The sequence below is a fragment of the Haliotis asinina genome, chromosome 15, assembly GCF_037392515.1.
Source record: "Haliotis asinina isolate JCU_RB_2024 chromosome 15, JCU_Hal_asi_v2, whole genome shotgun sequence".
Lineage (NCBI taxonomy): Eukaryota > Metazoa > Mollusca > Gastropoda > Lepetellida > Haliotidae > Haliotis > Haliotis asinina.
In genome coordinates, this window is record NC_090294.1 from 4,941,720 (window position 1) to 5,198,567 (window position 256,848).

The following is a 256,848-nucleotide window of genomic DNA, read 5'->3' on the forward strand; positions in this document are numbered from 1 at the left end:
AGCAGCTATAGTGACACTTGTGTACGGCTTCACCGCAGCTATGTCAACGGTAGTTGTTACTGGACTTACTATTCCATACCGAAACGGGCCCTGGTTTAGAATCCCTTTCTTCCTCCGTCTGGCGGGGAGCTGTTTCAATCTGGTGATTTTCACGTACAGAATGGCGGATTTCAGAAAAGCGGTGTTTCAGCTTCTTCGCGTCAAGCCTAAGGTGGAACTGTTTGTGATAAAAGTGGTTGACATACGATTAGGATTATATGAAGGGGATCAGGAAACGAAATAGCAAGGGGCCTTCAGAAGATAAGAGAGAATTCAACAATCTGCTGCAAACATTTCAGAGTGTCGTTTCATCCTTGTCAGATCTGGTAAGATGAAAGAGAATATTCTGACCTTTGGTGTTAAATGACCACAGGAGAGAATTTTCAAACGACTCATGTACATACTTTTGGTATGGAAACGTATGAGAGTTGGGTTCTGTTTATAATTTGAATTATTCTACCAGTAATTTTATTTGGTGATATCCAGTGTATTGAGAGTAAAGCTGAATAGCTCCAGTGCCAGGCCCCGATTTCTCGAAACAAACCTTTCTCCGAGTTTTGACTCAAATTTGAAGAAAAATGCCTGAAATACATTTCCCAGAATACACTGAAATCGATATTAAACTCAAACAGTAGACACATTGAGTTTGGTGGATAGATTACTTAAGTTGTTTTTATTTGAGGCGTTTGGGGTTTTTCAGAAATGTAGTTGCGTTAAAATTCAGCTGTTTCCAATTGTCAAACTCAGTTTGAAATTTGAATAAAAACTGAACTTTGTTGCGAGAAATCGGATTCAGAGCGGTTATTAGAGTCATTTTTTTCAAATGTCATACTGTGTACCTCCTTTAAGTGTTATTCTGAGTTCGAATCCCGGATTGGCGGTACGCATTGTTCCGTTGTTTGTCAGTATCAGGCTGGGCGCGTGGGACCCGACAAAGTGATTAGTCGGTTTTCCCGGCTCTAGAACATAGGAGTCATCTAAGTCAAGTAAAAAGTAGCCTTGCAAGTCCAGACTGCCTGAAATTAGGATTTTTTTGTTAGTTTCTAACTTCTTTTCGGAGACTAGATGTCATTTTACTGACTGGTAAAGCGTCTACTGGTTGCATCCCTCCAGACTTCCTACATGAAGCTGATCGCCGCCATACAGCTGGAACATTTCTGAGCGTGCCATTAACTATAAATATAGACTTTGACTAATCAGTATCCCTTACTCACACATCGAGTGTGTTGTTATGTAAGGAAACACTAGTGGGTATAATATTATATCATAACATCGTGTCACTGGACGTACAGTGTTTATCGCCGTAAGTGTAATTCTAGCCCACTTCATCTGCCAATACACTTAAGCTGGCCAATAAGTCAGTGTGGAGGTTCTACTTTCGTTATATTAATAACGAACGTTATGTCATTTCAGCACCTCTATAATCTTAATGCGATTTCGCCCGCGACTTCTTGGGTAGTCTAGAGCTATGACTATGTTCACGCTTCCAGATTCAGTTAACGACTGTCGATCTAAGAGATAAGTCGAAGTCCTGGCTTCATTGTCAATGTCTATCAAAACTGTATGTCCGGTATATACCCGGCCGACCACTTACGTAGAACTTGTCGCAGTCAGTCATCCGAAAAGGAGTCAGAAATTCGACAACTCCGTATTTTCAACTCAGGCATGTTGTAGCATTGTCTGGAAGTAAAAAGTACTTCTCAAATCAAGAATGTTTAAAAGTCTCGAAGTAATACATATTTCACAAGTATGGCATGTTGTTATATTGTCTCGAAGTAAAAGATATTTCTCAAGTAAGCCATGTTGTTGCAATGTCTCGAAGTAAAACGTATTTCTCAAGTAAGGCATGTTGTAGATTTGTCTCGAAGTAAAACATATTTCTCAAGTATTGCATGTTCTTACATTGTCTCGAAGTAAAACATATTTCTCAAGTAAGGCATGTTGTAGTATTCTTTCAAAGTAAAACGTATTTCTCAAATCAAGCATTTTACAATGTCTCGAAGTAAAACGTATTTCTCAAGTATGGCATGTTGTTACAATGTCTCGAAGTAAAACGTACTTCTGAAGTAAGGCATGTTGTAGCAATCTCTCAAAGTAAAACGTATTTCTCAAATCACGCATTTTACAATGTCTCGAAGTAAAACGTACTTCTCAGGTAAGGTATGTTATTACAATGTCTCGGAATAAACATATTTCTCAAGTAAGCCTTGTTGTAACATTGTCTCAAAAAAAGCGCACTTCTCGAGTAAGGCGTGTTGTTACATTATCTCGACGTAAAAGATATTTCTCAAGTAAAGTATGTTATTACAACGTCTCGAAGTAAAATGTGGTTCTCAAGTAAGGCATGTTGTTACATTGTCTCGAAGTAAAAACGTATTTCTCAAGTAAGCCATGTTGTTACATTGTCTCGAAGTAAAACGTATTTCTCAAGTAAACCATGTTGTTACATTGTCTCGAAGTAAAACATATTTCTCAAGTAAGCCATGTTGTTACATTGTCTCGAAGTAAAACGTATTTCTCGAGTAAGCCATGTTGTTACATTGTCTCGAAGTAAAACGTATTTCCCAAGTAAGCCATAAGTTACATTATCTCGAAGTAAAACGTATTTCTCAAGTCAGGTATGTTGCTAGATTGGCTCGAAATAAAACACGGCCATTGTATTTGTTTTACTTTCTGTCTTACAACTTCAGTTTACACCTTCTATAAGGTCCGCTTACCACGCATCGTGACATTTTTCACAGACATCACAGTACCTTACTCGTAGATGAGCTGGGTGGGATTTCATTGTTCAGCTTGGTGATCTGTGAAAATGGACCGGTCAAAATGAAACAAAACTGGAAGCACAGTTTATCGATGTAATTTGCAAACAGGTACTATACTGTAATTATTAACTTATGTGATGATGATGATGGTGGTGATGATCATTGTCCAATTCTCAAAAGGCCTTGTGGTGAACTGTGCTTTCTTATAGTTTTGGATTTTAAAAAAATTGTTATTCGAGTTTCTAAGACCGCAACTTTAAAATAATTATTCATTCATGAAAAATATTTACTACTGTGGAGGAAATCGCCAACTTTGTCCTGCTATATGTTTTGTTCTTATGACTGTTAGGTTTGTCTTCCATGGAGGTAGTGTTGGTAATTAGTGACATATATTCCAATTGTGTGCTGAATTTCGTTTATTTTGACTGTATAAACTGTTTAGCTATCACAAAGTTTTGGTTTTCATTTTAACCCATGTAGGCTTTGGAAGCCGTTTTCACATGTATTTCGAATTACTGATGTCTTATATTGTGTCATTCAAATAATTCCAGATATCTGCTAAAAAACTTAAAGAAAAAATGTTGATATCTGAAATTGGATCAGTAATATCAGAATAGTATTAAGATTTTATATACAAAACAATGTTTTGTATATCGGTAATTCAATTCCAGGTATCTTACGATTAAATACAGATAATGTCAATTAATTCAGTAAAAGATCTCAGATTTAATTAATGGTATTTTAATTGAATGAGTCAATATGCTTCTGCATGTGAACAAATTATTTCAAGATTTTTCGGCGTTATACGAGTAGCATTTTAGGATTTCAGCAATTCTACTCTAAAGGTCAGAAATAAAAAATACCCACATCTTGAAACATTATTGACATCTTTGAATGATACAGGTATCTTTAAAAAAATTGAAAACAGAAAATACTTTAACAAAGACTTACGACAGCCGCAGCTCTAAAATGATTTGAGAAACGGGGCCCAGATAGGGTGAGAAGGTAGTGTGAAGGTTACTTAACAATACAAATCTAACCCACAAGCATCACTGCGAGACCAGTCTGCACACACGCACACCCATACGCACACACACACACACATCTAGTCCAGAATCATGCCTTTCTTTCAAGGAATTGCTTATAAAACAAAATCCATTGTCGTATAATGTTTATTAAACCATTGAAAAATACCAACCTACAAGGTGTAAATGTTTCTGTATAACTTGAAAATGTTTAAAGTACCTATTGTGGAAATATGGCAGTGGATAGAAAGTTAGGTGTTCACAACACTGGCAATTCTCCTTGAACATTCCACCTAGGAAACATACTTATGGACACTGACATTCTTATTTCTTGTATCAGTTCAACTCCAAAGTAAGTACCTGAAGCGAGCATAAAATCTTTTAACAGGTAAAACACTGTACATTTTCCTGTTGTGTCTAAGACTGCAATACAAAATGACAAAACTCGATGCACTTTATTACAAAATGAGACAGGCACTTGCTATGTGTTTTTAAACAAGTAAAATTTTGAAACTAATATTCATCCACCACAAGCGACCCGTGAAGGTCCCGGGGTAGAATAGGCCTTCAGCAACCCATGCTTGCCATAAAAGGCGACTCAGCTTGTCGTAAGAGGCGACTAACGGGATCGGGTGGTCAGACTAGCTGACTTGGTTGACACATGTCATCGGTTCCCTATTGCGCAGATCGATGCTCATGTTGTTGATCACTGGATTGTCTGGTCCAGACTCGATTATTTACAGACCGTCGCCATATAGCTGGAATATGGTTGAGTGCGACGTAAAACTAAACTCACTCACTCATCCACCACAAGCAGATCTACCAGTTGTCTCCCTTAGAGCATCCTACTTCTCTCCCTTAGACTAAAAGTGTATTTGGAGAACATCCATACATTAATACCCAATAATTAGAATAAATGGCAACAGAAGAGTGTTTTGTATCTGAAATACTCTCAGCCAAAACGTAAATGCCACTCCATAACATCATTAAGTGTAGGTGACAAAAAAATGTTACATATAACCTATCTACAATATCCATAGGATACATAATCACAGTGAAACAAAATTGCTGTGTAGAATAGAGATAAACACTGATGAGAACAGTGTAATGATCAAGAAGTGGTTATGTAAACAAGCATGAAGATCTCAGCAACTGGACAAAGTCACTCATTTCTACCAGTCTTGTATGCAGAACCTTCACTGCATGAAGATCAACACATGAAAGTCTTAAGGAGACGCAACTGCAGCATGGTATCTCTCCATTGCTTGCTCGCCATCAAAGTCAGCTGGAGCTCGCTTCATCAACATCTTAGTGAGTTGGATTTGAATCAGTCTGAACAGTTTATACACTTAAGAATATCTCAGCCTTTTGCAAAAGTGAAAGTGAGTGAGTTGGGTTTTATGCCGCTTTTAGCAAAATTCTGGCAACATCAAGGCAGGGCAACACCAGAAATAGGCTTCACACGACGTACCCTTTGAAAAGTGTAAGGTGTCATAGATTCCTGTAACAGTCTTTGAAAAAATAATTCTTTGAGGAGACCTTGGAAAGTGTGGATGACGGGTTACAAACGATGGAGATGTGTTGCATCACACCAGCTTTGTGCTGAGGATTGCATGACGATGAAAGTGGATCATGGACACGAATGTTAACAGACATGCAAGTCAACAAAATGTTGGCGGTTCTTAAACAACGGACCCCATGATGCGTCAAGGTGAGAGGGCCCTGGATTTGAATGTTCTTCCTTCACCTTGCGTTGTTTCAACACTGGACCATCACATTGTGGTTTGGGGCTTCCATCACGTTTCCTGAAACATCAGCAAAATATGTGAGGAAGTTCTCGTAGTTATCAGTCAAAACATTCTTCAACAATGCTTTACTGAATTTGTCATTGCAGTAACTTCTATTGAGCATAATACATCAAGGAGATAACAACAACAGAAGCAAGTGAAAGCTAGAAGAAGAAAGATAATGTATTTCTCTAATGTATTCCAACCTAATCTCTCCATGCTCAATACTCTGAAGTCTGAGGGATGTTCAGTTTAGAGTTGTAACCAAACCTACTGATTTTAACACCTATGGATAATAAATTACCTGACTCTTGACAATATTTGTGTACTAAATACTAATTTAGTCTCTTGTCAATTCAGTTATTAATACTCTTAGCATCTAGATATAGCTTTGCTGTTCACATAACTGTAACGCTCCAAATGGCCAAACTCAATATGTTCAGTATATGGCACCTATGGTAGCCATCTTGAAAACCAGATTGGAAGTGAATGAGCACTACCAAAGACTCAGTATCATTCATACATTCCAGTTAAACAACTTCAGAAATAGTTTCAAAGGAAATGTTGAAAATAATGATAGATGGACAGAAACATGGATAACCTGCCACAACATGAAATCATGTTCTGTCAGGTGAGATCCCAGTGTGACCTATATAGCTCCATAAACTATGTGTCCAGAGGTTTACATACATTTGGCACAAATAATCTAACAAATAAAAATGCATACCTGATATCCAGGTGGTCTCTGTCTATGTACTACAACATACCTGGAATACTCAGTCATCTCCCCTTTTTCTTCACAACACTCGTCTTGAACTGGGATCATGGTGATTCAGACTGAAAAAAGAAATGTTAAGATATAATTTAGAACACAACACTCCTATGACATATTTATGATTAATTTATGATCCTATAGACATTTGACAGATAAACATCAGTTACCTTCAAGTTTCACACCATAACTTGAGCAAAAAGCCCTTCAAGTTTAATGCAACAGTTGGAGCAAAAAGCCCTTCAAGTTTCACACAATACCTGGAACAAAAAGCCCTTCAAGTTTCACACAACACCTAGAACAAAAAGCCCTTCAACTTTCACGCAACACCTTGAATATAAAGCCCTTCAAGTTTCACATAATACCTGGAACAAAAAGCCCTTCAACTTTCACGCAACACCTTGAATATAAAGCCCTTCAAGTTTCATGCAACACCTTGAATATAACGCCCTTCAAGCTTTACCCAATACATTGAGCAAAATGCCCTTCAAGTTTCACACAGTCTTTCAGCTGTATCACATTATGGAAGCTTGATGTGGAGTGACTTGGGTTTTATGTCACTTTTAGCAATATTCCAGCAATTTGAGACTAGAATACATCAGAAATGAGCTTCACACATTGTATCCATGTGTGGAATTGAACCCAGATCTTCAGCATGACAAGCAATCTCTTAACCACTAGGTTACCATACTGCCACTTGATGTGATAGGAAAGCCCTAGGGATTCCAAATCACATACACTTAACAATTTGTCGATACCCAGGCTGGATATTCTTGAAACATTTGTTGGCCTTCGAACATCTTAACACATTGGCTACCATCAAAGTTAAGAATTCTTAAGGCTATGAACGTTTTGACAAGAAGGGCCCAGAAGAATATGTTATGGTTCATTCAAAATCTAGGAACATAATCAGGGTCAGCAGGAATAAAATACTACATCAAGCAATCAAAGATGAGTCTGACAACCTGGGTCCTGTTTCACGAAGCTCTCACAAGCCTAAGATCTCGTAACTTTTCTCGTGGCATTCGTACCTCCTGTACTGTAACATAGGGGGTAGGAATGGTACAAGAAAAGTTACAAGATCTCTGGCCTACGAGAGCTTTGTGAAACGGGACCCTGATCCTGTCAGTCGCAGAAGTAACATTCTTAACTTATATACAGTACATAGCCCATATACAGTATATATATAAGAAATCATATCTGAGGGGTGGTCATAAAGATCTCGCCACATGGGCTGATAATGTCAGGATACAATTTTTTCTACATTTTCATATACTACCCCGACAAAATTTGACTCACTTGAGTAAATGCAGCCACTTAATTCAGTCAACTGTTTTAGATTTTGCAAAATGTTTCATTCTGTTTAATGGTACTCTTTACACATGAACTGATGTATTGTAAAACAATTTTGTAATGTTGAAAAGATTAATGTCATGAGTTAAATAAATGATGATACTGAATGAAAACTGGCTAATCCTTCAAGAAAACTACACCCAAACATGCATGATGTTTGCACATGCTTTTCAGCTATCATTATGCATGACCATCGTGCAATTAATCAACTAAAAGTTTGCTGGTGGTTCCCCAAGTTAGAAGAGGAAATTCATCTTCGATGTAACCATATATACACGTAAGTACATAACAATTAAAGAAACATGAAGTGGCTGCTTTAAGTGACTCGAAACTTTTAATGGGTACTGTACATTATAGATTCCAAATGATCCACACAATTCCTTAATGTAAGACAATACAAATTTAAGTTTCACATGCAATAAATGATATAATACAATTGACAAAGACATTCTTGAATTGTGAACACAACTGTAAATGCATTTACCTGCATCCGAGTTTACCGGTGAATTTCAAATACGTTGTGGTTATACTGCACTTTAATTTATAGTGGCACTGAACCTTGACCAAATAACCCCAAAACGTGTCCTCGTAAACGCTAATATCAAGTGTTTGTATGTGTTAGATAAACCACAGACTGGATGGTGTCCACGCTCGCCCGAGTCCAGAGTCCACGCAGTGTCCATATCTCACCAACATACATAAACAAATTGTGCCTGAGCCCTGTTTCCTCACACGTGAATACAGATGACAGATATCAGCTGATTTCTTAACGTGTACGCGGCACAATTTGTGTGGAATTGATACTTTACCTATCTTTCGATGATGATTTTTAGCAACTCTGATTTTGTAGGTAATGAAATGACGTGACCAGGAATTTCTTCCACCAAACACGTGCAGTGGGTCACGTTTTGACGTGAACTTGTTACTGTTTGGGCGAACTGACCTATAATGTCACACCGACTTTTCCTTTTAAAATGCATTGTACAGGTTTCTAATTATCATGCATTGAACACAATACGTACCCATTTACTGCCTGGCCATACCTGACCCTAGCTGATACAGATATACACCTTCGATTTTGCCAGGGACGTTACCTTCTTTCCCTCTCTCACATTTACCAATGGATGTTTTGTTTCTAATAATAAACGACCACGCACTCCCGCCGTGCTAAGATGACGTCTTAAAAGAGCTGGGGTTTTCATTGGTTGACAATGCCAGTCACTCGGATTTCATTGGTTAAGATTTTGCATAGAGTGTATGAGATCAGTAGAGTGTGTGACATCAATCACAAGGACCATGACCAAAATGGTCATAATGTTCGTGACCCGCAAATGAACCCCAAGCATGTGAACGGAAAGTCAACAACTCAGTTAAATGTCAAGGAAAACACCATTATTCGTCCTCATGTCAAGTTTGTGTAAAGAAAAGGAATGTTATATCGAGTTTCAGAGCATGTTTTGTACGTAACAAAACGCATAGGGGTGATTAAAACGGAGACACTGACACTATGTATAGAGAATACTCATAAATACTAGACTTACATATACTAGGCATACACCATGCCATATAGAAAGTAGTCAAATGGAACATATATAATTATGTTATATTTGGGATCCTTGGAAAAGTATGTAGATCCTCATACTCTGTAGGACAAAGTCCCAGGGATTTGAACCCATACCCTCCGTGTCAGTTACCTAATCGCCAGCACACAAAGTCATCCGCCTAACCCACTCAGAAAACCCGATTGCTGCCATGCTACTTTTGTTCATGTGCCATGAAAGACTAAGTATAGAAACATGAAAGATGTCGTACCATATAAACTTCAATCAAAACTGCGGAATGGCATGAACGTTTAACGCCGTTTATACATGTTACATTACCTCTTTTACGGCTCCAAGACATAATTTTGGTGGTGGATCGTGGCTGGGACGGGTATCCCGGATACCCGGCATGGATGGGTAACGAATTGTACCAGGGTACCCGTCTCAGAACCCGAACCCATTACCGATTTTATGACTAACAGATTAAACAATGTGACATGTTATTATGTCATGATGTAAAGATGGTATTGTCTTTGAAGCTTTAGACAAAAGCACACTAGTAGTAACATCTTTTGAATATAATGCGTAGTTAAGATATTGAAAAACTCGATATGTTTGCCTGCGAAGTGAAGAATATATAAATTGCCACTTTTTACAAATTTGCTGTCAGGAATTGACATAATTCCAGTATCCGGGTAGGATAGGGCAATAGGGAAATGGGTACCCGGGTAGAATATTTGGACCCGTACCAGCCCTATTAAATATTCAAGGACGATCAATAATGTGCGTATATGAGTACTGTACCCTCAGGTTAAATTGTGTATGGCTTATCTAAAATATTACATCCATTCAGTAAGTTAAGTACAGACGTCAAGTCTCTTTTATCCGACGCTTTTGTTGCTAACAAATTGAATAAGCGTAATTTAGTCTCAATTATTTTAGACATCCTCGTTAATCTGACAGTTTGCTGTGTAGTGAGGATGTCGGAGTAACGAGACTTGACTGTTACGTCGTATTCCGCCAACAGAGGACCATGCATACCATGGATGACGTGTCACCTGTAATGTTGAGAGGCCAACAAGTATTATGATATACGAACACATCAAACGAATCTGTAAGTGCAGCGTCTCATTATGTCTGATTCATTTTAACACAAGTAAGACCTATTTGTGCTTGTGGACAGGATAAGATATGTTTCTTTTACTGTTTTTGTGAAATGTTTTAGGTTATAGTCCCTTTTCCACCAGGAAAAGGCAAACGTGGGGCCAGACTTAACGCTTAGATTGTAATACATGTTTGAATGTTTTAAAGGTTAATGTGTGGTTTTGAGTACAAAACAATCTACCAACGTCACCAAAATAAATCACATCATGTCTACTTCCCTTCCGTGTCACTGAGTGCAGACGCGGATAACATGAAACAAGATGAGATGCCCTTATAAAAGTGTTTTGAACATGTTACCCAAGTGCATACTGTACTTATGACCTTGTTCATATTAAATACTTAACAAGCTGTTCACTTAAAACACACAACGATAATAGTTTCATTACCGACTCCACCACATATTGTTTAAACATTATATTAACCTCCTCGTAGTAAATGAAATAAACCCGCCCTATACCATGTGCTAATGCCCGTATCTTACACAAACATTCCACCATATCCATCATATTATATGCTTAAACCACGTACTCACCAACGTTTTATTCAAGTGGTATACTAGACAGATTAACCATGGCCCAGACACTCCAGTGATTGTCATCAAGAGCATCGATCTAAGCAACTGAGAACGATAACATGACAGTCAGTCTGGTCACCGAGCCTTGTGACTGGATAAACACTGTCGCCTCTCTCGACAAAACAGTGAGATTACTGGGGATCTATACTTCGAATTCTCATACAAGGTTCACATTCTGACTGAAAAAAAATCCGGGTGAGTATATTTACAAGAACGACGTCAGGGCAGATCTTGGCACTGGTTCTCTGGTCCATTTAAAGAGAAGCATAACGCGCTGATGAACCAGGATGGCATTTAAAGAAAGAAAACAAATAAAACAAACCCTAACACCAATTGTATGTGGCATTTAACGCCTTTTTCTCTCAGATACTCCATTCTGATAACATTAAAGATTCTCTCGAACTATCAAGCTTCAGACAATATCATTCCATTCACTTAATACAGTGAAGATAATTGGCAATTTAACTGAACTATTCAGTGATGGATCGGATGGTGAGTTACTTGTTCAGCATGTTACACTGTTCCAAATGCTCCAAGCAGCACAGAGTGAGGTTCGAGGACTTTGTGGATGCACATCAATGTAATGTATTTCAGCTGATGTCGAGTCACTGGCCTGTCTGATTGTACATGTAGGCGTTAATAACAGACAAACAAACGGTGTATTTCGAAATTACAATTAAACCTTGAAAGATAAGATGGCCTGGAATGGAACAGAGTGGCACAGTGAACTAATTTTGGTCTTTTTGACCAAGTCTGCTTGAACTGTGCCAGTGACAGATAGAATACGAGGTGCCACCAGAAATTAGCAGTTCGCAGTGTGATCAGATAGGGAAACTAGGTACATGTATTCCAAGGTTATGTTAGATAATGAAAATAAGAGGTAGGTTAAGGGCACATTAAAACCTACGGCAAATGGCACATTTTAACCTTGCTGAAACGTTGAACTGGGTATGGAAATTATCAATTCAAATGGTTCACAACTACAGCAATGTAATGGTTACGATTTGTACACAGTAAGATACTCACAATGTGACTGAAAACATATTTCACTCCATGGCGACCTGCATGTGCGTGTATGTGTGGCTATTTGTACTAGAGCAGACTTCAGTTGGTTTTATAGTCCTTGCTCACTCAGACACATTATACCGACTCCGAGCTGACCGGTCCTGCCGACACCCATTCATGCCGAGCACCAGGCAGGTAACAAGAAGTACCATATTTTAACCTCTTTTAGCACGAGCTTGGGGATCGAACCACAATCTCCCGCTCACTGGGGTGGGGGTTGCGGCGCTCTAACAATCTAACCACAACTCCACAAGGCTGTCTACTGATTATATATACATACGCACAGAGACAGACAGACAGACACACACACACAGAGCATGAGCAGCCAATGGACTGTTTTGACAGGATGCTTTTCATCCTCATGAGAATTCTGATTTCTGTCAGTTTGTACTGTACTATCTGGGGATTCCTTAACGTTGGTTAACTTTAATCAGAAACCAGAAAAAGTTGCAACATTCTGTGCACAACCCATCTGTCTCTAGCAAAATGTAAACATATCACAAAAACAAACACCTTATTTACATTTTATTTTCTCTCATGTGCAAAAATTAATTGGATGATAAAACTGAGGTAACATTCATAAGAACACATGGACAAATACACGATTTCTTTAGACACTGAAGTTTAACAAACAATGAGGTGACTGTTGAAATAAACTTGAACTAACCAATTCAACGTTCACACTAAAGTACACCATTTACAGCAAAAGTAGTAAGCATACAGACAAGTTCATATTAACGTGTAACTTGAACCATGTGTTTTAACTCCTTATACTACACACATTCCCTGTAGCAATGGATCAAAAGGACAATACCAGGTAGAAGGCAGGTGTTCAATACAATGCCCAGGTTAAACACATGTGTAACTATCAGTTGTTTAAATTTTGTCTTATTACCATGGTTTAAGTGTAGGAAGCACACACCCTTATATTCAGGAATTTCTTTGTGGGACATGCCTGGAAAGTACCTTTACATCATTTGTCAGTTTCATCAGTTAAAGGTCGCTTTTATTTAAAAAATGTCCTATCAAGAATGTCTAAACGAACTGAAAAAATTATTTCATTGATGTTTGGACAAAAATAAAAACAATTTAAGTCATACATTACGAAACTTTTCTTACAAAAATGTAATTATTTCAAAATGTAAAACTCAGCTATTCAACCTACATGAAAAATATAGCCTGATACTCTGTAGTTAACATGTTCATTGAGGAGGATGTGTTCATACAAGGATGGGATCCGACAAGCAGAAAGATCCAAGTAATATCACCATCTTGCACCAGCCATACTTCCTCACTGTCTGCACTAAGGCATCTCCACCACATAGGGCCCAATACATGGCAGACTACAGACTGTGTTTCACACTAGCTTCCTCATTCATAAAGTAGCTATTTTCACAGTGACTGGAGACCCTGATAGCCAAGGTTGGAGATCTTGCACTGTGTTGCGTATATTGACTTGCATACATATTTGGTATCTGCAGGAAGAATTGGTGTCATCAGTAAGCTGCATGAACACATCTGGGATATGACCAGAACATGTTGATGTGTTGTGAGAGGAGTTACATCATCTTTCTAGAGAGGGTACTTACAGTATTTCATCTTGGCATCAGTTGAAAACTGAGAGACAAAATACACATTTTATTCTGCACTAGCAAGTTTACAGCTTTCAGATGATTAATGGTGAAGCACTTCTGCCATGATTACAATGAAGCATGATACACAGTATGGGAAAACATCTTTCTTATTTACAGCTACATAAAAACCACTCTTGGGTCCACAGATCACAAACATACAATTCGCCACATGTGATTCTTTAATATAATCCTTTCACTCAAAATAAATGTCAGGATTTACTTTGATTCTCCAACAATAAATTCTTATTCTGACCTACTCACATACCTCAAAATGTCCAGTCTGGTAGCCAGTGATTTAAAATGCAGAAACCATAACGATGAAACATAACAATTTGAAGATGGTCTTTTACTTACGAAAAACACTTTTTCTGCTTTTTACTTAAAAATGAAACAAGAAACAATGGCAATGATTTCTGAACTAAACAGGTATGACATAGTTCCATTAAATGATGTTGAAAAAACATTTAATACTCACTTACTTCAAGTATTAATTGTTAGCACTTCCTGACTGGGTTCAAACCCAGACTCTCTCCACCACACAGATCTCTGTACAGCACAATGACAAAAGTGCATATTTATATACAGAGGGTATTTCAAGAGCTGCAACAGTAAATGACCAATTTTTTTTTTAGCAAATCTATCTGATCTTTTGGGGGGACATTTTCATTACATTATTTGTTCTCGAAGTGCTGGCCATGTCTGTATATCCAGTACCTGAAAGGTACCTCGACTGTACATTGCAGTACATGTACTTTATCTTGAGGTTTTAGACATTAAAACAATGCAGTGACATACAAATCATAAAATAGTGCCCCACATGCTGCATGTCCTCAGCTTTGATGTAGTCAGTTGCAAACTGCCCTTATAATAACTTCAGACAACATATCTCTGCAAGCCACCTGTCATGAATAGATTGATAAAGCTCTTAGTCTTAGCTGACTAGGTTAGTGTGTTTAATACATGACAGTTACATCTGAAAGGAGAGAAAGTAATGTTTTAGATACAGCTACTCTCTTGTTCTTGTCACCACTGCAAGAACAACATGAAGTTCTGGATCTGCCTCAGCTCATGGTACCTATGCATCAGCCTTATATCCTGGGTGTTCACAGAATCATGTATCTCACACTCAGAGTCCAGGAGTTGCCTCAGTCAACATCACCATCATCCAGTTGAAATATTAGACACACAGACTTGAGACAGGTGCAGTCTCAGCCTGTTTGTATGAGGGCCTTCAAGATATTGGTCCCAGATCTTGCATGATATAACTGTAGATAGCATTTCCTAGATGGAAGGCCGATCAAAAGCCCTCTTGGTACTGCTTGCTCTCCAGTTTGGCAATGATCCTCTCCAGCATCCGACGGGCTTCACAATTGGGGAAGTTGGACATGTCGTAGTACTGCGGCGCAATCTTCACCAACCTGCAAGCAAAGCCACCATACAGCAGCATTTCACAAAGTTTTCAAAAATATTTCAATTCTACCTCCCTATAAATAACAGCCTCATGTACGAGGACCAAAGACATTTGTCAGAAATGCGCTGACAGGGTAACAATTAGAAAGGCCTAAAGTATTTCACCTCAGCAGCATCACTCAAATGCCATGAGGATCAGTAATGGCGTCGCTTCGCCATCTTTGTCTTACTGCCATCCTCATCATCAATTAAGAGTCCCTTAAGCTGTTCACTGTTATGTAACAATTCACACAGGACAGAAATATCCCCTCCAATATTCCCCTTGACATCAATGTACTGCCATCATCCAGATGTGTGAACTACTTTGAGATATTCCAGATGATGTACTCACCACTCTGGTTTGATGTCTGTGACAGTGCGGATGTAATTCTTGGTGGTGAGCACAAACTCATTGTAGAGCACCCACTCCGGCTTGTGGTCCAACACGGTGGACGGATGAAGCTGTACAACCTGGTTGTCCTTCACTGTCAGGTAGTGACCCGTCCGTTCCAAGTGAGCGATCTACAGCACAGCCATAGAGGTTAGCACAAACACGTCTAGCTACTACCACGATCACCTGAACTAAAGCTAAGTCTCTTTACAAAAGAATACAAAATAATGACTTCATCTATACTATTATCTGAACATTCTTGATCATGGTTCAAAACTAATTTCAAATTTTTCATCTTCTGTTAATCCAAGACCTCTTAAACCATAATTGACAAATAATTGGTTAATGTCCGTTTTGAATTTAAAATCTCTTTTGTAAATTCTAAAGACATCATGCAACAAGTTGAAATCACAATTAGAAAGCAAGCAATACATTAAATTAAAACATGGTGAATGTTTGTAATGCGGATAATGCACTATTTTCTACAAATCATTTACAATCTGGATAACATAGGCTGCTGATTTCATTTGACATCACAAATGATGCCATTCCAAGTAACACTCTCGACCAACCGTGACTGTTCCCCATGGCCAAGGGGACATGCATGCTGAAAGAAACTCATTATCTCAAGGGTTAAATTAAATCTTATTTGACATGGTGGTAAAGTAAACATTATAATATAAATGCAAATATATAGCCTAAGATATTTGTCAGTGAAGTTGAAATGACACAAATCAGTAACTAACAATCCTGCAAGACTGTGCATCATTGTAGTGTATATAAGGAAGGCAACTCAAGCATGGTATTACACATCAAAATATTACAGTGTCATTCTGGGTAGGTATGGACACAAAAGCTAACCAGTTCCTACAAACGCATATGGAAGGAAATAAATAATGACCAGAGAAACCTCACTGGGTGTTTCTTTGAAAGCATTCAATGGTAAATGCAGCAGTGAACTTTCATCCTCTTCCCTGCAATGTGTTCTTATTTCGAGCAGCATAAATAAAATATTTCCTTATTAACGTTTTATACTTGTCTTAATTGTAATAACTTTGCATGAATATATTTCCCCTCATTTTCTCATCGTACCTGCATGAAGTATCCCGAGACTAAAGCCTTCCTGATGTTGATGTAGTAGTCGCGGCTGGTGAAGTCAGTGCTAGACCGGCGCAGGTTGAAGCGGTCCATGATGCGAGCAAGCTGCTGCCGCACATTGTCTGCACTCTTAAGTGACCTGAAGTTGATGAAGTTGTCATAGCACCATTGCTGGTCTTCCTGGTCTGGTAATATAACAAAACAATCATCATCACCATCATCATCATCATCATCATCATCATCATCATCATCATCTGTCCATTCATATGGTTCTCATGAAGCGTGTATGTTATCGTTACTGGAAGCATACAAATGAACAAAACAATTCAGTGATTGCTATCTTGAGCATGTGTTTACACACCATCGACAAAAAATTACCAATTAATCCATTGAAACGCATATAATGACCCGACCCATCCCATCCTCCACAGAGCATATCAAGCACAAACGACAGCGGTAAGTTGCACAGACGAGGTTCATGCACATTTTCACGTCATCATTGATCAGTTATCAACTATTTACAGACTGCCATTACACAAATGGAAACGCCATGTACTTACTTTGCTTGAAGGCATGGTAGACATTGAGCAGAGTGAGGTGATCACCATCGATGTGGGCGAACCTCATCTTAGCCTCGTCCGCAGGTTTCTTGGCCTCAGCAGGTCTCACAAAGCACTGCGGGACTAAACAGGGGTGGGTGGGGGCCATGACGGCCCGGCCCCAGCGCCATTAGTTCTCATAGGTCAAACAGCATCATGACTAAAAGGAAGCCAGTATGTTAGACAGTGCATCTGCCACAGAGCAACAGACAAGATACTGCAAATGGATTTACTTATATATTAACTGAATTAACATGTTATAACTGGTTGTGGCAGAGTGCACTGTTTGGAATCAGCATGACAAATATCATCATAAACATGTTAATAATGTGTACATTCTAATAGCGCCGAACTTCACACTATCTATGCGGGTAGCGCTACCATCAATAGCACAACATTTTATTACCTTGGAAAAACCAAGGTTATGTTTTGCAAATATTCAGTTTGCAAAGTTTTGATGTAATCGAGACAGATGAACAAACGCTGTTCCTGGTTAATGATAAATTCCACCAAACTGAACCCATATTCAAATACTCAATTACAAGTGTTGTACTGAATCAGTGAGCTTGATTTAACTCCCTTTTGAACAGTTTGTCTGATAACACAGCTTGTCAGTTAACATGGAGGGAATGGAAAGAGTGACAAGCATGGTGTGACACTGACAAACCAACAATAATAATCAGTACTAATTCATTCAAACTGGCAGTCAAACCCGTAAGTGGATATAAGAGACGTAACTGGTCTAGAACAGTAACATCCCCACACACATCAGTGAACAGAAAATGGTACTTGCATCTTAAGATCAAATTTTAGTACAAAATGAAACAAAAGAAAAATGGCTGTTTTCTGGCAAAATCTACAAGCTATTGTTATGTTGGCAAGGGTTTACCAAGAATCTTTTTCTTCCATCTTGAATGAAAGAAGATGCCAAAAAAGAAACCCTGCTTTTCATATGGCAAATGAAGAGAATACTATCTAGATACCTCTGGAGTGAGTGAGTGAGTTTAGTTTTACGCTGCACTTAGCAATATTCCAGCTATATGGCAGCGGTCTGTAGATAATTGAGTCTGGACCAGACAATCCAGTGATCAACACTATGAACATCGATCTGCGCAACTGGGAACCGATCACGTGTCAACCAAGTCAGCAATCCTGACCACCCAATCCCGTTAGTCGCCTCTTACAAGCACAGTCGCCTTTTATGGCAAGCATTGGTTGCTGAAGGCCTATTCCTCCCAGGGACCTTGACGGCTGAGATACCTCTGGAACAACCCCCAAAAAGAAAATATATTTCACAACACTGTAACAGAAGATTACAACAGGATGTATGAACGTGTATTATTCAAATGATTAAATGTTTTTACTACGCCTTTCCTCTGCTTGCCTCAATCTGACCATCTACTACCTGATTCCCATTACCTGACAACATGGCTGTTATCGACAGAATCTCGTTGGAACAGCTGAAATCACAGCTGGCAATAACCATTTTAGCCAGCTGGGGATCCAGTGGGAACTCTGCCATCATGGATCCCAGTTCTGTGATCTCTCCGTCATCATCCAGGGCAGCCAGGTAGTTCAACAACTCCAGCGCTCTCATCAACGTCTCCGGAGCTGGGGAAATATAAAGCAATCAATGAAATACACTTTGAACCAGATCTTCAACAGTTAAATGACACAAAGGACCTATCATGAGAAACACAGTCTTAGAGGGATGTAATGGAATATCAAGCTGGAAACCCATGTGTGAGTCTGAAAATCCAAAAGACTGGTTGATATTTTACATAAACCAGTAGTCAGAACTGTGGTGGAAAACTATGACCAGTTGTGTCCACTCATGTCAATGATAATCAAGGTGAATCTATAATTTGTGCCATGAACATGACATTACACTGCATTCCCAGAGAAATAGTATAACATAGTTTCACTTCCTGATTAAAACAACTTTCAGTAAATCCTTCCCGACACCTACCAGGTGGATCCATGAAGTCAAAGTGCACAAGATCATCGATACCCAGCTTCTTAAGCTGCAAGACGACAGATCCAAGGTTAGACCGGAGGATCTCAGGGTATGTGTTGTCCTGCATTTCCTGCTTGTAGGCCTTTTCTGTATACAGACGGAAACACTTCCCAGGCTGTGTCCTGCCTGCTCGGCCAGCTCGCTGCTGGGCGCTGGCTTTACTAATGGCTGTCACTAGGAGGGACTCCACTCGAATACGGGGGTTATATACCTGGGATCAGTGGATACCATGGTTACAAGACGTCAGCTTGAGTCAATTAAGCAATATTACAGGCAACACCTGAAATGGGCTTCACACATTGTGCCCATGTAGGGAATAGAACTTGGCATGATGGGCAAACGCTTTAACCACTGGGCTACCCCAACACCCCAGAGGTCAGAGATAGTATCTGACACAAACACTGTAAACTATGTTCAAATCAAACTGATGCGTAAAATGTATTAATCTTTACGCCCTGATGGCATCATGTATATTACAGTCAAACTTCAACTTGCAAACTACAGATATAAAGAACTATAATCTATGGTCCACTGACAGTACTACAAGTGTAATTTACATCAGCAATATTGAGCTAACGGTTCATTGTCCCAAAATGTCTTGCATCTTCATAAATATAGTAAACCAGTTGTGGCAGTGGTAACTGAACTTGAAGCAACATAATGTAATTTCTGATATAAAATAGATATTTTTCCAAATAGTTTTCCTGATCCTGACTCATGCTTATAATGCTTGTCTCCTTCTTCTGCCCGAATATAGTGGAAAACTTGAATGTTTTCAATTGGAGACAATGACAAGCATACCTGGTCATGTGACCGATGTGCATTAATGCACGGGCTAAAGGGAGGCTACTTGTGCGCAACTTGCAGGGATTCAAGAGTTCCACTATGTTAAGATAGAAAGAGTAGACAAACATAATAAGTATGCGTCAGGATAAGGAAAAATATTACTAAGTAAGAGGGTTGAAACTAAGTGAAATTACTTCGTTAGCCCTACCTTTTGTTTAGCAAAGCCAGGGTCTATCACAAACACAACACCATCAATTGTTAAGGATGTTTCAGCAATGTTGGTAGAGACGACCACCTTCCTGCCGATGGCCCCATTTGGTTTCTTGGCCGGAGCAGGTTCGAAGATACGCTGTTGCTGGGCCGGGGGTAGAGTTGAATACAGGGGGATACACTTCAGGTTGCCAACCTCTGGGCCCAGGTTGTCCACCTCGCGGGCTAATCTCTTGCAAGCCTCGTCAATCTCCTTCTCGGCAATTAAGAAGGTGATTATCAATTTCCCCATGTGAAAACTGTTGATTATCATGTATCTAACCTGTTGAATTATCATACATCTGTATATATTTTCTTGAGAAGGGAATGAAAATCTGATTTAGATAAATACTCTGCAGTCTGTGTTGTATGATCCCCAGGTAGGTCAGAAAACGCTTTTCAAATGTACACCATATAGAACATGTGTTAACATTTGTCATTTTCTGATGTGGCCTGTAAGAAGTTTTTTCTTAATTCAAGTACATATATTACAAACTGATCTATCAGTGTTGGAAACTGTTTCTACTTTTCATATAATCACCATCAACAACAAATTTTAAAAGACTTGGTTTCAACATAGCTTTGAAAAGTATTTCATTTATGATATCACAGTAGACATGCATCATGGGATGAATGAATGCACGTTTCTGTTAACAAATGATGCAAAGTGACAATGAGCACTCCCATGTGTTACCTCCTGGCCTGTCAGGAAGAGAAGAATGTCTCCCTCTCCCTCCTCACACATGTGGATCTGTACAACGGTCCTGATGGCAGCCTCCAGGTAATCACGCTCCGGCTCAGGTGTGTAGAAGATCTCCACAGGATGTGTACGACCAGGGACACTCATCAACGGGGCCTTGTCAAAGTATTGCTGTAACGAAGCATTAGGTGTAGAGCCAACCAATAAGCCATGACACATGATGCATACATACAGAATACTAAATGATGTCCAGTGTAATACCACATTTATGAAATGAGTGAACGGTCTGGTATCTAATGAGCAAAAACGAGTTAGATACCAATACCATTCACAAGTTTCATAAATATGGTGTTACACAGGACATAGTTTAGTATTTTATATATTACTTGTCCAACATTAGCAAAATGAGCATAATATATTTCCAGAAAATTCAGAGAGTGTGACGACTAAGCTTTCCAAATTCCAGTAGTCAAGTAAGGTCTTATACCATTGTGACAGAAATAGCAGCATTGTGACATCATAACCCTAAATCACTTAGATGTCATAGGCATGGTGTCACGTTATGTTATTACACAATATGTAATAACATTGTAAAATTATCAAACAGTAATATCTTCAATAGTTGAGTAATAAACTTCAACATGTTATAAGTCCTACATTAGCCACAGTTTACCATGTAGGGAAATGGACTTCAGTTTGAAAGTTACTGAAGATGATCATGACATCAACTGCTTTTGGCTTCACACAGGCATGGAATTAAAGCACTGACAGACAACATTCCCTCAACCACATAGGTGATCTGATAGTATAATAAAAATTTCTCCCCATGTAATACATGCAAATACAATGATCACGATCAACATGACTGGCTGTACCTGGAATTTCCCAGCATCCAGGGTAGCACTCATCACAACTATCTTGAGATCTGCTCGTTGTTTGGCCACTTCCTTCAGCAAGCCCATGAGGATGTCTGTTGCCAGGGTACGCTCATGGGCCTCATCCAACATGATGACACCGTAAGCTTCCAGTAGGGGATCCGACATGGCCTCTCTCAGCAACATACCATCAGTCATGTACCTAAAAGCATGTATGGCTCACATAAACAGAAAAACAGCACCCACAAACAACTGACACTGACAACAACTAGTACTGTACTTCATTACTACCACACAGATGGTAATAAATAAGAAAACCATGTAAAGCACAGATAATACTTTTCTGATATCTTTATTAGTCATACTTAACACTCAGAAGTTTCAACACTCAGTGTTTGTTACAGTGAGTGAGTTTAGTTTTACGCCGCACTCAGCAACATTCCAGCTACATGGCGGTGGTCTGTAGATAATCGATTCTGGACCAGACAATCCAGTGATCAACAACATCAGCACTGATCTGCGCAACTGGGAACCGATGACATGTGTCAACCAAGTCAGCAAGTCTGACCACTCGATCCCATTAGTCACCTCTTACAACAAGGTGAGTCGCCTTTTACGGCAAACATTGCTTGCTGAAGGCCTATTCTACACCGGGACCTTCACGGGTCTGTTTGTTACAGCAGCTACCAAGGGACTCAAAATATTTTAGTGGGATTCTTAAATGGCAGGTTTGCATAGTTTGATTTGAAAACAATACTGCTACAAATACAGATTAGCCTTAATAGGTTCTTAGCCAATGATGTTTATTAGAGAAGGTGACTAAAACATAGGTCATTTAACGACATTTTGACTGCAGTTAAGAAATAATTATCTCATTCTAAATAATGTTGCAATTATCCATGAAGTCAGACAGGAAACACTTAATTACATATTACTGACGTGATTTACACACATGAAGCCCCCCAAAATAAATTCAGCTTTACCCATAAAACAATGCTTACTTCATGACTGTTTTTGATGAGGTACAATCCTCAAAACGGATGTTGTAGCCCACTTCCTGCCCCAGACCAACATCCATCTCCTCCGACACACGCTGAGCCACAGACATGGCTGCCACCCTTCTAGGTTGTGTACAGGCAACAGCCTTCTTGGCATACCGAGCTCGCACCCATTCCAGACACCACTGGGGGATCTGTGTGACCATCATATTCTCATACAACTCATAATATGCACTCATGTCCTACTTCAGTTGAAACAGTCATAGTACTTTTCAAGCTAATGAAGCTAGCATGTGTATGTATAGTCTCTATTGCTCAAGCATAATGTAATGCTTAGGGACCAGAAAAAGGGTAGCCAGGTTATAGGTAATAGCTCAGATTTGACAACGTTGATTAGGCCATGATGCTAGTTGTTACACAGTAATGAGTACCACATGAATTGCAGTGTCTGGTGGATACACATCCTTGATATCTTTAGGGTATATGTTCCAATAAATCTTCACTATATCCTAGATGTATCTACGGCTCGGCCTGATAATTTTATTACCTCCCTTTGCTGCTTCTGCATTCTCACAGTAGCCAATCAGCTAAACAGTTGTTACAGTGAAGCTTGTTAGTGTCAACAAAGAAAGAGTCTCAACTATGAAGGTTTGTTTGCAGTCAGACTCTGTAGGTATGCAGAACTCTTTCTACCTCTTTCAGAGATTCTCTGCTTGAATTGTGTTACCACGTTTGATTAGTTAATTTAAGAAGCAAAAGTAAACCGTGATTGGTATCCTCAACTTTCCAGTGTAGTCACTCGATTGGATAAAAAGCCAGCCAAGGGAGGTAATAAAATGATCAGGCCACGCCATACATGAATCTAGAGTATAGTGGAGATTTATTGAAACACATATCTTGCAGATATCGAGGATGGTGGATACTGTACACAATAATCAGTGTTTGCTGCTTACATTTATTGTTTAATGCCACATTTAGCAAATATTCCAGCTATATTATGGCAGTCAATAAACAATCGATGCTGGACCAGACAAGCCTGTGACATATCATAAACATCAACCGAGGCATTTGATGACAATTCACCTAAATCTGTTAATCCTCTTACAACAAGCATGGGATGCTGAAGACAAGATTTAACCTGGATCTTCACAGATACAGAAACGAGAAGAGGGTTACACTACCTGTGTTGTTTTACCGGAGCCAGTTTCTCCCACCAGCACAATGGTCTGATATTTGGTCATCATCTCCATGAACTTTTCTTTGTACTCCCATACTGGCAGTGTCATACGCTTATTGAGAAGCTGGTAGTACCGGGGAGAGTAGGGCATCCCTGTAATCAGGACAACCAGAGAGGAATTCAACATCAGCAGGGGCGCAACATACCGTTGGTCTCAATATGACACTTATCATGACAATATAGGGGAAACATAATTTGTATGTCATTAGTGTGCCTTAATTTAATAAACATTATTATTATTTTAAGCTTAATGCAGATGAATCAAAATCCTAAATCTTTAATGCTTAAACTTCAGAGACTTAAGATGGGATATCATAGGAATAGGAATAGGAATACAATGCCTTGAGGTCACTGTGAATGTGATGGTTTGTAAGTACAGCAGAGGTGGAAATACTTGCAAATCTGTGTAAAATTGTTGTAACAGTTTCCATTGGCATAAAAAATATTTATCACATGTACTGTATGTCACACTAATGTAACATGTCATAATTCACAATAAATGGGTTTAGTGTGAGTGCACTGAGCATTTATAGTTACACCATTGTGGCATGACAAAGGAACCTGTCCTTGGAAATGCAGCACATTTCACAACCCACGATTCAGACCTGTTTGTTAGCTAGAGTATGTTCCTGTTTTATGGTAAGTGAATTTAGGACAAAAGGTATCTCTTGGTATAAGTGCTCGTTTACTAATCAAGAAGCTGTTAAGCTTTTGTACCTGTGAAGGGATTCATCTGCAGAGTGGGTCTTGGGATGTTGAACTGCTCAAATATGGACTTGGGCTTGTCCTTGTCCTTTTCTTTGTCCCTGTCGCGGTCCCTGTCTCGGTCTCGGTCTCGGTCATCATCTCTGAAAAATTAATCAACACCATTCTCAACAACTAAAAACAAGTTCATTTGTTTATATGTCTCTATGTTTATATGACATCAGGATTTCCAAGACAAGAGTCAGAAATGGTAAATATTGTTTAATATCTAAATACAACTAGAATCTGAAGTAAACTGAATATACTTCTCCAATCATCTCAGTTTCTGACATTACTACTTCTTGGCAGGTTGGATATTTTCAATTTGATCACCCTAATTAAAAAGACAATGTCAAAAGGTTTGTCATTTGTTCTTATGATGAATAGCCACTCACATAACAAGTAATAACAAGCAAATTGACCATGGTAGTTTCCATTAACAGGACTTGACAAGTTGCCATACTCAGTAAATACCTTTTCATCATGAGCTACAGACTTGGTACATAAAGAATTTACTTAGTTTGTCCCATTCCTAATCCACTGAATTAGGGAATCAGGTGTGTGTGCCTAAACGTCTCCTCAAGAAAATACCACCAGCACAAAAAATAAAAACCTTGGGCTAGAAAGATAATGGTACTTTTGAGAAGCACCTTTTGTTTCTAAATACTGATTTTGAAAAACAAAATCAGCAAAAACAATACTCAAGTTAATAGGCTGACATGTAGACACATTAGTAACTGGGAAATTAGTCTAGCCTCTAGTCCAGTTGCCGACTGTTTGGTTGGTTTTGATAGGCAAATGACACCTACTCATAATGTAGCTTAATAGTAAGCCTGCTAAATTGGTTTTTTCTAAATTGATTGCAACCTTTTGATAAGAATAAAACGTTCACATGTTAAAATCAAGGCATGATAATATCAAAGAAACTGGGCACAAAATCACTTTCATTACCAGCTTAAACAATACTCACAACAAAATAAGTTAAAACATTATGAAAGAACAAACAGTGGTGTTATAATCAGCCACATTGAATAAATGCGTATATACTGTGAATAAATAACTACAACAATAAATATGGTGTTTGATTTTCACATGATTGTTTTGCTAAGGTGCTGCTGTAGCTTGCACTTCTTGACGATGTTAACTAGTAAAAACATGTCAATATGAAATGTAACCAAAAAATATATATAAAATACCTGGCTTTTTAAACACCATTAGGAAATACGCGATTAAAGGTCGAGATCTACATGATTTATGTTTGTTGCTGATAGATCAACAAACCATATATTGCAGGGCTATCACTGCAAACGATATTGTGAACTTTCTTGGAATAACCCTTCAGTCTTTCACCCTTTCCCTTTGGCTACCGACTTCAAGGTTTAAATGACGGGATTATGATTCGGGCCCGTTTCACCAAGGATGCTGATCCATAATCCATTCATCAGATTCGAAACAACGACACATGTATCAAAATGAAAACAACTATATTCAATAAAATATTAACCTGCTCCTTTTGCTGTGAGAATCGCCCACATCAATACGATGCCTCTTCGACATGCTGAATGTCTCCAAAATGGCGTAAACTATCGTTTACCACAGTTTATGATGTACGATAATAACGTTTACCACACGGTGAATGGAATGCTGTGTAAGCAGCTCCAGTTATTTCAGACTCAGGTAAGGACAGGTGCCCGTATGAACACATGGCGGATAAGTAGCTCCCAACAGCGATATTGGCATCTTTACACGGTGTGCTGAGCGCACAAAAAGATAGAGCATGCGCTGTTATAGAGTTACAGTATAATATCCAAATGTATTATTTTCAAAATAACTAGTGATATATGTTTATTTGAAGAAGTGTTGTATCTATTTTTCTGACACTGAAATTATTCGTTTCGAAGAAACTAAAACATTCTTATCAAGAAATATATTTTTCAATATTTGTAGCAGAAACATACGCTCTCATAATCAATTAGTTCCAATCAACAGATGCTTACACGACACTGTATTAGTTTGCCACGAGGTAATACAGTTCGTGTAAACACATGGTCGTGTGTACGAGAAAAACTTTTAATCATGTCAGACGATGATGTTGATTCGGAATTTATTGGCTTTCACGAAATGGGACTTGATGATCGCCTTTTGAAAGTAAGGGAAAAGAAATGAAAATATTGTTATGCTTGTTATATAAGACAGGAGTGTAGGGAGGATCTGACAGTATTTTATTCCATATCTTTTTTTTGTTAAGTGGGCATGTGTAAATGCTAACATCTATATTTGACAATGACAGCCATCCATTTGACGCTAATGACAGGCATCTAGCTACTGATGTGTGTCAATCCATCAAGATGGTGTAGATTGTCACCCACACCATTAAAGGGGCACTAATGCGGAGCAATTTCCGTGGACTGGTGTAAACTTTTGTTATTGTTTTTCTCCCGTGAGTACCCGGATGATATCCCAGAATTCGTGACTGGTTCGTGACCTCTGCTGCGCAGTCCGTAGGCGCAACTGATAGTTTAATTATAGACAGATCAACTGAGGTGAAGTCATTTTTTACTTCATTACAAATGTATTATGAAAACAAATGAAACACTTTGAAGGTTAATCATATGCCAGTGGTAGAAATGGTAAAAAACTATTAGGACGGAAAATAACGAAGCCAATGTACGTCTCTATATTTTGCCTCATAACCCTAATTAGTTAAACTTTATTGTCATATTTGTATGATTCTGAAAATTAACAAAAGAACACACGATCTGCTTATACTCATAGTAAATTTCTAACATAACAGCAACATTTATACATTGTATAGATTGCCAATGTGGATCCTATTTCACACACATATGGGATCTAGTGTCTGTTTTTTGTCATACAGATTCTGCTGAATGCTACAATAAATAAATTAAAACAAAATGCAAATAATGAATGTAAAACAAACTAATTTTATAGCAACAACGTCAGGCTACTATCTTGTTCAGGAGTGTATCCATCAATATCCACGTAAAAGAAATCGTATTCCATTCATCTGCAGCTGGTAAATAATCCTGCTCTGTGTCGCGTGTCTTACAACTGTCTCATTTGCGAAAAAGTAACACATCGTTTCACGTCTTTCGTTGGTGAAAACCAGATAAACCTCTCATTGGTCTCCCAGATAGCACACCTGGCAACTAATTGTATGATGTCCACTCTTCTAAGTAATTTAGTTAACCAATAATGAGTAATCAATCAATCAACGCAAGGGTGGTTAATTCTTTGAAGGGAGGATGTTGTTTTTGCACTCACACTTTACGACAGGGTGTTGTCATCTACACACTCTGCCTTTTGACAAATCCGCTAGAAGATAAAAGTAATTAATCAATCAGTGTGTTATCGGTTAATCCTTTGATCGATGTTTGCTTTTGTAACTCAGCTGATAAAACCTCTTGCATCACTTACATGCACATATTACATAACATACAATACATTTGCCATTACAGACCTTAATTTATAATGTTGAGTATTTACTCCAGACAGGAGAAATGCCAAATGGGAACCTTTGTTGAGTAACCGAAGTGGTGTTACTACTAATTATACCTGTTAAAAAATCATTAATTGACCATCCAGGGAATGATGACAAATAACACGTGTATTTACACCATAATGCGCGAGTTACAGCAAGGAAGATGTAATCTCTGTGTCGCATGCAGCCTGAAAACACTTATGGGCCGAAACTGTTTTGAGGATACATACCAACGGAATTTCGTTACATAAGGAATACACACAGGCATTTGCTGTGTACTTGGGTAAATAGGTGAAATAAGGGGTTTTTTACGTAAGAAAATTTTCAGATTTCTCTGCCAAACGCAAAGTCATCGTTTTTTGTTTACGAATTCAAATAAATCAGCTGTGTGTTTTTATTATCATAAATAAGAAACCATTGTAGCTACCATAGCTACCAAAATTTACGTATGATATTTGCTATCACAGCTCAACCAACACTCAAAACTACCTAAATATAAAGCTTTGCAATCTTCCGTACTGAAACAAATGGCTTGCTACGTGCCTGTAGACATCATATTTTGATGTAACATGATTAAAAATCGAGGTTAAAAACACTGAAATAGGATCAAATTGGATCAGTAACTATACCATCCAAGCATCCTAAAAGTACTACACTGCTGGGATATTTGGTTACGATCGGACAAGGAATACCATGGATATTTTTAAACAAATGGCATATGATGGGCATCCGGCCTCCTGACTGTTTAGGTGAAAAAATATGGACAGGAGCCCAGTTCCTTTGTCCGTCACGGTCGAAGGAGCGGGCGCTGACCAAATTGCGGTTTGGTTTCGTAATTAGACCGTTGGCGAGAAACATTATTCGCTCCACATCAGTGCCCCTTTAACCACTGGTTTGTCTTGTTAAGACTTGGTCAATAGGTTTGCCTACTTCACTAAGTCTTCAGGATGGTTGATCCTCTCACCATGCTCACTAACCCTAGACCTGAAGGGATCAGGTACAGGTACTACAGATATGTACCTAGGTAATTTTCTGTATACACAAATGTACCCTGGACGAAATCTGAATTGCATTCTGCATTGTGCCATTTTCTTGACAGGAGCTTAGTCCTTAGTATAGGACCAATGTTGTACTGGCTTGATTTTTGATGAAATTGTTTCCATTATACTTAAGTTGGTTTTGATTAGGTATGACATAAGGCAGTACACACCTGTTTAGTAAACCTACTCACTGACGGATAGTTAGGTGAGTAAAATGGCTGAAGTACTCACATATTTGAAAACAGTGGGAAACAGAAAATGAAATACCCACTCAACATTCATAATACCCGCTCCAAACAAATATAGTCTGTACAGTACCCACATGAGATGAATCTTATCTGGAGCTCTGTTTCTGTATTTGGACTTTTTAGGATCTGTTTCTGTTAACAGAAATGTACCTGGAGTACATATCTGTAGTACCTATGCTGACAACAACTCCTTCAGTGCAACAGCAATTAATGGCGCTGCTTTGCGATTTTGAACAACATAAAGATGGGAACATTAATAATTTGTAATTGAACACGGTTTTCTTTAAATCTACTCGTATGATTTGGAAAGATTTCCACCTGTAAACCTTGCTTGAAAGCTTACCTAGCTCGGGTCAGTGCATGTCTCATCTAACAAACATGAATGATATTTTAAAACTTTAAGTTACAGGCAAGTGTTTCACCCACAGTAGTATAGAATAAGTGATAATATGCATACTAAGTGTTTCACCCACAGTAGTATAGAATAAGTGATAATGTGCATACTAAGTGTTCCACCCACAGTATTAAAGAATAAGTGATAATATGCATATTAAGTGTTTATGAACTGTATATGGTATACTTTTATTGTTACGATATTTCACACTTTTTCATCATGTTTCATAATGTTGATGTTTTGAGAAAACTACCAGTTTGTACAACTTGTTGCTATTGTTTGAAGTAGCACTGTTGAACAAGTCAGTGTGACAAAACTCTGTTATTCCAGGCAATTTCTAAGTTAGGTTGGAGAAAACCAACCCCTATTCAAGAGAAAGCCATTCCACTGGCCTTAGAGGGCAAGGATGTCCTTGCCCGTGCTCGCACAGGCTCAGGCAAGACTGCTGCATTCTGTCTTCCTGTCATACAGAAGATATTGGCGGCAAAGCAGGTGAGAGAAATTAGAACTTATCATCATCTACATCTGCATATTCTCAAATGTTCTTTAAAAAGAGTGTAGGTGGGGATGTCAGGAAATATAAAGAATATTTTCTAGATGTCCAGTGTTTGCAAAGTTTCCATTTTATTCTGAAGGGGTCATTAGCAAATTAGCGGCTGCTTTTTTGAGGACACCCCCACTTTGATCTTTCACAAACGTTGTGTTCAAATATTCAAGCTGGCACTGTTTACAGTATATTGGGAACTGACACTTGTGTGGCCATTCAGTATTTAGCTTAAACCCTTGGCATCACATAGGAGTAGGAAAAACATTTGAACAGTTATGTCCTTACAATGAAGTCATCTGTAAGAGGGTGTGTAGAATCTTCAAAACAAGCTCTTTCAGTAAACATGAAGGAGGAAGTCACTTTAACAAGTGATTGTAATTTCAGATTGCTTTTTTATGCACTTTAATCTATAACTTTGATTTTAGCAGACTTCTACTTACTTCAAACACACAAAGTTTTCTTGCATATTTTGTTTCCTTAAGTTTGTTATGCAGGTATTGCAGATTTTGCATTTTTGGATGGTACCAAGATTAGAAAGTCAAACAAAATAGGGATCTTGAGGCTGGTACATAGCAAGCCAGCTTGCTTGGGATTGACAGATATCATGAGGAAAAATAAAACACGAAAACAGCTGCATTTACATTATTGTAGTGGAGACACTCACTGTTTTGACATCCGGTTAAATATATCAAAACACCCCGAAGCATAACCTTCAAACAGAAAACCTTTGTGCATTTACTTTTTGATGCTCCAGTGTTATATACATGTATACAGATGGATGGCAAGTCATATTTTCTTCTTGTAAGCCTGATAGTTTGCAAAGTTGTACATTTAGATTGTATTGAGGGCAAGATCATGGTGATCTTTAGCAAAAGTCTTGTGTAAGTCCTGGCTTTTGTTTTTAGTAATGGTATAGTTCTATATCAAAGAAAGTGTAAGGTGTCATCAATGCACTACGAGTCATGAAAGGATGCATGTAATGAAGGAGTCAGTCTTTTGACTGACACTTTAATATGCTTAGAAAACAACTGTCGATTATTATCAGCAGTCTTCAGCTACAAAGCTAGTCATAGGATGTTTGTGGCTGTTAAGTGCTGTTTTCAGTTTTCAAATTTTATTTTTTGTTAAGGTGGTCAGGTAGTCTAGTGGTTAAAGCATTCACTCGTGACACCATATTGGGGTTCGATTCGGCACATGGACACAATGTGCTGTGAGGCCTGTTTCTGGTGCCCTTCCCAGACTCCATGATATTGCTGGAATATTGCTTAATTTACCTCACTCACTACTTGTTTGTGAAACATTGGTGACTCAGTGTGCATGAAAGTATTCAAATTTATGAATCTGTTGTACTTGATTCAAAATTTGAATAAATGAATTACAGTGAGTGCAAACTGAGGCATTTTTGTGCAATCCAGTTTGTAATTTCTGGACATCTTCTGTAGTGACCGTACCTGGACCCTATATTCATAAATTCCCAGCCTCTGCTGCTTTTGTGTTGAAATTAAGTGACATAACTATGCCTCCATGTCATGATATTAGCATTAATGTATATGCTGAAATGATTTATCCAATTTGTACCTATCCATTAAACTTCTACTTTAACATGTTTAAGGTCATGAGAAAAACGTCTCTACTTACATGTGTAATGTCAGATACTAGCTAAAATTATACTTTTATAGTTACTGCCTTAAGTTGTATTAATATACTCTCTCCTTACAGTTTTGTGTGTGTTCTGCTTGTTATGGGCGTAAATTCTGTGATATCGAGTTATACTAGTGACCTTTATCGACAGCTGTTCATATCATCTAAGTTTGTTTTTATCACCCCGTGATATATTCGACGCCTCGTCTGTCTGTCCGTCCGTCCCCCATCCATCTGTCTGTAATCATCAAAGTTTGTTTTTATCAATATACAACTCTCATGATGGGGCTTATACGACTATAAATTTCTCACTCTCTCACTCATGTTAAACCATGAGATATCCATAAATTAATGTTTCCTTCCTGTTCAAAGCTGTGTTAAACTCGCTCACTCGCTCGCTCACTCACTCACTCACTCAGTTGTTTTGATTTTTTCTCCACATAGTGACCTATATTCTATTAGTTAGAGCTGTGTAGTCTATATCAGTACTATCATGATATTTGTTCATCCTGCAGTTGGCTACAGAGCAGTGCGTCCGGGCTGTTGTGTTGACTCCATCTAAAGAGTTGTGTAATCAAGCTTTCAGAAATATCAAGGTAAGGGTCATAAGTTGAGATAGTACTGTATTCTGGTTAGTCTAGTGCCTGAGGTTTCTTCCAAAGTACGTATGCAGAAACCATGAGAATACTTTGAACCAGTGATTGAAATATTTGCCGGCCTGGAGGCCCCGCTCTAGTTTGTTAATGTATTGGGCTGGCAGTTTAAAATATTTGCAGGCCCTTGTGGCCACCTTTGTAACAGATAGAATCTTTTCTTTGTTTTTTTTTCCTTTATTAATGTTCAGCAGTCATTTTAGATGCTTTATGTTACGGTAACTTAGAGTTTCACTTTCTTGTGTTTGAGTGCTTTACACATGGGACTGTCAACACCAGACTTTGTCAATAAAACGTCTCTCACTAATTGAATTTGTAGCAAGTGTGCACAGTGTAGTCTCTTTTGTTTTTAATGGTTTGACTGTAACATAATGGTCCTGCAGGTTTCATTCAGGGCCTGTAAACCCATCAACCTGCAGGCGGCTACAGGCCCGGATGACCAGCTAGCAATTTATCCTTCATGTCAAATCATTCTTTCATCCGTTGCTGATGTTGTGACAGGCCCAGATGACCAACTGGCAAATTATCCTTCATGCAAATCATTCTTTTATCTGTTATTGGGGTTCTGGTAGGACTTGACCAGCAGTTGTTCTCGAGAAGTGAGGTGTGTCGACATCTCCGAACCCAGCCCTCTGACATCTCAAAGGTGAGGTCATCTTTATCTGTAAAATATCAACACGTTTGTCAATGTTATTGCTGTTGCATATTCTCAGACCTTTGTTAAGTTGATCTCTTGACTCAAAATTCATTTATAATGGGATATGGCTCTACAGTATAATGTCATTTAATCAAGTAGCATCTATCAGCAGTTATTTATGTTTCAGTATAACGTAGCTGTAATGATAATTCCACTATAATATAGATTCAGGATCAGATGTTTGTTGGTCAGTGTTGACGGAGATTGTTTGTTGTCAGGCCAATGTTAATGGAGAAACCGGACATCGTCGTGGGAACACCTAGTCGGGTCCTGGCTCACATCGATGCTGGCAACCTTTGTCTACGTGACTCACTGGAGATGGTCATCATAGATGAGGCAGACCTGGTGTTTTCATTTGGATATGAACTTGACATCAAAAGACTTCTGGAGTGAGACTTTCTTCCTTCATGGTTCTATTTCAGTGTTGGCCCTTGGCAGGACTCCATTATGTAGTGAGGGATGTTTGCTACATACTGAAGACAGAGCTAATCCAGCTTTTTTAGTGCTTAGAACACCTACCAAAGATCTATTGTGAATTTAGTGGATGACCATAATTTGGGAGAACATCATTATTTTTTTATGTCCTTTCAACACTTGCTTAATTGCTTATCTCCTCTTCCTGGCAAAGGTAGTGGAACATCTGAAATCTCTTGAAGTTCCCTACTTAAAAAAGCGGACGTAAAATTCACACACACCCATGTATTACCTCCCTTGCCACGCACAGGAACTTCAAGGGTTTCAGGTATTCCCTACCTTCTCCAGGAAGAGGAGAGTAAGCAATTAAGCATGAGTCAGGATAAGTATAAAATATCAATTTTATTCAGAAAATTGCATAATTAATAAAGTGACCCAATCATTATTTGAAAGATTATCTTTTTGTGTACCTCTAGACACCTGCCGAAGATCTATCAAGCATTTCTGATGTCTGCGACTTTGACAGAAGATGTGAAGGCCCTCAAGAAGATGGTTCTCCACAATGCTGTCAGTACTTGTATTGGGATATAGTTTAATTTGATCAGTGGCTCTTTCATGGGATTCAGAACTGAGAGATTGTGATGTTCATGTTTGAATATGTTTGGGACATAGGTAGGGTATTTGTATGTAGGAATGATTATAGGATGTGTCAGAGAGATTTTGTGTAGTTTCACATGGTCCTCAGCATACATAATTGTGACAGGGCTTGTGTGGCCCTGGTTCTATAGACCAGTAATTGTGACAGAGCTTGTGTGGCCCTGGTTCTTTAGACCAGTAATTGTGACAGAGCTTGTGTGACCCTGGTTTTATTGACCAGTAATTGTGACAGAGCTTGTGTGACCCTGGTTTTATTGACCAGTAATTGTGACAGAGCTTGTGTGACCCTGGTTTTATTGACCAGTAATTGTGACAGAGCTTGTGTGGCTCTGGTTTTATAGATCAGTAATTGTGACAGAGCTTGTGTGGCCCTGGTTTTATTTACCAGTAATTGTGACAGAGCTTGTGTGGCCCTGGATGGGTGGGGAGCTATGCCAACCAATAATACTGAGAGAAACTTCTTAGTGGCCCTGAACAAGTGGGCACTATGCCAACCAGTAACTGCGACAGAGAAGCTAGGTGGCATAGCGTTCTTTAGGACCACCTTACAGTATGCTGTATAGGTTTGTGTCAGCAAGCCAGAAATCTGGATTCAAATCAGAAGTTCTCCCTGACTGGCTTTTTTTTTGTCAGTACTGCACTCATAAATCAGTAATATATGACCTCACAGTCATATTATCATTCATAACACTGGGGCAGTTGTTGTCCCCAAAAGTCTCGATGCAGAAGGTAAAATAATCATAAGCAATGTTAAAAAGGATTAACAGATTGTGCTGTGTTCTGTTTGCCTTCTTTTGAAGTATTTTACATATGTTAAAAGGCCACAGGGGATTCCATTCATAGAAAAGATGTTCATCCAGAACATATTTACTCTTATAACTGTGTTTGTTATTAGACAGACTCATCCTTATTGTGTGAAACAAACTAAGTCTGGTCAAATGAACATTTGTGCTCAGTTACTTATCTCCTCAAACTTTTTGTCAAACAGGTGATTTTGAAGCTCGAGGAGAGCCGACTTCCAGATACATGGCAGCTTGCTCAGTACCACATCAAGTAGGTCCATGTTGTCATGTCAACAAACCCAACATGTCATGCTAACAAACAGAACATTTGCCTGCCCGCTGAATAACAGTGATCAGAGAAGAATATAACTATTGTAAACAGGCTCATCTCAGTTGTTAGAATGAAGTGTTAATTGTGAACTGAAAGAATATTATTCCACAGGAGCATGAGTGGTCTAATGGTCATAGCTAACTGCGAGAGTTGTGTACCTTATCTGTACCAGGATCCACTGATTAAGGAATAAGAGCTAAGATTCACCATGATTTTAGACCTTAATTCTGGTTCTTAGTCAAAAATCCCTTTTCCATGCATTCATGCTCATATGTTAAACCATGAGATATCCATGAATTAGTGTTTCCTCCCTGTTCAAAGCTGTGTTAAACTCACTCACTCACTCACTCACTCACTCACTCACTCACTCACTCACTCACTCACTCACTCACTCACTCACTCACTCACTCATTTATATTGCAGGTGTGAAGACGAGGACAAATTCACCTTGATGTGTGCTCTGTTCAAGCTGGGGCTAATCAGAGGGAAGTCCATCCTGTTTGTCAACTCAGTAGACCGGTGCTACAAGTAAGTCAACACACACTCAATAAATCCCCAGGGAATACCATAGCTCATTGTTAAAGGTCACACAACTTTGCAGATTCTGATAACTTTCGGTATGCACTTACCGAAACAAATCATCAAAATTTCAATTCAACCTATGAAGTTGAAAACAAACGCAATGAAAAAAAAGCCTGTCTGTGAAATCAAACGATTCACTAATTTTCCCCCAACGCTGGGGAAAAGAGTGGTTTCAGCAGCTATGCTCTGTGCTGCGCTCATAACACATGAACAGTGAGTAGGTTCACGGAGCTGGAAACAGCTTACCTGCCTGGAGTATGAGGTCACAAGCAGTAGTCTAATCTTGGTTGTGTACACAAACATAAATAATCTACTCTTTACATAAAAAAACATGTTTATTGTGATAAGCAGTAAGCAGACTCTTTTACAGAGAAAACTCAATGTCTTATTTATTCACACCTATGTGTCTGCTTGCCTGCCTGTCAGCTGATGACAATATGCAATACACAACTTCAATCATTGATCACATCCAATTGAAATTAACTCCTCTTGGGCATATATACCATAAACAAAAAACAATCTAAGCGTATCGGCAAATGAACCAGTGGCCAATGAAAAGGCTTCATTACACCTGAGTGCACACCCACCAGCTCTGACTGGGTTTGATATCATGGCTGCTTTGTTTTGAGGGAGGTAAACCCAAGTACAAAGTGTTGCACTTTTGAGTTGTGATTATATGCTTACAATTCTGTGTATTGTCTTTTTCTTAACCAGCATTTTATATATTATGAATATGTTACTGTGTTTTAATTATATTTGATTTTTTTGTAGCATGTGACTTTTAAGCTGTCATATATACTTTACTAGTCATGTTATGTATTCCTGATTAAAACTTGAAAGAACAGGAGCATCTTAAAATCGTTATTAACACTGATGATGCCTTGAAGAGGTTAGTCTTGGTGTGACAAGTACTGTAATCGTGGTGACTGTTGGTACAGGTTGAAGCTGTTCTTGGAACAGTTTGGTGTCAATGCTTGTGTCCTCAACTCCGAACTACCAGTCAACTCAAGGTTTGTATATGCTCATATAAGAAATGTTTCCTTTACTTTAGGGTTCCCAGAGGTACAATGTCTTTTCTGTTACAGTCATATCTTTAGTTCATTTGACGAGTTAGACAGAAGTATCTATCAAATGTCCCTTACAAGAAATTTACAGATGTCTATACAGTGAGAATGATTTAACTTTCAAGATACATTTAGTCAAGATGTGTATTGAATACACAATAAATCGGTCAAGTGTAACATATGAGATATTTAGAATGACATTTTCTTAGTTCTTTGTACAAATTCTAGTACTTTTGGGGGAGGAGTCCCATCCAGTATTGATAATGACACTGTCAAAACTAGGCAGGACACAAAGTCAGCGAGCTAACCCACACTGCCACGAAGGCCTCAGATGAAATTCTACAGAAGAACATAAGTTAACTATAAATAACAAACATGCTTCAGATGTCTTCTATCAGGTTTTGCTTGCCTTATTTTCTTCTAAAGAGACATGACGAGTCCTCTGAAGGTTGCAGTTGCCATGGTTACTTGTGACATCAACGTCATTGATGTTGCAGGTGTCACATCGTCACCCAGTTCAATGAAGATGTATACAGTTATATCATCGCATCTGATGAAACACTTCTGGCTGACCCAAAGCAAAAGCCACAAGAGAAAAAAAAGTAGGTCATACTCATTTATTTACTGTTGTCATGCGATGTCATAAACATGTTATGAGTGTTACTTGCCCATGCTGTGAGATGAGTGGTCTTATTGTGAAGGCTGCTTTGATGTATAGTATTGTCTCACTGAGCCTAACATTGCATGACGTCTGGGAATGTTTCAGACACAAGAAGAAGATCCATGAGTATGGAGTATCCCGTGGAATTGATTTCCAGAATGTTTCAAACGTGATCAATTTTGACTTCCCCCGGAATGTAGAGTCATATATTCACAGAGTAGGCAGGTAGGTAATCAAAACCCCTGCCATAAAGTTAAACATATTTCTATGGTATACAAAGCATAGCAAAATATGATACAAACATAATACATTGCAATACAACCATGCTTCCCAGTGCATGCAATATGGAACACGGGTATGATATTTCACAGCATCATGTTGTAAAGATGTCAGGTGACCACGTGATCATATGTTGATGGCTGCAGGACAGCCCGAGGAAGCAACCATGGCACAGCGCTGTCGTTTGTCAACATCAAGGAGATGTCGATGTTGCAGGAAGTGGAGGATGAGCTAGCAGATCATGCACGTAGGTACACCGATACAGTCTCGCATCTTTGGAACCAAGTTTTCTAGTCAAGATTTCCACATCTCTCAAACTATGTACTTTATCTTCGTACACTTCCTCATACCTTCCTCCCTCCTAAAATGATTTAAATGTCTTGAATATTTTTCTGTTTTTCAGCGGAAGGTGAAAATCTCTTCAAACCTTACAACTTCAAAATGGAGGAAATTGAAGGCTTCCGATACCGTGCTAGGGTGAGGTGCAAACTCCAGCTTAAACATGGATCAATTCTGTTTCAAATAGTTGGTATTTTGGGGAGGGTGTTAAAGATGAATAGTTGTGTGAAAGTAGGACTTTAAAGTCTAGTATTTCAGCATCCTATCAGTGATTAAGTTGTTTCCCGCTATTATCTGATCTGTTTAGTTATGGTTGCTATTACTGAATTACTTTTTCCCGAAGACCAGGTTGTCCAGTAAATTGAGTTGTTATGTACAGTTGCGTTCTTTGGGCACAGCAGAAACCTGAATTGTGGGTTTGAATCCCAGTTTTCCTGATTATGTTTCTGGCTTTGTCTGCACTATTTTTATGCTCATAGCTCGTACCAAAACGATATAACTGGTATACAGTGAAAAGCAGCATTAAACTGATATGCATTTATAAACTCACTCACCCTTAGGATTTTAGGCTTTTGTTGAACAGTAGGCAGCCATACCATGATACACACTCACTCACTCAGCCGCCACTGCTGTGAGGTAGATGTACCATGACTGACAACATCCTAAGATGATATTCACTCACTCACTCCAGGATGCAATGCGGGCGGTAACAAGGCTGGCTATCCGAGATGCGCGAATGAAGGAGATTAGACAGGAGCTGCTGACGACAGAGAAACTGAAGGTAGGCCTCATGATGTACTGAACCATTATATAGAACCTATTCACATCCATTTCACCTGTAAAGACCACAGAACGTTGTACACCATTGCTGGTAGTTAGAAGTGACCCAACTGGAAAACTGTGGCTGTTACAGTTGAGAGTTGTCTCTTAGCAGTGTAAGCAAGTTGTAGGAAGTGACTGCATGCATCAGGCAGTCAGTCTCTGCTGATGTTCAGTGACATCATGTATTGCTGACTATGGGTAATATCTGTGATATAAGAAAGTAATTTTATCCTCTCTTTTGGGGTTTCAGTCTCACTTCGAAGACAACCCTCAAGACCTGCGAGTGCTGAGGCACGACAAGGCTCTCCACACAGTCAAGAAACAAGTCGTTCTCAAACACGTCCCAGACTACCTCGGTAAGTCACTAAACTGATGCATAGATGTGAAATGAAAAGACAGAGCCTTGGCAACAGAAACAAAAAAAGAAATACATTGATGAAACTTGTTATCAGTTTATACACTTAAGGTTCAGTAATGCAGGACAGTCATGAAGAAAACCTGAATGAACATTAATGGTCCAATGAGGCAAGAAACTGTACGTCACAAATGATAAGTGTTCGAAGGTCAAGGTCGCAGAGCAGTCAATATCTTATGTGGCCACCATTAGCATCAATGGTTGCTTGGCATCGGCATCCCATAGACTGGACCACATTCCGGATGAATTGCCTGGGAATGAGTTTGTACTCTTCCCTCAAGGCCACAAGCAGAGCAGGTAACGCCTGTGGCTGAGGGTCACACTGAGAGATGATCCAATTCATCCCACAAATGTTCAATAGGGTTAAGATCCGGTGATCGTTAGGGCCAATCAAGAACCTGAACGGTGGAAGGACATGAGGCCTGATGATTTCATCACGGTAACGTCAAGCTGTCAAATTGCCATGGACCTGAATGAGATTTGTCCTGCCACTGTGAGATGTCAGCCCTAACCATGACACTTTCGCCACCAAATCTGCCCACTTCCTGTACACAATTTGCATTGTAGCATTTATTACGATGTTGATATACACATGCTCTTCGGTCATAACTTGTCACTGAAGATAACAGTTCTCCACCTCTGCAATGGCCGTGGGAGATGTTGGCGACACCACTGTCTGCATTGTTGCCAATGTTGACATGTAAGGACCGCACCTCGCAAAGGTCTTCTGGAATGAATACCAGCCTCGTGTAAGCTGTTCCTCAGAGTCTGATCAGAAATTGTTCTGAGTCCTGGCACTACTGATGTTGTGGAGGATGCTGTGGTGAACCTGTTCTGCAAATGTCAAAGCCGAATAAACCTGCCCTCAGCAGGCGTGGTTACACCTGGTCAACCAGAACTGGGGCGATCATGTGTTGACCCTTGCTGCTGGTGGCGATGCCAAAGTCTTGCTATGGTCCTCTGTGACACATTCAGTTGCCTTGCAATCACAGACTGAGACTCCCCGGCCTCCATATCATATGACCAACTGCATTGTTACCCTGAGCCTCAAACTCGAAAATGTTTGCAAACAGCGTTCACCATAGATATACTGATTACATAGACACCAATGATTCAAATTCGAAATGTTAATGGAAAAATACTACCTATGGATTTCTTATTTTTGAGTAGTGTAGTTCAGTATCAATGGACCGATTTCCCTTCACAGTAGTTATCCAGTACCTACAACTTATTGTGAATGAAGCTTGCATCCAGTAGTCAGTTAAGGACTGTTCATAATTTATGGTGGGGATGGGTGTCAGCTATCTTTTTCTGGAGAGGTTGAATCGGTGATCAGTTTTGTATAAATGTAAGTACTAGTAAAATACAATATTACTAAATATCATATAAACATAAAATTATTAAATAAATAGACTAAGTAATTTGGGATTGGATGAGTTCACAGCTTTGTTGTAATTTCCAAAACTGATAATATATCTACACTGAGCAATAATAGTCACTTGATCAGGAATGTTTGGGTAGATATTTATGTGTAATATTTAAATGAAAGTTTCATGTACCATGTGTCTGCATTTGATGTATATGTAGAAATTGATCTTCAAGTTTTTTGTGAAGTTGAAGAAGTCCTGGCACAAACACTAAGCAGGGGAGTTAATCTGGTTCAAGACTAATTATGTATACTTGAACATTCACACTTTGTTCAAGGTGTGAAATGTCGTAGTTTTGTTGTTTAAGTTCCGAAGACACTGAAGAATCTACAGCAGGAGGAAAAGACAGACAAAAACAGGAAAAGTGGCAAGCACGGCCCATCAAAGGGGCAGCTGAAGTTCAAGGTCAGTCATGAATCTCGCCTAATTCTGTGAACCTAGGTTAATGGTGACCTTCCACAAAAAACACTTTCAGACTTTTACTGTCGGAAAATATATGTAGTTGATATCAATACTGAAAGTGTAAAATATCTGTTAAAATAAGTTCAGCCAAACTTCAGTTCCAGTGGTTGGGAGATAGAAAACATGAAAAAAGGAGTGCAAGTGAGTGAGTTTAGTCTTATGCCGCACTCAGCATGGTGTGATGGCGACGGACAGATGCTGTGTGATGAGTGAGTGAGTGACTTTAGTTTTATGGCTCACTCAGCAATGTTTCAGATATATGGCAGTGATCTGTAAATAATCAAATCTGGACCAGACAAGCCAGTGATCAACAGCATGAGCATCAATCTGTGCAAATGGGAACCACTGACATGTGTCAACCAAGTCAGCAAGCCAGGCCACCCAATCTCGTTAGTCGCCTCTTACTACAAGCATAGTCGCCTGTTATGTTGAGCCTGACCACCTGATTCCAGCAAGCATTGCCTTTTATGGCAAGTACGGGTTGCTGAAGGTCTATTCTACTGCGGACCTTTTCAGGTCTGAAAAGAGGACTTTACGGGAGAGAATAGTGCAGAAATGTGCAATAAGGATTTTTTCAAAGACAAGGCGACTTATTTGGAACAGACGATGTCTTTATGCAAATTAAAGTGTTATGATATTGTATTACAAAGGGCACTTTCTAAATGCCCATTCTGAAATTTGACTTTGCTTCAATATCATGATATCTAACGTAAAACATAACACTCATGCTGAAACTGTTAAGATTTAGTCAGCTTTGAGTTTCACTATCACTATAAAAAGAAACAGGTAGGAGGGGTCATCTCAAAAGCAGAACTGGGACAAGTGAAGCAGACGATGGTTGGGGTCAGGCTGGGGGATTGAGATATCACGTAAGATATGATAATCCCATTGGGGAATTAAAGTAGGTAGTACACAGCATGTCTTAACATATATAACAATATCCAGACTTGTCTTTTTTTAGCTGGTAATGCCACCTATATATTTTGAGACATTTAATATGATGCTTTTTTAGGTATCATACTCTTTTACATATCTTAACATGAAAGAAAGATGCGCAAGATGTTAATCAATTGATCAATTGATATTCAGCACGAATGAAAAAGCACAAAATATCTTTGAGATGACCCCAGTCATACCTGACTGAGAGACTTAATTGCTATCTATAGTTTGATCTATTGTTTTCAGCAGGTATTCAGATTTGTCTTAGTTTTGCCTGATGTTATGAGTAAACATGCTTTTCTATAGATATTCTCTTATACATCACACTAAAATCCAGTTAGGCCAAAGTGAGTTTTTTTGACACATCCTCTTATACATCACACTAAATGCCCAGTTAGGCCAAAGTGAGTTATTTTGACATATCCTATTTTGCAGGTGTGTAAATTTGAGGGATACAGAGTAACAGCTTTTTGTTTCCGACAGTAGTTGAAGGCAGTGATTATGATACTGAAAACATAATCAGTCTCTATCTTGTCATAAATGTGTTATGAGTTTTCGTCCAGTGATTTTGCTGTTAACATGCTTCTTGCAGAATTTTATGTTGAGGTAATTCTCAAAAAAACTTAAACATTTGATTTGTTTTCAGAAAAGACAAGCCGATCCTTTGAAAAGTTTCGAGTTCACTGGTCTCAGCACAAAGAAGAAGAAGAAAAAAGCCAAATAAACAAGAGATGGCATTACATGTATAAATCTGTAAATAAATATCCAAATTCTCAAATATGGATGCTTTTGCCATTTTTGTCATGTTTGGGATACAAAGTCACGTTGACACAACTCATGAGAACATGAAAGTGCAATATTTCAGTTATATCATGGGAGGCAAGCCCAAAGTGGTGCAGGTCTCGGACCTCTACCACTGTAGCTGAACTTGGTGACTTACCGAGACACCTTCCTATGTACATAATGAAGATTTGACGCTGCAGTGATAAGTTTCGATCAAGCACAAGGAACACAGCTCTGTACAGTGAATTTAAAAGCCTTGGCAACATTTGCTGCACAAGAAAATACGAGAGAACAACCAACATATTTCAAGATTTATTCACATCTTCTCTACAAACCATACTTGACAACAGCAAGACATGTTTGTTACCAGTATTGTTACAGCTGCTCAGTACAAGGTCACAAATAATAACACCTACATTTCATACGTCTAGTTCAGACAGCATACCTGTATTCTACTCACCTTTTCATAGGGATGATGAAATTTGGAAGCCTCTCAGTTGAAGTTATAGAAAAATAGCAAATCCATACTACTCAACCAAAAACAGGGATACTGAGGTGTTGAAGCCTTAAACATCTGGCACAAAAGAACATAAGTACTATCCAACTTTGATGGTGATGAATTATGGAAACAGTCACATGAACTGGTGAAAAAAAAAGAACATGTATATGCCACTCAATATTTTTTAAAAGGATACAGGATATGTCCAAAGTTACTTTATGAAGTTTATGTTGTTGTCTTGGACAACTCCAAATATAGTTACATACTCCCTGTCAAGAGAAGGCACATCCTAGGCTGCTTAGTAGAGAGGTTGTCTTTAGCCCAACTGAAATGCACATGCTCAAACTGGATCCTGAACACCAATGGTGATAACATACCATTTTAAGTCAGTGATTGGATACGGTTGATTGAAGGACAGCTGCTTCACTGACATGACAGAGGTGTTTTTTCTGTCAACGATGCTGTCATCTGTGGGATGACACTAACACCTGCTTGAACAAAAAGCTATTTCTGCATACAAAATATAGTTTTGCGTCAAGGTCAAAAGGACAGGTGTGAATGATTGACTACAGCAGTGTTTGGCACATAGGAATCTCAAGCCTGCGACACAGCATTCACTGTACACCATCCCATGAAACATGTATTAGCAGTAGAACTGTACAGTGTCCCAGTACACATTTAGCAGCAACATAACTGTACACAGTGTAACAGTACAACATTGCATCACTACATCGGAATACCATCATAACACTGACACAAACACTAAATGAACCAATGAAACTGCATGTTGAATAACGAATGGATGTTGACATGTTCTTTCAACATTCAGGAACTGAATAATTTGCCGAAAACTTGACCAATCAATAACAATGTACTATACTGCTTTGCCTTTGACAAGGATGATTGTTTCCATAAATCACAAACTCTATAGTGTCTAATAAATATATCTCACACAACTGATTATACCTGTCAAAAATAAACAGCATAGTATGGGACAGTAACATACAACACATTGCGACAACAATCAGTTTGCATGATTTATCTGCCTATCAGTGACCAGCTTCAGATCTCTAGGTGCTGGAAAACAGTGCGAGCTGGTCACGAACAGGAGACACATTTCACTCTCGCTAGCAGTCCAATGTTAGCATCTGTTTATATTGACTTTTTAAAAAATATTCTGAGCGAAATATAACTTCTTTTTCAATATTTTATAGAAGCGAAAATATGCTAAGGTGGCATTTAAACAGACTTGTCTACCATTGAACACAAGAACATCACTGTCATGACAACGAATGGTATGGATTTAAGTTGTAGACTCATACCAGTCGTAATGTTAACTACCAACTTCTAAAGGCCAACCAAGCAACATCACTTTCAGAGAGACTTGTTCGTAGAGTGACACAGTTGTATCTTACTTATGCAACAAAGCGTGTGAACAGGGAATACACCCACACTTCCCTTTTCAATCTACCAAGGGACACATATCATGATGACCTTTGTATACATTTACTTAACAAGCTGGTATGGAAGCACACTGATTCATTAATATCAGAGTTTCTACTCTTAACACTTCCACTCTTAACACTTCCACAATTATAATCACAATTTGTGTTTCCCATATATGACATCTCACATTCCTTTCTTGAAAATTATATTTCATCTTACAAGATGCAATGGAAGCACAGAGATTCATTACTACTGGAAATTCTACTTTAACACTAAATAAAGAATATCACATTTTCACTCATTTTTGTCTCACATATATGTTACTTTATGTTCAATGTTCTGTTAAAGAATTTCACCGTTCTGGTACCTAGTGAGAGAGTGAGTTTAGTTTTACAACCCACTGAGCAATATTCCAGCTATATGGCAACGGTCTGTAAATAATCGAGTCTGGACCAGACAAGCAGTGATGAGCAACAGCATCGATCTGCACAACAGGGAACTGATGAAGTGTCAACCAAGTCAGCAAGCCTGACCACACAATCTTATTAGTTGCTGTTTATGATAAGCATAGTCACCTCTTAAGGCAAGCATGGGTTGCTGAAGGCCTATTCTACTCCGGACCTTCACAGGTACCAGGTATGTTCCAGTTGTATTGAAAGATTTGATATGATATGAGTAAGTTGGAAGTGTGTGATTGACAATTTCACGATTTATTTTGTCTCTGCAATGTAGAAAAAGAAGTTTACTTTGAAACAGATGTGGTTACATGAATCAGAAAGACATCATTCCACTGAGTATGTATCTATTTAATAAAGAAGTTAATAAAATCCTGATTCTTCCATATGAAAACAAATAATGCATCATACAGCTGAGTGTTTGTCTTTGGAGCTGCAGTTAAACTGGTGACTTTGATATGAAACTGGACTATGCTAATACTCTTGCACCAAAATTAAGTTGCATAGCAACAATAAGAAAATCAAGCAACTTAGCAATACTCCAGGCACCCAGTTTAACAAGCCATCGAAGTGCTGCATATAACTTAACACAGACTTGTAACAGTCTTTGTGCTACAACTGGAGACACTGACTGTCGACCCACAAGTGACACAATCACAACATTCATCACATTTCATGAGTTTATTCAAGTGTTGGACAACTCTGTTTTAAGTCGGTCGATTATCAGGTCGAGTTTATCTGCTGAGAAAGTCATGACTGTACGTAGAGCCTCCATATCATCCTCATCATCCCAGTGCCCGCTGACTACCGAGTCCCGCTCACTGGCTACGGAGTAGGTGAAGTGCGAGTCGCAGACCTGTTGGAAATAGACGACATGTTCAGATCTCTGGGACTAGGTTTTCAAAGCTCTCTTAGTGCTAAGATAGTCGTAATTTAGTGTGTGGCACTTTCAGCTATCTTAGTGCTAAGAGAGCTTCAAAAATCTAGGCCCTTGGCAAACTCTACAAAAAACATTCATCATTCTGGAATGTAAATACCAAAATAATGACTTATATCTTCTATACCATATTCCAGATTTATATTTAAGGAATAATATCAGTTATATACAACACTTCATCATTGACGATGTTCATTTCAGGCCACTTTTATCAGAACTTATATCAAGGCCTATCAGCTAGATGTGGAAGATACACACATGCTTCAGTTCACTGAAATGCAGATGGGTATCATGCACCAAATCAAAGATCATCATTAAGGGAAATCATGAACCCATTAATTTTTCATTATGACTTGAATAAGAAATGCAACACAGTCTATAACCCTATCTGAGATCACACAACAACCATGACCAGAACCACTTCAGTGAACCCTGCAAGCAATGAGAAGATAACCCTACTCAGTTATCCATATTTTGACCCAGGGCAATGCACTAAAACTGAAGCCAACTGTCACCTCGTAGATAAGTTCTTCCTCTGAGTTGCTGAAGAGCAGTTCATCGCTGGTGCCAGACTTCTGTCCTGGAACTTTCATCCGATATGTCTTGCTGATCATCAGGAAGTTGGCAAATTTGAAGTTCATCTTCTTGTTAACAGCTTTCTGGAGGTCTTTCCTGTAATGCAATGTGGGTAAAATATAAAATAAATCAGGGAAGGTGTCATGTGTCTGATAAATGATAAAAATGATAAGGAAGTTGAGAACTCATAAAGATTTGTAATTTGTGATATTTTTTTAAAGAGAGTATAGTATGCAGTTGTACAAAACCATCAAGAGAACAGAATTCCATCTTTTAACCCTCTCTGTGGGTTTTGTCTACAATCAACTTCATTACTGACAAACACCCCATAATACTGCTGGTAAAAAGCACAGCATTTGTCAGATTTGTTCTTTGCTCCTGTCCTTCTAATAATGACAGATGACAGAAAGCCTATTTAGAGTTATTACCACTAGATCTGTTTCATTCAAAACAAATATTTAATGTTTTGGAGAAAGATATTTGCATCATTAATTTGATATACAAAAATGTGGTCGGGATGTTTCAAATGGAATGCCAACAGTTTAACAAAGCACATGAGATATATAACCAATTTGCCTTACGTAAGTAAGGTGAAGAGTTTAAAATGTTCAACAAAATGGAAGTGGAAATGGTTTCACAGATTGCCTTGATCCAACTATGAAGAAACCTACTTGAGGGACTCGAATGATGGCACAGCGATCTGTGGAGGTATGTTGATGAAACGCTCGCTTATAAGCAATCCCAGATGGCTGTCTGGATCGTTCAGCAGAAGCGAGAACTTGGACATATCTACTTGACCTGCTGTCTGACATTTTTCCGACAACATGCCTGTGATCTGTTGGATACTCTCTCGGTCCTGGGGGACACAAATACATACTTAATTACCAGCTTGGCAATCAGTGTTTAAAATAATCGGAGACCCAGCGCTGGTTGTTATTGAATCGGGGTCTCTCTGCACCACAGGGTATGCTAACTGATTTTGTAGAAACAGTGTGAAACTGTATACAGTGTAATCTATTTTGTTTTTATTTGCTTGACATTTTAAAGCCTGCAGACCCTGAAGGCCAACTGGCAAATTTAGATTTTGCAAACACTGTTGGCAACACATCATCAGATCACGAAACAACTACATGTGCAGGGCATGAACCTACAATCTATTGTGTATGGTTCCATATTGATCAAAGATATGTTTGCATATGACTGACAGCCGATTTAAATTACCAACATTCATTGATATATGTCAGAATACAGGTAGATAATACATGCCCACCATAGATGTTTGGGATACAGGTGCAAATTACAGGCCACCAAAACAGGTCTTGGATACAGGTCCAGGAAACAAGTCATGCCTACAGGTGTGAAATAATGGTCCACAGTACAGGTCTGCGATTAAAGTCCAGAATACAAATCTGGGATACAGGTCCAAAATATCAGCGTGGGTTAACGCACCAGAATACAGGTGTGAAATACAGGTCCAGAATACAGATTTGGGATACAGGTCAAGAATATAGGTATGGGAAACAGGTCTGGGATACGGGTTGCAGATGCAGAATACAGTTCAGGAATATGGGTCCAGATTACAGGTCTAAGATACATGTCCAAGATACAAGTCCAGGTCTAGGATATGGGTCTGGGATACTGGTCCAGGATACAGGTTTGGGATATGGGTCCATAATACAAATCTGGGATACAGGAACAGGATTCAAGTCCAGAATACAGGTCGGGGATATGTGCCCATAATACAGGTCTGGGATACAGGGCTGGGACAAAGGTCCAGAATACAGAACGGGGACACAGGTCCGCAGAGCAGGTCTGGGATACAGGTCCAGATTACAAGTCTGGAATATGGACCCATAATACAGGTCTGGGACACAGGTCTGGGGTTTAAGTCCAGAATACAGGACTGGGACACAGGTCCAGAGAGCAGGTCTGGGATGCAGGTCTGAGATACAGGTGAAGAATACAGGTCTAGCAAACAGGTGAGAATACAGAATAAAGGTCCGGGACATGGGTCCAGCATACAGGTCTGGAATACAGGTCCTGGTTTCAGGTCCTGATTATAGGTCACATGCAACCAAAAAATCAAACATAAGTAAAACACAGTTATCACTTGTTCATGATATATGAAATGCATAGATGGTTGCGAAAAAACAATTTAACAGAATTATAAGCATATAATCGCAAATCAAAAATGCAATATTTCATACTTGGATTTACCTCCCTCGAAAAGAAGCACCCGCGATACCGAACCCAGTCACTGCCGCTGGGTGTGCAGTCAAGTGTAACAGGGCTTTCTCAATGGCCACTGGTTCATTTGCCAATACGCTTAGCGGGCTCTTTGTTTATGGCTTGTAAGCCCGATAGGTGTTAATTTCAAATTGCAAATGGTCAGTAATTGAAGGTGTGCACAGTATATAGTCATCAGCAGTCTGACAGAATCTGCATATCACAATCAACATGTTTTTTGTTTCTTTATGTAACGAGTAGATTATTTACTTGTTCATGTACATGAGCAAGATTAGACTACTGCTCACGACTCCTTACTCCGGGCAGGCATACTGTTTCAAGCTCCGCGAACCTACTCCCTGCACATGCATTATGAGTGCAGCGCAACACAGCTCTTAGAACCAGTTTTTCCACCAGCGCTGGGGGAAAATTAGTGAATCGTTTGAACTCCGATTTTGTGGGCTTTTTTTCATCATGTGTTTTTTTTCAACCTTATATGTTGAATTGACATTTTTGATGATTTGTTTCCGTAAGTGCATACCAAAAGGTATCAGAATCTGCAAAGCTGTGTTTTACGTTGCATGTGACCTTTAAACATGTCTGCATCATATGTCTACAGACTCCCTGACTTAACAGGATACAACTCAAGTATATTAAGTTATTCCCCTTACTGCCTTTTAAACATCAAGTCAATTCAACACATATGATATAGGTTTAGTACATTCAGTGCTAGTATTTTAGTGTTAGTTGACATAAACACAGACATAATCTACCAAGTCTCACCTTCTTGTCTGTGAGATTGACGACAGTGAATATACCAAACACAGGATCATCGTCATCTTCCTCTTCATCCTCTTCCTCCGGGGCATCGCACTGCTGAAACAAGCAAGCTGTCAATCAACATTTGTAACATTCATGCTTTCACAACCACTTGACAAGGTTGCTGAGCAATACCTGCTACTTACACTTACAAAAATTCACAGCAGCAAGATAGACATTAGTTGCATATAGACAAGCCATAGACGAGACACTGCTGGTCTGTAGAGCAGATGTAATTCAGACATTGAAATTCACTCATTAGCTGGACCAACACTTTTCAAAAGTAAAATTTCAATGATGGTAGACCTCATAGTATAGACGTGTTTGAGGGCTATAGTTTTGAACAGGCCTCAGTTTCTACAATTTCCATATTTGCTACAAATTTTCATCGAATAAAACTGACAGATGTAAACATTGTTGCTTCATTTAAACTAGGCTCTCCAGGGCTTGCATTTGGACTGTTGGTCAGTCAGTATCCAATATAGGATTTAGCATCAGCTGGGATGGGACTGGTCTGCATGTTGTTGATATTGCCAATATGGCTCTGAGACTGATTCGTAACTGACATTCAGACGTGTATGCTAGTAATGCAATCAAAGTGACAAACGAATGTCAGTACTAGGATTCCCACCCCTCAACATCAAGTCCACTTCATTCTGTTCATGAATAAACCCTTTCACTGAAACATGTCAATGTCTTCCTCAACTGAAGCTGCTATATTAATTCTAGGCCCATGCCAAACTATTGTTAAGAACAGTCATGTGTATTGTTTTTATTTCAACATCAAATCACTGATACTATTGTACAATGTGTAAGCATGATTCTACATCACCTTGATGACACTGCCAACATAGTTCTGGCTGATGATTGTGTCTGTCAACTCAGAGAGGTTGATGTTGGCTTTGAGGAACAACTGCACATAAACAGAAATGGTGGTTAACACATTACTTTACACATATCACAGATCATATGGGATGCTCTGAAAACAATACTGTAAAAACAAACTCATTAATAAACAAGGAGTATATAATGGCCATATGTAAGTGTTGTACTTTGATAAACAAGTACAGTGGATTGGCAATATCGGCCTCCGTAAACACCGGCATTCTGCTACAATCACACAAAGTTTCAGTCCCAGCAGAAATGCACTTACTTATCATATAGAAACATCTGTAAACATCGGCTTCTGTCTACTCCGGATATCGACATTGTTTTTCAGTCCCAACGATCAAAATGTTATGTAAACAAATCCGTTAAAAACGGTACATGAAAGACAGCGCAACCCTTTGATACAATTAGGTCCAAATGATGTAACAACACAATTTGCGGTTACTACCCAAGATTATTAAGAAATGGGAAGTGTCAATTAGTATCTTGTTAATTAGTGTGTGATACATGTCCCTTACATAGAGTGATGAATAGTAGGCAGTTTGACTGTAACAACACATTTCCCGAGATTATTCAAAAACAGGAAATGTCAATCAGTATCTTGTTAACTAGTGAGTGGTACGTGTCGCTTACATAGAGTAATTAGAGGGTACTTAAGGCAAAATCTTACAAGGTCAATAGTGTAATAGTCAGTATTGCCAAAATGTCTCAGCCCACAAAATGTGCAAGATGTGAGTTAACACTTCAACAAAAAGTGCAGCTGATAGAGATTTTGATAAAATGCCTCAACGCACAGAAAGCAACATATGGAATCGGCAGACAGGTCGTGTCCGATATTTTGAAGAGGAAAGGTGAATACATTAACAAGTTTGAAATTAAGATGAATGATCAAGCTAAGCGTGTGTTGGAGAACAGCAAATTTAACAGTATCAACACCATGACATATGACTGGTTTATGGCAGCTCGAAGTAAAAACCTGCTGATTTCAAGACCTATTCTTAAAGAAAAAGCTGTTCAGTTTGCTCAACATCCCGCCTTCAAGATGTGACTGACGATTTGCCTGCTGAAAACCCTGATTTGAGTGAATTTGAAACAGATTTGATAACTCAAGTAAAACATACTGAGAGCAAGTGTCATGATGATGAAGAAGAGAATGAAGTCGATGAAGATGAAAATGTGTTTCCTAAACTGACTGTAAGTGATGTTTTGAGAATGTGCACTCAGATCAAACACTTCACATCCAGCCAGGGAGTATACCGGCACTTTGTCAAAACCGGCATTTGTAATTTGGTCCCAAGTCATTCCAATATTGACAGAGTCCACTGTATGTAGTAATATTTGGAAGTTCTTCTTTATTCTTTATTCTAATGTATTCTTTAACGACAGATCTGTTATTTTACATGTGTTGAAAGAACAACATGATCACAGTCAACTGATCAAGAACATTTTCAAGCAATCACTCTCCACAGAGTGAGTGAGTTTTTAGTTTAATGCTGCTCTTAGCAATATTCCAGCAGCATAAAAGAAATGTGCACCACACATTGCAACCATAAGGATGATAAGGGGATCTGAGTCTTTGGTGTCACAAGCAAACACCTCAGTCACCAGTATACACCACCACCCCAAACTTTCAGTTTTAGAGATTAAAATATATGACTGCAAGATCACAAAACTTTCAAAAGAGCAAGACAATCTTGACATACCTGTTGGAGTAAAGTTTTTATGCCATGAAAATCTGAATCAATAGGCATGCGAGCCTCAAACTCCACTTGAACTTCCTGTGAAGGCAAACAGAATATCCATCAAATACAACTTTTCAGATCTAACACCAGTTCATTATGAATGTTTAATTTAAGTGTTAGGACTCACAAACCTATGATTTTGTGAAATTAACATGATTAAGCAGGGATTGTTTCCTGTAGTATTTTCATAATGCAAGGTTTTCTTCTTGCTGTGCGCAAGTTGTGAAGGATCCTCTACATGATGACAGCATTTTCTTGTGTGTGTGACTAAAAATGAATGGATCAGGTTTGATGAGATGGCAATGTGACTTTTAACCTACTGCTTCATATTTCCCAAGGAACTGGGAGGTAAATCAAGTATATTTTGACCCATCAACCACTGTTAATGTGCACTGAGTTTCGGGATATGTACTTTACACATGAACTATTAATAACAGTGTAAACACATGGAAAATGGGATAGAACTAGCTAGTATTAATACCTATGGATATCATGAATTGCCAATACACTGATGCAGCAATTATATTTTTTTCGACAATATGAAATGTGATTGTAACTATCTGTATCAATTCACATAATAATCTTGCTAATTCATATCTTAATTATTTTCTGTCTTCCACACACCATTAAAAACAGCAAAAAAATGACTTTGGGAGCAAAATTAGTCATTGCCTACATTTTAGTGATTAATTTCATCAGCACAACTGCATCTCAATTCCCAAAAGGTGCATCGTTTGCAGTATGTTATTGACATACATGACATCAATCATATGCATCAGGAGTAAGGCATATTGTGACATCCCCACAAGCATCTTTACTGAAAAATAAAGTTTAGGTTCATTCATTCGTTTTAACAACTATGAGTTACGAATGGTTTTACCTACTCTGTCGCTCACAACAAATGCATCTTATGAATGGTGTGTGGGTGTACATTCCTGATGACATACAAAATTCAGTCATCCAGTTTAGTTACACAAATTATCGTGGCCTTGTCTGAAGTGCATACCATCTTTTCCGTACTTATATGCACACCTGATTTAAACTTGGGAGGATTGCAAATGCAAATGAAATATTGCCGAAAATACTGTCTAATTATGCAATGACATTATCGTTAATTTAGGTGAAAATGAGCATATGTACTTGATCGATAAATTCATCATCATCTTCATCATCATCAGATTCTAGGTCGTCATCGTCTACTTCATCTTCTCCAGCCTCCACATCTTCATCACGAGCTGCCAGACTCTCATTAACACGTTTCTTCTTGGAGGACGCCATCTTGAATTTACGATCAATCTAAAAAGTAGAAATGAAACACGGGTATAATAAATTTCATTTGGGAGAAATACAACCATTTATGAAAATGGAACACTATAGTTAAGTAATGTAATATATAAAATTATTTTCCACCTATATCTATATAATCTCGACTGGAGCAAGAACATTTAAATATTAATCATGCAATAGATACCCATTCGTCTTTTGTATGAATGTTACCGGAAGTCCCTTTAATGTGGAAGGCATGAAATGAAAGCGCGAATCTGACGACTTGAAAAAACTAGGTATCAAGTGTGTCCTGATATCTGCTGTCGGTGGAAAGGATGGACCCCGGTTTTTACAATAGGGTATTTTTTTCCTTTTAGTGTATTGTAACTTTTGTGGTGATTCTCATCATCGCTCGTGAGGGTTTCTAATTTTCGTCAAAACTGGTTACCACACTTGAAAATTCACTCACCATAATATTTAAAGATGTTTGCCAAACTATGTCTCTCAAACGGCCTCTTATTTCTGTCAAAGATCTTGTCATGAAAGTAGGGTTACTCGAAATTATTCAAGTTCAAATCAGCTGTTAATAGATGTTTTTAGTGTCTAAACAGTGAATGAATATAGAATATATATTTATGAGTTTTTAACCACTAATGGTCACATACAACTGAAAGAACAAACATAATTAAAACACAATTATCATTTCTTCATGACATTTGATATACATTGTGTACAACAACATAATTATAAATGTACAAACACAATGCAAAGGTGCAATATTTTGTACTTGGGTTTACTACCCTCAAAACAAAGCAGCCAGTTAGAGCGGGTGGCCATGCACTGACGTTTTACAAAGGCTGGTTCATTTCCTAATACGCTCATTGGCATGATGGCATCCTTTGGTCACTGTAATCACAACCAATCAATATGTACATCAGCCTACTCTCTTCAACCATGTCAGTATACACCAACTTACCTATCATGCCTATTGTACAAACTCATCCAACGTATTGTTTTAATCACAATTACTCTGTACATCCACCTACTCTGCTCATATCACTCACCAGCAATCCAGTGTACAACAGGCTTGTCAATTCTATATCCACATTTCCAGCTATGTATATATTCTCCATGTTACAACACCATGTATCACTTGCTTGATAACGGTGTTAGTACCTACACTGAAATGTCGCATCCATTGCAATAAAGTTGGGTATCCATAGAAATTGGTTTTCCTTCAGTTTGCGCATTGTCTAAGACTTACTTACGAATCTGTTGAGGTTAATATATTTTATGAAATGTTATCAGTTTGAACATTAAAATGTATTGTTTAATTTATAGGGTGAATCCTCATTTGAGGCGATGTTGGATTCTGACCTACCAGAATCCAGGCCTGATGAAAAGAGCAATATGTTCCGTCGTCGCAGTGCAGGGATAAACCTACAAAAGTGTATCCTTGTTTATTGTATATATGTCAGTATCGAGCCACCCTTCATGCTGCTACCTCATATATTTCTAGGAGTCAGTTTGTGTTTTTCGTCATTTGGTCTGAATTTATGACAATTGCATGCAAATAAAACAATAATTTCATTGTTGTTTAATTTTGGATGTTTAAGAGTGACGCGGTACATTATTGTTTGCATAGGTATGAATTATGACTGTTTAATGTTCGATTGCATGTTGATAACAGTTTTTGCACTAGACATGAAAATATAAGAGCCATGATGACTGCCTAGTCTTGAGAAGGAGTCATGGACATGTTTGTGGAAGTCAACTTCAGTCTGGAACTTTCATCAAGACATCAACTGTGATTGTTTAATAATGACTAAAATCAAGGATCAAAGCAGGTCAGGTATTTGATCAGCATTGAGCAGTTAACTGGCAAACAATACACTAAGTAGTTTTAAACAACAGCAAATTACAAGCTTAGACTATATGAACTTAGGGCCCATTAGCATCGGGTGAACAGTGATGCAAGATTTTAAATTCACTGTGTATTTGAGATCATTTGTGAATCAAATATGCAGTTCTTTTTCAGAAGAAGTCCTCCTTGGGGTACATATATAGCATTTAAATGTCCATTTAAAAATGCCACTGTCACCACGGAAGGTTACAACATTTCATGAATGAAAAAGAGTGAAATATGCATTCCTAATAGCGCCCGTGCGTTAAAAAGGAACCATACATACGGTTTTCGTAGATTTCTCACTCATTTCTCTTCACTCGTAGGTTTGTCTCTAAATATGAGAGCTGCTGATGGATGACTGTCCTCAATGACGACAGCATGAAAAGTGAGGTATGAGGTACACGGCGAGAGTTACCTGCTCTTGACTGTTAAGGGGCCCGGGTGGGGGCCCTGTAGGGGTGGTCTCACAAGACAAAAACGAGTTTTTGTTTTGTAAAATATTTATTCAGTATTGTTACAACTGTCGTAGGCATTTTTAAATGGACATTAAAATGCTATATATGTACCCCAAGGAGGACATTCTTCAAAGAATTCATAACCCCTACAGGTTTGTATAAGTTTTCTGCATAGGACTAACACTGTGAAAATCATGTGCAATGAGTTTATTCTGGAACAAAAAACTAAGTGTCAGAAGTTGATTTACACATTCACAGATGTTGTAATTACAAATTGCAATTGAAAAGTATTGAATCAGGTGGTCAAGCTTGATGACAAAAATTGTCAGTCATCCTTATGCTGTTAGTATAAGTCATGTTTACTTGTTAAACTATTAATCCCTGGATTGTTTGAACGAGAAACGTTTTAACAGTTGAGTATATATAACTGAAATATTGCAGCTAAAACATGTAAAATTATACAAAGTCAAACATTGCACTAGTATCATTTTTGTGTGTCTTTGATCTTCTACCCACAGGAAATGTATATAACCTTGCAAGCTGAAATATCTTTTCAAACTATTTTATTTATTGTAAAACCAAATGAAACATTTTCCTTAGTTGTCATCAGCTATCCACATGTTAGATGAGGCTGTAGGAGCATCCAGCACAACCCGCGGACCTCGCACACCTCGCAACACGCTTCTCAAGTACAGCACATGTAAGTAAGCGATTGGAACGAGTAGCCCAGTGGTATGAGTTGCAATACTTCACCAGAGATCCATTGATTCAGACCACATTTACTAGTGTGATGATTAGCATCTTATGAAATATCAGTTGTTAAGCTTTAAAGTAATCAGTTTTCGTTTTCTCACACTCAACCATCTATATGACTTTGCAGTAAGTCAGTAGTAATCGTGGCTGCAGAAGAACTTTGCTGCCAATATTTGTTACAGTCTTTGGTGTGATTTACAAGCAGAAATCTGTATGTTGTTATTGACTTATATCCCAGTGCAGTTTCAGGTCTTTTGTGAATTTTTATGTTCTGTTTCTGAGTGTGGGGACACATGCCAGACATGTGGTGCCACGGTTCATTATCCATCGTTGTGCCCCACTGACATGGCTGAAACATGATAGGATTTGAATCGCAACATTTTCTATCATTATCATGATAATTTTTCTGTGTTTATCATTCTGTGTTTCGGTCCACATAGCTCAGATGTGCATTATTTACCTTCCACCTCTGAACTGACAAATACTAGCAGTGTGAAACCAAACTGACTATTTCTGTCTGTAGACACCCCGACACATGTGTCAACCTCTGAGAAGTATGATGTGTCCCATGTGTTCACACCAACACCCAGAAAAGGTCAGGTGAGTGCTTTTTTTAGACTTAGACTGAGCTTTCTTATTGTAGAATTGACTTGATGTTTAAAGAGCCATGGAATATGTACTGGATAAAATAAGTTAGATATATTGGTATTTTTATCCCCACAGCATGTAATGTTGGGGGGATATAGTTGACGCCTCGTCTGTCCGTCCGTCTGCCATCCGTCTTATCTTCCCGGCATGTAATGAGGGGGAATAGGGTCGACTTCTTGTCTGGCCGCCGGCCATAATGATTTTGTTTCCGGAGCTTAACTCAGAAACCGTTTAATATTTTTAGACCAAACTTGATAGATATAATAATCTCAACCTATGGTTCTACCTTTTGCTATTTACAGAGTTTTGGCATTTTTATTGTTTTGTTTTTCCATGGAACATTTTGGTGTTATTCTAATGGTGGGATGGAGTTCGTTTCCAGAGCAGAATTGAAAAATAGTTCAATACTTTTCTGTAAAACTCGGTAGATATATCAATGAGAACCTGAAGTGGTGTCTTTTGATATTTACAGGTTTTTGTGGTTTATTATTTTCACAGTTTCCATGGAAACGTTTCAGACTTAGTCTCAAAATGGAGGGATGGGCATTGCTTCCGTAGCAGAACTCAAAAACCATTCAATAATTTTCTGCAGAACTTGGTAGATATATCAATCAGAACCTGAAGTGGTGCCTTTTGGTATGTACAGGTTTTTGGGATTTCATATTTTCTCGTTTCCCATAGAAATGTTACAGACTTAGTCTCAAAAGTGAGAGGTGTGTTTCGTTTCTGGAACAGAACTCAAAAACTTCTTAAGATCTCCATCTGCAAACCTTGGTAGATGTTTGTGGCAGACCCCAATGTGGTGCCTTTGGTATTTACAGGTTTTTGTGATTTGTTATGTCCTCGGTTTTCATGGAAATGTTTCAAACTTAGTCTCAAACTGGAGGGATGGGCTTCGTTTCTGGAGCACAACTAGAAAACTGATTAATATCTTACAGCAAAACTTGGCAGATATTTGAAGCAGACCACAAAGTGGTGTCTTTTTCTATTTACAATGTTTTGGCATTTATATTTTTCCCGGTTTCCATTGAAACAATCCTGACTTAGGCTCCAAATGGAGGGATAGGCTTCGTTTCCAGAGCACAACTCGAAAACCATTTCATATCTTTCAACAGATCTTGGCAGATATATGAGACAGATTTTAAAGTGGTGCCTTTTGCTGTTTACAGATATATGGCATTTTTTTTTTTTCATGACTTCCAAGGAAACGATTCAAACTTAATCTGAGTAAACATGATTAAGTAACCTTCAGATGATTTGTCCTTTCAAATATTTTGGGGGCCGGGGGGATATGTCATCTTCTGATGACTCTTGTTAAGATTGATATTTTATCAGTGTGTCAGTGAATAAGTAGATCATTGTTCATAATTTGAAAATTTACATATGTGCCTAACTATTTTTCTCCAGTATGGTTTGATATATTAACATGGATGTTTTAAGAACAATGGAGTATGTGTGGGTATGTTCACTCGGAAGTTTTGAGGACCATGGAATATGTATGGGTATATTCGCTTCGAAGTTTTAAGGACAATGGAGTATGTGTGGGTATATTCGCTCAGAAGTTTTAAGGACCATGGAATATGTGTGGGTATATTCACTTGGAAGTTTTAAGGACTATGGTGTATGTGTGGGTATATTCACTTAGAAGTATTAAGGGCAATGGAATATGTGTGGATATGTTCACTCGAAGTTTTCAAGACTGGAATATGTGTGAGTATATTTGCTTGGAAGTTTTAAGGAATATGGACTATGTGTGGGTATGTTCACTCTGAAGTTTTAAGGACATGGAATGTGTTTGGGTATATTTGCTTGGAAGCTTTAAGGAGTATGGACTATGTGTGGGTATGTTCACTCTGAAGTTTTAAGGACTGGACTGTGTGTGGGTATATATGCTTGGAAGTTTTAAGGACAATTGGATATGTGCGGGTGTATTCATGTTGACGATTAAAGGACCAACAGTGTGTCAGTTTTGTATGTGTTTTGTAGAATTACAGATTTCAAACTACAGTTTTTTGTTTGATCTGATTGTATTAGTGTCAAGAAAGTAAACTGGTAGTGAATATTGATATGCTGACGATGTAATACTAAATACTTCTTGACAGATGGGCCAGGATTCCTTTAACTCATCATTGTCAATGATACGACCAACACCATCAAAACTCGGTGCAGATACGGTGAGTTTATCCTTTATGTTCTTTCTTCAGCATGTTCAAGCAATTCAAGTGTTGTTGGTAAAAGAATTTATAAGACAGGGGTGTCAGTGTTAAACTGCCGCAGAATATCTCGGTGTACTTGTACTACAAAATCATCATTAGTCAGAACTAATACAAGCTGCCATACCAACAAATACAGGTATGTGCATGCACACTGCTGTGGAAGAGCTATAACCTTGAACAATACATCCTATCTCACCTCACCTCACCTCACTTCATTTAAGTTTCACCTTTTCCGTTTCACCCTCATTTCATCTAACCACACCCTCACCTTACCTCACCCACATCTCATCTCACCATACCCTCACCTTATCTTGCCGTACCCCAGACATGAGAATTTTCCTCAAATCCTCGGACAATTCTGAGATTGATGTAAATTTGCAATACAAGTTTGAGGGGGTGTAATGTCGAAAGAGAAGCATCGTCCATTAAACACGAAAGTGTTTGTTAACTGTGTGCAGAGTTTATATTTCTAACGTGGAGAGCGAGCCAGCGAAACCTACGCGATGTGTTGAGTTTCTGAACCCCAGTTCTTAGTATACGGCACAATCAGTAACCTAATCTAGTGGTAATGTATAAGGAGTGAATTGCCATGCCTTTGCGTCCATGGTAAACAGGATTTCACGGGAAAATGGCTACCATTATCAATCAAGGTGAAAATGACAATCGTCTAAAAGACATTAACTCATCTGGTCCATTGACTAATCTGAACCCAGTCTTGTTTTTTCAGTGATTTTTACAATTTGTCATTCTCATGTCTGATACCCTCACCACACCTTCACCTCGCTACACCCTCACCTTGTTTCACTACACCCACGTCTCACCTCACCTCACCTCACCTCACCTCACCTCACCTCACCTCACCTCACCTCACCTCACCTCACCTAACCTCACCTAACCTAACCTCACCTTACCTTACCTTACCTCACCTCACCTCAACACATCCACACCTTGCCCCCCCCTCACCTCCACACACCACACCCTCATCTCATCTCATCTCACCATACCCTCACCACCATACACCACACCCTCATCTCATCTCACCAAACCCTCACCACCCCTCACCTCTCCACACACCACACCCACACCTCACCACCCTCACCTCCACACACCACACCCACACCTCACCACCCTCACCTCCACACACCACACCCTCATCTCATCTCACCATAGCCTCACCACCCCCCACCTTGTCTTCCTACTCCCTCTCCTCACCGCACCTCATCTCGCCTCACCCTCACCTCACCGCACTCTAACCTCTTCTTACCATACCATCATCTCATCTCACCACACCCTCACATATTCTCACCATACCCTCACCTCACCTCATCCTCACTTCACCCCACCCTCACCACACCTCTATTTGTATTCATTGTTTCCACAGTTTGACATGACAGAGGAGGTGACCAGCACCAATGTAGCACTGCTCTTGGAGGACGATCCAGGCATGGCAGGTAGGTGATTGCCTATCTGTATCTTCTTACTCAACCTTAGCATGAAAGGATTTAATTTCCCCCATGTCATGACCCCTGCACTGCATGATTCAATCTAGGTTTCAGATGAGCATATGGCCCTGTGTTTATTGTAGACAGTTACAACTGCAAGATCACTTTTCTGGACCCAACACTAATCACTTTTCTTTTAAAGTCCGGTCATAATTAGCATTAGAATACTGTTTATGGTTGAGTAGTTCAGAAGATAAGCTCTGGTTTGACCCACACAAATTCCTGTTTCTGTTTCTCAAATAGGTGAAGTGGTGTACCTTGATATAGCTGTCTATGAAAACTGTAAAACTAACTTCACTTTTTTGCCCAAAATTGCTTAAGATTAGTGCTGTATTTCATCTGCATAGACATTCTGTAGCTGATTTGTCACCCATGGTCCTGTCAATAAGACATCACACTTGATTGAGCAGAGTTGTGTCCCCTGGACCCTCCAGGAACCAGTGATTGTGGGTATGATTAGTCAGCACCATACTCCTGTTCATGTGGATCACCAAAACAGTGAAGATCTGAGACCTGCATAACTTTAGGCTTTACTTCTACTTTTAGCTGACATGGCATGATGTGACTGGAACACTGTTGAAAGGATCAATAAATTCCACTTACATACCATTGTGTTAGACACTGTTTCCATACAGATCAATATATTGTGATTGCAGCCTCCGCAGGGCTCTATCGGGACTTTGAGCAGTGCATGAAACATAACTCAGGTCAGAACAGTGTCCTTGACCTTGTGCTGGACTATGAAAACGTTTGCTCTGACCAGGTCACCATTCTTAGGAAACTTGTTATCAGGGCATCTAAGCAGCAAGACAGGTTGGTCATAATATAACATTATGTAGGGAACTGTTTTATTTGTCATTATATTTTGTGAATATAATGTATCACCTTGAATACCACACACTATATATACAAGTCAGCAATATTAATGGATGTGATTCATGTTAAACGAGAATGTTCTACCTGAAAGATGTATTTGACACACAGCAAGTTTCATTTGGCAAGGTGGTGTTGTTTCAAGCAACAGCTATAAGACAGCGGTCTTTAGATAGGTTCTTTGATAGGCATTTAGAAGTTGGAGCAGTAAACAAGGATGACAATTTATGTATGAACAACTCCTTTATTGCTATGAGAGCAACGATTTGGTGTAACACCGTTACCAGTGACAACATGAAGCAAGTGCTGGGTAATGGTGTTGTAACCTACACTGAAACGTCGCTCTCATAGTTTTACAGAAGTTGGTCTATAGATTGTTGTGTTCTGACCAGATTATCCATTGATTTTGGCATGGAGTAGTGATCTGTAAGAAGATTGGTGTTTATGATCAGCTTCTAATGTGTGAATGTCTACTTGCAGATTCAAGCGTACATTCGAGACATTTGAGTTGTTGGACAAGGAGAAGATGACTTGGCAGCTGGTACGGTCACTGTATCGTGACCGTCTGGAGTGGGGTGTGACAGGGTCAGAAGAAGAGGAAGACATGATGGTGGATAAACCTGCCCCTGTGAGATTGTTTAATATGCTGTATGCTATCATGATTGAGAGAATCTTACCTGACTTTCTTTCAGGATTAGATAAAGTTGATTGAACTTACAAATATGCAGTGCTTGCGGGTGATTTTTTTTGTGTTCATGAGCAAATGTGAATATGTTTGAGTTTGCATCCTGTTAATAATCTTACATCATTTTTACAACCTTTTGGGTTGGTACTCCATGATACTAAGTATATAGCACAACTAATCAACTTCAGTGGCAGAGAGAATGGTGATGTCATTTGATTGTGACATCTGCCAATGGTGGCAGAGGAGATAGTTATGTCATTCCATTGAAACTTCATGGTAGCCAATGGAGACACAAAATAGTGATGTCGTTTGATTGAGACATCAAGGTAAGCAGTGATGTCACAATGGTGGCAGAGGAAATTGTGATGATACTTCTTAGCAATGGCGTGAAATACATTGGGATATGATTTCATTGCTTAAGAAACTAAACTAAGCTTTGTCATATATGTAAGATGGTGTTGAATCTTAAAATGAGTTTTATGCATTAAAGTTATGTCGGAACCAAGCAAAGTGTCACTAGCTGAGCTCAGTGTGGGTTATGAAATGGGTTGTGATTTTAAATGACCTATTCTGGGTGATGAAGGTTACATAAAAATGCTGTTCAGTTGCCATGAATATGGATACTGTTGTATACGTGGAATATTGCTGAACTTTAGTTTTGTTTATGTCAGGTGTCAAGTCCAAGTGAACTGAACATCATGAAGATGTTGTTTGAGAGGGACAGCACAGTGAGGCAGAGTCAGGTACGTGAGACGTGTACAGATGTACAGTTGGTAGGGGAGGAACTGTTGCCTATGGCGGTATGGATATTGGCAAATATTTTCAGTCATAGCCTCTGAACTTTATGCTTATTGGCTCATTTGTATTTGAAGGTATTGTTGCAGACAGTTAAAGATAATGTCATGGATGACATCACAAACAATGTCATGTGATCTTTTTGTAAGTGATCGTTTTCCGTGAGTTTGTTTTCTCCCTTTCAATTTCATGGCAGGAAGACCATCGATAATATATTGAATTACATACTCAACTGAAAGAACTGAAGTATTTCAGTAAGAGTTGAAATATTTTTCATTGTCTCTCATTAGTTGCGATGACCTTACCTGTAATCTTTTCAATTGTTTCTGTTCATATTTGAATGTTTAGTTTGAAATAACCATGTTATTTATTGTAAGAGTTACACTGAAATATTTCTCATGTTATGGGAAGCCTGGTGGTAAGAGTCTTCCCTTGTGATGCCACAGACATGTTTGATTTCACACATGGGCACAATGTGTGAATCCCATTTCTTCGAACCATTTTATTGAAATATTTCTGAAAACGGTGTGAAACTTTACTCCCTCGTCCTCTCACTCAGTCCCAGTCACGTGTTTGTTCTTTCTCCACAGCTGGTTGTGGACTGGTTAGAGAACTGTGCTGAGGACAGTCTGTCCATGTTGGCTGACAACGTCAAGTTCTTCTCGGATCAGGCTGTTGCATGGTGTGTACATGAGTAGTATTTTAGTGGGAATTGTCAAACCTTTAATTCATCTTTTCAGAAATCAGTACTCAGAGAAGTAAATGGCACTTGTTATCAGATCACTTTGTTTAAAAATTCAGTTCAGTGGTCTGTCGTTCACAAGGGTCCCAAGGTGACATTCTTTTTCATAGAGATCGTCCTTGGGGTACATGTATGCATTTTCTGCTGCCAGAAAATATCATGTGACAGTTGTATCAATGTTTTAATAAAATATTGTACAATAAACAAAAATTCTTTTTTTGTTCATGATACCCCCCCCCCCCTCACCACGTGGAGTCACCCCTCTGCCGCGCATGCGCAGACAACCAGGTAAGCATCCAAGCCCTATCATCATTCCTTCTCCTGTCACCGTGGTGTACGGACGTGCTGGAAAGATATAAACATTATTGGAACAAGTTCTCTGAATGAACTTCGAAGATGTCTGAGTCTTCCTCTACTGTATGTATGGTTTATTTGTTTGCTATTAGAGAAACAGAACGATTTTTGAACCAAGAGTTAACTTGTTTGTCTGTGACTTTTGTATTGGCGACTTTTACGGTGTGTACTTTGTGCAGAACTAACATCCCTCCCCAAGATAACCACACTATGTGCTTATGCTGTCTTGAAAAGGCAGACCACAACACTGAAGTCTGTCAGCTTTGTCTGGGTTTCTATCCCCCCCCCCCCCCCCCCATCCCCCCCCCCCCCCCCCCCCCCCCTTGGCCCGGAAAAAGAGTGCTGCAGACTTCCTCTTTTATAAAGAGTTGTGGGAGGCGTGAGGGGAGCCGAGGGGAGCCGTCAGAGCTTCCCCCGTCCAAGCTTAAACAAGCTAAACATGATAAGCCTAAGTCAAAAAGCAAGCCTAAGTCATTTTCTACCTCGCATTCTGCTTCTTCTTCTTCAAGTGGTTTTGATATGAATCTTAAAGTTGTTTCAACAGCACATGGACTCGGTTAAGTCCCTTGTCCATGTGTCCGTTGGAGGTCTCCAGCAGGAGTTCCTCACATACCCTGGGCTGGGGACGGAGAGTCTTGGAGGCAGATCGCCGGGCTGTGCTCACTCTGCTAGCCTCGAGATGTCTGTTGACCCGTTGCCTTTGGCTTCGGGAGAGGAGAGGGAGGGTTCGCTCCCAGTCTATCTCTTGGTTTTGGCGCAGGGTACGTTGAGGATTCCTGGGGTTCTGGTCTCTGCGCCACTCCTCCCCATGAGAGTGGAGGACTCGGTTCTGTGCGAGCTTCCTCTTGCGTCTCCGGACCGGTGTTCAGATGGTACTGGCTCAGTGACTGGAGTGGAAGGTGCCTTGGGCACTTCCTTTCCCACTGTTGTTCGCTCGTCCACCAGGTCGGGGTGTGGGTTCCGGGAGGATTCCGCCTCTGCCTCGGACTCAGATGTTACAGCTATGGACTTCAGGGAAGTTGAGGAACCCGGGGGAGCTTCCCGCTTTTCCTCGGTCTTGCGGGAAGTGCGTCAGCGGATCGCACAGGCTATTTCCCAGGCCGCAGTCTCGACTAGCTGCCCGGACTCAGCTGAGTTCCGCCTGCCAGGTGAGGCTTTTGCCCCTATGCAACCTTTGCAGAGGCAGCTCCGCATTCTCCCCTCCTTGGTGCGGGAGGTGATGGATCCCCATCTGGCTGATACCCACCTATGCTTTGATCTACCTGACCTTCCTTTGTGCCGGTTGTGGAGTGCATGTTCACTCGACTCTTTGAGATCAGCGGCGTCTACGGTGATCTGTGCAGCCATGGGGATGCACAAGCTGTGGCTGTCGACATCTCGGTACTTCAGAGTGACATTGTTTCCGGGGCACAGCAGGTCATCTGGGAGGCTACAGCGGCTGCGATGTCTTTTAAAGACTCGAAGACCTTGCTGGAGCAACAGCTGGTTTCTCGCCCTGCGCTCCCGTGGCGAGTTCCTCTTCCAGGGCACAGCCTACGCCCGAGTCTGCTGGCTGGCTTTGGCCACTGGGTAGGAATAGGAAGAGGGCCCGTCAAGGACAAGGGGAAGGAGCGGACCTCTTCGTTCGGCTCTCAGCAGTCTCTTGCTTTATGTCCCAGTGGGGGGCCGCCTCTCCCTCTTCCTACAGGAATGGGAGTAGGCAACACGAAGTCTGGTCCGAGGCTGAAGCTAGTCTTCACATCAATGTCTTAGAACTGAGAGCTGTGCAGTTAGTTTTCGAGCGCTTTCTTGTTCATCTTCAGCTGGACAACTGTACGACCATGACTTATATCCTGAAGCAAGGCGGCACAGTGTCGCAAGCACCCCTTCGGGAGTCGTGGCATTTTCTCCTCTGGTGCGACAAGTATGACAAGTCCCTGTCACACCCAGTGCTGCAGGGGACTACTCACGCCCCCTATCTCGCTGGCTAGTTTTGGTCATCTGTGCTGCATACCAGGCTAAGGGCAAGCCTCCCCCTGAGGGGTTGAAGGCACACTCGGTCAGGGCAGTAGCCGCTTCCAAAGCATTCGCATCGGCACTGTCCATTGAAGAGATTTGCTCTGCTGCTATTTGGAGCAGGCCTATCACGTTTATCAAGCATTATCAACTTGATAAACACTCATGTGAGCATGCACGGTTTGGCCGTACTGTTCTCTCCAGTGGACAGTGTCCTGCCACCCTGGCTGAGTGAGTCATGGTTGATTGACAGTAGACGCTGCTGACATACTGCGTAAAAGTGCATATCTCCACTGTTGACATAGCCCACGGCTGCGATCTAGAAATCACGATGTGGCCGGGGGTTATGTTTGCACTTTTGACAGTGCTATTTATATCAATGAGGCTTAGCTCAGAGGTCGGTATCTGTGCGGTTGCTCCCTGTCGGTCCTCTCCCATAATGCCTCTCGCGGAAGCTCAATGGGAGGAAACAGGTGAGAACTTTGCGTAAGTTAATTTTCGTAATCAATATCACTATATTTATGTACTGAACCAGAATTCACTCCTCCCTAGGCTCCGGTCTTTGGGAGTCTTGAGTTTATGCATATATGTACCCCAAGGACGATCTCCATCAAAAAGAATTAGACAAACCTGTAGAGGTATCCAATTCTTTGAAGAAAATCATCCATGGGGTAGGGTGACCCACCTTCTCGCAATTCTGTTCACTGATTTATTCAGCAGAAGGAATGATGATACGGGCTTGGATGCTTACCTGGTTACCTGCACATGCGCCCCTGAGGGGTGACTCCATGTGGTGAGGGTCCGTATAATGACTTTTTGTTTATTGTACAATATTTTATTAAAACATTGATACAACTGTCACATGGCATTTTCCGGCAGCAGAAAATGCATATATGTATCCCAAGGACGATTCCCTTCAAAGAATTGGAAACCTCTACAGGTTTGTTTTTTACTTATCTCTTATCATCATCATATGCATATTTGCCTTACTCTTCGAAAACAGACATGCAGAAGTCGTAATCGAAAGCTTGCTAGCCTAACACTTGCAAAGGTGGTTCAACTGAAGGCATCCAAGTGACCGTTAGGTCAGTCACTTCAGTCTCTGACATGGCCACATGGAAAAGTCATCCTTCCATTGAGAACGAAGGGTAACAGAGCAGTAGAGATGACTCTTATGGGCTTCAGACTCGTACCTTAGTGAGTAGAAGGATGTGTCAGCTGTTGAGCGACCACAGGAAGTCCAAACCTCTGAAGCCCTTCAACATCCTTGCAAGTGTTAGGTTAGCACATTTTCGATGAAAAGAAATAAGTATGTAAATATTTAAAATACTTAGGTTTTACCAATATTTCATATGAATTCGACAAGCTGCATAACAATACATCTTGATTTATAATATATTTAAATAGCATCAAGCGTGGCTTATTAAGTATATTCCAAAAGTTGTTTCTAGTGACCATAGTTTCAGTAGAACAAAGTTTGAAATCATCATTTTCACCTTTGTCACCCCCAAGTACATTATGTTATCTGTTGTGTAGGGAGAACACTCTTCACCAGCTTCAGAACAAGGCTCGGGGAGTTCCCACCAGTAGTGAGCGCCCCCTGGTTGACCAGCTTGTAAGTACACAGCAAGGTGATCAGTGGCGTTGTGGTTAAAGCATTTGTTTGTCATGCTGAAGGCCCTTGTTGACTGCCCCTGTAGGTAACGTGTGAAGCCTGTTCTGCTGTCCCCATTCCTGAATATTGTGCTGGATGTTGCTAAGATCATCATTTAAATTGACTTGCTTACTGCAGGAATATGTTCTGTTGAATAACAGCACAACATACTAAATTCTCCATTTTTTCTTTATGTGAAACGTGTAAGTTTGCCATGAAAATTATGAAAAGCAGTTGATATTGGTGAGGAGAACCTCAAGCTAGGATGTCCATTCCCCTGTTACTGTCTGAGAAGCCATCTGGCCATGGTTGTCCTTTCTCGTTTACCTCAAGAATTCCAAAATGATCAGCTAAGCTCCAGGACCCAGTGGGATGAATCTGCCATGTTTATGAAAGAGTGAACTTCAAACTGCTATGTTTGATCAATATCCTCCTGTTAATGTCACTGAAGCCACCTATGATGAGCATCTTTTACCTTGATGGAAGGACTGCAAAGATTATTAGTTCTTTCATCCAGCAGGACATTTCACTATCGTATCTAACATGTCTGTGACTGTAGCTTGTCAATTTTCCCCTGCAGGACCCGGATGCCCCCATACGTCAGAATAAGATCCTTGATGACCTGGACAAGGAGGATGAGGCAAGGCTTTTGCAGCATCTTTTTGCCTGTATCAGGGCTGGCCAACTGGACAAGGTACTCACCAACCTTCCTTTTCTTTACTGTGGTTATGTTGGTCTCTGTTTAGCCAGAAAACAGCTGGTATTGCACCTTATGCAAACTTGTGTTTTCACTATAATAAGAACTAATGTACAGATCTGTGAAGGTCTGGGTTAGAATATTAGTCTTCAGTAGCCAATGCTTGTCGTAACAGGCAACTAATAGGATTAATCCTCTCAATGCTGCCGTCGAACCCATTCGACAGGAGAGCAGGATAATGACATCTCCAAATAAAACTTGCAATAATTATTCAACGAGTCGGATTTACGTGTCATATGAATTATGTATGGAGTGTACTAATTCTCACCTTTTTAAATATATAACGTTCAATACGTTTATATACCTTAAAACGAAACGCCCGCGAAATAAAAATGAGATTGCCAAATTTCTTGGCACGCAGTCGAAAATAACTGCCATTGTTGACTTCCAGTGCACCACATCGTGTGGTACGCAGACAAATATTTTCTTCATAATGAAATATTTTTTGATAGTTTAATCAATAGTTTTTGTTCCTTGATGAAGAGAAAACCCATAAGTTTCCCATTTTCTTAAAATTAGTAACTTTCGGCTCAAATAATTATAAACAAAACCAATCTCAATGTTACATCATCGATTGGACGAACAGGAACAATCATGGCAACAGCGGTAAACAAACAACTCCACATGTATCGTGATGCCGAAGAAAATGTGCCATCCTTTTGACATATCCAACTATTTCATCTGGAATTAATTACACAGTGTGAATAGGTAAATGTTATTGTCTCTGCACAGAAATTACCAGATTTAGCGATTTTATTTTGATTTTGTTTGATAAACTTTCCAACATTCACAAAGTTGACAGCCGTAGATGACCAGAAAGGGCGTGGCCAAACCCGCGGTATTTCTAAGTGACAAGATACGAAGGATGTTTGAAAATACGCATTCATAAGCAGAATCTGAACATACATTGAAAGAAAACGACTCAATATTTATATAATGCAGATCATGAAACAACATCACAATATTTGTAATTCTACCCACCCTTGATGAAACCGGCAGCACGTACACGGCATGGCACTCGTGGAAGTAAAATATGAACGAGTTGGAAAACGACCATTGATACATTTTCTAAACTGATTCAAATTCCCGTAAGATCCATACTATACACCAGAATTACCTTTCAGTCATCCTCAGTTATTTACTGTTAGTTGTGTTCAATAGCAGTTGTCATTTGTTGCTTGTGTTGTAGTATTTCTCCTCAAGTTAGCTGTCGATGTGCTGACCTTTAGTTTAGCAAATCCGAAGTCGATGATTTCCGCGGTCTATTTTTTTCAAAGAATGTTCTGACACGGGGAGACTTACAAATTGTCAGTGTGTCGTAACAATAACATTATATTGTTCTGTGTATATCCTCACAAGAAGTACAATTTTGATGATTGAAGATGTCATGAAGAAAATCATTTTTCCCTTGGCAGAAACAAACGAAACCAGAGCTAGTGTGAGAATGTAACGTACAGTAAATGTATTTTCATAAAAATTAATTACTGCTTAGACAACAACTGTCATCGTCTTTGTGAATCAGTATTTATTTTAGACATTAAAACAGCTAAACATCACATCTTTTGTACACAAATTTGGAGCAAAATTGAAATTATTTTGTTACTCCAAACAGCTGAGCTTTCGGTATTAATTCTACCTAGTACAATGCAGGTAATGTTTCAGATCAAATTGTTTGACGTGTGTGCATATTTGTATAAAAAAATCATGTCATATGGCTCAGTCCGTGGCTCCATACTGCTTTTAGACATTGCACTAGTGCAATCTGAACTGCAAAATGTACCTCATGTTTATGGCCATACTTTTTACCTACTTGCACAGTGTCTATGTTCATGTTTTACTGTTAAAACAGACTTCATCTGGGAAACAGACTGATGATCCAAACTCTTGGAGCAGTGATTACAGTGATTACAGTGACAGTGATTTCTTGTAATGAAATTTCATGAAGTAATATGAAATTATCATACCAGACCTAGAATAATTTTGTTGTAGTGATGTTCTGAATATGGAATATCAAAACTACAAGTGACAGATAATTAAGTGTTGAGCAGGAGGTGCAACCTGTGTTAGTCTGTGGCATCAAGGTAATCATGTGGTGGCACCAGGGACAAGTAGATTTCTTTTTTCCTAATACTGATCTCTGCAGTGAGTTGTTTTTGTTGTTCAGTTTGGAACTATTCATTATGATTTCAATTTAGATTTTTTTCATTGCCATATTTATATGACAAAGACATGTATATCAAATGCTTCCAGTTCTTAAACGAAAGACTGCTCAGTCCTTGGCATTTTGTTATTCAAAGAAGACTGGTCTTGATGTTTCTTGTTTTATGATGGTTTAGGCTATTGAACACTAAATAATTTTAGTATGTCACCATCAGACACTTCAGCAAACAGGAACAGTCCTTGAAAGTTCAATAGACTCATTTCATATTGTCACATTACTCCTAAACCCAGGAAAAGACAATAAGGTAGAATAATATATATTTACAGAATATGAAGCCTGTTTACTTTCACCAGAGACAATATAGCTTATTATGCATATATGGTTTCTTTTTTTATCAAATGATAACATTTTCTGATAAATATACTGTTACTGCAAGAACATAAATGACAGTCATGTATGATTCAAAATAATTCAGTAATCAAATGGGTACTGTTGAAAACAAAAAAAGCTCATCACCCATTTGTATATGATGTACATTTTGGCACAATATTATAAAGAAATAAAATACACAAAATAATATGTAACATCTATCCATATATTTTATGGCATACATGTAGTTGTATTAAAGAATTGTGTAAAATTGTCAGTCTTCAACACTACTGAAAGACATTAATTAAAATTTGGTTATTTACACGTTGCTAATGCAATGACAGACTTTAAGTGTCTTTGCCCTTGTCTATTTTGGAGAGAAAGATAATTGTCATATTATTAGTATCAATTAACATATTAAAATATATGAAAAGATTTAAAGTTGTAACCAGTTATGAAACATAAGGCATTGACAAATCTATCACAAATATTCAACAATAACGTTAATTTATTGCATAAAATTATGAATGTAATTCAACTTGTTCTGATTTTTTCCAATCGTAATATGAACGCAATATTTATCAAATCATCTCCGATTTCATGTGAAAGTATAACTGAAATTATATTTTAGTTTATAAAACATGTATACTGCAGTTCCTACTACACTAAGTCGTCACAAAAAGAAAAGCATGAATGTTATTTTGAAACACAAATGCCATGCCCATATCCACGTACCTGTTGTTGAGAATGATGTTTGTAAACGTTTTTGTGACGGACCATGTGAAAAAAAGTATAAGCTCTGATCAACATGCATCACACTTATATCTTTGGAATCTTTATATTCAGTGGACTATAAAGTAATGTGCCTAATATGAACAAATTTCAAATAAAGATACTGAAACACTTGCATGTGCAGTGTTGATCGACTACTGTTTCCGGGTCAGGGGAGCATACAAGGTCAAACTGGTTCAGCTCTGTGCGAATTATATAGTAAAAAATACACCAAGAAAATTCTATGAGCTCTGATTAATCATTTTAAACAGTTATTTGTGCTAAAGTTGGGTTTGTCAGACGAAATATCTCCAACTTTTCTGTTAATATTCAATAATGAATGAATTTCATCAGGCAATCCTTGTCTGTGACATCACATCCGGTGACCTTTGCATTTACTAGAAAACAAGTTAAATTTCACGATCTTAATTTTCGTTAGTCTCTCGTCATACTAAACGGAAAATGATACATGGAACACTTGTAGAATGAGAAATTCTCCCTCTTTCGCCAGGTCTTACACAGAAGAGTTCTGTAATCTTTCTTCTGACCAAAAAAGCTATATTTTATGTAGGAGTTGGACGAAGCGTGCCATGTTTGTTTTTCATATGTGTAACACGATCTTTTGCGAGTTTGTGCAAAACGTATTGAACCATAACACTTGAAATTTGCACTCATGAATGTTTATAAATCATGTATTTTATTCTGCTATTTTCATGACATGACACGTTTGAATAATCGTAATAGTGCCATTTCGATAAGACCTGTCATGACATCGAAAATATGATTTGTTTACGACGAACGTTTTCGATTATTTTTTTTTCAGAATTAATTTTTCATTTGTCGTCACGCGGATATCTGCCGATACAAATATACGAAATTAAAGTCAGATACTTATGAAATATCAGTAGTAAGAATATTGAAACCGGTTTGCGATAATTGGACAATCTATACAGCTCCAAATATAAAACGCATCCGGCTGTCAATCGAGCAGTTCAGTTAAATTCAATAAAATTTACTTTATTTATGTTTGTCTTGTAATTAATATCTGTTCGTTTAAAATTATCTGGATATTTTTTTATAATAATGTTCATTTTTGTATCTAGTATTAATGCGCTGAATATTTTTTCAGTTGTTCCTTATTTAATGACACACCGACTGTTTGAAATCACCCACCCTCTTATCAGCGCCTTATGCTTAAATTAATTCAGCAGGCTAAAGGTTAACATGCTGTTAATCACTGGCTTTTCTTGTCCAGACTTGATTATGTACAGACCACCAACATATACCAAGACATTTGCTGAGTGTCGCATAAAACTAAACTCATGCACTCTCACTCACATAGTATACAATTGGTTAGACTGCCAGACAGTTGGTTACCAAAGATTAAGCAGTTCCTTCTGGATTCCGCAATTTCGTGGTTGCAGAGAAAATCGTGGAATTTACCTCAGAAAAATGCAGAAAAACATCTGGTGCACAGAAAATGCATTTTCTTGCAGAATCTGTGCGGAATTTGCTTATTTAAAAAATTGAGTGAAAACAGGCTGACAGCCAAAATGAAAAGTAGAGTTAATGTCAAAAGTAGGATCGGTTACACATAAAATGAACTGACATATTTACTGTGGCAACATTTTCGAGATAATCATGATTAAAGGTACTTTATGAAAAAAACAAGTTTTGGGCATCTTTCAAATAATATTAGGTGAACTTGACACTGCAGTTACATTCTCAAAATCCATCATTTTGAAAATTGAAATTATTTCAGATTTAGTTTAAATATAAAATTGTTATTTGCACGAAACAGGAAATTGTTGGTCTGCATCTAAGTTACGAATGAGAGCAGAGAAATAACTTTCAGCGACTGTTTAATTCTCAAACACAGAAAAAGGTGTTTGTGCTTTGTCGTCAAACTTACTCAAGATGTGATGTGTACTGTCAACTTAACTTAATATCTGTGTTTGAGAATTCAACTATGAAGGTCTGTATAATGGTTTTGTTGTTTTACCTTAATGTTTTAAGAATGTTTTGCAGAATATTGAAAAATAGGGTGCAGAATTTACTTATATTTGCCGCGGAATCCAGGAGGAACTGATCAAAGGTGATCTGACTTGTCCCTGCACAGATGTCCATGGTGGCAGCTTGTTGAGATGGTAGACATAGATGGATAGAGTGTTGTGTAAAGTGTACTGTGACACACACAGTGTTTGGTTTTTCTGGTATTCGAGTCATCAATAGTCATGTTTCCTATGTAACAGGCACAGGAAGTATGTCAGACATGTGGTCAGTCATGGCGAGCGGCAACACTAGAGGGCTGGCGCTTGTTTCACGACCCAAACTATGAAGGTCTTGGTCAAGATGGTCAGATTGGCTCTGTACAGGGCAACCCCTACCGCGATGTATGGAAGCTGGTGTGCTGGAACATGGCGCAAGAGGTATGTGCAGCTTTCCCTACATTCTCTGTTTGGGACACAAGCCATGTATGCATGTACTTCAGTTACAGATCTGCAGTGCACCAGCCCATTTCTTTTTGTTTTCCAATATGATTCAAAATACAGTGTTTGCGTTAAGAATACAATCCTAGAATGTTGAGGGTTATCTTCTGTAAAAGTTGACTATTATGGTGGATTACTAACAGAATGTGGCAGATTACAGGTGCATGTGTACTCAATACCTTGTGCGTATCATCAAGGTGTGGAGTCCATTTCTGGTGTTCACATTGTGATTTTGCTGGAATATTGCTAATAGCAGCTTGAAACCCAGCTCACTCGGATTTACAAGTCTGTCTGTATCCCATTTATTATCCTCTATTTGACATCCAAACAAACCTGTTTGTAATTGTTTCCCCAGTCCAAGTTCAACTTGTATGAGAAAGCCATCTATGCAGTGTTGAGTGGGAACCTGAAGTCCGTGCTGCCAGTGTGCCGTACATGGTACGACTATCTGTGGGCGTACTTCAAGGTCATGGTGGATGTGAAGGTGGAGCAAGAGCTACGTCTCAATACTCAGGCCGACCGTCTGCAGGAGGACATGCCTAATGAATACTGGGAAAAACTGTGAGCAATATTTATGATCGTAGAAAAAGGTATTTATGGGTGTGTGTTTTGTTCTGTTTGGAAAATTTTTTGTGCTCTTATCAGTGAATTTTCAAACGAAAAATGTTGCATAATTAGAACCCTCATCTTTTGAACTCTCTTTCCTTCAGTTTTCTGGGATATATCAAAAGGTAGCATTTTACGAGGTGCATGATGTTGTGTGAAAGATAAGTTTCAGTGTGTTTGAGTCTACTGCAGGGAGGCTTCATTAGTTAATTGTGTAATTAACCAGCCTTTCTTTGTTTTAGGATGGAACCAAGTCAGGTGTTTCAAGATATAGAAGCAAGTTTTGATGAGGTAATAATTAAGGGTTCACACAGGCTTGAAAAAAAACGAAATATGGCATTCTTTTCATAAGAGATCCTCCTTGGGGTACTTTTAAGCATTTTTATGTCAATTAAAAATTGTTGTAAAAACAGTTGTAACTACGTTTTTGTTTCATTGGACCACCCCTACCAAGAACAGGTGGCACCTCATACCTCAGTTTCCATGCTGTGAAGACGTGTATACTCCTTTCTTGTTTTTTCGAGTGAAATTCCTAGGATGAGTGGCTCTGAATCAAATACTGTTTGTATGCTTTCTTTCATCTGTATTGCATGAACAATATGGGTAGTCAGCATGAGTTAAAAATTAAGTTTCCTGCATCTTTTGTTGTAACTTACATGTGCTTCGTACATGTGGGTATGTGAGTGCTTTTGTGTTACATTAGGTCTGTTTCCCTTCAACCATATTTATGTGCAGTAATATTATTACACATATTTAATGTAGCTTTATGTTGTGCTCTGATTAGTTGTCACGTTAACACTTAGCTTGGTGGGTTACATACTGCGTGTTATACACTTGTAGGCAGTGTTGTATCGCCCATGCGTGTTGTTTTACATTACATGCCGGGGGGATATAGTCGACGCCTCATCTGTCCGTCGTCCGTCCGTCGCCCGTCCGTCTGTAATCATTTTGTTTCCGGAGCATAACTCAGAAACCGTTCGATATTTTTAGACCAAACTTGATAGATATAGTAATCTCAGCCTATGGTTGTGCCTTTTGCTATTTACAGATTTTTGGCATTTATATTTTTTTTTGTTTTTCCATGGAACATTTTGGTGTTAGCCTTATGGTAGGGTGGGCTTCGTTTCCGGAGCAGAACTCAAAAGCCGTTCAATATTTTTCTGCAAAACTTGGTAGATATATCAGTCAGAAGCTGAAGTGGTGCCTTTTGCTATGTACAGGTTGTTGTTATTCATTATTTTCTCGGTTTCCATGGAAACTTTTCGGACATAGTCTCAAAATGGAGGGATGGGCTTCCTTTCCAGAGCAGAACTCAAAAACCGTTCAGTATTTTTCTGCAGAACTTGGTACATATATCAGTCTGAACCTATAGTGGTGCCTTATGGTATTTACAGGTTTTTGTGATTTATTATTTTCTTGATTTCCATGGAAATGTTTCGGACATAGTCTCAAAAGTATGAGGTGTGTTTCGTTTCCGGAGCAGAACTCAAAAGCCGTTCAATATTTTTCTGCAAAATTTGGTAGATATATCAGTCAGAAGCTGAAGTGGTGCCTTTTGCTATGTACAGGATCTTGTGATGTATTATTTTCTCGGTTTCCATGGAAACGATTTGGACCTAGTCTCAAAGTGAGAGGTGTGTTTCATTTCCAGAGCAGAACTCAAAAACTTCTTAATATCTGTGCATAAAACTTTCTAGATACAGGTTTTTGTGATTTATTATTTTCTTGGTTTCCATGGAAACGTTTCGGACATAGTCTCAAAATGGAGGGATGGGCTTCCTTTCCGGAGCAGAACTTTAAAACCGTTCAATATTTTTCTGCAAAACTTGGTAGATATATCACTCAGAACTTGAAGTGGTGCCTTTTGCTATGTACAGGTTCTTGTGATTTATTGTTTTCTCGGTTTCCTTGGAAACGGACCCGTGAAGGTCCCGGGGTAGAATAGGCCTTCAGCAACCCATGCTTGCCATAAAGGGCGACTCAGCTTGTCGTAAGAGGCGACTAACGGGATCGGGTGGTCAGGCTCGCTGACTTGGTTGACACATGTCATCGGTTCCCAATTGCGCAGATCGATGCTCATGTTGTTGATCACTGGATTGTCTGGTCCAGACTCGATTATTTACAGACCGCCGCCATATAGCTGGAATATTGCTGAGTGCGGCGTAAAACTAAACTCACTCACTCACTCCTTGGAAACGTTTCGGACCTATTCTGAAAAGTGAGAAGTGTGTTTCATTTCCAGAGCAGAACTCAAAAACTTCTTAATATCTGTTAGTAAAACTTTCTAGATATGTGTGGCAGACCCCAAAGTGGTGCCTTTTGGTTTTTAAAGGTTTTTGTGATTTATTATTTTCTTGGTTTCCATGGAAACGTTTTGGACTTAGTCTCAAAATGGAGGGGTGGGCTTCGTTCCCAGAGCACAACTCGAAAACCATTTCATATCTTTCAACAGATCTTGGCAGATATATGAAATTGTGACTTTGCTGGTTACAGATATGTGGCATTTATAATTTTCATGAATTCCATGGAAACAATTCAAACTTAGTCGAAAAAAACAATGAGTAACTCTCAGATTATTTGTCCTTTCAAACATGTGGCGGCCGGGGGGATATGTCATCTTCTGATAACTCTTGTTTTCAGTATGTTTCATGTTTATCACTTCAGCATATAGTTTTCTTCCACTCTTGCAGTTTAAGAAATTAATTTTGTGCAGCATTTTTTACCTCTGACAGACTCAAACGAAGTGTGTTTGCATTGTTTGGTGGAGGAAGGTCATGATGACCAGAGCTGTCCTGTGTGTTTGGACTTCACTTCTCAAACACAGAAAAGTTGGCAGGCTGATACCGTATTCTACAATAAAGTACTTAAGGCAGGGAGTGACAAATGGGCGCAAGACCCACCTTCAGAAAATTCATCTAAGAAGAAATTGTCATCTTCTTCAGCTTCCTGGGCCTCCTCAGAAGCCAGTGGGAAAAAGTCTAAGATTGCAAAGAAACCTGCCTCCGTTACTGTGTCTGTACCTCCCCACACACCTACCACATCTGCTGTTGCACCCCCAACATTAACATTTGATGATATGTCGTCTTTCTTTCAACAGCTGATGTCAGATCTTTGATACACAATGCGTTGTCCTGGCTTCATGAGGTGCTTGTAACCAAATTTGTCCCTCATGATTCATCAGGGTTCATCTGTTTCCCTGGACGATTCCATACCCGCTCAGTGCCTCAGGTTGACCTTGGGTCGAGGACATGATGATCCAGACCACCTGTCTGTGTCTGAGCTTTTGACTCAGTATTCTGCCTCAGTTGTTTGCTCGGAGTCAGCTCTCGATCACAAGGATATGGAGGATGAGATGATGGCAGGGGACAAGATGCAAAGCAAAGACCTTATTGGATTCATCTTTGCAGGAGGTACGAATCCTCTGCTAGCAGGTAATAGGTCCTAATCTGGTGAGGCCAGTGGGAGAAAGCTGTCACCACCTCTAAGCCATATGCTGCAGCTCTGGCTGATGAGATCTGGCGATCTTGAGCCTGCCAAGCTTGACCAACACTCTTGTGAGCGTGCTGTGTTTGGTCAGTCAGTTCTTGATACTTGGCAGAGTTGTCACTCCCTAGCTGAATGCGCTCTTGTGTTTCCCGTCTCACTGCATTACTTATTTGCTGGTGTTTGTTGTTTGATGGTGGTTTTTACTGCAGCACTGTTTAGTTTTCACTAGAATGGGGAATATCAGCACACATGTCCTGCCTTTGCTTCTGATCTTGGCCTGTGACAATCTTTGACATGTAAATTCCTGGGTTATTACAAGTGTAGCCTTTGTCTGACCCCTATCACTAGTCGTGCCCTCGCCATTCGAGGGATCATGGATGTGTGATTGGGTAAGTGTGAATTTCATGTATTTTTAGAGGAGAGGGTTATGATCACTAGACAGAATGCTGCTCCCGGACTCATATCTGTAGGTGTCTGTTTTATATGTATAAGTACCCCAAGGAGGATCTCTTATGAAAAGGAGTCAAACAAACCTGCAGAGGCTGATGATTCTTTGACGAGAGTCTTCCTTTGGGTAGGGCCACTCGCCTCCTCACATTCTGTCACGCTCAGCATGGAAAGTAAGGTACGAGATGCTAGCTTAGTTACCTGCTCTTGGTGGACGGGTCCATTGTGGGCTTGGTAGGGGAGGTCCAATCAGACAACGTAGTTTTTGTTTTGTAAATATTTTATTCCAAATATAGTTCAAGCTGTCATAGGAATTTTTATTGGACATACAATGCTTAGAATTATCTCAAGGAGGACGCTCTTCAAAGAGTCACCAACCTCTACAGGTTTGTCTAAAAAAGGTTTTACATTCGTTTTGGCCTTCATGAGGCCAAAATTGCCAGTTGCCATAGAAAGGGCCTATATTTACCAAAACTTGTCAAGTTGTGATTTTACAGATAATACATATTAAAATGCCTTGTACTGGATGTTAATTAATCTCCAACTTTCCAAGAGCAGCAATGTAGGTAGAGTTATTTCCCCTGATGGTGGATTCATCATCTGACCAACCATGTGTGTATTCAGCTCTTTACATGTCATGTGTTTTTGTAGTTCTTTATAGTCGTTAATTGGGCCTTGAAATGATCTAAAATATATGATGATAATCTGTACGAACCCTGGAATAGTAATGTGTTTAATCATGTTAGAGTCATATGTAACTTATCTGAAACAGGTACGTTTCATCAGTTTGTCAGTCATATTTTGGAAACATAGGCAGATGTGTTAGAATTTCAGTGTAAAAGCTTCTGAAACCCTTGTCAGATTCCTGAACCTGAATTAAATAAAGAATCAATCATATTTTTTTAAATCTCAGAATCTTGCCCATAATAAATCTGTTGATACATATAACCTTATGTTGATGCCATACAATGTGTTCCTGCCAGTTGGTGAGATCGGAGTCCCAGAGGTGGTTCCATGTCATACAGAAGTACATAATCCTGGGGGATGTGGATGGTGAGTCACCACAAAGTCAGTACAGTTCCCTTCAAGTGCTGACTTGGCCTCTAGAGTGGCTAACTTTGGTTCGTCAGTGCTGTTGTGAGCTGTAGAATGGCTGTGTTAACAAACATGATTTGATCATATGTTTGCCTATTGTCCTGACTCAAAGTAATTGCTTCAATGAGATGTCTGGCTGTTCTTTTGGAACAACTTGTTCCAGAGGGACTAGCGATTAGAAATTGTCTTCCGACATCTGTTGCAAGGCAAAAAGAAGAATCAAGTTGTCAGGCTGGGTGCTTGCAGGCTGTTTTAGCCAAGTATCATGGCCCATTATATCAGTCCAGACTCAAATATTTACAGGTCACTTTGATGTACGTGTCATAATATGGCTGAAATATTGCCGATGTGGCTTCACATTTTTATTCCATCACTCACTGTTTTTTTCTAGAGAATTGTTTAGTGGAACACTGAAAACAACGCAACTCAAGAAAGTCTTGCACTTAAATAAGATGGTTGATAATTCAGGGGTGAAAAAAGACCATGTGACCAGTGTTCGCTTATATTTTAGTGTGTATGTGTTGCCAGCTCTGATAGAGGTGATGTACAGCTGGGTGAAGCGAGATCGCCACAAGCTTCCTCCACATCTTATCAGGTTCATGGCTCACCTGGTTCTGTTTCTGCGCGCCATTGGACACAGCACCAAGGTCAGAACAATGCACAATTCTTTTAAACTTGTTTTACTCACACAGCATATTTTATATTTTAGGACTGTCCAGTGGTGGCCTGGATGTCTGATAAGATACTGTTCCTTGATATACAAGACTTTAACACCTTTGCCTAGAGTCTTGGTCTAGGACAACATATGATCCTTAGTTTGTTGGTAGCATATTTCTTGTCGGTTTGACCAAAGGAATCATCATGTCTGACCTGCATCACTTTGCACTTCCCCGCAAATTTAACTGATACATTTTGCTACTGATAATTCTGGTTGATCATTCAGGAGGAACTGTGCACCACCATCCTGGAAACGTATGTGGAGGACCTCATCAATAACAAACACAAACACCAGGTGGCGCATTACGTTGCTACTCTCCCGAAAGAGTCGCAGGTCATCTGGTACGCCAAGTTTCTGGAAGGTAAGAATAGTCTCGTGCCTTCGCAAGTTACCAGTCCTCAAAAGACGGGTAGCCCTAGTTGTTGGGCCTGCAGAAGTATTTCCTAATGACCAGAAGTTACATTGTTGTGTCATTGCAAAAACCTGATTTGTTTGTGGTATAGTAGAATTGGGATGTGCAGCAAGTGGGTTTGAATATCTGATTCCATCTGATAAATAATCAGCCTCAGTAAGTGGGGCAGATAATGACAATGTTATTTTGCATTTTGCAGTTTTTGTTAATGCTTGTAAACAATGTTAACAAAGTATTGACCGTTTTGGCATTAGTATTGCATGTACATATAGTGTCACATGTCCTGACGATGCTTCCATATACAGGTATTAATGATGGTACATTGAATTTATGATTTTACAGTAATCTGCTATTGATACTGTAACATAAGCAGGTATTGACTGTTACATTGTACAGGTACTGACAGTGTTGTAGACAGATACAGAGAGTATTACAGCACACAAGTACTGAGTGTGTCACAATGTATCGGTACTCACAATGTTACAATGTACAACTAATTATAATCTTCTAATCTAAAGGTGTTTATTATCCTCTGCAGTGCATTTTGCAGGCGGTATTAAAATGGGCTTTGTCCATGTGTTCATCCATCCGAGCACATTTATCCTTTCTGGAGCAGAACTTTAAAACCGTTCACTATTTCTTCACCAAACTTAACACACATAGATTGATAGTTTTGGATTTGTGAATAAGCTATTTTTGGTGTTTCAATGGCAGCAAGTTTGACTTGGACTTAAATTGCTAGTAGAGCTCTTTTCCACAGTAGTAAAGTAAAGATGGGCGCCACCAACCGAATTGAATCTCTAAAACTCTAAAACCGTTTCCTATTTCTTCGCCAAACGTTGTACATAGCTTGGTCTACTGGTGCCTTTTGGTAGTTTTGGAATTTCTGAATCAAATATTTTTATGCATTTCCATGGCAACAAGTTTGACTTTGACAGAAATTCGTTGTTGCGCTCTTTTCAGGAGCAGAACCTTTAAAACCTTTCATTACTTTCCTTCTACTTTTCTATATACACACCAAAACATTTGGCATAATCATAACTTGCAGACATATTCATTGAGGATATCTTGCTGTGGCGGGGGATATTGATGAATTGATGTCTTCTTGTTGTTAACTTGTACAGGTACTGCCAATGTTGAAAGGTGCAGGTACTCACAATGTTTGAATCTCCAGGTATTGACAACAAGGAGGAAAGACAGCACTGTCTCCAGCTTGCAGAGGAGGAGGGCCTCAACATCCCCCTCATCACCAAAACCGTCGTCGAGAACATCCGTCATCGGGACTCCGGGGAGGTCAAGGTCAAAGCTGACATGGCTGTCGAAACTGCAGTGTCAGAGGTCAGTAACAGGTCGAACGAGTTAGACACCTTATAAAAGAATATGGGCTCAAATTCTTTGTACATGACAAGAGCTTGAATTCTGTTGGTTATGCCAGACTAAGGTTTGATTGGTACTGTGTTAGTGTCTCGTGATTTCCCTTTTTGCTGTGACATACATTCTGGGTAAATCTGCTATTATGGGGCAACTGTCTTCAGCGATCAGTCGTGACCTATTCAAACTGCAAAATTCCGACTTCACTCATGTTATGGCTTTGTAGAAGTGACTGACAAGAAGGAATATGTTCTTATGTTGAATTTCAGAAGTATCATTGCCATTGAATCCTAGATACATTTACGCTATTGTCCATGTACAAAGTATTTCTGGATTAGGTTCTTATTGTACTTCCCTTACTGGTCAGGATATTGCAGTTAAAATATTGGTTACAAAAGTAAAACTAAACTCACTCACTCACTATTGAACTCTCTTTTCTTCCTTTTAAGGAGGACCGTAAGAAGATCGAGGCAATAGACTGGCTGGTGTTTGACCAGTCACAGCGTTCCGAGGCTGTGAAACAGGCCAACGCTGTCATGAGATCATTCATTGGTAAGTTTACCAAGTCTTATATTGTCATTGATTGAGATTGAGATCCAGATTGAGATGCATGTTTGCTCTGCTGTTTTCTGCCTACTGCGGATGCAAAGCAGGGTAGGAGTTATCAACAGGCTATTGTTTTCTTCATAATTTTAGCATTTCCCAGCTAACAATTTTATAACCCAAAAAACAGTTTACTGCATTTCTTCACATCAAGTCATCTACATACCTATGGCTGGCTGACATTTTATTCTGTGCATCCCAGTTGCTGTGGCTTATGGGACTAAAACCAGCACAGATCCATCTGTCATGGAATCTTGAACTTAACAATGATACATGTACTTGGCAGCTGTGAAGAAGCATGCAGCTGCAAGAGAGGTGTTTGACAAGCTGCCTGCCGACTCTGTAGATGTCATCTATAGAATCTGGCTCTCAAAGGTAATCTAGAGTTCCATGAGTTTTTGACGCTGTTCATTCAGTATAACATTATGTTCATATTGCAGCGGGGCAGTGGGGTAGCCTCGTTGTTAAAGCATTCGCTCGTCACGCCAAAGACCCGGGTTCGATTCCCCACATGGGTACAATATGTGAAGATCATTTTCTGGTGTCCCGCGCCGTGGTATTGCTGGAACATTGCTAAAAGCGGCGTAAAACTTAACTCACTCACTCACTCTTACTGCAGCACCATAACCCCATCAGTGAATCAGTTTGTTCAGCCTGTTGGTAAAACAATCAGGATGGTCTGCTGTAATTACCAACTTTCTCACATCACTGTGTCGGAAAGGCCTCAAACTTGAACACTGCTTCTATCAAATACTTTGGAAATGTCTTAAAGATTGTTTATAATATTCCCCCAATGAACATTTTATGAATAAGACTTTCAGAACACCATTCCTTTCCTCCTTTCAGACAGGTTCCACTTCCCTGCCAGCATCGGAGGAAAACGCCATCCGGGAGTACATGTGTATCAAGGCCTACTTGGTGAGTGTCATGTATTGCTCCGTGTTTGGCAAGGATTTACACACAATTGGATGTCCTGGTCATGTTTTGTTCCATTTGAAAAAGACACTGAAATTACATTTAACATTTTGCACAGAGATTGTTTAGTCAGATAGCTTGTAGCAGTAAACTTTGATCACAATAATATACGCATTTCAGGATGCCATTGAGAGTTTCAATGACTGGTTCTCACTCTGTCATCACGGTAAGCCAGCCAAACCTGATCTGTCTGTTGGCGCCAGCTTCACAGACCGTGTGGCCTACGAGCATCGGATGAAGCAGTATCACATGGAGGAGGACAGATGGAAGCACACGCTCCTGATGCAGACTAAGGTGGGACTCTCTGCTAACCACTGTGTCCAACAGTCGCACATACTTACAGTCGCTGTGTACCGAGTAAATCAATGTTTGTTCACTATTTTACTCTAGTGATGATATGAGTTAGAATAGGTCTTCATCAGCCCATGCTTGTCGTATGAGACAGCTACAGGATTGTTTGCCATCATCTCCGAATGTTATAGATCAGTGTTCATGATGTCCATCAATGGATTATTTGGGTACGACATGATTATTTACAGACTCACTCCCTGTTTCTTGAAAATGCTGAGCACAGAATGATCACAAAACTGACACACTACAAATATACTGACAGGTCACTTATCTTTACAAAATAGCCCATGTATACGTAAGGTTGCTATATCAAACTAAAGTTTGTAAGACATTATGCTGTGATAGGGATGCTCCCTTACCAAGTATCAGAAACAGTGTGAAAACAATCCTGCACAAAATTCTGTGGAACACTTCGATCAGTTGTGTGCTATTTCTCTTGTATTGTATTGGTATTTTCGGTGGTGGTACAGCAAGGGGAGACAATTCTTTCTGTTCTGTGTAGAACATTATTCATTTGTTTTGCAGACAACCAAGGACCGTATATACAATGTACTGCTGTTCACTGACGGAGGCTGGATGATGGATCAGAGGGAGGTTTGTACTCGCACTAATCTCCCGCATCTCCTTGAACTCATCCTTTACTGGAAGCCATTTGGGGCTGTAGGATAGCATCGTGTTTAAAGCAATTGCTCATCACTTCAAAGATCTGAGTTTGATTCCCTACATGGGCACGATGTGTTAAGTCCATATTTGGTGTTCCCCACTGTGAAATTGCTGGAATATTGTTAAAAGGGACATAAACAGTATTTGCTCATCCTGTTGGGATTTTGAGGTGCAGTATAGCAAAGCAGCCTATGCTTGTCTTAGACACCATGGTCCAACACTGTTAATCACAGCACATGCTGTTAATCTGATCTTCACAACTGATTACTCCACTATGACATACCTGAAACTAGCTGAACCAATCGTTAATATGGTTTCCAAGAAAATACGTTCACTCACTTCATACATGGTTTAGTGATTATAGTGTCATCATATATCTTGTTCTTTCCCCAGGAGGAGAACACTGACGAGTCCCGTCACCACCAGATGGCATTGCTACGACAGCTCCACCTGCCAGCATTGTGCCTGAACCTCCACTATGTTCTTCACACAAGTGAACTATATGCTGAGTGCCTCCAGCTGGCCGACTACATCTCGGCAGAACAGTATCAGCTGTACAAGGTAAGAGGCAAATGATTGGTCACATTTTTCATGTATATATAGGTTTATGAGAAGATCTGAAGCAGACACAAGAATGTGTATTTCTGGTGCAGATTTGTGTTTGTGTCTGCATCTATCACTTTGTAAATAGTAAAACAAAATTGGACAGTTGCATCTGGTCCACACAGAAGGCATTGCTTTTCAATTCCTTTTCATTTCTGCATTTCATGTATTGTATTATTTATATTCAAGAAGGCATTAGATTAAGTTTTAAGAATCATTATCTGTTAAAAATCCTTACATTGTGTCACATTGGACTGACGACAGATGTTGTATTGCAGGAATTCAACAAGGATGACCTGCAACGATTGCTGCGCCACATACGTGACTCCTCCCTGGCTCTCCTGGACCAGAACAAAGATCCCTTAGGGTACCAGCTGGTGTAGGGGAGATCACTCTAGACAGCAGCCATGATTTCATGAGAAATGCGAGGCAGCACTGCATCAGCCTACTGCTCTCTCTGTGTGTGTGTGTGTGTGTGTGGGTGTGGGTGTGGGTGTGTGTGGAGAGAGAGAGAGAGAGAGACGGGTAATGCATGGAAACTTCAATATAACAGATGTGATTTATGTTGGATCAATCATCAATACGAAAATGGTGACTGAATAACCACAGGAAACATGATAGGATCATAATAGAGACGGCCATGCTGCAAGGTTTGAATACTGTGACAGAGTGTTGATGTGATCAGGTGCCCAGGAGTCCAGTACCAACCCAACTTTACACAATGAGCTGTAGTGTCATCAGATACATGTCATGACCTTCAGCAGCAATCATGTACCTGTGAAAATACAGGGCAACCTGAAAGAGTTAGGGTCAATAGTTCAGTGGTTTTTGATGGCTGGTTACCATGGCGACTCTGTAGAAGCAGCTGAATGTGGTCAGAATCTGTGTCGTGCTTTATTGCCAGTATTGTATCGTAATCACTGGACTGTCTGATTCAGTCACATACATGTTGGAGTCATATGGCTGGAGAAACCATCAATAAACACCCTGGTGCTGGACGGCAGTCTGAGCCATGAAAAGATCAGCAGATAGAGATAATGTCATTCTACAGACTAGAAGTGAATCAGTAACTTGTCACAAAGAAGAGTTTCAAGAATCAATACAAGATAAGAAGGAATACTACCTCCAATCACCCCCATCACTTTGTTGCTTCGTCATCAGTGTGTGGGTCAAGCTGACAGCTGGTCCAACAGTGATATACACTGAATCGATGGGTGTGCTGTACCAGAGATACATCACTTAACACAGAAGTCATATCTGACATGTATCATGGTTGCCTCATCGTTCATGTTTCATACTTTGTACAAATCATATTAAAATAAAGTGTGTAAATATGGCTGATGTATTGTCTGTGGTTTGTTCAGATGATTGAGCTATTACTTGATGGCCAGGCACTTGTACACCAGTCAGTAGGTAGCTGGGTGTGATTTGGTCATGGCCACCTCAGGTTGAGTGTAATACTAAACACAAGAGGTAGTTCAGAATCATGTGAACAAGTAAAAGAACTCGTCTAGGAACTTACTGGCAAACAAGGATAAGTTGACTTCTGACAGTTGACCCATATTAGTCCACTGACACTTGCCATTGTGAGCGAAGGGAACCCATGTTGTAACATTAGCGACTTGCGACACTATCTAAGTGAGAGTCTTATGAGCAAGGCGTGTGCAGATATCCACAGAATTAGTTTCATTGTCATGTACTGCACGTGCACTAGCCTACATCTCTCACAAACCAAATGGGTTTGCTTGTTATGGTGCACCGCCTACTTCTGAATGCATTCTATACGCTGGTCCAACTTAACCTTGTTTGCAAGTCGTGTTCATAGTATTGTTCATAAGTGTCTGCGCATTCTGGAAAGTATGGCATCCTCCATCAATGCTCATTGTATTGATCACTGACTTGTCTGGTCCACTTTGAATATTTACATGCCCCAGTAAAAAGAACAACGCACCACTGTTTCAAACACAGTACAGAATCACGTGAACAGAAAAAAGAAATCTTGGAACTTGGTGTGCATGATTGTTGGTAGCAGTAACGTTGAAAGTCTTATGTTATGGATCATTGCTCGTAGCATTGATCACTGGCTGATAGTGCTTCGTGAAGTCAAACACCTAAACAATTAACCCACTCGCCTTTCCGGTAAAGGTAAGGTCTTTGATGATCAACAGAATTTCGGTTCGTTTACTGTATCTGTTTTCCCTGTCACTTGAGCGTGCAAATCTCCCCTCCGGGTTTACTAATGTACTTGTTTACGTTTCATGATAATCTTCAAGTCCCAACGATAACATTCCACGAGCCGGATTTACCTATATCGGGAACATCACTTATATCGTTTCTCTCCGGTTTTATCACGGAACTGTATTAATGCTCAGTATTGTTCCGGTGATTAAATATTCCGCTCAAGGCTGTAGCTCGGCTGGGAACAGAGTGCTTTAAGTCCTCGTGATAAATAGAAACCCATTCAGTACACGTAAATATTTATGATAAATGTGACAAATATTTCTACTCCTACACGGAAAATTAAACAGGTGGCTGGAATGTTCGAGAGATCATGGTGGTCTTACAGGGCATCAAGTAAGCCTGTTTGCGGGGGTATTATCTGCAATATGAGTTTAATCCTACTTCCATAGGTAGTTTTGAAATAGCGTTAGGGAAAGGCTGTTTCCGTGACAAGAGACTGTTTGATGCAGAGAGTAATGACAGAACGTTCCCATACTTGGCATTAGACAGTTTAAAAGTGATGAAAATTGTTTTACGCTTCTTAAGGGGCCCGTCAAGCATCGGCTTCACATTGTAACTGTCAAATATGTAATGTTCATTCATAAGTGATGTACATGGTTCGGTGAATTTTAAGGATAAACTTTGTATCGCCCTACTCAGTATATTTTACATATTGCACCAGACCGCCGCCATACGCCTTGAATATTGCTGAGTGAAAATGGCGTAAAACAAAACTCACTAGCTACAAGACGTACCCATGTTGGATTCACACATTTTCGGCTACTCGACTCTGGCCGAGACAGTGAGTGAGTTTAGTTTCACGCCGCACTCTGCAATATTTCCAGCTGAATGGCGGCGGTCTCTAAATAACCGAGTCTGCACCAGACAAGCCAGTGATAAACAGCATGGCCATCGATCTTTGCAAATGGAAACCGATGACAGTGTCAACCAAGTCAGCGAACCTGTATACTCAATCCAGTTTGTCGCTTCTTACGACAAGAATAGTCGCTTTTTTGTGGCAAACATGGGTTTCTCAAGGCCTATTCTACGTCGTATTCTCACGAGTTCTGGGTGAGACCGGTTTTAGCACTGCTTTGGACATACAGTATTTCGGTTACATCACGGCTCAGCGTGGAATACATCCCAAAACCAATGTACACCTATCAGATGGTTCGAGACCTGGACTACCATTTACGACATCATTTTTGCTGAAGTCGAGATGGCTGTGTTTGGACCATGGTCACTGACTTGGTGTGCAGACGATCTGGTGCCTGTTTGAGACTTCTGGACGGGACTTTACACAAGAAGACGTAGAATCTGTACTTTACTGAGAAAGTCTAGTAATAAGACAATATTATCTATCTAAATCTCTTTTTCCGTAACTGATATCGAGGTAAACATGCAGACCATTTGGTCATGAAGAACCCCGTATTACACCTTGTCTTGTGTTAACCTTACTTCTGCCATATCATAACACAAACTACATATTCATACATGGTGTATACATGCTTCCAGGTATGATTACAATGCAAATAGATTCCATGTAATATACAGGACAGGGCAGGGCAGGACAGGGCACGAGGGACGCTCTACCCTCGAAATAGCCTTGGGGTTATTGACTGGTGAACTTTTCACTCGGATTATGGTCAACAAGTCAGCACGGCGTTTGGTCAAAATGTCACACCTAGCACGACTTCACTGCGGGGAGAATCCATCGGTACATTGTCGTTGCCATAGAAGTCATATTGTATCACTATTGTATTTATAAGCACTTGAAGAAATATTGGGAAAATATTTCATACAGTAAGTCAATGCCCCCTCTTCCTCCATTTCACTTCACGGCGGTTTACGACAGGTATATCAATAGATGGGTAAGCAGGTGGCCAACAGGTGTTCGGATGGAATATACAACACGGCCACCGCTGTCCCCGCGTGTTCCAAAGTCGCTTGTAACGCAAAACTACCATCACTAACCGGTCCATGTGGTCACTGGTTAGCAATACACACAAGAACCCTTTAATATAATGCTAAGATCTTGGCAGTAACATTTTGTACCTAGACGATATCTTTTGATTAACAAATCTTTGTCAGGTGGTCTCCATGTTTCATTTTTTTGTCAGCATGTTCATATGGACCGCCATGATCACAGCTGATTAGGGCCTCCTTTCAGAAAGCACTAAGATGATCGTAAGTCAAGATGGTAACCTTGGTGCAATGTTAAAGAGTGGGAGTTAAGGTAAACCTTAGTAAAGGTTGCTTCGTGAAAGGAACCCCTGGTCTGATATGACTGAATTGTGACCAAATGCTACCTTAAACAACATTCACTTGCACTTCACTGACCTGAAATTATATGAGGAGCTGGATTCCCTGTGTAAAATTGCACCATTTTCAGCTGTGTCAAGCCTGCAGATGACATAAGTACCATCTGTGGGGGGATCGCTCTCTTTAACGACGTGTCAGTGCAATGTAACCCTCATGATTTCTTCAAAGACGTTTCACCAAAATATGTAAGCTGTAAGCTCCACATACAGAAAAAAATGTTAAGTATCTACTTCAGTCGTTTAAGGAGGGGGTGAACCCTTCTCACTCACTAATTTGTAACACTGAGCAAAATTCGAGAGGTTGGAACCATTCACCGAAACCAATAATATTTATATACGTTACATCTTAGGTTATGTCACTGACAAGTCCCGCAAAACCGTGTAAGTAGCTTCCAAACACGTTACAATGCACGGCCTCACGTGTCAATACTCCAAACAAGTGCGTGTTTCGTCAGTGAATCGCCTTGTAAATTATCATCTGTGAAGATGTTGACACGTAAATGGACAAATACTGGTGTTAACACGTGTGTCTTATCGACATAGACGGTTTATATTATTACCTGTGAGAAGACGATGGATCAAGTAGTTGTAGATCAGACGCGCACATGCTCTCAGGACGTGCTACCTGTAGGTTTATCTCGAGTAGATTCTCTAATACAGCACGGAGGTCTCAAGTCCCCATCACACATGTAGTATGATAGTATGAAATAATGGTTGTCAACTTTGAGCAGGTAGGACTGCATCCCTTGTGCACCTGGTGATGAATCCGTGCATAGTCAGCACCATCCATCCCTTTGGTCGAGGAGTTCATCAATCTGGTCACCGTCTAAGGTCTCTGTGACCATGCGCTGTTTCCTCACAATAATCTAACCGGCCCTAAAATACGGGCAATATGTATGAAAGCAGGTTCAAAACCACACTTGCTGCACACTGTAGCTCACCTTTACACCGTTGTGGGATATACAAAATACAATAAACTATAATTTGGTCTTGGCAGCCATATATGGATCTAATGAATTAGGTTGTAGTAAATTAATTATAAGATTACACTTGATCTTCTAACTTGTCCTAGTTTACAACGATGATCATTAGACAATAAAGAAGCTGTAACTTCATACCAGACGTTGTCATGTTACCTTCCAACTTAAATGTGCTCATCATGCATCTGACGACCATTTTCCTCAGCTCGCAGCTCTGTCACCTGATGAGTGGTTATTTTCAGTTCTGAATGCCAATCTACAAACAATCGACCATATTGACCCATGACGAGTAGATACATAGGTCTGTGTGGGCCAGACACGCGTGGTTGACCACGCGAGCAACAGTCCACACCTTCGTTCCATACAGTCTGGTCCTCGACATAGGGGGATAAGACAAGGACATGGCAGTGCGGTGTCTATAGACTGTGTCTGAGTAGGGTATCGGTATAAAACAGCGACATGTTATCTCATGGGTTAGCACGATGTAATCGCTCACTTACTCACTCCCTCACTCACACTCATAGAGAAACAACTTACGTGCACGTGACTATGCATGTACGCAAACTGTTTTATCATAACTTTCATGCTGATCTTAATCACCATGTCATGTTTTCAACGAAAAAGCATCATTATTTTTTTTCTGGACGTTTTTAAAATATAAAACTATGAAAAAATTCATTCACTTAAAGACTTGTTTGTTCTTGAATGTGGTGGAATTGTGAATTTAGAAAAAACCTTTTAAGCTTTGCCTGAGATATTTTACATCCATTCACAATTCCATCTGTTTTAGGGTACTTTTTGCCACCTGTCACTAGAACATTCATGTGACAGATACCGATACGTGTATCTTTATTTCCATGATATATAACACTACAGCTGCTATCGTCGTCAAGGACTGCCTCTTGCACACATTGTAAACATTAAATATAAAACACTTTTCCACCGAGGCTAACTTCAGGTTTTATTATACTTAAAGCAGAGATCTGTTATATGGTCTCTACTTAAAGGCGCCTAGTAGGCTACCATTGGCAAAACAGTTTACGATGTATATTCGTGTAATGGATACCTCCAAAGTTCACCGAACACGTGTACATAATCTGAAAGACAAATGTTTAATTTTTTAAATTATGTTATCTTTAGTGTCTATACATCCTCAAGAAAGAAGATTTCAATCTTGTAGGTTTCTGGAAGTACAATGTTTCTACCATTGTTTCATTGAACGAATGAATATCTTTATAATCGATAATATTTAATACTTCGGACACAACATGACGAGCATCCACTCAAACACACCTTGGATTAATAGTAATCAACGTGTTCGGTTGATGTACCATTGTTATCCCCTGCTTTGCGATGCCAGCGGGATCAATGTCGGACGTTGCCTTGATTCCGTGGGCTGCATGGCTGGGTAACCTTTTTATGTACATTATTATTCTTATATCTTAGGACCCGATATCCATTAGTGTGTAAATGTCTGCTAACAATATATAACCATGCAGTGTATCGGACGATACACGTTAATTTGCTAAAGCATAGCTGAACTTATCGCCCTTGGACAGCGTGGATCATGAAGTCGCTCATTTGTCCGTAGGCCTAAGTTCCCCACTGGATTCCAGTAAGGGCAGAAGCACATGCCCGTGCATATGCACTGGGTTCGATTCCATACATGGGTTATTTAAAAACGATTTCATTGAACGAAGTAATTTGAAAGCGTTAAATTTATAAAATTTTCACCGTTTTGTTTTTCCTTTTTATTTTCTGAACAAGGTTTTATTTTCAAAGAGTCATGGTCCCCATGGGCCTTTCTGCTTTAGATCTATCCGTGAATAATATATTTTCCTATTGTATTCTATGAGATTTGTCCCGACCTGTAACTCTCACACACAATTTACGTATTAACCTTCTAAGTATACAGTAACTAAAACACAAACAATATAATCATAAAAAAAAATTTCACATATATGTGTAGCAATCCTATACGCAGATCAAACATATATTTCGTGTGAACTATTATTATTAAACATTAACACGCATACTGCGAACTAGATTGAACTTTGGAGGTATATCTATCAACTATCTACACTAATTCCGCTGTTTTTGGTACTGAAGTAAACAATAACACGTCAAATAGTATTTTCTCACGTTACCTGTGGAAGGCCGGCCGACCAAGCCACTGCTCCTGAAAGTTTAATGGGTATTCTCCATCGACACGGAGTTATTTATGAATGAAAGCCGTAATGGCATCGATGATGAGGGAGAGCCCTTTAAGTCCACATATGGAAATCAGGATGTGATACGAGAGCCAGGTGGCTGATACCAGCAATGATTTCCCAGTCACTTCCTGCACAAAACCGGAACTGCCACTCCCGCGCTTACTGACTTCTTCCCTAGGAATTTATAGGATTGCCTCAAGGACAAGGCGTTGTTATTGGCAAGCGTGAAGACAGTGACAATATGAAAAATATTTACCTTTAACAATTTCATATTCCTAGTTTTGAAACACGCAAACAGTTTTAAGAGATTTAAATCAAACTCAGAACTGATAACTGTCAGTCGTAATGAATGACACCCAGCCACATGCCTCTGACAGCTGGCTCCCTTTGGTCTCTCTTCGGACGCGCCATGAATTGATGGAATGCTATTAAAACGGGTCTCGAACTTCACCATGAGTATTACAGGCTTGGCAAGGGCCTGAAGGATCTTATTTACAAGGTAGCGTATTGATTCCAGGCAGTGAAAGGTACTTTGACCACGGGAAACTTAGTGGAAACTAATTAAAGACTGAAGTAGATTGAACATTCACATAAAAAATTGTATGTAGATGAACAAGACTATGTGTAGACCGTGTTCCGTTGTCGTTGCTATGACAATCTGGCTGGAGGTAGAATAGCATTCGTCACCACGTTACCGTAACACGAGTTGGTCACGAATGGCAGTACTCTCACCACCTTTTTGCAGTGGCATTCAGTTCGAGCCTCCCTAGAAGATCCGGGTTAGAGTTGATCTTCAGTAACCAAAATTTGTCGTAAGAGACGACTAACAGGGGCGGATGGTCAGACTCGCTGACTTGGCTGACACATGTCATCGTATCACATTTGCGTTGATCGATGCTCATGCTGTTGATTACTGGATTGTCTGGTCCAGACTCGATTATTTACTGATTGTCGCCATATAGCTGGAACATTGCTGAGTGCGGCGGAAATCTAAACTCACTCACTTATCATACATCTGTCCGTCGGAACCGCAGCCACCTCAGTGTAGTTGTCCCGGCCTGGGAAGAAAGGTCGATGTTAGTATCCCCGACCACGTCGTACCAAAGACGTTAAAATCTACTCGTCTCCCTGGACCATATTACTGCCCCTACTGCCTAGCCCTCCCTCCCTCCCTGCATCGCTAAAGTCCTAGATGAAACATATGTAGGTTTCCTCAGGTTCAAAATTTCCTATCTAACTGGGAATTTTAATGGGTATATTTGTTGAAGCCAAAATGGTATGGATTCAGACACAAAGCGTTAGTCTAATCCCTTTATTGTGCTGTGCATTGAAGGGATAAAACAAGGAGTGGGCGGCTGATGGTATGTTTAGTGGGTAATCTCATCTTCAGCATGATGTCTGCTAACATAAAACATTCGTCCGAACTAAGACACGCAGTCGCATACACACGCACACTCTATAGGAAGTTAAAGGAATAACAAATTCTTTTGTATAACTGTCATGAGACATCAACAAATGATATGGAAACATCTACTGTGCATTAATGTCTATATTCCTATGTCTGAAATGTCGGTCAGTATAGGATATACTCGAGGAAAGTGTTGAAGAAGGTTACTTCTAATATTTCTCTAAGCATGTTTACCTTTGTCTTGAGCGTGTATATCAGTGAAGCACTCTGTAGGGGACGAGACATGATAGCCCTACACTGTCTCTCTGTCTCGTGATAACGTAACAATGATATCACTTTACATACATCGTGGCAGGCTGTCAGGCGAACCTACAGGTTTATGAAATTCGACTGACACACCCTTCTTTAAAACAGACCTTTCATTCTGGCATCAATGATCACCGATTGTCTGGTGTCTTAATTATTTCAGATTAATGCCCCGCCTTCGCTACTGTAACTTAGTATTACCTCATCATGAAATGACGTCTTAATGCACTTTCCACCGAATGTCTCTCGCACAGGACTGTAATTTTATTGGACAGCTATTTTTAGAGTCGCTTCGTTTGAAAGGAATTGTAGCTGTGCATGGCGACGTTGTACAAAGTGACCTCAAGGCTACGACTGCCGTATGTTTATGTATGTGTACAAGAACTTTCTTTCGGCGGACACAGGTAGCGGCAGTCTGGTAGCGAAGGGAACCAGTGTGTGTGTCATGAATTAAATGGAGAGTAAAGAGGTTGAGATACATGTCTTTAGTACAAATAACCCTGAACACACTGACATATCCGCTTGCACAGGGCAGACATCAGCCCAAAAGGCTTCAAGATGTTATACAAAGAGAATAACTCTTACAAGAAGTCGGGGAGCCCGTAACCTCAGTGACCAAGGGAACGGGTTTATGGTCTATGTCCGGCATGAATGTTTTCGGAAATAAGGCTCAACAGTTTACATCCTGACAACGAATTCCTCGTATTAATAAGTGATGCAAACGGGTGTTCCCTGGCACGGAATCGGATGTGCGTGGACGCGACATGGTCGAGGGGGTGAGGTCTGGAGGAAGGGTGACATGAGGGTGGAGAATGAAGGGGGTGAAGGATGGAGCGTGGGTGATGTACATCTAGGGGAAGAGAAAAGAGCTGGGTGTAGGATGGAACGTGGATGGTGTGCTGGGCTGAGGGTGGGTTTGCAGCATGGCAGCTGTACAGGACGAGGAGTGTGGAGATATGCAGGGTGGAGTGTAGTGTGGGTGAAATGCAGGCTTTAAGGTCGAGCCCGGGCGGAAACCTGAGAGTAGGGAGGTTTGAATGTTGGGGAGGAAAGCGGACTAGTTAGATGGGTGGTGGGGTGGAATGGTTTGGAGAGTGATACGTACAGTACCTACTACCTTTCAGAAATGACGAAGTTTAAAATATAGAGGGATAATCACCATAAAGCCTGTCTTGGTACATGTTTTACCCAATTAGTGGATCCAGATACCTGTGCATATACTTATAGCCAAACACGTGACTAGACTAAACAATAGGATACTATACCAACATTTACTTTCCACGATAAGTTTGGGTATACTTTGTCCTAATACAGCAATCTACATCATACATTCAATATATTACAGACGAACCCGGATCTAATCCGCCGCGACAACTTAATCCAGTTCTTTCATGGACTTCTCTGGGGGTCATTCAAACGCTGAAACTCGTACCTGTTTGTCAGCACAACGTGGGGTATATCGGGGTGGCGGGCATTATACCGAGGCAATGCGTCGTTGGGGGTTTCCGCTTGCTGATAAATAGTCCAGAGTAACGTCAATTCACATTCAGAGGCTGAACTAAATGGTGAGTCCAGTGGACCCTCGCTCCGTCCTTAGGGAGCAGATCGATTGTTACTATTCTCTCACAAAAACGTTGTGATTTATTCAGTTACAGAGCCAACAGAGCATGAATTTCATGTGAAGGAACAAATTAGCCGTCGTTTGTTTTATTGAAGAAAACAACGTGTCAGGTTAATGAATTTCTGACGAGTTCGATTGAACATCTTCAATCAGTTTGTGCGATACTGGACACACGCAAGATCAGTGTGAAGTTTAATTACCTGAAGGACCTGTGGCTTGTAACCACACACGTCACTGGCCGTCAGGGCGGCTGGGAACGCGTGGCTAGAAACTGGGGATGCGTTCTGTCACGCAGCACTTCATCCAATCGTTGGGACTCAAAGACAACGACCCAAACCTCGCCAACATCGACATGAAGTTACTGCAACGGATTCTCACAATCCCCGACATCGACATGGGTAACAGAGGGAGGAAGGAACGTGGGAGGAGGGTGAGCGTTGTCGGAAGGTACCCCCGCTACCTGGCTCACAGTCTCAACCTATCGGACCTACCTAAATATGATCCTGAGGACCGGATATGGCGAGATGCTCCAAGTGACATGTGTGATGTCCACGGGAGCAGACGACACGATGGCATTCCCTCCATCAGTGACAGTTCGAGACAGTTTGAGCATGTGTCTGAGTTTGGATTCGACGGTGACAGAGTGACCTACAAGAAACCTCGACCCCTCCGGCTACCCCCGATCATACTCCCTCCTCTATATACGGTCAAGCCCACCCCTCTACAGCCCAGGTATTTCTTCTCCACGAATTCGCCCCGAGGGCCCATCACCGATGAAGAATGGGAGGATCTACAAGAGTGTCGATATATTCGCCCCGGACTGAAGAAATTCAAAGAGGCACTAGTGAGATGATGTTCTGAAAATGTTGGACATTGGGAGTTATGAAGCTATCCCTATTGTGATAAAAAATGTTGATCGCCAGCTAATGGTTCGAAACTGTCGAAATCTCTGTCGTTTGGACCGTCATTCTTTCCAGACTTTCCTAAGACGCATTTTCAAAGTGTATCATTGTGACGCATACTCTTTAAGCCTGTTCTTGGTGTTACGGCTTCTGCAGACTTCCAGTGCCGTTAGTGTTATATGAACATGCCTATATATGAGGACTGTGAGTGCATCCAGAAATGTCAAGTGTATTTCAGTGACTCTGAGAATGGCGCCACCATGCTGTCGGTTACGGCGATGTCTGGTCGTATGGACAGATGGATCAGCTATTTCGAGATGACGTTAACGCCATCCACAGCAATTATCGTGATATTCACATTTGTCAGTGTCGACTGCCTGCTCCGCATGTCCTTCGGTGCAATAAGCTGACGGGCAAGGAAAGTATACCTCAATGCTTGATTGAACCAAACGTAAAACTGATGAGGAATCTTTAGTTGATGTTCATGTATTCCATACAAGTATCAAAGATGTCTACGGACCTGTAGTATGCTGAGACTTAAGCTGTTGCTTTCATTCTTTGGTAACGTTTGTATTGAGTGTAAAGTTATCGTTACACTCAGTTTTCAGGTGTATGATTCCTCTTGCCCGGCAGGTTTCTGTCGCCATGGATCACATGTATTTTTCTTATGCAACGAATTATTGCCGTATATATCCTTGCAATTCATGTTTGCATCTTTATTCATTTATTATACTTATGATACTCGTGTAAGATATACTTACGAATGATTGTACAATCCGCAATATGCAACGATGACCAGCGTTGTGTTCAAAATAGAATGGGAATCGGGTGGTTGTGAAGGCCGAATGTGTCCCAGTCTCAACCATCTGTGTGTCTACTGCACACATTATAACATACAAATCGTGATAACGCCCTGCAGTATATCTGGCTTTAGTGTAGAAATCATTTATTGGTTGCGCTAGGTTCTAACTTCCGTTCGCTCATCACGTGGAAGCTCGGGTTCTATTCCCTATATATGTTCAAAGTATTAAGCCCATGTCTGGAGTTCCGCGCCGTGATATTGCAGGAACATTGGAATAACCAATACCCAATACCCAATAAATCTAAATACCAATACAATAAACTACGAGAATAACGAACTCTTAGGGACCACTAACTTACCTCCGTTATCACCTTAGTTCGTAATACGAATTTCGAAGAATTGTTCATGTGTTTGTTTCATCACCTAGCACATCGATTTGAAGGCTACATAAAAAAATTGAATGTTCCTCGGGCATATTTTTTTCGAAAGTGACGAGGGCGGTGGGAGTTTTTAATTTTTTAATAGAAAAAAGTGACAAGAGAGGAACACATTTTTATGGGGTTTTTTCTCTCCCAGAAATACAGCTTGGCAAGTTTAGCACGTGTTAATGAGTTGTAGGTTCAGTCACGCTCGTTCGTACTGACACTCATTCTTTTAGTGCACAAATGGATGGTCGGGCCGCGGAAAAGTCAAAATTATTTTGTTGATATAGAAATAAAAAATTGTTACGTGCACAAATAAAAGTGACGCATCGATGCCGGAGAAACACTTCTCTTTTCTATTTAGCCTAAGTCATGTACTACATATTTTGTAGTATACGGATAATTGCGTATTACCTGTTACATCTGAGAGGAGAATTTCATGGTCACTGTCGTCTGCTTTCAGTCTCAGCAGATGACTTCACTTATGAATGTGCACGATTCGACCTAGTTGTTGCGGGTGTCTTTCATGACACGTATCTATATAGAGAAATTTGAGAAGCGACCGTCGGGCAAAAATTGGAATCCTTTGTAAACGGATTCTACCCACAAAGATGTTTTCAAAAATTATTTTGGTGTTAAGAAGGTTTGTCGTTAAACCGTGGAGTTCCCTGTATCAGTCGCGAATTAGACCGACTTCGGTTAGAGCGAACTAGGAGATCTGCTGCGATCGGTTCCTGGTATTAGACGTTCGGTATTCCCAGGGCCGATTTAACACTTACATGTACATACTGAGGTTGACATCGGTTCGTGTCAGCCGATTATTAACTGCATTTGTCATAAATCGTCACTCACAGGTAACTGGAGAAAATAAACAGATCATGCACATCAGACCAAGGCCTGTTTTACAAGGCGAAATTAGCGGTACAACTTAACTCTGTAAGTCTGCGTCAGAGTAGTTGCGGTGGAGTAGCCCAGTGGTTAAAGCGTTCGCTCGTTACACCGACGACTCGCATTCGATCCCCACATTGGTACAATGAGCGAAGTCCATTTCTGGCGTCTCTCGTCGTGACAGTGCTGGAAAAGCGTTGTAAAACGCACACGCACACACACACAGACACACACACACACACACACACACACAGAGAGAGAGAGAGAGAGTGTTAAGGAGTTCGAATAATTAAGGATCGAGACTCAGAATCTGCAAATATGTTCAAACAAAAGCCTTTGTCATATATATGAATATGCATTAAACTTAGAAATTAGTGAGTGTTTGTTCTTTTATTACACTTTGTTTACTTGGAGAGTATTTGGTTCATCAATGAATTATTATACCCCGAACCGGATTAATATCGGCCCAATGGGACTCAGCCGAGAAATATGAAATGTTTCTATTTCGAAATCCTAAACCAAGCAAGATTATTCTACAGGCCATAATGAAAGGTTTGTGTGGACTCGAGTAAACACGGATGATAACAGCTTGAGTTGGTGACTAAAAGATTAATTATACACCATTGTAGGGGTGTTGTTATGAATATTCACTGATTGGTATCGCGCTGGGGTTGGGGCGTTCTGACACGATCCCTCTACATGGCGCCTCACGTCCGCGGATGTAACACCAGTCGACGGCACGCAGGATCATGGCCGGCGTCACAAACAATACGCCACGTCACATGGTAACCGAAGCGCGTTCATTCTCTTACCGGTAGCGCTACCTATATTTGATTTGGTGGCTTAACGGTGCGCTCAGGAGTCTTCCAGCTGTATTGCGGGGATCTGTACACAATCGAGTCTGGACCAGACAACCCAGTGATCAACCACAGGAGCATCTATTTGCACAGATGGAATACGATGACATGTGTCAACCAGGTCATCGAGCCGCCTAACCACCCGATCCCGTTAGTCGCCTCTTACGACAGGGATATGCTGCTGAAGACCGCTTTTAACGTGGATCTTCACGTGTGTGGGTGTGGGTGTGGGTGTGGGTGTGGGGCTTCAGTAGGGACAACATCTGTGTGAGTTATAGTCGAGGTCATTGAAGAGATAAAGACAGTGAGGTACTCCTGTGTCATAGATCTCGAGTGTTTTGTACAGCACTCCCGCCAGTTGTGATATACTGTGCGACAAGCCCACATCCATTTATCATCATAATAAATCTTGCCATACACGCAAGAGATTTCTTCAACTAATCTCACTGTAAATACTCAGAATAAGTGACTCTCTCGTCGACACGGTGAAGCATTAACGCCCCTTGGCCCGCCAAGGACCCGTAGGTCACACACACGCACGCACGCACGCACGCACGCACGCACGCACGCACACACTGCTCCTTCGCTTTGGCGATTGTGGCGAACACCTACACATAGACGTTCAATGTGATGCTGATCTCTCTCCCTCATCTTACATTCTGACTACCCATAGCGACATGTTTTTCTCATTATATCATAAGGGGGACATGCTTCCTTGGTTGATTGTTGTAGAACGACCCTCCCAACGACATTACAGCCATCTGGCAGCACGATGATACGATGAGATACGATGGTATATGTCAACCAAGTCAGCGAACCTGACCAGCCGATCCCGTTAGTCGCCTCTTACGAAAAGCATAGTCGCCTTTTATGGCAAGCATGGGTTGTGAAGGCCTACTCTACCCCGGGATCTTCCGGGTTGTGTGCTTTCTATGAAACACCTACATCTATTACCGCGACATGTATGCACATGTATGATTGTGTACCTGACGCACTTGCAGGTATGGAGATTAATCCAGCCACAATGTGCGTTTGTTCCGCTGATTGTGGGAATTGTTGCAACATCAGACGTCGAATGTTCCCTCATGAGATGGCGCACTCATATGGTGGGTGAATAGCGTCTGATGAGAGAAGTTATGTCAACGTGTTCCAACAAACCAGCTGTTGTGCCATTTGTCTGGAAATACTAAAACAGCTGATTTAGCGCCGCTTCTGACATTATTAGAAAGGTTTGGCTATAACATGGCGTTTCAGCTTGGTACAGAAGAAATGTCCAAAGTGATCCATGCCTTAACAGAAAGCGCACAGTTATGCAGCTGCTCATAGATCCAAACGTAACATGGGCGGACCAGGATTCGAACACCCGACCATAGGCTTCTAGCGCAGAAGACTCGCACCGCTGCAACACCAAACACTTATATGACTGGGTTCCCAAACATTAAAAGAACCTAACGGTTAGTTGTGTTAATGCTTCTGTCCTCCCTTTCTCTTCCAGTACTTACGGGGCGGTGGGGTAGCCTAATGTTTGCGTTCTTCCGTCACGCTGAAAACCCGGGTTTCCCCACATGGGTATCATGTTTGAAGCGCATTTCTGGTGTACCCCGCAGTGATATTATTGGAATATTGCTAAACGCACTCGCTCACTGCAGCACTTACGGGTTGGGGGTGTTCAGCGCAAAGATCGGCCATGTTGCAGCTGATTCAACCAGTGACTGGAACCCGAGTTAAACGCTTTACGATTACCACGGTAGCGTAATTCAGTTACACAGGACGTGTCAGGCTGGAGGGGGAGACAGACCCCGAATAATTCAAGTATATACGGTATCAGTTAAGTGAAGTCCAAAAGTATATTCACGGTGTCAGCAAAAATATTTAACATAACGAGTCGATCCCACGATCACATGTAGCCTGTCTGGCGTGTCCACATCAAATTGGGGGCCTACGGTTACCAGTCTAGCTTTTAGACAAACATCCTAACCACAACAAACTTATTGCTTCAATGTCCTAACTGCTTGGTGGATTCTTTGAGTTAGACTGGGAAGTAGCTATACGTGGGACACATGCCCCATCTTCTGGGAAATATGACACAGCATTCTAGGAAATTCCGAGACGTCTGTGTTATGCTCATGCTATCAATCACGGCTTTGTCTGGCATATATTTGATTCCCTTGACGCCGTGATATAGCTGAATGAAAATAAGGAAAGAATAGAAACCTCAAACACCACCTTAGACTAACTGATAATGGACTAATTACATTTAACAGACCTCAAAATCCAGGCTTTCAAAATGACCATTTCTACACAGGTCATGACACGTTTATCGTACAGAGATTGACCTCATCCAAGCGACAAGCTAATGATTTACTGGATTTGTAATGATAATATCAACACTCCACTGTCTGGCATTTACTGACATGCTCAGTAGAAGTGCTATTTGCACCAAGTTATAACTGTTCCTATCGCACGCAACCGTTACAATATGGAGGTGTATCTACTCGAGAAAGGGGGGAATAAATCCTATTTCACCTTTTTACCGCTCAAGGCATATGCGCACGCCGTGCCAAATCGACTTTGTACCATTACTGATCAGGTAAGGGCAGTTTATGGATGCTTAAGTCTTATACAGCTCCGTTTATGAATGTCGATAAAGTCATAAAGTTGCATCATGGACAAACCTCGCGGCCGATTTCACTCTCCACGACGCTTCGTAAAGAATTAAAATGTCTGCATGCGAAGTCTGAAGTGAGTGAATGAGTGCGTTAGTCGGGTTTAAGGTCACTTTAAAGCGCTATTGACTCATGCTATGACGACTTGTGAGCTCGATATGGCTGGGCAGTATAGGTAAGAAGTGCTGCACGCCATTGACGTTTAATGAAAACCCATGAGAATCTGGGCAAGTTTGCGATTCGACCCCGCTATCGTGTTTTTGATTAAGCTTAATGAGCGCAACACATCAGAGCGATTTACAAGGCCATATAAGACTGTGACGTCCACATTCCCCTTATAGGCTGGATGGAGTTGACAAAATACTCTTCTGATACTGTATTAGTATTTGGTCGGTCCACTAGTGATGTTTGTTACAGTAATTTCATTAACTGTTTCCTTAGATACAACTGCTACTACAGTGAAGAGGTGAGACAGCCCATTCCAGATCCTCTAATTTTGCCAGCATATTCAGCTTAAGGGGCCAGGTGGCCATGCATTTACTGCTTGATATATATTGAGGAGACGGTCTAGTCGGTTGATCGTTGGTGCTCAGTACCAGAAATCCATAGCTGACGTATGGATAACTGGGGTCGTCCTGGAATCACCACGTGCAGGCATGCATGCTGAGGGCACAAGGGTCCGATGCTAATTCCTATGTGTGATCCCTAGAAAAAGGCAAGCATAAGGTTGTTGTTCGACCCTGAATGGGTCCAACCATATGACAGCCACCTGTATGTCATCTAGTCTGGCATAGATAATCCAGGAATCTTCCTCTTGGTTGTTGACGACTTGCTCTTGTCCCAAAAGTCCATAAGGAAGCATGCAAAATGCAAAAGCAAGTTTGAACAGGAATCGTCAGGTGTAAACAGACGTGTTTTGCATGACTTAGGACACAATTAAGTGACAGTGCCAAGGGCAGGTCGACTGAATACAGGTAACAAATAAGGAGTGACTATCCTAAAATATATTATGTTTTATTTAGAAATATTTCTACGATGATGTCAACATTGTTACATATACATTGAGGAAATGCTTTCAACTGCCTTCAGTCATGACATCCAATTATCTGCTCACAGAAAAATGATAACATCGAAATATAAAACAAACACTTAATCAAGACACTTAATCAAAGAGTTTTATCGAATTAAGTACCAATTTTCTCCATGTTTACCAAGAACACTGAGGAAAGTTCTGAATAAATATTATTAGGTAAGCTTTCTATTTTAAATTCACAAGGCAATGAGATTCTGTTTTCACAAAATCTTGCAGAGACATTTTAAAGTAACACACTGTATGACGATGGCCATGAAGATGATGGTCTATATCAGCAAACTACAAGACAATTCTTCTGTGTTTTGAACATTCAACTCAAAATACATGTACATTACATTCTACAAATCAATGTTCTGAAGCAGCATTTTTACAACCAAAACCAAAGTTTCAGAAAATCACCAGGTGGAAAAACCAGGTAGGAAATGTGTAAATATGGTAAAAAAACATAGTAAATATAACTGCGCACAACCATATTGTATAGAGTCAAGTCAAAGTGTAAATGTGTATACTGATGGACAAACATGCAGCCTACACAACCATATAAAACACTTAAATACAATAAATTATTCAAACCTCATTACATATGAAATCCTTGATGGGGGAATCATATCAATAGTCATTTTATTTCTTTTCAATTTTCAAATTAAATACCAACTATGAAGTAAGTCTGTAAACAGTCTCATAGATGCCAACTTTGTCCTTCCAAGCCAAGTTTGGCAGTTATATTGATTAAACCGGAACTATGTATGAAATCATGTCTTGTCACTTTTCTTTGTAGAACACATCAGTGTTAGCAACAACATAAAGACAAGACAAAACAGAACGTAACCATGGTAACAGACTATTCTACACATCCTGCTGAAGAACACATCTTTCTACCATGCACACACAAAACACACTTCACAGTTCAGTAACTCATAAAATCGTTGCTGACTATGCTTCATGAAAATGATAATAATTCTAAGAAACATTGTTCCCATTTTGTTTATACATCAGTATTGTTTCTTAGAAATATATTTTAGTCAAACCAGCTTCCAGTGGGAGGAAAGCCTGAGGTTGTGCAAGTCTTAGATGTTTATAGCATTTCTGAATATCACAAAGTAATGATGTCATACTGAAAAATGGGAAAAGAATCATGTTGAACAAGGATTCAATCCAAAGACGTAATGATGCTAAACTTAAACTGCACAGCGAGTTGTGGTTACATGATGACTGGACCACAATGTCTCTTAGCAAGTCATATCACCTTAAAACAACAGTATAACATCAGGAATGAATATGGGTTCAGGTGTGCATTTGGGGAAAAAGAACCAGGTGTGAAGCATAACGAACACACCACTGCCTGGGGTAACGAACTGTTTGGAAGGGAGATAACCCAGGCTACAAGAGCATCCGAATTAGACTTGTTGAACTAACTGTTAACAAAGATAACACGATTACTGACTGACAAATACCTGACAAATACATCAGCCATTTTCATATGTCCCTAAGGTATTATATACATAATGAATCTTCATTCTATTCTACATGGTAAATATATTTCCCAAGGATGGCCTCACAAGGAAATAGTCAATGAAGATGATCTGATATGATCAGCACCATAGCAAGCATATCCATATGTACAGCGTCAGGACACAGGTGGAAGAAATACGGAGAGACTCGATCACACGACTTGTGTCGCAGGTGTTTGCTATCCTGCTCCGACATCAAATAACCCTATCATGACAGTGAAGTTATCATAAATCAAAACTTAAGTGAGTCTTTGAAAACGGAAAAGTTTCAGGGCATCAACATTACTGCCAATCAAAAATATCTCAAATTTACTGCATCAATCCGAGCACACTCTATTATCAATAAAATATAATGCTTCAAGGGGATATAGTATTTCTGCAATCAATCAGTTTGGATGGAAAGAAGTACAAATCTATGACTTTTGTTTTCAACAAAACATGAAAAGTGATTACTTATAAGTCCTACTGCCATTGCTAATTGTTTAATGTGGTTTTAATAATTGTGTATATGTTGTAGAAATTTTCAAACCAATAATTAAGAGGGCTAAATAAATGTTAAATGTTATTAAACATTAATAATAGTTGTATATTTAACAATTGGTAACATACCTAGTTATTGATGGACATTTCTCTGTTGTACAGTTTTGTGTAAAAGGTGTGGAAGGTTAGTGAACTGCGCCAAGCAATCTATAGTGCAAACACAGACATGGAAGCTAAAAGTCCAGTTGTCAGTTCAGACAATCACCTGGGAGAAACTAGCGCTATACACTGGTCCCAACACTGCCAGACTAGTGGTTAGGACTGACTCTGTTTACACATATCTTCAAAAATATTATCTGCATCAGGGCCTAGGTTTTAAAAACTCTCTTAACGCAAAGATTGTTGTAAGTTTATGTTAACATATGGCACTAACAACCATCTAACACTAAGAGGGCTTACAAAATCTAGGCTGTGAACATTTTGCGGTACTAAACGAACCACCATCTTATCTTCGAGCAATGATAGGTCTGTCACTGACATGCAAGCTGAGATCATACAGGTTTTGCTAGATCACATGTGGAAATACAGGTAAGACGCTAACACCTTAGAGCAGCAGCAAGGAAAACATCATCTAACAGAAATATTTTGATATGGAGCTCAGCTTCTTCCTCAGTGCCGTAACAGTCTCTGTTAGTCTGTCATCACAGTTTAACTGCACCATTTTCATTAGTGTGATGGTACTGTAACCATGGTAACCTTGATCCAATTACATGCAAGAAGAAACTACTTTCCTCCAGCTATTGATCTGACATCTCCCAATGATCCCTGTCTCTAGTGTTCATGTTTCCTTGAACAAATCACATTCCATGCAAACAGATGCTTGTAGTCCTTTGGTTAACAGAAACTGTCAAGAGTAATTTCCTGGAATTCACTGAGAGCTTTGATTGGTTCAATTCTTTCCTTCCGTGCACTCTTGCGGATTTTGGAACGCAGTTCATCGGGATCTTCTCGTCTGACAAGAGGCTTCTTGGCTGGTGCCTTCATTTTCCAGAGGACAATCTGAAGCCAAGGAAGATGGTGAGTGAGTAAGTGAACCAGTGAGTTGGACTTTTAATAATATCTCAGTTCTATCAAGACAGGGATATCAAAAAAGGGTTTTTCCACTTCTGCACATTTTCAATATGGTACTTGAATTTAATAAGCACTGTTCACTAAGTGTAGGGTATGTTTCAAAGAGTGACGATTATTTTCATGTGCTGGTTTGAGGCCAATCCAGAGTTTGTTCAGATACTTTTGTGATACTGTAATACATGTAGGTCAGACACTTCTGTGAAATGTGACCTTTTTTATAAATTCATGGGTCAGACTAGTCCTGTTCGCAATAACTGTCTCCAGATTCACTGTAAGTAAATTAGTGTCAACTTGGGACTTCTAGACAAGCTCATTCTAGCATATGGACCAGCACTTCTGAATTGTGACAGGTATTTACCAAGACCTGCCCACAGGCCATTCACTTCCATGTCAAATGTCAGTAAAACTTTACTAATTTGAATAACAAACTTCCCATTTAGGTTTAACTAATGTTGTTGCTTTGTAAACTTGACTAATATTTGCTGGCTTATTTGTGTAAAATAACATCTTGTTACACATTGCCTGCCAAAGAAACTTAGTTTGGAATCCTGGTTAAGTCCCAGGATGATAAGCTCCTTTCACATCTCATCATTGAGTGACCTTGGATACATAACATCTCGTTTCCCAGTACCCACAGGTAAGGATTTATCAGTCAAATCTCTTCCATCATAAGCTCCCAATTCCCAATTTGTTCATATGCAGACTTGGACTCATGATCTCTTTCCATGCAGCACCTGTCAGGACAGATGGACTCCAACAGACATAGCTGTTTTGACATGGGAGACAAAAATATTTTCACTTGAATCATGCAAATACTTACATTCTGATTATTCTTGGGGTACTGAAAATCAAATAGAATCTGTGATTAGACAAATGATGAAGCAAAATGTAATTCTGTGATAAAATTGATATTGTATACTTATCCTGACTCATGCTATATTGGTCATCTTACTCTCCTTTCGACAGTTAAGTGGGGACTTGAATCCCTTTCAGTTCTGACTTGTGAAGGTCCCCTGGTAGAATAGGCCTTCAGCAACCCATGCTTGCCATGAAAGGCGACTATGCTTGTCATAAGAGGTGACTAAGGGGATCGGGTGGTCAGACTAGCTGACTTGGTTGACACATGTCATTTTTGACATTGCGCAGATCGATGCTCATGTTGTTAGTCACTGGATTGTCTGGCCCAGACTCAATTATTTACAGACCGTCGCCATATAGCTGGAATATTGCTAAGTGCGACGTAAAACTAAACTCACTCACTCACTCCCTCCCTTTCAGTTCTCTGAAGTGAACGTCCAATAATTCCAATAATTGCCACCTTTTTTCTCCATATTGCACCCACAAGGCTGAAGCCATAGGATCAGGAAATCAACAAAATCATGATTATGAGCTATGACCAATACTACTCAAAAGAAATTAAAGCATCACCCAAGTCTTTCAAAGGATAACAGTTAATCTGACATGACACTGCTCACTTTATTATACGAGTGTATATTAGGTGCACCCTGTTCCTACAACAATTCCTAAAGAATCTATAAAAGTGCTCTGTACTAATCTGGAAAGTGCACTTGGTAGTTAAGGTATTTTCCACATAAATAATCTTTACATTAAAAAAAGATCAGAAATGAAAATAATGCCAAGTAAATATTTTAAAAAACAGTTGCGTTTCAACCAAGTTTGTGCTCTACCACTAAACACCAACAAATGAATCATCAGTGTGGTATTAACATCCACACCCCTTTGTCAATGTTGAAGCACCAAGGACCCATGTTATGGGAAATATGGTACACCAAAATACAATGCTTTATGTTAGCTATTATTGGTGAATCATGAGGAAACACCTGTTTGCATTGCTTCACTCAGCTGACACATTTGTAGATTGTTAACAGAACTTTGTACACATATCAGCACAATAGCACACTCAAGTCGCTCTATGCTTGTGTAGAGAATCCCACCCTTTCCTTTCCCTCAACAAGTTGTATGTATTGTCATCATTTATACATTATGTTAACTCCTACTTGATACAGCTGTTACAAAGACTCACCTTTGTGGAAGCAACATAGCAAGCTTTGACGGTCAATACAACTGCATTCATGAGATTCTTTGCAGCCTGGATCAGTGAGGTGGCGCTGTCCAGCTGAAAATAAAAAACAGGTAACTTTGTAAAATCTGGTTCAATAGTGGGTCAGGACAATATACTTACTTAGCTATTTACTTAGCTTACTTGAAATACTGAAACCAACAAAAGCATAGGGAATTTCTCTGTTTAATAAGAGTTAAACACTTATGACATATGCTAGGATAAAGATCCGATCTGGGTTGGTGAGGGATTAGAACCAGCAACAAGATGATCAAGGTAGCTCTGCAGCGAGAGCATGTGTGCCAACATGTTCAACACTCTACACGTCACTCTTCACATGTCATAGTATATCTTGGGCATTGCCATGTCAGAGAATCTGACAGTTTGGGTTAAAAAGTTTGAAGTGTGAAAATGTTAAATTTTCGAATACTTCTAGTGGTCTACCAACTGTATCGGAGCTTAAAACAAGAACATACATACCCCTGAGACAATCAGTTCTCCACTGACACTCTGTACGTCAGCCTTCACCTTACTGGTGATGTTTAGCTGGTGACAGTATAGGGCAATTCTCTGCATGTACGCCTCAAGGTCCTTCTTTGACTGAGAGTCGGGACACTGAGAACACAAAACAACAATGTATCACACCTTCCTCCTACTCCCAGTATCCAAGCCTGGAAACTACTGCATGCACTAAGTGTAGACACCACTGACAGAGTGGAGGTTTTATCCCCACAAGTATCATACCAAAATATGTCACAACACCAAACTTGTCACCCTTCCTGGCTCTTGGCATTAAGTATTAGTCATTGAACATGGGAACACTCTAAAATTTGACAGTCATATACAGTCAAGTCTCGTTAATCCATTACACAGCAAATTGTCGAGTAAAGGTCGTTGGACTAAATAATTAAGACTAAATTACGTTTTTCAATTTGTTACCAACAACAGTGTCAGATAAAGCCGATTGTCGGATAAAAGGAGGTTGCACTAACAAGACTTGACCACATGAAGTTAAATAAGAAGTCATTTATACTTAAGGGTAAATACAACTTATTGTGGATTTCATTTCACAAAAAACTCAACGAATATTTAATCATTTGCTTCACTGCATGTTCCAGTATGTCGTTTAAAGTGGCCATTAAGCACACAAAAAGTTGCACTTATCATCGGGTATAAATGACTTCACCACACACACACACACAGATAGATATATATGTATGTATGTATGTATGTATGTATGTATGTATGTATGTATGTATGTATGTATGTATGTATGTATGTATGTATGTATGTATGTATGTATGTATGTATGTATGTATGTATGTATGTATGTATATATATATATATATATATATATCTAATGAAGTCATTTCTCACATACATTGAATTTTAATTTGTGGGTATTATACCTGATCTGCAACTGTTCGTGACAGTTTGTCTAATCTGGATCCTGCCTCAGAGATTTTCTTTGCAGCATTGATCACATCCATGGTGCTCTTCAAGGGTCCGCGCCCCCTGTAATAGGGTACATATATCAGCAGGGTTTTGCAATATGCACAATTTTTGCACATTTCAAACAATATTTTTGTAAAATACTCTCCAAATATTTTCATATCAGTCAATGCCACCAAATTCAGTTGAGGTCTAACTTGTTGCCATGGTAACAAAAAAATATTTTATTCAGACATCTAAAACTACCGGTACACCACCAGACCTATCTATGAGCCAAGTTTAGTGAAGTAATAGGGAAGGGTGTTAAAGTTCTGCTCCAGAGAAGAACACAACCACCAGTTTCAGTCAACGTCAAACCTGTTGTCATGGAAACCACAAAAAATTCACACACTACACTGGGGTAATCACCAAAAGGCACATGTATGGATTATGGTGAACATGTGTATCAAGTTTGATAAAACTAAAGTTTGACAAGATGACATCCTCATATTCACAGCCTAAGCTTCCATAAAATATGCCAAAAGTAAAATTCATATTTGGATCTAACCATCAAATGTCATCTCAAAGTCATAGTCTAAGTCATGTTTCCAAGGTAGCAGAAAAAAATAAAATTCTTATCTGGGTCTAAACACCACTGTCTCCAAAAGACACAGCTAGGGATCATGGTTGACTTGTGTACCAAGTTCCCTTACGCTATCACAAATAGCTTAGGAGATATGCCTTGGTCAAACAGTGATGGATGCATGGAAAGTCAGACAGATACATGGACAGACATACGGAATCTGTTTCTATATCCATAATAATGATAAAAAATAGTAAAAACATGCTTTCATCTAGTGAAGTCAGTTGATGTGAGGCCAACAACTCATTCAGCAGTAACAGACTGACCTGGTGAAGTCTGTCATCTCCATCATGATCATACACATTTGCTTGGCCAGGACGATGATGTCGTTGCCACTATCATCCCACTTGGCCACCTCCCGGTCCAGCTTGTCCTTCTCCACACGGAACATCTCTACCTCCTGCTGGATTAACTCCCTTTGCTCCTTTGGCAGACTACGCATGAGTGCGCGGTCACTCTGGTCAACTGTCTCCTGCTCCATCACACTCGCTGCAACACGAACACATGTGTGAGTGACGGAACAAACATGGGTTAGTGAGGGAGATAAATATGGGTGAGTGAGGGAGATACACCTGGGTGAGTGAGAGAGATAAACATGGGCGAGGGAGATAGACCTGGATGAGTGAGAGAGATAAACCTAGGTGAGTGAGGGAGATAAACCTGGGTGAGTGAGAGATAAACGTGGGTGAGTAAGGAAATACAAATGGGTGGATGAAGACATAAACCTGGGTAATTGAGGAGATACACATGGGTAGATGTTTACTCACATAGGCCTTCTTGTTCATCTTCATATTCAATCTCACTATCAGAGTCTATTTCTGCAACGGACTGAAAAAGACAAGAAAAGGAAGTTCCACGTGAGATCTGCAGGACTAACTTATACATCAAGCTTACACAACACACAATAATGATGTCAATCATGTATAAATACAACAGTTGATGCTGATCTGCCATGACTCACCCTGTTCATAAGGACAGCCTGTCTGATGTCCCTGACTCCATCGTACACAAGCCTGCTTGCCTCGATGAAGTCATTCTCCTCCAAATCCCGATGTGGGTGAGAACTCAGAGCATCAACAGCTATCTCAACCTTCTCCGCAAAGTTGGGCATGACTGTAGCAAGAGAACAGACCAAATATCAACTAGCTGCAACACAAGGCCCGTAATTGATAAGATGATGTCATTTCTGTATTGTTCTAGCCATTAGAATCTTCACATTACAGCATAACACAAAATATGTCAGGATATACAAATGGAGATACAGTGTATGAATGTGTCACTGGTTAAAGGGATCTATTATCTCTACATTTTCTTCATAACTTTTCAGAATAACAAATTGCTGCATGCTTGAATAAGGGCTTGAAACACCTTTGTATTGAAGTTGGCATGCTTTATGGGACTGAAGCTACTCACTCTGATCTCGGAGCATGATGACAGCTTCCATCACTCTCTCTGTGTATGGTCCAGGCTCATAGTTGTCCATCTCGGCACCAACCACATTGCAGACGCGAGCTGACCGACCTCGGATAGCACCAGCTGTCCTGTCTAGGGTATCTGCGTCTGCCTCCTGCAGGGCGATCACACACTTGTTCACATCCTCCAAGATGTGGTTCTCTGTTCAAGAAATAGTCATCATCATTACAGTCAAAAGAACAATTATCTGTCAACAAAACCTTTGATACTGCTAATTTTGAGTGACAAACACAACTGTTTCTCTTCCTCAATCATGTCCCAGTGACAGCTAAGAAGTTATACATAGTGGTGATATCATCAGCTGCCTTGCCTTGGCTGGCGGACAGATTTATCTCCCCTTGATTACGATCCATGACCGTGTACACTTACCTGAGACAGCCAGGAAGTCATGTATGGTGGTGATGTCATCCACAGCCTCCGTCAGCAGACGGACTTGTTTCTCCCAGGCTTCCTTGAACACCTCCATGTTTTCCTGGGCAATCTTTGACCTGGGTCTGGCTGACAACACTCGGGCAGCATTTATCACCTGACATTCAAGATCAAGAGTTAGTAATGGCTCTAAAACTACCATACACATGACATTCAATCATAAAATTCAATTAATTCAGAAAATGAAATATAGTAAGATACCAAAACGATTAATTGCAACAACACCCTCTTGTCCTGATCCAGTAGCAAACTGAACCTACATTATCACTGGTATTGGCATACCTGTCATGACTATTGCATATTGATGTAAAAACAAAAACATCAAAGCCCATCAAGATCCTTGTATGAAGGAATTTATCAGTTTGTCCTGAAGTCAACAACTCATTCACAATGTGCCACATCACTCTACCATGACTTCAGTAAATACTGGATTGTGATTGGCTAATCAAAGTCATCCAGGGGTATATAATCGCGTCATATACCTCTGATTTTCAAACACATAATGTACTTGTTTAAAATCTGAATAACACAGTTATGGTAAAATGGAGATAAACGTATTGTGTTGGAAAATCAGCGGTATATAACAAAATTAGAATAGCTCTAAATTTTGTATTTAAAACGCTACGCATTCGGTTTTAAATCAAATATAGAGCTATTATAATTTCGTTATATACCGCTGATTTCCCAACACAGTATGTTTATCTCCTAAGTATCTTCACTGACTCCAGAAGAGTTCATGCTACATTCTTGGTAAACAAGAACACATATTCCAATAAACAGTTACATCCCAAGCTTCAAAGCAAACACCATCAAATGTTGGATCCACCATACTGGTAACACTGAGTGTAGGTCACTCACCTGTGGACAAAGAGCCTCTATTTCAAAAGCAGCCATTCTGACCATCTTGACACCTTCCTCGTTGTTGGACATCGAGCAAGCTAGGTTTGCCACCTAGAAAATCACATGCAAGATCACATCATTATATTTCATTACTCACCAACAAATTCCTTAACTTTATTCACTTCACATTACAAGCCAAAAATTTATTAAATATTTTGAGTGCATAATATCAGCGACACTGAAGAGTTTTTTTATTCCTAAAAGGACAACATTTCAAACAAAATGCAATTAAGCAACAAAATAGTCCTGAGATGAAACTGTGGACCTTCTCACCAGAAACTTAAGTGCCTTAATGTCAGCTTGCTGTCATGGTAAGGATGACTCTACATCCCATACATCTTACTAGAAACATTAATGACCATCTGTGTCAAAACTTCATATGAAAATCATAGTGTACCCACCTCGACTAGTTTGTTGGCATGTTCTGAGAAGACCTGTGCATATTCCTCCACTCCCTTCTCATCTCCAGCCTTAGCAGCCTCGATGAGGACAAGCAGAGGGACGTTGGTCTCCAAGAAGGTGTCCGACACATGGTCTACCACTGCCTTACGTAGCTGGACACACAGAAACACATGTCAACACACCACTGGCACATCGGTCAACTTATCACTGACAGTGTGTAATGCAACCATTTTAGCCTGCGGTGTGTAAGTTTTCTTTGCATCTAAGGAATATTCCAATACAGGCAAGTGAGTTTCTTGGAAACACAAAGGAAGTTGATACTAGTTATTTTACAGCATAATGTATCATCAACATTTTCAGGTGTACACTCACAATGTAAATTTAACCAATGCATGGCTACAGAAAAGCTGAAAGATACATCAAAACTGTCTGGTAAAGATATTACCAAAAATTAATTACAAATTTCTCCTGAGTCTTTCATACTTCATTGCAACCTGCTGCAATATTACAACCTTTCTCTGTGAAGACAGACAAGGCCAATGGCACCAAGAGTGATAAACTATCTGTGTAGTATAAGCCTCTTTACCTGTCTGCGTAGATCACGAGTCTTCTGGCACATGTTGTCAATGGCCTGGTCCAGAGATTCACTTGGTTCCTTCTGACCGGCCTGAACACACAATACAGACATGTCAACACTGGGACACTTCACCTCCAAAACAAACCTCAGACAGAATGTGCCTTACTTCAAGCAGACATCACACAGTTCTAACAAATGACAACACATGAACAGATCTAGAGTACTTTAGAAGGGAAAACAGTTTACTTATCATTTTGGGCAAAATGAGAAGTTGTTCAGAGCGGCCATGTTTAAGCTGTAGCTCTGATGTAAACATTAAACTATGACACTGACAATAAGCATAATAGTACAATATCTTGAAGTAAACAATCAACTAATTTCAACCTGTTTGATTTGTCAAACTGTCCATGCTGGCATGCATGTGAAGTGGTTCTGGTGATCTTGTCACACATCATCCTCATCCATCAGGACCACCTCTAAACATGATTTGTAATCATGCCAGAATTTCTAATCCAAGAAGTAAATATTATTCAAACAAGATAAGGGATCAAATCACAGCTACATACTCATGCTATTGGTCATTTGAAGCACCCTATTCACACAACAAACACATGTACACAACAAGAAGTATTGTCGTGAATAACAACTACTTTATCATAGATAACAACTACTTTATCATAGATAACAACTACTTTATCATAGATAACAACTACTTTATCATAGATAACAACTACTTTATCATAGACATTTCAGGGCAAGGTTCGTAAGGTGATGCAGTGACAAGAAATAGTCCTGAAATGCTGTTGTTATCTATAACAATCCTCAATGTCAAGTTTACAGGACTAACTACTATACTACTCTCATCCACACCCAACTGAAGAAGAAAGACAAGAAAAACAAAACAAAAATATTCACTCAAAGCAAAAATCATAAACAAAAACATAACATTACTAAAAACTGAAAGACAACTCAGCATTGTAGTGAACGTGTCTCTGTTTTGTACTGTACCAATATACATGTTCAGTATTCTTGTCCGTGATTAGGTGGAGATTGCATCAGTGATGTACTGGGCCTAGATTTTCAAAGCTCTATTAGCACTACAACAGTCGAAAGTTAATGTTAATGTACAGCATTTACAACAACTATCTTTGAGCTAAGAGAGTTCTGTACTGAGACGAATATTTTTAAGGAAAGAAAAAGTTTTGTTTATTTTTAAGATTACCATAGTTACTATTTAAAAAGAACAGAAACAATTAACATTATATTGCAGAAAAACTTGAGATAGAAATATCACTTGAATATTGGTAAAATAACAAAACAAAGAGTGCAAATCAAAGTCTATCTACTGTCTGAAATCCAGTCAAGACATAGTGGTTTAGTCATGGTTATGCACAGTTGTGACACAGCAATGTCAAACAGTCTCATTCTGCAGGCGGACACCATGTTCAGGGGAGATAACTCCAGTCATGCCAAGTTACCTTGGCAAAATGGACAAAAGGCTTGGTCTGAGTGACTTTATTTTCTGTAGCCGGTGGTTTCTTAGTGCACTGATCAACAGAATGTACAAACATAGAGTTGGTATGACGGGGACAGAAATAAAAGATAATTGTGGTGACCATTGTGATGAAAATGGAAACAAAATTCAACATATTTCACAAATACAAGAATTCCAAGAGATCTCCTGCACCTGAAACAAATATCTTCTGATTACAAGAGATGATTACACGAAAAATGAAAATTCGAAAGTACCATCAACTTAACAAAACATATAATGACATGACACATACAATACTACATACACATCAGTACCCCTTCAATCGTAACCTTGACCTTGATATACAATTTTGACCTTGTGACACTTACATTGTTCATGTACTCTGTGAGTAGATCCTGCAGTGCCTGTCGGACAGCATTACACTCCTGAACAATCCTCTCCCTCCGTTCGTCACGTGTACAGGAGGAGTCGGCCATGAGTGCTGCACCACTGATTATGCTCTCTACCCTCTCCTCCAGGGACGGACGACTTCGCACCTCATTGTAAGAGAGGGGGTCCATGATGATCTTTTGCTGTAATGGGAACAAGTCATGAAATCAGTTTTCTTAGATAATAGTAAATGTAACAATAAGAGTAAGAAAGTAGTTATTAACTCGTACACTGTGACTATTGAGGTTATGTTCAACAAATGTTCAACAAATATGATAAAACAATACAGATACACACACATCTCATCAATCTGATGTCATCAACAGAACATTACAAATACAATTTCAGAGAGTTAATTAAAGAAAAACATATGAATTCAGATCATTCAACTTCAAGCTTACTTTCTACACTAGACAAACTATAGGATTTGGATTAAACAACTGAACAAGATTGGTCCTTATGACCAAGCAAATGAAAGCAAATTTTCCATTATCAAACACAAATCGGTTTGCTGCTATCCTGACCTTAAGTGTTGCAGTAACTATGGTGTGCTTATACTGGGTGTGATTTGGAAAGGTGTTCACTCTCAACTGGTTGGGATAATAAAAACATGACCCGAAAAGCGATTCCCAACACCAGCAACAAAAAGGTCAATGATAAGACAGTGTTCAGCTTCCATACTTACATCTAATTCATCCAGAGCAGCTGCCAGTTCCCCTGGTCCTTCGTATGGATGAGCCTTGGAAGGCCCCGTCTCCTGGGCAACCCCTGCTATAGTGCCTACAGCATCACACAGCTGTTTGTAGGCATAGTCTCGGTTTGCTCGCGCTGCCGCCAGCTCTGGATGTCGGACATAAGCCTGGAATACAAGAAAAATCTATTTAGTAGTGATCTTGAGACAGCCAAAATAGTTGAGACTGCTAGACCTAACACTGCTCTTTGAAACTTTTTTTCTTATTTTCGTATCATAATATGGACAATCAGAACTTAGCTCTGTATCACTGAGGAACAGTTAACAAACTTCAGACTTGTGACCACTGATAGCGCAATGGTCATGAAAACCTTTACACTGTTTCTGTAATTTCATGCTATATCCCCCCACAGTATCATGCAATTCCTTTTTCAGCAAAATAACAATCATAAACTAAACTTAAATAGATTAAATGTCAAAAGCAGAAATATTTCAACTTCACCAAAGCAGTGCGTAAGCAACTGATCCTGGACGATGTTGACAGATGCCTGACAGATACGCTGCCTCATCTCAGTACACAGCTACTCCTGACCTGGTCACTCAACAGTGTTTCCCTTAATAGTGCTGTAATTGTAACACCTACCTTGGATGTAGTTAGCAGCATCATGCTGTTTTTCTTCAGAACAGCCCTTGCAGCGGCAAGATCATCACGTCGACGGGGATCTTTCAGGTCCTTCAAAACAAATGTGATAAGACTGAACCAGGATCCAAAATCGGATGTCCAAAAGCCCAAAGAAAGAGCATCAAGTGCACATAGAAGTTAAACCCTGGCATTTAACTATAACAAGTGGATCCTGGTGAAACACTATCGAGACAATTCTGCACTGCAAACTGGGGCATCTGTGTCCCTTGAAGAAAGAAGACTAATTAGTATCAACTCACTGCTTGTCTCTTTGCAGCTTTCTCAGAGAGCTCATTCACACTCTTGGTGAACTCCTTGAAGCTATCCATCAGCTCCTGCTGACTAGTGGCATTCTTGATGCGGTCAAGGTCATCCTCCACCTGTAAATAGCAATAAGATTTTAACATCATGTCATGTTGTGATGATGTACTGGTGAATGGATTAAATTATAGCCACATCTTAACACAACGTTCTGAAACTACCTTCTTCAAGAATACTTTCACAATCTAGTTTGCATGACCACAACAGATGAACACACCTTTTCATCTTTTAAAATTGACAAGGCAAAAATCAACAATCTCATAACATGCTTCAAAGCTTTTGACAATATTTCAAATTATATATTCAGACTTTAACTGTACTGAGTTTACACTGTACTAATTATAACCATGGTTTGTACAGATGTAATAATGTCAACAACATGGATGTATTGTAGCCATTTAGTTGGTTTATTTTAAAACAGTTTTCAGTTTTCAAGAAGGATCAGTTTGATTGTGAGGGAAGTCTGACATAATGGAGGTCTCCAATGTGCAAAGTTTGTTGCAAACCCATAAACATACTGAGGGAGAATGTGCCATATTAAACAACAATCATTCATTTCAGGCAAACAGAAGGGGGACAACTCTGCAGAGCAGAATTTAGCACTCAGACAGCTGTGCCACCAGAGTTCTCTGGTCAACTTTACAGAAGTGACAGATTAAGCCACTTTTAGCAATATTCCAGCAACATTACAGTGGGGTTCAACAAAAATGGGCTGCAGCCATTGTTTCCATGTGGGGAACTGAACCTGCGTGTGATGAACGAAAGCATTAACCACTATGCTACCCCATTGCCCCAACATTACAAGAGTTTGCTTGCTGACTCACTGAGTGGAGAGACTTGAGGAGGAGATGGACATCAACCATGTCAGCCAGGATGAGGAGGCGTGTGACAGCTGACAGAAGAGCTCGAGCTGCCCTCACCATGGCTCCACGCTTCATGGACGAACATGGGTCTCCAGCAAACTCACGTGAAGCCTCCCCCATAGCTTCACCTACACCAGACAATAAAGACAACAAATTTTCAATGATATGGACCAACAAATAGCAGTAACAATTCAGGCATGTTGCCATTTTCAGCCATGTTTCATAACCGAAAGCTAGTGCTGATATCAATAAATAAAGTACAAAACAGTCCACCGACTTTTCTTAATTGTTAAGGTCACCAGATCAAATAACTGACATGCTTGACAGTAAGGAGTAATAACAAAATCTACCCAAAGTTATTATACAAGGATAAGTGCTAAGATCTAGATATCTATGTATTACTTTATGAAAATCATAAATGATCTTCAATACATCTTTACATAATGACACAGTTATTGATCTCTCAGAAGAGTGCATGTCTTTCCAACTGAATAACATGCCACTGACACAAGCATCACCATGGGAACTAATGTCAAGACCTGTGTTTTTAACTTCTTCTATGGCTGCCATCATGTCAGCATGGACCTCTGGGTTCTCCCTGGCTATCTCCTCTCCACGCTCAATGAAGTGTTCGGTGGCTTTCTGTACAGTGGCACTGAGGACATGTGCTTTCTTGGATCTTCCCTTCTTCTTACTGGAGGGGCCATTCTGGTTCACTAGTGTTGTCACCTGAACAGTTGGAGATCAGCAATAACTTGCTTCATCTACAATGTCTACTGATAGACCATGCGAGGTAGAACTGCATGATGTTATGAATATACCACTCAATGCTAATTAAACATTGCAATATTTCTTAGCATGAGAACCTGTATATTGGAGGAAAATATATATGAGGTTTTGTAAAGTACCTCAAAGGTTTGCATAAAATACTCAAATTTCCATTCACAACTAACGTTAAACTTCATAATTAACTGTAAACACACCATATTTAACATACAAAAAAAAACAGAATCTTTAACTATGCCACCTTATTTAAGACTGCTCTGAACCATATTATATATTTTTAGCGTTCTAGTAAGCAGAAAATTGGATCTACTTGTACAACAAGTGTCACTCATTGTCTAACATTTAGTCCCAATATGTATCAAAATATGGATACCAGAGTAACAATATATCACAAAACAATTTGCCCAGACACAGGCTTACGCTAAGTAGGTATCAGTAAACCAATACAAAATTAATCAGCCTTAGCCGATAACAGAACAGGACATACAGAGTAGGGGTTCTGAGTGAGTTAAGTTCTACGCCACACGTAGCAATATTCCAGCAAAAACATTATAAAGCGGGCTGACAATCCAGTGATCAACATCAACAGCATCAATCTACCAAAATTGTGATTAGTGATTGTGACGTGTCAACCAAGTCAGTAAGTCCGACCACCTGATCACCTCTTGTGACATGTCTGGGCTCAGTCTTAACCAGGATCTTCACAGGTTGAACACTATTGGCCTCTATATATATATGTATTCTTACTTGGGTGACAAGTGGTTCCAGAGTCTTCTCAACCGATTTTGTGCGGATTTCCAGATTCTTGGGGTCCCACTTGAGCTGCAGACTCCCTGGAGGAGGACTGGTGGTCATCGTGCTGCAACAGTAACAACAGTAGTCAGTAACATCATCATCCCCACACTGGAGTGAAGATCTTATAACATCATCAGCACCATTCCACCCTCAGTGTATTAAATATACAATCGTGGTGAACATGTAACCACAATCATCTGTAATACATTTACAGCTGGTCTTCATCTGCAACATGTTTAAGGCGCAGAAGTCAGATATATTGGCCTCATACACAAATGATAATTAAGAAAACTTGACACTGATTGGCTGCTAACAAACTTCAACTGACATTAATTTCCAAGACAAGTGAGTTAATTTTCTGCACTGAAGAACCATATCTGAGTCAAGGATGACATTTTCATGGAACTGGATAAAGGCTATCTCTTCTTCTACAATGACAATGTATCATAATGCTATGCAGGCCATGTGTATATCCACAACATCACAATCAACGGGCTGTAAACCTCTCCTCCAACTGTCCTACTGCAGAAATACAGCACCTCCACCATGTTTTCACAAAGTTCAACCACTATCCATCAAAGATAGTAGATAAAATTATCAGCTCCTCACTCCATCCAACATGAAAACAGGCCACTAACAAACCTCAAAACAACATCAGCTACACAAAGGTGTCGTCTACAAAATCAACAGCAACACTCGCTATATATCTACACTGATCAAGGAACTCAGATAGTATGAGTACATTTCCTCTTCTATCCTGCCTAAGCCATCCTGTACCACAAACACCATTATCACCTTCATGAACTTTAAAGACACCATCCAGACATTCACTACACAAAGACACACCAACGCAGTACCAACACATCACATAAAATAAACAATGGCTTCTTCCATTTTTCTTTGTGTGAACACATGCAGTTCCATAATCATTTTAAATGTAGTCTTTGTTTTCACAACTTCATAATTTTCATGGTCATGACAATTGTATTGCATGTTGTCATAACCAAGGATGTGCACATATTGGATGATATCCTGTTTGATGTTCACACCTCATCAAACCAAAACTAACACAGCAACAGAGTAAGTATACAAATAATTTGACATCATACAGTCTATCATACATCACAATGAATTTATTTGTGAACCCTGCGATACTTAAGGAAACAAGCTACAGACTGAAACAGCATAGATCATGTTCATGACAGTTTTCTGTCTGGCTAATCAACACAGTGAGTGTTGCTCATTTTACTGACAACACAATTAACAAGTGTTAATCATTATCTACTCTTTCATTACAATTTACAGGTACACCTTTTTTAACTGACTAATCATTACTGGATGTTTGATGTTGGGTAGCATAAATATCATGATTATTGAGAAGAATATGATTCAACATGTTCAAGTGACAGATCTTCTGCGATAGCCCATATCATCCATGTGGTAATGTAAGGTAAGAATTTGTTTAATTGCCACGATTACTTGACATTATGTAACCTGGAATAATCTGTCTACTATTCTTCTATTCTCCCTGATGTAACAAATGTATACTTGAAATAACCTTTTGCTTTCTGGTACTTTTCTAAGATCAACTTTCATGACTCAAATAGATGCTCTCAGAGACACCAGGGCACAAAGACAGCAAACTGACCAACACAGCCACAAAACAAGAACAAAAAATAGCAGTAGCAGTAACTGTCAAGATCATGAAATTTGTGTCTGATCAGTGTAAAATGACATAGCTTTCATATTCAAAAGCTATGCTTTTAAGAAAGTGTTCAGATGGAACATTGTAATTTGGAGACATGACTAAGGTCATGTTTGTTTGTTTTATGTTTCATGTTTGTCAAAATATAAGCAGACCACGGCAGACAATCAAGTGAAGCTGCCAATGAATTGGCTTCCATGTTTATATTTATCACTAGGTATCTGGTGTACCAGACTCATAATTTTGTATATAAAATGATTTGCTATATCAAACTTATTAATAGACACGATAGGCTACACAGCATACTATTATCACTGATATCAGGGCTTCAGATGTAGGTTCATACTGTTCTTGGACAGAACTTGGATATCATTAAACATCCACAAATCCACAACATGGATAATTTTTATTGTATACTTATGAAAATCATATTACTTTCGATGTGCAGAGATCATGCAGGTTCACCTCAAAACCTCAAAGGTGGGTTCAGGTCCTCGATATAGTGCCATGAAGACTGGTCTTGGTACAATAAATCTTTGCAGAGACTTCCTGATCACGTGTGTCCCCACAATCAATCCACGAAATAAATAAAAAAAAACCCCACACATTCAACTTTCTTAGATGGTATGAGTCTTTCAGAACTAATGAGACACTGGGACCGAGATACACGCATGACGATCGTCTAAAGATCTGCCATCATGGATAATAAAATTGCACACCCAGAAAAGGAACGATAACAAGCCAAGACCAAGACTGTATCAAGCCAAATTTATATCAAATATTGACAAGTGCGAGGCTTTTGTTACGAAATTTTCAGTCACTTCCAACGTAATTTCAGTCTTAAATTGTGATCGTTTTCGTTTGCATACAATTCGATAACTTACCTTGGTTATGGCGTCAATGTATATCCGATCTGAGTCCAAATAACTGTGTAATATGTCATCAAAATAAAGGTGTTCAAATACCTCACGATGAGTAACAGGGTACTTCCGCCAGTTGAGTTATCGTGCTCACTCCCTCGGTAGCAAAGTTTGGTTTTCAGTTATTTAAATTGCTGGTGATTGTCGTCTTACTGGTTTCACACGTAAATATTCCTCATTATATGGAATTTCAATGTTGGTGAAGGTATATGTTATAAATCTTTATTTTCAGAATGTAACGTAATTCTTTTAATTTACATAGGAGGCGGAATAGCCCACCGAAGAATGTTTAATCACGTGACCGTAATGGAATTTCTAAGGGAGGTAATCTGTACATGACGCTCAATTCTAAATATTACATGTGTGACTGCGACAGAAGCGTTCGAATCTTGGAGATGTGAGCACCGCCGTAAATTGCAATATTCCAGCAATATTGCAAAATCACAGCCTTATATTATGAGCAGTCCCACAATAATATCATACCAGCCCTCATCATAAACAAATTTCTCAATCAAGGGTTTGAATTCCACGTTTTCCTCAATATGACACTTCCCAGAGGTTTTAAACCCGGACTTGTGTTCTTTCCATAGTGGTAGAGTGTGCAAGACTTCTCACACTCACTTTGTACAATCCTATTTGAGGGTGCATAATATCAAGCACTCTTGATTATATTAATGATTGAAGAAATGTGTCCGTGAAACACAATTTGCTTGGGTACCATTCATAATTTATGGCTGGGGTGGGGTGGGAGTATAATGATGATTTTAAGCGGGGTCTCCCATTGGGGAGGTAATGCGAATCAACAATTTTGTACACATGTTCTGGTAGTCATAAAAATATCATAAACATATTAATAAACACATAAGAAAGATGGGAAGTGTATAATGATTTTGTACATGGCAAGTAGGGGGGTACTTGCTTTGTGCATGAATTCTAGTTGGTGTGGTCACACTCACAGTACATGCTTCCCCACAAAAATAAAAAAAAAACCACACATACACATGCACTCATGCAAGCACACACTCTCTCTCAATATCTCACACACATTCTTAATATGATATATAAAACACCATGGACATATGGCTTGGTCGATATACATCAATATCTATGGAACATCAATGTCCACCATGGTATGATATAGAACTAAATACCATATATATGGAAACTGGAATAATGCCATATCTGACCCATTGTGTGATATGTCACACCTTATTAGATTATGGGATCCACCTAGTGCGTGTCATGCATTATTGATCCCATCGGATATAAAACAAATATAAATGTCAAACTGTCTGAATAACAAGGGCGCAATGAAACTGGAGGCTCCTCATTCCTGTGTCCAGTGATGTTAACAATGAAACTGAAGAGACAAGGCAAACAAGCAAAATGAGGAAACAGTTTACTGGTAATATCACATACATTACTTACATGAACAGTAAACATGTGAAACATATTCAATGTGGCTCAAGGGACATGCTCAGTTGGGTTTAATTCATCAAGCTTGAAAGATGATTTATACGACTGAAATAAACAATAAAATACAATATTCCAACGCTGATTAGACCATGACTGTTAACAGGAATGAAAATCTAATACAATTATTACAAATATGATTGCTGTTTATTGCAGATAAAGAAATTCATAATTTTTTTGGTCCATTTTGTTTCTCAGCACGATCTGTGTGACAGCATCTTCCCTGTACCCATGCCATAACATAGCAGCATGTAGACTGCACGTAGATTGCACGATTTTAAAAATACTTATTGTTCAACACATTAACACTATGAGCAAATTCAGTGCATTCAATGTCTTTGCACCATCAAAGTGTATCGGTGTGCAAAATAGTAGCGATGTACCTGCCGTCATGTTAAGATGCTGGCAACGCACATCACCAGCATCACCATAGGCACAGTGACCTTGCTACTCTCAGCCTCATATAGCAGGAATTGCCACATTATGTCTCTGATGGCATCATGCCCATGTCAAGCTTTTATTTCCAGAATTGCCACAACATTTTTGAAGCACTTGCAAATATAATCAGTCTTGTTTTTTTTTCATTTCCAAACATGACTGAATGACACAAGGAACAGATCCTCGAGGAATGAACTGAAAGTCAAAAGATGAACAGATGATGAAAACTATTTTCACAATAGCTCATAGTTTTAACCTGTTTCACTGGCAGAACAAAATAAGTGCAGGCATTAATACTGCAGCATGCTCCCAGTGGCTCTCCGTTTCAGGGTTCAGATGCAACATTCTGTAGTAGTCTTTGGTAATGTATTGGTCCCAGATTGCTTCATACTGCTATGGAATTGCTAGGAATCCATGGAAGTTGACGTCTGCTCATCTCCATCTGCTGTTCGTCTCCTCTGCTGCAGAATGTAACCGATCTTAACCAACCGGCTCAACATGTCAACCAGTGTCTGCTGTGTCTCACCTAAATTCAGAAAAGATAACCATGAGGCTGGTTCTATCATGTTAACTTTATCATTAAATTCAAACAAAAGTAGCTTTTGAAATTAAGTCACAACTAAGCACATCTGACTGATATTTCACATGTAAAATATAATTGGTCATTTATAGTTCATAAAGTGACACATGGTGCTTAGGCTCACTTGTTTTCAAAGTTATGAACCACTAGAAGGATCCCATGCATAGAGAATAAGTGAGCTAACTTGATATATCAAGATGATATACACCAGACATGAACTTCACACATTGTGACCATGTGGGGAATCGAACTCGACAAGCAAACACTTTAATCTCTAGGCCACATACATGGAGGCATCACTGTAATTCATTTAGCACAATGACAAAAAACTGTTTTCATGCTTACAGTAAGACAAACAATATACTGAACAAAAAAAAATATTAATAAATATTTTGGAAGATACTTGATGAAGAGAAGACTGAACAAAACTTTTCCTAAAATCTGTTCCATGATATTCATGATCCTATACTATTTTGCTCAGTATATATTCATGATTCAAGTGATGCAAAATGCTATGGTCACTGAAATGTCACATTGTGTTTCAATCACTACTGATGCTCCTATTATCCCATGAGATGATAAATATACAGAGCAGAAAAAGAAACATAAGTTTCGAAAGAATGAAATCTCATAAAGGAAAGCGCTCATGTTTGTGTCTTGTATTTCCAAGTTTGGCAAAAGACAGAGTTGTGTTTCTTTTGCTGTTCAGTGTATATATACTCGCCAATCCAAATACATGACAGTTGTCTTGTTCTATTACTAGTCTTCAACAGTTTGTAACTAGCTCTGCATAAACACAACAAAAAGTTCATTTATATTTTATAATGAGAAATGCTTCAGAATTATGGCACTTGGGAGGTACCACCTTTAGATTTTCACTTGTCTTCAGAATGGTTTAGTAGTCTCAGACTAGCAGACCAGTGTGAACTTTGAATTCTACATACCCTTGAAATGTGTGTGAAGAGATGGGTGGAGTTTCAGCTTGAACTGGAGTCTGTTGCCTGTAATAACCAGTCCATCCAGCTGTACTTTCTCCAAGACATGCTTCATTTGTTCCACAGCATGTTCCGTCAGGCCCTCCATTGCAGCCTCTATTCCCACAGTAGTAAACTGTTCCTTTGCAGCATACACTGAAGGATTCACAGTTTCAGCAGAAACATGATCATTTTTACCACCACTTGAAAACCTTGGTGATTTGGCAATGGCAAGTTCATTTTGAGTACTCTCTGAAAACAATGCTCCTTCTTCTGGATTATGATGATTGTCAACTTCTGTAAACTTTGGAAGTTTGCCAGTTTCTGAAAAAGCTGCCGCTTGTACAGGAACACCTTTATCATTATCACATACAGGAAACTCTGGAGAATCTGCATCCACAGTTACATCCTTACTTTGAGCTTTAGAGCTTAGATAAGATGATGTAGCATTGAGTCGTGTAGACATACTTTCTATCTCAGGCATAATTGTTTTCTTTCTTTTAACACGTTGGTGAAAAGACTGATGTCTTTTCCTCTTGTTACTTTTCCCCTCTGCAGTTGTCTCTGGCTCCATACTGCTTATATCTACAGCAGTCTCTGGCTCCATACTGCTTACATCTGCCACAGTTACTGGCTCCACACTGCCTCCATAGCACAAATCTGTCCCCTCTGTCTCACCTTGAAAACATCTACTGTTTCCAAAACCGTTTTCCTCAATTTCCTCTGCAATCTGAAGTTGAAGGAAAGAATCAACCATCACCAAATTTGTATCAACATTTCCTCTCGCATCTAACCCTAAATCAGCTGCATTGTCCTTAGACCCTTGATGATGATGAGAAATACTCTTTTCTTCAGGATCTTGATGATGAAGAGAAGTATTTCTTTCTTTAGACCCTTGATGAACAGAGGGTTCTCTTTCCTCTGGATCTTGATGATACTGAAGATCTGTTTCAAGAACCTCTTCAGGAGACATCTGGGCATCCTCCATTTGTACCAAACACTTACCTACATCATTTGAACACTCACGTTTTTCCTCTGACACAGATGAGGACTTTTCTACAGTTTGCTTCTGATTCAGACTTTCCAGATGTAAGTCAAGCTCTGTACAGATTTCAATCTCATTTTCAATACTACTGTTAGAAGTTCCTGGTGACCTGCTATCTCCACCAAGGACTAGATGACTAGAGTTTGACTTATCAGTATCACAAACAGACAATCTTTCACTAGTTTTGCTATCATTAGATTGTCGGTCAGTTCTTGCTGGAGATCCACCTGAACAAGCCAACTCAAATATATCAGAACCCACATCCTCATCCTCATCAGAGATGACAGTGTTATTACATTTTGCCTGCAACAATGGTGTAGCCACTTCTGATTCACCAACAGATACCTCATGTTCAGTGAAGATGTCACTTTCTGTTTCCTTCAAGAACAGTGAAGTCTCTTCTGAGTCGCAAGCAGAGGATGCATCTTTAGGAGAGAAGTTACTTTGGGTTCCCTGCAACAGTGGTGAAGATTCCTCTTTTAATTCAGAACCCATGTCTTCATCTTCAGCAGACACACTACTGTTAGCATTACTCTGTGTTTTTTGTAGCAGTTGTGTAGATTCTTTAACATCATCACCAGTAGCCTCATCATGAGCAATGTTGGATCTTAAATCAGGACTGGAATCATTTTCAGGCACCACAGACCCTGACTCTTTGCTGGGATGACTATCAACAGTCAATGATTTCACCTTGCAAATACCACCATCAGTCCCAGCATCTTTACCATCGCTATCTTCATCAATGGCTTCAGCAACACTGGCCAGTACTGACAAGGAACTGGCAGAGTTATTCCGAGTTACAAGTTTCTTGTAGATATTGGATATAACTGGACTTTTATTTGGAGAGTTCAGTGCTGAAATTGGAGTGCCCATTGATTTATTAGGGGACATATTAGATGGTTCTGTTTCTTTTGTTTCAGTGGATGGAGACACATTAAAGCACAAACCCTGTGCTTCTAAACTTTCAGATGTATCTGTTTTGTATTCTTCATCAACTGAAGATGTCACTTGGGACACCTGCTCTGTTTTTGAATGTATGTTTTTGGCACCCTTAGCAGATAAAGGTTCAGAATGGCATCCACTTCCTGACTGTTCAGTATTACTTGAATTATCTTCTCTACCAACACTGGAATTCTGACTCTGATTTAAAGAAGCTGCAGGACCTGGTCCAACAGAAGTATGTGATTTCCCATCTGATATAGCAGGGTCAACACTGTTTTGGGAACATGCGGAATCAGGGCTGATGGTTTTCATGTTTTCTCTCTCTGCCTTTTCTGGAGATACCACCACCAGACAGTCATTCAGCTCATCAAAGGGACCCAGTGCTGTACATTCATAATGTTCCCCACCTTCGTTCTGGAACACTATCACATGACCACCAGGTTTGGCCACTTCATGCATCTCGTTTGGGGATAAGAAACATTTTCTCTTTGGTGACCCAACAGGAGTGTCTTGGAAGAAGTCGACAGGCATGGAAAGAAGTTTATCCTGTCCATCTGATAAATCTGGTTCTGTTCTGCCAGGACTGTTATCATTCACGGAAAGGGTGTGAGTTGGCACTACAGTCCTAATGTCTTTGCACACTGTCCCTACATTTGTTGGCACAACATCAAGTACTTGCACAAAAGGAGGTTGAGTTGTCTGTTCAGACATGCGTTGCTGCAGGTTTGAACCTTGCTCAAAGGATGTAGGTTGGAAACTCTGGTGACACGAATCATTTGTACTAGTAAATCCAGAATTGTCCATATCACTGGTATGTTCACTCTTAGAAGCCACCTCTCTGATCTCCTCAGCAGCAATACTAAGGATATCAATTTTGTTCTGTGTAACAGTTGGTTGTTTCATGACTCTAAACACAAGTCCACTTTCACTTTTATAATCTGTAAATTTCATGTTTTCCTTTACAAAATAATTACCTCCTGGAATCTCTGACCTCTCACAACAGAAAACAGAATTGGGTGGCATTATTGGACTCCATTCATCTGGGTTTCTTTGTGTCAATCCTGAAATGCACTGAATGCCAGGATCAGAGGGTGTTGCTGAAGTGGTCATATTTCCAACAACCATTTCGTGGCCAGAACCATCAAAGTTCACACACATCTGTTTGGTCATATTTTGAGCAACAGTTTGTGTCTGGCTAAGGTTCCCAATATCTCCTCCACCAGCTAGTGTCTGGACCCCACTTGCATTCACATTCAAACCCCTTTGGTCATTTTGAGCAACAGTCCGAGTCTGACAAAGGTTCCCAACAATTTTCCCACTACCACTAACTTTCTGGCCATCACTTGCATCCAACTTTAACCCCCTCTGCTTGTGTACTTTCAGGCTAGTTTGACCTGCAGTTTGAGGTAGACTGAGGTTTCCGATAATCTTCCCATCACTTCTACAAACAAGTATTTTACCTGTAGCTGCATCCACTTTGACAACAGTCTTGCCTGGTGATGCTTGCATGACTGTGCTTGCATTTGAGTTAGTTGTACTCACTTGGCTTTTAGGGGGTATCAGAGACTTTTCTGTCTCACCACCTTTGGCATCATATGGGAATTCTTCAACATATTTCCCTTGGGCTATTAAAGCAAGAATTTTGTTCTTCTCCAGATATTGTGTGTTGTTCATCTGACCCACTGAAAAACAAGCAATACATCTCAAATTCTGCACAGAACACCAAACTTTGCCATTTACAAGTTCTTGGGGGTATGCCAGTTTTTGGAAGAAATGACATACCATCACTGGAGCCTCCATGAAGCAAAGGTCCAGGCTTTTAACAAGGCTTACAAAATTTTCCCAGGGGAATTGGTAAAGATGCACCAGAAGGTGACGGCAGCTGACATATGTCACATCACCTTTACAGAAGGCTGCCACATTTTTCTCAGCAACTTTTATTTGTCCCATGATAACTGTCTGTAGTTTCCCATCTTCTCTGACAACAAAGGATGTCTGCTCCACCTTCTGCGTCTTGCTTGCATAATTAACCTTGGTCATCTGAGTTTGTAGTACACTTGATGACTCGTTTGCTTGAAAGCATAAGTCACATTCGTACCTCTGAGTTGTTGCTTCAATTGGTCTCTGTTCCACTTGTAAACACACCGGACAGACATAATCTTGAGTCGGATTCAACATAGCGACCTTGCGACATGAATGTCCAAGTGTTAGACTGTACCAAGGACATTGTGAGACTGCAGTGTTAAATGCATCCTGCTGCTGAACAGCCTGAGTTCTGTATATCCACCTCAAGTGATCTAGTGAAACTAACCGTGCATTTGAGGAATCTTTCACTCTTCCTTTCTGCTTGAGAAATTCCACTTCTGTTCCAGCTAAAGGAAGCAAATTTGACTGACTTCGCAACAGAGAAGAGAACTTTGTGAAATTGTGTATCATGTTTCTAGACTTCAGTTCACAAATACTGACATATATTTTACCATTTCGTACAAATGTTATCAGCTGATGTTCTTGTATCAATACAGACCCAACATGAGGGAGCCTTACTGGGAATCCTTGATAAGAGATTGTACATGCCCTTGCCATATCATCAGTGAATGAGGATATCTGACAGTCACAGTAAGGCTGTAGCACCTCTTCTTGCCATGGTATTTCTTTTGTCTCGAAACTCTGTGTGATGCCTGTCTGAAACTGCCCAACCCTTCCCGAGTGATCATCACCAAGTCTATGTTCCACTGGTTTCAGGACAATCTGGTTAGCTTCTTGTTTCCTCCCTGGCTGCTGATGATGTGGCATGGATGAAGCTGTTGCGGTCTCACTATCTCCATGTCTTTGTGTCTTCTGCAAATCATCTGTTTTCACATTTGAATTCATGAACTGAGGACACTGGAAATCACCTGTGTGATCGCCTCGGATATAACTACCAAACTTGTTACCTGACAGTGGAGAAGGTCTCTCCTCCGTTAATGTGGTTCTACTTCCACACTGACTGTTCATAAGTACTTGTTCACCGTTATGAAATGTACTTAGGCAACTAGTACTTGATTCACTCTCTGCTTTACCATCATCTGGATTGTGAATGTTAGCTGTACTGTTCACAGATTTCACACAGTCTCTGTTTGTATGTGACAGTTTTAAGGTCTGAGGTACACTTGACAGAACTGTCCCAGGAACTGGAACTTTATACTGAGAGTACTTACGGCGCCTATGTTTTGAATGTACAACTTGATGGTCGCTTAATTTCAGCATGAATGTATTGGTACTGACACTATCTGGCGCCAGTGATGTGGTTGGAGTTGTATGACTGACCAACACGCAGTGTTCCTTGAGGGTGTTCTGAAGATTCTCATGAGGCACTTTAAAAAGATCATTCATAATCTTCAAGGTCACTCCATCAGCAGTGTTTGGTACTGGTCCAGTTGCGTGTTTTTCAAATATTTTATCCTCAAGGAGAATGGTTTCAGATGATAGATCAGTTTCACGAGCCATATTCCCAGAACTCTTGCAAACTTTGATCGTTCCAAATGACAGTTTTTCCAATTTTCTCTGAACTGCCAGTAGAAAAATCACTTACATTATTCGGGGCCTGAGAGTCTGGGGAACATCTGTTTTGTATTATATGGCCTGAGTTGGCATCAAAGCTAACTCCATTTGCTTTGTACTGTTAAAGCGTGAAATTCTGCTTCTGGTATCTGGCAGGCAATAACACTCATTTATCCTTGATATGGCTTTGTTATTCTTCAGTGACTGTTGAACATTGGTTCATTCAGATGAGGTAGTGGGACATATGTGATTGCCAGCCATTTGCTTGGACTATACAAGCTTCTCTAGCTGTATCTGCCTACATGTTATGAGGCAATCTGTCTGAATGTGGACCAATCTCATCCTGGTACAATTACATTAAAGTTATCTGAAAAAAAGGAAAATATGCTTGTTACAAAACTTATGATAGCCAGACAACTTATTGCCAAAGGAAAAACGATCATGGCTTACAAAACTTTGAAGTTTGAAATGATAACTATGAACTGTGATTTGGAGAGATTACTGTCTCTCTTTACTATTGTGTTCTTTATGGTGTAATATTTATTTAGAACTGAAATTGCAGTGTGACACTTCAACATTTTTAAGGTTATATCAGTGATCGCGGTAGGTTTTGTATGAGTGCGTGCAGAAATATAATTATAAATATGCAGTTCAAATCTTTTGCACGTGAAATTTTCAGTACAATCTTGAATCATGTTCAAATTTATTTTTGTCTATATGTTGTAGTTTTAAGGTACTTTTTAAAACTATGTAGATCAGAATCTATGCATCCAAAACACATGAGCAAAATATTTTTTGCATGGGTTTATTATTTTTAGCATGAAAAACGTATGTTTCTGCATTAACACAAACACTGTATATTTAGAGTCATCACATCTACTGACAAATGTGAAAACTGTGTTGTATAAACATTTTGCCGTGACATAATTTGACATGATGGTTTAGGTGAAACTGCATTGTTTGGGTCTAATGTGGGTTGTTGGTGAATGAATTATGAATGTATAATCAGCAGAGGCTCATATGCCGTACATATATGTAATAAGTTGTATGGAAAGTATGTATGAGCAACCACATATGACATGAATACAAGCAGCTCAGCCCAAACCAGTTTGAAATGGCCACGAAAAATTACAAGTATAAGGACTCACCGGGGGTCATGAGAGGGAGTCATGGACAAGTTTTGGGGAGTCAACTTCAACATGCAACTTTCATCAAGACATCCATTGTGATTGTTTAATAATGATAAAAATACTAGGTAAAGCAAGTCAGGTATTTAATCAGCACTGTGCAGTTCACTGGCAAACAATAAGCTGGTTATAAAATAAAAAGCAAATTACAAGCTTAGATTATCTAAAGCATTGCGTCAACAATGGCCCAAGCTTTTAAATTCGAGATAATTGTGCATCAGAAATGCAGGTTTTCTGCGTCAGGGCAAACACTGCTTGTCAGTCCTTTAAGACTACAATTTAAAGTACATGTACAACTACCATGCCCAAATAAACCTCAACAATGAAAACACTGATAAGAGACTATATAGCATGTCACTGTATACATGGCATAAAAAATCATTAGTTTTTCTACCAATAAACATTACTCATATACATGAAAGAGGCAGAAATCATTTAGCATAACTGCTTTACATGCATGCATAGTTACAACTTGGCATCTTATACACTACTACTGCTACTAGTAATGATCGCAGTGTTTAATTGGGAATGTAGAAGTATCAGCTAGCGACCTGTTATTGCCAACACCTTGTAGCACTTGTGAAGATAGTTTTATTTTACCTCTCGCGGCCGATCACTTTAGTGATGTGTCAATCTGTGAAATACTACAAAAGTACAAATCAAGCTGTCTTCTCAAGCTCAAGGTGTTGGCAATAACTGGTATGCAGCAATGACTGGTTGCTAGCCACTACCTATCAACACACCATCATTTGTGTTTCCTAAGCACCGTATGTTTACAACCATGACAATTGAATGACGTAAATTCCTGGGGAGGATCTTGGATTTTGGAGCAAGTGGGGGTGCACATAAGTCATGAAGTCCAAAGATTAGGGAAAATTAATGCTCCTCGGGAATTTTTATTTTAGGGGAGAAGGGAACAGCACACCAGAAAAGTACTTCAGTATTTTGCATGACCCTAATATTTTGTGTATTGCCCTTGAATTTGTAGTAAGTGGGGTATAGGGGACCCAGATCGCATCCATTAAGTCAGGTCAAAAGACCGACTCAGATTACCAGTGACATATTCTTAACCCAGGGGCTGTTACATGCACACTCCATGATTAGCTTTGATCTGTGATGCGCACCTACAGACCTGCACAAAAAGTATTCAGACACTTGACGTAAAGTCCATGGACTTACATGCTATTTCAGTGTAGCATGAATAATTTTCATGAAGTGAGTTTGAGGTGGATCTTTGTAAAATTTGACTGGCAAATTGGAAATCATCTCTACTATGCGCACATAATTTCAGTTCAATTTTCCAACCACTATTTAACAAATGACATCACATTTATCAACTAATGCATGGTTCCACAATGTACAATCCCATAGGTCTTGTTATAGGAGTTCACAGCACTGTACACATGTTCAGCTTCATTAAATTGAAGCCATTTGATAAATAAGCAACGCAAAATTAAACGGAAATTATATGTGATTGTAGGAAAGATGATTTCCGACAAATGTGCAAAGTTTGACTTGGGTCTTACGAAAATGTAATTCATGAAAATTATTTATGCTACACTAACTTCATATGTAAGTCTATGGAAATTACGTCAAATGCCCTCATACGTTTTGCATGGGTCTGTACACAGTCAAGACATGCATCGTGCAGTCACGGCAATTTTAAGCTCCCATGTTTGAGCACAACTCGAACTGACATATGTGTCCAACAGAACATAACACACAACAATCCCAGATTACATGTTTCATATTATTGATCATCCTAAATCATCACTTAAATACCAAAGTACCACACACACAAAAACACACGTGTTGTCACTGTTGATTTCATATCAGCTGATCCGACACATCACAGTGCTCGATGTACACGCAAACATACAAATTGACATATTCTTCGTTTCGGTAAAACGCATTGTCATATGCGCCGTACTTACCGGTAGCAGATAAAACACAACAATAGAGCATTAAAACACATGCTGTATTTAGTGTAATCAAATAGGTTTGTCGTATCCTTTGACCTCTTGTGTCTCACGGAACAGGTTTCCTCTCCCGCCATGTCATCGAATGGAGAACACGATTATCTCCCTTTACAGAAGACACCTCGTGTATTGTTTAATCATTATTGCACATAACCCGATATATAGTTTTATTTTTATGAATGTTAATTAGAAAGACCAGCTAATAGCTTTTTTTAGTTTTTCCATTACATGCCGAAGCTTGACAGAAGGAATGATATTCAACACATTTTTTAAAGTAAGCGGATAAAGGCTAGCGACCAGTTATCGCCAACTCCTGACTGTGTCGATTGAGAAGACTGTTGATTTGTTTGGTACACATAGACACGTACATCACTAAGGCGTTTGGTAACTAGAGTTAAAACTGAACTGTCTTCGCAAGCGCTTCAACCAGGTGTTGGCGATAACAGGTCGCTAGGGGCTAACGTGTAACGTGGTCGATAGGCCTAAGTTGTTTTACCCCAGAACTTTAGATAACAGCCCCTACCCACCCACCCACAAGCAAAACAAAAAAAAAAGAAGAAGAAAAACAAACCTTACCTAAAGAAATAACTCAGTAACAATACTCCATGAGTACAATGTTTCGTTTAAACATTATCATTACTATGATAGCGGTTTGGCAAATATCCATTTTTGTGTTTTCTATTATTTTCACAAAGTGATGTATATTTGGACATTTCTAATATGAAAAACTAATTAGCGCCATTTCGCCATAAAATAACAAGAAGATTACAACATTATCCGATTTTTTATATTTCCTTTTTATTTCCCCTAACTTTTTGGGGAAAAAACCAAATCCACAGTTGTGCTTCACAGACCAAGTCAAAACGAAATAGTTTTTTTTTTCATATTTGGTGCAAACTCTTACTTTTCCAGTACATGAACCATCAACGACAGGTGCCTGTACGAGTTATCTGCCCCTGTTAATGTCGTTAACACCTAGCGTAAACGGGTCGTGGTGTCAACACGAGAAGTCGTCTAATGACAACTGTCACTGCATTAAAGGGTATTTTCTGACCAGAAACAGTGACAATAATGGACGAACCGATGGAGGATATGCAGCCGGATTCTACTCAAGAAAATCAATCCTCAGAAACGACACGGAAGGCGTGTGCTCCCCTCTTGAGGCCAGGGAGTATGGGTAAGATTAGGGATGACTCGTGGGCTAGATTTACGACTTGACTATCAATCGTGTCGAAGCTTAGAGACACGCTTAATTAATGTAATTGAAGTTTATATTAATGGTTGTCAGTACATATGTGTTATGAGTTGTCGTATCAAATTCACCCGTAACATCAGATTTCGAAAGATAACTATTAGATCTAACTATTTCTCGTTTCAAAACAGCCTGTTCAGCCTGTAAATACCACGAGGCGCTTTTATCCCTTCAGTGTCCCAGTACCTTAATGGTTAAATATGACCCAACCAATAAAACTGAGGACATAACTTCAGCAAGTACATGGGATGTTATTACAAATAGCAACATTTATATAGCCAGACATGTGTTAGTGGGTCCATAAAAGAGATTACCTACACCTGCTCAGAAGCCTATGTGTTCAGCTACAAGACAGCAGTTCATGTCATTGAAAAGTCCCCACTTCATAGGTTCTGCACCGTGTTAATAGTAAATCTCTGTACATTTTTCAACCAAAGCATCACACAATATTTTTTTAGAGAATCGGTTAAAGCATGTATGAAGTTTTGTAGACTAACAGCTAGTCTCTGAAATAAACATATTTCACTGAAAAAATGTTCATAGTGAAAAAAAATTAATATAATGGGGAGTAGTGCACTTTACCGGGCGCGCTTTTTCCGATTTTTTTCGCTGTGCTGGCGGGGCTCGAACGCTCTCAGCAGGGGTCGTGGGATTCTAATTAGACAAATTAGTGGACACGCTACCTCGGGACCACCGGTGCGATCACAGTTAGTGCTCGTTTAACGGGTCATTACCCCACTAGCTCTGCGCATGCGCAGTGAATGAAAACAAACTATTATGGTTTGTTTTCATTTACTGCGCATGCGCAGAGCTAGGCCCCGCCTACCCATTCATCAAAGCGAGAAGCCACACCTAGGCATTGTTTTCAAGATGTTGTGCAGCCAATCCAGCGAAGCTATGATATATGATGACGTTTATCGTTCGACTTTCGATTCGTGGATGGATATATGGATATAATCGCATCTAAGGTTTGCCAACCCTAACCTTTACTCACTAACCCTAAGGATCTAGAAGGGGGGTCCCTAACCCTAAAGATCTAGAAGGGGGGTCCCTAACCCTAAGGATCTAGAAGGGGGGTGTCCCTAACCCTAAGGATCTAGAAGCGGGGGTCCCTAACCCTAAGGATCTAGAAGCGGGGGTCCCTAACCCTAAGGATCTAGAAGGGGGGTCCCTAACCCTAAGGATCTAGAAGGGGGGTCCTTAACCCTAAGGATACATCAGCGCGGTAAAGTGAGACAGTTCAGTAGCACTATAGCGCGCTCATTAGCGAGCGCTCAGCAGTCCCGGGTCGCGCGCCTGGTAAACTGCACTCTAGCCATATAATGAAATGGAGCCCTAAGACTGTCTTCGTTTTCAGACAAAGCTATGGAAATCTAGACTTGCCACATTTTCTTGACTTGCGTGCTGTTTCTTGGATATATATACTTCAGGGTCTCTACGACAGACTAGAAGTTTTATAATTGTCTCTCTAGTTAAAGATAAAATCTACTCAGACTTCTATTCACAACTGTTATATCTACCTTCATTGACAAATGGGATACTTTATGTAATGAATACTTTTCAAAAGAAAATAGAAACCTAACTTTCCAACCAATTTAATTCTGAGATTGCTGTTACTGGAACCATAACATAGTATATATTAAAGTATGTAGTAAACAGGATCTGTGCAGACAGCATCACTGTGAAATACTTAAGCTCCAAATGTATTGCAACACAAATATATTTATATTATATATTGCAATAAATTTATTTGCCAATACACAGACCTTCCAGTTTGAATAAACGACCTCCAACTTCGCACTTAAATTATAGTTGCAATATATGTTGTAGTTGTGAATGTGATAATGAATTTGTAATCATGGCTTGTATTTCACAGACCATGCAACAAGATACTAGAGAACTTAAAATAGCACTTTTAGCAATATTGTAATTACACTGCATTGCAAATGTTGAATTCTTCTGAATTAAGGGAAAAAAGTAAGTAATCAATAAGATACTAATGATATGAGTATATAAGCACAACTAGATGCTAATTGTGAGATGACCACAATACTGACAATGTAACAAACAAGCATGCAGCTTATTCTGTACAGCTCTGGTTAACTTGTTAGGTGTTAGAAAGTCAGTTACAACATGCATTATATAAACATATAAATATGTATTTTCATATATTATTTGCATGTTTTTCAGTTTCATCACATGACTAAGTTGCACTTAACAGCAAAGAGGTGATTAACAAAACAAAAGTAGGAATGATCTTCCCTGTCATGGCCTTGAAAGGAGGGTGCAGTTTATGGGTGCTTCTCTTTCAAAGCAGTGCACTGATTCAGTCATCACTGGTTATACAGGATTCCTGTTTTCACCTAATATGTTTCTTTTCCTGGTGGCTCAAATTAAGTGGTCAAACCCAGTCCTTTATGGCAGGGTTTGGTGGTGCTATTTAGGGTCCCAGGTACGTTTCTGTACATTTACTCTGGCTAGGGTATGTCTCTGTGTACAGAAACAAGGTCATACCAATGATCGCAGTTGATTCTTCATCTTTGTCATACCAACGATCACAGTTGATTCTCCTCCCTTGTCATAGTAATGATCACAGTGGATTCTCCTTCCTTGTCGTACCAATGATCACAAGTTGATTCTCCATCTTTGTCATACGAATGATTACAAGTTCCATCTTTGTCATACCAGTGATCAGAGTAGATTCTCCATCTTTGTCATACCGATGATCACAGTTGATTCTCCATCTTTGTCATACCAGTGATCGCAGTTGATTCTCCATCTGTCATACCAGTGTTCACATTTGATTCTCCCTCTTTGCCATACCAATGATCACAAGTTGATTTTCCATCTTTGTCATACCAATGATTACAAGTAGATTCTCCATCTTTGTCATACTAGTGGTCACAGTTGATTCTCCATCTTTGTCATACGAATGATCACAAGTTGATTCCCCATCTTTGTCTTACCAATGATCGCAGTTGATTCTCCATCTTTGTCATACGAATAATCACAGTTGATTCTCCATCTCTCATACCAATGATCACAGTTGATTCTCCATCTTTGTCATATGAATGATCACAAGTTGATTCTCCATCTTTGTCATACCAATGATCACAAGTTGATTCTCCATCTTTGTCATACCAGTGATCACAGTTGAGTCTCCATCTTTGTCATACGAATGATCACAAGTTGATTCTCCTCCCATTTCAAACCAGTGATCACAGTTGATTCTCCATCTTTGTCATACCAGTGATCACAGTTGAGTCTCCATCTTTTTCACACCAATGATCACAGTTGATTATCCATCTTTGTCATACCAGTGATCACAGTTGATTTTCCATCTTTGTCATACCAATGATCACAGTTGATTTTCCATCTTTGTCATACCAATGATCACAAGTTGATTCTCCATCTTTGTCTCTTCCAGTGATGATGACATTGACTCCAGAAGATTATCAAAATGAGTACTGGCCGAAGCTGCAGGGTGCCATCGCTCAACTCCTGACCATGGACCCAGGCAGTTACATCCCCATATCATATGAACAGATGTACAGGTAGAGGTTTATGTAGTGTCAGGGCAATTATTTTTTGTCATCTTCCACACTGAAACTAGTGAAAGTCTAGTCTCTGTTTTTGTACAGGCCTGGCTGGAATTAAGAAGAACTTTGTATTTTGTCTTCTAATGAATCTGTGCACAGTCCAAATATCATTATATGATGAAATCTCTGAACTCTTTACAAACATAATATTGACTGCTATTCAAATTTCAGTCGATTGCTGAAAGCAGCTTAATGCCAATTTTATCACTCACTCATGCACTCACTGTAGTTTCTTACATGATTCCAGGGATATCATAATCTGGACATTATTTTGAAGTGTCCAGCTGTGTGCATAGTTTCCTGTTCCTGTGTTGCAGTTGCGTGTACAAGTGTGTTTGTAAGCAGTTCTCTGAGAGGCTGTACTCCGACTTGCTGGCCCTGATGACATCGCACGTCCAGATGCTCAATACACAACTTGAGGGCAATGTAAGTTGAATTAACTGCCCCTAGCTAGCCTGTGATTACAAGTGATGTGCTGAAAGTCAAATACTACTATAATTTACTTGTCTGTGGTAGGAAATATATTACATGTACCAACCAGCCCTAAGTTTGAATTTCATAAAATGTAAATGAATTTCATTACATTTCACAATACTTTTCAGTAGATAACAGTAGAAATGTACAATAACCCTAATTGATTTCATTTTATTTTTAAGACAGGTGTACAGAGATCCCTAAAGGTATTATGTGAAATCTCCTCTATTTCTTGTGTATAATGTTTCAGATGGAGGATTCCAAAAAATTTATAGAATGTTTCTCGTTCACGATGCACCAGTATCTTCAAGCACTGGCTGTCATTGTCCCCATCTTTAACTATATGGTGAGTAATGCTCCCTTCCTCCATCAGTGGCATGATATTGAAGGGCTCAGTTTAGTGCTTTGTTACTTGCACTTGTGCCATCCAGTATTGCAGATTCCAACCTAGTTGTTACTCTAACATGCACCAGGTGCCAGTACATTTTCGAGTGAGTAAACTTCTGAATGAACATCTAAATAGTTCAACAGCATATTTCTCTCATTACATATTGAAATAATACCACTGCAACTGGAATTTGGCTGGTGCAACTGGGTTTTCATCTTAGGCTGGACCTGGTGCAAGTAGGTTAACATGTCTTAAATCGAGCCCAGGGCCCACTTGCACAAAGCGATCTTAGCGCTACAACTATCTTAAGCCTATACTGGAGAATGGGAGTTACAATCATTGTAGTGCTAAGATCGCTTTGTGCAAGTGGGCCCTGTTTTTTTGTGGAATAACTGTTTGTAATGCATGCCTACTTCAGTGGCATGATATTGGGATGGAACAACTGTGTGTACTACATGCAGCAGTAATAAAGAATAAATTTAGAAATATTGTGTGGGTTACAATAGGCTGTTTAGAAATAATGTTACTTGGAGATCATCATCAATTTGCTTGGCTTTATTTCAGAATCGGTTTTATGTTGAGAACAAGTTAAAAAAGGATTTGAATGAGGAATTGCGGCGACTGTTTCGAATCCATGTGGCGGACCATCACATCAATACCTTACTGCGTAAGTTCATAGTCAGTTTGAACAAGGTCAAGGACACTAAGTAGGTTCTGGAAAGGTCAAGGACATTGTCAGTTCTAACAAGGTCAGAGATGCTTTGTCTTTGGAAGAATGTTTGCTTAATCATTGAAATGTAATGTAAAGTTGGTATCTTGTCTTCCTTTACCAGCGTCATTAGTGACCTGCTACTCTGTGTACCACAAATTGTTAATCCGTCCTATAATACTCATCATTCTTCAGCTCTGTTGGAGGAAGTTAGCTGCCAACCATTTGCCATTGCACCACCCGTGATGGCTAACCTCATGAGAAATCTTCACTCATTAAACTCAGGTAATGAGCTTTCAGAGCTGTTTGTGTTACACAGAGAGTATTTGCCGATTAGCAACATAAAAGTGTTGCATAAGACAGCTGCCTTCAAAACATTATGCTTATAACTGGATGGATATCATCCAGGAAATGTCACAACCATAGGTAGCTACAGGTCAGCAGATCACTCATCCCACTGAAACCCATGTTTGATTCCTCACATCTTCACTAAAATCCACTCTGTCACAAATGCTATGAGATGTCTCAACTCATGGTAGTCAGTTGTTTATTCAAATAGTGTTCTTCCCGTTGTCTGTGTTATTCAGTTGTTTGTTTTTTTTGTTTCGGATGTAACAGATGTACGCAAATGGTGACTACATTCATCAATATTTAGCAGATCACTGTCTCATGACTGGTGCTTTCTGGTTTCAGAATATGTGAGATTAAAACCTGCATTATTTGCTAAGTTCATACCCAGTGTTCTTCCACCGACCTCTGTGGCCGATTTAGAGAAATATATCGACGAGGTGCAGCAGATGCAGAGAGATATTCACCTACTACCAGACTTCGCACAGTGAGTAGCTAGGAAGAGAAAATATGTAACCATGTTTGGAGAATATAAACATATTGCTATACTGTTTCTAAACATTACTGCATCCCTGACTTCCCAAGAAACATATTGTTGATGAACAGAACACATGTTGTAGGCTGTAAAACTGAATGATCTATTATCGTTTTGAAGCAGTAAGTACAGGGATTTATTAAGAAATGTGTGTTTGAATGGTTCTCTTATATGATTATTCTTGACTATGCTTATATGACAATGTTAATCTGGAAAGACATTGCATAGTTCAACATGGTAGCTACAAAGCTAGAGTTAGTAAGGGTATGGTGAAAAACACTTAAAATCTTGTACAAGTTATTAGGTTAAGACAATTGACTGATGTAGTCCTGATTGACAAGTACTGAATTTAGTTCTCGTTGCTTCAGTTGCTACTGAATAATAGAACACATAAACCCAGAAAAGGTTCTTGTCTTTTGTAGTAGGTCTTGCTACGAACAGTACGCCTTATTTTTCTTAGTCAGCATAAACTCTGTAAATGGTATGGCTCATTTTGTCATGAGTGAGTGAGTTTACTTTATGGCACACTCAGCAATATTCCAAGTGTATGGCTGCAGTCTGTAAATAATTGTGTCTGGACTAGACAATCCAGTGATCAACAGCATGAGCATTGAAATGATAAAGATGGCAAATGGTTTGCCACGGAGACACTGTGCGGATGTTTCCAAAAGTGAATATTCTCACCATACTGAGAGCAGGCATCATGATGGCAATGTACCACATAGTTTTTGTGTTACTCAGAATAGGCCTACAAAAGTCATATGGACAACTTCTGTTGCAGCCATGATCAGAGCCGGAAGAGGGGTTGTGAGGAGGACATCTCTGTCAACTGACACTAGGTGGGTACCTTACAATACACACAAGATGGGTACCAATCAATACAAACAAAGTTGGGTACCATACATTACACAAACGATGGGTACCATACAATACACACAATGCTGGTAACATACAATACAGTGGGTATTTAACAATGCTCAACTGGTACCTCACATCACACTGTTGCTGGGTTGTACACAACACATATATGTCAAATATGCTGTAATGTAAAAGGACAACTTTATGGTAACCAGGAATTGGTTAGAGACAGCAACGTCCCTAGTACAAAATTGTGCGCCCATCTCAGAGCACTATTTTCAGTTATTCTGTAAACTTATTTCTGTTAAAATCATTTTCCTGATTGTTAATATTTGTTTTTAAAAACATTTTTTCAGAATCCCAAGATCAAGCAGTAATTCCCTGTCAACCTTTTGGGGTTAAACAGAACACCCCAATGAACAATTTTTGATGAGGAGACTGGATATGTCTGTTACTTCTCAGAGGGTAGTTGTTTGCTTGGACTTGAAGTGTCATCATGCAGGAATTATATGCAAACTAAAATCCCCTAATAATTCAAGGTAAACGAAGAGAAAATCCAAGATGTGAAAGAGACAGTGGAGTCTTTGTGTTGCTTCTGTTGGAGATAATAGTCATGTGTTGTAACCTTAACCCTTTGGGATGTATGAGATTGCCTGCATCATCTCAAGTGTTGTGTTCTTGACTGAGGCAGAGTTTGTGATATATGAGATTTCCAGGACCATCTCATGTGTTTTGTGTCTTTACTGGGACAGAGTTTGAGATGTGGGAGAGTTTGGTGGGAGCGTTTGGTAGACAAACACTAAGTTGAGTGACCTTGACCCAGGAAGAAAGGGCACATGAGAAAAGTTGCGAGCCACAGTGCTTAGTGACCCTTTGCGTGTACGGTACATGTCAAGGTTCTCCAACCACAACATTTTAGTGTCAGTGTGTTGTATCCACACCTTTGTGGATTGTGTTTTTAATTCAGAGTTAGGTAATCTTGGCTGTTCTGAAGCCAGGGGGAATTTTGTTCAGTGTACGGCACTTTGATGAAGCCTGGGACACGAAACAGGCCTCAGGACACAATTAATTTTGTGTATAGTTTGTACAGGGTTGTGTCCAAGATCAGGGCTTTGAACCCAATTTCAACACGACATGCTGTTCATAGCTTTTGAGTCATCATTTGCAAGGATATGCCCATCTTAGATTGGAACCCAAGTTTCCGGGTATGCTGATCAGACTTTTGTCGGTTGGAACCCAGGTTTGTAAGGATATTATGGTCGCAGGTTTGGACCAAGGTTTGCCAGGGTATGCTGGTAGGTTTGGACCAGGATATGTCAGTTGTAAGTCTGCTCCAGTCTATATCTCTTACTTACAAATTGGCTTACCTCACATCTCACTACAGTTATTTGACTAGAGACCTAGGGTAGACATAAAACCCAGCAGTCTCAGTCTATATTATCTTGAAAACTATACCAGATGTAAATATCACGACTGGATGTATCGGTTACCAGTGTGTTGATTAAAGATAGAGAACCTAACTTTCTGTTGGAGAACATATTCTAATTGACTATTTGAGCAGGTTTTGTACTGTTGGTGGCTGGATGGATGAGCATGTCACGGTCTGTCTGTAAGGTAGTAAATTGTGTGTTTGTCAAGTGGATATCACTTTGATGAAATCGGGATCAGGGTATGTGTTGCTGTTGTTTTGGCCCCCATCTGGGATTGGGAGTCCTTATGTACCTTTGAATAGGAATGTCAAGCCCAGTTAACATGTTGTGGGGTTAGAGGGTAAATTCTTGCTGTTTTAACATTTACTTGTCACCATTGGTCGCGTGTATAAATTGTGTCTAAGTATTTTTGTCTGAATTATGTCTAGTAATTGACTTAATTGATGCACAGAAATTTCATTTTGATTCAATGGGTTTAGACTAAAGGTTCAAATGAGAGGATTCTTAGGCATCGAATACTCACTAATGTTTGAATGTGAGCCGCATGTACATCAGCATTTTAAGCACAAAAGAAATCAATATCTTTGGGCAGCACTCTTTCTCTTTTTGAATTCAATTGTGCAAAATATATGTCACTTTGGCTAGCATATCATGCATGGTGTCTCAAAATGATACATGACCTCTTCAAACTGTGAATGATGTCATTGATCTGTGTTTTAAAACATTTGATAATGTCAAACAATGTCTCAAACAATGCATGACATCATCAAACAGTGGCACAAACAAGGCAGGACATCATCAAACAGTGGCGCAAACAAGGCATGACATCATCAAACAGTGGCGCAAACAAGGCATGATATCAATAAACAATAAATGATGCCATTGAACTGAGTCATCAAAGCATGATGTCATTGAAAAGTGTTATCATTTGATGCAAGACATTAAACAATGTCCAGCAATGCATGACATCATCAAACAATGAATGATGTCACTGGACAGTTGCATCAAACATTGCATAACATCAAACCATGATTTCAAAGTGTGATGTCTTTGAACATTGTTATTAAGTGTGTGGGCATGAATCAGTGAATGATATCATTGAGTAATGTCACATGATGCAAGACATCAAACAATGCCAGACAGTGCATGGCCAGAAATGATATGAAAGTTTTTTCTTTTCCCATCACAAATGGAAAATACAAACCAGTTATTTGCTGGACACTTTTATGTGCAGATCATGTTCCCACTCCCATGGTAGAGACACTTCAGAATGTGAAACTCTGCTGCTGGTTTTGGACATGTGACTGTGAGTTACTGCTGTGAAAATACTGCTTGAATTCCTATTGTTAATATCTAAATGTTACCTTAGCATAATCATGAAAAGGCAAGGCCAGATTTCAATTTTACTTTATGGATCCACCATCTTATTAATTCACAGTTAAAGAGGCACAGTACAAAGCAGGTAATAGTCATTGTTTTTGTTCAGATCTGATATCAATGAGCTGTGATTCATGATCTGTCAACACCACGCTAGTGGGCACCATCAAGAGAAGCTACAGTCAGCTGAACATGTGTTCAGGTCTCACATATGTATGGTTTGGTGCCATAAGGGCACCATTATACAAAACAGCCTCAACGCTATAACAGTTGTAAGTCTATGTTAATGTATTGTCACCTTAGCCTTAAGACTGCTTTGAACAGTGGCACCCAGGGGGAATGGGTTTCATCAAAGGACGTAAGGATGAACATTATTTGGCCAGATCCACCCCAGCATCAATGTTTTATTGCAGCCAGACAGAACCTGTGTCACTCTTGGCTCATATTTAACTGGATCTTGAAACACTGATTAAAGTATCACTAGTGCGACTCGCTCTTTGCCATTACCACATTAGGGAAAACTGTCCTTCCCAACAGAACTATCAGGATGTAAGAAACACCTTTGTGTTGGCTGTACTATAGTGTGTATATGTGTGTAAATAATGTGCCATTATGCTGTATATATACAAGTGTAGCTTGTGTAAACATACCTGTAACCTTGTACATTATCGTAGCGTTTACCTTGACCCATAGCTGTAGATCAGGTGATGTGTAGTATTAGCTTGAGATCACATCCACTAACACCATGTCTACTGGAGTATCATAACATACTAGCTTGTTTACTGAATAATGTTGACAATACTTTGGATTTCATGCTGGTCAATGTAAAAATAATTTTATCTGTTTATAATTTAATCCAGATCCATTGAATGTGGCTAAATATAATGACTTCAGAGTCCTTTACTTGCACTGGGAATTTAATGGTCACAATGACTGCTGTGCTAAGGGCAGCTCTGAAATGGCATTGAAGAAAGCTGCCAATAATTATCTCAAGAACCCCATTGGCTTTACTGCATTGGAATGGGTTACCATGGTTTCGTAACTAATTTGCATGTCTACCTTTGTGGCCATCTTGAACCTGTGTTCATCTTACTCATGGCTGCCTTGAACTTCAACACACAGGCTTATAATGATTTTTCTTTTTTCTACCAGACCTGATTATCTGTATACATAAACTTTAGAAATATATTTTGCTTTGAAGAATATTTGTTTGGATAGAATGATCATGAAAGACATTCTATATCCCCTTTGATAAAATACTGGTGATGGAATCTTTGTTTAAAGTTTTGTTGGAGAAAGGCAACAGGGTGTTACAGTTGGTTATAAACTGGAGTACATCTAGTGAAGGGGTCGTATCATTTCTATGTTTGGTTGGATTGGTTTTCATTACAAAGAATGTCCATTATTTCCGTTCTTCGATCCCAGTGAGACATTCACTCATACCATATTGTATTTGCTGTATGTATTCAGTCACTTTAATGGGAATAATGGAATCGTTTTTGTTCTGAAAGTTATACTTTAGTTTCAGTGGAGCAATAAATTAGCATTCTCTTCTTGTTTACTGTATAGTGTTACCAAAGTCTCTTTCCATGTTTAAATTGTTTCCAATGCAAAACCCTTTGTGCTTATTATTTTAGTGTTTTCTATGTCAGTTTCAACTTCCGTTGATTTAGGAATCAGTTCTTTTACAAATTTAGTAATTCATTGCCTATAATTTCCTTGATCATTTTTGCTTTTGTTAAAGTGTGGGAGTTAAGATAGCAGGAAGCCGTAGTGCTGAGAGAAGGTCTCCCAAAAGATCCAATTTCATTCTCTTATAAAGAGAACAATTACCTTATGAATGCCCTGACTTGTATAATCCTTCGATTTAGAAACACATGAATTACACAGCAGTAATACTTCAAATATGGTTATTTTGAGAAGCCTCCAAAGCATTTACTCTCATTATTTACAGGGTTTGGATATGAGAGAGTGACTGTATTCTTCTATGAGTTCTGTGGGTTTGCTTTAATTGCAAGATTATTGAATCATCAGTTTTCATATGTTAGTATTTGTATTTCCGGATACAATATTACTGTGTGAAATGATTCTTTATTAACTCTGGGTCTTCAAAAGGATGGTTTCTAAGATACTTGTAGTCAGTCTGTCATACTTACTGGTATGCACTTGTTTCTCTTGAAACAATGACAGTATGTTGCTTTGTTCATAGTTTGTGTACAGGATTGTCAATATACAAGTTGTTATTCTTTGCAACATGATATTAAATGACTTAAATATTGTCTCTGTTTAGTTGTCTTTTCAAGTTCTTGTTTACAGTTTTCAACACATACATCACTGTGATGTTAAGGGCACAACCGGTCCATTTGTACAAGAAACCACAATTGTCTGAGAGTTGTGTCCCTTTGTTCTGTCAGAAAATTAAGATCCCAGATTTGCAGCTTAGGCGTGTCAGCTACGGAAGCGTAGTGGGGCCACGGTGAAATATTTTTTTAGTCTCGTTATCTCCTACGTAGGACTTACTGTCCCCTACGTAGGAGATGATAAGTGCTACGTAGGTGATAATAAGTTCTACGTAGGTGATAATAAGTTCTACTAGGTGATAGTAAGTCCTACGTAGGAGATACTACGTCCTACCTAGGAGATAGTGTCAGTTAGTATCCCCAACGTAGGACTTTGTATCTCCTGTAGGAAATGATCGATATATATTAATATACATTAATCTGAAATGGTTAACTTAGCTCCCCCAGACACAGAAACCATTTCCTTTTTGACTGTTTCAGTCACTTTTTGAGAATTTACAGCCATGGGTTTCATTTACGTTTAGAGTCTACGGTTATGTGTTATATTTACCATTAGTGTCTACAGTTATGTGTTATATTTGCCATTAGAGTCTACTATCATGTGTTTCATTTACTCTAAGAGTCTACTGTTTCCTTCATCATTAGACCCGTGTGTATAACTACAGTACCCATAAAAAAATTAGACTCACTAGTGTAAATGTAGCCGCATACTTCAGTCAACTGTTCTAAACTAGATATTGCAAAATATTCCATACTGTTTAAAGCACTGTTAACACATGAACTGATGTATAGTAGAACAAATTCGTAACGTTGACAAGATTAGTGTCATGCGTTCAACAAATGGTGAAACTCGATGTATAATGACAAATTAAGAAAATTTTTAAAAAAATTACACCAAAACGCAGCAGTTCACATGCACGATATTTGCACATGCTTTTCAGCACTTTGATGAATCATCCTCGTGCAATTAATCTGCATAAGGTTTGCAGTTGTTTCCCCCAAGATGGTGGAGAAATTCATCGTTGTTATAACCATGCATACATATATAACATACAGTGAGTGTTTTAAGTGAGTCTAGACATACGATGGGTAGTATATTTGTTGCACATTACTTTCATGTATTGGACCGACTGTTGTACTTTACTGCCTCACGTTCAGTTTACCCTATTGTTACGCGTTGCAGTTAGTTCACTGTTACATGTTGCACTTTGTTACATTTTTCTGTTCTGCGCTGGATATTTCAGAGGTCGTTGCACATTAGTCATATTCTGCTTGCCTATCGGTGGCAATCTATGCGTACATATATCCATATACTTCTACAAACTACTATACTCACAATCGTTTGCCTTTTTCTAATTCCGTATTGGTTTACGCCGCATTCAACACTTTCCCAGCCGAGTCAATTTGTAAACAATTACGAAAACACAAACCGCAAACGAGTGTTATATCTGATCCAACCTAGCCTCGTATGAAGACAAGCAAAACTTTCGGAGAACGTGTCATAACGAGAATTTCATACCTCACCGACCCACCCTCACCCCCTCCACTGAACAACAGCATATACTTTCTCATGTGTTTAAATAAAGTCACAAGTCAAGTCAAGCTGTCTGACTCATACATTTGAAATACTGTTAAAGATAGGATAACACAAAGTCTTTCAGTTAAACTCATCCAGTGTGTTCACCGGCAGAACTTTATTAACGACAGTATGTGTGTCCATTTTCCGTGTGCCCGCCATGATATTAATGGAACGTTGCTAAACGCCTCGTAAAACTCAACTTCCTCACATTCTCCCATTCATTCACACTCAGTGCTTATGCTGAAATTGACAAACACCACATTATTGTGTGAATAATGACGTCCCTTCTCGAGTGCCACGCAATAATCATATCATTCGTCAATATAACATATTTCACAATCCAAAATGACCAAATCCACATGGCCTCAGTTGGACAGAACGTGCCTTACTTTTGTTTCAAGGGACAAGTGGGTGTCCGCTCAAGATAATATCTTCGCACAATAGCTGAATTAACATGTTGCTGACGACGTCTTGATTTATGTTGTTGACAGCCAGCATGTCGGTAGAAAAAAACTAAATACGGATCTTCACAGAGTTTCACCCAAGCTTAAAAAATACAAACAATGTGTCTTGTGAACAATCGTCAGCAACTCATGCTTGTCGTGAGAGGCGGACAACGGGATCTGATGGTCAGACTCCCTGGCTCACATTTGCTTAGATCGATGTTCATGCTGTTAACCACCGGATTGTCTGGTCCAGTCTCTATTCTTTAAATCCTGCCGACAAAGCCTTCTAACAAGCTTGTCAATAAGGGTGTTCAAGAACAAGATGTTCTTTTTAATTAATACCTATGTTATATTTTCCAAGGAGATGTTCTTGGTACAATCATGTTCTTATGTTTTGCATTCGTTTTTTCTCAAACATTTGCAATTGTTCAGTATTTGCAGACGTTAATCCATCTTGCATTTTCGGGGACGGTAGCTTCGAAATGAATATCACCTCAGTTTCCAAAGTAACAGAAATAACAGTAACAGAAATAACACTAAATTGTTGACATGTTTACTCGAAAGAATTCCCATTGAATAGCTACCTCGTACATCGTGGGAGTAATAGGGTATCCCTGTGGTTACAACGTTCGTTCGTGACGCCGGAGAGCCGCGTTTGATTCCCCACATGGGTACAATGTGTGAAGTCCATTTCTGGTGTTCCCTGTCATGACATTACTAGAATATTGCTAAAAGCGGCGTAAAACCATGCTCACACATCCCTGCAAACATCTGGTGAAACATTTGCTGCTTGTGTCAAGTGTCGATATATCTTAGATAACAAAACTGTATCAGTCAAATGATATATTATAACGTGACAAAGTGACAATACACCTTTTAATCACGAAAGAATAACCTATTACATTGTTTAATCTAAATTAATTAGTCACATGATCCAAACGGGTCCGGGTACTGAGACGAGTACCCCGGTCCATCACATTACCCATCCGTCTCCGGTTACCCGTCCCAGCCCTAATACAGGACATTTCTATGTGTAACAGAGTTGCTTGTATGGTATGTTTTTAGGTTTCAGATACATTCTTTATGCTCCTTCTACATAATATTAATCTTTCACGGAATGGCTTTCAGGCGGCTATGCTCCGAGGGAACACAACAGTGTTTGGACATAAACTCCTCCCATCAGTTCTGCACAAGCACATGTATACATTTATTGTCTTTACAATATCCGTACTGGAGGAGAGGTGTGTTTTGAAGGCGGTTGGATTGGTAAAAGGGTCATCGAGCCTTTAATTGGTGTGTTGTGATTATCAGCCCCATGTCTTTGAGAAGTGTTGATCGCATCACGGCGTGTGGAGCCACCACCTCTCCTCTCACAACAGACCCAAGCTACTTGATAACTTCATCCACTAAAGTCTGTTAAAGTAACAATCCCTGACTATTGTGTAAAGGCATACAACAATCGGCAGTTAATTTGATCAAGATCACGAGAAAGGTATAGTTTAGATGATTTGCCGTTTTACGAATAAGTTAGTATTTTCCGAAATTAACACTTCTGTCAACAGTTCTGAGGTACATCTCACCTTCACTGAGAAGGGATGCAGTATATTAACCCTGGTCTGGATGCTACCCACCATCACTTGGATTCACTACTGATTCATAACACAAGGTTTTGCGGTAGGTTCATGGTTGTGTCATAGAAATGTGAAATAGAATATTATTTTAACTTGTAAGTTTTGCCATCAGCATTAAGGGAGCGGTGATTCATAAAGTAAAATATTTAGTCTCTTATGAGCAAGCCCAAATTTTTTTTTCACTTTGTATTAAGTAAAGGATGGCACTTTACAACAGTATTTCGCTTTCGTCAAAATTTGATAAATACTACTTTATTATGTGATCATATTCGGAAAGTCTAAGTTATTTACTGATGTTTAATAAAATAAGTCAACAATTAAACCTCGTATCTACATGTACATTGATGTTAATCGACTATATTTGTTTTCCTTATAGTTGCTGCCCTGATCTTGAAGACATGGAAAGTCAACCAGACAGAGATGACATTCTTGACAGGTGCGTGTTTTTCTAACCGCAGTACTAATTTAAGTATACACTGCTTTTGGCAATAATGTTGCCTAATATTCCACAAACTTGGATACTGAACGTAAATACATACTGCTTTTGGCAATAGTGCTGCCTAATATTCCACAAAATGGGAAACTGAACGTAAATATGTACTGCTTTTGGCAATAATGTTGCCTAATATTCCACAAACTTGGATCCTGAGCGTAAATACATACTGCTTTTGGCAATAATGTTGCCTAATATTCCATCTCTCAGGATTTGTGCGTATGTTCCAATTAGGTAGGGGAATATAGAATATAGTCTGAACCTATTGCAGCGCTGTACCAGGGAGACGCTACAGATTATACCTGTTTGTACATACAAAATAGAGAAACCTGAATGTCTACGGTTGGATTACAAGGTGTCTATGTCATATCTTCAGATGTTCCAGCGAACCAGATTCGCCAGTCTTCCTGGAGGTTCCCGACACTCACTGGCAGCAGAAATCACACGTAGGCAGCAGACGCTGTGGAACCGGCGTCAGTTCCTGCTTCCCGCGTTATCGTTTGCCCAGTGAGGACGACGACGCGGTCGCCCCAGACGTCGTCTTCCAGTCTAGAGGCACCAAACGCAGTCGTCTAGATAGTGACGATGACGTCTTCTTTCAGCCTCGAGCTCGGCTGACGGGTGAGAGTACGCCTTTGTATCCACGAGCGCGTCTGCCCAGCGACAGCGACTCATCATCAGTGTTCTACCCGAGACATCGACGACGTTTTCGAGGAAGAATGACCACGCCGTTGCTGCAGCGCCCACGAGACTCATCCAGTATCCAGCTTGACAGCTCCCAGTACACAGCAGACGATACATCAGACCCTGCATTCAAGACCCCCTACTCCAGACCCCCTCGACGTCGGAGCAGTGAGGCGTCCTTCCCTAACAGCACTAGGTACGGTTTGGTTGAAGAAATTGTTTAGATATTAACCAGAGCCATTCAAATTAATGAACGACTAATTGTCTCTACCTCAGTTTTACGTCGCACAGACACAGATACCCAATTGTACCAGCAATGGTATTACTCCGTATCTAACATATTCTGATTCCACGGGAGACAATACACCACTATAATGGTCAGTATTTGGAATATGGAAATGTAAATCTAAGGACATTTTTCCCCATTTGTTCTACAAAGGTAGTGTATACTCAACACGTGTTACTGGGATTATGATTGAGCATTTCTACAGTATTTTGTTAACATTCTGTTGTCAGATCCACGTGTGACTACCCACGCCACAACAGTAAACTCTCAGAACCCCCACGAGTGACCAGGACGCCATTTGCGTGGATCTCGCCCAACCTCTCAGGCGTCTCTCCGCAGGATAACGTCGTCCCCATGTCAAGCAATAGCATAACCGACGTCAGACAACGTCTTTTCCGACAGGTCTTCTCTTTCTCGTCTGCTTCCAGCGACACCTCTGTAATTAACAATGCCAACATGACCTTCAACCCTACTTCTGCACCCACCACATCGTCTCCAAAAGACATTGATATTGAGCCTAACCTTGCAGAAAGCATTCTGTCAGAAGAGATGAGACCCGACTCTGGATTTTCAAGCCTTCCATCCTTTGACGGTAAGACTTGCTTTAACCAGTACAAGAAGCGCTTCGAGGACAGACTAGTTGATGTCATGGTGAATATTCTGGCTAAGGTTGAACCTATCCCAGATGTGCCTCGGGACGCCAAACGATCCAAGACTGTGAAATCAACTTACAGTATTTCAGATATCTCGCCATTTCCAGCCCCACTTGGCGTCCAGTCACCTGAAGAGATTTCTGTCTACTCACCTGTCCCGGCATCATCTTCTCCGGTCGACGACGTCTTTTCCTCCTTGCCGCCAACACATCTGCGATCTACAGCCGTCTCTGCTACGCCGTCACCAATTTCAGCACCCTTTTCTGACATCTCTGAAATTTCAACAGACTTTTTAGACTTTTTTCCTGACATCCCACCGTCATCACCATGTTCGTCCGTCTCCAGACTGCCAGGATCTCGATCTTCAATCTCCTCTGACGTCTTCTCTTCAACATCAACGTCATCACCACAGCTACCACTTCATCAAGACGACAAGCAGCAGCAACCATCGCATTTTGTCTCATCTGATTCTACTCCATCACCCGTCCTCGGTCATCTCATGGAACCGACCACGAAGAAATCCAAAGAGTGCAAGATCTGTCACAAGATCCTGGCTAGTGCTTCCAACCTCCGGATTCACATGCGCATCCACACTGGAGAACGTCCATACCTTTGCCTATTCTGCTTCAGAGACTTCCGGGACCGTACGACCTTCCGGCGCCATGAGAGGCTCCACACTGGAAAGCCGTTCGGATGTGCTGCATGCAGCAAGGCCTTCGTTACCAGAAGCGATCTGAGGCATCACACCAACAAACATCACAGTAGCTAGAGACTGACGAAACACACAAGAACTGGCTGGCGTATCAAAATGTACTTGAAATTGATGGTCTTGTGTCACTACCTGCGGTCGCGCTGCTCCTTGGCAACGGCTAGCACTCTGGGTTTCTTTAATGTAGGACTTGACCGAGAGCATCCAGAACTTGACTTTCTCTTGTGCAACGTCTTTAATGAGAATCCATGTATCACTTAGTTCATCTATTGATCTAATCACAATACCAATTGATATCCATCCAGTTCTTTGTATGTATATTTCCTGAAAGTGTATATATATTGCTACCTCCAACGATTGCATTTATATGTATATATATGTTATTATGTATATACTTGAATGTTCAAAATGCAAGAAAATATGAAATAACCGTGTTTCTTAGACCTTATTTTTCCCTCCGTGTCTTGGGTTGTGAATCATTGCTAAAATGCTAAAATGAAAAAAAATAATCAACCCAGTGTTGAAAGGTTCTAGAGATTCAGTGCTCTGACAAGGGATCATCACTTTCAGCTGGAACATCTATGTTATTCCATCAACCTCAGTCTTGATAGATATTTCTCGTGGGTAAACATGACTATATACTTCTCAAGGCTACTTGCCATGCCATCAAATCCCACATCAGTGCTTTTTTTCGTCAAACTCAGGATGTCTTCTTCAGGCTACATTTACAGCCCAATATAGTGCATCATTCAACAATGTTTTCAATCATGGATACTCACACAAGATCAAAATATGAACAAATATATTTATTTTACAAACTCATTTACAAATTATTGCTAATAACAATGCTGTTAAGTGTACTGATATGATCGTATGACTCAAACATGAGACATCACCACAATGCAACCGATGTAGACTCATAACAGTATCATAGTGGATGACATCAATGGCAGTAACTATGGCAGTGAAAACGTGTTGCTGATCTGACCTTAGGTGTTGTTGGTAAACATCTTTTTCTGTTCAAAGGTGTGTTCTCATGGTGCAGCTTGTAATAACAACCTGTAGCATGCTATGTGAGGACACCCAAATCGTAATGATTTGAAAATGCATACAACTTGTCACAGCCAAGATTACACGATGCCATTTAGAAAGTGGTTAAATGCAACATATGTCATATTTGGGATTTCACTTTCAAATACGACATGTTGTAGTGACAGCCAAGTTGTAAGCCATAGGATTTGTCATAGTCTATTTCCTATTACAAGTCACAAGCTCTCAACCAAACCAATCTGTCTTTTGTCTGTCTTTTACTGTGACACCAACAGTACACTGAACACTGACAGTAAAGCTGGCATTTCTTCTTCACTCTATGAATCCATGCTGCCGAGTCACAGGTGAGATACTAGTGACGGAGATACCAGTTGTATGCGACTTAGATATTACATTTGTATGCTACAAGTCGTTCAACAAGTCCCTCAGTGAGAGTGCAAAGTGATTAAGACAGTGTTATCAAAGAGGACTGGTGGTCTACTGGGCTTGTGTTCTGACAGAGTAGCTGTATTGCAATCCAGCTGGATGTGGGTATTGCAGTTAGTCATGAGATGCACTAAGTACTGACAGTGCTGGACGCTCAGTCTGTACGATCAGTTATGAATTCATCTCTACAGTCTAATATAATGTAAATTGTAATTAAGGAAAATATTGAATATATCTGAATATTGATATTTTATACTTATCATATTAAGCATGAGTCAGGATATGGAAAAATAACATCATTTGTGAATGAATTTGTGCAGATTTTAGGTTAAACTATACAAATATCAATGAAATATTCTTTACACCACATTCCAGAACAGAAATTTGTATACCAGAAATACCCTGCCGTCGCTTCATATCTGTGATCCCTGACTTCATAAGTTCCAGTTCCCAAGACATTCGTCAGTTTACAACAACTAGCAATTAAGAGTAATTATAACAGTTCAGGTCAGATCAGACACTTCTTCCAACAAACTGGACACTGTGGACTTCCTTCCCTCTATGATGCACGTTTATGACGGGTGAGTCCTGGCTGGCTGGCCAGTCATGGGTGACACGTCGTCAAGTAATTATCAACACTGACACAGTAATTTTTGTATCAAGGACGATGGAATGCAGTCAGCTGAAACAAAATTACCATAAAGGAATGTAACAAGGAAGTGGGTTCTCTCCTTCATGCTTTACAAGTCTAAGATGTCACACACAATGTTAATCATCATTTTGCCGGTGACACAAGCTTCATCAAAACCATACAGACACTTCCAAATGTCTACAAAGGACAGAAAAATACCTTTACAGAACAGATTTTCAATTAATTTAAGAGTTATGTCCTTTCCTGAAAAATGTTTTGAGTTGATGAAGCCATTGTTCAGCTCCACTGTAGAAACTTGTCCCGTGAGTACCATCAGCTCGGTCGGCAATCCATGTCCCCATCACTGCTGGCTTTCATCTTCTTGAACTCTTCCTGCAGTTGTTTCTCTAAATCCAGAATTTCTTTGGGTTTTTCATACTGTGAAGAAATAGGCATAGAGCAAAATGTGGTGGTTGAAGTGTTTGTAATATAACTTGGACTGATGGCCATGACTGTGCTGGCCTACCAGGGGCGCAGAAAAATCCTTAATTTATCATGTCATTACAATCACTTCTCAATTCAGACAGTGATACCAGCGATCAAACTGATAAACTGGCTTGATGTCTAATGTGCAAGTAACCATTCTTGTGTAACGTATGAGGTTCCACAGAATTTATTCTGGTACAGTTAAGAGAGACAAGTCTGTACATAGAACAACACCACCTTACAGTTCAGAATCACTGACCTCCTAATTATCTTAATACAGTTTTAAAATTTCGTTCAAATCCTCAAACAAATTTCATCTAAAAATGTCAAGCAAGCTAAGCCAAACTAACCGATATTATGAGGGTATTATTAGCATGAGCCAAGTGGATCCGATCAACTGACAATTTCAGTCCCAAGCGTTCCATATCAGGGATGTTAAACTTCTTGTAGTATCTGAAATGAGAGCAGAAAATTCAATGTAAACATCCAAACATGGCTCAAACATTTGAAGAAGTGAGGAATTGAACATTTTGGGAAAATCAGAACAGACAAGATGATCATTTGATATCAACAATATGTGGCAGATGACTAGCTCATGTGTGACACTCTGACACTTTATCTCACATAAACAAGACACACTGGGCCACTTATGAGTGTATAAATGTATATATCTGGTGCCAGTCTGGGATTCAAACCTATGATCATCAAATAGCTAAGGGGCACCTTGGAAAACTGGCCAACCACCGGAAAAATGTGTGACAGTATGACCAAATATAACAAACCAAGTTCACTGTTGCAGTAATAATCCAGTTATGTGCTGTCAATATGTACATAAACCTGGACCAGATAATACAGTGACCCGTCATGAACTTCAAACAACATGATTGGTGCAGTAAGCCATTTGGAAATTAGTAAGTGTGATTGGTGTGTGAATGTGCTGCGGTGTCTTGTGTTGTTGTGGTTTTGTGCTTTGTTAGAAAAGATCCTGTTCTTTCTGTTGTCAAAACAAAAGATCCTAGAGTCCCCTGGCTAAATTGCCGTTTACTGTAACAGGGAACAAAGTAAATAAAAACTGTCAGTTAAAAATAAAAAGGAAGTAAGCCTGACTATCTGGTCTTGTTCGTTGACAAGTTGAAAAAGCATTTCAGGAAGAGAGTACAAGTGTCACACATCCTTAAAACCATCACATACCAGTAATGGTTCTGATTTTGGAATGAATCAGTCTTCAGAAATTGAGAACTGTCATACGAGTCATCTATTAGGACTCGGTTGTCAGGACTGCTGACTTGGTCAATAATAAACCCATAAAAATACAAGATGTCTGTTGCTGGATCATCTTTTCCAGATACTTACAGACCACCACTCGTAACTTAAATATTGTTCAGTACAATGTTAAACAACAACAACAACAAAATTGTCTTGCTCTTACTTTTTGTTTGTTGTTCTGATGATGACCTGTGTGGAGGAATCATCCAGACTAGCACTGTATGTCTCGAGAGGGTAGGGTAGGTTTCTCACTCTCCACTGGAACTTGCCCTTCACGTCTTTCCTGACAAAAATTGGCTGCAGAGGAAATGCTTTCTTTTGTTTTTATGAACAATACTGAAGCAACATTAAATAACCCAATCCAACATAATGTGGATAAACTAAAGTGAGGTCTTCAACACAAGGTAAACCATATAAACACATACAAAACTTTCTTTACTTTATTATGTTATCTTTGGATTTAAACAGAACAGTGGGTGAGGATGACTCAGCACTGCTTTTGTTAGTATTTCCTTTTCTGGTACATCTCAGTGTTATAGCTGAGGGATGAAAACGTCAATTGATGCAGGCCTAAGAAAACTTTGGTGAAACTGACAAGAACTGGCAGGTTTACCTAGAATTATAATTCAGGTGAACCAAGATTCAGACCAAGAGCTATACCTAGTGCCACTCTGCTAAGCAATTTGCAGCAGCTGAGATGGGAGGGCCACCCAAGTCCATGGTTGGCAATAGTGATCACACTCATGAATGACTTACTATTTCATCAATACAGTCTCAACATCATTCTGTTCCAGCTTAAAAGTGAGGGTACTTTGTTAAGCAGCCAGGTACATGAGATGTAGTTATTGTGTCAGATGGTATTTGACTGGTTGCAGATGAACCTATGTTATATCACACATTTGACATGAATGTTGTTCGATTTGTGTTGGACTAACTGGTCTGATAAATATACTGTACAAAATAAGTAGGGGGATCTTATTTTTCATTTACGATTACAAACATTTAGAAGATTTATTGGAATCAATCAATGTTGATATGATATTATTGAATCACCATTTGCACTTCCTTACAACCATAGTTATTTGGAATGTAGCTGCTTCTAAAAGATGATTGGTGTATGGCATGCAATTTGCACGAAGAAAGGTGTGATGCAAGATGTGTGTCAAAAATAATGTTCTAAGTGATTTCTCGACCTTCTTGAAAAAACATCAAAATCAAGAATGGGACCCCATGCAAGTGTATTGGGCTACTGCGTTGTGAACGTGCATATCATGTGTTGTGTTTAGGTGTGGTAATAGAGGAAAATGGTGGTGTGTTTATAAGATGTCTGTCCATGAAACGTTTGTTAATGTTTACACTTCCTGTCCAGATTGAAAGTTCATTATCCCCTACTTTTTTAAAAGAGTATAATATATAGAAACCTGTACAGAGATGTGACATACATTGCTGCTACTTTCCACTATGCCCTCCATTTCCAGCATCCGGGGAACACCTTCCTCTCCCACCTCTGTCTCCCACTTGCCAGCACCGCCCAGTTTCCCTTGACGGCGCCAGCGACGAACTATTTCAAACAAAATACATGTACATATTCAGTTTCTGCAAAAGGAAGCTACAGCCGTGTAAAATGAAAGACACCTTTCAGACGTGTGCGTCATAATTATTGCATTTTTGGTTGGTTGGCTGGTTGGTTGTATTATTCTAGCTATTTAATATGGACTGAAGACAACTGAGCCTACACAAGACAATTACGTGACCAACATCATAAGTCTCCATATGCGATATCTGTCAAACTGAGTCAACTGGAAAACTGACACATTCTAGTGCGACACATCTGTGTACAAATGATGATAAGTATTGGAGAAATTTCGAAGGGACCAAAGGGTGAATTCATGACAAGGAATTCAGCATATCCATGTTCGATACAACAAAGTTCTACTGTAGTAAAATGTAACCCACAATTTCATAATCATTATAATATGTAACACAGACATTATAGACAATGACTCTAAGGTGACCTGTCCTTGTTTTCTATTACATACCAACAAGCTCACTGGTCTGAAGGTCATATTCCTCTGTCATCTCTGATCCATCTTTAAAGGTGAAGTGTATCTTCCTTCTGCCTATGATTCAATAAAACAGTTTGAGAAAAACACAAAGTGACCCAGACTGAAGACATTTATCAATTACCTGAACTAAACAAGTAAGGTTAACTAAGGTGTCTGTACTGATTATTTATCACAAGAAAAATCAAAAGGTTATTTAAAATGCCAAGCACTTCAATTTGAAGGTGGATGATAGATACTTGACAGCATCTGGAAAAAAATATATCATACCTTTTGCCTGCATACGTATACAAATTAACACTAGTTAATTCAAGTTTAATCAATAGGTTTCAACATCATTTTACTGGGAAAGTTTCCCAAAGGTTTTACTTACTGGTTCTTCTCATATTCCTTCTTGTAGGCCTATTACAATGTGATAACAATATTAACACGAGAGCAGTGTGATTGGCAAAAGCAGTATATGTAAGAGATTCCTCTGGTAATGATCCTGGAGTTCTGTCGAGTGCGATATTTCCACAAGTGTTACGGTTAAAAATTTGCAGTGACAAAAGGTGTAAGAAATCTCCACAGAACGAGCAAAATATAACACTGACAAGTCTAAGATTTTCGACATGAATTATACAAGCACAAAGCATAACTCTAAGAGTAAGAAGTAACAATATAGCCAGAGACATCTTCGGTATCGCTTCAATGAGTGATTTCTCGTGCTTCCTTGATCCTTATCGTAACGTTCTGTTGTGTTTTGGGAAGGGCTGGTCATCTACAATATAGTTTCCCTGATGTACAATTATTTGCCTTTGGTTCACTGGATGTTTGTTGTTACAGTGGACATATTCCATAACGGCTCATATGTATTTTGTGTCTCAGGTAGTTACTTAATATTTTCAAGAACACTCACCATCTTGGACCAAGCACGTTTTCTGTGCCTCTTTCAGTTTTTCCAACCACGATGACGCCATGTTGTTTATTGGATACTGCGGAGTTTCCGTACTCCAGTTCTAGAGAGTTCTTTGTTTACAAATGTTTCGACCACGTGTTGCAACCTGTCAAAATTATGTTTTACAAAGGATCAGCCAATGTCTACCGTAGACCAGTGGATTGATGAGATGGAACATGTAGAAATTGTTTTTATTATTGATAATTGATGAAAATATGACCAAATTTGGGATGTTTATTATTTTCAAAGACAACGTTAGAGTTACCCCCCTTACTACGCTTACCTTAAAACACTTGTGTGTCCTTATGCTCTGATTTCCTTAGTGTATTCAGGAATAATCTGCAACATAGGCTCTTTATATCTCTATATCTCTACATAGGCTCCCAGTCATATTTGAGAACGTTGAATTTCTCCGTCAAAACAGGGAGTGCTTGCCCATTTTTTATGTATTTTGAAACATTTTTATCCTGATTACACAATGATATTTAGAAAGTGGAAGTTCAGCGGGTTAGGCGGCTGACTTTGTGTGCTGGCGATTTTGAGCCTGATTCTAAGTATGTGGTTTCGAATCCCGGATGGTGCTCAACCCTACGAAAGTACAAGAATCTGTACTTTACTAGTAAAGTACAATCCAACTATAACATCTGCTTCATCAACCTTTTCAAATTGATATAAGCTTTCATTAGTGGTAGGTATTATCACAAACGCTATTAATTATAATCGCTAGTAATCGCCCCTTCGTTAGTCTCCCAAACGAGGTATTAGTATCCATTCCTGCTGTATATTAGATACTCACAGCCACACAGGTTTTGCTCTCAGGTTTTCAGTTTCGCACTTAACACAATTACAATTCAATCAACTGTACACTTCCTATACTGGAGTCATGCATAGTTTAATTCGGTCCTGGAGGAATTTAGAGTTGCAATGCAAATGTTATACCAGTATTTTCGTCTGTATAGTTTTTTAAAAAAAATATTTCCGTACATTACACGGAATGTACATACTGTGGATGTAGAATGTATGTTGGTTGTTTCAACAAATGATGCATACACACAACAGTGAAACGGATGGGCAAAGTAATTTCCTCCGAGAATGGGATTTGTACTCAATCTAAAGGGTAGACCATACCCGGTATACAGCCGCATTGCTATATATACAGTGTCTTCCCCCCATTCTTAAATTTATTTCGATCATATTTGCAATTAAGATTTTCCATACGGACTTGGAATGCGTTATTTTATATCGAAATGGTTTTTAATGTTTGGGGTTATTAAATCACGCTGTTCACTTCAGCGCGTGTCTTTTGAGACATGTATACGTTTTCACATCATAACTGCAGAATATGAGGCCATGTGCACTGTGTGAATATATCACAGGAATGACTAATGTGGGAATAACTGGTAAAATAATGACACCGAGAGATTTTAATTAGGACGAGGAAATCAATTTATTCAGTATATTTTCGCACCGCACGTGCATACGCGACTTGGTATCGTTATATCAAACTTGTGACTTTTTCCATTGGCAACGCCCAACTGAGAAAAACGTAAAAGTCGAAGAGGCCTAAATAAAATGAAAGTTTATTTCATTTTCCTTAAACCATCTCAAGTGAAAGATATCAATTTATTCATAATTTATTTGTGACATAAACGTATATCGGTGGTCTGTTATCCTATTCCATTGCTCTGAAAATACTTAACCTTTCTACCCGACATTGATCTGTATTAGAAGCGTTCTGTATGAATTCTTATAACCCACCCATAATTTTCCCTTGGCATTAATGCATTTTCTGAGACTAGATATTGACAACCTAGCTTATTTCACGTAACGGTTTGTCAATCAATATTTATGTTAATTTCAATTTCCCGCCATCAGGGTCAAGGTTGGGAATGGCATTGCGATCCTCGCGCGCTTTGTTCACTACTTTCAGTGAAAAAGAACAAAATTTAACAGATTAGGTGCATCTACCAACAATGGGTTTCAAGAAATAGATCGAATTTCTAAAAAAAGAGGTACGACGCTTTTTGACACTCGGCCAAATTGCATTCAATCGACAATCGGGTGTGCAGCTTAACTCCGCCCTGATTGGTTGAGTGACAGATGACGTCACCGTACATTCACCGACATAGCTGCATGGGAGCTGCACGTCGGGCAGGTGTTTGATGGCGAAACCTGACTGTTAATGGTGAAAATCTGCGTCCAAAGGGTCGCATCAAAGTAGAAGTGAGTATTGGCTCCCCAATACTTTATTTAGTTGGATGTTATGCGTCAACTATCCTCTCTTCGTGCCGTTTCCCCTCACTGAACCACTTCCATTCATCTGCTTAGAGGAACTGCTCTATAAATAGACCAATGTGTGTCAATGCGCTTTCTAAGAGCTGCACACTAAAATTGAGACCCCACAATGTGGCAGATTTTGTTTCAAGAGAAATAAGTACTGTTTCCTGTTTCAGGAGCTTAGAACAGAGTTATCAACCTTGAGATTTCTTGTGTTGTCAGGATATAATTGTTTAAATGAAAACCGTGTATTTCACTTATCAAAAGAAAATGACATTAAAAGGCACTTAGTTTGATTGATTAGGTTTCACATGTACTTTTTTCCCACAGTTTGGAATGCACATTAATCTCTAGACTGTCAAGTGAAAGTTTCCACCTTAATATATATACCTCTTTACTTTGTGAAAATGTTTAATGTCACTCAGAAATCATCTGCAAATTGGCGACATGTGAGAATGCTATGTCAATGTAAGGCATCTTTGTACAGGGTCACCTTGACATGCTGTCATATGAAACATTTTGCATTGTTAGGTAATACATTAAGCAGCTAAATAGTATGTCTACCTGATCGTCATGGTGATGTATAAAGAAGAGCATCACGCCAGTTGGTCTGCAGTGATTGATGCTACTTTTATTTTGATAGACACAATAACCTAACCAGATCACTTCTTTTTTCATGCCTACAGGGTTTCAAATGGGTTGATATTCTTATTAGTCAATGTTTCCTTGTCAATGACAGATTGTGGTTTTTGAGTATGCCTTGAAGATCCATATAAAATACATGTTGTAAATGTCATGTATAAAGCTCCTTGAAAATTTTGATTGATCTTATAGCAATGTTCATGATTGGAAATACCATGAATATAATTTTCAAGATTGTTATATCAGTTCCAATTAATCACCCTTAATTAATGTTCGTAATGCAAGTGTTAAACTAAGCTGATCAATTGAATTTTATATACTGGACAAAATAAGTTAGGGATATTGGCATTTTTATGTTTGATATTTCATCATTGTGACAATGAATAAATAGACCATTATTCATAATTTCAATATTTACATATACCCCTAACTATTTTTATCCAGAATAAAATGAATTGTCAGATGGTAGATTTGCATGACATGTTCATGCATCCATCTATTCTGTACATGCGTGCACATACGTGAGATCCGGGTTGGATTTCCCACATTGGTACCAAGTGTAAAGCCCATTTCTGGACTTCCTACTGTGATATCACTGGAATATTCCTGAAAACGGTGTAAAACTGTCACTCACATCAAACCGAAAGGAGCGATGTGGTGCAGTAGCCTGTAGTTGAAGCATTAGCTTGTCATGCGGAAAACTCAGGTTCAATTCCCCACATGGGTATGAAACCCGTTTATAGTGTCCCCCCAACACTCATGTTGCTGGAATATTGCAGGGGTAAAGCCAAACTCACTCAGTCACTCACATTAAAGACGTTTCAAAGATGGTACGTATTGTTACCATTCCTGATAGGGATGATAACAAGATTGTTCAGCTTGGGATTACTGTGAATGTGCCTGAATGTCCATATTAAGGTGGGATAGTGTGGTAGCCTAGTGGTTAAAGCGCTCACTCATCACACCGAAGACCCACGGTTCGATTTCCCACAAGGTACAATGTGTGCATCCCTCACTGCCATATTGCTGAAGTATTACTAAAACAAAGGGAACTGAAACCATACTCACTCACACCATGTTAAACTGCTCTGGGATGTCTTAATGGCACTTAAAAACAGGAATTATTCCTTACTAATACAAGAAACCACACACATATCTCACACACATACATACTCTGTACACTCACATCACTGTATAAGGGAGATAATCTTAACTGTGACTTTGACCCCCATTTCACATCACCTAGTTCCCTTTACAGAGTAAGGATTTGTTATCTTCGTGTGTGTGAGCTGAGCTCACAAAAATTCAAATACATTTGCTGTGGTAGTTGATATTGATGAACGACTATATGCATGGCTAACTTTGAAACCTGTTCTAGCCTCGTGAGTTTTATGTAAAGAAATTAGGCATATCTTTGTCGTCCCATGTACCACATATTGAAAAGTGATGCCGTCCAAAGTCTCTATTCTGTGTCTGGTTTGAATCCCAAGGACTTGTGTTTTAAGTTTGTTAGGAGCTTTCATCATGTTTCCTGGAGTTTATCTTGTGTTCATTTTGTCAGTCAATGGCTATTTTATTGGAACCTTGGTGCTGCATCCTACAAACGCATAATAGGCTGAGCATAAGGACCTTGAACTGGAATACCCTGAAACTGCTATATGCAACCTTACTTTTGTACTAACATGCATCCAGTACATGTCAGTATTTTGCTGTTCAAATAAGACCGCAAAACAAAATGATGAGGAACAGGCTAGTAACAGCGACTCTGATCACTTCAGCAAAATTGATTAAATGACTATTCCTGTTCATTTTATGAAATAATTTTATGAAATGATACTGCTATAAACAATCATTATCAGTATCCAAGCATAAGATGAACCTGGTAAATATATATTGAGCAGCAGTGCAACCTGTTTATGTCTGTTGCACTAAGGTTATTACATGTGGTTGCACAAGGTGGAAGTAAGTTCTATTTCCATAAATTAGCTCTTGCATAACTTTTGCTATTTTGTGGCATCTGGCATGGAAATGATTAACTATTAATTTGTATAAAGACCCATTTGGATTTACTTTGTTCAGTGTATTTGTGAGGCATTAGGACTTATGACATATGGCATATCCATGTCTTATATGCACTGTATGCAATAAAACATATCATTGTATGTACATTATATACAACCTCAGCATATTCTCTCTGTATACACACTGTATATACCAAAGCATATCCTGTGTGCATACTCATTGTATATCCTACAACATATCCCCTTTGTCTACACTGTATGTTGTACAGCATATCCCATGTCCAACGTATCCTCTTTCTATACATACCATATCCTGCAACATATCCTCCTTGTATACACACTGCATGTCATTCAGCATATCCTCCTTGTATACACACTGCATGTCATTCAGCATATCCTCTTTGTATACACACTGCATGTCATACAGCATATCCTCTTTGTATACATTGTATGTCTTACAGCATATCCTCTTTGTATATATTGTATTTCCTCCAGTGTGTCATCTCAACTGTCACTGCACACCTTATTGTAAACTGCTTGTGAAGATAAGGGATAGAATAGATCTTCAGCAACTCATGCTTGCCACAAAAGGCAACAAAAGGTGACTACGGGATTTGGTGTTCAGGCACGCTGACTTGGTTGACAACATCATTGGTTCCCAATTGTGCAGATTGGTGTTCATGCTGTTGATCACTGGGTTATCTGGTCCAGACTTGATTATTTACAGACTGTCGTCATGTAGATGGAATGTTGCGGAGTGTGGCATACTCGCTCACTTACTCTTTGTATACAGGTGGCACAGCAGTTCATTGTGCAGAGTTACGTCCCTTGTAGACACCAGAGTCCTATTATAGTGGCTTTGAATTTATCATGGTTGACACTGATTATGTTTCTATGTTTGTCAGCAAAGTACTAAACATCTGAAACCTGCATCATTTTGGCTTTCCTCCCACACTAGGCTAACAGGCTGTGATGTACGTGTAATAATGATCAACATGTTCTCTTTGTCTACACAAACATGACACTCATATTACAGGTCTTCCCTGTTACACGAAATATCCAAATGCATCATGTTTGTGTGATAAAGGGGAAATTACGTTTTAGGAGATAGTGTATGCTTCCTCAGTGACATTAACAATGAATGCTGGATCATGACGTTCAAATGATCTCTAATGTTTAGTTTCCAGAGTTTATATAATAGCATTCCTACTGTTCTCGCTTCGAAGTGTTAGCCATTTCTATTGTTAGTCTGAATTCAATCATGCTTCAAGGAATGTATATTATGCTCCTGCAGCTGTTTGAAGGCCAGTGCCCTAAGGCTATCATGTTCAACATGACAAAAGCATATGTTTAATAAATACCTCCCAGTCGACAGGCGAGTCATGTGATCCAGGGAACTGAATCTGGTTTGGATCTTTAATGTGATAAGCATTTTAATGTGGTAAACTGACAATAGAGGGAGCTAGAATTTCTGTTGGGTCCGTTATAGTTCAGAAGAGCCAACAGTTAACTTGTCAAGCTTACTATAGACTGGGGTAAAGAGGACATGCTACCCTCATGGCATACTGGCATGACACCCTTTTTAAGCTGTGTAATTACTGCTTGCGTGAAGTGCCCCAGCGTAAACTGATTGCGGCATTAAGGTTACATTTCTTTTAGGTCACCCAACCAGATAGATGTAGTTAAGAGATTGTTTTGGGCAGGACTTATCGGATGGTTTAGGAAGATATAAAATCAGTCATTGTTATACTCAGTGGGTCTTTGGGTCGGTGGTGTAGTCTAGTGGTTGAAGTATTGGCTCTTCTCATCGAAGACCCTGGTACAATGTGTGATGCCCATTTCTAGTGTACCCGAGCTGTAGTCCTGCTTGAATATTGCTAACAGTGCTGTAAAACTACACTCACTCACTCACTCACTCACTCACTCACTCAATAATTGCTTGTGTCAAAATTTAGTTGACACCTTGACCTTTTGATCCATCCATACTTATAAAAGTTATGTCAATAATTTCCCTGTTTCAGTGTATCAATAAGGTTTTAATATCAATACTGTACTCTTTAATGTTGAATTTAAATGAATAATTTGCAGTCACAGAAATGGCTATGCTGGTCTGGTTTACCATTGTTAAGTTGGAAAAATTCAGAAAATTTGATATTAAACATTTTACAAATAGCATCCAAACAGAATAAACAATTATTTCTTCATATTTTGATATATTGTCATTATTTTGTGATACCTGTGTCTATTGATGCTAAATGTTCTATCAGTGAAACTTTTCCCAACATGTTTGACATCTCCTTTCCCGATGCTTCATGTTCTTGTGCAGTGGATGTCCATGCCCTCATCCCCCAAGATTCAAACTGCGTCGTCAGATTTGATTGATGGTTTGTTAAACCAAGGACATTCTCAATAAAATATCAGAAAATTATTTTGATAGTCTGAGCTGTATTCTAATCATTTACTTAAGTCAGTGTTACCTGACCTTGAATTTTGAGGACTCAAGGGAAATGTAGATTTTGGTGACAGCTTTGATAACTTTGAAAATCATGAGAATAAGAAGCCTTGAATTTGTTCAAAATGAGGTGTGTAGTTGTTGTTGTTAAAAGTATGATTCATCATAGAATTATTTTTTTTTTTTGTGAAATTAAATCTTGTGAAATTTCCTTTAAATACAGTACCAGTATTGACATACTGTCACTAGTAAGAGGGGTACATTGAAAATAACAGAAGAGCGCTTAGCCAGTCAGAAAATGATATTTATGTGTGAGGTAAGATAATACTTGTTACAAAACTGAGAGTTTATCTGTTGGTAAAGGGTCAGTGGAATAATTGGGTTGTAGGATCAATTGTTTGTAACAGACATGTTTAATTCACAACTTTGCAGGGTCAAGGGTAAATTTCTTTTTTTTTAAACAATAAATATTTACTATTCATGTAAACTTGTAACTGTGACAGATATGCAGGAGGTCATCCCTAATCACATATTTTGCTGACACGATGCCCCACATTGATGTGTTGTGGAATTCTACACTTTCCTTCCTTCTGTTGCTGGTACCCCAGTCCAAGGAATCAGATTCTGATAAAATGGTCGGATGGTTCGTGGAGTCCAAAGCCGATCCGTGGTGTCCACCCCAGGCATGGTGTCTTTGTTGTGTTACCAAAATGTGACAAAGTGTAGGAGATAGGTTGTCACTGAGCTGGTCCTGATACAATTTCAAGGCAGTGGGGTAGCCTAGTTTGTATGGTGTTTACTTGTCATGCTGAAGACCCGTGTTCGATTCCCCACAAGTGTTCAATGTATGAAGCCCATTTCTTGTGTCCCTTGTTGTGATATTGGTGGAATGTTGCCTGTTTTAGATACTACTTTCGTAGACTGTAGTTAGATACTACTTTCGTAGACTGTAGTAATGCAGTCTTCCGCCATGAGGAGAAATGGTGGTCAGCACACTGCATGAAATAAACAGACTACATGCTCTACATGGTTTGCTGTGTAAATATACTTGAAGATCATATCTCACAAATACAGGTGTTCTTACAAATATGGAAAGATTACAGATAACACCTCTGCCATTTCCAGTGTGCTTTATACCGATGTAAATGTTAGTGGTAGTATTCAGATAATTTTCTATACCTTTATATACCAAGGAGAATAACGAGTGGATTTTCTTTCAATTAATTGTTCCATGACCGTATTGGTTGTCGCAGGGCTGATAAAGAAAGCCCTTTTAATGGCTGTGTATGTGGAGTGGGGTGTTACAGACAGTCATAGTGCTGAGGGCCAGAGAAATAGAGTGTGGCTTAAACAGTTTACTTTTTCAGTGTGAGGATGTGAGGACCATGACTGTATATATTCAATTAACATTTTTTTTTGTGTTGTTGAAAACAATCCTTAGAGATGCAACCTTCATGAACTGTCACTCCACAGCAAGGCAGGTCTTATGATTCTCATGTGCGTCTGTGTGGAGATTCTTTGACAGCACATGTCTAATGTTTTTCACATGTGTCTTTGTGTGTGGATTCTTTGCAGGGTAGGTCTAATGATTCTTGTGATGATGATTTGTAATGAGTAATTGTGGGAAATACACGATACACATAAATGCGTGTGATTTGATTTTTGCCTTGACGGTGAAATTTCTGTACTGTTGACTGAAAGGCGACCTGATTTTTCATGGCCCGGCAAGCCGGATTTTAACCCCATCCTTACATTGCCACTTAACATGGAAAGTGCCATTGCCGGTAAGAATGACAGTGATGAAACTAGTCAGCTAGATGTACTGTCTTCAGATCAGATACCATCTAATGTTGACTTCAATTCTGCTGTGCCATGGGTTACCACAGAACATACTTTTCAATGGTTGCAGAGACAGTTCTGTGCCACAGGTTGTGTATCCAGAAGATGAGATACTTGGTCATTGAAGATGGAGGCATAGTCAAGTTCTTGTTGATGGTTTTTGGAAACATTTCATTAGTGACTTCTTGCCTCAGCTACAGGTGAGACAGAAATGGCAGAATGATCGGAAAGATCACAATGATATTACATGTGGAGATGTGGCAATGGTCATAGACCCACAAAGTGGAAGTATCTCATGAATTTTGCCACGTTGGTATTTCTGAAAAGATCAAAAGTTTTCAAAGATTGTCTCCATGTGAGGATTCCAGGTCAAGACTAATGCTATGTATCCCATGGCTGTCTCCATAATTCTTCCCCAGGTTAGGTCTTAAGTCTTACTGTAGTTATGGTACATCAAATCGTTTGATCTTAATGTGCTTCCTGCGTATCAAAGTGCATTCCTCAGAAAAATCTTGTAAGTAGTTCATAGTAAGCAGTACAGTGGTGTTTCACTTTTCAATTTGTATTCTCCTGGCATGTAATACGGGGTGATATAGTCAACGCCTCGTCTGTCCGTCCGTCTGCCTGTCAATCCGTTCGCAATCATTTTGATTCAGAGCATAACTCAGAAACAGTTTAATATTTTTAGACCAAACTTGATAGATATAATAAACTCAACCTATAGTTGTGCCTTTTGCTATTTACAGAGTTTTGGCATTTTTATTTTTTTTGTTTTTCCATGGAACATTTTTGTGTTAGTCTAATCGTGGGCTGGGGTTCGTTTCTGGAGAAGAACTAAAAAACCATTCAATATTTTTCTGCAAAACTTGGTTCTGGTTATCAATCAGAACCTAAAGTGGTGCCAGAGCAATTATCTCACTCGTTTCCACCTTTTACGATCCTGAGACTTCGGGTTTGGGGCTAGGGTTAGGCACCCTTTATGATCCCCAGGGTTAGGGTTGGGGATAGGCACCCTTACAGTTACAATCCCTAGGGTTAGGGTTCGGGTAAGGCACCCTTTGCACTCCTTAGGGTTTGGTATAGGGTTAGGGCTTAGGGCTAGTGTCTGGTACCATTTTTGATCTTCAGGGAGCACTGATTAATTTGAAAAAGTCCTTGAAAAAGTCCCTCAGTTATTGGTAATCAATTGATATTCTCTTAATGATTACTGACCTCTCTTGCCCATGTCTATGACCAGCTATCACATTTGCAACTTGGATCCAAGTAATCACGATGATCATCGACAATGGTTTCCTCCATGCCAGGTAAACTGCAGCAGTTGTTATTATAATACGAGGGTCCCTTACATCCTCTTTATGCAGTGATTTCAGCCAGCTGGGCAGACCAACTTGCAGTGTTTGTAAATCCATGTTACAAACTGGTTATGACTCAGTTATGATTACCTTATAGGTTGGGTAAACTGTATCATAAGACCTGATGGGTCAACATAGTTACCATCCTTTATGCATGTTTTGTAAGGCACATGATAACCTTGAACCTGTGAGAACGACCAGTAATAACAGATCCTTCATGTGTTTGCACCAGACACTTACGCTCAGGTAAACTTCAACAAGCTGTCACTTAGCATAACACCACCTGCCGCAATACAGCTGAATTACTGTTCAAATCGGCTTTAAACCAACTCACTCATTCACCATGTATGCCCAGTTCTAAAGGTTTATTGAAGAATGCCTGTCTGTTGTCACAATCATTGATGTGGAATTTCTATGTACAATTATCAGGTTTACATGACGATATTGATGGATATACCTGTATGTGTTGTTGTTTTGTAATTGCAATCTTCTACCTGTATTGAGACAGGTGTTGAGTGGGTTTAAGACCTTCATTAAACTGTGACAGACTGCAGTTCCCAAACTGACCATCAGCTTTTGAGATAGTGATCAAGGTGATAATAATTTCAGCTGACCTTTCCCTCACCTCTGTTGTTCAAGGTACACAGGTACAACTGCCTCGAGGGTGGGGGAGTGGGAAGATAAATTAATAATCAATACAGATCATTGCCTTGTGAGGTGGTGATCATTTCTCTTTGGGCAGCAAGTGGAAGCAAATTCTGTGGCGGCCAGGAGTTGTCCAGGTGTTGAAGAACTTGATGTCTGTGCAGGGTTTGAGTTCGATGCCTACAAGCCACAGGTATTAAATCCCCTCTCAATATCCCTTTGATATTGCGTCATACTACTCAAGAGAAGTGAAGAACATACACATCTATTATAAGACTATAGTTATTGTAATTATTTATCATAAAACATTAGTTGTAGTTACAACTAGGGGTATCGCAGCCTAACAGTGTGACTGTTCCTTAACCTGTTTTGAGTAGTACATCAGTCTTTTGGTGCTGGCACAGCCCTTAAAATCTGTGTGTCCTCCTTGCATAGACTCTTGTAATGTGGTGTGCAATCCTGACATAGACCCTTGTAATATACTGTGTCATCCTGACATAGACCCTTGTAATATACTGTGTCATCCTGACATAGACCCTTGTAATATACTGTGTCATCCTGACATAGACCCTTGTAATATACTGTGTCATCCTGACATAGACCCTTGTAATAGACTGTGTCATCCTCACATAGACCCTTGTAATATACTTCGTCAACCTGATATAGACCCTTGTGATATACTTTTGCATCCTCACATAGACCCTTGTAATATACTGTGTCATCCTCACATAGACTTTTGTAATATACTGTCATCCTCACATAGACTTTTGTAATATACTGTGTCATCCTCACATAGACTTTTGTAATATACTGTCATCCTGACAAAGACCCATGTAATATACAGTGTCATCCTCACATAGACACTTGTAATATACTGTGTCATCCTGACTTAGACCCTTGTAATATACTGTGTCATCCTGACTTAGACCCTTGTAATATACTTTGTCAACCTGGCATAGACCCTTGTAATAGACTGTGTCATCCTCACATAGACCCTTGTAATATACTGTCATCCTTGCGTAGACCCTTGTAATATACTGTCATCCTGAAATAGACTGTTCTAATATACTGTGTCATCCTCACATAGACCCTTGTAATATACTGTGTCATCCTCACATAGACTTTTGTAATATACTGTCATCCTGACAAAGACCCATGTAATATACAGTGTCATCCTCACATAGACACTTGCAATATACTGTGTCATCCTGACTTAGACCCTTGTAATATACTGTGTCATCCTGACTTAGACCCTTGTAATATACTTTGTCAACCTGGCATAGACCCTTGTAATACACTGTGTCATCCTCACATAGACCCTTGTAATATACTGTCATCCTTGCGTAGACCCTTGTAATATACCGTGTCATCCTCACATAGACGCTTGAAATATACTGTGTCATCCTGACTTAGACCCTTGTAATATACCGTGTCATCCTGACATAGACCCTTGTAATATACTATGTCATCCTCACATAGACCCTTGTAATATACTTTGTCAACCTGACATAGACCCTTGTGATATACTGTCATCCTTGCGTAGACCCTTGTAATATACTGTGTCATCCTGACATAGACCCTTGTAATATACCGTGTCATCCTGACATAGACCCTTGTAATATACTATGTCATCCTCACATAGACCCTTGTAATATACTTTGTCAGCCTGACATAGACCCTTGTGATATACTGTCATCCTTGCGTAGACCCTTGTAATATACTGTCATCCTTGCGTAGACCCTTGTAATATACTGTGTCATCCTCACATAGACGCTTGAAATATACTGTGTCATCCTGACATAGACGCTTGAAATATACTGTGTCATCCCTACATAGACGCTTGTAATATACTGTGTCATCCTCACATAGACGCTTGTAATATACTGTCATCCTGACATCGTGCCTTGTAGTATACTATGTAGTCTGAGCACAGACCCTGATGATGTACATGAAAGGGTAGTAGAAGGAGTCTAGTGGTTTGTCTAGATTTGGACAGGTTGGATTCCACACACTTCTGAGTTCTGGTGTCCCCTATAGTTATATTGCTCAAATATTACTGAGAAGGGCATTGAAATCATGCACGTACGCACGCATCCACCTCCACCCATGCATGCACCCATAATGCCCTTTTGACATGGGGCATTTCTCAGTGTCAGGTGTTTGTGTTTTTCAGATATGTTTTTACTACCGCTGACATATATGAGATATTGACCACCATTGATGAATTTTCAGCAGCCTAAAGGATGGGGAACCTAAATGGTCTAAGTGTTTGTTTCAGGACCTGTGTTCGATTCACCACATGGGTACAACGTGTGAAGCCCATTTATGGTGTCCCATGTCATAATATTGCTGGAATATGGCTGAAAGCGGCATGAAACTACACTCACTCACTCACTCACTCAACAATGTGAAGATATTATATTGATTAAATATTGAAAGTGTTTGAAAAGTGTTTAAAGTAATATTGGAAAATGGTAAATATGGAGTGAATTCTGAGGATATAGATGCTCTAGATGTTTTATTGACATATTCATCAAGTTAAGCCAACATGGCACAGCAAGCATGCTTGGTTGTTTTTGTTGAGTATGTTGAGACTGATCAAAGCATAGCTTGATGCAGAACATTGGAAACAGGAAGTGTGTTTTTGTGTTTAATAGTCTTATCTAGGGTTAAATAGTGCAGTGGTTAGGTTGGTGCACATATCTGGATATGCATTCAGGGACAGTCTCAAAAGTTAACAAGCAACTGATATCTGCCCATCCTTGATTACTGAGAAAACCCATCAGTGTTTCTTCCCCCTGACGTATTAAGCACCAGCTTGTCCAACCTTTAATTACTCGGCCTGATATCATGTGGCCCCAAGTTGTTCATCCCTGAGTAGTTCATCTGACTGTTATTCAGCAAAAGTTGCACTGTTTCCAAGTTGTTCAGCCAAAGGCTTTTCACCCATAACTATTGAGCAAAACTGTGTGCCCCTAATATTGTTCAGCCCCAATTTGTTCAGCTTAGGGTACATCAGTTCAGTGTTGTTCAGCTCAAGAATGTTCCAGATTGATCAACACCCAAACTCAAGATTGTTTAGCTCTTTAGCTTTTCACCCCTTGTCATTTAGCTAGGTCCCTCATCCTCTAGTCCAGAATTGTTTATCTCCCAAGTAGGTCAGCCCAGTTGTTTAGCTTCGAAGTTATTAAGATCCTAAGTTTTTCAGGCCTGTTGTTCAACCCAAGTCATTTTACCAAGGTGTTCAAACACCTGGTGCTCTGCTCCGTGTCTTTCAGGCTGAGGTTGTTTAGTCCCTTTTGTTCAGTAGAACTTACATAAGAAAATAGTGTGATAGCAATGGTTAATAAGGTTTAAATAATATTATGATGGATTATCAGACTTACAACATACTGCCATGATGGATTATCAGACTGTTACAACATACTGCCATGATGGATTATCAGACTGTTACAACATACTGCCATGATGGATTATCAGACTGTTACAACATACTGCCATGATGGATTATCAGACTGTTACAACATACTGCCATGATGGATTATCAGACTGTTACAACAAACTGCCATGATGGATTATCAGACTGTTACAACATACTGCCATGATGGATTATCAGACTGTTACAACATACTGCCATGATGGATTATCAGACTGTTACAACATACTGCCATGATGGATTATCAGACTGTTACAACATACTGCCATGTGTGTCTCCCTCAATCAGACAGACATGTGAAAAGACACACTCTCTGACCTTACACTGAGGTTCGTGGTAGTAATCTGCGCTTGTGTTAACTGGCCGTTTGTGGTCTCTGACAAGATCCCGACTCCCCTCCATTTGTATCGAGAGCCCTGCATTCATCAACAGTTCATCAATGATTTTTGCAAGCATGGCAAAAATTGTGATGGTAATGTTAAGAGCCCATGTGTTAATGGTAAAGGGCATGACCATTCTATTGTCACTGGAAAGAAAATTTCCTGTTGATATTTAAAATTAGCTGCACTGTGTTATGAGAAAAGGTTGCTAGGCATTCTTGTTGGGTAGGGCCACTTACCACCATGATTTGTCTTGTGAACATTGATGTTTTTGGCAACTCTGTAACTAAGTGATATGTGATGGTTCAGTGATAACTGGTCATTGTATTTTGAAGCAGGACTATGGTCCAACTGAATTTGTTACCTTCTGTATCTGTGTAAGACCTGCGACTTACTCTGGTATGGAGTGGGAGTGAGGTGGCAGGAGGTACATGCTGTCTGGAAGACATACCAATATAAGGTTGTTTGATGTTTACCGTGCTCTTGGCAACATTCCATAGTACTCATGCTGTTAAGAATGATATCTGGACCATACAATCCAGTGATCAACATGGTAAGCTGTAGTACACATGGCTTGGTCACTGTGACATCCTGTCATCCATGTGAGAAACAACAGGTGTAACAAGTCATGTTGCTATACTGGCTACGAATCCACATGGAGCAAGTGATGTTTAGGTCAGGTTTAGGTTGAGTGGTAACCAATGGTTTTAGTGTTGGGTGAAGGGTAACCAGTGTTGGAGTAGGTAGGCAGTCAGTGCTGGACATTGACCATGGGTGGAGTTAGTTGGCTGTCAGTACTAGACATGGACCATGGGTGGAGTTAATAGGCTGACTCTCCTGGACATTGACCATGGGTGGAGTTAGTTGGCTGTCAGTACTAGACATGGACCATGGGTGGAGTTAATAGGCTGACTCTCCTGGACATTGACCATGGGTGGAGTTAGTTGGCTGTCAGTACTAGACATGGACCATGGGTGGAGTTAGTTGGCTGTCAGTACTAGACATGGGCCATGGGTGGAGTTAATAGGCTGACTCTCCTGGACATGGACCATGGGTGGAGTTAGTTGGCTGTCAGTACTAGACATGGGCCATGGGTGGAGTTAGTTGGCTGTCAGTACTAGACATGGACCATGGGTGGAGTTAGTTGGCTGTCAGTACTAGACATGGACCATGGGTGGAGTTAATAGGCTGACTCTCCTGGACATTTACAATGGATGGAGTTAGTTGGCTGTCAGTACTAGACATGGACCATGGGTGGAGTTAATAGGCTGACTCTCCTGGACATTGACCATGGGTGGAGTTAGTTGGCTGTCAGTACTAGACATGGACCATGGGTGGAGTTAATAGGCTGACTCTCCTGGACATTGACCATGGGTGGAGTTAGCTGGCTGTCAGTACTAGACATGGACCATGGGTGGAGTTAATAGGCTGACTCTCCTGGACATGGACCATGGGTGGAGTTAGTTGGCTGTCAGTACTAGACATGGGCCATGGGTGGAGTTAGTTGGCTGTCAGTACTAGACATGGGCCATGGGTGGAGTTAGTTGGCTGTCAGTACTAGGCATGGACCATGGGTGGAGTTAATAGGCTGACTCTCCTGGACATTGACCATGGGTGGAGTTAGTTGGCTGTCAGTACTAGACATGGACCATGGGTGGAGTTAGTTGGCTGTCAGTACTAGACATGGACCATGGGTGGAGTTAATAGGCTGACTCTCCTGGACATGGACCATGGGTGGAGTTAGTTGGCTGTCAGTACTAGACATGGGCCATGGGTGGAGTTAGTTGGCTGTCAGTACTAGACATGGACCATGGGTGGAGTTAATAGGCTGACTCTCCTGGACATGGACCATGGGTGGAGTTAGTTGGCTGTCAGTACTAGACATTGACCATGGGTGGAGTTAGTTGGCTGTCAGTACTAGACATGGACCATGGGTGGAGTTAATAGGCTGACTCTCCTGGACATTGACCATGGGTGGAGTTAGTTGGCTGTCAGTACTAGACATGGGCCATGGGTGGAGTTAGTTGGCTGTCAGTACTAGACATGGACCATGGGTGGAGTTAATAGGCTGACTCTCCTGGACATTGACCATGGGTGGAGTTAGTTGGCTGTCAGTACTAGACATGGACCATGGGTGGAGTTAATAGGCTGACTCTCCTGGACATTGACCATGAGTGGAGTTAGTTGGCTGTCAGTGCTGGACATTGACCATGGGTGGAGTTAATAGGCTGACTCTCCTGGACATTGACCATGGGTGGAGTTAGTTGGCTGTCAGTGCTGGACATTGACCATGGGTGGAGTTAGTTGGCTGTCAGTGCTGGACATTGACCATGGGTGGAGTTAGTTGGCTGTCAGTACTAGACATGGACCATGGGTGGAGTTAATAGGCTGACTCTCATGGACATTGACCATGGGTGGAGTTAGTTGGCTGTCAGTACTAGACATGGACCATGGGTGGAGTTAATAGGCTGACTCTCCTGGACATTGACCATGGGTGGAGTTAGTTGGCTGTCAGTACTAGACATGGACCATGGGTGGAGTTAGTTGGCTGTCAGTACTAGACATGGGCCATGGGTGGAGTTAATAGGCTGACTCTCCTGGACATGGACCATGGGTGGAGTTAGTTGGCTGTCAGTACTAGACATGGGCCATGGGTGGAGTTAGTTGGCTGTCAGTACTAGACATGGACCATGGGTGGAGTTAGTTGGCTGTCAGTACTAGACATGGACCATGGGTGGAGTTAATAGGCTGACTCTCCTGGACATTTACAATGGATGGAGTTAGTTGGCTGTCAGTACTAGACATGGACCATGGGTGGAGTTAATAGGCTGACTCTCCTGGACATTGACCATGGGTGGAGTTAGTTGGCTGTCAGTACTAGACATGGACCATGGGTGGAGTTAATAGGCTGACTCTCCTGGACATTGACCATGGGTGGAGTTAGCTGGCTGTCAGTACTAGACATGGACCATGGGTGGAGTTAATAGGCTGACTCTCCTGGACATGGACCATGGGTGGAGTTAGTTGGCTGTCAGTACTAGACATGGGCCATGGGTGGAGTTAGTTGGCTGTCAGTACTAGACATGGGCCATGGGTGGAGTTAGTTGGCTGTCAGTACTAGGCATGGACCATGGGTGGAGTTAATAGGCTGACTCTCCTGGACATTGACCATGGGTGGAGTTAGTTGGCTGTCAGTACTAGACATGGACCATGGGTGGAGTTAGTTGGCTGTCAGTACTAGACATGGACCATGGGTGGAGTTAATAGGCTGACTCTCCTGGACATGGACCATGGGTGGAGTTAGTTGGCTGTCAGTACTAGACATGGGCCATGGGTGGAGTTAGTTGGCTGTCAGTACTAGACATGGACCATGGGTGGAGTTAATAGGCTGACTCTCCTGGACATGGACCATGGGTGGAGTTAGTTGGCTGTCAGTACTAGACATTGACCATGGGTGGAGTTAGTTGGCTGTCAGTACTAGACATGGACCATGGGTGGAGTTAATAGGCTGACTCTCCTGGACATTGACCATGGGTGGAGTTAGTTGGCTGTCAGTACTAGACATGGGCCATGGGTGGAGTTAGTTGGCTGTCAGTACTAGACATGGACCATGGGTGGAGTTAATAGGCTGACTCTCCTGGACATTGACCATGGGTGGAGTTAGTTGGCTGTCAGTACTAGACATGGACCATGGGTGGAGTTAATAGGCTGACTCTCCTGGACATTGACCATGGGTGGAGTTAGTTGGCTGTCAGTGCTGGACATTGACCATGGGTGGAGTTAGTTGGCTGTCAGTGCTGGACATTGACCATGGGTGGAGTTAGTTGGCTGTCAGTACTAGACATGGACCATGGGTGGAGTTAATAGGCTGACTCTCCTGGACATTGACCATGGGTGGAGTTAGTTGGCTGTCAGTACTAGACATGGACCATGGGTGGAGTTAATAGGCTGACTCTCCTGGACATTGACCATGGGTGGAGTTAGTTGGCTGTCAGTACTAGACATGGACCATGGGTGGAGTTAATAGGCTGACTCTCCTGGACATGGGCCATGGGTGGAGTTAGTTGGCTGTCAGTACTAGACATGGACCATGGGTGGAGTTAATAGGCTGACTCTCCTGGACATTGACCATGGGTGGAGTTAGTTGGCTGTCAGTACTAGACATGGACCATGGGTGGAGTTAATAGGCTGACTCTCCTGGACATTGACCATGGGTGGAGTTAGTTGGCTGTCAGTACTAGACATGGACCATGGGTGGAGTTAATAGGCTGACTCTCCTGGACATTGACCATGGGTGGAGTTAGTTGGCTGTCAGTACTAGACATGGGCCATGGGTGGAGTTAGTTGGCTGTCAGTACTAGACATTGACCATGGGTGGAGTTAGTTGGCTGTCAGTACTAGACATGGACCATGGGTGGAGTTAATAGGCTGACTCTCCTGGACATTGACCATGGGTGGAGTTAGTTGGCTGTCAGTACTAGACATGGGCCATGGGTGGAGTTAGTTGGCTGTCAGTACTAGACATGGACCATGGGTGGAGTTAATAGGCTGACTCTCCTGGACATTGACCATGGGTGGAGTTAGTTGGCTGTCAGTACTAGACATGGACCATGGGTGGAGTTAATAGGCTGACTCTCCTGGACATTGACCATGAGTGGAGTTAGTTGGCTGTCAGTGCTGGACATTGACCATGGGTGGAGTTAATAGGCTGACTCTCCTGGACATTGACCATGGGTGGAGTTAGTTGGCTGTCAGTGCTGGACATTGACCATGGGTGGAGTTAGTTGGCTGTCAGTGCTGGACATTGACCATGGGTGGAGTTAGTTGGCTGTCAGTACTAGACATGGACCATGGGTGGAGTTAATAGGCTGACTCTCCTGGACATTGACCATGGGTGGAGTTAGTTGGCTGTCAGTACTAGACATGGACCATGGGTGGAGTTAATAGGCTGACTCTCCTGGACATTGACCATGGGTGGAGTTAGTTGGCTGTCAGTACTAGACATGGACCATGGGTGGAGTTAGTTGGCTGTCAGTACTAGACATGGGCCATGGGTGGAGTTAATAGGCTGACTCTCCTGGACATGGACCATGGGTGGAGTTAGTTGGCTGTCAGTACTAGACATGGGCCATGGGTGGAGTTAGTTGGCTGTCAGTACTAGACATGGACCATGGGTGGAGTTAGTTGGCTGTCAGTACTAGACATGGACCATGGGTGGAGTTAATAGGCTGACTCTCCTGGACATTTACAATGGATGGAGTTAGTTGGCTGTCAGTACTAGACATGGACCATGGGTGGAGTTAATAGGCTGACTCTCCTGGACATTGACCATGGGTGGAGTTAGTTGGCTGTCAGTACTAGACATGGACCATGGGTGGAGTTAATAGGCTGACTCTCCTGGACATTGACCATGGGTGGAGTTAGCTGGCTGTCAGTACTAGACATGGACCATGGGTGGAGTTAATAGGCTGACTCTCCTGGACATGGACCATGGGTGGAGTTAGTTGGCTGTCAGTACTAGACATGGGCCATGGGTGGAGTTAGTTGGCTGTCAGTACTAGACATGGGCCATGGGTGGAGTTAGTTGGCTGTCAGTACTAGGCATGGACCATGGGTGGAGTTAATAGGCTGACTCTCCTGGACATTGACCATGGGTGGAGTTAGTTGGCTGTCAGTACTAGACATGGACCATGGGTGGAGTTAGTTGGCTGTCAGTACTAGACATGGACCATGGGTGGAGTTAATAGGCTGACTCTCCTGGACATGGACCATGGGTGGAGTTAGTTGGCTGTCAGTACTAGACATGGGCCATGGGTGGAGTTAGTTGGCTGTCAGTACTAGACATGGACCATGGGTGGAGTTAATAGGCTGACTCTCCTGGACATGGACCATGGGTGGAGTTAGTTGGCTGTCAGTACTAGACATTGACCATGGGTGGAGTTAGTTGGCTGTCAGTACTAGACATGGACCATGGGTGGAGTTAATAGGCTGACTCTCCTGGACATTGACCATGGGTGGAGTTAGTTGGCTGTCAGTACTAGACATGGGCCATGGGTGGAGTTAGTTGGCTGTCAGTACTAGACATGGACCATGGGTGGAGTTAATAGGCTGACTCTCCTGGACATTGACCATGGGTGGAGTTAGTTGGCTGTCAGTACTAGACATGGACCATGGGTGGAGTTAATAGGCTGACTCTCCTGGACATTGACCATGGGTGGAGTTAGTTGGCTGTCAGTGCTGGACATTGACCATGGGTGGAGTTAGTTGGCTGTCAGTGCTGGACATTGACCATGGGTGGAGTTAGTTGGCTGTCAGTACTAGACATGGACCATGGGTGGAGTTAATAGGCTGACTCTCCTGGACATTGACCATGGGTGGAGTTAGTTGGCTGTCAGTACTAGACATGGACCATGGGTGGAGTTAATAGGCTGACTCTCCTGGACATTGACCATGGGTGGAGTTAGTTGGCTGTCAGTACTAGACATGGACCATGGGTGGAGTTAATAGGCTGACTCTCCTGGACATGGGCCATGGGTGGAGTTAGTTGGCTGTCAGTACTAGACATGGACCATGGGTGGAGTTAATAGGCTGACTCTCCTGGACATTGACCATGGGTGGAGTTAGTTGGCTGTCAGTACTAGACATGGACCATGGGTGGAGTTAATAGGCTGACTCTCCTGGACATTGACCATGGGTGGAGTTAGTTGGCTGTCAGTACTAGACATGGACCATGGGTGGAGTTAATAGGCTGACTCTCCTGGACATTGACCATGGGTGGAGTTAGTTGGCTGTCAGTACTAGACATTGACCATGGGTGGAGTTAGTTGGCTGTCAGTACTAGACATGGACCATGGGTGGAGTTAGTAAAAAGGCTATTTCCTCTAATCTGTGTCAAACCCTGTACCTCAACTTAATATTTACCTGTATTTCTGATGTTTTACTTCAGTGAATGAAGTATCAGATATAATGAATCTATAGTATCTTAACCAGCAACAGATGCCTTTACACTTGTAATCAGTCCGTGAATAAGTAAACAAACATTTACAGGAAAAGTAATGTTGAGCACCATTACCACTAAATGTGATTGCAAGTTACCATAGTTGTTGGATGAAGCCCTAAAGTTGTCTGACAATGTTACATGTCGATACTGATGTAGCTTTCACATGGTATGCACATCAGGAAGGAGGGACAAAGCTGCCCCCTCCCCCTTGTCAACAAACCCTGCATTGCCTGCCTTGCTGTTGTCAACAAAACCGAGGCTGTATTGCATTAGTCAAATTCTGCAAGTAAATTCACTGTGAATAAACAAAGGTTTTTGCCCGAACAGGAGTGAAAATTGTCGAGAAAAGAATAAAACATGCTACATCAGCAGAATCAGAAATAGCGAGGTAAAAGAAGCCATTACATAATAGAAGTGAGTTGTACTTGAGATGTACTTCAATTCCGCTTACAGAGTTAACAAGTTTGTGTTGGTGGGTCAGAGACTGCAGTGGTAACACCTGACAAGTGACGTAGGCTATCGTCAGTTCTTCATAGTATGTATGTTATGTAAATCTTACAGTTGCTATTGGCTTCCTCATAACTTACTACTGACATCGTAATTGTTATTGCAACCAAGATGATGATTAATATCAATTGTGATGATGATGATGATGGTGATGCATTTTTTCATAATCTGTTATCATTATCAAGATCATTTGTATTGTTACCATTAATATGTTCATTATGAATGAAGCAGCTTCTAGATTTTGCACTTGGTTTGAGTCATAATGTCACAAACATATAATTGAAAACATGTATATAATGTTCAGTTGTCCAGTTATCACGTTTGGGGTGGTGGGGTAGCCTAGTGGTTTAAGCATTCGCTTGTCACTCCGAAGCCCCGAGTTCGATTCCCCACATGGGTACAATGTGTGAGGCCCATTTTCTGGTGTCCCCCGCCGTAATATTGCTGGAATATTGCTAGAAGCGGCGTAAAACCAAACTCACTCATTCAGTTATCATGTTTACTAAGCTGAAATGTTAGTTTAACTCTTACAATAAAATAAACTTTTCAAAAGGAATTATAGATGACCAGTTCTTTCATATTGAGTATAGTTACTCTGTTTTGTCATGAAGACCTGGGTGTTCTTTTACTTTATATACCGAGGGATACAAATAAGGGAACATAGCTTTGCTTATTCTCAGATTTCCTCTTACAGACCTATTCAATGCTGATGAAAAATGGAAAATATAAGACGAACACCTGAATTTTCTTGTGTTCCTTTACTTGTTTCTCTTGGTATATGTTGAGTAGCATGCTAGTTTGACATTACAAGAAAGGCAGGAAAGGATTTTTGACATTACAGAAAAGGCAGCAAGTCATTCATTGTTGCTGGGACATTTGATTATGCGTTGTGTTACTGTGATGCAGAAGACTTCCGTTTACGTGATTCATTTCAGGGAGGGTTTGTGTTTTTGTTCATGTCCTAAAGAAGATCAGATATTTTGTTGTTTTTTCAAATGGCTGAATCTTCTGTGTTTGAGTGAATTTTGCTGTGCTTGTTTTAACCTAATCTGTCTTGGCTAAAGTACATCTAACTTGCATGACTGTAGAACAGATATTTGTTTCACGAATTGTATTTCCCATGGAGATTAGGTGTTAGTTTACATGGAGTGTACTTCAAGGGCTTCACTGCTGCACCAGGATTAATCATCTTTTTCTTGAAGAATTTCAAGAGTTAACCTCACTGTCAATCAGTTTTTTCAAACCTCTTGTGTGTCTATCAGATACGAAGTTTTCTGATGTAAGTCCTGTATACTGAGATCATAGTCAGCAAAGTTAAATGGAGATTAAAAGGTAATGTCTCTGTCTGTAGAAATCCTATGGGGATGGGTGTGGGTGACATTCGGGGATGTCTTTGTGATAGGAATTTCAGCCTGAATTCAGTTATATATCTTAGGTTTTAGAGATCATAAATACACCTAACTATATTTGTGTTGTGTGTATTTCTTATGCTACGACACACTATGTAAACACACAAGGCTTCTCGTCTGGCGATGTGACACTGTCAGCTAAACAGTGCTGCTCTGCCCAGGCACAGAAATACGCACTGAGCAGACAGGATGTACTTGGTGAACAATTGCAGAAACCTGAGACTTATAAAAACTTATGTTTCGCCTTGCATTGTGTAGTCAGCACCCATGACTGGTCCTGTGGTGACTGAGGTTTCCTTTCCCACACAGATACTAGTCCATCTCTGGTGTCACCTCCTGTGGTGGCAGTAACGGCTGCGTGACCGTCATTACTGATTCAGGGCAGTGGGGTAGCCTCGTGGTCAAAGCATTCGCTCATCACGCTGAAGACCTTGGTTTGATTCTCAGCATTGGTAGAATGTATGAAGCCCATCCATAATATTGCTGGAATGTTGCGGAAATCGTTGTAACACCATACTCTCTCAGTCATGCACGCAAACACGCAAGCATACACTCTCTCATGTACAGAGAAGCCATGGTGGCTTTGTGGTGAAAGCAGCACCATACTTCAGAGTTGCCTCCCTTGAATATGCCAGAACACATTCATCTTTGTTTTAAATCACAGTTCACTTAGTCTATGTGTCTTGGTTTGTAAGTAGTAGCTAGAATATTGCTGACTGCAGCGTTAAACCCCAAACAAACAAACCATGCATAAGTGTGTTGATCTCTTGGTATTATATCTGGGAGGTAGCAGTGCCTTGCAGGGACACCAAACGTATGGGTGGCACTATTCCATAGAAAGGTGACCACCTTAGATTTGCAGTTGGTCTGGCTAAAGATTTGTGATTTATACATAATGTTTTGAACTATAGGGGTGCACACTTTATTGCCTCATTTGAACTTGGTCACAGTCTTGGGGAGCTCTGTGAGCTTTGTAGGGTTTTTTTGTGGAATGGGAACAAAGGTGGGGCATGAACACCCTATACTCACAGTCTCTTAGTGCTGAGTCATGTCATAGAGATTCTTGGGCCATGACTGAGTCACAGTCCAAGGTACTGAAACTTGCGTTTTGTCACAGTATCAGGTTGTTGGTTTAGACCCATTGATTGACTCTGACCTTTAAGCACAGAGCAGGTGTTTGTGGTTTAATCTAAGGTACAAATTAACAGATTCTTCCATAATAAGCTAACACCTGAAATATGATTCAGGGCAGTGTTACTGATGAGCCGTGTTTGACACTGTCAGTGTTTGCCATGACATAGAAAACCTTCATAACAGCAGGGATTGGGATAGGCAACTTTGACCATGGGCCATTTTCAGGATTATGAACCATTTTCTGAAATCAGAATGGGCCACTGACCTTGTATCAATAAGAAACTTCAAAGTTTTAATGGGATATTTTTTACTCTAATATGCAAAATGGCCCATGGCCTCTGCCTTTCCCAATCCCTGTAGCAGACAGCCCATAACATGACACAAGGAGGCACGGTCACTCATAAAGTTTTAAGGATAAACATAGCCATGACTCCAACTCTTGACACCAGGCTGACATGATGACTCTTAACACTGCACCATATTCTACAAACTGAAGGTGGTTTCACTGATATCTGTCATTTCCCAGTGTTTGCCCTAGGCATAAAACCCTAGGAGTCATTATGACTCCCTGGTGTCTTGAGAAGGAGTCGTAGACATGTTTGTGGGAGTCAACTTCAGTCTGGAACTTTCATCAAGACATCAACTGTGATTGTTTAATAACAACTAAAATCAAGGTGAAGCAGGTCTGGTATTTCATCAGCACTGAGCAGTTAACTGGCAAACAATACACTAAGTATGACCAATATCTGTTATGGATTAATAAGAAGAGGAAGAATTGAAAAGAAGTTTAATCCATAACAGATATTGTTCATACATAACAATTTTTAAATGCCGTTTGGTAGCATTGCATCATTGTTGATGGAAGCGTCTAAAGTCACTGTGTATTTGAGATAATTTGTGTGTCAAGTATGCAGGTTTTCTGCATCAGGGCAAACACTGGTTCCCTTCGCTTATTATCTTCCTAAGTTGATGTCCATTACATAATCTTGTCTTCTCCCTGTCAGTTAAGATGGTCTTGATGCTCTGCAGTTGTCTATGCCTAGACTTATCAAACTTGCAAATACAGCTTTCTACATCATATTTGAGTTTTGTTGGTTGACTATTGGAATTCTGGTGGCCGTAACCGGTGTTGGTTGATTGTGCATGTGATAAGTATTGTTATTGCCTGACGTCAACTGACATAAGTAATAAGTCTGTATCCTGTTTCAACCATGCCACACACTATTGTTTACAAACCATATCTGTTGCATTATTATCGCCACAGGGTAGCACAGTGAGCAGGCAGATAGTATCTGCACAATATTGACTTGTTTAGTTGCTTCCATTGGGAAGGAATATCGAGCAGCTTGATCCATGCCAGTTTTTATCTTAATGGAACAGAATAAACATTGTATATCACAATTATCATGCTTCTTGAACATAGTAACAGTCATGTCGTCATGTTATTTACGATAGTGACATCATAGTCATTTTATGACTAACTTATTTACCATGATCACAGTCATGATATGCTTATTTGCCATAATGTGACAGACACGTTTTTTGTCAGCTTATGAACTGAGTTGCAAGTTGTGGGATGCTTGCACTACTGCTCAATGATGCAGATTTCGATGACCTTGCCACTTAAATGTTTGTCATGAAGCGATAAGTCCTCTGGTAACATTCTGGAAAGAATAGTTCTGGTGGAGTTACAAGTGGTAAAGCTGATCATTATTGTGCATAGATGAAAAAAAATATAAACATCTGACCCTAATAAATAATTTCTGACCCTTACTCTGGAAGCGAACCTGAATGTCTCCAGAGGCAGCGTAATTGTGTCCCTTGCTGCTGATATGTGTTGTACACAACTACCTCAGGTGGTATGATTCGTGAAAGCTAGGTCCTTAATCATCTTCATGGTAAATGTATTGATGGGTGACATCAGATGGTGTCCTGGCTATTCATGTGTAAATGAGGTCACACTGTACTGAAACTAATGAAATTCTTATCAATGGACCTGTTAACTATTGACGTGAATAGTACAGTTATTTCACTGCTGTAGATTTCACTGCTGTAGATTTCACTGCTGTAGATTTCACTGCTGTAGATTTCACTGCTGTAGATTTCACTGCTGTAGATTTCACTGCTGTGGCATTATAGGAATGATGTCCATCAATACTTCTTACTTTGAATGATGTTCTGAACGTCATTAATAATAATCGAAGATTGATCAGTTACTTATGTCAGTGCCAAGATTGTCTTGAAAAATGCTGTTTTGATCTAATTCTTCAACTGTTCCTCATTTATGTGAATAATTATGCATAAAGTATCAACATGAAAACAATGAAGAATTTTATTGATGGAGTATGACAAATGGAGTATACAGAAATATAGCAACTAGTTTTAACAAATGATTTATCAGTTGAAACGGATAAATTTTATGCTGTGATTGATCCCCAAATCCCAAATCTTTTTTTACGCTGACTACAACCCAGTTTTACTGGATTATGCTGATCTGCATGTTGTGTAATATTCCCAGCTCAGTTCTGAAACATTGTATATACCCAGCTCAGCTCTGTTCTTAAATATTGTATATACTCAGCTCAGCTCTGTTCTTAAATATTGTATATATCCAGCTCAGCTCTGTTCTTAAATATTGTATATACCCAGCTCAGCTCTGTTCTTAAATATTGTATATACCCAGCGCAGCTCTGTTCTTAAATATTGTATATACCCAGCTCAGCTCAGTTCTGAAACATTGTATATACCCAGCTCAGCTCAGTTCTGAAACATTGTATATACCCAGCTCAGATCTGAAACATTGTATATACCCAGCTCAGCTCTGTTCTTAAATATTGTATATACCCAGCTCTAGTCTGAAACAGTGTATAATATTCCCTACTCTCTATATACAAGATACCCAGCTCTGTTCTGAAAGATTGTACGTACCCATTTCTGTGCTGAAACATTTTATATTCCCAGCTCTGTTCTGAAAATTAGTATGATATGCCAAGCCCTGTATATTTCTATATACATACTTCTATATACCCTCAATACTGAAAGGAAGAATATGGATACTGAACTGAAAACCACACAAACATTGCATGAAAACACACACACACACACACACACACACACACACACACACACACACACACACACACACACACACACACACACACACACACACACACACACACACACACACACACACACCATGGATAAAGAACTTGCTCATACTCCCTTCAGACCTTCACCCTCAGATTCTGGCACCAAATCAGCACATGTCTACATGCACTGACCCACTCAGCCTCGGTGACTTCATTCATAGATGAATATACACAGATGATCATTCACATAAGCATTTTTGTTTTATTCAGATCAAGATTCCTGAAACTGAACATGACTACTATGAGAAGGGCTTCCTGCACTTCATGCTTACTTTTGTACACTGTTGATGAACATTTTGATAAAGACTATAATTTGCAATGTCTGGTGTGTGACACTCTCTGATAGTGAGAACCCGGTGCTTACACACATGCGTGATACAGGCTATAGGTAACAGGTATGTTGGGCCACTGACAAAATGCATACACAGCACGGTGTAATATCGTCAGGCAGTGTGCATACTGCCAGCACATGGCTCTTGACTCATAGACTGGGATTTTACTGACAGTGTTTGACAGTAAGTAAAACATACGCCACTTACCTTCAAATGTTGACTTTGCTTGTTTCTGTGTTTGACATTTCTGTGTTTGATGATATTTTTTGTTGTTTTTTTTAAGTAAAGTACACTTGTTAGGCCTAAGTCAGTGAACACTAAACCAAGGCTTTTTTTGTTTTCTATGATATTTCAATCTTGTACCCCTTGGTTCTTTTATTTTCAGCGCTGAGACAGATTCAGAAATAAGATTGATAGTCCACAAGAAAACATGGTCCTCTCTACATTTCAGTTGACTCTCAATAGGTTATATCATAGTTCTTACATTCTAGATTTCAACATGTCACTAACATTCTTTTATTGTCACCCTATACAGGTTTTTCAGACATCGAAGCCATGTGCTTTTTTCCTTCTTTAAGTAGACATATTTGATGGTGGTTAGCTTAGTGGTTAAGGTGCTTGTCGTCATGCTATGTCCTTGGTTTGATTCCCTAAAATGGCAAAAACAGTGGTTCTCAATGTGTTTTATTACTGATATGTTGCTGATAGCACTGAAAGAGCATACTCAGCCTCTCACGAGTGTCAGTGTGTGCTACTGTGTATGATGTGATGTATCATTAGTACAACTTTGAAAGGTTATCTTGAAGTCAATATCTGTTTCTCCATGACTGAGAAGCTTCATTGGGTAAAACCTCATACATGATTATAGTAATGAATAATTCCTTGTATTGACTTGTCTGAAATTGTGTAGGCAAGGAGAAGGTGATATTTTCAATATATCCATCGCTAATATTCATGTTTTGGTGTTAATACAAATATTGGTCACACTTCGCTCGCTCTTGTCAAGGACTAGTTTCATGATACTGTGCCCTGGCTAATCTTGTGTAGAAGATGGTTTCATGGGTCTAATAAGGAAAGGTATGTTAGGCCTGATTTTTATACTTGCTTGTAGTAGCATGTTTCTTCCTTCCGTCCACCTGTAATCCTGAAATTGTTCAGATGTGTTTCTTGCTTAAAGTTGTATTGAGGGGAAGAGTGAGGACTATGATTTATGGATATACAACTTCTTTTATTCAGTGAGTGCCATGTTTTGTCATAGATGCTAATGTCGTCAAGCAAATGGTACAGGGTAATAAATTTGGAGGAATGTATACATGAATTGTTGTTACAATAAATGAGAAGACGATGAGTTGTTTATACAATTAATGGGGTTGATGTACACAAGCTGATGGGCAGCCAGAAGTTAATAAGGAGTATGGGATAAGAGATCGGAGGCCAGTAGTGTGTTGTTATAACAAAGAAGATAGAAGTACAGAATTATTTTAACAAGTGATGATATGTGAGTGGAATTTGGTAGCCCTCATCTCTGTTGATCGCTGGTTCAATCTTCATGATGTGGAGTGCCTCTTGTAGCTTGCAGATTTTGTAGTTTGATTGGTTCTTTTCTAAGATTTTGATGTTGTTCCAGTTGATGGTGTGGTTTGGGTGGTTTCTGATGTGGTCTGCAATGGCTGATTTGGAGTCCTGTTTTCTAAATGAGGTCTAACGTTCCTTGAGTCTGTGGATGAGGGGTCTGGAGGTCTCACCAACACAGGTGTAGCCACAGTCACAATCATGTATATATATTCGTCCAAATTTATTACCCTTTTACAATTACAATTACTATTACAATTACAATTTGCTTGACGACATTAGCATCTATGTCGAAACGTCGCATTCACTGAATAAAAGAAGTTGTATATCCATAAATCATAGTCCTCACTCTTCATCTACTCAACTTCAAGAATGCCCATCAAAGATGTTGCATTGAGCAACCAACTTTGATAAATAAATGAAGGTTCCCCATGACTGATACCTTCTATAGTTTGGCCAAAAACAAGATTTTTGTCTACAAATTCTGTTGTTATAAAGACAAAGACAACTAATATGGAAGAAATGTGCAAGTGTTTTTTCATTGTGCATAGATTACTTGTAGACTAACACAAGCTTGTGATGATTATGCTCAGTCAAGATAATTCAGTTCATTTTCTGATGATAACTGTTGAGTGAGTTTACTTTTACACTGCTCTCAGCAATGTTTCTGCTATGCGGCGGAGGTGTGTAAAGGCAAGTCTATGATCATCAGCATGAGCATCGATCTGTGCATTTAGGAACCGATACTGCGTGTCAACCAAGTCAGAGAGCCTGACCACCCAATCCCGTTAGTTGCCTCTTACAACAAGCATAGTCGCCTTTTGTGGAAAGCTTTGGTTGCTGAAGACTTGTTCTACCCTGGATCTTCAAAGGTCGATAACTGAGGAATGAATATGTGAAAATATGTAGACATTACTCCAAATGTAGATAACCAGTGAGAATCCTGGTTAGAATTGATATTCAGTAAAGCAATGCTTGTTGTAAGTGGCGACAAACAGAATGGGATGGTCAGGCGCGCTGACTTGGTTGTCACATGTCATTGTATCCCAATTGTAGATTGATGTTCATGCTGTTGAGCACTGTATTGTCTGGTCCTCAATCATTTACAGATTTTCACCTTATAACTGGAACATGGTTGAGTGCAGTGTAAACCACAACTCGCTCGCTCATGTAAATGCCTCTGGACATGTGCTAGGGACTATTAAAAAAACGTAAGTTCTTATGCCCCCTTGTATAATGCGACCCCGCTTCCTGACCCCCTCATTCTAGGTATGAAAAACTTTCATTATACGCAGGTACATACGGGTGTAGCAATATTGTAATAGTGATACAGAAAACTGAAACTTACGAAACTGAAACTGACAGAATAACGTGGTGAGTGACCCAGTCAAAGGGTCATTGCAGACATTTAAGTAAAATGAAGTGAAAGTATTCCTATTTTTGTCTGATATTACTGAATCTGACTTTGCTGTGAATGATATATGACCTGTTGAGTGCATGTTTTGAATTTCAGAGGCAAAGGAATCTAGTAGTCTACAGAAGTGTGTTTGTAAAACCACTTTGAAGCTCTGATAAAACAAAGAGCAATATAAAGATAAGATATTGCATGCTTCATTGCAGAATATCTTCAGGAAAGGACGTTACAAGCAAGATTTTGTTTTTTTTAACATTACAAGCTATGGTACGATGAAGACAGGTTTGTGTTCAGTGAACATGTTATTGCTTAATTAAGACAATGTTCCTGTAATTATATTAAGCATCATTAGCCAGTGGAGCATTGTGTTGTGACCTGTCTGGTTGCCATATATTATGGAGGAGACTTTGGGGTAACAAGGAGTTGAACGATTAGCTGCTATCTGAAGTCGATTGATTTTTACCTGTTTGGGAAATTACAGGTAATTAGACTAATTAGATAACCTGTTTTATTGATTGAGTTTAGATGGACTCTTTTTGTGAAACAACAGATGAATTCTGTCATGAAGTGTTCAATGTAATAGGTTCTTCCGTGACTGGAGAATGTCTGCAACCCTTTGGGAAATATCCCTTTTGAGGCATCATAAGATCCAACTAGTTTGGAATATAAATTATTTTGTCCCTGTTGGGAGTTCATGTTGGAGTAGGTGCCCATCAACCTATGCAAGCAGCAAGGAGGATCCAAGTGGATCGGGTATTCTGGTTGCTGCTAATGGGTTGTGGCTTAACTCTTCGCAATATCTATCACTGGTTGTACAGTCACGACTCTATAAGTTACGTGCTACTATCATTTGTCTTGACTATTGTAGACTTCAACTATTGCATGAAGCAAACAAAGCATATTTGGTGAGAAACTTTGTAGACATTATAATGAACAAGGGGGATATTTTAGACCATTCTTTCAGGTGTATTATGTTAATCTCAATGAATGAATGACATATTTTATGCTGAGGTCAGCAGTCATTCAGCTGTGCCCATAAATAACTTTGCTCGCCTAGGTAGATTTGTGGTTGATAGCATCAGCAACAACTAATACTGTTGCTATGGTGACAGCTGAGCATGAACTAATTTGATGTGTTTGAAGTTGTCTTTATTTGATAAGTATAAAGGTGGGCATTATGTTACACATGATCTTGACTGTGTTTGATATGAATGAAATTGGCGATATTTGTTACGTATGGAAGTGTCTATGTTTGATATGAATGAAATTGGCTATATTTGTTACGTATGAAAGTGTCTATGTTTGATATGAATGAAATTGGCTTTATTTGTTACGTATGAAAGTGTCTATGTTTAATATGAATGAAATTGGCTATATTTGTTACGTATGAAAGTGTCTATGTTTGATATGAATGAAATTGGCTTTATTTGTTACGTATGAAAGTGTCTATGTTTGATATGAATGAAATTGGCTTTATTTGTTACGTATGAAAGTGTCTATGTTTGATATGAATGAAATTGGCTTTATTTGTTACGTATGAAAGTGTCTATGTTTGATATGAATGAAATTGGCTTTATTTGTTACGTATGAAAGTGTCTATGTTTAATATGAATGAAATTGGCTATATTTGTTACGTATGAAAGTGTCTATGTTTGATATGAATGAAATTGGCTTTATTTGTTACGTATGAAAGTGTCTATGTTTGATATGAATGAAATTGGCTTTATTTGTTACGTATGAAAGTGTCTATGTTTAATATGAATGAAATTGGCTTTATTTGTTACGTATGAAAGTGTCTATGTTTGATATGAATGAAATTGGCTTTATTTGTTACGTATGAAAGTGTCTATGTTTGATATGTGTGAAATTGGCTTTATTTGTTCCGTATGAAAGTGTTTTTTGATATGTATGAAATTGGCTTTATTTGTTACGTATGAAAGTGTCTATGTTTGATATGTGTGAAATTGGCTTTATTTGTTCCGTATGAAAGTGTTTTTTGATATGTATGAAATTGGCTTTATTTGTTACGTATGAAAGTGTCTATGTTTAATATGAATGAAATTGGCTATATTTGTTACGTATGAAAGTGTCTATGTTTGATATGAATGAAATTGGCTTTATTTGTTACGTATGAAAGTGTCTATGTTTGATATGTGTGAAATTGGCTTTATTTGTTCCGTATGAAAGTGTTTTTTGATATGTATGAAATTGGCTGTATTTGTTACATATGAACATGGCTAAGTATTGTCTGTATAAACTGAGCTACATTTAGTACATATATCAGAAAATCATTGGGATTAGCACAAAAAGCCGTTAGTATAGTATTCACAACTAAAATAGCCTCAGGTAAAGAACCTTTATTTTCTGGGCTTAGAGGAATTAGATTCAGACTTTGCCATTTGTGTCCTGGTCGTAATATTTGAGAAATGTTTGATAAAGCTTATCTTTCTTTTAGGAGTATATGTTGTAAGGGGTGTTGACATTTGTAGGTGTGAATGGTATATGCTCAAGCTGTTTAGCTTTTTCCACAACTGCAGGCAGACACTACGGCATTATGACATAGAGTGTTTCACAAGCAGTAAATATAGCTAGGCTCACTATTATATATGTCTCAGCTTGTGGTCATGCTCTGTATCAACTCACTGAGACCTGGTAGTGTGTATGGTTGTGTTCACAGTTGGAGCACCTTGTTTGGTAGTCAGTCGACTGTGTGCGTCTACATATTGGGTATTGTGTAGCGTCTGTATTTTGAAGACCATGTCAGGCTGTCATCTGCAATATTCTCATTTTGTCTGTATGGTGTTCAAAAGAGCAGACAGTAATCAAATTTTATTTGGGTCCGGGCATTCTTAATTTAAATCAAGGCATCTAGGTGATTTCACGTCTGTTCACGGAAATGCCAGAATCGAGAATGACCCATACTGTTTTGCACTGAAGAATTGCATGATAAATGTCCAGTGTTTCTGGAGTGGTTGGGACACTGGGTTTTGGTTGCAGACACATTCTGTCATTTTATAAATGTTATCTGTTTTCACAACTGATCCTGTCACTGACATGGCATGATCCCTTACTTATTTTGGAGAGCATATTCCATGGATTTTTTTGGGGGGAACAAGTACGTAATTCTGCAATAGAAACTGATCGTCATGATATAAGTCTGGACATCATCAGAAGTTCTGCTATGAAAAGAATTAATGACAATAATTCATCATTGTAAGAGAATTCCTTAAACAGGTAAAATTACATCATTAAATGATATGTCACGATAATGTGAAAAAATAAACATCGGGAAATGAGTAATACACAAGGAAGTAAAACAGATAACTATGAAAACCATGAAATATATATTTGAAAAATAGTGGAAGCATTAACAGCCATTTTAAATCCATATTACTGAGGGGATAAAAGACGATATTACCTGTTCTACGATGTTGTATGAGATATTGCGATTGAGAAGTAGTGGAAAGTACTCTGAAATTATGTGGGTGGAACAAGATAGCATGTTATTAGAAAAATTGACGTCGTAAAGAATGAGTACTAATTGATCAAATGGATCTCTGGAAATTTTGTTTGCTGTTAAGACAGTTTTGTTGAAGAAGCATGTGTTTTTGACATGAGGAGAGCCCTGTAAACACAGGTTTAAGAAAGGTTATAATAGTGTGAACAAAACAGTGGCAGCATGAAGATATATCAACAGGTGAAAATTAGTGATATTTGGAACGTATTTCTCAACATCATGAGATGGACATTCCCGATTGACATTTTGATGTTGTGAAGGAGCTTGACTAATGAGGAATGTACCTTAATTCCTAAAGATGGTCATACAGTAACCAAGTGGTTCAAGCATGGCACATTCCACTGAAGACCTGGGTTTGATTCCCCACATGGGTACAGCATGTGAAGCTAACTTCTGGCATGCTTTGCTTTGAAATTGCTGAGTATTTCTAAAAGCAGCGTAAAACCCAACTTACTCACTGTTGTCAATATGTGGTAGGTCAGTCTTGTGTGTGAAGTCAATTCCTTGTGTAGTTCTGATCAGTTGATGAGCTTCCTGATGTGCTTCTAAGGGAAGAGTGTCACACTTCAGAATTTATCATACAAAGATACTTATTCATGTCTTAGTGTCTGCTGATACTGCAGTGCTGGTTTCCAAGCAAGTAAAGGATTTACTAGGATTTCTCATCTATTTTGCCATTTTTTGCTTAGTGTCTTCATTGAGATTTCTGGCTAGTGACATATTTTTGGGTAAAAGTAAATTTCAGGCATAGGTACTCTGACTGGCTAGCAAAATTTGGAAGCTATTTTGAATTGTGTTCTTTGCTTCCTCTGCTTTCCATCACATCGATGGAAATATTCAATCTTTCTTAAGGAATGATCAAAGTTGTTGAATCATTGTGAGCAAAATGAATGGAAGTTTATTGTTTCCTCGGTAGACATGGTCATCCAGTTCATGTCCGTCATCTTGTGCATTGCCCTCGACAACGACAACGGTTTATTGACGACCACACCTAATTTCTAACACCTGATCTCACAATGTAAGATCACTACAGTAAACATACTGCTTGTCTTCAAGAGTCCAACTTAAGATATTATCGCAGTAATTTCCTCAAGCCAAATGAGGGGCTGTAATAACACACACCTGGCCATCTCCACTGGTGTATTGTCGACGCTATTGTGGGTTTTAGTATATACCGCTACAAAAGAGCAAGTGAGTATTGACAAACAGATAGCTGTACTGACTGACAGCTAGCGGAGTTTAGTTCTGTTAGAGATCTGGGCCTAACGGAGTTAAACCTTGTCATATCATGGTTGATCTAGGTAGGTGTTTAATGAGCTACTTCAGGATGTTATCTTTTGTGGATGTATTTGATATGTCTGTTTGAATAAGGTTTTGTGGTAATTTGATTGTCTACAAACACTTGCAGTCTTAGTGTGAATGTTGGTTATTGTTTGTTAATGTTCACGTTTTCATTGTGAAATGTTTTGTTTGGTTGTGAATGTAGGTTTCAGTTTTGTTGGACACCATTTTTATTTCCCATTACGTGGAAGCAAGGTTCACTGAATTACGGATGTTGTAATTCAAGGATGAATGTCTGTTAGGTGCCCTGAATTGGTTCTTCTGTGAGTGAAGTTATTACTTGGAGTCTTGTTGTTGTAGGTTGGATTTCATGCATCTTGAGCACAGGTAATCAGTGTCGTAGAATAACCTGTTTTGATCATTTGCCAAAACACACCACATTGTACATGGAAGACAGAAAAGTGGCAGAATGTATCTAAAGGGATTGCACGAGGTGTTTACCACCAGAAGTGTAAGAATGTTTTGCCCTTCTGTTAGCACCAATCATTCACAAGATTTGCAGCAAAAAAGTGTCTCTGACTGTCTTATCTTGGGGAGCAGATAGTAAGAATGACTGATAAGTATGAATGCAACAGATGGCTGACTATCAGTAATGACATTTTTTCAGTTCATTTTTGCTTAAGCCAAACTAATTAGTCTGTGAATTCACAATGCTATTTTGGAAAGTGCTTACACGTATCACATGGTTTATTAGGGGTTAGTGTTTCAGCAAAGCGGTTTTTCACTATTCACCTACATCACTATTCACCTACATCACTATTCACCTACATCTCCATTCGCCTGCATTCTTGAAACAACACTTCATGGTCTGTTGACCACAGATTATGCAATTATAAACAAATGTCGCCCCTATGATCTGAAACTGAAAAAACCTTGCATATGTTTTGACTTGATCACTGCTAAAAAGCAAACGTTCATTCACCAATATTTTACATCAAAATAAAGAATGGAAGTCCTATTGGATATACTTATCTTTCTACTCCACTAAATATTCTTAAAATAACAGTCAATCAAGATCACTGTAGCCCAGGTCAGTCGGTTTTATTATAGGAGTAGCGGTGCTTTTTTTCCATTCTAATTAGTCAGCTTTGTTCTTGTTGACTATTGGAGACATAAGTGAATAGAGATGTAGGTGATTAGAGACTAAACCCAGTAAATTATAGATTCTAGTTCTTTTGTTTGATTGAGTCCCTTCCAGGATTCAAACCTTGACCCTGAGTCAGGCTCCTAATATCCAGCACATAAAGTCAGCTGTCTAACCCACTCAGCCAGCACAAACATCACTGAATGTTAATTATTCCGTGACCAAACCTTATAAAAGTCAAACTAATGGTGGACATTTGTGTGTAGTGAAAATGGACTATTTTAAAAATATCACCAAAAATGTTTGTGGTCTCTAACTTTTTCTGCACAATATATAACCCGAGGTAAAAATGGTCCACATATCACCACTAAGAGCTACTTTCAGTGGTGCCAAGGGTTGACTTTGGCCTTCAGATTTTATACTTTGTTGTGTTTACTGCAGTTGATCTTGCTCTACTAAAAGCTGTAATATTGCTGAGTATATTTAATAAAAACTGACAGAACAAATAAAGAAAGGTCACAGAAAACACCCTTCACATGTACTGTAGTTGGATGTTGTCAGCAAGTGGGATGGTTAGTTCACATTGATGGAGACATTCAGCCTGGTTCTTTGTCAGTTTCCGTGGAAGTGTTTACAAGATAGTTTTTCACCTCATTTTATTGACTGTCACATTAATCCCCATATAGCACTTGTGTGAGGACAAGGTTGTATTTAGAAATATGCTGACTGCGGTATTTATTATTTGTCATATTTGCTGATATAACATGGGTCTGGTTGTATTTAGTTAACACAGCAACAGGGTACAAGTTTGAAGACTGGTTGTCAACAAGCCTAGCTTGGAGGGAGGAACATGTAATGCTGAAATGTTGACTTAGATTAGGCACTGCCTTTCAGTGAAGTTGTTAATATTAATTTATTTACATGGGAATGAATGAGATGCATAAACTCAAATGTACTACAGTTTTCTATGATTATTACTAACTCCCAGGGTCCAATAATGTGAATTAGGATCTGTGGTTCATTTTACCCATTGTTCACTATACGCGTTTTCATCTAAACTAAAAAGTATGTTGTTTGGGCAGAAATCCCAAACTGTTTCTTTTATCCTTCAGTGAGTTACGGGCATGTTTGTTATGAAGAAATAGGACTGTTGTGAAAATATCTGAATAATTTATTTGCTTAATGCCTATTAATATATAATAGAATCCTGTCCAAGACTAAGAAACTGAAGGAATCTTGACAATTAATTTATTGATGTGTTGTAAGAACAATATAGATAGAAGTATTACTGTTATCCAACAGTAATACAAAATATGTAGGATGACAGTTGTATAACTGTAACATAACATGGATAGGATGACAGTAGTACAACAGCAATATAACATGGGTAGTATGACAGTTGTACAACTGTAATATAACATGGATAGGATGACAGTAGTACAACAGCAATATAACATGGGTAGTATGACAGTTGTACAACTGTAATATAACATGGATAGGATGACAGTAGTACAACAGTAATATAACATAGGTAGTATTACAGTTATGCAACAATAATATAACTTAGGTAGTATGACATTGTGAGACTTGATTTCGACTTGAAGTTTGCCTATGAGAAGAGAGGATATGTGGTGTAACATACCGTTATTGTGGTTGTACTGTTTAGTGGGAAACAACAGTAGGGTCACATGTGTACTCAGTCTATACGATATCGCCATGGTCTTCTTGAAGATCTACTTGCCCTGGTTACCATGAGCTTGATCACAAGGTTTACGAGCCAAGACAAGAATGCTATTTGTCATGGTATTAAAAGTCAATATGAAAAATTCTCAGTAAAATGCTTGTGGCGGTGTTCTTTGTTTAGGTAAGTCTTGAAGAACGTAACATAGCTGTGTACTACAGCTCTTAACAGTTTCTTTATCTATCGGTCTGTAGTGACAGAGTGATATAGTAGCAGACAGGGCAATGACCATCAACATTGCTAAGTCTGAGTCATCGGGGTAGGGGGTAGCCTGTTCGGGGAGATGGGTGGGGAAGGGGTAGCTTGTGTTGTTTGAAGAGATACATGAGGTGGAATCGGGGTAGCCTGTGCTGTTTGCAGAGATGGGTGGGGAGGTAAAGGACAGCCCATGTTGTTTGAGGAGATGGATGTGGTGGGAAGGGGGTAGGTACCCTTTGTAGTGTTAGGAGATGACTGAGAGTGGGAAGGGGCAGCCCAGGTTGTTTTAAGAGATGGGTGGGGTGGGGAGGGGAAGGAGTAGTCACTGTTTTAGGAAATGGACGGGATGAGAAAGGGGTAGCTTGTGTTAAGGAGATGATTGATGTGGGGAAAATGGTTGCCTGTGTTTTTTTAGGAGATGGATCAGTGGGTAAGGGGTAGCTTGTGCTGTTGCAGGAGGTGGGTGGGGAAGGGGTAGCCTGTGTTGATTGGATAGATGGGTAAGGTTAAAAGAGTTAGCCTACGTTTCTTGTGGAGGTAGGCAGGCAGGGAAGGGGTGGCTGTTTTATTGGAGTGTGATTTGATATATATCTTGATGATGATAATGGTATGAGGTGTGATGGGTTTGTGTTGGGTTTGTGATTGTATTGTCAGGAAATTTTAAGCATTCAATCAAATGTGATTGCCAAATGTTCTTCCCAAGGGCTGATAGTCTGTTGGTTTGGTGTTCTACAACACCACATCTCATGCACTTAACCTTCAGGAGTGTACTACACTCTAAACCTACTTAAGCAATCCAGCTTTACATGGGTCTCTATAGTATCATTTTCCCATAAATTTTTAATGGCGTCACAAACAGGTGAAGCTGTAATGTTAACCTTTGAGAGGGGGCAGCTTGCCAACATCGTGCAGCCGTCACCTGCGGAATAGTGCAACTTGATGCAGGAACACCACCCATCAGTCAGCTTTTATGTGGGCGCTCATCTTGTAATACGAACATTCTCCAGTGTCGTACGCCCACCTTCAGAATTATTAACAAACATCAAAGGATAAGTGTTAATTTGTTATGAGCCTGTCTTAAATGGTTGTATTTCACAACTCCCTCTGCTGTTGGCAAGTAGATCCGCTGTATCATCATCCATTTCCCATGAAGAGGGTTGTGTGGTTGCATAATGACCATATTTTAGTAACCACCTTTTTAAAACACTTTTCACTGTGAACTATCTTCAGAAACATGATGGATGATCTTTACATCTATCTCTAAAGCTGGTAACCATTGCTTATTATGAATATATATAAACAGTGTAAGGTACTTTTGTTATGAAGTTGCCAAGTCATTAATTACCGCGATTAGTGTTCATGGTGACTTGTGCAACTGTTACATACAGTCACTGGTTTAAACGTGCTGTTTTGATCCCGCTGGTGAACCGGCACAAGACTTGTGGCATTTGCCAATGTAATTTCAGTAATTGCATGTTGTAGTTGGTCCCGGCATTGTAATGACACTGTAAAGTGGAGTGATATTCAGTGACTGACAACGGAACATATTGGTTGCGCTCCGGTGAACTGTAAATCTGGGTATGGATGAACGTCACATGACCCACACAAGAATTCACGTCTGCTCTTAGGAAGCAGATTCCGGGCAGATTATCAGACCAATATTGGGACCATGCCAAGCAGCCATTGTTTGCAAATCTCTCTTCAGCCAGATTTACATGAAGCAAAAACAGAGGTCTTGTACTTCTGCCATGTCCTTTGATATGTTGTGAATGTGCTGCCATGATAAACAGTGGCCAAGGTCCAATTGAATTACTGCAGTAACGTTTGGATAATGTGAACATTATTAATCAGGTTGTAAAGTGGACTCCTTTGGACAGGAATGTGGCTGACCAGCTGCAGCTGCGTTAGTGTTGACTTTAGGAAGTGATTGTATCGTGCCCATGTTTCCTCATGTCATCTTTGTGGCTGGATTCCTAGGACATCCCAATTATGTTTGTGATTTGGAGGCGGTGGGGTAGCCTAGTGGTTAAAACGTTTGCTTGTCATGCTGAAGACCCTTGTTTGATTCCCCACATGGGTACAATTTATAAAGCCCATTTCTGGTGTCCCCTGCTGTGATATTGTTGTGCTGTTGCTATAGCTGGATTAAACCTCAACTCTCTCTCTCCGTACTGACACAAGGTCTCTGTAAGCTGTTGACTGAAGGCCTCAATAATCTATTGACTTGAGGCCTCAATAATCTGTTGACACATGGCCTCAATGATGTCCTGGTGCAAGGCCTCAATAACATTTTGTAACGTATTCCCAATAATGTACCGATGCAATCTGCCATTAATTGACAGCTACTAGTTCACAATTATGTTATGTCACAAGGTGCCAGAAACGACACTGGATGCAATATCGTACTGACAATATAGTCTGTTTGCAGTGAAAACGTATGTATAAATTTAAATTTAACAAAAAATAAATCAAATAAAGTGAAATTAAGATTGCAAGTCCTCATTATATTGCCTTGCCAATTGAATATTATGCTCTCAGAAGTTTAATGAACTTAGGATAAAAGTTTAACAAATGATCACAGTATCAAATCACTGTTATTGGTTTGTAGTACAAGAGGTATGCACATTAAATGAAACACCAAGAACAAGTTGGGTTTGTCTTAGGTAACCCTCATGACATACTGTTCACTGTTCCAACTAATGACCTTACGCCCTTGTAATGCAAAACAATAATAGCAATTTGAATCTATGATGGTTTGTTAAGCAACTTTTATTCAAAGTTCATTAAATTTCAGACATTTATTGGCAAGGTCTATGAGGATTCTCAAACTTAATTTCACAACATTTGATTTATTTTTTTGTTTGAAATTCATCAGTATGTTTTCACTGCAAACAGACTTTTTACTCTCAATAATGTTATCACAAGGAGCCAAAAATGTACAGTGGATACAATAATGTACTGACGTTAGTTCACAAAACTGTACTGACATAAGTTCACAAAACTGTACTGACATTAGTGCACAATAATGTACTGGCATTAGTTCACAAAACTGTACTGACATTAGTACACAATAATGATCCAAACATAGCACACGAAATACCTTGTTTTCATTGTGTAGTGTAAACATCAGGAGTAATATTTAATCAGTTCATTATTGATTGTTAGCAAAGGTGTAGCCTAAAAAATATGCGTAGTAAGATAACTTCAATGACAAGTTCAAAATTGATTTGTCATCCTGTAACTGATGAAAATCCATGTGCATTTTGATAACCTTGAACACATTTACTGAGTGTCATTGTGTCGAATGCTGTGATCTGGGCCAGTGAAATGACTCACGATGTGTGGACATACTACTGCACGTTATTTGCATCGATATATCTTCTGGATAGTTCCTGTGTTTACAATACCATGCTCTTGTAGCAAGGCCTTTGTTCTGTTCAGGGTGTCGTTTGTCCGATGTGTTTGCTGTTGAGAATATTGATAATGTTGATCACACAACCGAGTATTTCAGAAAACTTGTGTTTGATGTGTGTCTCTCCAAGTGTTTTCAATCGTTCGTGTGTTTGGTCTGTTTCTTCAATAATTGATTGGTTTTCTTGTGAACAAAATAGTGTTGTGAAGTTGTGCTTGTGACAGCCCATCAGGAAATATACCCATGACTAACTCTTTCATGTGTGTTTTTTTATTGTATTTGAAGTAATGCAATATTTGCCTGCTTTTGGTGCTGATTCCTGAAGTAGACCCACCCAGTGAAGGCCAAAAGTTCACACTGGTGATAAATCATGTATATCCTACAGACATTGCTGTATTTATGATGAGTCAGCAGAAATAGTTTCTTTGTTTGCTGTTTGCATTTGTGAGAGACAGCGGCCAGCCAGGTGTGTGGACATCTGAAAGAAATGGTTAGTTTTTCCTGGGAAGTGTAGTGTTCCTGATGTTCTTCATCTAATGACTGAACTCAAGCACGCGCTGATACATTAACTTGTGATCAGGTGGTTAGAGTTACTGACTTTGTTGATACAAGCCATCGGTTGCCAGTTTTGCAGATCGATGCTCATGCTGTTGATCATTGGATTGTCTGGCCCAGACTTGATTATTTACAGATATTGCTGGGATATTGCTGAGTTCGACGTAAAACTAAACTCACTCATTCACTCTTTCTCTCACACAGTGTTTACAGTGTTATGTAACATGTGCGTTATCCTATGGCTTGTTACAGCTTTGTGTCAAGGTTGTTACAGGGCTACTAGGGATGATGTAGTGGGGTACACTAGAGGTTAAAGCCATCGCTCATCATTATATGGCTGCAATATTTGATACCCATTTCTGGTGTCCCCTATCATATTTTTGGAATGGTGCTAAAAGCAGCATAAATCTAAACTCAGTCATTCAGTGTATGAGTGGCCCAAATCATACTCAGGACTCCCATTTAATGCCTAAGATCAATTTTGTCGCCTCACAAGGCAATAATATCTGATTGTGTTATTTGTCATTGAGTAAAACTGATGAGGTTGGTGAGAGAACTGAGAACTGTGTTGTTTGAAGAGGCCTGTTCAAGGTGTCATTGAGGCTTGAAGACCGTGGTCTTTGGACATGCGTGCATATCACTTTCTCCATTTACACCCTCACCTGTGAAATGTCATGTAAATGTGACTGCATTTCAAAATTAACAGATTTTGTAGTTTTGTCAATGGACTGATTTATTTTTGTTTCTTTCAGAAACCATCAGACACGTGCACTTGTCCCGACAAATCTCCCGGCAGTCCAGTATGGTGCTGTCTCACTCTCGCCTGGGGTCTGAGTTCCAAGCTCAATGATCCGATGTGGTGGCAGCAACTTGCTGATTGGTCAAGGAGTGACCACGCAACCACACCTCCATGGCCAGGCATTGAGCCCCTTTGCACCCTGGTTTTATGCCTTCCAGGCCTCGCTCTTATCTCAGACGATGCTAGCGCTGATAACAGAGAAGCTTCAGAACCAATCTCTTGATGATGCAGCTGCAGCAGCAGCAGCAGCCGCCGCTGTTTCAGCCAATCAGGCAGCTAGACACATGAAAATACCAGTAAGTTGACCATATTAAAACAAATCTGAACACCTTAGTATTTCATATAACAACAGTTAATAGGTGGTCCTAAGATGATCTTTGTGAGTGGCATTACAGAACATCCAGCGAAGCATTCTTGTTGTAAGAGGCGACTAAAGGGATTGACTCTTCAGGCTCACTGACTTGTTCCCGTTTGTCCAGATGCTCATGCTGTTGATCATTGGATTGTCTGGTCCAGACTGGATTATTTACAGACCGCTGCCGTATGGCTGGAATACTGCTGAGTGCGGCATTAAAATTCCAACTAACCAACAAACTACAACATGCATCTTTCCATTTGGCTTCATTTTGTTGTGAGTAGTGTGTTATATTTTAGGCTAGAGCTTATGGAAGATTCAAGGTAGGCCGTGGAATTGAAACTCATGATTTTTGCACCAGCATCTGCTGAGAATAGGTTCTAGTCCCAGATTGTATTGTCTGTCTGCAATGAGCAATGTGTTTTTTTTTCGGACTGACCTTCTAATATAGTCAAATATTGGGTTTCATCACTCTCTCTCACTTCTGCACCGGAGTAGGTATGCGACATGACTGAGGTCACATGACTGAGGTCACATGACTGAGGTCACATGACTGAAGAAGTTGACATGTTAATGTGATGTGAATGTCATCTATCGATGATGTCTGATATTTGCTCAGATATTTACAGAACATATACATGATACCTATGTACTTCCTTCTGATTCTGACATGTTATCAATGCTATTTTTCTGTTGGGGAAGAGATTTAACTGTTTGAGTATAAATATTTCATTCTTAGTGTATAACTTATCTCATGTGAATAAAAGGAGGCCATTACATGAATTTACGTCAAAAGTTTTAAAGATTAGAGAAACCTGTTATCTCATTCATGCCAGATGCTGAATGAATGATAAAACCAATGAGGATATATCTCTTAGATAAGGATGGAACGCTGGATACTCTCTTCTTCAAAGGATTATCTTTCTGCTTACTGACTGAAATATTTACAATTTTACAGAAACAAATTTGTTGAACTGCATGTGCTGATTTGTTGGAGGCAGCTGCCTGTGAAACAGTCGTTTATATTTCTTTAAATTTACAGTTTGCCAATATGAAGTGTTTTATGTTTATTCATGGGTTTTATGCCTAATTGTCTAAGTTGACCATTACAGATAGAGATTACTGATTGATCTAGATTGACCAGTTCTGCTTTGTGTATGGACATTCTTGCATTTGGCATGTGTTATGCTGTTGTACTACATGCCTAAGTGTTGTGGGATACAACAATTGACCAGTGGTCAGCTGGTGGTAGCCTTCCCATGTGTTTAACATCAATAACAACCAGTGTCCACTTCCCGGGTGTGTTTGTCTAGCCAGTCCTAATGTCTACATCTTGTTGACCAGGTCAAGAGACTGACCAGGGGTGTGTTGAAGTGTCATACCACAGTTTAGAGGGGCCAGATGGTCTGGGTCACAACCTGGGCCCAAACCCAGTCCTTGATATCACTTACTGATATGCCTGACAGAAGGGATGATTTTATGTAGAAATTGATGTTGATATCTCTGTTGTCCAGACAGTAACATGAAATAATTAATTATTTACCAGGGATTTCATGCAAAGCTCTGTGGGAGTATAGTCGACTATTTGTACTACCTACAGAAAATGGTGGTACCTTGTCAAGCGGAAGTCCCTGGTTTGTTTCTACAAAGAGACACAAGTTATGGAGCTCATTTCTTGTGTGCCCCCCTCCCTCCCCCCCCCCAACCATGTTATTGATGGAATATTGCTTAAAGCAGCTTAAAACGTGACTCACTCACAGAAGTTAAGTGAACAGGCTGACTGAATGTAGCTTTAACTGATGTGTACATTTACAATACCATTGCATTGCATCAGAGTGCAGCAATATCTTGTTACAACTTTCGGCAAAAGTGCTTTTTCTTGACTGTGGACGATTAAACAGGATGCCTAACCCAATTGTCTTATAACATTAATTGCACAGTAGATTCACATCTGGTGTAGTTAACAATAGGGAATTCGTGACAATAACAGAAAGAGAATTTCACCATTTGTTGGAAACTGACTATGTACAAGTGATGGGCCATCAGCATGAATGGACTGTGTATCAGAGGCCTAACACCATGTTACCAAGCAAATAAATGATTTGCGCACATTTTGCATCTAGTTTTTGGCAGTGTGGCAGGACAATAATTGTTGACCATAGCCGTTACAGCAGCAGGGTGGCTCTGTGTCACAGACAACAGATGTATGGAGTTGTCAGTAGTAAATTGACATTTTACTGGCCAGTGATATACTGATGAAGTTTTGTATCCAGTTGTTCCACGATTTGCTGACATTTTGCACTGTCAGGCAACAATGCCTAACCACAATGTGTCCACGTCTGGTCATCTCTGACAAGACTGTATTCAGACATTGCTCTGGCCCACGGACATGTCCTGAGTGGAGATTCCTTGCAGTGACCATGGGCAGTCGTGTATGGTAGAGACCAAACACCTGTCAACATGGCCCAGCTGGTATATGAACGCTGCTATACTGCTACCGACAGTACAGCAGATCAGGTTGTCTTTCTTCAGCTGGTATATGAACTCTGCTATACTGCTACTGACAGTACAGCAGAGCAGGTTGTCTTTCTTCAGCTGGTATAAGAATGCTGCTATACTGCTACCGACAGTACAGCAGATGAGGTTGTCTTTCTTCAGCTGGTATATGAATGCTGCTATACTGCTACCGACAGTACAGCAGAGCAGGTTGTCTTTCTACTGCTGGTATATGAACGCTGCTATACTGCTACCGACATTACAGCAGAGCAGGTTGTCTTTCTTCAGCTGGTATAAGAACGCTGCTATACTGCTACCGACAGTACAGCAGAGCAGGTTGTCTTTCTTCAGCTGGTATAAGAACGCTGCTATACTGCTACCGACAGTACAGCAGAGCAGGTTTTCTTTCTACTGCTGGTATATGAACCCTGCTATACTGCTACCGACAGTACAGCAGAGCAGGTTGTCTTTCTTCAGCTGGTATAAGAACGCTGCTATACTGCTACCGACAGTACAGCAGAGCAGGTTGTCTTTCTTCAGCTGGTATATGAACGCTGCTATACTGCTACCGACAGTACAGCAGAGCAGGTTGTCTTTCTTCAGCTGGTATAAGAGCGCTGCTATACTGCTACCGACAGTACAGCAGATGAGGTTGTCTTTCTTCAGCTGGTATATGAACGCTGCTATACTGCTACCGACAGTACATCAGAGCAGGTTGTCTTTCTACTGCTGGTATATGAACCCTGCTATACTGCTACCGACAGAGTACAGTACAGCAGGTTGTTGTTTCAGTTCCAGCATTTGATTTGATGTCACAGGAGATGTCATTGATTGCTGGCTTTCTGTCCCATTACACATGATCAATCATGCACACTCACACAATACCTCCAAGTACCACTTCTCAAACAAAAGAGATTTGTGTCATGTGAATTGCAGGTTTTCTATTGAAAATGTATTCAGTGTTTGACCTACTTTGTGATGTCCCAGAAGACATGCTTATGTTATTGTTACAGCAGAATGTCTGTGCTTGTAGCTGGATCAGTTTTAAGTCACTGCCCAGGGATTGTGTCTCATCACACCAGTATCTGCTCTATATTACTGAACTTAGATCAAATGTTTGATATCGGAGACATATTAATGTTGCTATGAGAAGTGTTTATTGGAACAGTAAGTAACTGTGTCATACATATCAGTTGATTCTGCAAAATTTGTGATAATATTATTGTACAGTCATTAATGACTTTAAGACAATAAAGAGAAGGTAGTTTTGGAAGTATTATTCCATTTGATGAGGTGTTTTCTATACTGCTTGTCTAAGAGATAACATCTGGCACTCTCACAGCCCTGTATCTCTGCCTGGGGTAAAACAACTTGTATCATCTCAGCAACATGTGATAACCTTAGTATCACATGGTCAAGCTATATCGGATTAGATATAATCCTCTGATGTTGATGCTTATTATATATTGATAACAACTGAAGTGTAGGCGATCTCATGTTTGTTACAGGGGCTGTATCCGAACACAATGAGCTTGTATTTGTATCAGATAATTTGAGTAGGTCAAGCTAACAGCTCTTGTGTAATCAATTCTTCATTGTTATCAGTGTGTCTGTTCCCTGTAAATATTCCACAGGTGTAGCACGTATGTGTGTGAATCTGTGACCATGTGGCAGATTAAGCCTGGATTAACTTTGAGGTCCAGACAGTCTATAAAATCTGAAGGCCCTGAATGAAATGTGAAGGCCCAATAAAAGCAAAACAGACACTGTACACAGTTTCACACAGTTTCTGCAAGATCAAGCAAAGTCATTGGGAAACAGAGGAGTTTTTATTTGTCCGACTGGTGTTGACAATCCTACTTCACAGTGCAGAAATACCAGGAGTTACCATTAACATGATGGATCGCAGATGATTCCCGAATGTCAATAAAGAAAAAACGAGTAAACTTTCCAGCTGAAAAATAATTGACAGCTGATTTCCTGAAGGCCATAAGGGTCTTCACATATTTGAAATGCAACCGATGTAATGACAGCCAGTGCTGGGCCTCCGGGCCGGTGGTTGTTTTAATTGCTGGGTCCAGACATAGTGGTATACATGCAAGTGTCAGGAGTTATCTGCCCTTGAGTTCAGCCTTACTTAGACACACCAGCAATAGTGACTGTACTGTGTGCATGTATTTACTGAGAACCATTCCTCACTAACCAAACCATGGAATAGAAACACCTGACTGCAATTATTCATAACATGCGCTTGGCGGTATTATGCTGTTCTGATTTGATTGATTGACCCAGTACCCTGATTATACCTACAAGAAACGACCAGTTGCTGAACTGGGTCTTAAGTATATTGTCAACAATAACCTACGTTTCATGCACACGTTAAATGGCTTAGAAAACTGCTGTTGATTGTTCCATGAAATTTTGATGAATGATCTGACAAGTATAGACCTGTTTAAATGGTTTTCAGACTAGCTTTCCACATATTTAACAAATATACATGGCCATTACATATATAATCAAGATATTTGAAAATTTGTAACTTTTTACGAGGTGTATATGGCATTGTATCACACTGCTGGAATATTTCATAATGTGTTTATGCTCCAATTTTTATGCCACTGCATTGTGATGCTAGATATTGACATGAAAAGGAACCACCTGTGAATCAGCTGTCTAATGTGGTTTGCTCTTGTGAAATAATATTATTACATTGGGCTGTGTTTTTTTTTAATGCATGTGAAAATATGACAGTAAACTATCAATTTGTTCCTCGGTCTATTTCCTCACTCATCATAACCTGGATAGATGATGAAACAGGTTTCTACCTGAGCGGAAGGCTATATGTTATGGAGTGCAGACAGGGAGTCTGTGGTATTGGAATGTAGTCTGGTTATTGGAACACAGTTTGTGGGTATTGGAAGGTAGTATGTGGGTATTGGAAACTGTAGTATGTGGGTCTTACGGCATAGTATGTGAGTATTGGAATATAGTTTGTGTGTGAGTGTTTAGCTTTCAGTAGCTGGCAGATGTATCCATTAAATTGTCATTGTAATATCATGAGGAAAGCTTATAATGGAAGCGATATCTTGTGCAAGAATTGTAGATGAAGCTGTAGTCTGGAGGAAGACTTGTTGTATACTGAGTATGGCTTGTATTGGAAACTATTTGGAGGACATGTTGTATAGGAAGTTCCGTACTGAGTATGGCTTGTATTGGAAACTATTTGGAGGACATGTTGTATAGGAAGTTCTGTACTGAGTAAGGTTTGTATTGTAATGTGTAATGTGTTTGGTTGAAGTCTTGTAATAGAAGCTTTTTCTTTGAGGAGCGCTTGTGATGGAGGTTGTGACAGGGAGGGAAGGCTTGTGTTGAAAGTTTTGTATTTCATGAAATTCAGGCTTCCTTTAAGTTGATTTAAAGTTCAGATGTGTATGTTTCCTGCTATATAGGCAGCCATATTGCTGGATTCTTCACATCCTCTGAAATCATTAAATCTTCTAAGAGCTTTTCTATACAATGAATATTTGTGCTGATTAGGAACAGGGAGCTAGCTGTCTGTCATGCGTGATGTGAGTTCAGTGTTGATTCATGTCTGGAACAAAATGCATCACATGCACTGTGTTCATTATACATGCAGCACACAGTGTTGTAAGTAGGTGATGATCTGTAAGGATTGCCAGTGAAATGGTTGTACACATCAGGTAGAACACTGACGACTTCCTGGTTTCTGAAGGTCTGTTGGATTCAGTACTCTTACTTACAGTTTGTAAACAATAGAATTTTGAGCATTTTGTTTTATAGGACAAAATAAGTCCTGGTATAATTTCTGAAAACAGATCTCTAGTTGGTTTGAGAAAAACACTGAAGTAATAAGAAATTTGTAATCATGTGTGGATATTGAGAATGGTTTGTGGGTCACAGTGCCCAAGTAGATGGTCAGGTAAAGTAAGAAGTGTTGAGGGTAGTCAGAAGGATGGCCCAGTTTACACTGTATGTGCTGACAGTTTTCAAGTACCCCGCGATGTTGATTTGAGTCAGATGCCAAGTGAGTTAGACTTTTTCTTCAGCAACTATTGGTCAGATTCGCTGACTTGGTTGACACATATCATCGTATCCCCATTGCTGATTGATGCTCTGGTCCAGACTGATTATTTACAACCTGCCACCATATAGCTGGAAAACTGCTGAGTTCGGCATTTAACAACAACCAGCCTATATGTGTGAATAGGTCAGTCAGAATGTCTGATCTGGCTGAAGGTATTGGAGTATTGGTGTATGCCCTTTGTACCACTGGCTGGTCATACTGTCAATCTCCCTGAAGTGATTACAGATGAGAAATATGGTTCCCAGTAGAAAATGGCTTTGCTTTAAGAGGAGACTTAGTGGTCAGGCTTGGTGTCCAGTTGGTTGCGGGTCCCAATTCCATAGGAGATTGATTAACATTCATGCCATCAATCACTGGATATTGTGATCCACGTCTAACAACTGACCATGATAGCTTCAATATTACTATGGTTGGTGGGGTAGTTTGTGGTCAAAGTGTTTGCTTGTCATGCCGCAGTTCAATTCCCAAGATGGGTACAAAATGTGATGCCCATTTCTTGTGTCTCCCCTGCTGTGATATTGCTGGAATATTGCTAAAAGGGGTATAAAACTAAGCTCACTCAAAAATGCAAAGTGTGGCATAAACTGTTGTCGGATTTTGCTGCTATTTGGAACATCTTGAGTGCAGTTGACTATTTACATACCACATTAATATTGTAAATTTTATAGTGACAAATATTGAAGGATAACACCTATATTGAATTTGTTCCTAATAGACTATCTCATTAATATTTTAGACATTCTTGTACACAACTGCCATATTAGTTCCATCCGACATCACTGTTGTATGGAAATGTGAGAAATTTCATTTTATTTTAATCCTTGAGAGTGTTTTGGGGGCAACAAAATGATGAATTACAGTCAGAATTTATGTTTGGGACATTTGTAGATGATGTGCTGCCCTTGTGCTGATAGCATCCTTGTCTTTCGTCAGCTTGTATGTCTTAGGGGGAATCATGTAGTTTTGTTTTGTTTAGATGCTGAATCATTTGTCAGGTGATATTTTTGTGAGGCTGACATGGATTTATGCGATGCATTTATTTTCCTCTTAGGGGTAAATGTGGAATGTGAAACTGAAGTCGTAATGAATCCTTGCTGATGGTCATGTCATTCTTACCTGTTGTGGCACTCCAGAGTAATGTTCCATCTGTCTAAGTAATGTTGTTGTTATCGTCAGTTACACCTGTCTTAGGAATGTTGTTAGGTTCAGTTATGACCTGTCTCAGTAGTGTTGTTGCTATCGTTTGTTACACCTGTTTTAAGAATGTTGTTGTTAGATTCAGTTATCACCTGTCTCAGTAATGTTGTTGTTATCTTCATTTCTTAGTAGTGTCGTTAGTGTCTTCAGTTGCACCTGTCTCAGTAATGTTGTTGTTATCTTCATTTCTTAGTAATGTTGTCATTGTATTTGATTTCAGGTATCAAGAGAGGAAGCCACCAACCTTTCACCTACCTCACCAGCCAGTCTTGCAGTTAAAGGTATGTCTAGCATTGGGGGAAGTGCTGGGGTGGGGAAAGGGGACTGTAGGATATGTGAAAGAGGGGTGGAGAAGAGGATTGTGGGCTCTGAAGGAAGGGTAGTTGTTATTGAATTGGAGAAGTGTTTGAAAAGATGAGGGTGTTGTGTTAGGTGAGGGGAGTGTTGTTGGTGTTGGTGTTGGGTGAGGAGAGTGTTATCGGTGTTGGATGAGGGAAGTGTTGTTGGTGTTGGTATTGGGTGAGGGGAGTGTTGTTGGTGATGGTGTTCAGTGAGGGGAGTGTTGTTGGTGTTCGGTGAAGGGAGTGTTGTTGGTGTTGGTGTCGGAGGGTTGTTGGAGGGGGACTATGGAGTTAATGGAAGCTGGGATGCAGCTAGCGGACCCGAATGACTTATGAAATTATAACAGATTGCAACATGTTGAGGGTTTTTTTTGTCACATGTTTGAGGCATTTAGAAAACAGGATATGTTTTATGTTCAAACCTACTGCCTGTTGATGTTTAGAAGCAAAGTCTGGAAAGGTGTTTCACTGATACACTGCATAAACAAAGTCCTCTGGGGAAAACAAAAGGGAAGGTGAAAGTATACCCAGCCATTTCTTTACTTCGGATTTTGCCAGTTAGTGTGACAGGCAAACTTGTCTACAAAACTACGAAACTAAGTCATGTCTGTCAATGAAGCAATCCTGTGTAAAGGGTAATGTCTTTTGTTAGAAGATAAGTTTACTGTGTGGGTTTTGATTTAAAAAATCAACTTTTACAGGTAAGAATGTATGGGCATTGCCTGTCTCCACCTCTCAGATGCCGCCTCCCTCTACAGGAGTGAAGGGAAAGGGTGACAACTCTGGCAGCAGACATGGCAAAAGTTGTGATAAGCACTCATCTGTGGTAACATGTCGCCACAAGAACCCGCTACACAAATGTATTCTCTGTGATACGAACTCCGGCATCGCACCACCGAAGAAAAAACACTGCCGATCTCTCTCAGTGCCGGTTGACTCCATGACATCATCTCCATGGCAACCAGACGGAACCAAACTTTGGCGACCAATAGCTGTGATTCCGTTGACAAACAATAACGTAGATGAGCAAAACAGGAACATCACGTCCCATGTTCCTGAGTTCAAGTCCACTTGTAGAAATGTGACAAACTTTACGCGGTTTGTGTCGTCACCTTTGAGCATGGACAGTGGACATTTTACTACATCCGACTTTCAAACTCCGCCTGGTTCCCCTGTACCTAGGCCAGCATCTGCTCTTAGTGATTTTTCCCAGAGTTCCTTTGGAGCACCATGGCTTGAACACAGCCCATTACGGAATAACAGATTTGAAATTCTCCAGAACCGAAGTCTTTCTTATGAGGAACAGATATCACTCGGAGCTGGATCTACGCCGTGCATGTCCGGACACCTCGGCTCAAACCCGTCCTCGCCATACCGACACAAGATCCCAAGGTGCCGCTCCCAGCCCTGTGTTCTCCATGATAGACGTTATGCCAAGAAACGACGACGTGAGGATTGCAGACCAACCCTCAATTTTCAGAAGATGACAGAGGTTAGTGTTTTTTGTTATGATGAAGTCACTTTTCAGAATCTATTTGTTTTTAATTTCTAGGTTTCATATGACAAATGTTTTACTACATATCTATAATAATATTATAAACAGAAATTAGAAATATCCAAATGTGGCCACTAATCTTGCAGTTACTTCTCCTATTATGATAAAATCAAAATGAGAGACCTTTAGTAGATTAAAAGATATCAGTAAGAGGTGACTGTAGAGATGGAATTGTCATACTATATATACTATTGAATGTGGTCGTGTGCCATCATACCATGACTGCATGGAATTGTTCGCAATATCAATCACTGGCTAGTGAGCATTCGTGGGATTTCTTATGGAAATAAAAAAGATTTTCCAATAATGATGGAAAACTGGATGAGATTTATAAAGCCCATTGTCTTTAACATTCTCACCATGATCAGAAGATACTTTGTGTAATTGTGAATCCCTGAATCCCCAGTATTTGAAGTCTTGTTCGGTCGATCCAGACCCTGACTTGTGGTTTACTCAGACAATGTACTGATGGCACCAAATCTAGTTGACCCTCTTATGTGTGAGTGAGTGAATTTAGTTTATGCCACTCTCAGCAGTATTCCAGCTGTATGGTGGCAATCTGTAAATAACTGAGTCTGGACCAGACAACCCAGTGATCAACAGCATGAGCATCGATCACGTAGGAATACGATGACACGTGTCAACCAAGTCGACATGCCTCAGCACCATATCCCATTTGCATGGATTAATGAAGATCGGTTGTAACCTGGATCTTCAAGGGTTGACAGTTTGTGACTACTGGTCAAACTGACGTGACATCCTCATTCTATTCTCTTATCCTTTTGATGAAACTCGTAGGGTAGAATAGGCCTTCAGCAACCCATGCTTGCCTTAAAAGGCGACTATGCTTGTCGTAAGAGGCGACTAACATGATCGGGTGGTCAGACTCGCTGACTTGGTTGACAGGTCATTGGTTCCCAATTGCACAGATCGATGTTCATGCTGTTGATCACTGGATTGTCTGGTCCAGACTTGATTATTTTCAGACCGCCGCCATATAGCTGAAATATTGCTGAGTGTGGCGTAAAACTAAACTCACTCCTTGTGATGATGTACATGGGCATCCAGGAAAAAATCTCAACATACTCCATTGAAGTGTCAGTTTTACAAGCCCACATTTCCTGATCTGGCAATATGGCTGACTCACCAAACCATTTTATCAGGTCATGCACCCCAGACATTTTATTAAAAATAATGCCATATTTGAAAAAAAGAAACGTTTCTCAGTTTCTGTGTTCCTTTGGGAAATTGTCATGGAATGTTAAGGTAATATTGGCATGGCTACCTTATGCCAGTCTTGTCGGATATTCCTTGCAGAAATTCCTGGGCCCACCCTCACACAGGAAGTCTAGTTGATCAAACATGGTGCAATAATTACAGTCCCTCCATTTCCCCCCTGACAAATTCTAAGGACATTGGGGTAGCCAAGTGGTTAAAGCATTGCTGGTCACACTGAAGATCCGGGTTTGATTCCACATGTGTACACTGTGTTGACGCCCATTTTTTATGTCCTCTGCTGTGATGTTACTGGAATTTTGCTAAAAGGGGTGTGAAACTAAACTCACTCACACTCTCAATAACTCACTTACTCCTGACAAACAATGCCACCTCATCTTGTCAATCCCAGCATTGTTTCACAGCATGTCAATACCATACCCACACTTGAGGGTTTCATTCACGTAGGAAATCACTGCATCAACTCACACGTTCCTGGTCCACCCCTCATTCCTCTTTTCCCTCCTCCTTCCTTCCACTTTCTATCACTCCCCACTCCCCCTTCCTCCTCTCCTGGCCTCTGTAGATGACATTCAGTACATGATCATCAGCTGACTGAGGTTTGTACCGTGAGGATGAGTCATCATCAGTTTTTACAAGTTCCGCCCACGCCATTGAGTGTAGCATACATGCTTTATCTGTATTTAGTGGCAGAGCTCAACTTGCATACTGATGACATTGGGACATGTTTATTATGTATGTGAATCAAAAGATTCCAGAAATCTCATGTTTATAGGACCCCCTTGTCGCTCATCCATTTGCCGGAACACATGCATGCACACATGCTCCCACTCAATCACAGACAATCACTCTCTCTCTCTCTTTCACACACACGCGCACGCATGCACGCACACACACACACACACACACTCTCTCTCTCTCTTTCTCACTCACACACACTCGCTCTCACACACACACACACAAACTCTTTCACACACGCACACTCGCTCTCACACACACTTTCTCTTTCACACACACACACTCTCACACACACTCGCTCTCACACACGCACTCTAGCTCTCACACACACACTTTCTCTCTCACACACTCACACACACACACACACTCTCTCACACACACACACACATGCCCTCTCTCTCTCTCTCTCACACAAACACAACAGTATTATCTGATTAATCAAGAAGTGACAGCCTTAGTTTTGTTGCTTCGTCTGAAAACATGTCAAACACATTCCTGCTACAGAGGTTACATTTTTGTTTAGGTCTTGGCTTGTTCAGTCACAGCTCGTGGAGGGTGTGATACATTAACTCTGACATATAGGAGCACAGGATGCACATTTTCACTGCACTTGCTGTCCATGCAGTCGGTCGACGCCCCCACACACCCACGCCTCCAAGAGTTGTAAATTATACATATAGGTCTCACATGAAACGAGGGAAGAATTTTACATCAGTTTTAATCTGCTAATGTTTTTATGAAAGTTTGAATCATTGAGATATTAGTTCTAAGCATTGCTTGTATGGCCTCCAGAGATTGAATGCAATTTTGAAATGACACTTGGAATCTATTATTTACATTGGTGTGTGGGTAGAGATGGCAAGTGTTACCTTAGCTTTAACTGTTCTGGCTTTGACCACATACCATTGTGTTTCATAGGCAGTTGTGGACATGATGTCTTCTAAAAGGTTCAATATGATTATGGGAGGGATTTTGATTCTTCTGGGGGTAACCAAGTGACAAAACAATGCTACAGTATGTAGGTTTTACATACGGAAATTTTTTTATATAAGGAAATGGTTGTTATACAGAACTTCAGAATGAATTTACATCTCATATTGCAGGTGGAGGTGTTCTGAGAGTTTTTAATGAGTGCAGACATATTTTTGATTGGGTTTGTTATTTATGGTATTAAACAATTTTTCTGCTAGTAGACTTTACATATGTTACATGTGCAATGGTAATTATGTGCATACATGATACGCTTGAAATTTTATATTATGTTTGTACTTAATGGACTTTTAGGTCACATTACACCTGTATTCCCCTTATGTGTAGCCCTGGTTACGTTTCAAAACTTGCATAAAATGTTAGTATGGGTGATAAATTCATATTGCACATAGAGATATGAATTAAATTTCCTTCATCAATTGATGTGTTAATCTGCTGCTGTTCCCTGTATGTTGTGGAACATCGTGATCTATCATCTGAGTGCATCAGAGTTATTGCAGAGGTTGTGGCCGTTTAGCACAGCCTATAATTCTGGGTTCAAAACCAGGTACACTTTGATCATGTTTCTCAGTTTGGCAGCTCCATAGTAGATCTCGTGGGTTTCACAAATGGGATGAACATCTGAAACATGCACCACTTTTGTCTTTCTTCCAGCTTGGGTGGTGGTGTAGTCTAGTGGTTGATTAGCAACTGCTGATCATACCTAAGGGTCAGGTTCTATTCCCCACATTGGCACGGTGTGTATACGTTCATTCCTGGTGTCTCTTTTTGTGATTTGCCAAATATTGCAAGAACCGACATAATATCTAACTCACTCACTCACTCACTCACTCAACCAGGAACTTTGTATCATAGGGACAAATGCATAACGCTCATGGGGAAATATATGTTATATCAGGTGGCACTGAATCCTCAGGTCAGTAACTGGGTCCTGGGCTTAAATTAAAATGAATATTCATTAACTCGAGGAAGGCATTTAGATTTAGTTACAGGTTTCCTTATGTTTTCTGTTCATGTTTATGTTTGAGTTTGAAGGTACTCTTAAGTCTTGAGTGGTAAGATGGCTTCATGCAAGCACTTCCTAGGTGTATCACCATAACAGTGGGAGACTATGTCTATTTAAATCTAACCACAAAAGCTGATATGTTTCCATTTTATTGTTTAGAAGCAAAATCAGGGTGGTGGGGTAGCCTAGTGGTTAAAGCATTTGCTCATCATGCCAAAGACCCAGGTTTGATTCCCCACAAAGGTACAAATACTCATACAGTGTGTGAAGCCCATTTCCAGTGTCCCCTGCCATGCTATTGCTGAAATATTCCTAAAAGCAACATCAAACTAAACTCACTCACTTAAAAGCAAAATCGGAATAGACATTAGTGTGAGTCATAAAAAGACTAATGAAAAAAACATAAAGGGTAACTGAAATTTTGACCTTATACTCAAAGGGAAAATGTCATTTTTTTTAATCATGAATCAGCTTGTCAGCTTCCTTGTATGTATATAGGGATAATATTTAAAAAAATGTTTTAATTTAGTTTCGTGGTTTTGAAAGTCAGTATTTATGAAGTATAGCCTGAGATCACAAAAAAGTAACTTTATTTAAATATCACACCATGTTATTTAAAAGGCCAATTGCCTAATTTTCTATACCCAAATCAAAAGAGTGGAAACTTGTGTTTGAATATACTTGTAAAGAACAATTTACTTGAGGTTACCAGATTGTCATAATACATAAGCTGTGTCAAGTTAAGAATTTGTTGTTGATAACACAACCAACTTTTGAAAATGCTGATTTTTAATATTCAGTCCACCCTTTCAGTGTGACAGGGAATTCTCACATGAAGGGAACTTCCTGTTTCTTCTTGTCATCTTACAGGCGATTCTCTCGAAACAAACTTAAGTCTGAGGTTTGACTTAAGTTAGAGTTTGTATTTAACTTTGAGAAATCATATTTTCCAGAATGTACTGGAATATTCCTAAAAGCAACATAAACTAAACTCATATTACACTCAAAAAGAGAAGACAGTTTGCATTTTGTGAATATATTGCTTAAGTTGTTTGGGTTTTTCTATTTTCAAACTGCAGTTTAGTTAAAATTTCAGCTATTTCAAATTTGAGTTTGAAATTTGAGTTAAAACTTAAGTTTGTTTCCAGAAATCGGGGCCAGATTGTTGAAGTTGTAGTTGAAATATTTCACTAATACGATGCAGATTTGAAATTAGAATGATTGCTTTAACAAAATTTAGTATTTACAGTTCTGAAAATAATTGAATGCATTGTAGCGTTTGGACATATGTGCATGGCGGTGGAAGAGTTCTTGTAATAACCCCATGTGACCAGATAATAACTCTATCTCTCCTTAGATGTAAAAGCAAAAACCTGAATCTTTAAGATTGTAATTGATATTGAAAAAACATATTAAGATAAATGCTCCCTGGCAAAATGGAGGCAGTCAGTTGAGTAATATCCTGTTTTCTCTAGTCAGTTGTTTGTAGTGCATGTAGACCTTCTCTGGAGATGTATCTGTTGCTGTCACAATCATCCATGACCCTGTTGCTGGTCATTCAAGGATGGGAGGTGTGGGTGATTCACGTAGCATCTACCTTCCAGCTTGTGATGGTTCATCTGTCTTAAATGTGAAAAAACTCACTGGGAAGTAGGAAAAATGTGTGGGATCCTGATGACTCCAGGCATCAGTCATTCCAGCTTGTGTGCTCATAATATACTCTACATGTGAAGATGAGGGGTAGAATAGGTTCCCAGTTGTGCAGATGCTTCTGTTGTTGATTCTGGATTGTCTGGTCCAGACTCGATTATTTACAGACCGCCGCCATGTAACTGGAATATTGCAGAGTGCAGTGTAAAACTCACTTACTTACAATACACTGATGTTTTATGTTATACTGTCTGGGCATGCGTAAGTGTTACAGTATACTAGGGACGAGTGCAATGAGGAAAGCTAGGAGATCCTAGACTTACAAGAGTTTTTGTGAAACTGGGCCCTGGCCTGTTGTTATTGATGTCATGTGATCAGTGTCCTTGTTGATGTAACTTTGGCACTTTCCTATCCTCAATTACATATCTTTCGTACTGTACTGTCCTCACTTATGAATCGTAACTGTCGTGTCACTTGTCTTCCTCCCAGCTCAACATACTGTCTTCCTCCAAGCTCAGCACACTGTCTTCATACAAGCTCACCACACTGTCGTACCAGCTCACCACACTCCTCTCCAAGCTCACTATTGTGTTCTCCTCAGAGCTCATCACACTGTCCTCCTCTTGTGCTCCAACACTGTCAGAGGGACTCAGCTGACCACACTGTCTTCCTCCCAGCTCAAGACCCGTGAAGGTCCCGGGTAGAATATGCCTTCAGCAACCCATGCTTACCATAAAAAGCGACTATGCTTGTCGTAAGAGACGACTAACATGATCGGGTGGTCAGACTCGCTGACTTGGTTGACACGTCATCGGTTCCCAATTGTGCAGATCGATGCTCATGTTGTTGGTCACTGGATTGTCTGGTCCAGACTCTATTATTTACAGACCGCCACCATATAGCTGGAATATTGCTGAGTGCGGCGTAAAACTAAACTCACTCACTCACTCACTCCTCCCAGCTCACCACAATGTTCTCCCAGCTCGTCTCACTGTCCACCTCAAAGCACAACACACTGTCTTCTTCCAAGCTCACCACACTGTCCTTCTGCCCAGCTTGCCACAATGTTCTCCTCCCAGCTCATCACACTGTGCTTCACTCAGGTCACTACATTGTCCTCATCCCAGCTGACCTCACTGTCATCCTCCCAGCTCTAACACTGTCCTCCCCTCAGCTCACTACACTGTCATCATCCCAGCTGACCACACTGTCATCCCCAAAGCTCAACACATTGTCCTCCCCTCTGCTGAACGCTGTCCTCTCCAACCTCTACACACTGTCCTCCTCTCAGCTCACCAAGGTCCTTGTCCCAGCTATATTGTGGTCCTCTTCCAAGCTCAACACTCTGTCCTCCTCCAAACCCACCACACTGTCCTTCAAGCTAAATACACTGTCCTTCTCCAAGCTTACCTCACTGTCCACTTCCCATCTCCAACCTTACCCAACTGTGCCAATCTGATCTCTGAAACTAACATAACCAGGCAGTGATACTGGAGCTATTTATAGATCTGGCATCATTGTCAAGCTAAACAAGACACCAGAGAGAGAATCTGTGACAGCTGTATTGGCTGGCCACAGTAGCCCAGTACCTGTATCAGATTGACCAGATCAGCTGGGATGGGGAGCTGGACCAAGGTGGACACAACCACCATGGCTGCAGTTGCACCAGCAGTTTGGCCATGTACTGAACAAGGAGACAGTTTCCATGACCCAATAAATGAAGCATTTGAATGTGGATCAATCTGTGTATGAGTCATAGATCAGATGTATTGATTTCTATCCTTGTAGTCTGGATTTGCGTGAAAACTGCCTTATTCTCCTTAGTCTTTTGACTACTTGTAATCATTGTGTAATATCTTAGTCCTGCTTAAGCAGAGGAGGATGCCAACATTCTACAGGCATTGCAGTGATGAGACACCAAACAATCACCATGTATACCTGTTCAGCCAATATGCATTGTGTATATACACCATTTTGTCCAGTTAACAGGATGAAAGCAGAAATATATAAAGTTGTAATTCTTTACCATCAATAGTAGTAACAGTGCCTCTCCAGTCACTTGTAGACAAAATAATTGACATGCTCTATGCAATAATGTAGTCCAGTTTGAAACCATAAAAATAAGAAAAATATGCTATTTTATCAGTTTAATGCATGTAAGAAGTGAGTAATAAATAAACTACAACACTCTCTAAAAATTAAAAGTGTCCTTCCTATGGTGTCTGATCGAGCGAATACAATAGAGTCAATGGATGCATATCTGATACCTGTCGGTGGAAAAACAATTCATGTTTTACTTGAGACATCCTGTTACTTCTATCCTAAAGTGCTTGGGATGAGCTGGGGACTAAGAGGTGTATTTGACACCAACATTGTGGGTTCAGCCCACATTTGCTTTGGAGTCATCTCCCAAAAATATGACAATAAACCTGAAGCTAAAGGACTTCGTTGCAACGGTGGTAGCATGGGTTGTAGTGGGCTGCACTAGGACACACCATTAGCTTGTGACGTGTTTGAATCATGGTTTACCCCAAATATGTGTCTAGACGTGACAGCAGTACACCTGTACTTCTTGGTGTCACCATGGAGGCATCTGCTCCAACTATTGTTTGCCTGTCATTAGGCTGATAGTATGATGAACGTAGTGTGTGATGTGAGCACAACCAACTTTGGGATGCCTCTCACTGGGCTGATAGTATGATGAATGTAGTGTGTAATGTGAGCACAACCAACTTTGGGATGCCTCTCACTGGGCTGATAGCATGATGAACATAGTGTGTGATGTGAGCACAACCAACTTTGGAATGCCTCTCACTGGGCTGATAGTATGATGAACGTAGTGTGTGATGTGAGCACAACCAACTTTGGGATGCCTCTCACTGGGCTGATAGCATGATGAACGTAGTGTGATGTGAGCACAACCAACTTTGGGATGCCTCTCACTGGGCTGATAGCATGATGAACGTAGTGTGTGATGTTGTTAAGGAAACAAGATGAGCCATTGATCAGCAGATATGACTAAACAAGTGTATCAGATTGTCACTGTGGTCACAGTGTGCGAAGATTTTGTTGATCCAGCCATTTTTTCTGCTGCCTGCATGTTTCTACTGTGGCTTTAAGTGTTGTAGGTCTGTGGCATGTGATCAGATTTCACCGTCCCTCCCACACTTGAGGCCGTGCACTGTGGATACAGGACAGTCTGACATTTCTGAAGCGTCATGTGTGCCCACGCACCGTTGGTACATCTGTGTAGGAGTTCAGGGGAGTGCTCATTGTGAACAAGAAACACGTATCATAATAATGATATAAACATTCTCCTCCAAATAATCCCAAAGTACATTGTAAATATAAGGCAAGGTGTTAAGACAGCAGTCATTGATGGTGAAACTTTACTGGAACAAACGTCATTGAAAAGTTTCAGTGGAAGTTATGAACTTTAGAATAGGTGATGGGTTGAATTCGTCTGAAGGTAACATCTGATGGTTGAGGTGATGGGCGAATGGTTGAGGTGTTTGCTAAAGATTAAGGTTCAGTTTCACTCTTTGGCACAGTGTTCACCATGCTGCTGTGTGACCTTGCAGGTTCATGCACTCGCATGTGATGCCATAGAGAATCAACATACACATCTTACTAAGGTGTCAAATGATATGTTACTTTATCATGTGACATGTTTCACAGTTTGACCTTGATATGGAGGTGATGCAGGGCATAGATGCTTAAAGGTCACATGCAACAAAAAAATCAAACATAATTAAAACACATTTATCACTTATTCATGACATATAATATACATTGCTGCTTTAAAAAAAACAAATAAACAAAGTTATAAGCATACAATCGCGATTCAAAAGTGCAGTATTTTGTACTTGGGCTTACTTCCCCAGAAACGAAGCCCTCGGGAGACCGAACCCAGTCATAGTGGGTGGATGTGCACTCAAGTGTAACGACGGCTTCCGATTGGCTGTTTCATTTGCTGACATACTGAGGGTTCTTTGTGTGTACAGAAAGATCATCCGTTTCATGGGCATTTTAGATGTATAGCGTCATAAGAAAACAAGATTCTTTATGGATAACAACTTCTTTTTGTGTACTTGATGCGTCGTTTCAGTATGGATTAATATACTGTTGTCAAACAAAATCACATGTACTAAAAGAAGTCGTTATCCATGAAGAATGCATATAGAGATGTTGGGTTTTGAAAATACATGTTTTCTGAATTTGCGTTCGATCCAGTCAAAAATCATGTCAGTAGAGATGGTAAACTACTGCGTGGCTGGAATCTGTCCAAGTACAAAGCAGGACTTGAAACTGACAAGAGTTTGCACCAGTTTCCGTCTGATCCAGTCATCCGAAAAAAAATGAATGTAGTTTGTTTGCAACCCACAGACATAAAAATATGTCATGTGTATCACACACGCCTAATTACATAATGTGGCAGAGACAGGACTCGGATGCACGAGTCATTAATCAACTTATTTTCTTTATGTCGTTTAGTCTGATAGGTGTTAAGTTCAAATTGCACGTGTCAATGATTGAAGCTGTGTACTGCATGTTGTCTTTAGCAGACAGGCAGGCAGACATATAGGTGTGAATAAACCAGACACTGAGCTTTCTCAGTGACAGAGACTGCTTACCACAATCAACAAGTTTTTTACGTAACGAATAGATTATTTAATTGTTTGTGTACACCACCAAGATTAGACTACTGCTCACGACCTCAGACGCTGGGCATGCATACTGTTTCAAGCTCCGCGAACCTATTCACTGCGCATGCATTATGGACGCAGTGCAGCACAGCTGTTGAATCTAGTTTTCACCCCAGCGCTGGGGGGAATTTAGTGAAACGTTTGAACTCCAATTTCGCGGGCTTTTTTTTTATCGCATTTTTTTTTTCAACTTTATAGGTTGAATTGGCATTTTTTATGATTTGTTTCCGTAAGTGCATACCGAAAGGTACCAGAATCTGCAAAGTTGTGTTTAAGGTTGCGTGTGACCTTTGACACTAGGGTGAAAACCCAAACTGAATATATGGGGTTCTGTGAAGATCTTGGTTAGAACTGGTCCTCAAAAACCATGCCCATTGAAAGGGATTAGGAGGTCACACTTGCTGAGTTGGCTGATGCATGTCATTGCATCCCAAGTGTGTAGACAGGTGCTCATTTTGTCAATCACTGGCTTGCAAGTACAAAATTGGTTATTTTACAGATGGTCATTATAGCTTTAAACAGCATAGAACAAGGGCATAATAATGCAGTCATGAGGTATAGAGGGGACATAACTCTGCATAGCTAACTATGCATTGCCCTCTGTTTAGGAGAGCCCTTCTCTATCCTGAATTTTAACAGAACACAGTGAGTGAGTTAAGTTTTATGTTGAACTCATGTTTTACGTTTCAGCTTTATGGCGGCGGTCTGTAGACAATCGAGTCTGGACCAGACAATCCGCTGATCAACAACATGAGCATCGATCTGTGCAATTGGGAACCAATGACATGTGTCAACCAAGTCAGCGAGCCTGACCACCCAATCCCCTTAGTTGCCTCTTTCGACAAGCATAGTCACCTTTTATGGCAAGCAAGGGTTGCTGAAGGCCTATTCTACCCCGATACCTTCATGGGTCTTGAAGCACACAGCCTACACTCTGTTATTTGTTGCATTGCAAAGCACACCCATTTTAGAGCAATGTTGGACACATAATATGACCACAATATCTGGTCCTATGCCTATCAATGAAGTGTCTAATGACTACTTACCTTGAGCTTGCATTTACAGCTGGAAGAAACTTTCTCATCTGTTGTTGTTAATGAGTTGATGATTGTTTTCAGACTGCTTATGGGCGAGTGCGGAGGTCAGTACCTGTTGGAACTCCCGGTGCAGATAACCAGGTAGTGTACATTGTGTCAGCAATGTATATTATGTCTGCAGGAAGTGAGTGTTTAGAATTGGGTCTCTGGCATCTCAGTGTCAGTGTGATGGGGTTAGACTCCAGTGTCCTCTTCGGTAATATTGATGAAACACAGCTGGAAATGGATGTTTTACCTGTCATGCCAGCATACATAAACACTGTTGATTCATCGGTGAGTTACAACACTAATTCCCTGGTATGGTTGTTTTTAGGTTGTAACTTCTGATTAGGTCGGGGGACTGAGTAATCGCTGACTAGAGGATACAACAGTATTGTAATTAACTCACTGGCTTTACTTTAAATCAGTTCCTTCACAGAATATATTTTTAGTTTTGCTTTTTTATAGAAACGCAGTTCCAGGTTTCACGAAGAGTTAGAGTCTGCCATGAACCTGATGCCCATCGCCAGCTCACCCCTTGACCCTGACATTCCCATCCGGAAGGTCATCAACATGTACCCACCTGTCGCAGAGCTCTCCAGGGTCGCAACCCTTGACCTCCCGCCCACGCCCCCTCAAAGTAGCAGCTGTAGTGGTTTTGATATCCAGCAACCAGTGCGTCTCATTGGAGAAGAGGACTCTGAAAGTGGATGTGGTTGTCGTGGAGATGACCTTGAAGATGAAGGAATGGAGCTGTTTCCTCTCTGCGACCTTGATATTGAACAAATCGAAAACCATTAACTCAACAGTTATAACTCAGGAAGTTGGCATTGGGAAGAGTTATCTACTCTTGTGAGAAGGGAATTATCTCCCTTTGTCAGAACTTTACACAGTTGTAAAATATATTTGAATCAAGCCTTGCCCTTGTTGATAAGAGAATATCACAATATATTTAAAACTAAATCCAGAAAGTGCATTTTATTTGAAGTTTACTGTATAAGGGTATAACCCTACTAATTGAATGCTTAATTGTGTATAATTAATCATTAGCAATTAGCCGAGGTTTACGTATTTTTATGACCGACAATTTGTGTCATAGCAGCTGCCTTGAAGATGCTGTGTTGTGTCCACCTGTTACAATCCTCGGTCCAGAGGCTGCTACTTTAACGTCACTCATCTTCTCAACGCACATGTAATGACACTTATTTGCTTGTTGAGATTGTTACATTCCTAGCCCCGAGTTTCCCTGGTGTTTGTCATGGCTTCACTGTTACCAGTTTGATTTGAGGATCTTCCAGTAGTTTACTTTGACCTTACAATATTTGTTGGTGTATCATTTGTATTGCGTGTGCATGAGTGTACAGGGATGTGTGTGTGTGTGTCACAGAGTACTTAAACTAGTTTGTTCCAGTTCTTATGGGTGTGTTTTGGTTCGAGTGTGCATTATACTGATTGCCAAAAGTTAAGCAACTGCAGAACTAATTTTTATTCCATGTGAAAAATAATTATTTGTTTGACGAGGAGGACATTTTACAATGTTCAGTGTGAAAGTAATTTGATGATTGAATTGAATTCGGATATTGATTAGCTGCTTTTTCACATCGTTTTTATTTTGACCTAAAAACCCACCAGCACAGCTGTAGGAGTTATTGATGCTATCATCTTGTTTACCACTCAAATGAAGTTGAGGATCACCTCATTCCCAGGTTGCTCTGTCATGGCAAAAAATATAAAAAAACCCAGAATTTTTGTCTGCCATATTTAAAACTCTTGGTCATATTCATTGGCAGCAACCATGATGAACTGCAGTCTCAGACTAGTTCTTTGGAGTCAGTTGATGTGTTGTGTGTGTTGTCAGTTGTGTTTTTTCCCCAGTGTTTTCTGCCGTTGCTTAACTCATGATCATCAGTATGTTATGAAAATGATGACAGTTTTCCTTGATGCCAGTGATAAGTACATGTTGATTAATTTATATCCTAATTACTGCGTATTCTGAACATACATGAAAGATGTTTAAACTCAAAGAATTCAAATAGATGACATTTTCGGTTTTTGCCTTGGAGAGTGGCAATATTGTTTGAATGGGGTTCTGTCAATGGGAAGTACTAACAGAGTCATGGGCTTTTGCCCCTGATATGTGTAGGACATGGCTTTGATTTGAAATTATATACCATAATAGTGAGAGGTATAGCTATTATCACAAAAGAGAGCCTGGGCTTTCACATAATTGTAGCTAAAAGGGTTGGGCAAGGCCTCAATACTATCAAGATGTATAGCTTTGCAACCTGTCAGGGTTACTTGAAAAAATTGGCTTGCTACGTCCCTGATAGTGCAGATTGTGATGATTCACACTGGCAATCACAATTGTATTTGTTTGGCATGCCCGGTAACAATTTAGGTGCTTTAACCTGACAGTTACCTGCAGACAGCTATTCTCTGACATGCTACCAAGTCAAGTATGAGATTTGAAATGATGAGAATTACATTTTAACTGAAGGAGAGAAAAATGAAAACATGTTGGAAATTATTGGCATAAGTCAACTGTTTTTGGTCTTCTTTAGTCCATGTTAGCATGGAAACAGACCAGAAATTAAATTCGGGAAATAAGTTATTATTTAGTCATTCGGACAGAAGATCATAAGAAAATGTTTCTGCTAAGTTTTGTGGGATACTCTCGTGTTCAGTATGTACTTGAAGGTGTGTGAGTATGGAGGTGTGATTGGGGAAGGTTGTGTACAAAAGTGGTAACTAAACATGGATGTGGTACACACCAGCTGTGGAAGGATGTAGGTTATGTAGTGGTGTACATCCTCGAGATAATTGATACATGAATTGTCATTATCTTTTAATGCCTTTTTTTTTGTTTTGTTTTTATTTAATTCCAATTGATTTAGCAATCCACAATTGATACCCACCGGTATATAGCGCCTCCATGTAAATATCACAAATGAGGTAGTAGAAATACACGCAGGATATTTTTCATCCAAGATGTAGATTTTGAAATCCTGATCCCTTATTGTGTAGCATGTTGACAGTTAGCATGATAACAAGATATTTGTTCCATCACTTAGAATGTCATCAGTTTTGTTGATAAACTAACTCAAATGTAGTGTAATTAGCAAATTTCCTTATATCTAAGCCACTTGCAAATCGCAATCTTAGTGTTATGGCTTTAGAAGAAATGAGTTCCATATGATTGTCAGTTTTAGCGCTAAGATAGTTTTGTGCAAGGTCAGCGTAATCTGGAGGGCAGGTAATGCATTGTTAGCTTCATATTTGTTTATATATTGAATAGGTATATAATTGTCTGGGTTTCCATGATTATGGAGACTCATTGTTTGGTGGAATTAAGAGTTTAACAAGTACCCTACAGCTATTAAACGTTTGTTGTGAGCTATATGTGGCTCATCATGCATGTGAGCCTGTGCTGAAATAACGTGAGATGGCCCTATTGGGTGAGGATAGCAAACAGTGTTTGTTCTTGTGGAAATTACTATTTTCATTGTGGCTCTGTATAAGTTGGCACTAATTAGGTTAGAAACAATCAACATTAAGTTTGACCCATGCTTTTAACAAACGTGGGATAACAAACAAAGATGTGCACATGCTTCTTAGATGTAATCAGAATTCACAGCTAAGTAGATCAGTGAAATGTGCATTTTTTACCTCACTACGTTAATAGCTTTGTACTTTTTATTGTTTTGTACAATCTCTAAGTTTTGAAAATAATTAAGCTTTGAAATGAAGGATACTTCAGGTTTGAGAGCTTTGAACAGTTTCTTGAGAGCTTAACACTACATGTGAGCATACTCTGGTTATGTTGATTGTAAGAATTGCAATGAAATATTCTCCCTTGAATGATCAAGTGATTGTTATCAACAGTTGGAAATGATTCTACAGTGTTGGGATTGATTTCCTTTATCTTGAGCTGTGAATCTATTTACAGATTGTTGCTGTTTTACTAACCTTTAAACCATGGTTACACGGTGACCTGATAAAGAAATGGCATTTGCTTTTTAACAGCTAATGACCTATGAATGTGTTGTTCAAATACATCGGGCCATAACATATTTATTTCTGAATTTCTCATTTCATGACCACTGCTTCATTCATACTATCAGAATATAATTATTTTCCTAGCATTTTTAAAGTCGGATATAAGATAAAAACATCTGTGTCTATTTTTCAAGGAGATATCAATGGAAATTTAAAAATGAGTATATTATGGCCCAAAAGCTGTCATCAACCAAGTCATATTTCATGAGACTATTTTCTGTCATCAGTTTAAGTCTTTGTCCACAAGTAATAATAGGCCTGTGTATGTTGGAAACGACAAAGTTTATAAGATGTTGTATGCATACACTCGGACAACTTGGACATGGTGTCAGTACTTCTGCACTATGTTAGAGGTATATTTTGGAGACTGTGTAATGTTCCCATGGTGGTTTAATACATGGAACTGCAGAACACTACAGAACACAGCAGGATAGGTGTCACAATGTGGGTATGGTGACCGACTTGGTGGCTCTACATTACACATATCTATGTAGGTTTGATAACTGTCTCTTCATACCTGTCATTGTATTCCTACCTTTTTCAGCTCAGGCTCAACCACACCCCTCTCAGTGAAGAGCATTGCTCTCCCTTCCTCTCATTCTTCCTCAGTCATCATTTAGCTTTCTTCTTCCAGAAACCAACCCATTCCATGCTGTCTGTTGCAAGCATTTCCCCTTGCCGTAAGGAACCTTAATCTCCCTTAGTTCATGTCCAGCTGAAGTACAGGCCTTCCCCGACCGTATCCCAACACCCTTTACATACCTTACCATCCTTAGCACAACCCCAACACCCTCCACATACCCTACCATCCTTAGCACAACCCCAACACTCTCCACATACCCTACCATCCTTAGCACAACCCCAACACCCTTTACATACCCTACCATCCTTAGCACAACCCCAACACCCTCCACATACCCTACCATCCTTAGCACAACCCCAACACTCTCCACATACCCTACCATCCTTAGCACAACCCCAACACCCTTTACATACCCTACCATCCTTAGCACAACCCCAACACCCTTTACATACCCTACCATCCATAGCACAACCCCAACACCCTCCACATACCCAAACCATCCTAAGCACAACCCCACATTCTGTTTCATCAGATATGCAAACCATCCCAAGCACAAACCCAACAGCCTTCACATACCCAAACCATCCCAAGCACAAACCCAACAGCCTTCACATACCCAAACCATCCCTTTCTGTTTCTTTACACATCCCTCCTGTCTACAACCCTGTTGCCATTCCCTCTCTGCCACACGATACTTCAAGGGACCGATATAAGCATCCTGTGATCAGTCAGTGTGTTTAGTATTGCTTAGAACCAGCAGGAAATTGCAACACTGACACTACAGTACAGCACTTACTGCTTTTTGTAGTCTTCTCATTACATGGGGAATGTGTATTTATGTACATTGAATATTTCATGATAAAGGACAAAAAAGCGACACCAGTGTGTATTAATCACTATATTAATTCTATACTGGATATGGCATTTACTGTAGGCAGTCTTCAGTTGGCAAATATGATGCCGACTGTTTTTGTTCAATGCTGAGACTATTTTGGTCATGTGCCAATTGTTCCGGTCACAGCGCCGGTGGTGTGCACAGAGTGGATGCTATATCCACAATGTGTTAGAGAGAGCTAGTCAATGCAGAAGGTTAGAATGGGATACATACCCTGTTTATCTGTCAATCTATGAATAAATTTGCTGTGAAATAGACTTGATTTGTTATTTTAATGGGGTGTGGTGGGCAAGCTGGCTGAGGCACCAGGCTAGTGCTCCAGCGAGGTTGAGGTGTCGGGATCGAGCCCACCTGTGATCGGGTGTAAAAAAACTTGGAGTAATCTTTATGTGCAGACTCTTTCAGAGTTGTCACAACCCCTAGTGTACAGTACACAACCCACAAATCCGTTGTTGTATGACCAGATAGTGGTGATATGATTATGTGCAAACACACAGTTGCGGGTAGAGCAATGTGCAGTGAACTTGGACAAAGTGCTGTGACTATGAGTCCCAGTTCACCCAGCTGTGAATGGATACCTCGTTTGGATTAGAGAGCCACAATAAAACTTGGTGTGGCAGCAAGAGTTGTAGGGAGTTGAGATTGACATCTGGTGATGGAGGGGAACAATACCAGCGCCTTGAGCATGCACAAGTGTGTGGATACGTGTGCTATGTAAATATCCTATATCTTATCATTTTCCTATTTAGTCTAAAGCAAATTCCTCGAGCTGGATCAGTTGAAGACTCCTTATTGCTGACGTCTTGCAATAGTTCCATGTGGTCATGCCAGGAGAAATATCACAAGTTAACATATAGAAATGATTTTGAGACGGCCTTGTCCCTGGTTGGATGATGTCACTACCTGCTGAACAGGGCCTTCTTACAAAAGGCACTAAGGTGTTCGTAAGTCACATAGTTAACCTTAAAGCAGTGTGAAACAAATGGGAGTTAGGTTGACCTCAGTGAAGATTGCTTTGTCAAAGGATCCCCCGACCACTGCACCAGGCTGGAAGACAAATTTAGAAAGTGCATCTGTTTTTTCCACCTCGGTCAACTGTATTCTAGCTACATGATGATCAAGTGTGGACCAGACGTTACTGTTACTAAAGATCCAGGGCCCATATTATTCGAACGAAGATATTGTAAGTTAGTGCAAAGATGGTCGTAAATGCCATATATTAACATTAAGAGAGCTGCGAGACCTAAATAACAAAAGTACAATTTAGAGCATTTCACATTTTATTTACTATTTGTCACTACATTTAAAGACAGTTTGCATTTTCTAAGCTTCCAGGCTTGATATAATGGACCTATTGGCACATTATCATGACAAAGAACACCGTAATATTCCTGGTCATGTTACGGTAAGTATCGATATGTCAGGTCCTCTATGATCATCAATACCACTGCTATAGTGGCTTGTGACTGCAGACAGAGAAACCTTTCCTGTGGAGAATCCATTACAAACAAGAACTTAACGACCATTCAGTTCATCTTACATTTCTGTAGGTGGTCAGTCACACCAGGAACAAGGTGGTCCTTATCTTTGAGAGCCATAATATATAATAGAGTTGCATGTTGTCAAAGACAAAGTTACAGAGTTTTGCTAAATGCGACAATGAACAGCATTTCAGTTAGATGTGCCATATCAGCTTTAGGAAAGTTTGTAAACATTCAGCACATCAATCCAGAATTCGGATCTGGTGCTAACAAACCAAGATACCCTGGGATAAAACTCTGCACAGTTGATGTCTAACCTTGGGTAACTGCCACCCAAAACACTACAAGAGAGAATTTATAAACAGTATATCATGTCGGCAGAGTAAGAACTGAAAAGGATTTCACTGTAATTAGACCAACATTATCAAGTGCAACACTTGTGTGTGTCAGGGACACTCCTGTGCACTCTGGCATCAGTTAGCAAGGTTAACCATCCAACTGCACAGCTTTGTCTGTCAGGCCAGTAAAGTGGTCCTCATTGCTATGACTGCAAGAGATCAACTAAAGATAAACAACTATTTGACCATTTTGGATATGTGGAGAAATAAATGTGAACAGAACGAGTGATGTGAAGTTAAATGTTTTACATGATGATTGAGAACACACTTTAAATTCTGATAGAGAGTTATGTATACAGTAACAGACGTTGAGTCAACTACTGCCATGTGAGGACTTGGTGAAACACAACACCTTGAACAGAAATGAACATAATCTACAAAACTCAGTTACTAATAATTTATTCGATCTGAGCAGTGAATGTTTTCAATCCCAATGTCCTCTGTCATCCAGGAACAGTCTTTTTTTCCTAAACCTGGCAATCCAGTGACCAAAAACAGAAACATAGTTTTAGTTCATTAAGTCACAGAGGTCCCTTGATCTTTCCTTAGTCTGCCACCTCCCTCAAAGAGACTGCCACACACTGATACATAGTCATCCTCGATATCTCCTGGGTATACGTTCCGATAAGTCTCCACTATACCCTGGACGCATCTACGGCTCTGCCAGATAAATTTATTACCTCCCTTGACTGTCTTTTGATCCAATCAGGTGTCTCCGCTGGGAAGTTGAGTGAACCAATCACAACTCACTTTCGTTTTTTGAATTATCTAACCGATTATACTTGGCAACGGAAACAATGCACGGGTTGTTTGGAAGAGGTAGAAGGAGTTCGTGCATGTGTTGTTTTAAAGTTTCGGACCTGTCAGTTTGCTTCTATTATTTCCAGCAAACCTTCGCAGTTGCGACCGCTACCTTTGCTGACACTGGCAAGCTCGGTTATAACGGCGGCCTAGCTGACTGGCTACTGTGAGAAGGCGGAGCCAGCAAAGGGAGGTAATAGATTTATCGGGCAGAGCCGTAGATGCGTCCAGGGTATAGTGGAGACTTATCGGAATGTATACCCTGGAGATATCGAGGATGATACATAGTCAGTATTTGGGGTTTGTTTTTTTTCTAGATTGCTTAACACAAAATAATGTTGACATGTGATTGAATATACTTTGCTGAACATGTATCAAAGTGAAGCAGGAGAGAGTGAGTTGGATGTAATTCTGCATTATACAGTAATATGACATCATGTCTGTACAATGTGTTGAAAAACCTACGGACATGATCTTTACAAACTATGATTTGAAACCATGAAAACAGGTTTCCTGATTGGCCAAGGGATATAATTTCACATCAATTTGACATTCATTTACATATTTTATTCTGGACATCATTTGGAATATAACAAGTGCTGTCTGCATATACATAAAACAAGGTATTTGACAGTGCTTGACAGGTTTTATAGAATACACCTGTGTAGATTACCCTGGGTTTAAAGGAAGTCACACATGTTCTCTGGTACTCAGTTGTTAATCACAGATCACATATTCAGATCAGCTAAGTTCCTTCTTTTCAGAAATTATCCCAAATTTTGCAAAATGATATAAAAATCCTTTTTTCACAAAGATATTTTCATGATTGTTTTGGGTCAAAATATATTCTTATTATCTCATCAAAACAACACTGAACATATGGCCCCAGAACGCTTTTGTACACTGACAATAAAGTGACTAAATAGGAAATAAAATGGGTCTGGCACATGATACAGAAAACATGAACAGAAAGGCTTTTGAATATTTTCATTTCAACCAGTGTTTTTTCCAAAAGCTTATTTTCTTTGCAACAAAATCTGACATTACAACTTTTACTGCTAACAATGAAGAATATATGCGCTTACCATAGTAACATGTAAAATGTGAAAGAAATTGACCTGATTCACAAAATATACAATTTATATAATACACATCTGAGACACATAACAACAAATTTAACTTAACAGATACATGTTATGTACCCAAAGGAAAGCAAATCAAAACTTCATTATCAAGAAACACTGTCCTGTATGATAGTCAAAATATTGATTGTTACCAATTCATTTGTTGATGAATTCAGAAAGTAACATTACCTTGTTCAATACAGTTTATATACGTGCACACAATATTAATGTAGCCATGGGTCATTGTCGTATATGTAGATATTCACACTCCATTCATACAAAACAAACTGGTATCTATAGATACACAACACTGACCATCACAACATTCAAGCACGTATCTGACAAATATCACAATATCACTCCAAAACATAGTAACTGACAATCAAAGTAAACATTTTACTTCATGAGCACGTGTTGAATGGTACATAGAGTTACAATGTATCAGCACTTATTATTCGGAACACAACTGTCTGACTACACGTACCATAGGTAAGTCATACATTACACATCTCAAAATATTGGAAATGGTAAAAATGAGAACAAAACAAAAAACTAAGATATACATTTTCTTTATACAGCATGTCCTTCAGGACATTTTCTCCATGTGTTCTTGCTTGAAATCTGCATGACTTTGGTGAGCTGTTCTACCAGACTTCCAACAGGGAGACAAACTTGTGATACAGAGAACCTGTTCTAGTCCAGCTGACTTCTGTTCTAGCCCAGAATCCATGCAGTTTCAGTCTTATGCTTCAAAAAGACAGGTTCTATGTCTAGTCCTGTGTCTACTTCCTGTTGGTAGACAGGAAGGATGCATGTCTACTGGGGAGACCATGAGAGACATGAGTGTTCAGCATGCCTTAAGGGACTCATTATGAGCCTCTTCTCTAGATGTAGAAGTGACTTAGTTGTGTCAGAACTAACATTCACTGAAAGTATTAACACATATAGGATGTATCAAAATATCCAAGGTATTGCAATTCACATGGTGAATGTATTTACTTTCAGTCAATCACACATCATCAGCATTCATATCACACCATTCAACAAGCTTGTCTTCACTGAAGCACATCTTCCCAAGCAATGTAAGGGGAGATAACTTTGTAATGGAGCCTCTCATACAAGCCACATCCAGCCCAATCACAAGTTGCAAACAATATTCATAAACAAGATGAAGATGTTTATAGTTCATTTCCTGACACATGTTCTTGAGGAATTTACATCTCAAGACACCACTCATGAAGTTAATATACAGACTTACATCTAATTCCGCCTACTTTTATTAATACTGATACATCACATAAACATTGTCTGGAAAATTGTTTTGTTTTCCTCATGTATTTCAGTTTAAAAGTTCAACCTTAAATAATAGCTCAGTTTGAAAGAAAGAGATGGAGATTGTGGACATGTAGCACTATGAATCATAATCACAGGAACACTGAACTAATGATCCTGGGAGAGTAAAGGGAGGCAACTCTGCAAAGAATGCTGCTGTGCCTTGGATAAAAAGGGCCATTAAGCTTATAAAGATTCTTATCACTTTGAAAACGAAGTTCAAGTTATATGTAGGCCAGTTAATTCAAAATTCACACACCACTGTAAACAATAGAAGATTTTCTAAATCTTCCAACTGTTTTCCTCAATTGATAAAAAAAAACCCAACATTTTTAATGTGTCAAAAAATCCCCTAAAAATATTTATAGAACTAAATAACTGCCCTGAAAAAGATCTTATAAAATATATCTACAAATTATATCAATATCTTGTTATATCTTGGATTTTTGACAATTGCAGTCTTCTGAAGTAGCAGACAATAATTTAAATGGAAATATTGACTGGAAGTGATTATTTCCCATCATTCATCCCAGCTGACAAGGAAATAGTGTCTTCGGGTAGAGCAGCTTGCAGTCACATTGTCCTGATATCACCTCATAGTATCACACAGCACTGATTTGTTTTCTTGGCCTGCAATACACAGACACATCTGTAAGAGAGGACCTGTTCATATTTCTATCCAAGAAATGAAAACACACAATAAATGTCACAGCAATATTTAACATGACTTTTGAATAAAAATAATGACAAAGGTTGTACACATCTCCCCCTTGATGGAGTGAGTCAGCGGGTTTAATTTTATGTTGCTTTTAGCAATATTCTTAATATCTCATGTGGGGGAAGAGAAGACACACCAGAAATGGGCATCATGCAATGTACCAATGTGGACAATCATACCAGGGTCTTCAGCATCATGAGCTACCCAACTGCCCCTACACTTTGGTGAACACACTTATGGTGCTACTCCATATTAATTTTTCACATAGATGTACACCAGAGACAACTGTGACTTACAGTTTTATAGAACGCTTTAGACTGTGTACTGAGGCCCTCTGACTTGTCGACAAGATCATCCAGCTTCTCCCCACGTTGCAGGACTGCATCTATTGTGTTGTGCTGGAAAGGGTTTTCAGATGAATCAGTATCTACAGTATAAGCATCAAACACTAGGGTACAATCACCCATCATCAGTCAAGCCAGGGCTTCGAACCTTCAATCAACACTTGATAAACAGTAAACAGTGTACACAGTGGGTAGCAACATCAACAAACTAAAAACATAACAAGTGATCCAATCAAGTCTCATCCTGGCCACTAAATACCATTCTGAGTGGATTCATCTCATTAGAATGTGATCATAGGGTCTGAATACATAGTAGAATGAATGAGTGAAGATTGTTTTATGCCCATTCAGTAATGCTACACCTGTATTAGAGCATCTTACACCTAATAATCTTATAAAAATACTTAATGGCTATTACTTCCTAGTTGTCAGTTCAGTCAAGTTAGCGGATTCTAGTTAAAATTTCCCAGCAACCTACGCTGGTCATGAGAAGTGACATGGTTCAGTATGTGTCACAGTAAGGAACAACATGCATCAAACATTCCTGATGTGAACTGTCTGGTCCAGACCAAGCCGCTGTCACATATCCAGCAGAGTGGAGTAGACATGGTGAATGAGTGAGTGCATGAGTGTTTTATGCTGGTTTTCAATATTCCAGCAATATCATGGCTTACACTCCAGCAGTGGGCTTCACGCATTGTATCCCTGTGTCAGAAATATTCAAGGCATATGAAGAAATAATTGAGAACTGTCCAGTGAATCACTTGTTGACTGTTAAAGCAGAAGCATCATCAGCACGTCCTGCAGGGCAAAATTATTAAAATCTAAATATTTTAGATATTTAAATACTTACCTTACCATAGGTCTTATGCATATTACCTCAAGCTTCGCTAGAAGAGATCAGACAGTCGTTGATTCGCCATTCCCTGGATGGCTACCTCATGTAATCTACGAATGTAGTCGCGGAAGTGACGTGATCTCACCACCCGCGCGAGAGCGCAGAATCCAAAATTCACTTTTACCGCCAACCGGAAGGTCCGAAGAGTCCAAAGTGGGGAGGAGCATCCAGCGTTGGGAGGGAGTCACCGCCCTATGGTAAGGTAAGTATTTAAATATCTAAAATATTTAGATTTTAATAAATTTTTAACTTACCTTACCATAGGTCTTATGCATATGGCTTCGACAGATGGATGGTAGTGTGGACTCCGGAGGACCATCCCTCAGCAAACAGTGCACATGCAACAGGAGAACTTGGGAAACCAATGCCAACGGTCTCAGGATAACACCTGGAGCAGGACAAAGAGTAACCCAATAGAACTCCAAAGAAAAACCGACGCACCCTGAGGGTGAGGTTAATCTTAAGACCAACGGTAAGTAACAGCGTTATTACCTAATGGGTGGACGGTCGGGTAAGTTGCTGAGCAACTACCAGTGGACCAAATGACTGTAACCCCTCCACATCTTCAACTGCCAGGTCCCTCAAGTAGTGGGAAGCGAAGACAGTTGATGATTTCCAGAAACAACCCTCCATGATCTGCGCTACCGTGCAATTTCGATGGAGGGCCATTGTAGATGCCAAAGCCCTGATCTCGTGCGGGTTATTTGCTACCGGATGAGGCAGGAGCTTGTCGTCGTAGGCAGCCAGGATTGCTTATCTGAGCCAAAGGGCAATCGTGTTCCTGTTTACCTCTCCTTTGCAGGTCGACGCAAATGGGATGAATAGTCTTTGCGGGACCGTCTCCTAGAGGATGACCTTTTAATGTAACATCTCAGAGCTCTGACCGGACATAGCAGTTCCTCCTCCAAGTCATGATGACCAAGGATCGTAGACAAAGGAGGGATGGAAAATAACCTGTTGGGCTGCCCGGGAAGCGGGTTCTTAGACACAAAGTCCCAGAGCAGACCCAAATGGACTCGTCCGTGCCTTGACTGTTCAAAGTGAATCTGTGTGACGTCAAGAGCATGGATCTCACTGATTCTAGCCGCTGTCGCCAATGCTAGTAGGAAAGCCGTCTTCTTGGATAGGTGTTCAAAAGAGGCTTCCTCTAACGGCTCATACGGCGGTCCTCTAAGATGTTGTAGAACGACATTAAGATCCCAGGCTGGAGGACGAAACTTGGTCTTCTGGTCTTCCAGCTTGAAAGCGTTGAGAAACGCAATCAGTTCCGGTACTTTGGAGATCTGTTTACCTGACTTGATCGCAAGGACAGAATTCAATGCTGACAGATAGGTGCCTAAGGTACTGCCTCTGAGATGTCTAAAGTTCCGTAGAAAGAGAACTTTGACACAAACTGAGGGGATGTTGCTATAGGATCTTGAGATCTTTGTGCGCAAAAATTCTCGAACGAGCGCCATTTGTCGTCATATAGGGATCGGGTAGAAACTCTATGCGCGTGAGCTATAACGCTCGCCACGTGCATGGAGTAGCCCTTAGCCTTTAACGCCCTCTGCAAATGACCCATGCGTGAAGATGGAATCGCAGTGGATCCGGATGCAGTTGTCGACTGTGTGGATGCCGAAGTAGATGCAACCACTCTGGAAGTTTGTATGGTTCTCCGCTTGCGAGTCGTCAAGGGTCGGGGAACCATGGCCTGGCTGGCCACCAAGGTGCGACCAAAAGCAGTCGCAGGTTCTGAGTCTGCTTGACCTTAGCGACCACTTCTGAGAGAAAGGGCTGGTGGTGGAAACGTGTAAGCGTCCAGACCTTCCCACGACAGGGACATCGCGTCGATCGCTCACGCCTCCAGGTCCATAAAGTGACTGAGTGGAAACCCTGTGCTCCCGGGCGATTAACTTCGTCACTTGAGATGAGTACCCCTTGGCCCTCAAGACTTTCACAGATGGTCCAGGCGCAAAGATGAAACCGCGACGGAACCAGGTGCAGTGTCTGATTGTGAGGATGGAACAACAATTGGTCCCATTCTAGAAGCCGATTATTTGAAACGTCTCTCGACACAACATATTCTCCGTTGGTGATAGACGTAGGGGGTGAGATAAGGCGTCTGCCATGAAGATGCAGGCTCCTGGTATGTGAGATACTTTATTTTGGAGGATCAGACTCGACCACGTCGAAGGGTAGAAACGACAAGTGTAGTAGAGGTCGAGGCCTCCTTGACCCTTGTTTACCTAGAAAGCTACTATTGAGTTGACCGTATGGATCATCAGTAGCTTGTCTCTCGGTGCTGTCAACCAATGACAGACATGCATCACCGCTTTCATCTTCAACTGGGTGATGTGAAGAGATTGAGCTCCACTCTTCCAGAATCCTGCTGCAACCTCCTTGACTAGATAGGCACTCAATCCTTGGAGAGAAGTGTCTACCTAAAGATGGTTGTTGAATGACGGCTCTAATAAGTAACTTCCTACGCAAACATTGACCAGCGAGCCTACCACAGGTGTGGTGTCAAGACGTCCAATGTCGTAAACCTGTCTTGAAATCATGATCCAGAAACCGCTGTCATAGACGTAATAGTAGACGTCTACGTCTGATCATATCCTAAGGTGACATGAGCAAATCGAGTAGACAATATCACTGACATAGTGATAACGGACAGAGTAGAGCTTGCTTTTAACATAGCCTTGAACTTCGACCCCCGAACCTGGGACGGCGATGTGATGAATCAAATCCCGCGGAGTTAGTTAGTCATCCAAGCTGACTTAACAGCCTGATAATGAAGTCCACCCCTCTCAAGATAATCTTGTATGCCGTAAAGATGCGTCATTCTTCGACTTCAGAATAACCACGCTGTTCATGATGAATGTGTTGACATTTCAAGGAAGTCTATTTATAGCTGGCTGTCTGTCCGATCAGAAACTGCCATACATCGCTGCACGCCTCCTGATAGGCAGCGTTGAGACTACTGTTAGAGGATCTCTATGCCGACTAGAGAAATCCAATGCCGCTGTAGACTGCTAGTCTAGAGTGTAACGACATCTTTCCATCGTAAATGACTAAGTCACTGCAGACAACTTCCTTACACTAGAATAATAACAACACATTCTGCGCAGGGTGTTGTCCCTCGATGACCAATCAGATCGTAGATGTAACGTCCCTGGGATCCTTTGCAGGGCGTTGTCTCTCGGGGACCAATCAAAATGTAGACGTGACGTCACCGGTGTAGCAGGTAACTGATCACCATGAAATCTTGTAAACGGTGATACCCTGCTAGCCTGTAGGCTTAACAGTAACCATGCTGTTTGGCGAGCACGTGTCTAAAGGAGTAAAGCGTGCGAAAACCCTTCCGCAGCTTGAAACTGACGTAGACAAATTGCTTTCCAAGTATATGTGTTGGAATTTTCCCCGAAGATAAATGCTGCCCTCTCTTGTAATAAGAGGTGTAGCTAGGCGTGGCACTTTGTAGTTGTCTCGAAAAATCTTCGTGACAAAATGCATAAAGCACGTGAAAGAAAACTTTCTCTGCTTGAAGTATATGTAGACAAATTGTAAAGTAAGGATTTTCGAGGATGCAGCCAGTCCCTCCAAAGGACACCCAGTCTCACGCCTACCAGCAGAGGAATATCTGGTATGGTGATCAATCTTCGAGGCGTTGTCTTCAGACAAGTCCATCGACGCCGCCGAGGTAGCTGACACCAGAGCAGACAACGGCTTAAGCATCTGCTTGAGTTCAGTCTCAATGGTCACCCGCTTAGAATCCTGCACTCTGTAAGAGAGCTGCGAGGAGGCCAATAACCGCTACATAGATTCAACCAAGACCGCCACACTGTCCGCGAAAACCAGGCTGTGTATCTTGTAATCTGACTTCTTGGATTTACACACTTAGAAATTCGGATTAGATGACAATTTTTCAAAGACCGCATCTAATACAGCCACGGCGTCCGCCACCATAGGATCAGGCGGGATGAGTAGCTCCGGCGATAAATGAAGTGCTGCAGGGTTGCTGAAATTAGCCGAAGGTGAAGGGCAGTACGGTAACCTGTCAGCAATCCACTCGAAGACGACTGATAAGGGTAGTTAAGTGCCATCACCATCGCCGTCGCCTCCTGCCTCCTCGTCGAAGTCCGGGCCAAAAACCTGTTCTTCCAGGTCCTCATAGGAAACGGAATTCGAATCACGCCGCGATGTAGGAGACCAAGTCAATGCATGAGCAGCAGATTCCTTGGACGGGATCCAAGGTGGTTCCGGCGACCGCAAACGCCGAGTTCTAGAGGAGCGTCGAGGTGATATGGACTGGGAGCGCAAGCAACGTCTTCACCTGGTAGTAAAGCGAGAGTCCTCATTCAAAGGGCGTCGCGGGGACCGAGAGCGCCGACAAAGACTACTGTGGAGGGTACAGGATCACCGACTGGAACCTGGAGCACGATCTGCGCCGAGAGCGCTCTGCCTCCAAGCGCCGAGCGCGCCCTTCATCCAACTGTCATTGTAAAACCTCTTCCCTGGACAACGTATGCAACACCCTGGGTATACGGTAAGGCGCAGGCGCTGGCGCTGGCGCTGGCATAGGGTCCGACGTCGGCATAGGCGCTGGCGTAGGTATAGGCACTAGCGCAAGCACAGCCTCTGGCGCTGGCGTAGGCATAGGCATAGGCACTGGCGCAAACACAGGCGCTGACGCTGGCGTAGACATAGGCGCTGGCGTAGGCGTAGGCGCTGGCGTAGGCACTAGCGCAAGCACAGCCTCTGGCGCTGGCGTAGACATAGGCGCTGGCGTAGGCATAGGCACTGGCACTGGCGCAAGCACAGGCGCTGGCGCTGGCGTAGACATAGGTGCTGGCGTAGACATAGGCATAGGCACAAGAACAGGCGCTGGCATAGGCATAGGCGCTGGCGTAAGCAAAGGCGCTGATGTCCGCATAGGCGCTGGTGTCAGCATAGGCGCTGGTGTCGGCATAGGCGCTGGTGTCGAGATGTCGAGACGCTGGCATCGCAGCAGCACCGGGCGTCAGGAGAGAGCACAGGAACCTCTGGACTTCCGGATGAGACAAGGCATCTGGATGAAAACAGATCCATGATGGAATCCGAGCGAGGTGGTTCCGGGGACAAACGTACAGGCGTCACAGACGAACGCCCCATCCCAGGCGTCGGCACAGGCGTTGAAGGCGGTTGTAAGTCAGGGTCGTCCGGCAGAGATCCCAACGACGACGCTGGAGACGACAACCTTCTCTTCCGCTGTGAAAAAAAAACAAACTTCCTCTTAGCCGCAATAAAAGTCTCGAAATCCGCCACCAATAACGCCTCGCAGTACTGGCAGTGTCCGTCAAAAGAGCAGGCTAGAGATGCACAATCCGGGCACCAAGGGTGGGGATATTCGATTCCTGCCCCAAGCAAAACTGGGGAGACATACACAGTTAAGTGCAACAAACAAACATAACAATGCGTTGAAACCAACGCTAGGAGGTAGAAAAAAAACACCCCTATACCAGAAATGCAGCACCAACGCACCCCCACTGTAAAGTAGGCACGCCCGTAAGCTCGTGACAGCGAAGGCCAAACAACCAAAATGGCTGTCTGCGTACATTGCAACGTGGCACGAAAAACATATAAATGCTGTGAAACATGGGCAAAAATACTAATCGACATGTAAAATCACATGGAGGAAGAAAAAAACCCAGCAAGATATAATACCCCCACGGACGCTATGCCGCACTCACACACGACGCGGGCGAACCCACCCCGAAGTGAGAGAAAAAAAACAAAAAACACGAGGTAGCAAATTAAGTGCAGTTAAATGATTACTTACCTTAACACGCACACCTAAGGGATACAAACCATACCTACCTGTGAGAAAACAAATTTATTAAACCACAAAGTAGGTAAACTAAGCGAACCAAACACGTCCGAACAGACGAACGCTAGAGGTAAAAGTGAATTTTGGATTCTGCGCTCTCGCGCGGGTAGGGAGATCATGTCACTTCCGTGACTACATTCGTAGATTACATGAGGTAGCCATCCAGGGAATGGCGAATCAACGACTGTCTGATCTCTTCTAGCGAAGCTTGAGGTAATATGCATAAGACCTATGGTAAGGTAAGTTAAAAATCACACATTTGGTCAGCCACACTGTTACTAACAGACATCATCTGGCTGGCTGTATTGCGGCAAGTCTGGGGTGATGAAGAGCTATTCTTCACCTACACCATCGAAAAACATCCTCTACTCACCAAAATTATCTTTGTCTCATCCAGATCATTCTGTATCTTTGTCATAGCATCTGCTTCTTTAGGGTTCTGATACTTCTGGAGGTAGTCATTCAACTGTGGGAAGTTTATTTGACTGTAATAGACAAACAGATCATCCATCAGTGGCTGTTGGTGTACTTAGAGAATCTCATCTTACAATACATAGCCAATCTCACCATATGATACACAGTATTGATATAAATGACACAAGGAAAAGATTGGTGACGGTGATGTCTTTTAATTGTGATGTCATGGCACCCAACGATATCACAATGGTCTGCAAAGTACTATGGTGCGATTTCAAAAATCTTCCGAGGCCACTCACTTTGTTTCAGCGTAGAAATTAGATAAAATTCATGATGACTGTGACAAGCATTCTGAAATTGATAACGGGCCTTAATAATAGCATCTGTGAGTCGACTAATCAGAATTTTATTATGTCAAACAAACTACAGCAAACAAACTGGATTGTTTGACCAAGGAAGTGATGCTTCTGTTGCTATAAACATGAAAAGTGATGCCTTACCTGCTACCAAGGACATCCCAGTTTGACTTAGGGTATTTGGAGGCAAACTCATCAAGTACCTGAAACAATGATGAAGTAGTACAGTTATATCATGGAAAGTCCACTTAAAGCTTTAAGGAGACAGCCCATGAGATACATGTCTGACAGTATAAGTAAACTTACCTTCAGTACTTTTCGTTACACTCAACTACTGAGTCTAACAAAACCTTATGGAAGGTCAGGTAACCTTTGAGATTGACCAATCAGAACACAGCTTACCAAATCGTGAAAGTGCACATTCACACATACCTTTTGAACTTTTTATCTCAAAAAGGTTCGTAGCCGAAAAATTCCAAAAGCAATTTACACTCGCTTCTGGGTGATGCACACGGCCTACATACAACCATGACAACGGTGAGTAAACAGTCGCTGAAAATGGTGTTTTGGGCAATATTCAAGGATGTCATCTCGCGGAAATATTAGCTAATGGTAACCATGTCAACAGAAACCCCAAAGCGTATATACCGTAGGTCAAATAATTGTGTTATATGCAGACTTTCGTTTGTGGAGAGATCTGTGACAGTGACCTGAATATTTTGAAAGTCCTTCCGATCCCTAAATAGTAGCCATTGTCTGATTGGTTAAATCTATTTAACCGTCTCGCATTTGACTGGATGGTCATTGGTCGCTCAAAGGTTACCTGACGTGACCTTCTACTAGGTTTTGTTAGACTCAGTGGTGGAGTGTAACAAAATACACTGAGACTAAGTTGACTTAGACTGCATGTCTGACAACCTGAAAGCATGGCTATGGAAAGAACAAACCTTGACATATAACCTGGGCAAACCAAGACTCATCAGGATACATTTCCAGTGCCCTTAATGATTTCACATCCATATACAAACATGCAATAAGGTATTAACTTCAGTTCTACTTCTACCTGATTTTCATTGTTAGTGAACTTTACAATTACATTATAAAACTAAAACATACACTCCAAAACCACCCTTATGCTAATTATCACAGACAAATGCTGTGTGCAAGTACTTCTACAGGAACACCAGTAACAAGACTGTTGACATTGTTGCCAACTTACCATGTAATTCTTCCTAATATGAGGTGGGTAATGGATTTCCAAACAACATATCTCACTGATGAATGCTGGTTAACCATAAGGGACACATGCGAGATGCTCATGATGTCAACCACTTGCTTGTGGTTCACAGAAGATGTGGGCAGTGGGGTAGCCTAGTGGCTAAAGCATTCGCTCACCCTGCTGAAGAAAGAATTCCCAAAATGATAGCAATATTACAGCAATATCATTGACAGGAGACGAGAAAAGGGCTCACGTTTTGTGCCCTTGTGGGGAATCCCTTTGGCACAATGAACGAATGCTTTAACCAACCTGTGTATTGCCAGAACAGCTTTAACAATAGAGGATATGAGAAAATTGCACTATCCAGTATCCTTGGCTTACAACACATTGATTGATGAGACACGTGTTGGAAATTAATCTTATGTTCAATAGTGATTATTGTTCAAACGTTTAGAATATGTTATTAAATCTAGCATTTCTAGTTACACTCATCAATACAGAAGTTACAGTGACGAGGGAAAGTAAATCATGTTAGGCTGTCCCATCACATGGACCTAGAGACCTAATACCTTGTTTAGCAGCGTGTGAGCTACCCTCTGTGGATACTCATGATCTCCTACGACAACTCCTGTGAGCCCGTCACTCCTCACATACACATGACACATGTATTCTGAAACAGCAAACAATAAGGCATTATCACAGTGATCTATGTTCTACATAAAAGAGGACCTTGGGTCTTAGAGATGTGGTGTTATGTACAGTGATAACGGAATCTCAAAACATTTCACATGGAAACATAATTATGACAAGGATTCCATGACATTCACGCTCCATGTAGATCACTTTGGATCACAGAGGAGAAAAACAAGCTACACATGACAGATCGTATCTAAAAACGTGAATCACTGTCAGCATAAAGATCATAAAGATCACAATCACACAGCCAGTCACCATGTTCACTCCGCTCAGACACTATCAAATGTTCTCTGTAACAGTGAATTGCATTGATTAAGCAAGATTTCATCACCATTTTCATCCAGTTGCAGCAATGCAAATGGATACGTGAATAAAAAAGTCTTTAAAAAAATGCTTAAAAAGACATCTTTTACTTTGGAGAAACTGATTAATTAAAACAGTATGGTTCAGACAAGGGAGTTTATGCATGTCACAGGGCCATTTCGTACCATTTTCCTTGACAGAAGCTCTGGAGCATAAAGCTGTCCTCTCAGCAATGATCTTACTGGTGAAATCCATAAACTCTTTGATGCTGTAATAAACATCTCATTGAAATGAAGAATTTCGGAGACATGTTTCTTTATTAAGATGTTTATAAATATAATATGATAATTTAACCTTCTCATTATCCTACAGCATAATAATGACAGTAGGATCTAATACTGAAAAGTTATCACACTTATATTACAGAAGTTGTATTCCATATTACTGCTACTTTGAATTTAGAGTTAACTCCCTTTCATTATGGACATGAATATCTCATGATTTGTTATAAATTCCTGTGTTTGGAATTTGTAAGATTACTTTGTATTCATACTGAAGAATTAGTCTGTTATTAGTTCTGATCGGTTGAATTAAAAAACCTACTTTTCACATATGTTTTTCAGTATTTAAGTCTTTGGTAGTTGCCAGATTTATACAGCATTTTTAAAACTAAGAGATTTATTACCACACCCGACAGTTACCTGCTCCTCTGGAAGTAGCCAAAAGATGACACTTCATAGGCTACAGCCATATCCTTAACCTTGGAGGACCCATCTTTGTATAACACTGTTAAGCATAACAACTTCATGGCTGCTGATTGTGTCCTCCTATCTGCAGTAGCAACAAAACATGATAAAAAAGGTGAAACTTACACAATGTTAAGCTTACTCACATTGACAGCAGGGCAAGTGAAAACAAAATGGCTTGGTTAGCCAATCAAATGATACCTCATCACTGGTAATGTTATAGAAGAATGTTCCATCAAAAATTGTTGATCAGGAATGGGAATTAGGGTAACACCTAATGTGAAGACATGTCAACACACACTCACATCCAACAACAGTTACTGTCAGCAAAAATATATTTTATAAACATACTGAGGACAAAAATATTGCCAAAAGACCCCAATATTTAATCAAAATTTGACAGTAAGTTACCATGGCAACAGTCACTGTTATCAAAGTTCTCCCATGTTGGCTGAGCCTGTTAAAGCTTACATGCAACCCCAAAAATAAACATAATTAAAACCCAATTATCATTTATTCAAGACATATTAGAAAAAAGACTGATTAGAAAAACAATAAACAAAACTATAAGAGTACAATCGTATACCAAAAGTGCATTTTTTTTCACTTGGATAAATATGCTCGAAACTAAGCACCCGGGATACTGAACCCAGTCAGGGTGTGTGGGCGAGCACTCATGTGTAATGAAGACTTTCATTGTCTGGTTCATTTGCTGATGCCCTCAGGGATCTCTGTTCTCTGTTTACCTGCATAGTTGTGTCTTGTGTTGCATGTAAGCTGTAACTATGACTCTGATTTCATCACATTCTATTGGTGGCAAAAAAGGACAGTTTGAATGTAGAACAATTGTAGATGCTGAACTAATGGTTGATGAGATGAACAGCCACTCGTGAACATATAAGCTTTGTCAGACCACGAAAATATACATGTTATTTGAGTACATTAAGAAAATATTCTATTTATTATATTTTCATCATTGTAAATGACCAGGACATCGAGTAAGTTTGTAAAAGTGATATTCTACTCAATGAAATAACGTTATTCTACTCAGTGAAAATATCATTTTTATTTTCATCAGTATTTGCAGTATTTCACTCTTAAAAATATAATAAATATGTGCGACCAAATCACCCTTTTATCTCAAGGACCTGGGACTTTGATCATTTTGGCAAGGTGAGCTAAAAGTACTATACATACATCATCTCTCAACCAACCTGGTTACAATGCTGACATCATAAAGCAGGTCTTGTTGGCGTATCTTTCTACAGTTTGTCAAAAATTATATTGAATGGTATTGTGATTTGCTTGTAAATTATTGTGTACAGAATTCCACAAAAAGCTTCTTACTCAAACCTAATATTTAAACATCAGATTATTGTGGCTCGGTCATTGCCAGCTCAGTTCTGCACCTTGTTTTTAACTGATGCTTTTAAAACATTTTATGTGTGAAGATATCAAAGTTCAAACTCATACTACCATACAAATTAGTCCACTTCTGAATACTGTGCTGTACTGAAAATGAAACTTCTATTACCACATGAAAAAAACCCCAAAAACGAGCCTACATTCTACATTCTGGGATCAACATAGTATCATGTATGATGAGATCAAGTTACCATCATGAATAACTAGTTCCTATTTACCATGTAATTAACACTCAGTTGCTTACCTTGGTGCACATGTAAAATGATGTATTAAAGTAATAAATTATCAAACCTTGATATAAGCCATAGGCATTTACCTCAACATTCAACAGAACTAACTAATGCTAAACAATACAGTGATTCTAGAATAACAACTAACCAAACTGTATTTACATATTACATACGAAATCAACATGGATATAACGTATGTCATATTTTAGGATTCCACTTTCTATACAAATTCTACGTTCTAGTAATTTTGAGGTTGAGTCCCATCCAGGATACGAACCTGAACAGAGTCAGGCCCCTAATCGCCAGGTCAAAAAGTCAGCGGAAAGAGTTCCGCCCGTAGCCCCCCTCATTTTTCAGTAAGAAATGCAGTCCCTGGGATTTACTCCGCGATGCAATATTTCAAAAAGGGGCGCTGGTATAAATTTTGACGGGGTTAAAGCGTTTAATGGGGGTTTAGAAGTTTGGGGGTAATATTCAAAAAGTGGGGGAAGGGAGCCTAACCCGCTCAGCCACCGCAACTTCCACAAAAAATGGAATTTTGACATCTGGTAGTCTCGACTGCGTACTTTGTGTAGCCCTCTGATAAGTATCGTGGATATCTATGTTTAGTACTGTTTTGTGTGAGAAAGCACTTAAACATGGCAAATATGCCATACAGATTTGACTTTCCGAGAATTGGTTACAGCATATTGATTCAATGGATACAGGTTCATGTTGACTTAATAAACAGTTCGACTTACATCTCTTGAATCACTTGACTGTGACACTGACAGGCCTGTGGCTGATGCAGTACGCGTCGGCAAAACAAACAGGTAGATTCCTATCTGACACAGACTCAAACAAAGTGAAGATCCTGACGGTTCAATAAATTCTAGGGCTGACTGTATTTGGTGATTGTAGTGAACGTTTCGACCGGTCTCTATTTAGTATCTGCCACAAAACAATGTTACTGTATCAAACAGAAGTGCCAAGTTGGTCGTAACTTAAACCGGATATGACGTCATGTGAAGTAGAGGTAGCCTCATATGACGAGTTTCGTAGTTTGTCATGTACTTCGCACAGGGTTACACTTAAACCCATTATATATGTGTTTAAGTCGTACTTCTCTGCGAGGAGCTTTAATGACCCACATCAAAGCACCCGTAAAAGCTAAAACTGTTGCATGACATAAAGATCATGCGTCAGATACTGACTACAGAATATTATCTTATTTAGGAATATCCCAGTGTTAGGGGTTTTCGACGGTATAAGACAAAAACGTGTTTTTTATCATTTTAAGTTTTCATTTGTTAACCATGAGTGATAAAGGTAAATCCATCTATTTCACAATAAAGTATCATGTGTTTCCGACAAAAAAAATAGCGTTTATAACATCGTATCGGCGAAACTGCAGTCGCTTGCCACATCCGGGTATTTTTTTATGTGTTTTCGACGGTGAGCCATACTTTCCCCTCCGCACTGCGAGAGAGTGTTTTGATCACGTGGCTTCCTGTTTCATACATTATAACCTGTCACCAGCAGACGACTGATCTTGTTGAATTTTGCTCGCTATTTTTTTGTTAGACAGGCAATTGATTTTGCATTTTAAGTGGTATTAACGATCGAGGGTAAATAATATTGTTGTTTATTTGCTCTCTACATAACTTAATTTCTTGATTTCAATTATGATTACACAATGTCATTTAGAAAGTGGTCAAATGCAACATATGTCATATTTGGGATTTCACTTTCTTAGTAAAGTACAAATTCTAGTACTTTTTCGGTTGAGTCCCATCCGGGATTCGAACGCGCACCCTCAGAGTCAGGCACCTAATCGTCAGCACACAGTCAGCCGCCTAACCCGGTGGAAGTCACGGTGGCTGAGTGGGTTAGGCGGCTGACTTTGTGTGCTGGCGATTAGGTGCCTGGCTCTGAGGGTGCGGGTTCGAATCCCGGATGGGACTCAACCGAAAAAGTACTAGAATTTGTACTTTACTAAGAAAGTGAAATCCCAAGTATGACATATGTTGATTTCAAATGTCAATAAAACGTCTCACGACAGGAACTGGGCATCCGCCCTACCGATGAAACTGTTTGTGCACTCCGATCGCGCACGTACTTCCTCGATATAGCGCTGGCAATGCAATCCCCGAAATCACCAGAACGTCGAATTCAGCTCGCTTTGGGATACATAATAATCAAGAGCATGTTTTCTGTTAAATGTTAGTTGAAATAGATTAACAATGAATTTACAAGTCACAACAAGGAGTTCGTGTTACCCATCAATCCCTTTCAGCACTAAGCATTTCATAAATACTTTTCCACAAGTGAGTGAAATCTTAGCACGCGCACATTCGGTTTGGAAGCCTTGAACGATGTGTTCCGAATATAAAGTGTGTTTTCATTCTATTTAAAACTACATATATATAAATTATGTATACAGTTCCACCATTGATGCGTAACAGGAGCTTGCATTTTTTTTGTTAGCATCTTCTTCTCATTGTGTCATGCTTATTCAGACAATGTAAAATATACACTATATGATCTGCTTGGCTGGCATTTTAGAAATAGAATCTATATCGAAACATTGCGTCTTAACATAATAAAGAAGTTGGTATATCCATAAATTATCGGACCTTTCCTAACGCATTGTCCGGAGTAGTAAACAATATCCAAATATGTCAAAATCAACTGTGTAATGTTTCTATAACGACGTCTTTGTTCCTATGTATTTGTGACGTAACCCATGTAATAGGTCATCATGCTTTAGTGGATACGTAATCATTGCTTATACGTTCAACTCAAGATAGATCGCATGTCAAGCTTGACGCTGATCGACAGCGACAGTAAGCTTAGCAGAGTTATGTCCCTTCTCCTTGTGGCCGCACAGTCATCGTTTGTTTCGGCACAGAGGGTGTAACCTGTTTCTTTCATGTTAGCAGGTTGTAGTTTGTCTGAACCACGCACAAAAAACCCAAAACAAAACACAAAAACGCCAAACAAACAAACAAAACTTTAAAAAAACCAATGAGATAAAGAGAGTGATAGGTCGAGCACTGTCTTGACAATTGCTATTATCCTGTGTTTCGGGTCCCATATTGAACAATAGTACCTCACAACAGTTGGCAAAACGTGTTTCATATTGCTTTTCTGTGTCACCATTACCCCGCAAGACGCCCTGTCACGAGGTTTTGCTGAACAAAGTGTCACGAAGATGACAAGAATTTTTTATGGATGATCAACTTCTTTATTGCAGGGTAGCGACGTTTCGGTATAGATTCT

General features: G+C 39.9%; 10 protein-coding genes and 1 long non-coding RNA gene across 16 annotated transcripts; 4 read left to right on the forward strand and 7 right to left on the reverse strand.

The window, feature by feature from the left end:
• Positions 1 to 3,955: 3,955 nt before the first annotated feature.
• On the reverse strand, positions 3,956 to 8,926 carry LOC137266065 (uncharacterized). The gene is made up of 3 exons (XR_010954962.1): positions 8,761 to 8,926; positions 6,381 to 6,450; positions 3,956 to 5,631 (listed from the first exon to the last, which is right to left on the reverse strand). It is a non-coding gene; the product is annotated as an uncharacterized lncRNA (long non-coding RNA).
• Positions 8,927 to 12,594: 3,668 nt separating this feature from the next.
• LOC137266471 (putative pre-mRNA-splicing factor ATP-dependent RNA helicase PRP1) lies at positions 12,595 to 26,580 on the reverse strand. The gene is made up of 13 exons (XM_067801972.1): positions 26,364 to 26,580; positions 24,833 to 24,963; positions 24,060 to 24,208; positions 22,882 to 23,072; positions 21,881 to 22,082; positions 21,000 to 21,176; positions 20,265 to 20,519; positions 19,223 to 19,481; positions 18,673 to 18,864; positions 17,215 to 17,337; positions 16,649 to 16,839; positions 15,518 to 15,687; positions 12,595 to 15,134 (listed from the first exon to the last, which is right to left on the reverse strand). The coding sequence occupies exons 1-13, from the start codon at positions 26,414 to 26,416 to the stop codon at positions 15,014 to 15,016; spliced, it is 2,214 nt and encodes a 737-aa protein (XP_067658073.1). The 5' UTR covers positions 26,417 to 26,580; the 3' UTR covers positions 12,595 to 15,013.
• Positions 26,581 to 26,895: 315 nt separating this feature from the next.
• On the forward strand, positions 26,896 to 43,533 carry LOC137266355 (probable ATP-dependent RNA helicase DDX56). The gene is made up of 17 exons (XM_067801842.1): positions 26,896 to 27,007; positions 30,374 to 30,535; positions 32,747 to 32,827; positions 33,457 to 33,530; positions 33,800 to 33,970; positions 34,472 to 34,562; positions 35,641 to 35,705; positions 36,189 to 36,293; positions 37,286 to 37,357; positions 37,909 to 38,013; positions 38,178 to 38,297; positions 38,498 to 38,598; positions 38,755 to 38,828; positions 39,382 to 39,471; positions 39,763 to 39,868; positions 41,662 to 41,759; positions 43,402 to 43,533. The coding sequence occupies exons 1-17, from the start codon at positions 26,936 to 26,938 to the stop codon at positions 43,477 to 43,479; spliced, it is 1,665 nt and encodes a 554-aa protein (XP_067657943.1). The 5' UTR covers positions 26,896 to 26,935; the 3' UTR covers positions 43,480 to 43,533.
• Positions 43,534 to 46,604: 3,071 nt separating this feature from the next.
• LOC137266357 (BRCA2 and CDKN1A-interacting protein-like) lies at positions 46,605 to 54,431 on the reverse strand. Of its 2 annotated transcripts, none has more exons than XM_067801844.1 (7): positions 54,267 to 54,431; positions 53,088 to 53,162; positions 51,329 to 51,409; positions 50,461 to 50,550; positions 48,123 to 48,307; positions 47,391 to 47,547; positions 46,605 to 46,794 (listed from the first exon to the last, which is right to left on the reverse strand). In XM_067801844.1, the coding sequence occupies exons 1-7, from the start codon at positions 54,402 to 54,404 to the stop codon at positions 46,624 to 46,626; spliced, it is 897 nt and encodes a 298-aa protein (XP_067657945.1). In that variant the 5' UTR covers positions 54,405 to 54,431; the 3' UTR covers positions 46,605 to 46,623. The 2 variants fall into 2 exon arrangements, with proteins under 2 accessions (XP_067657945.1, XP_067657944.1); XM_067801843.1 differs by having other exon boundaries at positions 50,461 to 50,553; positions 54,267 to 54,417.
• Positions 54,432 to 54,595: 164 nt separating this feature from the next.
• On the forward strand, positions 54,596 to 88,183 carry LOC137266358 (nuclear pore complex protein Nup107-like). Its single transcript, XM_067801845.1, has 26 exons — positions 54,596 to 54,751; positions 55,734 to 55,842; positions 57,364 to 57,453; positions 58,030 to 58,106; positions 60,257 to 60,328; positions 61,752 to 61,821; positions 62,529 to 62,685; positions 63,226 to 63,373; positions 64,102 to 64,173; positions 64,816 to 64,907; positions 68,853 to 68,931; positions 69,551 to 69,664; positions 75,281 to 75,457; positions 75,873 to 76,078; positions 76,366 to 76,414; positions 81,040 to 81,109; positions 81,680 to 81,798; positions 82,095 to 82,230; positions 83,456 to 83,619; positions 84,102 to 84,204; positions 84,542 to 84,630; positions 85,102 to 85,173; positions 85,351 to 85,524; positions 86,107 to 86,175; positions 86,638 to 86,805; positions 87,126 to 88,183. Exons 1-26 carry the CDS (start codon positions 54,728 to 54,730, stop codon positions 87,228 to 87,230), a joined length of 2,805 nt encoding a protein of 934 aa, XP_067657946.1. The 5' UTR covers positions 54,596 to 54,727; the 3' UTR covers positions 87,231 to 88,183.
• A 17,268-nt stretch (positions 88,184 to 105,451) lies between these two features.
• Positions 105,452 to 125,368, reverse strand: LOC137265228 (catenin alpha-2-like). 2 transcript variants are annotated; one of them, XM_067800578.1, is made up of 22 exons: positions 125,255 to 125,344; positions 122,618 to 122,729; positions 121,624 to 121,813; positions 121,046 to 121,212; positions 120,161 to 120,280; positions 119,862 to 119,951; positions 119,213 to 119,386; positions 118,467 to 118,670; positions 118,082 to 118,150; positions 116,613 to 116,693; positions 116,026 to 116,178; positions 115,583 to 115,675; positions 114,665 to 114,821; positions 114,236 to 114,436; positions 113,784 to 113,935; positions 113,590 to 113,650; positions 113,089 to 113,311; positions 112,158 to 112,263; positions 111,229 to 111,363; positions 110,713 to 110,805; positions 109,489 to 109,509; positions 105,452 to 108,596 (listed from the first exon to the last, which is right to left on the reverse strand). In XM_067800578.1, exons 2-22 carry the CDS (start codon positions 122,723 to 122,725, stop codon positions 108,432 to 108,434), a joined length of 2,763 nt encoding a protein of 920 aa, XP_067656679.1. In that variant the 5' UTR covers positions 122,726 to 122,729; positions 125,255 to 125,344; the 3' UTR covers positions 105,452 to 108,431. The 2 variants fall into 2 exon arrangements, with proteins under 2 accessions (XP_067656679.1, XP_067656680.1); XM_067800579.1 differs by lacking the exon at positions 118,082 to 118,150 and having other exon boundaries at positions 125,255 to 125,368.
• Positions 125,369 to 126,675: 1,307 nt separating this feature from the next.
• On the reverse strand, positions 126,676 to 137,551 carry LOC137265531 (serine-rich adhesin for platelets-like). The gene is made up of 3 exons (XM_067800948.1): positions 137,404 to 137,551; positions 128,726 to 134,649; positions 126,676 to 127,727 (listed from the first exon to the last, which is right to left on the reverse strand). The coding sequence occupies exons 2-3, from the start codon at positions 134,226 to 134,228 to the stop codon at positions 127,606 to 127,608; spliced, it is 5,625 nt and encodes a 1,874-aa protein (XP_067657049.1). The 5' UTR covers positions 134,229 to 134,649; positions 137,404 to 137,551; the 3' UTR covers positions 126,676 to 127,605.
• Positions 137,552 to 138,421: 870 nt separating this feature from the next.
• On the forward strand, positions 138,422 to 150,696 carry LOC137266008 (CDK2-associated and cullin domain-containing protein 1-like). The gene is made up of 9 exons (XM_067801508.1): positions 138,422 to 138,625; positions 142,128 to 142,254; positions 142,617 to 142,725; positions 143,024 to 143,119; positions 143,726 to 143,828; positions 144,066 to 144,155; positions 144,564 to 144,705; positions 145,535 to 145,592; positions 145,968 to 150,696. Exons 1-8 carry the CDS (start codon positions 138,520 to 138,522, stop codon positions 145,584 to 145,586), a joined length of 825 nt encoding a protein of 274 aa, XP_067657609.1. The 5' UTR covers positions 138,422 to 138,519; the 3' UTR covers positions 145,587 to 145,592; positions 145,968 to 150,696.
• Positions 150,697 to 157,986: 7,290 nt separating this feature from the next.
• Positions 157,987 to 164,164, reverse strand: LOC137265201 (protein DPCD-like). Of its 2 annotated transcripts, XM_067800546.1 has the most exons (7): positions 164,020 to 164,108; positions 163,098 to 163,178; positions 162,501 to 162,619; positions 161,222 to 161,355; positions 160,143 to 160,245; positions 159,638 to 159,744; positions 157,991 to 159,357 (listed from the first exon to the last, which is right to left on the reverse strand). In XM_067800546.1, the coding sequence occupies exons 1-6, from the start codon at positions 164,078 to 164,080 to the stop codon at positions 159,640 to 159,642; spliced, it is 603 nt and encodes a 200-aa protein (XP_067656647.1). In that variant the 5' UTR covers positions 164,081 to 164,108; the 3' UTR covers positions 157,991 to 159,357; positions 159,638 to 159,639. The 2 variants fall into 2 exon arrangements, with proteins under 2 accessions (XP_067656646.1, XP_067656647.1); XM_067800545.1 differs by having other exon boundaries at positions 157,987 to 159,744; positions 164,020 to 164,164.
• A 1,999-nt stretch (positions 164,165 to 166,163) lies between these two features.
• LOC137265199 (protein FAM53A-like) lies at positions 166,164 to 235,508 on the forward strand. The gene is made up of 6 exons (XM_067800544.1): positions 166,164 to 166,281; positions 208,220 to 208,562; positions 216,640 to 216,700; positions 217,462 to 218,252; positions 229,760 to 229,819; positions 230,186 to 235,508. Exons 2-6 carry the CDS (start codon positions 208,314 to 208,316, stop codon positions 230,516 to 230,518), a joined length of 1,494 nt encoding a protein of 497 aa, XP_067656645.1. The 5' UTR covers positions 166,164 to 166,281; positions 208,220 to 208,313; the 3' UTR covers positions 230,519 to 235,508.
• Positions 235,509 to 236,513: 1,005 nt separating this feature from the next.
• Positions 236,514 to 254,586, reverse strand: LOC137265731 (synaptobrevin homolog YKT6-like). 3 transcript variants are annotated; one of them, XR_010954939.1, is made up of 9 exons: positions 254,328 to 254,586; positions 251,888 to 252,017; positions 251,372 to 251,454; positions 250,757 to 250,857; positions 249,113 to 249,171; positions 248,569 to 248,680; positions 241,402 to 241,503; positions 238,193 to 241,017; positions 236,514 to 237,772 (listed from the first exon to the last, which is right to left on the reverse strand). XR_010954939.1 is itself a non-coding variant. In XM_067801172.1 (8 exons), exons 2-8 carry the CDS (start codon positions 251,992 to 251,994, stop codon positions 240,982 to 240,984), a joined length of 600 nt encoding a protein of 199 aa, XP_067657273.1. In that variant the 5' UTR covers positions 251,995 to 252,017; positions 254,328 to 254,586; the 3' UTR covers positions 236,514 to 240,981. The 3 variants fall into 3 exon arrangements, 2 of the variants coding, with proteins under 2 accessions (XP_067657273.1, XP_067657272.1); XM_067801172.1 differs by having other exon boundaries at positions 236,514 to 241,017; XM_067801171.1 differs by lacking the exon at positions 236,514 to 237,772 and having other exon boundaries at positions 240,884 to 241,017; positions 251,888 to 251,999; positions 254,316 to 254,360.
• Between the last annotated feature and the right edge of the window lie 2,262 nt (positions 254,587 to 256,848).

Coding starts and splice junctions, on each gene's coding strand:
- LOC137265201 (XM_067800545.1), bottom strand. CDS start 164,080: ATGGCGTCATCGTGGTTGGAAAAACTGAAAGAGGCACAGAAAACGTGC. Junction 163,179..164,019: donor AACGTGCTTGGTCCAAGATG/GTGAGTGTTCTT, acceptor ATTGAATCATAG/GCAGAAGGAAGATACACTTC. Junction 160,246..161,221: donor ATCAGAACAACAAACAAAAA/GTAAGAGCAAGA, acceptor CTCTCATTTCAG/ATACTACAAGAAGTTTAACA.
- LOC137266357 (XM_067801843.1), bottom strand. CDS start 54,404: ATGGCGTCCTCCAAGAAGAAACGTGTTAATGAGAGTCTGGCAGCTCGT. Junction 53,163..54,266: donor ATGATGAATTTATCGATCAA/GTACATATGCTC, acceptor TTGCCTTCACAG/GAAGTTCAAGTGGAGTTTGA. Junction 51,410..53,087: donor TAAAAACTTTACTCCAACAG/GTATGTCAAGAT, acceptor GTTTATGTGCAG/TTGTTCCTCAAAGCCAACAT.
- LOC137265228 (XM_067800578.1), bottom strand. CDS start 122,725: ATGACCACCAGTCCTCCTCCAGGGAGTCTGCAGCTCAAGTGGGACCCC. Junction 116,694..118,081: donor CTTTTGTCCATTTTGCCAAG/GTAACTTGGCAT, acceptor TTGTGTGTTCAG/GCCGGTCAGAAGGAACCAAG. Junction 114,437..114,664: donor TGACTTCCTGGCTGTCTCAG/GTAAGTGTACAC, acceptor TTTCTTGAACAG/AGAACCACATCTTGGAGGAT.
- LOC137266008 (XM_067801508.1), top strand. CDS start 138,520: ATGGACGAACCGATGGAGGATATGCAGCCGGATTCTACTCAAGAAAAT. Junction 142,255..142,616: donor TCATATGAACAGATGTACAG/GTAGAGGTTTAT, acceptor CCTGTGTTGCAG/TTGCGTGTACAAGTGTGTTT. Junction 143,120..143,725: donor TCCCCATCTTTAACTATATG/GTGAGTAATGCT, acceptor GCTTTATTTCAG/AATCGGTTTTATGTTGAGAA.
- LOC137266355 (XM_067801842.1), top strand. CDS start 26,936: ATGTCAGACGATGATGTTGATTCGGAATTTATTGGCTTTCACGAAATG. Junction 32,828..33,456: donor AAGCTTTCAGAAATATCAAG/GTAAGGGTCATA, acceptor GGGTTCTGGTAG/GACTTGACCAGCAGTTGTTC. Junction 38,014..38,177: donor AAGCCACAAGAGAAAAAAAA/GTAGGTCATACT, acceptor GGAATGTTTCAG/ACACAAGAAGAAGATCCATG.
- LOC137266471 (XM_067801972.1), bottom strand. CDS start 26,416: ATGTCGAAGAGGCATCGTATTGATGTGGGCGATTCTCACAGCAAAAGG. Junction 20,520..20,999: donor TCTTCCTGACAGGCCAGGAG/GTAACACATGGG, acceptor ATTGCCGAGAAG/GAGATTGACGAGGCTTGCAA. Junction 18,865..19,222: donor TGACTTCATGGATCCACCTG/GTAGGTGTCGGG, acceptor ATATTTCCCCAG/CTCCGGAGACGTTGATGAGA.
- LOC137265199 (XM_067800544.1), top strand. CDS start 208,314: ATGATCCGATGTGGTGGCAGCAACTTGCTGATTGGTCAAGGAGTGACC. Junction 216,701..217,461: donor AGCCAGTCTTGCAGTTAAAG/GTATGTCTAGCA, acceptor CAACTTTTACAG/GTAAGAATGTATGGGCATTG. Junction 218,253..229,759: donor ATTTTCAGAAGATGACAGAG/GTTAGTGTTTTT, acceptor GATTGTTTTCAG/ACTGCTTATGGGCGAGTGCG.
- LOC137265731 (XM_067801172.1), bottom strand. CDS start 251,994: ATGAAGTTGTTATGCTTAACAGTGTTATACAAAGATGGGTCCTCCAAG. Junction 248,681..249,112: donor TGGGATGTCCTTGGTAGCAG/GTAAGGCATCAC, acceptor TGTCTATTACAG/TCAAATAAACTTCCCACAGT. Junction 241,018..241,401: donor CTAAAGCGTTCTATAAAACT/GTAAGTCACAGT, acceptor TGTGTATTGCAG/GCCAAGAAAACAAATCAGTG.
- LOC137265531 (XM_067800948.1), bottom strand. CDS start 134,228: ATGGCTCGTGAAACTGATCTATCATCTGAAACCATTCTCCTTGAGGAT. Junction 127,728..128,725: donor TCTTCACACACATTTCAAGG/GTATGTAGAATT, acceptor TTCTGAATTTAG/GTGAGACACAGCAGACACTG.
- LOC137266358 (XM_067801845.1), top strand. CDS start 54,728: ATGGACCCCGGTTTTTACAATAGG. Junction 58,107..60,256: donor CAACACCCAGAAAAGGTCAG/GTGAGTGCTTTT, acceptor ACTTCTTGACAG/ATGGGCCAGGATTCCTTTAA. Junction 83,620..84,101: donor TCGAAACTGCAGTGTCAGAG/GTCAGTAACAGG, acceptor CTTCCTTTTAAG/GAGGACCGTAAGAAGATCGA.